Source organism: Lepisosteus platostomus, chromosome 5, assembly GCF_059453375.1.
Source record: "Lepisosteus platostomus isolate fLepPlt1 chromosome 5, fLepPlt1.hap1, whole genome shotgun sequence".
NCBI lineage: Eukaryota > Metazoa > Chordata > Actinopteri > Semionotiformes > Lepisosteidae > Lepisosteus > Lepisosteus platostomus.
In genome coordinates, this window is record NC_142615.1 from 41,677,314 (window position 1) to 41,939,469 (window position 262,156).

Sequence of the window (262,156 nt, forward strand, 5' to 3'; positions counted from 1 at the left end):
GTTTGTGAACAAAACTAAAAAATACCCACTGGGGCACCCCCGAATAATATATAACAACTTTGGAGATTTAAAACTGTTTTCGGTTTAGTGAAGGTGAAAGTTTACCCACCCAGACGTTTGTACTTTCCAGTTCTTCCAACCAAAATTGACAAAAAACTGTCAACACTGTCGTACATGTGGTGAAACAAAACAGACCACTCCCTTTGAGCACAGTGATCAAGATCGCGCCTTGACTGGTGTCTGGTGCACCCCGGAATTACAGATGGCCTTAGATCTGGGGTATAGAGTGTGTAAAATGTACGAAATTAGGCATTTCGAAAAGGCCTCACACAATCTTTTTACAGACTACATCTAACTGCATCTGAAAGGGAAATAGAAAGCTTCGGGGTTTCCAGAGTGGTGTACAGATGTTGCGAAACAACAAAGATATATCAGCGAATATTATGAAAAAGAGGGTGTCCGGCTGGACCCCGGCAACATTAAAAAGAATCCGGCCAAAAGACAGCTTTCAAAAATTGCCTTGAACAGTTTGTGGGGGGAAGTACGGACAAAGAGACAATTTACCACAGACCACCATTGTGAGAAACCCCGATTAATTGTTCAGGTACTTATTTACGCCATATCATGAGCTGACCAGCGAAATCGATGCTGGACAACACATCAAGTTTGTATCAACAGGTCCCAAGTCGTATGGGTACAAGCTGTCTGGTGGGAAAGCCTGTTTAAAGGTAAAAGGTGTTCACATTGAGCGTAATAATGGTGAAAAAGTTAACTTTGAGAGTCTGCGGGACTTGGTTTTTGACTATGGCGTTAACCCTTATGCAGAGTGCCGGGAATTTAAACACATTTCTATTCAACAGCCGATGATCGTGCGTGTTAAAAAGGATTGGCGCATTGAGACCCGGACCTTAAAGAAAACCCAGAAGGTGGTGTACGACAAGCGGGTGCTGCAAGAATATTTTACATTGTTGCCCTACAGATATTAACACGGTGGATGTCAGGTTAAAACACCCTTTTTCAAGCATTTTGTCCAGACCCTCGAATCGCGGTAAAAGTAATTTTATAAAACAACTCTTGGAGAACGGTGATACCGTTATGACTCGTAAACCCGAAAACAGTCTGGTGTTACAGCTGCTGGCAACCTCTATACGCCGAGTTGCTTGTGAAATTTCCATACATTCAGTTTGTAGAAGGACTACCGACGTTGTTTTCCGACGATCAGCTACTGCCGCCGGGTAGAGTAAATTTGATTATAGTTGATGATTTGATGGAGTCTGCGTGTGAAAATAATGAGATAGAAAAAGCTTTCACCAAATACGTACACCACCGAAACCTCAGCATCATGTATATCATCCAAAATGTGTTTTGTCAAAGCCGGAAAAGTAGAACCGTAGCGTTAGATACAAAGTACATGGTGCTGTTTAAAAACCCTAGAGATAAAATACAGATTACAACCCTGTCCCGGCAGATGTACCCTGGTAAAGCCAAATTTTATTTGGAAGCGTTCAATGACGCTACTAAAAAACCTTTTGGTTACTTGTTGGTGGATTTAAATGCCGACACCCCAGAAGACTATCGCTTGCGAATAAGTCTTTCCCCCCCAGATGTACCCACGGCTTATGTATTTTAAAAAAAAAATTAAAAGTCAGTGATCTTGCAACCATAGACTCAGTAAAAAAAAACACATTCGGTCCGTCGACATGTCTTCACGAGTTCAGCGAAACCTGACTCTTACATTTTCTGGTGAAAGCCAGCCCCAGTCAGCGGAAACCTATTCTCTGTGGGGCTTCAGGTGATCTTGTACAGGCAATAGCTAAAATCACCTTGAACACCTTGAAAGGGAACATACCGTTATCTGCTAAGCAGTTTGGGACCCTGAAGAGAAAGCATAAGCTTTTAAAGACTGAATCAAAAGGGTCTTTCTCTTAAAAGAAAGACTCTTGGTGAACCAGTCCGGGAGTTTTATTGGGACACTGTTGAGTATTGCGGTACCATTGATTACGGGGCTTCTACAACACCGATAATGGACCACGCTGAAAAAAAATGTACCTGTACCTCAGAAACAGCTCGATCGACTCCGAGAGCAGTCCGGCAACGAAAGCGATGTGAGAAAAATAACAACCCGCAGGTTGGATGACTAAATGAGAGACATTTTTCAGAACTCGCATCTGCCTGAATATGAAAAAGTGAAATTATATAATCAGGTGTTACAACGGTATTTGACATTAGTACGCCAGGAGGTTTCTGAAAAGGGGACTTTAACTGTTGTACTACCCGAAAATGTTACTACAACAGCCGTCATCAACAGACACTGACTTTGGGTATATTTTAGACAGCGCGTCTCAGTGGTTCCAGAGAAATGCCGAGATATTGTTAAAGACTATGGCACGCAATAAACCGTTAATAGCCTGGAATTAAAAAGGAAAATTTGTGTACAAGGGGGCACCCGTTGAGGGCTCTCACATGATTGATCTTGTCAGGGCTTTCACACAACAGCAATCAGTTGCGGCCGGTAAGAAGCTAAAAGGTTAGGATGTGTTCACGGGGGCAATGGCTGAAATCAACCTACCGGGCACCTTGCTAGTCAATGCTGGTAACCGAGAGCTACTTGAAAAACTCAAGTCTGCCCCACTGTGGTGTGCAGCGTCTGTCAAAACTTTAAAACCCCATGTCCCGCCCCCTTTTCAACCAATGGTGTTGTTATAGGGCGGATGTCCCGCCTTCCCCCACCAAGCAGTAGTGAGAGGTTTAACCGAACTATTAAAACAAAAATGTGAGGTACCTGACACACAAAAACACCTTTCAATATATCGATCTGTGTCTGATCTTATTTACTTTTATAATCATAGTTGCCACACGACTATTAAACGAACCCCAGCTTCTGTTATGACCGATTACTCCCTTGAGATGTCGAGAACCGTCTATGGTGAACACTTTAAGCGAAAACCGTCAAAGTTTTCATTTAATGTAGGTGATCATGTGCGGGTGTCCAAAATAAAAGGGAATGTTTGAGAAGGGGTATGAACAGACCTTCACAGATGAAATTTTCATTGTCAAAGAGCGGACCCCGGCTCTGAGACCCTATTACAAACTGCAGGACTACGCAGGCGATGACATTAAGGGCTCCTTCTACACAGAAGAGCTACAGAAGACAAACCCCAATTCTGAGAGCGTCTATCGCATCCAAAAGATTAAAGCAGCCAGGGGGCGTGAGAACAGATTTTGGTAAAGTGGCGCAGATAGAGCGATAAATTCAATAGTTGGGTAAAGGCTTCCGAGGTCAGAGAAATATATAGGTGCTGAAAAATGAACCCCGATGTCTTCTATGTTACGCTGGCCAGTAATTCATCCTCAAAGATGTTTCCAAAGAACACCAGCGCGTGCTTCATAGAGCATCTGGCAAAGGCGATTGACCTGGACGGGAGCTGGGAAGTGTGTCTGGTCGAGCTGCACTATCCACATACGCTAAACACGTTTTATCAAGATGAAGATTTTCTGTTCATCAGTGATGAGACTATATGGACATGTACCTTACCTAGAGGGTACTACTGCAACATCGATCAGCTCATGCATGAAATAAAACGTGCTGCGGAAAAATCCAAGTTTTAATATTTCTGTTAAACCACTCTATCACTCTAACCTTCACATCGCTGGCCATAATGAAGTGTTCAATATTTTCACATTTCAGAAGATTTTGGAAGGTCCTGTTAAGAAATTCTTTTCCCTCGCCCGTTTGTAGCTTTTTAGGAGTACGACCCTCTTGAAATGTATTTCGGAAAGCACTTGTCACGCCCCCTCCAGACTTTTAAGTGGCACGGCCCAGGCATATTTAGACAACATGTCTATATGTGATAAGATGTAACAGAAACCATCGTTGAACTCACTGTAGTCTTTCATGTTCACCAAGTCGGCCTGCCACTGCCAGTCCATTTCAGGTACCAGCGTCCTGTTTCTCTTAAAGCTCACACATGCCGGCTTGTGCAGCGTATAAGCCAGCTGGCCGGACAACTAGTCTGACACCAGGCCGCGACTGGCGCTCACACCAGGGGAAGTCACGGCCCTCAACAGACTCCCCACGCTGCTGTAACTCCCCGCTTCCTTAGGGTTATAATAGAGCGCGCTCAACCCCGTGGCTAATATGTGCTTTCAAACACTTATTTATAAATCGAGGGGAATGCGGTGGCGGGTATTTGGACCTTGAGGCTCAGGACTGCTCGGTGGGGGAAGGCAGGACATCCACTCCACAATGACACACCATTGGCTCGGGTGGAGGGCGGGACAGCCGACCATAACAACACACCATTGGTTGAAAAGGGGGCTGGACATCCGCCCACCACGGCCTCCCATTGGCTGAAAAAGGGGGCATGGTACCTGTCAAAAAGTTTGAAGAAAGGTGTCGCTTTATACTACTGACAGGTCTTACTTAATATTATTTTGATTAAAAATAGTATTTTAATAAGCAATAAATGGCACATAAAATACTTTGAAGGTGAAGATCACATAAAATCAACTACAAATGTGGGAACTTAAAATTTGTAAGATTATAAATTGCATGTAGCACATTAGTAACACTACAGTAATGGTAACAATAGTGTAAGAAAATCCTGATCCAATTCCTTTCAAATGCTGATACAAAATGTGAATGACTTCAGAGTTTCAGAAGTGGGTATTGGGTCTCCTGATGGAGATCAGAGATGAACTGAGCTGTGTGGGAAGGTGTACAGAACCGTTGGACTCCCAGTTCCACATCAAGAGGCTGAGCACAATGGATGACTTCTGTACACACGAGCGAGTCCTTGCTGCTGGTATGATATTACTGTATATTCTCTCTGTGGTGTAGAAAATATTCACTAGTATTCTAGGTTACAGATGGGTCAAAATTTGACAGCCTACATCAGATTAATAGGATCCATCTCTGGCATACTTTGTTATTTTTAGTTTATAATGTATAATATTACATATCTTTTAATGCCAAAATAAAGTGTTTTACATAATGTAGTAACGTTTTAGAACATAGAACAATTTAACTTTGAAATGTGGTCACTTTGTATTCTAAGACTGAGCAAATACTGCAGAAAAGTGCAGTTAATATGTGAAAATGTGTTCGTTCCATTGAGTAGTCATGGGTAATGTGTATTTCTGATTAGTTGATTAATGAAGATCCAGTAGTAAAAAAGCTTCTAATATTATTTCAAATATATTATTTCCAAATAAACCAACTTTGGAGAGTAGGTGGCAGTGATGTCAGAGGGAGTGTGTTCACAGTGTTGTCAAGGTATTGCTTATTGATTTTTAAGATGTTTTTACATTTTTACTTTGACCAAGTTAAAATATCCACAAAATTTAGTTTATAGATACCTATGTGCTAACCACTGAATTTGCAAGGTGTAAAGCTGTAAAACTGTATTTTAAAATATAAGGATTACAGTAGTACATTTGATCCTAAATATTTGAGTAAATAAACATTGACTGGAAACTCACTTGAAAAACATCTAAGCTCAGTGAGAATTTGGTTTTCAGACTTATGACGAATTAACTGATGATGGAATTCAACTTCGCTGGCACAAACCCTAAAGATCAACGACAAAAGAGGGGCCTGGGAGACACAAATCTTTATAGAGCAATTAAAGGTACTCTTATTCAATGCTGTACTTTCAAACTTTGGGTACTCTTTAATTACGACAGACTATTGGTCCATTATTATGATGCAAGCTAAACTTAATACATTGATTAAGCTTTGAGCTTAGTAAACCTTAATGGTTCTTTCTTGAGATTATATTCAAAAAGAGATTAATCATCATTTATTTGAGTACTAATATTATAAAATTCTCTCCTAGCTGAAGTGCTGAAGTCCCACCCAACAACAACAGAAAAAGAAATAAAGGAGCACAAAATGCTTTGTTTGAAGATTGCGGACGCAAGGCAGGGGGCCTGGAAGTCTGGACACTGAAAATGATAAGTCGCTGGTTCTAACTTTTAGGACAATTAGAGAGGGCTTTGCAAATGGTGAACAGTAAAAATTAGTCTTAACTTCACATTGTAATCATATTTTCTTGGAAATATAGAAGTTATACGTTTAAAAAATTACATTTGAATTGAAATGTGTTTTTGACTTAAATATTAGTGTAGCGGCAATGCTTGTTAATAAGACAGAATTAAGCGTTGGTGTGCTATCCTAAATGATGCCCATCTCACCCTCCATCTCTGTGGTGCAGCCACAGAGAAAGTATTCATGCAGGCTGATTTAAGATGTTTTCTTTTGATAAGGGACAGCTCCCAAACGGGGATGCACTTAGCTAAGCCTGGCTATCATGATCAATGGTCATCCATTGGCGCCTATTTGTCTAGGGAGTGCCGAATGGACATCTGGACTGCATTCCTAAGTGTCAAGAGTAAGTGACTCATATCTCACCTTGATCAACCAATCACGGACTGGCAGGGCGTGGGTCCGCCAAACTATCACCAAACAGCACACATCTGTGTCTTGGTCAAAAAGGGAGCGCAAGCTCAGATCGGGGCTCTCCTTGGCCATTTTCGCGCATCCTCAGAGACAATCACGTGACAACTGCTGTTGTCTGCAAAGGGACTTGGACTTTGTTCTAAGCGCGAGGCCGAGGATCCCGTACGTACTCAGAATTCTACCAACGTGAATGCTCCGCTTGATCAACAGCAGCCTACAGTTGGCCTCTTGCGACAACCTGAATAGCTTATTCAGAAGCAGCGCTGGACCGGGAACGAACCAGCTTCTTCCCGGGCAAAAGAGTGACTTGTGAGGACTCGCGGTCACATTCTGTGCATAGAGACTTTCTACTAGCCAGCTGGACTGCTGGTAGATCCCCTCAGAACAACGACTGCCCTGCGCGCCGCAGTCAGATTCCTCCGCCCGTCCTACTTCGAGCTGCACCTCGACTGGTTGGCCGGTAGCCAGAGGACGCCGGGACAACGCCCATTGGACAACCACTGGAACAGAGGCTGCAACAGAGCCTGTCAGCTGGTTTGGTGCTCGTGCCGGGAAATTCCAAATCCATACACAGTGGATAAGTAAACCCCATGTTCTACATTGCGTCTCGAGAATTCAATTGTACCTCAACACAAGTTGTTATCAATTTAATTCATGAGTAATGTATTTACTTCCGAGTTTAGAGTAACAGTGGGTAATAACACTGATTAGCGATTTGGTAACCGAACTATATATATTGACATATATTCTCTGTTGTGTATTCTTTTGTTTGCATCTCTTCGAGATTATATACCTTGTATATTGATAACCCTCACAGTAAGGTCTGCCGCTCATATCCAGGCAGACTAGTATATGTTTGGTGCAAAGTTTATATTAATAAATGTATCCCGTGTATTGAACCCGTGTGTGTGCGTTGTTAGTTGTTCTGACAATTGATTTTCTAAAAGCCACAACGAACAACCTTGTGATTACTGCTACAATTAATAATTGTCTCAGAAAACCCATCAAACCTCTACATTAGCATGTTCAGGTAATTAGTTTGTGTTTGTCTTTACTATATATATTGCCATGTTACAAGAATTTGTAGCTAAAGTTTACTAGTTGTGTCTTTTTATAATCAGCCTTTGTTGATTACAATATTGTGCTACATATTTTTCAGGTGTGTTTGATTATTCTGAAAATTAATAAATTCCTAAACTAAACCATTAGCTTGATTTACTAGCTTTTATGCCTATAAAATCTCTTTGATGTATAATAGTCCTCTAAAGTTATCGGTATATAGAACTCCAACCATTTATATATAATGAACATATAATCATAGATGTATAATTGACGTATAACAATATACGTATATTAGAATTTCATTCTAGACAAATTACGGACCACATTTATAAGTCTAAGGTATGCGTTTAATAGACTTATATTCTACATCTTTTGCCCTCTGGACCAATTGCTGTTCATGAGCTCCTAGCTCCACGTGTTCCCAGTGGAACCAGCCTGGAGGAGCAGAACAGAGGTTTTGTTTCATTATATTGTCTGCCATTGTAAAAGAAGTTATCCCTTAGGGATAAAAACTCTCCCTCGAGTCATGTGTATCTCCTGTATTTGCCCCATACTCCCAGGGCTCATCTCTCAGCTGAGTGATCAATAGCTGAACTCCACATTGGGGTACAACAGAGCCTGCTGTGAAATTGGGCAGGGGAGGGCCGATTGTCCTCCTGAACTAGTCCCTCCTCTCTTAGTTGTTCCTGTATTTGCATCACAGTCTATAAACCCCAGCAGTGCCCTATCGCTTTCTTATTTATTTTGTTTAAAAACCAGCTCTGGTGAGTTATGTATTTAACAATAACATTTCACAAATCTATCCAAAACAATTCTGGTACAATTCTTTTTTTACTCGAAGGTCTTTAGCTTAGTGGGCAAGACCTGGGTTCGAGCCTATACAGTGAGGCACGAACTAGGGTGGGAGTGGCAGGGGTACAAGCCCTAGAACCCAAATCCCTTACAATAAGAAAAGGACAGATAGTTAAATGGGGATAATTTCGAAGCTGCAAATATGAGATACCATAGCGCAGTTTTTTTCACTCCCTGGCGAGACGGGCTTCCATAGTTATGTGTATTCTTGATATATCAAAAGGGGGCACTCTTCTCTTTATCGCACGTAGTCCCGAATACCGCCAGTAACGTCAGTAATGAGCTTGATCAGACCCAATCTACTGCTTTCATCCAAAACAGCCCTTCATTTGAGCTTTAACCACTAAACAACATTGACATATTTAGACAATGTCCGCCTGGAATTTCCACCCCCTTAAACATTTGTTTTATCTCTGCAGCAGAACATAGCAGAAGCCTGGTTCAGGTCTTAAATTGAAGCTAGCCCCCTCGGCTTTGAGTGTGAATAGTCAAATTTCTTGATGTGTCCACTCAGTAGACAAACATGAAAAAAAAACAGCTGGTGAACATGTTTTTTTGGTCTTCAGAGGTCAGATTTTTCAACTATATGCATGTCAAGAGCCTGGGAATGATTTGAAAACCTTGTTCTAGGTAACTACTAGCTTGGATAAAAATCTGGGACAAATTGATCAATTAGAAAAAAATTCTACATCATGTTTTGTGAAGACTGGAGCTGGAATGACATTAATAAATAAAAAATCATGAAAATATTGAAAATAAGAATAAAGCCATTGCAATTGCTATAACAACCTTGAGACACTGCTAGAGAGCCTTTATCTGCTGTTATGCAATGAAAACAAAACCTCAGAGTTAACTCCTGGTGTGGAAAAAAAGGGAACACTGATAAGAAACTGATAAAAAAACTGATTGATTACCCCTTCTGAGTCAATGATTAACAGCTAAAAACGCAGCCTGAAGCTTCTAGAGGAAGTCTCACCCCCTAAGGGCTCTGAATGGCTGAAAATACAATGAACGACAGCGGTTTTTACCAATCAAATCGCCTTATTTCTAGCGGTCATTCTTCAAACATTTACTACGTAATCAATACCATTTACTAGTCTCTAGCTCTGTCTAGTCTGGGTTATTTTGGATATCTATCATGCTCCAGAATAAGGTTAAAACTATATATATATATGCTGGTTTTTGCTTTTGCGGTTTTGTTGGTAAAAATGTATGATATTGACATGCTGGGCTGGCCAGGTGGCCGGGTGTTTTTATTGGGATTCTGCTAGTTCATTAATTTATTGTATAATAGTGTCATATCTGTGGAAACAAACTTTATGGTTTTGTTGTGGCGATATTGGAGAATACGTGCATGTGAGAATTTGTGGAGCGGTTTCAAACAAACGTTGTTTATCTCACATTTATCTTAAAAATAAAAAGTGTCATCTGGGGAGACAGGAGTACCCCCCCGGTGACCTCGATACGGACTACCTCCACCTGTTACCCCTCACACTCAATGTTTCAGAAAAAGGGTTTTAATTTAAGCTTTGCCCAGCAGTGTTTGAGCAAAGAAAAGAAATAGAAGCACCATTTGCGCTGGTCTAGCACAGTAACCACTAACTCAAATAATCCAATAATAATAGCGAAAGAACACCAACTTCTGCTATAAAAAAAATTAAAATTTTTTGATACACAAGCAATAACTTACACTATTAAGTTCTACATAAAATTAAATAAGATACAAAAGCAAAGAATAAAAACACTACACAATTTTTGTGCAAGGCAAGAGGCATCACAAAAAGTTTCCAACATGACCTGCTGAAACATGACTTGTGATCCATCACCATTTGATTGCAACAAGCTTGGGCCATAATGTCAACTTCCAGACCCTCTCAAGTCTCTTTCTCCCCAAATCTTCTCCGGTGGATCAAAATGTAGTCTCTCAAATAAGACACAGCCTTCTGCATCACTGACAGAGGCAGAGTTTTTTCCATTCTATATACCAATGTAGTTCTAGTCTTCCATAAAGCTTCCCTTAGGCAACAGATGACCTGCCAGGCTTTGCTTTCTTCCGATTTCGATAGCTTCTCAAGTCCATATCCATAGAGCACTACCTGGGGGTCACTTATACCGCAAGCCAGAAAGCACCTTATCCAGCTGTTAGCCAATGTCCACACCTCTTTTGCGATGCCACAGTCCCACAGGACATGCCGGATGGATTCTTCTTGTCCGCATCCTTCCACTGGACACCTTGATGTCTTCCCCATGCCTCTCGAATACATCACAGCCCTTGTTGATAAAACTTCATGTGCAATCAACCAGCACATGTCTCTGTGTCTGTTCAACAAAGCCGTGTGGCCAAACCTTTTCCAAACATGGCTGGGATCCCCAGCCACAAGGCCACGAATATGACATACTGCACCTCTACCCTGCACAACAAGTTCCAACCTTCTTGCACTTGTCAACACATCCAGTGCCTCATTTTCCAAATTCAATTTCCTTAAAAATTTCTTTATGATAAAATATGAATATGGGAGGTTAAAAGCAAGAGGTGCTGTTAAAGGGACCTCTAAAACTTTCAATGTCCTTAAATAAAAACCACACAAAAAGCGAGACATAAAGGATACTTTCCCCCTGTTCCCTACCGCTAAAGACAAATGTAATGATACATATTTGTACATTAGGAAAGTGAACAGTTCAGGCATGCCTTTTCCACCCATTTCCACCTTTTTTTCTACAACCACCCTCTTTACTCTCTCCCATTTTGACCTCCAGAAAAAATAAAAAATAGCCCTCTTTAAAACCAATAAAACAGACCTTGATGGCATAAACACAGCACTGACAAACAACAGTAATGGTAAAATTACAGTCTTGACAACTAAAACCTTGCCATCCATTGTTAATTCCCGTAAACTCCACAGACCGATCTTGCTTTTGACTTTCCCTACCACCCTCTCCCAATTCCTACTCCCCATCCCATTTCTGTCAAAGTTTATTCCCAAGATCTTTATTTCATCTCTACAAATTGTGATTCCCACATTTTCCTCTTCACTCCAGTTTCCATATTGCATCAGCACACATTTGTTTTTATTCAGCTTGGCCCCTGATGCTCCGCAAAACTGGGTTGTCACCTCCAAGCCATTTCTGACTCCCTTATAATCTGTACAAAAAACATTTATATCGTCCATGTATAGTACAGTTCTCACCTCTTGGGCCCCACTCCCAGGGATTTTAATGCCTTCAATCCCATTCTCCATTCTTAAGGCTTGTGCCAGTGGTTCTATGCAGCAAACAAAAAGGAGTGGGGATAACGGACAGCCTTGGCGAACACCGCAATTCACATTAACCACATTTGACATGCTTCCATTAATCATTATTCTACTTCCTATACCCTTATATAATAACCTTACCCAAGTGAGGAACCTGGTTGAAAGCCCCATCTTTTGTAGTACTCTAAACATATACTCATGAGAGATACGATCGTAAGCTTTCTCAAAATCCAAGTTTAAGACCGCTAATCCAATATTCCTCTCTCTCGCATAACCTATGGTATCTCTAATCAGTATTAGGCTGTCCGTGATCCTCCTCCCTGCCACACCACAAGCTTGATCTGGATGAATGACTTCACTCAGGACAGATTTTAATCGAAGCGTTAAACACTTGGAAAACAGTTTAAGATCACAATTCAATAAAGTTATCGGTCGCCAATTTGCCAGGGCTGTGCGATCATTCTTTTTGAATAGTAAGATCACAACTCCCATCTTAAAGCTGTCCGGCAGTTCTTCTAAAAACTCAAATTCTTTAAAAATGGTTAAGAGATCCAATGCTAAAATATCCCAAAAGGCCCTGTAAAACTCAATGGGTAGACCATCCAACCCTGGAGTCTTGCCCATTTTGAAGGTCTTCAAACTTTCTATTAACTCTTGTACAGAAAGGCCTTTTGATAACACAGTATCGTCTTTTACACTCTTTGGAATGACTTGCACAAATTTTTCTAACAAATCCTTAGACACTTGTTTCTTTCCAAACAACTCCCCATAGAACTCCTCAGCTACAGTCAACATGTCTTCCATACAAGTTTGCAAAAGCCCCTCTCGTCCCTTCAATGCTGACATTAGTCCCCTCCCTGCAACCCTTTTCTTGAAAAAGAATCTTGTACATTTTTCACCTTCTTCAAGCTCTTTCACTTTGCTTTGAAACATGATTTTTTTTATCTTTTCTCTAGAGAGATTTAAAAGCTCATTCTTTAATTCTTTGATTTCCTCACTGAAGTCCCACCCCTCTTCTAATAACTTAACATACCTCTGCAATCTCTTTTGTAATCCGTTTTCAACCCTTCGTATCCTAGCCTGTTTTCTCCTCCCCATCTCTATGAAGAATGCTTTTGTACGCTCCTTCACCTCCTCCCACCACTGTGCTCTTGAGCCAAACAGGTCATACAAAGACTGCCATTCCTTATATCTTTCCCTGAACCTGCTCCTCACTTCCTCATCCTCCAGAAGTGAAATATTCAGCTTCCACACACCCTTCCCCACAGTAACAGCCTTTGGAATAGCAAGTGTACATGATAGTAAACAATGGTCAGAGAAAAAAACAGGGGTTAAGCCTGCAGTTGTGCAAGTAAAATCACGTATCAAAACAAAATCTATACGTGAGGCTTGGGTCCCATTAGACTTGTGCCATGTGAAGCCTGCCCTCCCCTGACTATGAAGTTTGAGGGCATCTTTCAGTTTAAAATCTTTACATACCGTTTGTAATAATATTGATGATTTATCAAATTGGACCCGTCTTTCACCCCTCATTCTGCCTTCTCTTTCTAAAAGGCAATTAAAATCCCCAGCTAAAACCAGTGGTTCCCATCCCAATAAATATTCTCTCAATTCCTGAATTAGGACATATCTGTCATGTGGGCAACTCGGACAATACACATTTAAAAGTTTAAATTTGACATTCATGAAACCCAGATACACCACCAGTGCTCTCCCTGGTTTCACTACAAGGTACTGACGTACCTCTACCATCTTATTTTTAATTAAAACAGCTATACCGTCAGATTTATTCTCATTGGACCCACTCCAAATTGATGTGCCCAATGTCCACAGTTCTTCCATATCCTTATAGCTGTTTTTAAAAGGTAATCCACACTCCTGTAACAACATAATATCAGCATTCACCTTACTCACAAATGATAATATAGTCCTTGCCCTTAACTTGGATCAAATGCTTCTCACATTTATGGACACAATGTTCAGAGCCATACTTAAAGTTAGACCAGGGGAGACTAAAAGCTCTGGCTAGAATCATTCAGTCTGTGACACCTACTATACAGGCCTTTTTCTTTTTCCATTTGCTCTCCTTGCCTCCTCCTCCACCATCAATAGGATGGTTCTCCACCTGCCCTTCTTGAGTCTCTAGTTCTAAAGCTGGATCAATAGGATTGGAGAGAACTAATCCCATGGGAGAACCTGCCATCTGAGGACTCTGAAAATGATCTTCCCTCACTTTTCCACTCGGAGTTAGATCACTTTCTAAATCAGATGTCTCAGCGGACCTTTTAGACTGCACCCTCTGTTCTGTACATTCCATTTGAGCACTTTCAGTCTCCACGGCTGGCAGACGATCAGGAGAGATGCTACCAATCAATTCAGAGCCCCCCTCACTTTCCACATCATTATCATTCTCTTCTACCTCAGCCTCATCTCCTTCACTCCATTCTGAACCCTCGCTCTCTTTTCCACTACTTTCTTCAACGTCAACCACATCCAGTTCCTGATCCAGAACCACTGCTCCAGCCCTAAATACCTCTTCAAACTCTTCCTGTTTTTGCATCGGTCTTCCCAGTTTTGTTCTATTTGCAAAGGAATTTGGACAGTCTTTAAACACATGACCTTCACACTCACAGAGATTACCACACACCACCTTTGTACAGGCATCCACAAAGTGACCCAGCTCCCCACACCTCCCGCACAGTTTTGGCTGCCCTTGGTAGAACACAAGGCCTCTATTTTTACCTAATCCAATCAAAGAAGGAATGTGTTTAAATCCACCATAACCATTTTTGTCTTCATGCAACGAAACAGGTACTCTCCATGCACAGTTCCAGATGCCATCATCATCCAAGACTTTCTGAGGCTCACCTTTCACTAAACAATACTTAGACAACCATGTCACAATATCTTCCATCATCACCATCTCATTAAACATACGAACAATCACAGTCCTATTAGAAAGATCCGTCAGCTTCTGCCATTCAAACATTCTAATCAGACCCACATCTTTTTTCTCTTCTATTTTTCTCCACAATTCTTCCAATAACTTTGCCGATTTGAAACTAATGTCAAAACCAATTCCCTTCGGCAAAGTAATTAAACAATTAACATCTAATGCCTTAACCTTTAACTCTTTCTGTAACACCTTCCTTGAAAAGTCCAACCGTGAAATATCACCCGAGTGAGCCGAGCCCTCACCTCTCTTATACACCAAACGCGCGCAAAAGTAACGGCGCATGCCGACCCTACAGGCCGCCATGGCCGTTACAAATGTGTCAAAAGCAAACAAAAACCAAACCTAAACCTCTTCTGTGCACCAAACCCTATTCCCTTAATCTTATACTCGCACACAAACTCTACTCTCAACCTCTGGGCTTTAACCCTGTAAGTCTCCAACACTGGCTGGAGACTCTGTGTATCCGGGCTCAGCGGTTATATAGGACAGGACTCGGCGAGCTGCAGGTGAAACTCATTGCTCTGCGCTCCCCGTGGGGAATGCGCGTCTCCTCCCTCCAGACTCGTCAAACCGCCTTCATACTCTTCAGCGGGGGAAAAAAAACAAGAAACTCACCTTTACTGTCTTCATACATCCCTCTTAAATCCAAGAAACACAGAAACTCCGGGGCGTTTCTGTGAGTCAGTACTGGGTTTCTCTGTTCGAGGTTACAAGCAGAAACAATAAAAGCGCTGAAAGCAGGAAGTTATTTCTGCTCGTAGGCATAAACGTGTAAAAATACACAAAAAATTTCTGATTCCTAAAACCTAATAAAATCCACGTACAGTAAGTCTCCCCTTTGTTCCCAACGCACATAACTGAATATAAACCAGTCAAGTTCAGGTACTTTTCTGCTGAATATGAATACACTAGTTCTGGCGCAGCTGTTACAACAAAGATACTTACGAACTATTTTTTTCATACGAGCTATTGCCGTTTTTAAATAGAATCTTTTTTCAATTCGCTAAATCACACGAAACACCAACAACACTCATCGTAAGCATCTGACCAAACACATTCCTGAATTTTAAAAGTATTTAGTATTTATTTTTAATTTGTTTTATTTAAAATATATATATACACCTGTTTTACATATTGTTGCCATTTTTGGCATATTGTAAGTGGATTGTAACTTCAAATTGATAATTCCTGACCTTTATAACTGTGTATCATTTATTTTTACCTTGTTTTAGTATGTTTTAATTATTTTTTGCATTTTATAGAACTTTTTAAATATATTGTGAGCATTTTAGCAAAATTTTTAAATAGGACTATCAATGCTCCTGACTTTTAAACCTGTATTTATCCTGACATTCTCTCCAACTGCAGATGAGGAGGGATGCATTTGATTTTTAAATTGGTTAATTTTGGGGGAAAATGTACATTAATTTCTTTGTACGTATCAACAGTGGGAAACTTGGCATTTTGGGATGAATTGCAATCTTTACTGCAAGGCCTTCAGACTGATATAGAAATGATTTAAATGACACGTTTGATAAATCAGACAGGCACAGTACATCTAAAATGGCAGAACCCTCTAAAGTACTGAAATATTTTAGGCACATTCATAATCTACAAGATGTTTGGTGGTTACTGTGTCCTGCTACCCTTTCGTATTTTTTAGTGTGCATGAATGTTCTTTTACTAGTTTTTAAGGAAGATTCTGAAATATCTGATTACGAGATCAAGCCAGAAAAAAAATGATGACAATTAATAGGAAGAAAGATACAATGTATTGACAATGTAATATGTTTTAAAGGATTAAAAGGAAAATAAATACTTTATCTATGCAAACTAATTCAACTGAACTCCTCTAAACACTATAGCCTGAAGAATTGCCAAAGCACAATGTATCACTTTGGGTGACACTAAGGGAAGAGGAACACAACACCCAAAACCACAAACCACTTATTTTCAACAGCAAAAATATGCTTGAAAATATTTGACAAAAAAAGAAACCTTACACACATGGAAACCAATATTTATCTGCTAGGGTAGAATGCAGCAGAGAACAGTAAGGCAGAAGGTTAGTGTAACTCTATAGTGCATCACAGAGGCTGGTCTCTTCCCCTCATTATCCAGGCTGACTTGTTCACAGTGAACTGTCCTCCAGCAATAGTCAGCTGCAGTCACTGACATCAGACATGATGTTAATACTCTGACAGCATTTTGGCTGATTTGGTTAATGCGTTTTCCTATTAAACAAGAGATCTTGAGTTCAAATCCCAGTGGTGCCTTTCTTCCTGTCTTGTCTTATAGAATGTATCACTATGGATGATCACGTGCGGCTTGATTTTGTTAAATGCAAGTTTTCATTTTCTTTCTAGAACAACTTGCTTTTCATGAAATTCATACAGCTTGCGAAAGATGAAACACAGATCTTGCTTATCAGTGCAAAACAAATATCACAGGCCGGCAAGAATAAAGTCTTTTTTTTACCAAAAGCTTGCAAATGGAGAAAAGGGATGCACGTGAGTCTCTGGGAGCTGTTAATTGAAAGGTTAGTGGTTCGAGCCCATTTCTCATTATTCTACTTAATTGGATTTCTTAGTAAAACCTTAACCCACTTGATATTTGCAGGAAATGCAGTTGTTTTGTGTGTCAAACTACAAGTAAACAAGTGAGTACATTAGTCATTATCACTGGGAATGACCAGTCATGGCCAACATTCAAGGGAATCGTATTCAGCCATGGACTTTGACCTTCAAATGGCTGGCGGGAGAATTCATTTATATTCTCGTTGCACCCTTAGTTAAAATATTTAAAATTACAACACAGATTTGTTGGAGAACTTGAAAAGCAAAAAAGACAGTTGGACAGCATGATTATGTTAGGACTGTACATTTGTATTTCAATATTTTGTATATTTATCTTAATTTTAATATAGATGTAACCATAAATGCTGTTCTATATATAAAGATTGTTGTTTTTTATAATATTTTAGCGGAGGGCACAAGGGGGTCTATTATACCTTGCGAAACATCCAAGACAACTATAATAGAGGCTCATATTTTAATAAAATTTGCTTTAAAAGAAAACCAAAATTTGTATGATATCATCCCTCAATATCGACGTTCAGTTGAAGGATTTGAAGAAGCAACACCGATAGGTGAGTACATTGATTTTGGACCTATGTTTGCATCTGAATAATCTTTCCTCCTGGAAAGAATTAAAAACAGGTCTGTTTTGAGTCTCATGATGATTCTCTTCTGGATCTGAAAAAAACAGTGCAAATTTGTTTCCGATGTATTTTTCAATTTTATCAGATTTTATCAGGTGAATGCAGTCGATACATACAAGTTTTTATATGATGACAGGACCTACACTTAGGGCTCAGTACCGATAACACTGCTGATATTGATGGAGTAGAAATAAGTGATGTATTGGCAGCTTTATCTGAGGCGAGAAGTCCTAGAACACCTACAAAAATGTTAGGATTCAGAGGAAGAAATATTTTTCTACCTCACCCAATCCTATTGCATTAACGAGGCTGAAGTTGGCTGCTTATTCGCCAGCTTCTTATTCCCGTTTTTGTTCCACCTTAAATGCTGCTGCTGTGATGTTATGCCGCCTTTCGCCTGTAGATGGCTCTCTATAGTCATTTTTAAAAATACTAATCCGAGTGGATTACTGCACATATCCTCAGTAAAGGGGAATATGTAAGTAATGATTATCCAAATTGCAATTTTCAAAACTCACAATAACACAAACTGTAGACAACAAGTAAATAAGACAAAGGCAAAACGTGAATTCTCAAAGTCTCAAAATCTTGCATTTTGCAAGAAATGTTATTATAGCAGTTTACAATGGGATATTTAGAACATGGCATATGAGAATATATGGTTAACGGAGGATGAGCAAAGGGTGATGGCACTTTCTGCTTATTGCTATGACCCTCCCTCCTGATTATAAAATCGTCTCACAATTCTGCCACTGAGGTGAGACACAATGTAACAGACTGTCAAAATCCTGAACTTCAGGAAATGTTGCTGTACCATTTTTAAAATATGACCCTCTGAACATGGCATGTGAGGATTAATAGTCAACAAAATAGCACACATTCTGCTGATTTACTTTTTCCCTCCTTCCTCGTTACCAAAACATCTTAGTATTCCGACACTAAGGTAAGAGAGACAAAATCACTCATCATGAACATTTGTAATTACAAAACTTCACTGTTGCATTTCTGCGTTGTGACATTCTGAACATGGCATGTTAAAGTATATAGAAAACCTAGATCAGAACAGGCTAAATGCAATTCATAGTGTTCTATATTTTTTTAATTCTTTCTAAATGAAAAAATATGTTTTTCAGTGATTATGACACTTCGGTATTACATAAAATATGCTTCAATGCCAAAATAAATAATAATGGAAAAAATACCCACAGTGGACATTCATAGTTGTGATTATAGGAATGTTATATATCAGGTGGGTAGCTGTGTCAGCATGCGTAGGCTGCAAAGGAAAAAGTAAAGGATTATTCCATGCTGAAAAGAGAAGAAAGGAAACAACGTGTTTTCCATGGAGCCTTCTTCAGGTGTGAGAAAGACAGGGCAGTAAGCAAAGATAACTTTCTTTATCTGTGCTTACTGCAGTTTATCTTTGATGACAACATCAAAGACATTAGGAAGTTTTACGGCTAACAGCTCCACATCAACTTCCTTTTATAACTAACCTCATCAGATCCCTCAATTCCCAACTCTTCCAATTTCTCACTTCAGAGAAGGATAAAAAATCATCCTCTACAGGATCCTCAATCATCCTCTACAGAGAAAAACCATCAACACCCCTACCACCTCCACCAATCCTAACCTTGTTTTTACTATACCCTCTGACCTTTCCCAATCACCCCTTTGCATCCTCAGCTAACATATTTTAAAATTACAATAGACTGTAAAGTATTTATGTTTAAAATTAAGGTAAATATGTCAAAATATCAAAATCCAACTGCACAGTGCTATCGTAACAATGCTTGTCAGGTTTTCAATCAAACCTGCATTGTATTTTTAAAATATTTCAGCAGAGGATTCAACTGCAGTATAAATGACGATTCGACAATAATTTTTCTTGGGTGAATATGATTTTCTGGGGAGTTGCGATGTTGGGCATTATTGGACATTTCCCGGTTACCCTGACACGTGTTAAACACTTGCATTTCCTGCAAATATTAAAATAGTTATGGTTTCGCTGAGAAATCCAATCGACCGAAGACAACGTTTACATCGCAAAAGAAATCTGTCCCTGGGTGGATTCGAACCACCAACCTTTCGGTTAACAGCCGAACGCGCTAACCGATTGCGCCACAGAGACTGACTGGCATATTCGTCTCTCGAATTACAAGTTTTTCGGTTTTTTCTTCTGCACTGATAAGCAAGAATTGAATTTCATTTTTCGCAAGCTGTGTGAATTTCATCAAAAACAAGTTTTCCAGAAAGGAAATGAACACATGCATTTAACGAAATCAAGCCCTTTGTGATTGCCCAAAATGGTACGTTCTGTACTACAAGATAGGAAGAAAGACACGGTTGGGATTTGAATCTCAGTTCTTTTGTTTAATAAAGAAGCGCTTTAACCAACTAAGCTACTGTGACAGGTCAGCCATCACCTTTTACAGCCACTTGGACACACCGCTCTGAGACATCTGCGTTCAGTAAGCGCTGAACCTGCGCTCAGAGCAAATTGCCTCTTTTACATAGCAGCCCCGACACTGAGAAACGAAGAGAACTGGCTTTTATCCGGCATTTTCATGTCAAATGCGTTTGACATCTCCCAAGGGTGACAGAGTTCTTTTGCGACACTATTTCTTCTTTTTTATTTCTGTACACTTTGATAAAAAACGAGAAATCGTGCAAGGGAAAAATGTCTTTTTTTCATAGAGAAAACGTGCACCAGGAAATGTTGTGTTGAGAAGAAATGATTTAATATGATACGTGACCTAATTTATCGGAGCAATTGCTCAACCAGCAAGGTCTGGAGGGGTTGGAGAGTCTGGTGGATGTGATAATTATACGGTGTTGTGGAAGAAAATAGTCTTTCTTTGAATTCTTTGAATTCTCAGTCAATCGGAATTTCAGTGCGAAACATAAACCCCTTGTCTCATTTAAAGAGATTATATTTTAAAACTCATAAAAAATCAGAAAACACATGTTTCTCACTTTGAAATTTTGGACGGAGCGGTGCATTACTAGTAGCGGCGCTGAGCACACTATGGGGGAATTCAGGTCATGTGAAATGCCAGCGGTTTAATAAACAACGCGTCTGATTTCGGATCATAAGATTATAGGTTCGACTTCTACCTGGCTCGTGTAAATTTTATTCAAGCTCCTCAGTAATAGATGTATATTATGTAATGAACCGCACCTGAAAGCAAACGTTGGGTCTGTTTCCTTTGTTTTCCAGCATGAAATTGCAAATCGTTACAAAAAGCACCTGCTAATGTCCAATAGCGGTTTTTTTTTTTCAAATTACATTTTCAGGCTTCAGACACTTTTTAATAAAACAAAAGTGTCCGGAAACTCATTAACTTTCAGGTTTGCTTGAACATGTATTAAAGAAAGTTATCTGAAACTTCCGGGATTCCATTATCAGTAGCTGTCTCTAAAGTTGGACGTGATGTTAAGCAGATGTGAACTGTGCCTTTTCTCTTAAAAAAAAACAAAGTTCTTTTTTTCCCCTCCACTCCAATGCTGGAGACTGTAAGCCTGTGTGAGCTCCACACTGCGTGTCCTGTACTGCTCTATTTTGTTTAGATTATCTATGTGGTGTACAGATAGAACTCAACTGCATGGTGTGAATTCCGTGTTCAGGACCAGCAGAACCTGAAAAGGTAACAGCTGACCTCGACGTGATTTGAACACGCAGCCTTCTGATCTGGAGTCAGACGCGCTACCGTTGCGCCAACTAAGCTACGGTGACAGGATGACCATCACCTTTTACGGCCACTTGGACACACCGCTTTTGATGCGTAAGTATAAATAATAATAATACTATTTGAATACATACAGGTCTTAATATTATTTTGATTAAAAATAGTACGTTAATAAGCAATAAATGGCATATAAAATAGTGTGAAGGTGAAGATCACACAAAATCAACTACAAATGTGGGAATTTTACATTTTTAAGATTATAAATTGCATGTAGCACATTAGCAACACTACAGTCATGCTAATATAACAATAGTGTTAAAAACTCCTGACCTAATTCCTTACAAATGCTGATACAAAATGTGAATGATTTCAGAGTTTCGGGTATTGGGTCTCCTGATAGAGATCAGAGATGAACTGAGGTATGTGGGAAAGTGTACAGAACTGGTGAACTCACAATTCTACTTCAAGAAGCTGAGCACAATGGAAGAGTCCTGTACACACAAGTGAGTCCTTGACAACATGGACAATCAAAACCTACTGGTATGATATTATATTCTCTCTGTGGTGTATTCACTACTAGTATTCTAGGTTACAGATAGGTCATTATATGACAGCTTACATCTGATTAATAGGATCCATCTCTGGCAAACATTCTTATTTTTAGTTTATAATGTATAATCTTGCTAATCTTTTAATGCCAAAATAAAGTGTTTTATAAAAAGCTTCATGTTCTAAAAAGTTACTACAACTTTTGAACTTTGAAATATGGCCACTTTGTATTCTAGGACTGAGCAAATACTGCAGAAAAGTGGAGTTAAAATGTGAACATGTGTAATGGGTATGTCTGATTAGTTGATTAGTGAAGATCCAGTAATAAAAATAGCTTCTAATATTATTTCTAATATAATATTATTTCCAGATAAACCAACTTTGGAGAGTAGGCAACAGTGATGTCAGAGAGAGTGTGTTCACAGTGTTGTCAAGGTATTGCTTATGGATTTTTTAAATTATTTTACATTACATTGTTACTTTAATCAAGTTAAAATATTCACAAAATTTAGCTTAAAGATACCTTGTTAACCACTGAATTTACAAGGTGTAAAACTGCTAAATTGTCTCTTAAAATATAAGGATTACAGTAGTACATTTGATACTAAATAATGGAGTAAATAAACATTGAGTGAAAACTCGCTTGAGAAATGTCTAAGCTCAGTCATAATTTGGTTTTCAGACTTAAGACAAATGAACTGATGATGGAATTCAACTTCGCTGGCACAAACCAGAAAGATCAAAGTCAAAAGAGGTGCCTGGGAGACACAAATCTTTTTAGAGCAATTAAAGGTACTCTTATTCTATGTTGTATTTTCAAACTTTGGGTACCCTTTTATTAGGACAGGCTTTATTGCTCAATTACTATGATGCAAGCTAAACTTAATACATTGATTAAGCTTTGAGCTTAGTAAACCTTAATGGTTTTTTTTTAGATTATATTCAAGAAGAGATTAATCATCATTTATCTGAGTACTAATATTATAACATTTTTCCTAGCTGAGGTGCTGAAGTCCCACCCAACAGCAACAGAAAAATAAATAAAGGAGCACACAATGCGTTATTTTAAGAATGCGTATGCAAGGCAGTGGGCCTGGAAGTCTGGACACTGAAAATGATAAGTTGCTGATCCTAACTGTTAGGACAATTGAACAGGGCTTTGAAAATGGTGAACAGTAAAAATCGTCTTAACTTCACAATGTAATAATAATTTCTTGGAAATATACAAGTTGTACATTTTAAAACTTATATTTGAATCAAAATGTGGTTTTGAGTTAAATATTAGCGTGTTCACGTAATTAGTTTGTGTTTGTAAATATATTGCCATGCTACTAGAATTTGTAGCTGAAGTTTACTAGTTGTGTTTTTTTATTTTTGATGATTAGCCATATATTGATTACAATATTGTATATAATGTATAATTTGAGCTAGATATTTTTTAAGAGAGAATGATTGTATATTTTCAGAATAAATTTCTAAACCAAATTATTGGCTTGATTTATTGGTTTCGATGCCTATAAAACCTATCTTTGATGTATAATAGACCTTTAACCATATATGTATTATAGTCCTCTAAAGTTATCCGTATAATAGAACTCCAACAATTTATGTATAATGGACATATAATCATAGATGTATAATTGGTGTATAACAATATACGTATATTAGAATTCCATTCTAGACTAATTACGGACCACATTTATACGTCTAAGGTATGTGTTTAATAGACGTTTATTCTACATCTTTGGCCCACTGGGATTGACCTTCTTGAGACTTGGTGGGAATACAAATGCTTTGCATGTATCGAATTATAGCACGTAACAACTGAGTACCTGAGTTGATATCACCGGGTAATTTCCAATAATGACCAACATCATTAACTTCTAGGAAAATAAGATTCACACATGGATTTTTATCTTGGAATGGAGGGCGGGAGAATTCGTTTATTTTCCCTTGAGCTAAACTATTTTAAAAATTTTGCAGATTTGCTCAAGACACTTGTAATCGCCTTAAAGAGAGTTTTCATGAAGACATACGTCGGCTACCTCTCCACTGTTAATTGACAGGACTTTTGAAGAAACTTTTCTCATACAACCAACATACAAATTACACATCTTAATGAACATGAAGGGAAATCTGTGTTGTGAATAATATAAAACTGTCATTACACATGATTGAGATCTTGAGTCTGGCACCTAAGACCACTCAGCCATCCTAACAAGCAGTGGAGGCTGGGGTGTTGAATGTGCCCGTTGTTTTGTCGAAGGATTATTAACTACTACTGACAGTTCTTTTCTTGTTATTACAGAGATTTCTTCATTGCAAGACAATTGACGATTTAGATAAAGGAAAGTCTTGGTAAACAAAACAGGCACAGAGGGGGTTCGAACGTGTGATCTTCTGTTTACAAGACCCACACCTTACCATTTGGCCACCACACCTCCCATGTCACTTGCTTTTCCCATCAATCACCAGTTTATAAGGATAACATCAAGGATAACACGTTTTTAAAATAAATAAATTAAATCTTTGTGCACAAATTGCAATATAGGAGGAGTAAAACAAATATGATTATTATATGATTGTTCAAATTAATTCTACTGAAACTGATTAAATCACATGGAAGCAACAACAACAAAACCGTTATTCTTAACAAGGAGATACTGGGCAGCAGTGGGATTCCAACTCACACCCCTGAAGAGACTGGAGCTTTAATCCAGCTCCTTACAGCGCTCGGCCGGGTTACCCTTGAGAGTAGTTCTTCAGCAGTTTTAGTCTGACTATGTGGTGTTATGATGTGTAGAAGCGACTGCACCTCCTTTTTCTAAGATGCTTCCTCTCACTTGGTGATATATTCAATTGTTTTGCCCTCTGAATATAGTTCTTCTGTGGAGCAGGCTTCAGACTTTGCGTATAGCGTAGATACATGTAGATATTTTATTTTTACAGGAAGACGCATTCCGAAACATATCTCTCCAGTTTTAGAAACATTTTGAACGGCGTATTTTTTAAAAGGCACAAACCGTATTTTAATTGCAGACTGTAGATCTGAGCAAATCGTACTAGATTTGATTGTGATTCTGAAATACTTCTAGCAAAGATATTCAGGTTCCCATTAAAAAAAAAAACTGCTTTGCGTCCAATCTCTGATGTCAATATAAACTCGGACGATGTTCTGTAGATGTGTAGTGTGCCTTTCCTCTTGTCGTATTCAAGAGTATTCACTGCGTGAGCTCCTCACTGCGTGTCTTGTACTCTACTGTGATTTCATTTAGATTATCTCCGTGGAGTGCAGTGACAAGATCGCCTTGAACATTTTCGGTTTGTGAAAGGAAACACTAAAAAAAATGCAAGTGATGAACATTTAAAATAACCACAGTACAGCTAGAAGAGTGAAAGATACAAGACGATTTATAATGACATTCACAATAGATTTAAGGAAAGCACAACCGCCCGAACAGGGACTTGAACGCTGGACCCTCAGATTAAAAGTCTGATGTTCTACCAAGCAGTTTCATCTGTGTTTTCAGCTACAGAAGCTCCCTGTTGAATTTATGTTCTCGTGTTACGAACCCAAGCATGCAGCATTTGTGTCAGCAGTACTATACAGGTAAGTCGAATACACTTTCAGGGGCTGCATCTGTAGGGCTTCATCTAAGAGGATTGTTAGAGCACAGTTACATTCACCCACCCAACTTATTCTTTGATCATCTAAGAGGATTTTTTTACTTTCGCACACGGTTACATTCACCCACACAACATATAATCTCTGAATGTCCAATGGCTCAATAACCCAGTTTTCCCCTGGGAACCACCAGTGTACAGTCCCATCCCATTCAAAAATATAACAGATATACTCAATTGATATATTCAATTAACAAATATAAAAAGATATTATGAACAAGAGAACTCTTGATTATATAGATCCAGGTTTACACAATTAATTTCATGCATACTCGAACTGCCTGAAAACTTGCTCTGCTGTTTTAAATATACCTCCAAAGCATTTAGTTGTGTTAACTACCAAATTATTTGAACTAATTTAACGTTATATTCAGGAAATTCAGAGAAAGTCTTCAGACTTGTCGTGGCTGTTGAAGAAATCACCTGTTGAATCTCACCCGGGATTTCTTGAGAGATCATTCAGCGAGCGAGTCCTCCTTCTGCACTCCACACTGAGCTGAAACCTGCACGAACTCCTCACTGCGTGTCCTGTACTGTTGCAAGTGCTCTCGTCTAGATGTGGAGCACAGCGACAAGAACACCTTGAACTTTTTCCATAAGTGAAGGAAAATTCAAAAGAACATGAAAAGTATGGATTGAATAAAATATCCATTGGACAACTCGAGAAAAAACTGAAGGACTAAACAACGACTTTTGATGATTACAAGAGATTCAAGAAACACAACCGTTCGCACACGGGCTTGGATCCTGAACGCTTAAGTTAAAAGACAAAGCAAAGGCTGCGAACTGTGAACTCTCTTCAAGTCTTACAGTTTATGAAATAAAACAATTTCTTACTTTCTTAATAATTTCTTATTATTACATACCCACACATACACTTACAAATATACAACTACACACTAACAAACACCACACACTTACAGACACACATGCACAGACACCACATACACAGGTATCTACAGATACACGATAACTAACATTAACACAAATAACTCCTCATATTACAACAGTAACACTATCACTAAGACATACATATAACAATATCAATAACATTGACACAAACTACTTATGATAACAGTTAAGCTATCATTAAAACAAACACTACTACTACTGTTAATACTCTAACAGTAACACTATAATTATAATTAATATTAACATGAATATGAACATTAAAACTAAAACTATCAGTATTGCTATCATCATTAATACTCACATGAACATGTGAACATGAACTACCAGTTGTACTCTCTAATATTAACATGAATACACTTGTATTAGTATTAGTTGCTACCCATGACGTCACATCGCTCTTTGTGACGAACGCGAGACACCTAGACGCGCACAGTGACGTGGTGCCTGTTGCCGTGGTTACCATACTTATGATTTATAAACACTGGAAAAATTGTTTCCATTTAAACTGTTACTTACATACATTTATCAACTTGGAATATAATTTTCTAAGCTCTAGGATACAGTTACCTAAATAATAATATGAATAATCATTGTTTAATTTCAGATTGAACATTATTAACATTAAACGCACTATGGTAATTGATTGATACAGTCTTTATTGACTGTTTTCTAGATATTTAAAACAGGGTCAAGAACGGGAAAAGAATCAGTACTCACCAATCGGTGAAGTTAATCATTTATTCTACGGTTCTTCAGTTGAATTAATTGGTTTTCGATAGATAAGTAGATAATAACTCTCCTCTGTGCGCTCAGCGCGCCTCCCGCGGTCTCGCTCTCTGATCCCGGCGCTCTGGCTGGTGTCTGTGACGTCACAGCGCTCTTTCTGACAGAGCAGAGCGCATCTCCGCTGGAGGAGACTCCTGTCCGGGGCCCGGGGTGGCTTTTCTTACAGATATAACATCTCTAAATGAAAACACACCAGGCTGTGAAGAGAAGCGAATCATAACAGTTGGAGAAGGAGGAGAGCGACAAAACAAGGAATGAAATTAATTAAACAGGAAAAAAAAATAGTTTACTTCGCAGATTAATGTGTTGCAAAGCGTTCCCGTGTGGAGCAGCAGAGAACGAGCACGAGTCCCTGAAATGAGCGCTTTTACACGAATCTTTAGAGTATAAGAGCCAGGAAGATCAGACTCCTGATCCTGGAGGTTAAAATGTGTATACTGGTTTTATTTCCACCCAGCTCTCACTTCTATAGGTGGTCTGATGATTTAAATTAACTGTATAACTGTTACAAGCCTTAATCTAATTGTAAATTTATAAGACTGTCTGTGAGACACTTCTGAGAGCAGCTGAATCCCAGGGCTGGTGTGGAATCACACACAGACAGATCTTCTGTGTGATCTGAGTCCCACTGCTCAGAGCTACAGACTGGTCAACTGGTCACTATTGAACACACAACCATCGGACCAATTGGCTACTAATAATCAATATACTGATCAGAGTGCCACTGCTGGTGTTTATTACATAAATACTAAGATAATTCCACACTCACTTGTGTTATAAAATATTAATAAAACATGTTTGGAGGCTGACATACAGTAAAGACAGTAATACTGAAGCGATGGAGGTCCTGGAAAGGGTTAATAGAAACTTCTTGATTCTGTCCTGGAACAGAGCCCACAGCTGCCAGATCAGTGAGCCCTGAGCCCAGTTCACAGAGGAGAACCAGGAGAATATTGATTTTTTATTCTGCCTCTGAGAATTTTTCTTCTTTGCCAAGTGGTGTTACATCCCCTTCAGATACTCTACACAGACTGCCAGAGAGAAGATGAGAGAGATGGACAGATAAGAGCAGACAGAGCGAGAGAGACATACAGTATGTCTTGATTTACTTTGAAGCAAGTGTTCATTTAATTTCTGGAACAAGCTATTTCTGAACTTCAAGAAATTCATACAACTTCTGAAAGATAAAATACAAATCTTGCTTATCCACTTTCTCCACTTAAAAGTGGAGAAAAACAACGGCAGTGCACCTCCGTCGGCTTGATTTAGCTTAATACAAGTATTCACTTCCTTTTCTGGAAATTACAGCCTGCGAAAGATGAAATAAAGTTCTTGATTAATCTTCGTCAGTGCAGAAGAAATACTGCCGGCTGGCAGGAAAATGCCAGTATTTTATTTTCTTTAACTACAAACGTATGAATGGTGAAAATGTGTCCCTGTGCAGCTATTAAACAGAGAGCTGGTGGTTCAACCCCACTCAGGATTGGAGATTTAAAACGGTATTTCGGTTTAGCGAAGGTGAAAGTTTACCCACCCAGACGTTTGTACTTTCCAGTTCTTCCAACCAAAATTGACAAAAAACTGTTTTTCACACTATGTCGTACGTGTGCTGAAACAAAACAGACCACCCCCTGCGAGCACAGTGATGAAGATCGCACCTTGACTGGTGTCTGGTGCACCCCGGAATTACAGATGGCCTTAAATCTGGGGTATAGAGTGACTTGAAATGTATATTAAAAACCGTGAGCAATGTAGTTAAAAATGTTTGTAATAAAATGGCTTGAATGTTACGTATTAAAAAAAGCTTGAGCAATATAACCGCAAATGTATAATAAAAATATTGTATTGATTTTAATTCATATTTTGCATTCTTTTTTAAATAATAACCACAGAGACAATGAAATGTTTTGATTTCATTTTTATTTTAGACGGTCGATTATCATTTATGACATGTTTTAAATTGGCGTAAACATCCGCATAATTGAACATTCCCAGTGGGCAGTGATTCGTCGAATATACGTTTATTCTCGTCGAAAATACGGCTATACATATATATATACGTCGCTGCGACGTATAATCAACGTCGAATTGCAACCGTAAAATCGATGACATTAATAAACGCATATATAACGTCGAAAACACATCTAACATAGTGCCTGAGGCTTTTTACTGTATATATCGTGTGTGCCGCAACTAGGAGTATACGGCACTCTGCACAGTGTACGAAGTAAATTATTTTCCCAGTAATTAATTAATGTATTATATTTATTACTATATTTATTATACACGTGTAAATAAATTAATTACTGCAAAAATAATTTACTAATCGTCTGGTGATATGGGTGCTTGTGTCAGTGATGATATTACACATCAGGATTCAAATGACTATGGGTACACTGAAGAAGTTATTACTTCTGAAGAAGAAATCTTGAAAAAGGTTGAAATTTCTTACTCTGATGAATCTGATGTAACTGACCCCAGTCCTGAATCTACTGACCTTGTAGATCAGGCACAGACTGACCCAGCAAGGCCAAATCTACCGAACTTGTAGCTTGGTCTGCAAAGCATGGTTGTAAAAGACAGTGTTTAAATGATTTATTGGAGATATTGAGACATCAGGGGCACAAGCTTCCAAAGGATTGCAGGACTCTCCTACAAACACCTAATAAAGTGCAAATCAGTGATAAATGCGGTGGTCAGTACATTTACTTTGGATTAAAGAAAGGAATCCTGAAAAACATATCTTCTTCTAAAACATTCCAAGAAGGCATGCATTCTGGAGACCTGTGTATCAATGTTGATGGAGTTCCTCTCTTCAAATCTACATCTGTGTAATTTTGGCCTGTTTTCTGCTCTTTTCACCAATTCCAGCCTTTCATTGTAGCATTATTTTGTGGGGGGTCCAAGCCTGAATCAGTTGATGATTATGTGAGTGACTTTTTAGAGGAGTTAAAGCTACTCACCAATAATGGCATTCACTTTGAAGATAGAGTATTTAATGTTACTGTGAAGGCTTTTATATGTGATGCCCCTGCACGCTCATATCTGAAATGCTGCAAAGGACACAATTCCTACTTTGGTTGCGAAATATGCAAAATTAAAGGGAGCTGGGAGGGAAGAGTTGCTTTCACAGGGGAAGAGGCATGTAATGATCGTACAGATGAACAATTCAAGAACTTTGAGTACAAGGAACACCAACAAAGACTTTCTCCCTTAGCTGCTGCTGGAATTGGGTGCATAAGCCAATTCTCCCTTGACTACTGCATCTAGCTTGTCTTGGTGTTGGCAAAAGAATTCTTATTTTCTTAAAGCAAGGACCAGCTAAATGTCGACTGTCTGTCAGGAAGAGGAAAGAAATTTCTGATAACTTGGAGATTCTTAGCGGAAAGATGCCTGGGGAATTTGCTAGACAGCCAAGATCCCTCTCAGAGCTTGACAGATGGAAGGCTACAGAGTTCTGCAAGTTCCTTTTGTATACAGGACCCATTGTGCTTCATAATGTTGTATCAAAGTAACTATACACCCATTTTCTGATGCTCAGTTGCTCTTTCGATTATGTTAGACTCGGACGAAAGAAAGAGAAATGCCTATCTCAACTATGCCCAAAAACTGCTTGATACCTTTGTTGACAATGCTCAGCATTTGTATGGACCAACATTTGTTGTATACAATGTGCACAGTTTGAGACATCTACATCAGGATGTGGTACAATTTAATTATCTGCATTCCCATTTGAAAACTTTTTACAGTCCTTGAAGAAACTAGTGCGGAACAGTCATAACCCTATAGCTCAAGTAGTAAAGAGAATGAAGGAGAAGGAAAGAGTTCAGAGCAACTGTGAATCATCTGGTTCACGGATGTAGATTTCGTCAAGACAAAAAGACTGTTGTTTCCTGTTGGGTAATGAGGACTTTGCATTTGTGAAGGAGAAAAGAGCAGACAGAAGTCTTCTATGTGATGTTGTACGACAGACTCAGACTTGTAACTTCTTCACTGAACCATGTGAGTCAAAACTGCTTAATATTGTATATGTTAATAGTCTGGAGATGCATGCAAGGGAGAAATTCCTCTCTGTAAAAGAATTGCACAGAAAAGTAGTGCGTCTCCCATCTGGCTTCAACATTCCTGAAGTTATTACTACATTTTTTGCCTACATCTAATTACTCTATGAAATTGAGATGAAATTCACAAGTTATTTTTTTTTTATTACGTCTGAGGTTATGTCACTGTACTTTCCTAAGTCTGGAGAACTGTCTACCATAAGCAAATTATATTCAAAGATTATTGGACTGGTGAACATTTTACGTCTATACTTAAATATTAAATTAATCTGCAATATTATATTAACAGCCCAGGTAGTCCAAACTGGGACCTCACCACGCAAAGTTGAAAGCCCTAAGCAAGTTATAAGACCAAAGTCTTCAACCAAACCCCAGAGTCACCTCAGCTTCCTCAGCCTCATGCCTCCTCAGCTTCCCACTCACCCTCGCCTTCTCCCTCATATCGATCAGGTGAGGAAATAAGGCTTTATACATGTTTTAACACAAGGCTTTGTAGACATGAACAATAGTACATTACTTGTATCATATTAGTTAAATTAGTAAATTTAAGAATAGTTTGTGATCCCTCTGCAATTGATACATTTGATAGGTATGAGATTATTGATAATCTTTTTAATTTCTAGTTTCAAACCAGGATTGGCCAGATGGCAGAAATGATCCTGGAAGACTGTCAAAAAGTATGTCTTTTTTATTGTATAAAGTAATAAATAAAACTACCCATATTATAGTTTTACACAGAATGTATTTTAATTATGTGTAGGCTCGTATACAATATAAAAATATGTTGTGTTTTACCACAATGCTACAAACGACACAAACATATTCAAAATTGAAGCTATGTTTTTAATAAATACGCCACTGGAGTTTAATTGACATTGTTTCTAGAATCCTAGTTCAATAACAAACTAAATGACTAAATTGAAATATTAAGTTGTGTGATAAAGTAAATGTTTTCCATAACTGAATTCTTTTCAGAGTCTCCCAGCCAGAAGACCACGTCCAGACCAGAAGAAAAGAGAGATATCCTCCTTCAGAAGGAAGTACAGTTAAAATGAACTACAGATGTGGGAATTTTTACTTTTTAAGATTATAAATTGCATGTAGCAAATTAGTAACACTACAGTTATGCTAATGTGACAATAGTGTAAGAAAATCCTAACCTAATTCCTTTTAAATGCTGATATAAAATGTAAATAATTTCAGGAGTTTCAGAAGTGGGTATTGGGCCTCCTGATAGAGATGAGGGATGAATTGAGGCGTTTGGGTAGGTCCACAGAACCGGTAGACTCCCAATTCCACATCAGGAGGCTGAACACAATGGAAGAGTTCTGTGCATACGAGCAAGCACTTGACAGCATGGACAATCAAAACCTGCTGGTATGATATTATATTCTCACTGTGGTGTAGAAAATATTCACTACTAATGTTCTAGGTTTCGGATAGGTCATAATTTTATAGCCTATATCTGATTAATGATCCATCTCTGGCATACATTCATATTTTTGGTTTATAATGTATAATCTTTCTTATCCTTTAATGGCAAAATAAAGTGTTTTCATGTTCTAAAAAGTTACTACAATTTTTTTTTACTTTGAAAAATGGTCACTTTGTATTTATAGACTGAGAAAATACTGCATAAAAGTGCAGTTAATATGTGAAAATGTGTTTGTTCCATTGAATGTGTAAATGGGTATGTCTGATTAGTTGATTAATAAAGATCTAGTAGCTTCTAATATTATTTCAAATATATTATTTCCAAATAAACCAACTTTGGAGAGTAGGTGGCAGTGATGTCAGAGAGAGTGTGTTCACAGTCTTGTCAAGGTATTGCTTACTGATTTTTAAAAAATGTTTTTACATTACATTTTTACTTTGATCAAGTTAAAATATCCACAGAATTGGCTTATAGATACCTATGTGTTAACCACTGAATGTGCAAGGTGTAAAGCTGCAAAATTGTCTTTTAAAATATAAGGGTTACAGTACTACATTTGATCCTAAATATTTGAGTAAATAAATGTTGAGTGGAAACTCACTTGAAAAAATGTCTAAACTCAGTGAAAATTTGGTTTTCAGACTTATGACAAATGAACTGATGACAGAATTCAACTTTGCTGGCACAAACCGAAAAGATAAACAACAAAAGAGTGGCCTGGGAGACACAAATCTTTATAGAGTAATTAAAGGTACTCTTATTCTATGTTGTACTTTGGGTACTCTTTAATTGGGACAGACTTTATTGCTCAACTGCTATGATGCAAGCCAAATTTTATCCGTTTATTTCAGCTTTGAGCTTTGAGCAGTAAACTTTAATGGTTCATTTTTTAGATTATACTCAAGAAGATATTAATCATCATTTATTTGAGTAGTAATATTAAATAATTTTCTCCTAGCTGCGGTGCTGAAGTCCCACCCTACATCAACAGAAAAAGAAATAAAGGAGCACGCAATGCGTTACTTGAAGAATGCATATGAAAGGCAGGGAGTCAGGAGATCTGGACACTGAAAATAATAGGTTTCTGGTTCTAACTGTTAGGACAATTAGACAGGGTTTGCAAATGGTGGACAAAAATCGTCTTAACTTCCATTGTAATATTTTTTTTTCTTGGAAATATAGAAGTTTTACATTTTAAAATTTATATTTGAATCAAAAAAGTGGTTTTGAGTTAGTGTGTTAATGTAATTAGTTTGTGTTTGTCATTACTATACTGTATATTGATGTTACCAGAATTTGTAGCTGAAGTTTAAGACTAGTTGTGTTTCTTATGATTATTGCTTATATGTTGATTGTTGATTGACTGTATACAATGTATAATTTGAAATACATATTTTTCAGGTGTGAATGTGTATTTTCAGAATAAATTTCTAAACCAAATCATTGGCTTGGTTTACTAGTTTCTACACCTATAAAACCTATCTTTGATGTATAATAGACCTCTACCCATATACGTATAATAGACCTCTAAACTTATCCGTATAATAGACCTCTAACCTTATACGTATAATAGACCTCTAAAGTTATCCGTATAATAGTCCTCTAAAGTTATCCGTATAATAGACCTCTAAAGTTATCCATATAATAGACCTCTAACCATATACGTATAATAGTCTTCTAACCATATATGTATAACAGTCCTCTAAAGTTATCCGGAACTCCAACTATATATGTATAATAGTCCTTTAAATTTATCCGTATACTATAACTCCAATAATTTATGTATAATGAACATATAATCATAGATGTATAATTGACGTATAACGATAGACGTATATTTAATTCTAGACGAATTGCGGACCACATTTATACCTCTAAGGTATGCGTTTAATAGACGTATATTATACATCTTTTGCCCACTGGGTCACTCGTATTTAATACAGTCTCATTTTAATAAATTCCCCCGTTTCTCTGGTAAGTCGTGACACATAAGGATCCTCCAATTCTAACTATAGGTTCCCTGACACAGAATGGCCTCTCTCCTGTGCGAATGCGCTGGTGTGATTGTAAGTGGCTTTTCACACTAAAACTCTTCCCACACTGACTGCAGCTGAATGGTCTCTCTCATGTGTGAATGCGCTGGTGGGTTTTTAAGTTACTTGACTGACTAAAACTCTTCCCACACTGACTGCAGCTGAACGGTCTCTCTCCTGTGTGAATGCGCTGGTGGGTTACTAAGGCACTTGACTGACTAAAACTCTTCCCACACTGACTGCAGCTGAAAGGTCTCTCTCTTGTGTGAATGCGCTGGTGGGTTACTAAGTTACTTGACCGACTAAAACTCTTCCCACACTGACTGCAGCTGAACGGTCTCTCTCCTGTGTGAATGCGCTGGTGCCTTTTTAAGTGACTTGACTTACTAAAACTCTTCCCACACTGACTGCAGTTGAAAGGTCTCTCTCCTGTGTGAATGTGCTGGTGGGTTTTTAAGCCACCTGACCAACTAAAACTCTTCCCACACTGACTGCAGCTGAACGGTCTCTCTCCTGTGTGAATGCGCTGGTGGGCTATTAAGCTACTTGACTGACTAAAACTCTTCTCACACTGACTGCAGCTGAATGGTCTCTCTCCTGTGTGAATGCGCTGGTGTGATTGTAAGTTGCTTTTCAAATTAAAACTCTTCCCACACTGACTACAGCTGAATGGTCTCTCTCCTGTGTGAATGCCCTGGTGAACTATTAAGCTACTTGACTGACTAAAACTCTTCCCACACTGACTGCAGCTGAATGGTCTCTCTCCTGTGTGAATGTGCTGGTGGGCTATTAAGCTACTTGACCGACTAAAACTCGTCCCACACTGACTACAGCTGAATGGTCTTTCTCCTGTGTGAATGCGCTGGTGGATAATTAAGTTACTTGACTGACTAAAACTCTTCCCACACTGACTACAGCTGAACAGTCTCTCACCTGTGTGAAAGTGCTGGTAGGGTTTTGAAATGCTAGACTGACAGAAACGCTGCTTCTCCCCGTGCCATAATGGCAGTTTGTCCACTCCATCTGAGCAAGGCCTTGAGTGATTCTTCCTCATCCTCTGATCGTGCTGGGGTCTCTTATTCTGCAAATGCTCCATGGAATGGTCTTGCTCTGTGTGTGGAAACTGAGATATGTTTTCTCCAGCGTGTCCTTCAGTGTGCTGCTCAGAAGTGTGAATCATCTGGGACTCCATCCCCAGCTCTCTGAGACTAAAACCCCCCAGTTCATTCAGCTGTTCCTCTCTTTTCCCAAGAACAGACATACTCTCCAGTTCATTAAAACTTTCAACAATTTTCTCAGTAACCAGATTATTAAACCTGTGTGTAAAGTCATCAGAATATAAGGGATCATATAATTGTTTTAGACTCTGCAGTGACAGTCTCTCCACTTGAACAGAACAAGGCCTAATTCTTATCAAGCCCTGTAGGAGCTGCTGTTGCTCCTCCCTGTACTGACTCTTCTCTGTGTGCTGTGACTCAGTACTGTTCTCTTTACCAGGCACATCAGTCTGCTGCTCTGCAGGGTCAATCAACTTGGGATCCATATCCTGCTCTGTAAGATTTAAAACATCCAGTTCTTCACTGTGCTCTTGTACAGAGACACCTCCCAGTTCATTACAACCTTGTGTAATATTGATTGTGTCCAGATTATTCATCTTCTCTGTAAAATCATCACATATTAAGAGCCCAGGTGTCTCACTCTCAGGCTCCGTCTTCATCATGGGCACAGAGTCCAGATCCTTGACACTCTGTCTGCTGTCTGTGTGCTGCTCACTAAGTGCCTCTTTCCCTGCTGCGGCAGTGAGCTCTGTCTCCTGCATCAGACTGGAGCCCCACTCCTCCTTACTGTGTTGCTGTTCAAGAAGAGCCCTTTCCCCAGCGTCAGAGAGAACACTGGCCTCTGAGCCTGTAAACACAGGACAAGAAGACACGACCTTTATAAGAATAAACTTTATTTTATAGTTTTATACCTTTAGAGGTGGCTTCTCAAAGCATTTTACAGAATGCCAACAACAAAAAATACACAAAATTAGCATGATGAGAATACACAGTTAGAGGAGACAGTAGACAGTGGTACTGAGTACAGTAGGAACAGAGCGGTACAGAACAGTTCAATAAAGGCTCTTCTGAAGAAAAAGTTTTTAAGTCTGGATTTAGAGTTTAGAGAAGGTGACTCTCTGATATCCTTGTGGAGAGAGTTCCAGAGCACGGGGCAAAACAGGAGAAGGCCATGTCACCCATAGAGTGTAGACAGACTGGGGAACAAATAGTTGAACACAATTAGAAGAGCAAAGATTGCAAGGTAGGGAGTAGGGTGATAATATCAGACAAGTATGGAGGTGCCAAGCCAAGCCAAGACATGGAGAGTCTTATAGGTGAGCAGGAGGATTTTTAAGTCGATAAATAACTTGACAGGAAACCAGTGCAAGGACTCCAGGATAGGAGTCATGTGATCATTTGTACTAGACCTGGTCAGGATTCTGGCTGCTGAATTTTGGACATACTGGAGTTTGTTCAATGGGGATTTAGAATCCCCAGAGAGTAGAGCGTTACAGTAGTCAATTTGGGAGAAGACAAAATTTTTCAGTCACAGTTAGTGATAACACAGGGCGTTGTCGAGCAATATTTATGAGGTGAATGAAAGATGTTCTGACAACATGCTGCACATGTGTGTCGAACGTCAAATATCATCCCCATGTTTTTCAATTTAGACTGAAGCTCAAGTACAAGATCATCTACAGATAGGGTTACACATTGGTTGTACAAAGTTGATGGGTGGTGCCAATAAGCATGACTTCAGTCTTGTCACAGTTAAAGGAAGGAAATTTTGAGTAACCCAAGTTTTTATATCGGGGATGCAAATAAATAGAATAGAGACAGCCACATCAGCGTCAGGTTTGGTAAGGATGTATATTTGAGTAACATCAGCATAGTAGTGATAGCTGAGGCCATGTGATCTTAAAAGCTTTAAACTACACACACACATACTAGTACACTCACAATCAATTTGGGTTGTTTAAACATAGTGGAATAAGTGGGTATAAGGGTGTGTTCTGATTTAGCTTCGTCAGAAACCTAACTACCATGTAAAAAGTAAGTCTACAGTAATTATATCACAATTACGTTACATTTACATTAACAGTGCACTGAGAGAGAGAGAGAGAGAGAGAGGTTAATACAGACACATTGACTGGACACTACAGCACATTAACACTGCACTGAGAGAGAGGGGTTAATACAGACACACTGACTGGACACTCCAGTACATGAACACTGCACTGAGAGAGAGAGGGGTTCATACAGACACACTGACTGAACACTACAGGACATTAAAACTGCACTGAAAGAGAGGTTAATACAGACATGCTGACTGGACAATACAGTACATTAACACTGCATTGAGAAAGAGAGGGGTTAATGCAGACACACTGACTGACTGGACACTCCAGTACATTAACACTGCAATCAGAGAAAGGGGTTTAATACAAACACACACTGACTGACTGGACACTCCAGTGCATTAACACAGCACTGAGAGAGGGATTAATACAGACGCATTGACTGCACATTACAGTACTTTAAAACAGCACAGAGAGAGGCAGGTTAATACATACACAATGACTGGACACTACAGGACATAAAGACTGCACTGAGAGAGAGGGGTTAATAGATACATACAGACTGGACACTACAGCACATTAACACTGCACTGAGAGAGAGGGGTTAATAGATACATACTGACTGGACACTACAGGACATTAACACTGTCCTGAGAGAGAGAGGTGAATACAGACACATTGATTGACTGGACACTACAGTACATTAACACTAGACTGAGACAGGGGGCTTATACAGACATGGACAAACTGGAATTTAGAGCATACTACCACTTCACTGAGTTAATACAGACACTGATTTGACACTACAGGGCATAAAGTCTGCACTAAGAGAGAAGGGTGAATACAGACACATTGACTGCACAATACAGTACATTAACACTGCATGGAGAGAGGCGGGATAATACAGACACCGACTTGACACTACAGGACATTAACACTTCACTGAGAGAGAGGGGTTATAGATACATACTGACTGGACACTACAGCACATTAACACTGCACTGAGAGAGGGGGGTTAATAGATACATAATGACTGGACACTACAGTTTATTAACACTGCACTGAGAGAGGGGCTAAACACAGACTGACTGGACACTATAGGACATTAACACTGCAATCAAAGAAAGGGGTTAATACAGACACACTGACTGCACACAACAGGATAATAACACTGCACTGAGAAGAGGGGGATTAAAACAGACACACTGACTGCACACTACAGGTAATTAACACTGCACTGAGTGAGAGGTTAATACAGACACTTTCTGGACACTACAGTACATTAACACTGTACCGAGAGAGAGGGGTTAATACAGACACACTTACTGCACAGCACAGTATATAAACATTGCACTTAGAGAGAGAGGGGTTAATACAGACACACTGGATTAATATTCTAGAGGAGTCAATACAGACACAGACCCTGGACGACAGTAATACTTAAACCAATTAAATAATGTTTATATACACAATCATTAATATACTTATAAAAATTTAGACCAATACAACGTAAATACAATATTTATAAATGTTGTTTCCTAATGACGTTGGAGTACAAATTGATTCAGTGAAACAATTGTTGAATGTGAACGAGGTGTTTTCAGCACCGTAACCGGACAAAGTTCAGTTTCCAGTAAAGAATCCCGTTGCTACATCACACAAGTCTTTCCCACGTCACTATGCATCTCTCCACTATATTCTCACCTCTTTCGGAAAGTATTTATTTGATGACAGTTTGATACTTTATTAGAACGCGTACTGATAATGAGAATGTTTACTATTGTGAGATGTTTTCTTTAAAATAAAGTTTGTTGTTTAAAAAAATCTCACTATTGAGTTAGTTATAGACACTGGTTTTTAACACACACACTCTGACTTCATACAAGTCACCACACTGACCTGAGAGCTGCAGTTCCGTGTCCATTTCTTCTTTTATTTCTGCAGTGACTTCACAGAGAAGCGTATGTCCAACATGATCTGTCTGTCCCTGATCTCCTCCTGCTCCCGACGCCTTCTCCCACAGCTGCAGTCTCCACTTCAGGCTCTCGTTTTCCTTCTTCAGATGCGCCATTTCACCCCCGACACTGTCCTCCACACACTGTGTGATTTTAAACACGGCACGTCTCACCAGGACCTGGGAGACGCTGCGGAGTTTGTATTGAAACTCGTCCTCAGAGTCAGAAATCCTGTTTCCAAAAACTTCTGACATTTCATACACGATCGATTTGAGCAAAACCTGCATGAACGAGTCAAGCTGGATTTGCAGATTTAACAAGCACTCCGCCATCCTTCTTCAGAGTCGATCAGAAACAAAGGCTGACTTGCGATGTTTAAACAGAACTGCTTCTTTATTTTTATTCTTCACAGATTCTATTGTCAGGGCTGTGCTCTGTTCAAGCATAAACACAGTTGGCAAGATGCTACGTTTTCAGAAACTGAAGTTATTAAAAAAAACAACTTTCTTCTTTATAGAAAGAAAATCATTCAAGCACCCACGGGTATGCTGTGTAGCGCCGTGTGATGACGTCATTCGTTAGCGCGGCCGCGGCTTCAAAACAACCGAGAAGCGGAGCTGAGAAAGAGGAGTTTCTGCAGACGGATATAAACTTAACTGCACCTCCTAGCGCCACCTAGTCAAGAGGAGTGAATCACCTGCGACTTGCACCGTTCCTAAGTGAATTTTGCGAAACGGAACAGATTTATTGTTTTGCCCTACCACAACGAAAACGTCTCCCTTTGCAGGTTTTTGGTTAAAGAAAAAAAATGCTGTCATATTCTTCCCAGCTGGCAGTATTTATTCTGCACCATAAGCAAAATTTGTATTTCATATTTCGCAAATTGTATGCATTTCTCGAAAAACACGTTGTCCCAAGAAAGGAAATAAATACTTCCATTAACAAAATCAAGCCATATGTGATTGTCCTTAATGATACATTCTGTATGACAAGACAGGAAGAAACGCACCTCAGGATTCCAGACACAGGATCTCCTGTTTATTGAGAGAAGTTTTAACCATCTGTCAGTTTTCATGTCCAAGGAGCTCAATTTGCATTCCATGTACAACAGCGTGTCCTCTACACCCGCCACTGAAGCACAGCACAGGCTCAGCATCTTGACATCTCCCTAACAGAGACACGCAGAGACCTTTTGGTGGGCAGTGGCTCAAAAGGGGAGAAGAGACAATTTCTGGAGCAGGATTTGTTAAGTTGGAGTATTCTGGACACAAATCAGTGCCCGCTTGTATTTCTGTGTTTTTTTTAAATTTTACAGAAAGTTTAAATGTGACTTTTAAGGCATTATAATTCACAACCTTGGCAAAAAATGGTTGTCCATAATTGTTGATTATGTTTGATTAACAGACAAAATATGACAACCCCTCTACTGAGCATATACTTTATTTTCCTGATGTAACAGATCTTAACAAGAGGGCAAAGTAAATAAAATAATTAGCATCTAATTACATGCAATACCAAATGCAATCTCTTTCCATCTTAAGAGCAAGGGTTCACATGATACATCAATTCAATTTTTTTTCCCAAAAAAGTGTGTATTGTGGGACAAATAATCAGGAAGTCGCTATAAATTATCATCTGGTACCAATTTATTTATGTATATCAGAATCAATGATGCTCCAGGAGATGCTGGAACTCACAATCTCAACATGACTCTGCTGTATAAGTATGCTGACCTATTGTGCCACCGGAGCAGCGTGAGTCCCTCTCCTCACACAGACTGACGCTGCACAAACAGGGTGAAACAAGCAGGGTTTTGGCTGTAGATCCATCTCCACATGAGGGAAGGGGACAGTAATACAGCAAGGAAAAGACAGGAGAAGACACTGAAAGAAATGTGCTCACTGCAAAGGAGGAAGGAAAGATGTGCTCAGACACATAATACAGATTGGTGGATAATTTGAAGTGACTTTTTTATTGTCAATCAGCACACGGATTTCCCTTCATCTGTCTTCCTGTGGAGGACATGACTGGAAAGGGAGAGGACATGAGGCTCATGTACAGGGGGATCATGAGGTGTGTCAGGGTGAATGGTTCCCTCACGATCTTCTTTCCCGTGACCAGGTAAATGTGCCAGGGTTGCCCTCTGTCTGCCCTGCTCTACTCCTCAGTGGCTGAGCCCTTGGGCCTGGCGATTCTCAGGAAGGAGCGGGTGCACGGGTTGCCTTGCCTGCGGGCGCTGCCACCTCACTGATCTATTAATATGCCAACAACACCATAGGTGGTGCAGGCCTACTGCACTGCCTCAGGCACCAGGGTAAACCTGGAGAAGTCTGAGATCATGCCGGTGGGGAGGGTAGACACTGACCCGCTCCTTGGATACCCCTTCAAGGTGGAGACGGGTCACCTTAAGGTCCTCGCAGTCTATATTGGTATTGATGAGTAGGCCACTGGGCTCCTGCTGTGGAAGGAAAAGCTTGTTAAGATGAGGGTCAGACTTGGCAGGTGGAGATGCAAGACCCTGACCTCTAAGGGAACGGTCTTATTGGTCAAAATGCTGTGCCTGTCCCTCTTGTGGTACCTTCTATCTGTGATGCCTCTTCCCTAGAGGATTGAGAGAGAGATTCAACAGCTGGTGGTGGGCTCTGTCCACAGGTCGCCTACAACACCCTTATTGGAGAAGTCTCCATGGGTGGGCTGGGGCTGTCTGATATCGGCCTGAAGATGAAGAGCGTCCTTAACATGGATAATCATTGCGTCTGTATGGGACGTCACCTCAAGACCTGCAGGGGTGTGGGGTGGGAGTCTCTCTTGATGAGGCTGACTCTGGGGCTGGTGGAACACCTGCCCCACTTTTACAGGGAAGTCTTGCTGGCATGGGGGGAGTTCATGTCTCCTACATGCCAAAGATGAGAGCCCCGCTGCTTGAGCAGCCTCTGTTCCTCAACCACCCGGCTCAGGTCTCGATGGCGTAGATGTTTCTATGAGGCTGAATTGTCTAAGTTCAGGGATCTTCTTTACGAAATAAAGGATGGCTTTCTACCTGCTCAAGCTATTGTCGACACTGTGCGGGAGGTTGACGATGAGCTGTCTGGCAGTTAGATCCGCCAGGACTTTGAGCAGCTCAAGCTCAGCCTCCTGGACAGCTGGCTGGAGAAGCTGTGACCGGTGCATGGCTCAGGGAGATGACAGTGAAGTGGGGGGACCATGGGGTGAGCCTCCTGGGGTGCACCAACAGCGTGTTCCACAGGCTGATTGTGGCAAAGCAGTTCAGGGCACCGGTCTTGGAGGTGATTTGGGGAAAAATCTTCCCCGACTACGAGCCGGCGTGGCTGTGGGCATGTCTGAGGCTGCCTTTCCTTTCCCAGAGGTTGAAGCAGCTCGACAATTTCATCCAACATAATTGCATCTTATGAAAATGGTGCTGCAGCACCTTCTGTATGTCTGTTGTGTCCCACGGCTTGTGAGAAGAAGAGAAAGACCCCTTTCTCTTTTGCCTTCCATTACTCCCACTCGGGGGTCTTTCCACTGACTCTGTGAGGGGCAGGTGTGTCCAGTAGATTATCGAGTGGAAGTTAGGGATGTTGGAGATGCAGCTCCTTGCATTCACAACAAGAGTCACCAGCAGCAGCAGCAGTAGTGTCTGAAGCTTTCCATACTGTAGTGGTTTCGCCTAAACGGAAGGTTTAACAAGCGGAAACAAGCCACCTTTTTTCCCATGCTTCTCAACTGTATAAAGGTCCCTAGTGACAGGCCATCTTTTGTCAATGTATTTCTGGTGTTTCATGGCATCTCGTACCAAATGCACTTTCCTTCTGTACATGGAGCTGATCACTTGAAATTTGGCTGTGCAGAGAGACCAAGATGAGCTTTGTCGACTCCAAAGCAGCTCCTTTGTAAAACGCTGTTTGTTCACATCACTTATGTGGGGCTTATACACAGCGGTCTCTAAAGGTCTTTGCTACCTGATAGTGGGGCATTGCAGTAGTCTAACCTGCTGTATGCAAGAGCAGCGGTCTCTAAAGGTCTTTGCTACCTGATAGTGGGGCATTGCAGTAGTCTAACCTGCTGTATGCAAGAGCATGCATTAATTTCACTGTGTCTTGAGTGGAGAGAAACTGCCTTAGTTTTGCAATTTTTCTTAACTGTAGGAAGCATGTTTTGATACTCTTTTAACATGAGAGTTAAGCGAGAGCCTTGTGTCTAATATGGTTATGTGCTGAGTCTTTGAGGCAAATTTTTGAATCCTCTGAGTTAAGTGCTGAAGTTATAGTAGTCCTATCAGTATTGTAGCCACCAAACAACAGAACCTGTTTTATCAGAGTTGAGTAACAAAATGTTTTCACACATCCAAGTCTTTACTTCATTAATGCAATTAAATAAAGTGATAATAGACGAGTTGTCGTTAGGTGTAAACAAAATGTTTATTTGAGTGTCATCAGCATATGAATAAAAGTTAATATTATGTTTTTGGATTATCCTACCTAGCAGCAGCATGTACAGAGAGAACAATATTGGCCCCAGCACTGATCCCTGTGGTACCCTAAATTGACATTGAGGAACCAGTTCAATTATTAGATATTGGAACATTTAAAAAGCATCAGATATTTATTTCTTGATATTGTATTTATACTTTATGTTACTCTTTTATACATGTTATATCAGAATTTATTTTACCTTCATTTACACATTGTAACATTCAACCTCTAAGTAAATAACAAATGCTCAAACATTCCGAACAGTAATTATAAATCCTCTTAGTCAATAACTTCGGAAAATCAAGTTAGAAACACTTAATCTCTGTCTGTAATAGATTCTTGTAAGTCTTGGATTTTAAATAAGTCTACTGTAGCTGAATATATTTCATGTAAAAGCAGAAATATTACACATCCTTAATCTCTTTAATGACCTCTCTGCTACATAAGGCATCTCAGTGAAAAGTATTAAGGAGGTGGTATAAAGAATCTCTACTTAATCTCAATCTCTTCTCTACTTAATTGGATTTCTTAGCAAAAACTTAACCCACTTGATATTTGCAGGAAATGTGATTGTTTTTGTTAAACAATTGAGTACGTACTGTACAGCCTTTAATATGCGATAGTGAATTTTCCCGTATTCTGCGGAGGGAAGAGAACTGAAATTAAGGAAATACATATTTAAAGGGGTGAAAGTCTTAAATGTGTTCTGTCATATCTGGGCGTTTGAATAGATTTGTTGTATAATTTATTATGATTTCACTCTATACTTGTGTTTCTCAGGAGAAAGTAGTAACATTGGGGATTTGAGGGTACAGAAAATACATTGTACTGTATGGGTAAATGTAAGGTTATGTTAAAAAAGAAACTTTTCGGCACCTTTTTGAACGTGATTATTAGACACCTGTTGAATCTCAACCAGGGTTTCTTGAGACATCATTCAGCGAGCGAAGCCTCCCTCTGGACTCCGCACTGAGTTGAAAGCTATGTGAGCTGCTCACTGCTTGTTGTGTACTGTTACCAGAAATCAAGATAAATCATGTCAGACATTTTTCCATCTTTAATGTGACCTTGCAACCAACAAAATTCAAGAGAAAACAGATAATTATTAGGAAAAATCATTGAAATTAAAAAACCTACTGTCACAGACGTCCAAAGGGACTAACCGTGGAGAGCAGGAGAGTGGAAAAAGACCCATATGCGTAGCAGCGGAACGGAGAGTTAGCCCGGGCTCATTCGTGCAAAGAGTTCAGGAGTGCCGTATAGAAACCAATGCCCTCAGGTAGCGGACGTGGGATGACCTGGTGCTAGATGGGTCTCAGGACATCTGAACATCAATGTTGAGCCAGGGCAGAGTGCAAGACCCGGAAATATATAGCCCCAGAGAGAGAGAAATACCGGAAGGACAACAAATAACCGGAAATGAGATACAGGACAGAGAAGGAGCACCCTCTGGCTGCAGAGGGCGTGACACCTACAACACTCTGGTTGCATAAGTGTGCACACCCTTTTATAATGGGGGCTGTAGCTGTGTTCAGAGTTAACCAATCACATTCAAAATCATGTCCAAAGTTAAGTAGCATACACCTGCCATTAATGAAAGTGATTATGATTAACCCCAAATAAAAATCAGCTGTTCTTGTAGGACTTCCTTGTAACTTTCGTGGTTGAAGTCTACTGGGATAGCCATGGTCCTCAAGGAGGTGATTAAAAATATAAGGGATCTTATTGTTGAAAGGTACTGATCAGGAGAGGGGTATAAAAGAATATCAAAGGCATTGGATGTACCATGGAGCCCTGTGAAGATTATCATCAGATGTGGCACCACAGGGACATTGACAAGATCAGGACAACCCTCCAAAGTTAATGATGGGACAAGGAGAAAAGGTATTAGGGAAGCTACCAAGAGGCCTACAGAAAGCTACAGAGGCCTACAGAGCTGCAGGACTTTTTGGTGGGTATTGGTCACTCCTTGCATGTGACAACAATCTCCCATATTCTGCACGTCTGAGCTATGGGGTAGGAGGCAAGACAGAAGCCATTTTTCACAAAAAAATAAATCTAAATTTTGCAATAAAATGCATTCAGTCACCCTAAAAAATGTCTTATGGTCTTATAAGACAAAGGGTGAGCCTTTTGGCCTTAAGTTTAAAAGATATGTTTGGTGCAACACAGCCCATCATCACACACCACTTGGTGGTGGAAGCATCATGCTTTGGGGATGCTTTTCTTCAGCTGGGACAGGGGCTCTAGTCAAAATACATAGGATAATGACTAGCTCCAAATATCAAGATATTTTGGCACAAAACCTGCTGGCCTCTGTCAGAAACCTGTCATCTAGACACTGTTCCCAGAGCTGGATAAGTGACTCCAGATTCTACAGCTCTCTAGCAATAGAGAAAGTCAGGGTACAGAAGTGGAGAAATGGCTACAATGTGGAAAAATATTACCTTGACGAGTAAATTTCTTGAAGTTCAATACTTTATACAAGTTACCCCTTCCCACCTGGCAAAATTTAAGGGCTTCAGTACAAAATCTGGCTGAAACAAGTGATCGCTATTATTACACGTTTTTGCAGACCTCACGGTGCTCTACACTGCTCTTTTCTAAACTGAGCTGCTCATTTGGAAACCAAAAGGCAACAGAGAGGCATTCTTATACTGGGAGCTGAACCCGGGCCACCTGGGTGAAAACCAGGAATCCTAACTGCTAGACCAACGTAGTCATTCTGTGCATAATGCAGGCAAATTGTAGTTCCTGTCTCTATGCCGTTCTTCCTAGAGAGCTAGCTGACAACCAGAGCGCTGCAGAGTCTAAACAGAAGGCCACACCTGCATTCAACATATTCACACCAGGACTTGAACACAGATACACCTGATGAAAATCTTCCCACATTATACACTTGCAGCCCTGGGTCTCAGTTCATTGTTGGTAGCCTTAGCCAATCAAAGCCTGTATGGCTCCCAATTATTTACAAAGAATTGTCCAATCACAGTCTCCGCTCTCATTCTTGGTAGTTTTCACCGAATCACAGCCTGCTGTCAATCAAGTGGGGAGTTTATCCATTTGTGTGCTGGTTAATCAATCCGGTTTTTCAAACTTGAAGTACCAGAAACTGTGGGCTCCTTGTGTTCCTTTGTCCTTTTTAAAATGTTTCTGGTTTGTAAAATAACTGTTTTTGACATCAGCTTCTCCGGTGCTGTTAGAAATAAATATAAATAGGTATGTGGAATTTTAACAAATCTGGTGTTTGAATCAATTAAGGGGTGGCTCCATCTGCTTTGTAGTTATAAAAAAAAATAATAAAAAATGTTAGTGAAGCTTGATATGAGGGTATTCTGTGTTTTTACGAGTTGGGTACTTAATAGACTTGTGGGTTTGGATTTTGAATCATTATTGTCATGCTCAGGGTGGGACCAGCTTCTTTCTTCATAGAAATGTTTACACACTATAAACAAGTAAACCATGTACACTCAGGAAAAAATCTCAATTTCAATTTCTCATCTAGTCTATTTTGATCTTACAGAAGATTGATATTATTGATATATTATCTTATCTGTATTATTGATAGAGCTCATGTATTTGTTGTAGAGTATTTATATTCTTGAGAGAACAACTGTACAACTGTTCTTTTTCTCCACTTCCCATCTCCTCTTCTCCACCTCCTGCTTCATCTGTTCCATCTCCTTCTATACAGTGTGTCCAATAAGAGTCTGTCCAGATGAGACTATACAGTGTGTCCAATAAAAGCCTGTACAGGTGACGCCACACAAGGACAGAGGTTCTGTTCACTTCTCACCTGTCTCTGAGTCTCAGGAACTCTGAAGTTACTCAAAGGAGGGGGCTCCTCCAGGGGTTGATGGGGGCGGCATGGCACAGTCACCAGGGGTTTCTCTGAGCTCAGATGATTGAGGAGGGAGGGCCCAGGGGCGCCGAGGTCCAGGAGAGGGAGGGATGAACATCTTGTTTTCTTTAACAGCCTCACCCATCTGGATCGTGCGTCTCCTTGGCTGTGGAGACTGAAGACACACAGAAGACCTTTCTGTTCCTGCTGAGTCCCACAACAAGTCAGACTGTCCTAAGACTACTACAAAGAGAAAATATTAACCTGCTATTCACAGACCTCAGCTACAGGGACTCCCAGGTTGTTCTGCAGGATGAGGTCGAGCTCTGCTGCAGACTGGCAGAAGCACTTGTCCACCTCAGAGAAGTGACACCTGACCTTCGTGTTTTCGAAGTAAGACTTCAGTGTCTCCTTCGCCTCCTCCTAGTCATCCTGCTTCATGATTCCTGTGCCCTGGAAGGGAAAATCCTAAGAAAATGGGGAGAGAGAATCAGGCAAGATGTCCTGACCATGTCTGCTGCCGTCAAACCAAACCTCCATTATCAGAGCTCTCGTTGTGTTGCCTGTTGTCTTCACTGTTTTAATTTTGGGATTTGGTAAAATTTCTTATCATATCCTCTGTTAAACTTCACGAACTCAGTACCAACTCTTGTACCAAAGAGAGAGAACAAAGACAGTGAATCATCATCATCATACCTCCACAGCGCCAGGCAGGAGATGCAACCTAGGGGTGGAACTGTGGTATCTCTAAAGCCAAAAGAGAGGGGGAGGGGGGTCACCCCACTGTTAATAGAGCCAATAGAGAGAGAGAGAGACACCCCACTGTTAATAGAGCCATTAGAGAGAGGGGGAGTAACCCCACTGTTGCCATCGATGACCAAGAGTCTCACCACCCACTCTATGATGCCCCCTACTGGTGATCTGTAAGTGGTGTGTTTTTCAGCCACCCACTTGAAATAACAGCAGGCTGGTGTCCCAGCCCAGCTCCTGTCTCTCTCCCCTTGGATCTGGGAGATTTCCAGGTTGAGTGGGGTGGCGCAGGTATCTTGGAAAGCTGAGGGGGTCAGGAGAGTCACCCCAGCCCCTGTACCGCCCCGATACCACAGTGTAAGCTGGACAAGGGGAGGGGTTTCAGTGACTCACTAATCCCACATATGCTGCCTCCAATCCAATCTTGGCCAGGACCTCATCGTACAACTCCAGGCAGTCAAGCAACTCCAGGCAACATCGCATTCTGAGCCCTGGGCCGCACCCGGCTCTCCTCAACCTAGAGCAGCCCCTCCAGTTCGACCCACAGGCCCTCCCCGAGCCACCACAGGGCAGCCGGGGCCTTACCTACACTCTTACCTACAGTTACACTATAACTAACACACAAATACGGCCAATATTACAACAGTAACACTGCAATTAAGGCTTACAGTATTATTATTACTAACAATAACACAAACTTAGCAGTACACTAATAATACCAATAATAACAATAATACTATCAAAAGAAATAACATGACAATGAGTCTTAATATTCTGACACTAACACTATGATTATCACTAATATTAACATGAATACTAGAATTAAAACCAAAATTAAAAGTAGCTCTATCATCACTAATTCTCACATGAATACTAGTATTCAGTAGTGCTATCATCATTAATACACACATACAGATGCAGCGGTACAAAGTGCGCGGTACACACACGTACCGGAGGTAATTGGCTACGACGTCATACATTGTGACGCTCGATGACGCGCGGTACCGCGGTATGTGATTGGTTGACCGACAGGGGCACTCGTGGTCCATTGGTCTGTCGTAGAAAGATTTACAGTAAACGTCTTTACTGTGCCCGTTGTAGTATTGAATATTCATATGGAATTTTACCACTGAAGGAAATCTTAGTAGCTGAGCATAAAAATAATAGGAGCATACTGTAACGCGTGTGAAGGCCATAAACAATATTCATTTTGGAACATAAACATACAGTATATGGCTGGTCTTGGTACTTTAAAGAAAAAATACACACCAGTATTCCATTTCTCCCTAAACATTTTAAGCATCGAAGTCTTTAACTAAAGAGATACCGGAGTCAACAAGCATACTTTTAGAATTTGATTAAAAGGGAATATAATATGGAATCGCCTATCTAAAGAAATTAATAACGATATAATTATATTCATGTACCGCAACACAAGAATAGTACATGCTGTACATTGTCTGTCAATAATGTTTCTGTAGTGCTTTTTCAGCACTCTGCATGTGACCTTGCCATTGGCGCTGTGGGTTAGGTTGCTGATTCCCATTTCACATGGTCTGTGATTGAATCCCACTATAACTCTGACTTATTGCTTTAACAAACATTTCTTTGAAAAAATTAAACGTTTCCCTTGGTCAGAGATGAAATAAAACCTCACTCGCACCAAACAAATTTATATTTCTAAATATCACAACATGATCGAATTTAAGTCATTTTAATAACAATGAATAGTCACCTATGCGTTACAAAATAAACATATATATTGATTTGAATTGCGTTTTGATTTAAATCGTAAACACGTGTTTAAATATATGTGTTTAAAGGCGATATATAAAAGCGTTGATTCTTATGGAATGTGTTCCGCCGGGGATTCAAAAAATTTATTTTTTTTAATCGCGTATCTAAGGAAAATTGCAGTATCACTTTGTTCATGCACAAACAGTGGCATGTTACATTATTAATTTGGGTGTCTCCTCTTGCCAGAAAGCTCTAAATTGCGGTTTTTGACTTTTTCTAAATTGCAACCCATAAATAAAGCTGATACAGTTTAGGCTTACTGTATTTTAAACTGTATTACAGCAGCACATTGGACAATGCAACGTAAATTGCAAAAATGCACTTGGAATCTGTCCAAGCCCTACTTTTTCAGGCATCTTCTTTTACTGCAACGGACATAAAAACTCTCTTGCTTTTAACAGAGCGTTTCATAATTTCTAACTACGAAAATTATTTAAACTGCGACACTTATCATTCATATCATTCAAATAAACTTTATTTTATATAGCGTTTTAAGCGAATAGGTAATTAGATTGCTCATAAACCTAATCGCTTTTTCTACATAAACACAGTGATTGCTCTCTGAAAATGATTTTTCTTTATATTTAGGCTCAGATTTCAACTATTGATCGAATTATTATAAACTTTCTTGGAAAAATGTCTTTTATGTAAACCATGTTTGCTATTAATTCATTTAGGGCTAGAATACGTTCATTGTCTTCCAATCGAGTCGAGTTGACATTGGAAGCTTGCCACGCCCGGACTGTTACACCAACGCATTAGCATGTTAAAGCGATTTCATTGAGGAACCTAGCTTTCTTAACTAGTAAGTACTGTACTTCCTACTTTGAAAATACCTGTGAAACCGGTTTAATTTGTCACAGCCAGCACTCCCGCAGAGAGGGGGGTTGTACTTGTTAATGTCTTAGCACAAAGCAGAAACTTCTTGTATTTTCCGATGACATACAAGTGGAAAGATTACAGATTTGAATCGTCTTTTTTCTGAACCAGGGAAAATCTGATCATGTTTCTCTATAACAATTATAAAAAACTTTTATACTAAAGAATATTACTTAGTAATATAAATCATCATATAACTACCAAAAAAGCAGGTTGTTTTGAGTTTCTGAACATTGTCTCTTTGCACCTGTAGTTATTTGCAGCTGGGAAAGCTAATGATTATGATCTGGGAATGTAACTGAGATTTTTTTCTCCATAATAAGCAGCTTTGCAGCAGGTTATTTGTTTTCACTGCTTGAGAGGTATTGGAATGCTGCAAGCAAACATGCAGCTGTAAAGTTTAGCAGTTTTTAATGTCATGCTCTTAAGAAATAAAGCCTTTAGACAATTAGGAGGTACTGGTATTCACAAGGTAGAAGGTGGTGTTTTCAGAGGCCTAAAGGGAAACTGTTATACCTAATGATTAAATACTTGATTTTTTTACTGCATTGTTTATGTATGATCTGTGTATCTCAGCTGAAAAGCTGAGATAAAAAAAGATGTATGCATCTAAATAACTGGACCTCAAATAGCAGACCTTATGAGCAATACTGTGTGTATTTATTTAAAATATTTATAGCTCCTCTGGAAAGTTTGTGGGGGAAAAAAAAACTGATGTGCTGAAACAGTACAATTAAACACGCTCTGCAGAAAAGGTGATGGTTGTTAGGTCAGTTTCAGTTTTACACGTACAGTACACATTTGATTTAATTAAAATTATGAGGTACCCTGTATCTGCAGGACTCAAGAGGCTCTCAGTCATGTCACTTTGCAGTTGATGTCTCCTAGAGGTTCCTAGATTCTTATTGTAAATAAAAGGAACAGCATACAGTGGGACTTTTTCAAAAACGGGGAACAAATTTCAACATGTGACTGCACTGAGCACACAAATATTGGTTCTAGGCTCCTGAATCACCTTTGGTCCCTGGATCATTGCTTTTAACCATTTACACAAGGTTTTTACTGTAAAGCACTTTCACAGCTCAACATAAATGGACCTTCTGGGGCACAGGCTTTAAAGGAGCTTTTTAAAAAAAACAGACTTTGCATTTCCTGTTATAAGCTATTCTTTTAGCATATGACAAGCATGCCCTTATTATGGCGATATCCTCCTAAACATTGGAGAAATCTAGAAGTTCAATTAAAACAGAAATGCTTCAAATCACTTGGGATACAACAAAAAAGTGGTGTATTATAAAGTGTGTTAAAAATAGCTAGTTTGTTTTCATACCCTAGATTATAATAAAACCTCACCATTTAACACCAACAGGTGTTTTCTTGAAGTCTGCTAGCTTCAAAGTTTATGGTTTGGCTTTTGTGTATAATGATAGTGAACTGCATCGGAAATGTAGGAAAGTAAGCATTAATAAGCAGGAAAATTAAACCTAGAAACACCTAAAGTACTGGACTATATTACAGATAAACTACCGATCTACTTTTTAAGCCTGTACAACCTGCAGAACTCCAGCTTTAATTGATTGGATTCAACAGCCTAAGTTTTAAGGTTATCCTTACAAGTGTGGAAGAGCATGGGCGTAATGTTGCAGCCTTCACTGTTGTTTTAGAAGTTGTTTTTTCCAGCTGTACATGAACATTTCTGTCTTGAGTCTTTCTTAACAATATGGTGTAAACAGTGTCTGGTTTCTACTGTGATCATTATTTCATTACTGAAGCAGCCTTTTGATATTTGCACAGTATTTTTTGTTGCTATGGCTGTTTTCATATTCGTAGTTTTCTTCTGTTAAAACTTAAAATCTCTCGCATTAAATTGGCTACAAATGCAAGAATTCAACCAGATATTCTTACTTGTAAAATGTCTACTGTTGCATTGCAGTTAGTTAATGTAGTTAGTCCATAGTCAGCAATCTAAACTTTATTGTTAAGCTTTAATGATTGATGTTGTGCCAGTAACCTTTAGAAATACTATAGCACTTCACAAATGCTTTGTGTGTTTGGAAATCTTTTGAGTAAAAGCCTTATAAAAATAGGTTTAGTTTTTACAGGAAATCACAAAGAAATAGGATGGTATAATTCTTATAATTGCTTAGTGATTGTATTTGGAAGATTATGGACTAAACAGACTTCAGGGATGCCAGTGGATCATTGTGCTATTTGGAATTATTCCAAAAATCAAGTGACCTCTTTGCTGTAGTATTTTTAGAATTATTTATTTAGTATTAATAAAGAATAGATTCATTAAAGTCGTGCGATGTGTAAGCGGGATATGTAAAATAATGTAAAAGAAAGTTTATTATTATTGTTATAGAGAAACATGATCAGATTTTCCCTGGTTAAAAAAAAAGACGATTAAAATCTGTAATCTTTCCACTTGTATGTCATCGGAAAATACAAGAAGTTTCTGCTTTCTGCTAAGACATTAACGAGTACAACCCCCCTCTCTGCGGGAGTGCTGGCTGTGACAAATTAAACCGGTTTCACAGGTATTTTCAAAGTAGGAAGTACAGTACTTACTAGTTAAGAAAGCTAGGCTCCTCAATGAAATCGCTTTAACATGCTAATGCGTTGGTGTAACAGTCCGGGCGTGGCAAGCTTCCAATGTCAACTTGACTCGATTGGAAGACAATGAACGTATTCTAGCCCTAAATGAATTAATAGCAAAAATGGTTTACATAAAAGACATTTTTCCAAGAAAGTTTATAATAATACGATCTATAGTTGAAATCTGAGCCTAAATATAAAGAAAAAGCATTTTCAGAGAGCAATCACACTGTGTTTATGTAGAAAAAGCAATTAGGTTTATGAACAATCTAATTACCTATTCGCTTAAAATGCTATATAAAAGATGAATGATAAGTGTCGCTGTTTAAATAATTCTCATAGTTAGAAATTATGAAACGCTCTGTTAAAAGCAAGAGAGTTTTTATGTCCGTAATTATTGAAAATTCCCTCTAATGTTGACTCTGGTACTGGTAGTAATTGTTTACTACTGCAAATATCAAAATAGTTCAGGTTTTGCGGAAAAATTAAATTTTTGGAGTGATAATGTTTACTATAGGAAGAAGTGCGTTCCTGGGTGGGATCAAAAAACCCACTTTGGGGTTAATAGCCGAACATGCTAACCAATTGCACCACAGAAATGCTTACACCTTTTAAATTTACATACTTTTGGTGAACAAAACAATTCGCTCGCATTTCATCTTTCGCAAGCTATATGATTAAAAAAAACAAGTTGTTCTGCAAAGGAAATGAATAAACGCATTAAACCAAATCAAGACCTTTTTGAGTGTCCCAAATTACATGTTCTGTAAAACAAGACGGGAAAAAAGGTACCGCTGGAATTCGGATCCAGGATTTCCTCTTTATGAAACAGGTGTTTTAACCAGCTTTACCACAGCACCAGCAGAACACTATTCTTATACAGGTGGGTACCCACCCTCAATGGAATAAACCTATTGGAATAACATGGAATAAACCTATTACCTATTCTTATACAGCCGCTTGGACACACCGCTCTGAGGCATCTGAGGTCGATGTGCGCTGAGCCTGGTCGCTGAGCAAAATCATGCCCAAGGGGGTTGGCCCTCATCACGAGGTGGCCGAGTGGTTGAGGCGATGGACTGCTAATCCATTGTGCTTTGCACGCATGGGTTCGAATCCCATCCTTGTCAGTTTATGTTTTTGACTTGTGATCCGTTTCTAAGTCGGACTTGCTTTCTTTAGCTACTGTAGTAGAGCAGTAATATTTCTAGCGTTGGCTGAACATGGCTTACAGCAGTAGCTGACAGATATAGTCTCTTAATATTTAGGTTAAATTGATGCTTTGTACTTTGTATCTGCAAAATGCGCAATGCAATAGCAATGTCTTGCTATGAGTCCTTACCTGTTACAGGAGGCGTTGTAGGACTTTTTTAGTTCAGAAAAAGCTATCAATTCATCTTACATTTCTACTCCATCAATATTAGCAATGCTATCTTTACTAAGCTCTAAATATAGCTCTAAATAAATGCCAGTTTTAAAATACATTTTAAAATAAATGCTATTCCATATGTTGTAACTTTGTGGTATTTAGAAATTTTATCTGAGGATGCAAGGGAAAGTATTATACAACTGTGAAAGAGGCTTGTATTTTAATACAATTTTCGATCAAAAGAAAACCAAAGTCCCTATGATATTACCGTCAATATCCCTTGATATCAACGTTCAGTTGAAAGATTTGAAGAAACTCTCAAACAAGCAACTGCAGTAGCAGAGAGTTTTAAATTTGAACCGATGCTTGCAGCTCAATACTCCATTCATCCTTGAAAGAAGCAAAGACAGGGATGTTTTGAGTGTCTCCATGATCCTCTTCTCAATCCAAAAGAAAGGTTTTATATGATCCTGATCCCAATAGAAAAAGGGTCAATTTCAGCCTGCGCTGATGTCCCTTCAAACGTTTTATAAGAACTCTGGTCCATTTCTTCTTCTGAACGAGACTATGGGAGTGAGTATTTTGACGTCGAACTCGGATTTAAATAGAGGAACACTACACTACATTGGGCTACATGTGTGACAAAGCGTTTACTTTCCAACCTCTTGATAGCTCAATTGCTAGATCTTAAGACTGTAGACAAAAACAGTGGGCATTTCTTATGTCCCTGGTTTGAATCCAGCTCGAAGGATGGTGTTTTCTTGTTCCTTAATCAAAAAGTGAAAATTGCGAATTTGTCTTTTACTTTGATGTTCACCCGAAAGCTCAGTATACAAAGAAGTAAAGGCTCCTGTTCTGGATAATCCTCACGTCTGATTGTTTTGCTTAGACCTTTAAAATGTACACTGTGGACTGTTTGCTCTTCCTAACACAATTAAAAAGCCGCTGACAAACTTAACGATCGGGAGTTTAGTTCAGTGATAGCGCGCACTTAAGATGCTCCGTTATCTATCGCCGGCATCTCTGTATTCTTTTTAAACGCGATATTGTTTATTCTTCGTGTGTGAATTTCAGGCTGACTCATAAACCCTTTGTCTGTTTTAAAGATACATTATTTTAAACCAGACATAATGAAAGACGTAGTAACTAGACACACGTACAACACACATGAATAGTAGCAGCTCTGAACTCAATGTGGTGCTGGATGGGAATGCAATACAAACGCCAATGGCACAATGGATAACGTGTCTGATTACGGATCAGAAGACTGTAGATTTCTACTCCTTCCTGGTTCGTGAAAAAGCTTTTAAACCACACTACTCAACACTGACATCGTAGTATGTGAGGTCCTACACAACCTTACTATCGACTGGATGACTGGTCTTCTGTTTTATCTCCGATTCTTTCCGCACATTCCTGCTATTTCACCACCGTTATTGTAGGATAACAGCCACAGACACGAGAAGATATACTATTCCGAACAAATGTCTTAAAAAATCACGTTGAAAAGGGTGACAATAAGTTTTTGTTTCTTTAACGTAACCTTATTTTTGCCTGTAAAGTTCACATTATTTTCTGTAGCCGCAAATCCCCAATATTTCTGCTGTCTCTGGAGAAACACAAGCGTGGAGTCAAATCATATTAAATAACACAACACATCTATTAATGTAACACCCAGATGTGACAGAACACATGTAAGACTTACACACAGCTTTTAATATGTATCTATAGTGAATTTGCAGGTATCCTGGGGAGGGAAGAGAACTGATTTTAAGGAAATACATATTTAAAGGGGATGTAAGTCTTAAATGTGTTTTGTCACATCTGGGTGTTAACTGAATAATTTTTTAGCATTATTTATTGTGTTTTGACTCTATACTTGTGTTTCTCAGGAGACAGCAGAAATATTGATGTTAACATTTATATTCACATTCCCGGTGATATTGACATAGGTACTCGACTATTTACTTGTAGTTTGACTCGTGTCAAAAGTTGAAAATCTCTCCAAACATCAAGATGGCTAAGGACGTGCAAAGAAACTCAATCACATTTAGAGAAGGTAATGTTTAGATCGGATTAATTCGAAGTGTGTCTCTGGGTGCGTTTGATCTACCAACATTGTGTTTAACTGAAGGACACCCTGACTGAGTGTGCCATAGAAACTGACACATGTCGTATTCTTCTACATTCACAGATTTTTGGCTAAAGTAAAAACAAATCGTTGTCATTTTCTTGCCAGCTGGCAGTAATTATTTTGCATTGATAAGAAAGATGAGCACTTTATCTTTCGCAATGTGTGGATTTCTTGAAAAACAAGTTGTGCCAAAAACTAAATGAACACTTCCTTTAAACATAATGCAGAAGCATGTTGTCTATAACAATAAGCGGTGCGAGAAGACAGGCACCGCTTGGTTTTGAACCTATGATCTTCTGTTTACTAGACAGGCACTTTAACTAACTAAGCCACAACGCCGGCAAAGTGCTCCTCTTTTACAGCCAGGTGGACACACCACTCTGTCACATCTTTGTTCGGTGTGCGGTGAGCCTGCTCGCTGAGCAAGTTGAGAAAGGATGTGAAATGGCTTTTATCCGGCAGTTTCATTATTTCATTTCATTTCATTTCATTTCATTGAAATTTCATTTCATTTCATTTCATCCTTCTTGATCTCAGTGCTGCCTTTGACACTGTTGACCATAACATCTTGCTTTCTCGTCTCGAGACTGTGTTTGGAGTCTCTGACACTGCCCTCAAATGGTTTAAGTCTTACCTCACTGATCGCTGTCACTTTGTCTCTCTCAATGGGTACAGGTCTGAAATCGGTCTTGTCAAGTCTGGTGTCCCTCAGGGCTCAATACTGGGCCCCTTGCTCTTCAGCATTTACATGTTCCCACTTGGTCAGCTTTTAAGATCACATGGCCTCAGCTTTCATTTTTACGCTGACGATACTCAAATATACATCCATACCAAACCCGACACTGACGTGGCTGTCTCTATTCTATCTAACTGCATCTCTGACATAAAAATTTGGATGACTCAAAACTTCCTTCATCTTAACTGTGACAAGACTGAAGTCATGCTTATTGGTACCCCCCATCAACTTCGTAAAGCCAGTCCTGTAACCCTGTCTGTAGATGGCTCTGTACTAGAGCTTCAATCAAAATTGAAAAACCTTGGGGTTATATTCGATTCTGGCTTAACATTCGACCCACATGTACAGCATACTGTCAAAACATCTTTTTTTCACCTTAGAAATATCGCAAGACTACGCCCTATGCTATCATTAACTGTGGCTGAAAAGCTGATCAACATATTTGTATTCTCCCGAATTGACTACTGCAATGCTCTGCTCCCTGGTGTATCTAAATCTACTCTGAACAAGCTGCAGTATGTCCAAAATTCAGCAGCCAGAATCCTGACCAGGTCTAGTACAAGTGTCCACATTACTCCTATCCTGGAGTCCTTGCACTGGCTTCCGGTCAAATTCCGCGTAGACTTTAAAATCCTCATGCTCACCTACAAGGCTTTACATGGCTTGGCACCTCAATACCTGTCTGAACTTTTATCGCCCTACTCCCCACCTCGCAACCTCCGCTCTTCAAATTCTGCCCTCCTTACTGTCCCCCAAGCCCGTCTACATTGTATGGGCGACAGGGCCTTCTCCTGCTATGCCCCCAAGCTCTGGAACTCTTTGCCCAAGGATATTAGAGAGTCACCTTCTCTAAACTCCTTCAAATCCAGACTCAAAACCTTCTTCTTCAGAAAAGCCTTTACTTAACTGGTTCCATTCTTCACCCCTCTGCTCTTCTTAATACCATCTTCCACGGTCTCCTCTATTTTTATTGTTGTATTGTTGTAATTATAATTGTGTCCTGTCTTGTGAAATTTTCTTATTTATTGTTGTAGTCTTCTTATTTATTGTTATTGTCATCCTGTAAAGCGCTTTGAGAAGCCACCTTTAAAGGCGCTATATAAAATAAAGTTTATTATTATTACTAAGGAGCTCAATATTTTTTTTGATGATCTACAGGGTGTCCAGTGCAACACAGGCGATGGACTGCTGGGATTTGGAGCCAGGATTTCCCGTTATCTAGACAGGTGCTTTAACCAACTAAGCCACGGCGCCGGCAGAATTCTCCTCTTTTACTGCCGATTGGACACACCGCTCTGAGACACCTGCGTTCAGTAAGCGTTGAATCGGCTGGCTGAGCACGTTGCCTCCTTTACATTCAATAGGAGCCCCGACACTAAGAGAAACGTACGGAAATGGCTTTTATCGGGCACTTTTCATGTCCAGTGCGCTTGACATCTCCCACAGACGACAGAGTTAATTTACGACACTTTTCCTTTCTTTCTTTCTTCTTTCTGTACTATTTGATGGAAAAAAACGAGAAACCATGTAAGGTTAAATGTCTTTTTTCATGGAGAAAACGTGCACCAGGAAATGTGTTTGGAAGAAGTGAGTTAACGTGAAAAGTGACCTAATTTACCGGAGCAAATGCTCACCTAGCAAGGTCTGCTTTACTACAAGAGAGAAGTAGAGTGAAAGACGTGATCATTTCACGCCGTTGTGGAACAAAACGCTTTTTTCTTTGAATTCTAAATCAATTAGAAATTCAGAGCGACACATAAATGCTTTGTCTGTTTAAAAGTGATGATTTTTTAAAACTGATAAAAATGTAGAAAGCACGTTTCTCTCAAATTGTAGATGTGGTGGTGTACTAGTAGCGGAGCTGAACTCACCAAAGCGCAATTCAGTTATGTGACGGCCTAGTGGTTTAATGGATAACGCGTCTGATTTCGGTTTATAAGATTGTCGATTCGACTTCTACCGGTGTTGTGTGATTTAAATCAGGCTCCTCAGAAATAGATGTCCGTTATGTAAATAGACCGCACCTGAAAGCAAACGTTGGGTCTGGTTTCCTTTCTTTCCTGCATGAAATAGCAAATCGTTACAAGAAACACCAGCTAATGTCCTATAGCATTAATCATTTAAGCAAACATGAATATACTGTAGGTCTTGGTACATGGGAGTGGATTTCAACTACAATTAAAAAAGGACAAATTATAATTACAGGCTTCAGACACTTTTTCATACAAAAGTGACCAAACACTCCCTAACTTTCAGGTTTGCTTGAAACTGTAACAAAAAAGCGGTCTGAAACTTCCATTCTCTGATGTCACTGTCTCTAAAGTCGGACGTGATGTTTCGCGGATGTGCAGTGTGCCTTTTCTCTTGTCGTGTTCAAGATGAAACACTGCATAAACTCCTGACTGGGTGTTCCGTACTGCTCTGTTATTTCATTCAGATTACCTAGGTGGTGTACAGATAAAACACAACTGCGTGGTGAAAAATCCAGGTACGGCACCAGGAGCATCTACAAACACATCAGCTGACCTCGACGTGATTTGAACACGCAACCTTCCGATCTGGAGTCGGACGCGCTACCGTTGCGCCACGAGGTCACTCACCACAAGGGCTTTTAATTCACCCAAAGAGAACAATCAGCGTCCCTGAAAAAGATTTTCAAAAAAGATTTCATTCTCTCCTGTGAGGAGCGCCGCTATTCCAACAAGGGTCTCTTCTTCCCCGACCACAGATTATTCTTTCTGCCCGGCTCTTTCACAGAGAGCAGACACACCGTCCCCACTAATGTCTTCACTACATCTACAGATCTGACCCCCTACAGCCCCGATATTCCTGGACAGGATATTTACCACCAGCCTCGTGAACTTCTCATCTTGTCCTCTCCCAGGAGGAGAACAATTAACACAGCATCCTCTCTCCATTTAGCAAATAACACAAAACACTGTTTACCTGTGAAGACAGAAAACCAGGCTGCTCCAGGTGAGGCTTAAACTCACAAACTCAGCATGACTCCACTGATTATGTCATTTGACATGGCCTGAACCAGGAAAGAGATTGGAAGTCGAGAAGTTATGGTGTTGTTTTAATACTTGCCTACTCTTTTAATTTTAAATAAAAAATATTTTATTTTGGAGTACTTTCAATTGATAATCCTAGTCCCGATGAACGATTCTGGGCCATGGTGCATCTTGAATAATGTTCTTATAGGCTTCAGTTTGGAAAAGTGCGCTCTTCAGAAGCTACCGAAACTGCTAATGGTTACATAACACTTAATGCAAAAGCAACGTTCGGGTTTGAAAAAGAATATTACTTGCTATGAATACAAACACTGTTACAGGAGGCATTAGGGCTATTTTATCTTAGATCATCAATTCATCTTACATTTCTTCTCCATCTATATCAACAGCGTAATCGCTACCGAGCGCTAAAGGCAGGTCCTGGCAATACAATCTTCTTTAGAAAAGATTTTTAAAGCTATTTCCACTACCATCCCTAAAGTAAAAGATACCGATTGCACGCAACTCATAAAATATCTTTTCCAGGGACGTTGTAGCTAGATGCAAATTACAATCGAAAGTGTATCAGCTTTAAAATTTTCTTTTGGATCCACAGGACGATCAGTACGAGACTCAAAATATACCTGTAATTGATTGTATAGCATAGATTGAACAGCATTTATGTTAAAATTAAGGTAAATATATCAAAATATCAACATCCAACTTCACAGTGCTAACGCAACAATGCTTGTCAAATTCTCAAACAAATCCACGTTGTATTTCTAAAGTATTTTAGCAGAGGATACAACAGGAGTATAAATGATATCTCCCGCCAGCCCTTCAAAGATACTTTTCCATGGGTGAATATGGATTTCTGGGGAGTTGCGGTGTTGATCACTATTGGACTTCCCTGGTCTCAAGTGTTGTTGTTGGACACGGCCAAAAGACTCGCATTTTCGGCAAATATAAAGAGGGTTAAAGTTTCGGCTTTTGTGGAGACAGTGTTAACATTGACAATAATAATAATAATAAGAAGAAGATCGTCCCTGGGTGGTTTTGAACCACTAACCTTTTAGTTAATAGCCAAACACGCTTGCTGGTTGCACCACAGAGACTGATGAGAAAGGCTTTGCTCCATTCGCACCTTTCTGGTAAGAAAATAAACATTGCTTGCATTTTCTTGCCAGTCGGCAATATTCCTACTGCTCTGATAGCCAAGAATTAAATTTCATTTTTCACAAGCTGTATGAATTTCTTGAAAAACAAGTTGTTGCAAAAAGGAAATGCATTAATGCATTAAACTAAATCAAGCCCTATGCGGTTGTCCAAAATGGTACTTTCTGCACAAAAAGACAGGAAGAAGGGCACAGCTGGGATGTGGAGCCAGGATCTCCAGTTAACGAGACAGATACTTAAAGCAACTAAGCTACAGCGCCTGCAGAATTCTCCTCTTTTACAGCCGCTTGGACACACCACTCTGAGACACCAGCGTTCAGTAAGCCCTGAGTCTGCTGGCTGAGCAAGCTGCCTCCTTTACACGGAACAGGAGCCCTGACTGTAAGAGAAACGAAGAGAAATGGCTTTTATTGGGCACTTTTCATGTCCAATGCGCTTGACATCTCCCACAGACGACAGAGTTCATTTACCACACTTTTCCTTTCTTTCTTCTTTCTGTACTCTTTGATGAAACAAAATGAGAAATCATGTAAGGGAAAATGTCTTTTTTCATGGAGAAAACATGCACCAGGAAATGTGGTGTTTAGAAGAAGTGAGGTAACATGAAAAGTGACCTAATTTACCGGAGCAAATGCTCACCTAGCAAGATCTGCTTTACTACAAGAGAGAAGTAGAGTGAAAGACATGATCATTTCTCGCCGTTGTGGAACAAAACGCTTTTTTTGTCAAGACAGAAAACCAGGCTGCTCCAGGTGAGGCTTAAACTTTCAGCCTCGGCATGACTCAACTGATTATGTCATTTTACTGTACATGGCCTGAACCTGGAAGAAGATTGGAAGTCAAGACGTTATGGTGTTGTTTTAATACTTTCCTACTCTTTTAATATTCAGGTTAAATATTTTATTTTGGAGTACTTTCAATTGATATTAATCCTAGTCCCAATGAACGATTCTGGGCCATGGTGCATCTTAAATAATGTTCTTATAGGTTTCATTTCCAAAAACAACTCAGTAGCAGGCTATGCGGAACAAGCAAACACATTAGAACTGTTGTGAATGCAGTGGAAATAATTAAGTCACTAAATAACAAGCTTATGCACCACTCACTTGAAAATTGTTATATTTAACAAAAATTGCTTTCCAGACACCACAACTATTCACAATAATTTTATCAATACATGTCTTAATGAAAAGTGTAATTTTTTAATAATTAACTTTAATGTCCATCTTTATTAGTAGATGTATTACATGTACAGCCTTTAATATGCGATATTGAATTTTCAGGTATCCTGGGGAGGGAAGAAAACTGAAATGAAGGAAATACATATTTAAAGGGGTGTGTTCTGTCATATCTGGGCGTTTGAATAGATTTGTTGTATAAGTTATTGTGATTTCACTCTATACTTGTGTTTCTCAGGAGAAAGTAGTTACATTGGGGATTTGAGGGTATAGAAAATTGTGCTGTATGGGTAAATGTAAGGATATGTTGAAAAAACGCATTGTCACCTTTGTGAATGTCATTATTAGATACCTGTTGATTGTTTAGCGACCTAGGCCTCCCTCTGGACTCTGCACTGAATTGAAAGCTACGGGAGCTCCTCACTGCTTGTCCTGTATTGTTACCTGTGCTCTCGTCTACATTATCTACGTGCAGCACAGCACCAAGAACACCATAAACTTTGTTATGGAAAGTGCTTAAGAGCATGAAAAATATTGAATATTTCAAACATTCATAGAACAACTTGAAAAACTGAGGGACAAAAGACCATCTATTCACAGTAGTTGCAAGAAAATCAGTCGCCTGACTAGGGACCTAGAGATAAAAAGTTCAATATTCTACTGACTGGGCTATTTCTATCTACTCAGTTTCTCTCTGAAACAACCTTTTTCAAGAAATTTGCAAAATTTAAATACAATACTTGCTTAAAAGTGCAGATTATTTTTTACCCAAAACTGCAAATGGAGAAAACTCTGTGGTACAATTGCTTAGTGCGGCCAGGTTGGGACTAAAATTATAGTAAGGTGATGGTTCAAGCGCATCCAGGCACACCTTTCTCACTGTTCCAACGTGAATATCATCTATGGAAAAAATGGCATAAAATGTTTAACAGATTATTGACTTTATTGATACCGACGTCTTACCACTTGGCCACCACACCTGCAGTTCCGCTTACTTTCCCATCAAGGCTAGCATGTTTTTTAAAATACAAAAAAGTTAAATCTTTGAGCACAAATTGCCATGGTAGGAGGAATAAAACAAATATGACTGTTCAAATTAATTCTATTGAAACTGATTTAATCGCGCAGAATGTACAACAACAAAACCATGATTCTTAACAAGGAGATACTGGGCAGCATTGGGATTCCGACTCATGCCCTCGAAGAGACGGAGCTTTAATCCAGCTCCTTAGAGCGCTCGGCCGGGTTACCCTTGATAGCAGCTTTTCAGCACTTGTAGTCTGACTTTGTGGTGTTATTCTGCATGGAAGAGACTGCACCTCCTTTTTCTGAGATGCTTTCTCTCACTTGGTGAAATATTCACTTCTTTGGCCCTCTGAATATAGTTCTTCTGTTAAGCAGGCTTCAGACTCTGCTTATAGCACCCGTGTAGAGATTTTATTTTTACAGGAAGACACATTCCGAAACGTATCTCTGTAGTTTTTTAAAAGCTTTGAACAGCGTATTTTATACAACGCACAAACAGTATTCTAAATTCACACGGCAGATCTGTGCAGCAATCATACTCGATTTGACTGTGATTCTGAAATACTTCTAGCAAACATATTCAGGTTTCCTTGAACCTTTAATAAAAAAATTACTTTGCGATGTTCCGCAGATGTGCAGTGTGCCTTTCCTCTTGTCGTATTCAAGAGTACTCACTGCAGGAGCTCCTCACTGCGTGTCCTTTACTGTGATTTCTTTTAATTTATTTACGTGGAGTGTGGTGAGAAGATCACCTTGAACATTTTTGGTTTGTGAAAGGAAACACTAAAGAAAATACAAGTGATGAACATTTAAAATAACCACAGTACAGCTAGAAGAGGGAAAGATAAAAGACGATTTAGAATGACATTCACAATAGATTGAAGAAAAGCACAACCGCCCAAACAGGGACTTGAACCCTGGACCCTCAGATTAAAAGTCTGATGCTCTACCAACTGAGCTATCTGGGCTCTAGAAAAAACGAAGCCACTGCTGGGATCCTCGCAAATCACATGTCTCTTCTTGTGCCGAAGTGCAGTCATACCTGACCCATCTGGAATGACCACTGACAGACTTTATCCAGAAGCGACGGCACAACTCCCAGTAGAATGAGTGAGAAATACAGAACGACACGAGGAGTCAAGGGGCTCCCACAATTCATCTTTCCTCACATTACTGATTTTTTCACTAAGAATTTGACCTTTTCACAATCAGATTTTTTCGCATTTAATAAGATCTTTTAATCAACAACATTTTAGAAAGAAAACAAATGGAACATTTTTTGGAACAATAATAAAAAAAAACTTTCAATGTCTTGGTTGTATAAGTGTGCACACCATTTATAAAGGGGGTAGCAACTGTGCTGAAATTTAACCAGTCACATTCCAGATCATGTACAAAGGTTATTTGCCTTTGCCAGACATCAATTCTATTGATTCTTATTAGTCCTATTTAATATCAGCTGATCACATATAACTAACCAATCTCGGAGAATGTACGTTCAAACTGCAGAGCTGAACCTGAAGAGAAATCCGACCTCTGATTGTCACCAAAGAATGTCGTTACAAATTATCTGCGGAGTTGTTTTACGTATCCGGCCACCTCTTTCCTTTCTACTTTGCAGTGAGCACAATTCTTTCAGTTTCTTCTCTTGTATTTTCCTTGCTATTTTACTGTCCCTTTCCCCCATGTGGAGATGGATCCACAACCGAAACCCTGTTTGCAGCCTGTGTTTCTGCAGCGTCAGTCTGTATGAGGAGAGGGTGTTAAACAGCTCCAGTGGCGCAGTCGGTCAGCGCGCGGTGCTTATACAGCAATGCACAGCAGAGTCGTGCTGAGGTTGTGAGTTTGAGCCTCAACTGGAGCAGTGTGACCTGTGTATTTAGCTACTTGTTAAGGATTCGGCCAGTGAAACCGAAACCAAGTAATGCACCCACTTGCAGGAGCCGATAGAGACAAGTTGTGCTCCAAATACCGTAGACGAAGGAGAGAGCCGAGAGTCCAGGGGAAGCCAGAGATCCAAACTGAGAGAGAGCAACCGAAGCCGAGCCGTAATCCAAAAAACCTAGTAAGAGGGGAGAAACCAAAGTCGGAACCTGAATAGTACGAAGAGGTAGAAGGCGTAACGCAACTAAGTAGCTCGAAAGGCCAACCAATACTGAGCGAGGAGGTAGGGAAAGACTAGTGCTTAAATACAAGATGAGACGGAGTTGTTACCAGGTGATTATTTCTTCACATAACCTTTGCAGAAAAAGAAAAATAAGGACCTCATGCTCCCAGTGAGTCTCTGCTGCTGCTACTCGAACGTCTATGGCATAATCCTGTGCAGACCTGCGGCCCTGGCGGATAGATGAGAGGCGGTAGGCGGAGTCTTGTCCAGCTGAGGAACGACAAAAAACCCCCTTAAATTTCTCTAAAAAGAGATCATAGTCCTGTACCTCAGGAGCCCTGCGATCTAATAGGGCAGTTGTCCAATCCAGAGCACGGCCAGTTAACAGAGAAACTACGAAGGCAATCTTGTCTTGAGGAGAAAAAAAAGTTTCCGGATGGAGCCTGAAAACCAGCGCACACTGTGCTAATAAGCCCCGACATCTCGTAGGGTTGCCGTCAAACCTGTCAGGTGGTGTAAGTGGAAGAGGTCGAGGAGCGGGTGTAGAAGCTGGCGGGGGCGGAGCCGAAGCGGCAGCTCCAGCATTACTTTCACTATTACTGGTAGGCGGCATTGCCGACAGGTGCTGAAGTCTGTTGGACGGAAGCCTGTAACTGGAGTAAAGCTTGCCAGTGCTGATCCAAAACCGAGCAAAATTCCTCTTGCTCCGCTGGGTCCATGTTAAGTGGCTCAGTATTCTGTTAAGGATTCGGCCAGTGAAACCGAAACCAACTAATGAACCCACTTGCAGGAGCCGATAGAGACAAGTCGTGATCCAAATACCGTAGTCGAAGGAGAGAGCTGAGAGTCCAGGGGAAGCCAGTGATCCAAACAGGGAGAGAGAAGCGAAAGCCAGACCGTAATCCAAAAAACGTAGTAAAAGGGGAGAAAACAAAGTCGGAACCTGAACAGTACGAAGAGGTAGCGCAACTAAGTAGCTCGAAAGGAAAACCAATACTGAGCGAGGAGGTAGGGAAAGACTAGTGCTTAAATACAAGATGAGACATAGGTGTGGTGGTGAAAGCGTACAATGATAGGTAGACTAATGAACTAAGACTACGCCTTCGTTGCTGGGAGGCAGGGATCATAAGACAGGGCTGCACAGCTGTGACGCTGGCTGTGATCTGCTCCTGCTGCACCTACTGCCTCTCCCACCGACCAGGTCAGAGCACCTCTCGATCAGACCGGAGTACTGTGCCCACGTTCTGAAATAGATATTGTTCTTCATTCTTAAGGGAAAGAACTATACAGTACTGCCAGGCTGGAGGAACTGAGTCTCTTTAGTCTGAAGGGAGTGTCCCACACTGCCAGGCCGGAGAAACTGAGTCTCTTTAGTCTGAAGGGAGTGTCCCATACTGCCAGGCTGGAGGAACTGAGTCTCTTCAGTCCAAAGGGACTGTCCCACACTGACAGGCTGGAGGAACTGAGTCTCTTCAGTCTGAAGGGAGTGTCCTACGCTGACAGGCTGGAGGAACTGAGTCTCTTTAGTCTGAAGGAACTGAACCTCTTTAGTCTGAATGCGATCCACCGATCGGGACAGGAGACCCTTCCCTTCCTCCACCTCCTGTCCCTGTAGGACACTCCCCAGAGCTCAGTCAGTGCACTGAAAGCAGGCTTCTCATCATGATGCTTCTTCATTTCTGTCCCTCCATCTGTCCTTGTGGCCGCCACCGAAGAGCCGCGGGAAACAGGCGGAGCAAAAGGGACGGGAACAGTCTCAACGATGACCCGGTAACCACACGCAAATAAAACAACTTACACTGCAAGACGACTGTGGGTGCTGGTATACAGGAAGCTGGAGGGGTATCTGAGTGAAAATGACAGCTCATCTGACTCCAGCGTCACTCAAGCTGAGTCTCAGTGTGTGTGTGTGTAATCTCGGGTATTTGCTCCGCGTGCAAACTGTTAGATTACTAAGTGTGCTGGTCCGTAAGTAAGTGTATCTGAGAGAAAATGAGTTTGTCAACAGCTCATCTGACTCCAGCCTCACTCAAGCTGAAGTGTGTTGAATCTCTGGTCTTTAGTGTGTCTGTACACTGAAAGTTTACTCTATGTGCTGCTTCATAAGAAGGTGTTTTTAAATGAAAGTTGATTAACAGCTCATCTGACTCCAGCTGAGTCTCAGTGTGTCTGTGTGTGGAACCTCAGCTGTCCTTGCTCTGTGTGCGTACTGTGAGTTTCCTGGAGGCATGTACAAGAATAGACAAGATCAAGAGCTCTTGAGCTGAGCTCAGCACACCTCTGTGTGTGTGTGTCTGTCTCTCTGCGAGCAGGAAGAAGAGACCACAGTGCTCTACTCCTCCATTTACCTCAGCTCCCACCCCCAGCAGAGACTGCCCAGCAGCAGAGCAGAGGCCACCACCTATCCCCCGACAGCGCACCTTTGCTGACGGCGACAGACCCAGGGATCTGCGCTTGGCTTGCCTGCCCCGGGGGTAAGAAGTGAGCCGCAGACCGGGTGACCCACAACCCCTCAAAATAAAAAAAAATACAGCAGCAGCAGCTGCACAAAAACAAATAAAGTTATTTATTTGTTTTCGAATAAAGGGGAGTTTTGCATGTCAGATTATGCTCTTAATTTTATTTCCCATTTCTGGAGCAAAATAATCCTGCAGGCACCTATGTGCCTGGCTTCTGGTGCCTGGAAAAGTAAGCGTGGACATAAGCGTGGGGACGTTTTCCGGGAGTGCGAAGCCACGTGTGGACAGCCAATGTGAAAATGTAGTCCTGAGGAGCGTTTCCCCAATTGGCAGGAACTACAACTCCCATAGTGCCCCCCACACTGTCCTGATTCAGGGTGTAGTTCCATTGCAAGAGCTGCAGATACACATCGCTCAGCCATTGGAGAGGGTTCAGGCCAGGCACAAGCTACACTCCACGTTTTCCAGCCTCATTCTGTAAAAAGCTCTCGGATACCAGAATTCATTCTCCTCCCACAGTGATGATCACAGTGCTGATAGTGCTTCCCTTAAGGTCCCTCACTGTGTAGCTCCCCTGATCAGCTGGAGTGAGGGAGCGGAGTATCAGAGAGCTGTTCTGCACTGACACTCACTGTTCGTACCTGGGGCCAGGGAGCCTTGCGCTGCTCAGTAAGACTATGTGAGACTGGACAGATCCTGCAGGATCAAACAGCACCTCCACTGGACCAGAGAGGCTGCAGGCTGTGGACTTCTGAGTGAGCTGAAAAGGGACAGGTAGAAACATGTTGAATATTTAGTTTTACAACAATACCTTGAGTTTGGACTGCGATCAGCTTCATTTTGTATTTCAGCTGTGAAAATGCAATTTCAAAAATGCACCACCCAGTCATGTTAGGTTCAAGTTACAGTTGCATCACAACTCAATATATTTGCAATTCACTTCAAATGTTGTTTTCGTTTGATCCAGTCTGTCCTCACCTAAAGGAGATACTTACTTTTAACACCTTTTATTTCTTCTGGGAGGTTAACTGGCTTCTGAGATAATTGTTCCTGGTGTTTGTGTTGTGTATGCCTTGCAATGGAGTGGACAATGGACTTACTACATTATAATTAATAATAATTGCTTACACTTATATAGTGCTTTTCTGGACACTCCACTCAAAGCGCTTTGCAGGACATGGGAACTCCCCTCCACCACCACCAATGTGCAGCCCCCACCTGGATGATGCGACGGCAGCCATAGTGCGCCAGAACGCTCCCAACACACCAGCTATCAGTGGGGAGGAGAGCAGAGTTATGAAGCCAATTCATTAATGGGGGTTACTAGGAGGCCATAATTGGTAAGGGTCAATGGGAAATTTGGCCAGGACACTGGGGTAAAACCCCTACTCTTTTCGAGAAACACCCTGGGATTTTTAATGACCACAGAGAGTCAGGACTCGGTTTTACGTCTCATCCGAAGGACGGCGCCTGTTTACAGTCCAGTGTCCCCATCACTATACTGGGGCATTAGGACCCACACAGACCGCAGGGTGAGCACCCCCTGCTGGCCCCACTAACACCTCTTCCAGCAGCCACCTTAGTTCTTATGGTTAAGAAGGAAAGAATATTAGGAACATGAAAAGGCTGAATGTCTTAAATGCATTTTTTATACTGAAACAGAGAGGCACACACACCTCATTACAAATGCACACCCGCACAGAGACGTCCTCAAGCGCCTTGTTCACAATTATGGGCTCCAACAGGAACAAAAAACGGCAGCCTGACAACTCGAGCATTCAAACCAAGAACCCAACACGTACTCACGTTGGCAGCCTGTGCAGAAAAGCATAAAGAACCACAAGCCTTCTCTACTGGGAGGAAAAACACACACTCCCTCTCTCACACTCCTGATTTCCTTAAATAGCTCATTCTTCATCTCTGGCTCCTACATACAGTATAGCAGCGCTCAGTCTGCTTTGAATAAGCCATAAATCCAAGATTTGTTTTATCTGTTCCTCTTGTCTAGGCCTAGAGCTGCTTTTCATAAAAGAGCTGTTTGCATAAATAGCTAGGGTTACAGCTGAAGACACCAGCTTCATCCCCCAGTGTGTTATACGTCGGGAGCAAGAGAAGAGGGCCAGGCCGTGCCTTTTCATAAATTTTTCTTCTGAAAAGTCAGTTTCTCGGAGGCAGATTTAGCCCCTCATGCATTGTAGAGAGATAGACACGCCCGCGCGCGCACAGTTAGAGCTGCACCCTCACACAGAGTCAGACCCGCACAGACACGTCCTCTTGTTTAAACAAATACACAAACCTGACGGCGCTCACAATGATCCAGACACACACACACACACACACACACACACACACACACACACACACACACACACACACACACACACACACACGACATCAGTAGTCACTCTCGCACACTGGACCCCAGCTCAGTCCTCACCTCCAGCTCCTGCAAACCGCTTCGAACAAACTGCATTAGGAAAATTAGGTTGTGTTCCGGTAGCAGGCCATCCTGGGCACCAGTGTGAGTTACACACTCATTTGTAAAAGCCCTTCCGCATCGTCGGGCATGCTTCACAGTGCTGGACCTGGGGTGTGGGTGCTGTCTGTGTGGAGTTTGCATATTCTCTCCCTTGTCTGTGGGGGTTTCCTCCAGGTGCTCCAGTTTCCACCCACAGTCCAGGGACAGGCTGCCACTTTCACTGGGCAGTGCACCGTCGCCGTGGCAGCATGGTGGGTCGGATCTGATTTCAGTCTTTATTTCCTTTTTTAGAGATCCTGTAACCAGGACCTGTTCACTGCCACGACGGACAGGGAAGCACGTCATCACTGGACATCCTCTTACCTCCTGTGGCAAAGGGCAGCTGATGAAGCTTTGTGCTCGCCAGATCATGGCAATCGCCACTCCACCCAGATCCTGGCTCAGCACAGGGCACCTGGGTTCACTCCCTTCAGACTAAAGAGACTCAGTTCCTCCGGCCTGTCAGACTAAAGAGACTCAGTTTCTTCAATCTGTCAGTGTGGGACGCCTACACCAGCTTCGAACGCCTGTACACAATACCGCGGACCGCCTGCCAGACCAAATTCTGGGCTTACAGCAAACCACCCATTACATACACCGGTGTCTTCCCCGGGCCAGAGGAATTCAGGAACTCACGTTTACTCCGTCATCTCAGGTGATTCTCGTCGGCACAGCCCAATTGCAAATGATCGGCTCCGCGTACAGAAGGAACGTGCGTTTGGTACAAGAGTGCACGAAGGCACCGGAAATACATTGGGAACAAATGACCGGTCGCTCAAGACCTCTGTGAAGTACAGGAGCGTGCAAAACGAGGCTGTTTCCGCCCGGTCTCGAACCGGGGACCTTTCGCGTGTTAGGCGAACGTGATAGCCGTTACACTACGGAAACCTGCAGGGACCGCTGCTGGTGTCTCGCTTGCGTTTCGGGCTGAGAAAGGGACGCGTCACTTTAGGCAGGGGGCGCTGGAGAAAGGAACAAAGGGCGCGATGAAACAAGATGCCGAAACCCGGGATCGAACCAGGGACCTTTAGATCTTCAGTCTAACGCTCTCCCAACTGAGCTATTTCGGCTGTGCGCAAAGCCCACAGCCACCTGCTCCAGCCTTCCTGTGTTGTGGCATGAGCGCACCAAGAGTAGCGGGAGAGTGTTGCAGGAACGTCACTCAGAAGGAAAGCCACCCAGCTGCGCCCTCTGAGCTCTGTCCAGCGCATCTTCCTCGCATGGACTCCTGCCTGCGACGGGCAGGAAACAATTAGCAAGAACAGAACAACACCCCATGGGTGTCTCATGACCACACCTTAGGTTGTGACACGTGCAGGTGTGAGGGGTTGCCGGGCTACTTTGGAGCAGAGCTTGGGCGGAGGGGGGGCGGGAAAGCAGACAAAGAGGTGACACCTCAAGGTCTGCACAATCACAGCTCTCCGCCGCCCCAGGCTTCCGCTCGATAAGCTACTGGACACACCCGCCCCTCCTCACACAGACCATGGAAAAGCCCCCGAGTGGGAGGGCTCTCTCTTCCTTCCAGGAGCTCTTGGACACGATGCACAGACAGGGCGCGGGGAGCTGCCGCCTGCAAACACGGCTCCAGGCAGGACTCCACTCCGCAGGAGCCGCAGAGCAGAGGAGATGGGGGCAGCTTAGCTCCTGTGCAGAGACCTGAGCTGTTGTTGCTGCGGACGCTGTCTTTTCTGCACTCGGGGTAGGAGTGAATGTTGAGTTGCCCTTAGAAATGAAGCAGAGCACTTCAACGTCACGGGTGTGTGTGTGTGCGTGTGCCCTGGTGATTCTGGGAGACAGATCGAACCTGGGCTAAAAGAGAGGGGGCTTAGCCCTCTTCCATTTGCTAGTTCAAAGTTGTACAACCCATTTGTATCTGCTAAGCGGCGCAGTCGTCGTGCACAAAGAACGCTTTGAAAAGCGTCCAAAGCAAGTCATTCCGAGTTGGTCGTTTGTGTTTTCCGTTCAGACGCGAAATGCTAAAATGATCTCTCGGCTCCTCGGTTGTCATTTCTGCTCCGTAAAGGGATCACAGCACGCGTCGGCTTCCAGCACGCTGGGTCGGGACATGATGCCGGGGGTCGGTGCGTGTGATGTCTTCCTCGTTAGTATAGTGGCAAGTATCCCCGCCTGTCACGCGGGAGACTGGGGTTTGATTCCCCGACAGGGAGTAGCTTTTCTTTCACCTCCTTAAAAAAAGGACTGCCTTTCACTTCTCTGTTTTCTTTCACAGCGTCTTGCACCTTTTCATTGCTCTCGCTTTCAGAGCCTCTGCACGGCACACGACTCGACATCAGGAAGCACATTGAAGTGAAAGCAGGAAGCGCTGCGACATGCACTGTGCAGATCCCGCCACACTAAGAGGTGAGTGGGTCTGTTCGATGCACAAAGAATGCTTTGATAAGCGTCAAAGGCAAGTCATTCCGAGTTGGTCGTTTGTGTTTTCCGTTCAGACGCGAAATGCTGAAATGATCTCTCGGCTCCTCGGTTGTCATTTCTGCTCCGTAAAGGAATCACAGCACGCGTCGGCTTCCAGCACGGTTGGTCGGGACACGATGCTGGGGGTCGGAGAGAGCGATGTCTTCCTCGTTAGTATAGAACCTGTCACCTGTCCCCACCTGTCACGCGGGAGACCGGGGTACATCAGGACGCACATTGAAGTGAAAGCAGGATGCGCTGCGACATGCACTGTGCAGATCCCGCCACACTAAGAGGTGAGTGGGTCTGTTCGATCACAGCGCTAGGCGAATCCCCAATCCCCTTTTGTGCCTGGCGACAAACGAAGTCTGTTTCCGCCCGCTTTCGAACCGGGGACTTTTCGCGTGTGAGGCGAACGTGATAACCACTACACTTCGGAAACGGTGGTAAGACGTGCCCAGCGGCCCAGCGCTGAGCTTCGCCAATGCGATTCAGCTGCTTCCAGTGCCTTTATTGGAGTACGCTGATGGACCGTGCTCTCTCTCCAGAGACCAGCACGCCTGTCATGGACGGAGCAGGAAAGGCGGCGCCACATTCTACAGCCCTCTCCACGCAATCGACGAAATCGGGCTACTGAAGTGGAGAAAATCGCCTCTCCAGAAAGTGCAAATATCATCTTGGAGAGTATAAATCCTATTGCTGAAGGTCAGTCCTGTCTACCAGAGTAACCCTCCCACCTCCTGCAGCGATGATCAGCTCGTCTCACACGCGAGAAGTTTCGTCTGGAAACAAGCGCCCCCTCTTCTCGCACGTTTTGCACGTTCGAGTAGTTTTAATGCGGCTCCTTCGTACACGGTGCTGATCTTTTGGAAAGCAGGAGGCAAAACTGACACGTTCCCATACCGGGAGTCGAACCCGGGCCGCCTGGGTGAAAACCAGGAATCCTAACCCCTAGACCATATGGCAGCGAACAACCACGCTGTTCCCGGCATCATGCAAGCAAACTACATAAATATGAGAAAACAAGCAAGAGAGTTGTCACTCAGTGTCGAAGGGTCGATGTATACTGGGGCTCAGTTGAAATGCAACGTCAGGACTTTTCCGAATTATATCACACGAAGAGAGCACAGCCCTTTCCGCCCTGCCACGTGTGTATCGGTAGCTCGCCGTGATCGTATAGTGGTCAGTACTTTGCGTTGTGGCCGCAACAACCCCGGTTTGAATCCGGGTCACGGCAGAATAGGGGCGTCTGCTTTTACTACTTGCACGACTGAAGGCAAAAAAAAGCCAATCGGTGTGAACGAACGGCGCTTTACAGAGGAGTACTGCCTGACTGGATCGTTGATGAATGACAGAGGCCACTCCGACCTCTTCTCGGTTTTCTTCAATGACTTACTAAGGATCTTCTTCACATTCGCCCATGCAGGGGAAGCCAGTTACACCAAAGCAAACGCAGGAAAGTGCATTTCAAGCAGAGACCAGGAGGGACTTGTTTACACCGAGAGTGGGCGGAGAATGGAACAATGCGCCCAGCCCTGTTGCTGGAGCCGATTCTTGATGAGATCTTGGGCTCACTAAGAAGCCCCCGCTGGATGCTAATCTTTCTGTTGTTCTTGCAGGTCCTGCGCTGCATTTGAGCCGACAGAGCTCGTCCTGGTCTGTCGGCACAGCCCAATTGCAAATGATCGGCTCCGCGTACAGAAGGAACGTGCGTTTGGTACAAGAGTGCATGAAGGCACCGGAAACACATTGGGAACAAATGACCGGTCGCTCAAGACCTCTGTGAAGTACAAGGAGCGTGCAAAACGAGGCTGTTTCCACCCGGTCTCAAACCGGGAACATTTCGCGGGTTAGGCGAACGTGATAGCCGCTACACTACGGAAACCTGCAGGGACCGCTGCTGGTGTCTCGCTTGCGTTTCGGGCTGAGAAAGGGAAGCGTCACTTTAGGCAGGGGGCGCTGGAGAGAGGAACAAAGGGCGCGATGAAACAAAATGCCGAAACCCGGGATCGAACCAGTGACCTTTAGATCTTCAGTCTAACGCTCTCCCAACTGAGCTATTTCGGCAATACGGAGAGCCCACAGCCACCTGCTCCAGCCTTCCTGTGTTGCGGCATGAGCGCACCAAGAGTAGCGGGAGAGTGTTGCAGGAACGTCATTCAGAAGGAAAGCCACCCAGCTGCGCCCTCTGAGCTCTGTCCAGCGCATCTTCCTCGCATGGACTCCTGCCTGCGACGGGCAGGAAACAATTAGCAAGAACAGAACAACACCCCATGGGTGTCTCATGACCGCACCTTAGGTTGTGACACGTGCAGGTGTGAGGGGTTGCCGGGCTACTTTGGAGCAGAGCTTGGGCGGAGGGGGGGCGGGAAAGCAGACAAAGAGGTGACACCTCAAGGTCTGCACGATCACAGCTCTCCGCCGCCCCAGGCTTCCGCTCGATAAGCTACTGGACACACCCGCCCCTCCTCACACAGACCGTGGAAAAGCCCCCGAGTGGGAGGGCTCTCTTCCTCCCAGGAGCTCTTGGACACGATGCACAGACAGAGCGCGGGGAGCCGCCGCCTGCAAACACGGCTCCAGGCAGGACTCCGCTCTGCAGGAGCCGCAGAGCAGAGGAGATGGGGGTAGCTTAGATCCAGTGCAGAGACCTGATCTGTTGTTGCTGTGTACGCTGTCCTTTCTGTTCTCGGGGTAGGACATCAGGAAGCACATTGAAGCGCTGCAACATGCACTGTACAGATCCCGCCACTACTGGGCCCGATTTCCCCGGATCGAAACCGGGCGGAAACAGGCCCGTTTCGTTTGTTGCCTCGCACACTGTTTGGGGATTCGCCTAGCGCTGTGATCGAACAGACCCACTCACCTCTTAGTGTGGCGGGATCTGCACAGTGGATGTCGCAGCGCATCCTGCTTTCACTTCAATGCATGTCCTGATGTACCCTGGTCTCCCGCGTGACAAGTGGGGATATTTGCCACTATACTAACAAGGAAGACATCGCTCTCTGCTTAGTGTGTAAAACACTTACTTGCAGCATTGTGGGTGCTGTGGTTTAAATGCTATTGGTTTGTGAACAGAATACCCCTATCCAAGTACATTGTGCCACATTAAATAAACACACGAGAAAAAGAGATTCAGAACGCAAAGCTGTGTCAGTGTTCTGTGTAAAAAATCGGTTTGAACATCATGGGAGCTGTTTTTAATAAGCTGCTGAGTAAAGAATATTTTAATCTTCCTGCTGTCAGTAGTATTGTGAATATAGTTGACTCTTACCCGAATGAAAACAGAACGTAAAGGAAGGGTTTCAGAATTCAGACAAAGCTTTATTCCCGTGCTTACAGTCTGAGTAATTGGAGACTGCGCTATTCTGTTGCCTATGGTCATATACGGGTTTTTCACATGAAGCCATATTGAACAGTATTTCTCGCGTTGTGAACTTGTGCACACAGCGGTCCCCCGGGTTCCAGTTAGTGCGTAATTACGCATCGATGAAAAACCGGAGGTTTAAAAAAAGATAATTAGCTCACTGATACTTTGATGTAGAGGCTGTGGAAATATCCACATGTCGTGGTCTTTTAAATGCATTTGGTTTGAAGGCGTTCTGTGCTTCCGTTGCGAAGATATGGACAAAAGAATATTCGTGCTTGGTCAAACAAATGTCATATAAACGAAAAAGTAAAGGCTGAGAAAGCATTCACAATGTATTTTATACACAAAGCAAGTATTCTCGCGATTCTAAGAGGTTTTGTGTAAACGCTACAGGCGTGCCAAAATCGTTTTCGAACTTCAAGCTAACTTTTCCCCGGTCCTGGAGACCAGACCTCTTCTCTGACGAGAAGAAAAGGTCAGGAGCCGCAGTATTTAATGTAAATAAGAGATTTCATTTTTTTTCTGTGGCGCAGCTAGTACCAAACACTTAATCTCGGGGTTGTGAATTCGAGCTCCACGCTGGTAAGAAATCATATAGGTTATGATAAATGTACTTTTTTAAATAAAAAGTAATATTATAAAACTTTCTCGATACCAGTTTGCAGGTGACATGTTCTTTATAAAAATAATCTTTAGTATGGGATCAATAACCGCGCCTGAACAAATATCGGAAAGAATCGCCTGTCACTAAGGTATTTAAGTAAAGTAGAGATATAATCAGAAAACCTACATATAGGAAATGTTAGTTACTTTGTATGTGCTTTAGCGTTTTCTTTTATATACCGAAAAAAAGGTTCAAGGCGTTCTAGTCGCTGTACTCCTCGTAGATAATCTCAGCGAAATCACAATACAGTACAGGACACGCAGTGAGGAGCTCACACAACGAATAGTATTGAACATGCCAAGCGTAAAGGCACACTGCACATCTGCGAAACATCACATCCTAGTTTAGTTACAGTGAGATTATAGACTGGAAGCTAGGAAGTCTCAGATCACTTTTTTATTAAATGTTCAAGCAAACCCAAATACCTTTGCAAGAGACATTTCAGAATCCCAGTCAAATCCAGTATGATTGCTGGATCCCTCGAATTCGACAATATCACAGATCTGCAGTCCACGTTGTGCAAGACATACCGCCCAGAGCATTTCTAAGAAAGGAAATACATTTTCGTTACGAAAAGAGATATACTGTACGTAGAGTGAAATGGTCTGGTACGAGTCCTAAGTTTGAATAGTTCAAAATAGACGAAAAAGGGTAATTACAGACTCTTTCGAAATGTAAGAACATTAAAGCTGTGCGGACCTTATCTTGATTTACCTAGTTTAATCGTTTTCAGAAAGTGTAATTGTATTATTTTATGTACCCTTGACGATTCTACTGATGTTATAATTGCTCTTGTTTATATTGAATTTATTTTGTTGTTCAAATAAAAAGTAAAAAAAAAACATTCCGAATGCGTCTGCTGTAGAAATAAAATGACATCAAAGGCGTTGTACTGTACGTAGAGTTCTGAAGCCTGTTCCACAGAAGAACTAGCTGAGATGAAAAGTTCGATATTCTACTGGCAGGGCTATTCCCATCAACTCAGTTTCTTTCTGAAACAACGTTTTCCAAGAAAAACTTACACTTTGCAAAATTTGAAATAAAATACTTGCTTAAAAGTGCAGATTATCTTTTTCCCAAAAACTGTAAAAGGAGAAAACCGACCCGTTGGAGTCTCTGTCGTACCATTGCTCAGTGCGGTCAGGTCGGGACTAAAACGATAGTAAGGTGCTGGTTCAAGCACATCTAGGCACGCCTTTCTCACTGTTCCATCGTGAACATCATCTAGAGAAAAAGTGGCATGTAATGTTTAATACATTATTGGCCTTATTAATAATTTGAGGGAATATAAATGCTTTGCGTGTATCGAATTACAGCACGTAACAACTGAGTACATGAGTCGATATCACCGGGCAATTTCCAATAACGACCAACATCAGACACTTCAAGAAAAATAAGATTCCATATCTTGGAATGTAGGGCGGAAGAATTCATTTATACTGCTGTTGCATCTTGAGTTAAACTTTTTTAAAAAAATATGACGCAGATTTGCTCAAAATACTTGTAATCGCCTTAAAGAGAGTTTTCATGAAAACGTACATCGGCTAGCTCTCCACTGTTAATTGACAGAACTTTTGAAGAAACTGTTCTTATATAAGCAACATACAAATTAAACATCTTAATGAACATGAAGGGAAATCTATGGAAGCCCGTTTCCGTCAGGGAGTAAAAAAAAAACGCGCTATGGTATCTCATTGTATGTCCTTTTTTACTTAAAAAGGTCTTCTTTAGCTCAGCTAGCAAGACCTGGGTTCGAGCCAATGCAGTGAGGCACGAACAAGGGTGGGAGCTGCGAGGGCACAAGCCCTAGAACCCGAATCCGTTACAATAACAAAAGGACAGACATTGAAATATGGGCTATTTCGAAGTCGCAAATGTGAGATATAAAGTAGGAATTCTGAGTTACTAAGTCGCAATTCTGAGATACCATAGCGGGTTTTTTTTTTTTTACTCCCTGGCGGAAACGGGCTTCCATAGAAATCTGGGTTGTGAATAACAACTGTCACTACACACGATTGAGTTCTTGAGGCTGGCACCTAAGACCACTCAGCCATCCTGACAAGCAGTGAGGATGCCCGTTACTTTGTCAAAGGATTATTAACTACTTTTCTTTTCTTATTATTACAGAGATTTCTACATTGCAAGACAATTGACGATTTAGATAAAGGTATATCGTGGTACGCAAACCAGGCACGGACAGGGTTTGAACCCGCGCTCTTCGGTTTACGAGACCGATGCCTTACCACTTGGCCACCGCGCACACGGTTCAATTTTTTTTCCCATCAAGGCTAATACATTTTGAAAAAAAATCTGTGGGCAAATTGCAATGGCAGGAGAAGTAAAGAATATAGTTCTTCTGTGGAGCTGGCTTCAGACTCTGCTTATAGCGCCCGTCAAATAAAATAGATATTTTATTTTTACAGGAAGACGCATTCCGAAATGTATCTCTGCAGTTTTAGAAAAGTTTTGAATGGTATATTTTATACAACGCAAAAACCGTATTCTAATTGCAGACTGCAGATCTGTGCAGCAATCGTACTACATTTCACTGTGATTCTGAAATACTTCTAGCAAACATATTCAGGTTTCCTTGAACTTTAATAAAAAACTACTTCGCTTTCAATCTCTGGTGTTACTGTAAACTCGGACGTGATGTTCCGCAGATGTGCAGTGTGCCTTCTTGTCTTATTCAAGTTTACTGGATTTGTGAAACGAAAATACAAACTGGACAGTTTCAGACACATGAAGACTCATAAATGTCACTACAAATGACAAATTTGTAGTGTAAATCCGCCGGGCTGATTTACGTGTCTGACCATCTCTCTCCTACCTCTTCGGCAGTGAGCACTATTTTTTCATTTTCTTTTCTTGTAGTTTCCTCGCTCTTTTACTGTCCCTTTCTCCCACGGAGAGACGGAAAACATGCCGAAATCGTTTTCACCCTGTGTTTGTGCAACGTCAGTGTGTGAAGGGAAAGTAGTCGATGTGGCTCCAGTGGCGCAATCGGTCAGCGCGCGGTACTTATACAGCAGTGCACAGCGGAGTCATGCCGAGGTTGTGAGTTCGAGCCTCACCTGGAGCAGTATGGCCTGTCTTTAGCTACCGAAAGCAACCGTCCACTTTAGATACTGTTACTTATAGGTCGTCCTTAACACCTTATCTAACGGGATTGTAGCCTGTTAGGTGTTTGCTGGAGATCCAGTCTAAATTAACATCATAGGAACAGGTAAAGGTTTATTCCACGTCACACCCGAAGAAGGGTCCACGTTGTGTTTCCTTCTCCTTTCAGCATGGAATAAACCTATACTTTTTCCTTTGCAGCTGACGCAGGTCACTACTTAAATTCCCATCAGCTGTGGACCCCCAGCTGATCTCTACACAGATAGATGAGAGATATCTTCTTAGACGAGAGGTCTACTGGGACTAAGGGAGCACGATGGGGTACCGAAGACTTGAAAAAGCTCTCGCATTAAATTCTGTTTTTGTTGTTTCCCAGATTTGTTTTTAATGTTCTTTTTGTTTTGAAGTTGTTCCTTTAAGTATTTTTTTATTTTATTTTCTGTAGTCGTTAGACTACAACAGTGATTTACCTAGGTTCCCGGAAGGCTTTCTCGCATCGTGGTTGTTGTGTTTTTGGGTTACAAGTATTTTTGTTCTATTGATAGGACCCCACGCATTACTGTGGGACTAGTTAACTTAAGTTCTTACATTGTACCTGAAATTACCACATAAACTACTACTCTGTTTTTCTTTTTTTTTAATAAAGGCACAAATGATGTTTTTTTTTTCTTGCAGCTGATTGGCAATGACCCTACAACGGGTCATTGCATCGAACGTGGCTGCTGAAATTTGTCAGCAGCTCCATACTAAACCTGTTCTCAATTGCAACAAACCTAAAATAACATATGCTGCCCATTAGATGTTACCGATGTAGGAGACTAACTTAAACCTCCTCTTCACAGGGTTTATGTAGTTCAGTAGAGGAACAGTCGATCGCATTTGAACTGTTCTGAATGTAGTGGAAATAATATAGTCACAAAGTAACGAACATACGCACCACTCGCTTGAAATATTTACTGTAGCTAAAATTGTTTTCTAGACACCACAACTATTCACAATGAATTTGATGAATACATGTCTTTATTAATAAAAGTGTAATTTATTAATAATTAAGATTAATGTATATCTTTATTAGTAGCTGTATTACCGGTAATGCATGTACAGTCCTTAATATGGGATAGTGAACTTTCAGGTATCCTGGGGAGGTAAGAAAACTGAAATGAAGGAAATACATATTTAAAGGGGGTGTAAGTCTTAAATGTGTTCTGTTACATCTGGGTGTTAACTGAATAGATTGTATTACTTATTGTGATTTGACACATGTCTGTCTCAGGAGACAGCAGAAAAATTGGGGAATTTGCAGGTACAGAAAATAACTTGAACTGAACAGGCAAATGTAAGGTTATGTTAAAGAAAAATAAACTTTGTCACCTTTTTAAACATGATTATTTAAGACAGTTTATCGGAACCGTATCTCTCCTCGATTCTGTGGCTGTGGTCCAACAGTAACGGTGGTGAAACAAGCAGAATGTGCGGAAAGAATTGGAGACGTAACGGGAGACTCATCCAGTCGATAGAAGGGTTGTGTACGCTGAGAAGTGTAGTTTAAAAGCTTAACGAGCCAGGGAGGAGTCAAACCTGCAATCTTCTGAGCCAAAGTCAAACACATTATCCATTGCACCACTGGCTCTGATACCCTAAAGCCACCACTGTGAGCTTTGTGCTGTCATTAGTAATACTGTAGCACTCCGGTGTTCACAACAGCCCCCCACCACCAGGAACTCAAACCCAGGCCTCCTGCATCACTCAACAGGGACCCAGCCTGTTGAACTAAAGGGAGACCGTCCTTAAGCTCAAGCGGCTGGGTCCCTGTTGAGCTATGGTGGCAGTCGCAGGTTTGAGTCCCCGACGGTGGGGGGCTGACTTAAGTGGCAATGGCAAGGGTGCCCGCCTGAACCCCCAACCATTACAATACTATACATCGCTCCAGTCCAAATTTTCTCAATTAGATTCACGTGTTTTCTACTTGTATTTAGCTACTAGGTCTTTCGTTTGGTCTGTTTTAAAAATAGCATCTCAAACGATTTTATGTGTCATGCTGAAATTCACACACGGGGGACGTCACATGAAAGACAATCACAGATAAGATGTTGCATTTAAAAAGAAATCCAGAGTGGAAGTAGAAAACAAAGCCTTATACACGAGATGCAAGTGCTCTACCACTGAACTAAACTGACAGGCACTTTTGCCTGCAGCTCTTTAATTGAGTTAGGGAGAGTGAAGGGTCTACACAGTGTACAATTTAAAGGTCGAAGCAAGACAATCTGATGCGAGGAGAATTCACAAAACGAGCCTCTGCTTTATCGTTTACTGAGCATTCAATGAACGTCTAAGTGAAAGACAAATTCACTATTTTCACTTTTTGTTTAAGAACACTTTTATCACGTTCTGCACTCCCGGTGTTTAACGGTGTTCTTTTCTACACTCCTGATTTGAGGATCCCCAGCTAAAATATTTTTTAAATACAACAACATTCCGATATATTGAATAGTATTTATGTTTACATTTATATTCACTCGTGCCAAAAGCTTGTGTTCTCTGCATATATCAGGATGTGGAAAGAGGCCCAATCACATCTGGAGTAGATAGTATTTAGGTCAAAGCTAATTCAAAGTGCATCTCTGGGTGTGTTTGAATTACCTACGTGTTTGACTGAAGGACAAGCTCACGGTGCCATAAAAATTGACACTCGTCATCTTTTCTTCTACATTCACAGGTTTTACGCTAAAGACAAAAACATTTTTTTTGTCGTTTTCATGCCAGCTGGCACTAATTATTCTGCACTGACAGGGAAGATTAGTATTTTATCTATCGCAATATGTGTGGAATTTGTTTTTAAAAAAGTTGTTCCAGAAATGAACACTTCCATTAAAGTTAAGGCAGACACCTGTTGCTGTCCACAACGACCAACTCTGCATGGCAAGAGAGGAGAAAAGCACTGTGGTGATTTGAACGCAGAAGCTTATTTACTAGACATGCACGTTAACCAGCTAAGCCACAGCACCAACAGAGCACTATCCTTTTACAGCCTCTTAGACACACCGCTCTGAGATACCTGCGTTCTGTGTGCGCTGAGCCTGCTCGCTGAGCAAGTGATGAGAAATGGCTTTTATCTGGTAATTTCAAGTCCAAGGAGCTCAATATGCTTTTTATGTTTGACATCTTCAAGGAAAATGGTGAAATCGCAGGTGGAAGAGGAAAATGATCCTTGAGTAGAGGAAAGACGACCATCTTGAGCACTAACTCATGTCAGGAGGCTAACTTCTGGGATGAGGTGGTGGAGTGGTAAGGTGATGGACTACTAATCCATTGTGCTCTGCACATGTGGGTGTGAATCCCATCCTTGTGAAGTTCAGTAGTTGACAAATGTGCCTTTTCAAACTGGGTGTGCTTTCGTTTCATCTTTCGCTCCTGTACTACAGCAGTAATATTTCTAGATGTGCATGAACATGGTATAGTAGGCTGACGGCAGGAACACGGGGTCCACAAGCAGTGACAGTATCAGAGGTGTCTGCAGTGTGTTGGTTTGTGAGCACTAATAAAATAACTTGCCGTGGAAGCACGTGTGCCTGCATTAATACAGCTCCATTGAGCAGAAAAAGCAACACAAACACCGACTTGTCAACAGGAAGTTTCCGTAGCTGAAAACACAGCCATTGTGCTCCAGGTGAAGCTTGTGTCGCAGGATGTGGGTCATTGAGGCAGTCACGGGCTGGGATTGATTGGGTTATGTTGATTTGTGTGACCTCTTCTGTGACTCTTGAACACTAAATCTCAAGGTTGTGAATTCAAGCTCCACGCTGGCGGGAAATTCCATAGGTAATGATCACATTTTCTTGCATGCTAATCAAAAGAAATATTAAGAAACTTTTCCCGATACCAGTTTTTTACAAAAGTAAAGGCACACGGCACATGTGTGCCACATCACGTCCGAGTTTAGTGACAACTACCTCAGAGATTGTAAGCTGGGTAGTTTCAGATTAGATCACTTTTTTTTATCAAAGGTTCAAGCAAACTCGAATACTTTTGCAAGTGACATTTCAGAATCCTAGTCAAATCCAGTACGATTGCTGGATCCTTTGAATTCGACTGAACTATAGCACAGATCTGCAGTCCACCATTAGAATACTGTGGGTGTGTTGTATAAGCCATACCACCCAAAATAGTTCTAAAACGGGAGATGCATCCTCATTTAGGAATGTGGTATAAAGTGAAATGGTCTGGGAAGAGTCCTACGTTTGAACAGTTCAAAATAGACGTAAAGGGGTATATACGGACTCTTTCGAAATGTAAGAACAAGCTGTGCGGACCTTATCTTTATTAACGTCGTGTAAACGTTTTTCATAGAGTGTAATTGTATTATAGCATGTGCCCCTGAAGATTTTCTTGATACGTTATATGTGCTCTTGTTTGTATTGTATGTAGTTTTGTTGTTCAAATAAAACGTAAAAGACACAACTTTCCGGATGCGGCTGCTGTAAAAATAAAATGACATCAAGGGTGCTGTACGCAGAGGTCTGAAGCCTGTTTCATTTAAGAACTATATCCAGAGGTGTTAAAGAAGTCTAGATCTCACTACGAGAATGGCAGCATCTCAAAAAAAGCAGGTGCAGTTCGTTACACAGTCGTAATGCCACTAAGTCGGACCAGAAGAGCGAAAGCCACCTGGCTTTCTCTGAGCAAGTAATGCGACAAAGAGACACAGTACAGTGGTAACTGTGGCTGAACAGTGGAAAGCGCTGGATTAAGGCTCCAGCCCCTTCAGGGGCTTGGGTTTGAATCTCACCTTGTTAGGTGCTTCTGTTGAGACCCCTTCCAACTGACTTCAAAGGGAGGGAGCTGCTTTTTGGCAGTCTCTCGAGAAACTAAGCAAAGTGTTTAAAGATACTTTGTCAGCTTGACATCAAGGCAGAAAACAAAAACTTTCTTGCGTCCACTCAAACCAAATGCGGTTTGCCACCTTTTGCGTTATGCAGGGAATGACGTCTGCCGAGATCACTTTTGAGTCAATGCAAATCGTAGTGTGCCCTCCATTTTAATGTTGGTTGTGCTGGCGTGCTGCTTCTGTCTGTGAAACTTTATGCAATCAAGGCATTTAATGTTTTTTTTAATAATTGGAAAAAAATGTACTATTTTTTTTCTTAAATATTGATGGTTTAAAAACTTATTTAATGTGAAACGGTCATTGTGATTGTAAAACGGTCAAAATGTTAGTGAAGAATGTTAGTGTTAGTGAGCCTCTTGACTCCCCGTGTCGTGCTGTGTTTCTCTCTCATTCTACTTGGAGTGGTGCCGTCGCTTCTGGATAAAGTCTGTCTTGGGTCATTCCGGACAAGTCAGGTATGACTGTGCTTCACCACAAGAAGAGACACCTCACTTGCGAGGATCCCAACAGTATATTTCCCCTTTCAGAGCCCATGGGAGTGAATTTCATACACAATTAAAAAAGCCTAATTTTATTTAGAGGCTTCAGACACTTTTTTAATTAAAAAAGTGACCTGAAACGCCTTAGCTTTCAGGTTTGCTAGAACCTGTAATAATAAAGTGGTCTCAAACTTTCATTGTCTGATGTAGCTGTCTCTAAAGTTGGACATGATGTTTTGGAGATGCTGAGATATTGAGAAGAACTCAACTACATGGTGAGAAGTCTGGGTTCAGCACCAGCAGATGGTGAAAAACTCTTAGCTGACCCCAACCTAATTTGAACGCACAACTTCCTGAGCTAGAATCAACTACACTACCACTGTGCCACACCCTATAGTCTTCTTTAGCTCCCCAAAGGAGAAAAATCAGTGTCCCAAAAAAAGTGCTTCCCGAAATGTCTTTAACAGAAAGGAAAATTTAGACAGGCTTCCATTTCTGCATTAAGAACTGTTTGTGCTGTCCTGTAATTGAGGAAATATACCACCTAAATCAGCAAAGAGTTCTACGTTTGAATAGTTCTAAATAGACGTAAATGGATATTTACAGACTCTTTCGAAATGTAGGAACATGAAAGCTGTGTGGACCTTGTTTTTATTTACTTTGTTTAACCTTTTTTTCCATAAAGTCTGATTGTATTATTTATGTGCCCCTCACGAGTCTATTAATACGTTATATGTGCTCTTGTTTATATTGAATCTATTTTGTTGTTCAAATAAAAAGTAAAACAAAAACAAATTCCGGATGGGTGCTGCTATAGAAATAAAACAACATCAAGGGTGCTGTACGCAGAGGTCTGTAGCCTGCTCCACAGAAGAACTTTATCCAGAGGTGTTTAAGAATTCGAGATCTCACCATGAGAGGGGAAGCATCTCAGAAAAAGCAGGTGCAGTCGGTTCCATAGTCATAACGCCACTGTCGGACAAGAGCAAAAGCCACCCGGCTTCCTTCAGGCAAATAATGAGACAAAGAAACAGGGCACAGCGGGTAGTGTGGCTGAGTGGTCTAAGGTGCTGGATTAAGGCTCCAGTCTCGTTGGAGGTGTGGGTTTGAATCCCACTGCTGCTAGGAGTTTTTGTGTTACAACCATCAAATGGAGCAATGTGTTAAAAGCTACTTTATCAGCTTAACATCAAAGCAGGGAGAAAAAAGTGTTTCTTCTTCTCAACACAAATTCTTGTTTCCACCTTCAGCTGGAAAATTTGTCTACCAAGATCACTTTTGAGTCAGTGCAAATCACAATGCGCCCTCAATTTTAATGTCGGTTGTGCTCCTTTTATCGGTGAAACGTTAATGTTCTGCATTTTCAAGTCGAGTCATCCTCAGGGGTAGAGCTGATTAAGTCTTTCCGCATAGCGCTCCATCAGAAATAACTTGTCTAAGTTCAAAAGAGATTGTGGGTTTCACTTCAAGCAATCACAAAGCATACCTGGTTGGTTACAAAGCTGAACATTTTTCCATGTTCTGCTAGAGTATCCACTGGCTTGCCTTTATCAGCTGTCTTGGAAAGATAAGCTGTGCTTCGTCTCAGGAAAAATCATCAGTAATTTTATTCTGTGCGTATGGCCGTTATTTAAAGTATATAAAAATCACGAATTCATAGATTTATCCAAATATCAACAGCACCTTGTAAACCTGTCATAAGAATTCCTTCAATCCAATAGTTTCACTCCAGGGAAAAGGCAGGGAAACATAGTGAATTCTTATTTAAAGACAACATCTGTATTGGATTGCATGTAAGCAGGCACCACTCAGAATTCCTAATATGATTTTGAATTCAGTTTTGCAGTGCTTTAGTGCTTTACTACTTTCAGAGAGTCCTTTATTACCTTGCTGAAGCAGAGAAGCAAGATAATCACAATTGTGACCAGTTTTTCTGCTGTTTCTGGTGAATAATGATTATTATTTTGTATTTTGATTAGTATTTTTCGTAGCGTTCTTCCTCAGCTTTTAAGATATTTGGTGAGCAAGAACCACTGAGAACGAGTCTGAATCAATCAAAAACACATATGGTACTGCTGTCCTGTGTACAACTGCTTCGTCCTAATTGAGCTTTTCAGTGTTGAAGAAGACGTTTCCAATTTCGATTGCTGGTTTCAGAGGATGTGCTACAGGATCACAGATTCAATTGAAATGATTTGGAGATGCATTGGCTGAGATTCAAACCTGGCTCAATTTCATGGAGGCACCTATACTCAGCAACGAGAGGAAAGGAGAAGGGGCCAGAGGTAGTGTGCCCGAATGGTCTAATATGCTGGATTTTAGGCTCCACTCTCTCAGGGGCGTGGGTTTAAATCCCACTACTGCCCAATGTTTTAAGACCTTACTTCCTGAGATTTGCAATATGGTCAGTAAAAGCACTTTATGTAAGTATCTCTTATGTCAGCGCTACAAGTCACTTACTGCTCCACAGATCCGGGGTTCAATCCCTGGCATCTTCAGATGTTTTATATTACTGTACTCACATCGCAATCTTCTGTTGAGTGAGAACTCTTTGCTCGTGTTCATAGAGAGCCAGGTTTACCTTTTGAATCTCACCCGGGATTTCCTGAGAGATCATTCAGCGAGCGAGTCCTCCCTCTGGACACGGCATTGAGCTGAAAGCTGCACGAATTCCTCACTGCGTGTCCTGTACTGTTACAGGTGGTCCAGCGTAAATGTGCAGCACAGTGACATGAACACCTTGAACTTTTTCTGTATGTGAAGGAAAATGCAAAAGAGCATGTAAAGTATTGATCACATAAAATATCCATGGTACAACTCGAGAAAAAACTGAAGCACAAAACAACGACTTTTGATGATTAAAAGAGATTCAAGAAACACAACCATCCGCAGATGGGTTCGGATCCTGAACGCTTAAGTCAAAAGAACAAAAGTGAAGTAAACTCTCTTCATTGTCTTATAGTTTATGAAATAAAACAATTTCTTACTTTCTTAATAATTTCTTACTATTGATAGACGATTTATTGAATTTTAACAGAATCACAATTGCAAACATTTTGGGTTAAACTGTTATTCACATACTCTAACAAAGAGAAACATTAGTGTCTTCCGGTGTGTGAGCCCATCTCTCAAAAAATTAAAAAATAAGTTATATAAATTGAATTGTTCTACTTTTTAGGCTTGCATAGTCTTATTCATATTTCAGTTAAACCTTTTCTTCTGTAGTAATTTCATTTGATATTAAAATTAGTCCTGATTTACAATTTTTGGACATGGTTAAAGAATTTTGTAATAAGTTTCAGTTTAGGAAAATTGTGCCCAGAAGCTACCAAAACTGGTAATGTTCACATTATGTGTAATGCAAAAGCAGCAGTTGGGGTGGGAAACAAAAGGCATTTCTTGGTATGAATCCTAAAACTTCATAGATGGCGTTCTAGGACTTCTCGCTTCAGATAAAGCTGTCAATACATCATAGATTTCTACTCAATCAATATCAGCAGTGTTATCACCACCGAACGCTAAATATAGATCCTGGCAATAATTCATGAGTTGTTTGTTAGAAAATTGTTTATGGTTTTTTTTTAACATATTTTCAATACCAGACAAAAAGTCGAAAGTTTCAATTTCATGCAACTGATGAAATCTCTCTTTGATGGAAGTTATAAGTACAGTACATCCAAAATACTGCGGAATCAATCAAATTTACATGTTTCTTGTGGATCCAGAAGATCATTTTGAGACTCAAAACATGCCTGTCTTTTCTTTTTTCGAGGATGAAGGAGAAGCAGCAGGAGTAGCAGTAATGGCAAGAACGTGTTTAGAGTTCAGCACTTCTCATTTCTAATGCAGAGCCATCGACTCGGAAAGCACCGCCCGCGATAAAAGAAATTGCAGAATTGGTCTGTTCATGCTGCCTACACGCTTTGAATTGCTGGCATTTTCTGCAAGCGTTCCTTTCTGAGGGTTCATGAAATTCCTCACATTTGAGCCAACACTAAAATATTTCATTCGGGGTCGCCTAATTCATAGTGCAAACCGAATCTACAGGGGAATGCTGTGGCACATGAAGCCGTTTGTTATTCTGTTGTGAGGTGTGAGGGGCGGAATGCAAATCGAGTTGGTGAATAGAAAATGAAACAGGAGTCACTTCTTGAGCTACGAATTCCAAAAAGTATGAAAACCTGTGCATTTTAACAGTGCAGAATACTCACAAATTGCACGAGTTGCTTGCTTTCTTCTGCTGCTTTTATATTTCAGTCATTCACTGTCAGCTAGCACTGGAACAATTCAAGAGAGGTAAAAACGGACGCTGTCAGGAGTGGGATTTGAACCCACGCCTCCATTTGGAGACCAGAACACCCAAGCCAGCTGGAAAGACACATGTCCTTGAGTCTGGCGCCTTAGACCACTCGGCCACCCTGACAAGCAAAAGCAAGTGGTGTGCTGAATGCACCAGTAGTTGACTAAACTGAGTTTCTTCCCTGAAATTATTTGCTTGCGAAGACCCAAGTTGCCTTGAATGGATCTTGGAAATCAAATATACGGATGGATTGTTATTCGGTTGTGAGTTTTGAGGGGCGTATTATAAATTGAGTTGGTGAAAAGGCGCTTTTTCTTAGTCTGTCGGGAGGCTGCACAAGGTGTTTAGAGGGAGAACTTCTAAAAGGCAGGCTCTCTATGTTTAACATCAAGAAAGATTTTTTTTTCTCAATAGAAATGCTCTTTGGCGCTTTCAGCTTTACGTAGGGAACGTCTGCCGAGACCACTTTTGAGCCAGTGCAAATGGTAATGTGCCACCAAGTACATTTAATATTGGCTGTGGTAGCGAGCTGCTTTTGTTTGTGAAGCTTTTACTTCTTTAAGCTGAATCATCGGCAGGAGTAGCTTATTAAATCTTTGCTCATTGCGCTCCATCAGAAATACCTTGTCCATGTTCAAAAGAGATCAGGGGATTTACTTCATACTTTCACATGGCATACCTTACACGAAAGATTTAAATGGGGAATTGATTGTGCTTCTTGATGTTGTTCCTGTGGTTGCCTTGGTTACAATGGTGAACGTTCTTCCACGTTCTGCTAGAGTATCCACTGGGTGGGCTTTATTAATTGGCTCGGATAGGTCATCAGTGCTCCGTCTCCAGAAAAATAATCAGCACTGTCTTTTTTCTGTGCGCATGACCGTCTTTTAAAACATATAAAATCACGAGTTCATTGATTTCTCCAAATAACAACAATACATTTTAACCCTTCAATCCAATAGTTTTACTCCAAGTAAAAAGCAGCGCAATATATAGAGAGATGACATTCAAAGATTTCAACGTTCTTATTGGATTGCCTGTATGCAGATATCGCTCAGAATTGCTAATATGATTTTAATTCAGTTTTTCTCTACTACTTTCAGAGTCTTTTATTGACCTTGCTGAAGCAGAGAAGTGACATAATCACAAATGCAACCAGTTGTGCAGCTGTTTCTGGTTAATAATGATTAATGCGAAAAAAAAAAAACAGCTCCTTGCATTAAGAGTCCTCCCTCTGGATTCCTCTGAAAGCTACGCGAATTACTCACTGCGTGTCCTGTACTGTGTAGCACAGTGACAAGAACGCCTTGGGTTTTTTTCCGTATGTGAAGGAAAATGCAAAAGAGCATGAAAAGTATTGATGGTATAAAATATCCATGGTACAACTCGAGAAAGAACTGAAGGACAAAACAATGACATTTGATGATTACAAGAGAAACACAACCGTCCGAACATGGGCTTGGATCCTGACCGCTTGCGTTAAAAGACAAAGCAAAGGATATAACCTGTAAATGTCTTCATGTCTTACAGTTTATGAAATAAGACAATTTCTTACTTTCTTGATAATTTCTTACTATTGATAGATGCTTTTTTTAATTTTAACAGAATCACAATTACAAACAAATGGGGTTAAACTGTTATTCACATACTCTAACGAAGAGAAACGTTAGTGTCTTCCGGTGTGTGAGCCCATCTCTCAAAAAATAAAAAAATAAGTTCTATAAATTGAATTGTTCTATTTTTCAGGCTTGCATAGTCTTATTCATATTTCAGTTAAGCCTTTTCCTCTGTAGTAATTTCATTTGATATTAAAATTAGTCCTGATTTACAATTTTGGACATGGTTTATCTTAAAGAATTTTGTAATAAGTTTCAGTTTAGGAAAATCGTGCCCAGAAGCTACCAAAACTGGTAATGTTCACATAATGTGTAATGCAAAAGCAGCAGTTGGGGTGGGAAACAAAAGGCATTTCTTGGTATGAATCCTTAAACTTCATAGATGGCGTTCTAGGACTTCTCGCTTCAGATAAAGCTGTCAATACATCATAGATTTCTACTCAATCAATATCAGTAGTGTTATCACTACCGAACGCTAAATATAGATCCTGGCAATGATTCATGAGTTGTTTGTTAGAAAATTGTTTATGGTTTTTTTTAAACATATTTTCAATACCAGACAAAAAGTCGAAAGTTTCAATTTCATGCAACTGATGAAATCTCTCTTCGATGGAAGTTATAAGTACAGTACATCCAAAATACTGCGGAATCAATCAAATGTACATGTTTCTTGTGGATCCAGAAGATCATTTTGAGACTCAAAACATGCCTGTCTTTTCTTTTTTCGAGGACGAAGGAGTAGCAGCAGGAGTAGCAGTAATGGCAAGAACGTGTTTAGAGTTCAGCACTTCTCATTTCTAATGCAGAGCCATCGACTCGGAAAGCACCGCCCGCGATAAAAGAAATTGCAGAATTGGTCTGTTCATGCTGCCTACACGCTTTGAATTGCTGGCATTTTCTGCAAGCGTTCCTTTTTGAGGGTTCATGAAATTCCTCACATTTGAGCCAACACTAAAATATTTCATTCGGGGTCGCCTAATTCATAGTGCAAACCGAATCTACAGGGGAATGCTGTGGCACATGAAGCCGTTTGTTATTCTGTTGTGAGGTGTGAGGGGAGGAATGCAAATCGAGTTGGTGAATAGAAAATGAAACAGGAGTCACTTCTTGAGCTACGAATTCCAAAAAGTATGAAAACCTGTGCATTTTAACAGTGCAGAATACTCACAAATTGCACTGAGTTGCTTGCTTTCTTCTGCTGCTTTTATATTTCAGTCATTCACTGTCAGCTAGCACTGGAACAATTCAAGAGAGGTAAAAACAGAAGCTGTCAGGAGTGGGACTTGAACCCACGCCTCCATTGGGAGACCAGAACACCCAAGCCAGCTGGAAAGACACATATCCTTGAGTCTGGCGCCTTAGATCACTCGGCCACCCTGACAAGTGAAAGCAAGTGGTGTGCTGAATGCACCAGTAGTTGACTAACTGAGTTTCTTCCCTGAAATTATTTGCTTGCGAAGACCCAAGTTGCCTTGAATGGATCTTGGAAATCAAATATACGGATGGATTGTTATTCGGTTGTGAGTTTTGAGGGGCGTATTATAAATTGAGTTGGTGAAAAGGCGCTTTTTGTTAGTCTGTCGGGAGGCTGCACAAGGTGTTTAGAGGGAGAACTTCTAAAAGGCAGGCTCTCTATGTTTAACATCAAGAAAGATTTTTTTTTCTCAATGGAAATGCTCTTTGGCGCTTTCAGCTTTACGTAGGGAACGTCTGCCGAGACCACTTTTGAGCCAGTGCAAATGGTAATGTGCCACCAAGTACATTTAATATTGGCTGTGGTAGCGAGCTGCTTTTGTTTGTGAAGCTTTTACTTCTTTAAGCTGAATCATCGGCAGGAGTAGCTTATTAAATCTTTGCTCATTGCGCTCCATCAGAAATACCTTGTCCATGTTCAAAAGAGATCAGGGGATTTACTTCATGCTTTCACATGGCATACCTTACACGAAAGATTTAAATGGGGAATTGATTGTGCTTCTTGATGTTGTTCCTGTGGTTGCCTTGGTTACAATGGTGAACGTTCTTCCACGTTCTGCTAGAGTATCCACTGGGTGGGCTTTATCAATTGGCTCGGATAGGTCATCAGTGCTCCGTCTCCAGAAAAATAATCAGCACTGTCTTTTTTCTGTGCGCATGACCGTCTTTTAAAACATATAAAATCACGAGTTCATTGATTTCTCCAAATAACAACAATACATTTTAACCCTTCAATCCAATAGTTTTACTCCAAGTAAAAAGCAGCGCAATATATAGAGAGATGACATTCAAAGATTTCAACGTTCTTATTGGATTGCCTGTATGCAGATATCGCTCAGAATTGCTAATATGATTTTAATTCAGTTTTTCTCTACTACTTTCAGAGTCTTTTATTGATCTTGCTGAAGCAGAGAAGTGACATAATCACAAATGCAACCAGTTGTGCAGCTGTTTCTGGTTAATAATGATTAATGCGAAAAAAAAAACAGCTCCTTGCATTAAGAGTCCTCCCTCTGGATTCCTCTGAAAGCTACGCGAATTACTCACTGCGTGTCCTGTACTGTGTAGCACAGTGACAAGAACGCCTTGAGTTTTTTACCGTATGTGAAGGAAAATGCAAAAGAGCATGAAAAGTATCGATGGTATAAAATATCCATGGTACAACTCGAGAAAGAACTGAAGGACAAAACAATGACATTTGATGATTACAAGAGAAACACAACCGTCCGAACATGGGCTTGGATCCTGACCGCTTGCGTTAAAAGACAAAGCAAAGGATATAACCTGTAAATGTCTTCATGTCTTACAGTTTATGAAATAAGACAATTTCTTACTTTCTTGATAATTTCTTACTATTGATAGATGCTTTTTTTAATTTTAACAGAATCACAATTACAAACAAATGGGGTTAAACTGTTATTCACATACTCTAACGAAGAGAAACGTTAGTGTCTTCCGGTGTGTGAGCCCATCTCTCAAAAAATAAAAAAATAAGTTCTATAAATTGAATTGTTCTATTTTTCAGGCTTGCATAGTCTTATTCATATTTCAGTTAAGCCTTTTCCTCTGTAGTAATTTCATTTGATATTAAAATTAGTCCTGATTTACAATTTTGGACATGGTTCATCTTAAAGAATTTTGTAATAAGTTTCAGTTTAGGAAAATCGTGCCCAGAAGCTACCAAAACTGGTAATGTTCACATAATGTGTAATGCAAAAGCAGCAGTTGGGGTGGGAAACAAAAGGCATTTCTTGGTATGAATCCTTAAACTTCATAGATGGCGTTCTAGGACTTCTCGCTTCAGATAAAGCTGTCAATACATCATAGATTTCTACTCAATCAATATCAGCAGTGTTATCACTACCGAACGCTAAATATAGATCCTGGCAATAATTCATGAGTTGTTTGTTAGAAAATTGTTTATGTTTTTTTTTAAACATATTTTCAATACCAGACAAAAAGTCGAAAGTTTCAATTTCATGCAACTGATGAAATCTCTCTTTGATGGAAGTTATAAGTACAGTACATCCAAAATACTGCGGAATCAATCAGATTTACATGTTTCTTGTGGATCCAGAAGATCATTTTGAGATTTAAAACATGCCTGTCTTTTCTTTTTTCGAGGACGAAGAAGTAGCAGCAGTAGTAGAAGTTATGGCAAGAACGTGTTTAGAGTTCAGCACTTCTCATTTCTAATGGAGAGCCATCGAAAAGCACCGCCAGTGATAAAAGAAATTGCAGAATTGGTCTGTTCATGGTGCCTACACGCTTTGAATTGCTGGCATTTTCTGCAAGCGTTCCTTTTTGAGGGTTCATGAAATTCCTCACATTTGAGCCAACACTAAAATATTTCATTCGGGGTCGCCTAATTCATAGTGCAAACCGAATCTACAGGGGAATGCTGTGGCACATGAAGCCGTTTGTTATTCTGTTGTGAGGTGTGAGGGGCGGAATGCAAATCGAGTTGGTGAATAGAAAATGAAACAGGAGTCACTTCTTGAGCTACGAATTCCAAAAAGTATGAAAACCTGTGCATTTTAACAGTGCAGAATACTCACAAATTGCACTGAGTTGCTTGCTTTCTTCTGCTGCTTTTATATTTCAGTCATTCACTGTCAGCTAGCACTGGAACAATTCAAGAGAGGTAAAAACGGACGCTGTCAGGAGTGGGATTTGAACCCACACCTCCATTTGGAGACCAGAACACCCAAGCCAGCTGGAAAGACACATGTCCTTGAGTCTGGCGCCTTAGACCACTCGGCCACCCTGACAAGCAAAAGCGAGTGGTGTGCTGAATGCACCAGTAGTTGACTAAACTGAGTTTCTTCCCTGAAATTATTTGCTTGCGAAGACCCAAGTTGCCTTGAATGGATCTTGGAAATCAAATATACGGATGGATTGTTATTCGGTTGTGAGTTTTGAGGGGCGTATTATAAATTGAGTTGGTGAAAAGGCACTTTTTGTTAGTCTGTCGGGAGGCTGCACAAGGTGTTTAGAGGGAGAACTTCTAAAAGGCAGGCTATCTATGTTTAACATCAAGAAAGATTTTTTTTCTCAATGGAAATGCTCTTTGGCGCTTTCAGCTTTACGTAGGGAACAACGTCTGCCGAGACCACTTTTGAGCCAGTGCAAATGGTAATGTGCCACCAAGTACATTTAATATTGGCTGTGGTAGCGAGCTGCTTTTGTTTGTGAAGCTTTTACTTCTTTAAGCTGAATCATCGGCAGGAGTAGCTTATTAAATCTTTGCTCATTGCGCTCCATCAGAAATACCTTGTCCATGTTCAAAAGAGATCAGGGGATTTACTTCATGCTTTCACATGGCATACCTTACACGAAAGATTTAAATGGGGAATTGATTGTGCTTCTTGATGTTGTTCCTGTGGTTGCCTTGGTTACAATGGTGAACGTTCTTCCACGTTCTGCTAGAGTATCCACTGGGTGGGCTTTATCAATTGGCTCGGATAGGTCATCAGTGCTCCGTCTCCAGAAAAATAATCAGCACTGTCTTTTTTCTGTGCGCATGACCGTCTTTTAAAACATATCAAATCACGAGTTCATTGATTTCTCCAAATAACAACAATACATTTTAACCCTTCAATCCAATAGTTTTACTCCAAGTAAAAAGCAGCGCAATATATAGAGAGATGACATTCAAAGATTTCAACGTTCTTATTGGATTGCCTGTATGCAGATATCGCTCAGAATTGCTAATATGATTTTAATTCAGTTTTTCTCTACTACTTTCAGAGTCTTTTATTGACCTTGCTGAAGCAGAGAAGTGACATAATCACAAATGCAACCAGTTGTGCAGCTGTTTCTGGTTAATAATGATTAATGCGAAAAAAAAACCAGCTCCTTGCATTAAGAGTCCTCCCTCTGGATTCCTCTGAAAGCTACGCGAATTACTCACTGCGTGTCCTGTACTGTGTAGCACAGTGACAAGAACGCCTTGAGTTTTTTTCCGTATGTGAAGGAAAATGCAAAAGAGCATGAAAAGTATCGATGGTATAAAATATCCATGGTACAACTCGAGAAAGAACTGAAGGACAAAACAATGACATTTGATGATTACAAGAGAAACACAACCGTCCGAACATGGGCTTGGATCCTGACCGCTTGCGTTAAAAGACAAAGCAAAGGATATAACCTGTAAATGTCTTCATGTCTTACAGTTTATGAAATAAGACAATTTCTTACTTTCTTGATAATTTCTTACTATAGATAGATGCTTTTTTTAATTTTAACAGAATCACAATTACAAACAAATGGGGTTAAACTGTTATTCACATACTCTAACGAAGAGAAACGTTAGTGTCTTCCGGTGTGTGAGCCCATCTCTCAAAAAATAAAAAAATAAGTTCTATAAATTGAATTGTTCTATTTTTCAGGCTTGCATAGTCTTATTCATATTTCAGTTAAGCCTTTTCCTCTGTAGTAATTTCATTTGATATTAAAATTAGTCCTGATTTACAATTTTGGACATGGTTCATCTTAAAGAATTTTGTAATAAGTTTCAGTTTAGGAAAATCGTGCCCAGAAGCTACCAAAACTGGTAATGTTCACATAATGTGTAATGCAAAAGCAGCAGTTGGGGTGGGAAACAAAAGGCATTTCTTGGTATGAATCCTTAAACTTCATAGATGGCGTTCTAGGACTTCTCGCTTCAGATAAAGCTGTCAATACATCATAGATTTCTACTCATTCAATATCAGCAGTGTTATCACTACCGAACGCTAAATATAGATCCTGGCAATAATTCATGAGTTGTTTGTTAGAAAATTGTTTATGTTTTTTTTTAAACATATTTTCAATACCAGACAAAAAGTCGAAAGTTTCAATTTCATGCAACTGATGAAATCTCTCTTTGATGGAAGTTATAAGTACAGTACATCCAAAATACTGCGGAATCAATCAGATTTACATGTTTCTTGTGGATCCAGAAGATCATTTTGAGATTTAAAACATGCCTGTCTTTTCTTTTTTCGAGGACGAAGAAGTAGCAGCAGTAGTAGAAGTTATGGCAAGAACGTGTTTAGAGTTCAGCACTTCTCATTTCTAATGGAGAGCCATCGAAAAGCACCGCCAGTGATAAAAGAAATTGCAGAATTGGTCTGTTCATGGTGCCTACACGCTTTGAATTGCTGGCATTTTCTGCAAGCGTTCCTTTTTGAGGGTTCATGAAATTCCTCACATTTGAGCCAACACTAAAATATTTCATTCGGGGTCGCCTAATTCATAGTGCAAACCGAATCTACAGGGGAATGCTGTGGCACATGAAGCCGTTTGTTATTCTGTTGTGAGGTGTGAGGGGCGGAATGCAAATCGAGTTGGTGAATAGAAAATGAAACAGGAGTCACTTCTTGAGCTACGAATTCCAAAAAGTATGAAAACCTGTGCATTTTAACAGTGCAGAATACTCACAAATTGCACTGAGTTGCTTGCTTTCTTCTGCTGCTTTTATATTTCAGTCATTCACTGTCAGCTAGCACTGGAACAATTCAAGAGAGGTAAAAACGGACGCTGTCAGGAGTGGGATTTGAACCCACACCTCCATTTGGAGACCAGAACACCCAAGCCAGCTGGAAAGACACATGTCCTTGAGTCTGGCGCCTTAGACCACTCGGCCACCCTGACAAGCAAAAGCGAGTGGTGTGCTGAATGCACCAGTAGTTGACTAAACTGAGTTTCTTCCCTGAAATTATTTGCTTGCGAAGACCCAAGTTGCCTTGAATGGATCTTGGAAATCAAATATACGGATGGATTGTTATTCGGTTGTGAGTTTTGAGGGGCGTATTATAAATTGAGTTGGTGAAAAGGCACTTTTTGTTAGTCTGTCGGGAGGCTGCACAAGGTGTTTAGAGGGAGAACTTCTAAAAGGCAGGCTATCTATTTTTAACATCAAGAAAGATTTTTTTTTCTCAATGGAAATGCTCTTTGGCGCTTTCAGCTTTACGTAGGGAACAACGTCTGCCGAGACCACTTTTGAGCCAGTGCAAATGGTAATGTGCCACCAAGTACATTTAATATTGGCTGTGGTAGCGAGCTGCTTTTGTTTGTGAAGCTTTTACTTCTTTAAGCTGAATCATCGGCAGGAGTAGCTTATTAAATCTTTGCTCATTGCGCTCCATCAGAAATACCTTGTCCATGTTCAAAAGAGATCAGGGGATTTACTTCATGCTTTCACATGGCATACCTTACACGAAAGATTTAAATGGGGAATTGATTGTGCTTCTTGATGTTGTTCCTGTGGTTGCCTTGGTTACAATGGTGAACGTTCTTCCACGTTCTGCTAGAGTATCCACTGGGTGGGCTTTATCAATTGGCTCGGATAGGTCATCAGTGCTCCGTCTCCAGAAAAATAATCAGCACTGTCTTTTTTCTGTGCGCATGACCGTCTTTTAAAACATATCAAATCACGAGTTCATTGATTTCTCCAAATAACAACAATACATTTTAACCCTTCAATCCAATAGTTTTACTCCAAGTAAAAAGCAGCGCAATATATAGAGAGATGACATTCAAAGATTTCAACGTTCTTATTGGATTGCCTGTATGCAGATATCGCTCAGAATTGCTAATATGATTTTAATTCAGTTTTTCTCTACTACTTTCAGAGTCTTTTATTGACCTTGCTGAAGCAGAGAAGTGACATAATCACAAATGCAACCAGTTGTGCAGCTGTTTCTGGTTAATAATGATTAATGCGAAAAAAAAACCAGCTCCTTGCATTAAGAGTCCTCCCTCTGGATTCCTCTGAAAGCTACGCGAATTACTCACTGCGTGTCCTGTACTGTGTAGCACAGTGACAAGAACGCCTTGAGTTTTTTTCCGTATGTGAAGGAAAATGCAAAAGAGCATGAAAAGTATCGATGGTATAAAATATCCATGGTACAACTCGAGAAAGAACTGAAGGACAAAACAATGACATTTGATGATTACAAGAGAAACACAACCGTCCGAACATGGGCTTGGATCCTGACCGCTTGCGTTAAAAGACAAAGCAAAGGATATAACCTGTAAATGTCTTCATGTCTTACAGTTTATGAAATAAGACAATTTCTTACTTTCTTGATAATTTCTTACTATAGATAGATGCTTTTTTTAATTTTAACAGAATCACAATTACAAACAAATGGGGTTAAACTGTTATTCACATACTCTAACGAAGAGAAACGTTAGTGTCTTCCGGTGTGTGAGCCCATCTCTCAAAAAATAAAAAAATAAGTTCTATAAATTGAATTGTTCTATTTTTCAGGCTTGCATAGTCTTATTCATATTTCAGTTAAGCCTTTTCCTCTGTAGTAATTTCATTTGATATTAAAATTAGTCCTGATTTACAATTTTGGACATGGTTCATCTTAAAGAATTTTGTAATAAGTTTCAGTTTAGGAAAATCGTGCCCAGAAGCTACCAAAACTGGTAATGTTCACATAATGTGTAATGCAAAAGCAGCAGTTGGGGTGGGAAACAAAAGGCATTTCTTGGTATGAATCCTTAAACTTCATAGATGGCGTTCTAGGACTTCTCGCTTCAGATAAAGCTGTCAATACATCATAGATTTCTACTCAATCAATATCAGCAGTGTTATCACTACCGAACGCTAAATATAGATCCTGGCAATAATTCATGAGTTGTTTGTTAGAAAATTGTTTATGTTTTTTTTTAAACATATTTTCAATACCAGACAAAAAGTCGAAAGTTTCAATTTCATGCAACTGATGAAATCTCTCTTTGATGGAAGTTATAAGTACAGTACATCCAAAATACTGCGGAATCAATCAGATTTACATGTTTCTTGTGGATCCAGAAGATCATTTTGAGATTTAAAACATGCCTGTCTTTTCTTTTTTCGAGGACGAAGAAGTAGCAGCAGTAGTAGAAGTTATGGCAAGAACGTGTTTAGAGTTCAGCACTTCTCATTTCTAATGGAGAGCCATCGAAAAGCACCGCCAGTGATAAAAGAAATTGCAGAATTGGTCTGTTCATGGTGCCTACACGCTTTGAATTGCTGGCATTTTCTGCAAGCGTTCCTTTTTGAGGGTTCATGAAATTCCTCACATTTGAGCCAACACTAAAATATTTCATTCGGGGTCGCCTAATTCATAGTGCAAACCGAATCTACAGGGGAATGCTGTGGCACATGAAGCCGTTTGTTATTCTGTTGTGAGGTGTGAGGGGCGGAATGCAAATCGAGTTGGTGAATAGAAAATGAAACAGGAGTCACTTCTTGAGCTACGAATTCCAAAAAGTATGAAAACCTGTGCATTTTAACAGTGCAGAATACTCACAAATTGCACTGAGTTGCTTGCTTTCTTCTGCTGCTTTTATATTTCAGTCATTCACTGTCAGCTAGCACTGGAACAATTCAAGAGAGGTAAAAATGGAAGCTGTCAGGAGTGGGATTTGAACCCACACTTCCATTGGGAGACCAGAACACCCAACCCAGCTGGAAAGACACATGTCCTTGAGTCTGGCGCCTTAGACCACTCGGCCACCCTGACAAGTGAAAGCAAGTGGTGTGCTGAATGCACCAGTAGTTGACTAAACTGAGTTTCTTCCCTGAAATTATTTGCTTGCGAAGAGCCAAGTTGCCTTGAATGGATCTTGGAAATCAAATATACGGATGGATTGTTATTCGGTTGTGAGTTTTGAGGGGCGTATTATAAATTGAGTTGGTGAAAAGGCGCTTTTTGTTAGTCTGTCGGGAGGCTGCACAAGGTGTTTAGAGGGAGAACTTCTAAAAGGCAGGCTATCTATGTTTAACATCAAGAAAGATTTTTTTTTCTCAATGGAAATGCTCTTTGGCGCTTTCAGCTTTACGTAGGGAACGTCTGCCGAGACCACTTTTGAGCCAGTGCAAATGGTAATGTGCCACCAAGTACATTTAATATTGGCTGTGGTAGCGAGCTGCTTTTGTTTGTGAAGCTTTTACTTCTTTAAGCTGAATCATCGGCAGGAGTAGCTTATTAAATCTTTGCTCATTGCGCTCCATCAGAAATACCTTGTCCATGTTCAAAAGAGATCAGGGGATTTACTTCATGCTTTCACATGGCATACCTTACACGAAAGATTTAAATGGGGAATTGATTGTGCTTCTTGATGTTGTTCCTGTGGTTGCCTTGGTTACAATGGTGAACGTTCTTCCACGTTCTGCTAGAGTATCCACTGGGTGGGCTTTATCAATTGGCTCGGATAGGTCATCAGTGCTCCGTCTCCAGAAAAATAATCAGCACTGTCTTTTTTCTGTGCGCATGACCGTCTTTTAAAACATATAAAATCACGAGTTCATTGATTTCTCCAAATAACAACAATACATTTTAACCCTTCAATCCAATAGTTTTACTCCAAGTAAAAAGCAGCGCAATATATAGAGAGATGACATTCAAAGATTTCAACGTTCTTATTGGATTGCCTGTATGCAGATATCGCTCAGAATTGCTAATATGATTTTAATTCAGTTTTTCTCTACTACTTTCAGAGTCTTTTATTGATCTTGCTGAAGCAGAGAAGTGACATAATCACAAATGCAACCAGTTGTGCAGCTGTTTCTGGTTAATAATGATTAATGCGAAAAAAAAAACAGCTCCTTGCATTAAGAGTCCTCCCTCTGGATTCCTCTGAAAGCTACGCGAATTACTCACTGCGTGTCCTGTACTGTGTAGCACAGTGACAAGAACGCCTTGAGTTTTTTACCGTATGTGAAGGAAAATGCAAAAGAGCATGAAAAGTATCGATGGTATAAAATATCCATGGTACAACTCGAGAAAGAACTGAAGGACAAAACAATGACATTTGATGATTACAAGAGAAACACAACCGTCCGAACATGGGCTTGGATCCTGACCGCTTGCGTTAAAAGACAAAGCAAAGGATATAACCTGTAAATGTCTTCATGTCTTACAGTTTATGAAATAAGACAATTTCTTACTTTCTTGATAATTTCTTACTATAGATAGATGCTTTTTTTAATTTTAACAGAATCACAATTACAAACAAATGGGGTTAAACTGTTATTCACATACTCTAACGAAGAGAAACGTTAGTGTCTTCCGGTGTGTGAGCCCATCTCTCAAAAAATAAAAAAATAAGTTCTATAAATTGAATTGTTCTATTTTTCAGGCTTGCATAGTCTTATTCATATTTCAGTTAAGCCTTTTCCTCTGTAGTAATTTCATTTGATATTAAAATTAGTCCTGATTTACAATTTTGGACATGGTTCATCTTAAAGAATTTTGTAATAAGTTTCAGTTTAGGAAAATCGTGCCCAGAAGCTACCAAAACTGGTAATGTTCACATAATGTGTAATGCAAAAGCAGCAGTTGGGGTGGGAAACAAAAGGCATTTCTTGGTATGAATCCTTAAACTTCATAGATGGCGTTCTAGGACTTCTCGCTTCAGATAAAGCTGTCAATACATCATAGATTTCTACTCAATCAATATCAGCAGTGTTATCACTACCGAACGCTAAATATAGATCCTGGCAATAATTCATGAGTTGTTTGTTAGAAAATTGTTTATGTTTTTTTTTAAACATATTTTCAATACCAGACAAAAAGTCGAAAGTTTCAATTTCATGCAACTGATGAAATCTCTCTTCGATGGAAGTTATAAGTACAGTACATCCAAAATACTGCGGAATCAATCAGATTTACATGTTTCTTGTGGATCCAGAAGATCATTTTGAGATTTAAAACATGCCTGTCTTTTCTTTTTTCGAGGACGAAGAAGTAGCAGCAGTAGTAGAAGTTATGGCAAGTACGTGTTTAGAGTTCAGCACTTCTCATTTCTAATGCAGAGCCATCGAAAAGCACCGCCAGTGATAAAAGAAATTGCAGAATTGGTCTGTTCATGGTGCCTACACGCTTTGAATTGCTGGCATTTTTTGCAAGCGTTCCTTTTTGAGGGTTCATGAAATTCCTCACATTTGAGCCAACACTAAAATATTTCATTCGGGGTCGCCTAATTCATAGTGCAAACCGAATCTACAGGGGAATGCTGTGGCACATGAAGCCGTTTGTTATTCTGTTGTGAGGTGTGAGGGGCGGAATGCAAATCGAGTTGGTGAATAGAAAATGAAACAGGAGTCACTTCTTGAGCTACGAATTCCAAAAAGTATGAGAACCTGTGCATTTTAACAGTGCAGAATACTCACAAATTGCACTGAGTTGCTTGCTTTCTTCTGCTGCTTTTATATTTCAGTCATTCACTGTCAGCTAGCACTGGAACAATTCAAGAGAGGTAAAAATGGAAGCTGTCAGGAGTGGGATTTGAACCCACACTTCCATTGGGAGACCAGAACACCCAAGCCAGCTGGAAAGACACATGTCCTTGAGTCTGGCGCCTTAGACCACTCGGCCACCCTGACAAGAGAAAGCAAGTGGTGTGCTGAATGCACCAGTAGTTGACTAAACTGAGTTTCTTCCCTGAAATTATTTGCTTGCGAAGAGCCAAGTTGCCTTGAATGGATCTTGGAAATCAAATATACGGATGGATTGTTATTCGGTTGTGAGTTTTGAGGGGCGTATTATAAATTGAGTTGGTGAAAAGGCGCTTTTTGTTAGTCTGTCGGGAGGCTGCACAAGGTGTTTAGAGGGAGAACTTCTAAAAGGCAGGCTATCTATGTTTAACATCAAGAAAGATTTTTTTTTCTCAATGGAAATGCTCTTTGGCGCTTTCAGCTTTACGTAGGGAACGTCTGCCGAGACCACTTTTGAGCCAGTGCAAATGGTAATGTGCCACCAAGTACATTTAATATTGGCTGTGGTAGCGAGCTGCTTTTGTTTGTGAAGCTTTTACTTCTTTAAGCTGAATCATCGGCAGGAGTAGCTTATTAAATCTTTGCTCATTGCGCTCCATCAGAAATACCTTGTCCATGTTCAAAAGAGATCAGGGGATTTACTTCATGCTTTCACATGGCATACCTTACACGAAAGATTTAAATGGGGAATTGATTGTGCTTCTTGATGTTGTTCCTGTGGTTGCCTTGGTTACAATGGTGAACGTTCTTCCACGTTCTGCTAGAGTATCCACTGGGTGGGCTTTATCAATTGGCTCGGATAGGTCATCAGTGCTCCGTCTCCAGAAAAATAATCAGCACTGTCTTTTTTCTGTGCGCATGACCGTCTTTTAAAACATATCAAATCACGAGTTCATTGATTTCTCCAAATAACAACAATACATTTTAACCCTTCAATCCAATAGTTTTACTCCAAGTAAAAAGCAGCGCAATATATAGAGAGATGACATTCAAAGATTTCAACGTTCTTATTGGATTGCCTGTATGCAGATATCGCTCAGAATTGCTAATATGATTTTAATTCAGTTTTTCTCTACTACTTTCAGAGTCTTTTATTGACCTTGCTGAAGCAGAGAAGTGACATAATCACAAATGCAACCAGTTGTGAAGCTGTTTCTGGTTAATAATGATTAATGCGAAAAAAAAAAACAGCTCCTTGCATTAAGAGTCCTCCCTCTGGATTCCTCTGAAAGCTACGCGAATTACTCACTGCGTGTCCTGTACTGTGTAGCACAGTGACAACAACGCCTTGAGTTTTTTTCCGTATGTGAAGGAAAATGCAAAAGAGCATGAAAAGTATTGATGGTACAAAATATCCATGGTACAACTCGAGAAAGAACTGAAGGACAAAACAATGACATTTGATGATTACAAGAGAAACACAACCGTCCGAACATGGGCTTGGATCCTGACCGCTTGCGTTAAAAGACAAAGCAAAGGATATAACCTGTAAATGTCTTCATGTCTTACAGTTTATGAAATATGACAATTTCTTACTTTCTTGATAATTTCTTACTATTGATAGATGCTTTTTTAAATTTTAACAGAATCACAATTACAAAAAAATGGGGTTAAACTGTTATTCACATACTCTAACGAAGAGAAACGTTAGTGTCTTCCGGTGTGTGAGCCCATCTCTCAAAAAATAAAAAAATAAGTTCTATAAATTGAATTGTTCTATTTTTCAGGCTTGCATAGTCTTATTCATATTTCAGTTAAGCCTTTTCCTCTGTAGTAATTTCATTTGATATTAAAATTAGTCCTGATTTACAATTTTTGGACATGGTTCATCTTAAAGAATTTTGTAATAAGTTTCAGTTTAGGAAAATCGTGCCCAGAAGCTACCAAAACTGGTAATGTTCGCATAATGTGTAATGCAAAAGCAGCAGTTGGGGTGGGAAACAAAAGGCATTTCTTGGTATGAATCCTTAAACTTCATAGATGGCGTTCTAGGACTTCTCGCTTCAGATAAAGCTGTCAATACATCATAGATTTCTACTCAATCAATATCAGCAGTGTTATCACTACCGGACGCTAAATATAGATCCTGGCAATAATTCATGAGTTGTTTGTTAGAAAATTGTTTATGGTTTTTTTTAAACATATTTTCAATACCAGACAAAAAGTCGAAAGTTTCAATTTCATGCAACTGATGAAATCTCTCTTCGATGGAAGTTATAAGTACAGTACATCCAAAATACTGCGGAATCAATCAAATGTACATGTTTCTTGTGGATCCAGAAGATCATTTTGAGACTCAAAACATGCCTGTCTTTTCTTTTTTCGAGGACGAAGGAGTAGCAGCAGGAGTAGCAGTAATGGCAACAACGTGTTTAGAGTTCAGCACTTCTCATTTCTAATGCAGAGCCATCGACTCGGAAAGCACCGCCCGCAATAAATGAAATTGCAGAATTGGTCTGTTCATGCTGCCTACACGCTTTGAATTGCTGGCATTTTCTGCAAGCGTTTGAAGTGGAAATCTAATAAGTAAATTGATTCTTAAAATGTAGAGAGTTTAGAAAAAAATATATTGGTGCTTTTAGAAAATATATTTCAAGGATGTAATTGCTGTGCTACAGTACGTGCAGAATTTTAGAAAACAGTGCGTCAAGAAAGTACACTGTTTAGGTTACTTTAGAAGACAAAGTACCAAAACAATATATGCTGTCTGGGTCGTTAGAATTAGCTGAAAGTAACTGATTAGCTTTGAATAACAAATCTATTGCTTCTTCTCTCGCTCTATGATGTAATCTGTTTTGTCTCAGGGAAAGGGGAAGTTTTTGAAGGGACAAAGCACTGAGCTTTTTTACAGAGCAACGTCTTATAAAAACCCTGTACTGCTTGTAACAAACTGAGTATCTGGTTGCAATTTGCATAGTGGCAACAGGGCTCCCAATATTGCAATATTGAAATTAAAACCTTACTCAGGTAAGAACTCTCTCTTGTGGCTTCCTTGATAGTTATATTTCCATGACAATTTGGGGGCTCATCCGGGATCACAAACCTGAACGCGAACGGCTGCTGAAACTCCATCCGGACCCGGACAATTTTAGCAAATTGGACGAACCTTGGAGGATAAACTGTTTATCCTTCCAGAGACGCGTCTGGAGAATTGGCAGCTGTCTGACGTCAGTAAGTGATCCTTAAAAATTAATAGTTTGAGAAGCGAGCCACAGTGGTGTTCTCACGCGGGTTTAATGAGTCTGGGACTCATATAAAGAACTTATCTTAACACAGACGTGTGGTTTTTGCTCTGCGGAGTAGTTAATGTGATAAGGTTCTAAGTAAGGCACCGATCGGTAAAAATGGGAAATTAAAATTCAAAGACGAAAATGGGACCGAGCAGTCCAGCAAAAGTACATGTACGACAAATTCAGAGAAACAATTATAGCCTGTGTTAGAGTAAAAAAAAAAAAATTATGTTCATGAACTGTAAAGCTAGGGTAATAGGTGTAAGGGAACTTGCACATAATTTATATATGATAATTAGGGGCCCATAACTATGAAGGATCTTTGTAAGTGAATCAGAATGGACAGAGGAAAGTTGAATTAGGAAAAAGAAGTTTCCTGAAGAAGGGGAAACTTAGAAGAGAAGGAGAAGAAAGAAAAGAAAGTGAATTGGAAAACTTATGTAATGGAAAGAGGAATCACAGAAATAATGGGAAGCTTCAAAAAAGACTAGTATTGAAACTAAAGAACAGCAAGCTGCAGCTAAAGTCATGGCCTTGCCTTCTAAAAAGAAAAAGTCTCCACCGAAACTAAAAAGCGGTCAGGAGCCAAAGCCTTTTCACTTGTTCATGAAATGCCAATGTGCACTTTTACAGGTCCAGAAGGAACATTGACATTGGTCTCCTAGTGAATTATTTGCATTAGTTAAGACTTTTCCTAAATTGCCTGATGACCGTAAAGAATTTCGAAGAAAGGCAAGCCTTGTTCTTGATTGTCTTAAGCCTAATTACAGTTACATAACCTTGTTGCTAGATTATATTGTTCCTAAAGGTTTACAACGTCCTCTAAAAAGGAGGAGGCAGATTGGCGGATACGTGACCCAAATGATGAAGAAGTATCCATCTAAATTAAACCACACGGACATGGAGAGGAAAAGTTAGGCGGCCGCTTCTAAAAAGAGGTAAGGACTCCTCTTTTCTAAAAAGTCCCTTGTCCTCTCCATGTTGCTGTGGTGCTGAAACAAGTACAACAGAAAAATGAGTTAATGGTGTATGTGTTTTTAGATGCCTGTTTTGTGAAGGTGGGGTAGAAAAAAAGGGATTGCTGAAGGAATAGCGTCTCGCCCAACCCGTGCGAAACAATCCAGGTGTTGCATCCTGGTACACGACTGCAGTACAGCTGAAGGTAGTAACTAGAACTGTACTCGCAGAAGAGACGAAAATGGTAACTCGATTCAACTGTGTGTTTAAAGCCAGGATTTGGAACCTGGTCCGTGTTCCCGAATTTTGATAGCTCGTCAGTTTGTCTTGACTGGGGGGCTCCGCGGGGCACGTGGGAGACGTGAAAATGGTTTGGTGTGAAGAAAAAAAAAAGTTTGATTAATCCAAAGTGAAACTTAAAAGAAATATGTCAGACGGAATTTAGGCTGAACAGGAATGTAGAAAAGTGTATGAACATTTGGATAAAAATAAACAATATTTAGAGGAATATTTGAGAATTCAACAGAATATCATAGATGAGATGCAAAAATCTCTGATGGAAAAGCTAAAAGCAATGGCTGAACGAAACGAAGTTATATATGCAGAAAAAGAAACAGCAAAAGAAGAAATAGAAGAGAGAATCTAGGAGAAGGGTGGGAATTAGTGTGGAGATTTTTGAAAGAGCATTACCCACCGAAATCTGATTAGAGAAAAGTAACAGCATGTCAGCAGAAGGAAGTGAGGATGTTTCAGATTTTACAGAAAGGTTTATAGCTTTATGGATAGTATACTCGGGGTTAGCCGATGAGAAGGAAGTGAATGAAGATACTTCCACAGTAATAAAACAAATTTACTTGAGTGGGTTAAAACCTGATGTTGCCAAGAATGTACAACTATGCTTTCCTGATATTACGGACAGCGGAGACAGATTTGATTTAATAACTCGCGAAGCATGCATGCAGAAGTGCGAGCGCTGCAAATGGGAGGTAAAAAGACTCCCAAGGAGGAGAAAAGGGAGCTGCCAGTTTGTCGAAATTATTGTGCGACTTTAATGTTATACCGAGATATAAAACCCCAAAGACAAAACTACTAATAAGCTGGTGTGCAGTTACTTAAAAAAAGGTGTTTTTTGGAGAAATTGTAAGAAAGAGGCTTGATTTCACAATTAAAGAACATGTCAGAAGCTGAAACGAGAGCTGTGCGTGAACTAACAGTTTTAATCTAGTAAACCCCTCTGTAGCCTTCCTAAATTTATCTCAGGATTTAAATAAAAGTGAAATAATCTTAACTGTAACCAGAAACTGGGGGACACAGGAGCACAGCTGTCCTGTTTTTAAACTAAAACAGCATAAAGATGTGATATAAAGTTTTCTAACGGGTAACAGGAGGCTACAGGAGAAGGGGTGCAAGGGTTGAGTTTAAAGCAAATATAAGCTGTCACAGTCTGCTTGGGAAAAGATGTACAGTTTCAACTACTGATGTGGGTGGGGGACACCCCAGACCTATTTTAGGCCCAGACTGCAGCATTTTATAAGGAATTACTGCATGAAATAGCATTTATGTAAACTAACTCAATAGAGTTATGTGATATTGTGATTGTTTTACCTAATTAGGGAATCCATAAGGCCGGGCTTCTCCAAGTATTGGATCTAAAGAGAAAAAAAAGGAGTATAAAACCAACTACATGATAAAGCCAGGGTGAATGCCTTCTCAGAACGAGCTTGTCCAGTGACGTATTGGTTTAAGGGGGGTAGTGCAGTCTAAAGACATAATTGCCTTGACCCCTGCAGCAGAAACCGTTATTGATGTTTTGAAACAAGCTTTCTTGCAGACACTGGCCCTGGACTGTATTTCCTCAGACGGATCATCTGTATGTAATCTGTCTGTAAGTGAAAGAAATGGGTTGTGAGCCGTTGTGCTGGTGCAGGAGCATGGAGATAGGCATCGTCTGGTGGGTTATTATTATTCAGGACCCCTTGATGCGGTGGCCAAGGGGCCGTGTTTATGTGTTGTGCAGGCTACCTGCCTGGCTGTATAAACTGTGAATAATCTGGTGTAGAACTAGCAGACCGAATGAAAATATTTAAATGAAACTTGTAAATATGCTAAATGGAAAATTGTAGCAATTTATATAGACAGTATATATACATTTGGTGTATGCCACAATTTTGGATGGCAGTGAAGGAATAGGGATTTCCCCAACATGGAAGGGACTCCAGTCAAGAATGCTGGGTTTGTCTCTGAACTGTTAGAAGCTTTGCAGCTACTGACTGAAGTAGCTGTGGTAAAGTATAAATCACATAATAAAGAAATGTTTCCAGTAACTCGAGGGAACAACTTTGCAGATGTAGCTGTCAGGTGCACAGTCCTGGTAGAACAGGAGTCTGAGACCCCTGTGTGACCTCTGTTGGTGAAAAGGGGACAGCTACAGGATATTCAGGCTGAGGCCTCTAAAGCAGAGAAAAGGACATGGTTAGAAAAGAGTGTGGTGCTGCCAGCACACTGGACGCTCTGCATGCCCTCACAGCCTAATGCCCTTTGTAGCTCGACTAATGCACTCTGTCGGACACCTGGGTGCGAGTCAAATGGTATGCCGGTTACCCAAACCTGGGTGGGGACCGTGTTTGAAGCAGTAGCCACTTATGTGGTATCTCAATGTGATGCTTATCAAAGGAACTCAACTACAGTTCAGGTGCAGGTGCTACAGCTCAAAAGGCCTGCTCCTGAGAAACCTTTCATGCAGTAGCAAATGTTTACAACCTTGGCTCTTATAATCTGTTTTCCCAGTGGGTTGCTGTCACTGCCTCTGTGTCTACCAAACACTTGATGATGGAGATAAGCCCTTGGTGGGCACTGCCCTACCGCATGTATTATGATCAAGAGGCTTATTATTCGGGGTGAGATGGACTGAGATCACCCTCAGTCTGCTGGAACAGTGGAATGAAGGAACAGAAAAGATTGACTAGACATCAGACTGAAGGAACACCATGGGATGCGGGTTGGATCAAACAGAACTGTGTAATAGAGCCTGTTTGATATCATCACAGGCCAATCAACGAAACTTCCTGGAGGGATGAATTTGGCTAATGGATTGTTGAATTTGCTATTGTAGTATTGTAGGTTGTTAATTGAAGTGGTGCACGGGGCTGGTGAACAGGTGCTGGACGCTTGGATACCTCCAGTAGAGGGAAGACACGATCTGATACCTGGCGAGTGGGTGTGGGTGAGGAAGATATACCCTGCCAGATGTTGCAACCCTGCTGGGAAGGACCATATCAAGTGCAACTGACTACCGACTCTGCCATCTGAGTGACAGGATGAGATCGCTGGATCTACGCATTGCGCTGACACCGAACCACTGCACCAGAGACTGAGTGAACATTATTATATTGTCACTGTTTCTGTGTTTGTTGAGCTTCCTGAGGGGGGGTGACAGTGTACCTGTTAAGTGTAAGGAGTTTTACTTTTATAAATGGGGATATGGAATCAATACTTCATCAGTCAGCCACAAATAATAATCAGAGCTCCTGTTGGGATTGTATTGCTATAAAAGATGCTCATGGGAGTAATCCCCTTTGATAGAGGTGATTATTTAGGTTTATTGGCATGGGTAAATAGCCCTGCTTTTAGTCTGAGTGTAACTCAGATGTATTAGAATGGAAATAACTGTATGCTCCTCGCTATAATCACAGTTTTAGGCCATTCTCTATTAGGGTGATAGACAGCTGTTTAGGTGAGCAAAGACTAAACAGTACTTGTATTCTAGACAATTATTAGCAAATTAATGACTTAGCAAAGCACATCTATGATGAAGAAAAATATATAGCATAATTATAATCCAGATGATTGGGGCATTGGTGCATGGCTACAGTCTGTGCTAGGAACCTGGAGAGGGTCTCTGGTTCAATACATATTTGTGTGTCTGGTATTATTCGTTATAATCATACTGTTAATATCCTGCTTGAAAAACATGTGGACTAAAGCTGCTGCTTCTGTGCTAATTGTACGCCCTGAAGGGATCATGAAGGTCAAAAAATGATTTCATGGGAAAGGTTCTCTTATCTAGTGGCAGAACCTGATGGGTAGAACAATATAGTTTTAAGGGGGGGTTACCCTTGGGAGTGATTCCCCTAGATGCACATTATTATTATGATTTGTTTGTTCATAATAAGATGTTTTGCAGGAACGGGCCAATGAGAAATTTTACAACTTCAGCTAGAATTGTTCTGCAAAATGGCACAGCTGAGGCAGTGGAACAATGTGTAGATTTTTCTAAGAGTTATTACTCTTCTGGTGAAAGACTTCAGGAAAAAGAAGTGGTGTTCACTCAGGTGGAGGGGGCCGTACCACGGCTGCTGACCACTGCGACTGCTGTGAAAGTCACGGAAAGGGTGCCCTGAATTCATGCTTCCCACTGTAAAAAGGTCACAAACGAACTGAGCAAAGCGCAGGAGTGATGTCTCCACAGGGATAGATGGGGATCACATGCTTGGGACTGATGTGCCCAGCCTTTTTCCTTTTTATGTGGAAGCCTGTCACCACCCAGAAAGAGGAAGAATCTAAATGCGAAGCCTCTTTGTATACAAACTGGCTGAATGAAACTGATAATGAGGGGGATATGAGTAATTTGTGGTATAAACTTATAAATCATACTGTAAAGTTAAAGAAATTTAATGCATCTTGTTATGTATGTGCTTTAATGCCTCATTCTACAGCATCACCCCTTTCTCTCCTGGTTAGAATCACTGTTTGGGCCAGGGGGAATGTTTTTCTTTAAGTTACTAACACCGATTATAGTAGCTGTGATACTTGTCTTCCTGTTTTTGTGTTGCTGTACGACATATATTATTCCAATGCTTTGAAATATGGTAATGAATATGTTTGCGCATCAGTATGTTCTGATAAGAACGCAAGAATCAGAAGTATGGGAGCCTCCCGGGAGTCCATATTGTAATGCCCTCGCCTGGTGGTGAGGAGGAAGCGCCCCTAGGCGCTCGTAGTACCACTGGGCATGCTGGGAGTGGTAGCCGGGGAGAGTCTGAGGGTCAGCACGATGACCAGCAGCTGACCCTACCTGTGTAAATAATGTCCTAGTAATTCTAGTGCCCTGTGTAGTCCTGTAAAAGTATAGTGTGTTGTTAGGTAATTACCACCCTAAATATGTGTACGTGTTCCGTCAGTCTCCTCATGTGTGTGTAGATCCTGTGTTTGGTTTTGTGTGGTTGTAAACGAATAAAGCTAATGCTTGTTTGTTAATCGCGTCTCCACTCGTCCTTGTTCTGAAAAGAACCTGCAAACGCTACATTGGTGTCAGAAGTGGGCAGAATGGACAACTCGTGGCAGACACTACCTGATTCTGTTAAGCGCCAGCTGACGCTGGAAGAAACAGAACCCATCGGCAGCGCACACAGGGAGCCTGAGCAATTCCTGGGTGCGACAGGTGGCCACAGCCCTTACCAGGGCTATTCAATAGTGGTTTTGCCGGTAGAATTGGGGCGACTGGCCGCTACTCCTGGTCAGCGGGCACCCCAGATAGAGGATACTCTCCCTGCTGGAGCCGATCAGAGATTCCCACACCCATAAGCGCGGGTGCGACCAGGTTGCTACAATGGGGAAGCGCCGTGGGAAATCTACGAGGCGCAGTTCCAGCTCGCGGCCCGGACGAATGGCTGGAGCCGGGCGGAGATGGAAGGAGTGGCCTGCCAGGTGCTCCTGGACGTCCCGGAGGAGGACAGAGGCGAATACACGGCGCTGGCGGCGGCTCTCCAGCTGCGTTTCGGTGTGGAGGAGGCGCCGGACTTGATGCGGGAGAGGCTGGCCCTGCGGCGGCGCCGACCAGGAGAGCGACTGGGCCCGGTTGCCGCTGATGTCGCGTTCCTCGCCCGCCGAGGATACCCAACTTTCCCCCGGGAGGCGCAGCAGGAGATGGCTCTCCAGGCTTTTCTCAAGGCCCTCTCACCCGAGGAGCTGTGGCGCCACGTGCAGCTGGCCGCGCCAACATCGCTGGAGCAGGCCTTGGCCCTTGCTACATGGGCTGAGGCCGTGTTCGGGGTGACTGGAAGTGGCAGCAGACGCAGTGCGCCCTGCCGGCTGACCGAGACGGCGACGGAGGAATCCAGCGAGGGGGAAGAGGAGCCAGCCCGGGCAGCGACCCCCGCGGAACAGCCCCGCACGCTGTTTTACAACCGCTGCGGGAAGAGAGGACACCGAGCCCGGTTCTGCCGGGCACCCGAACCTCGCACTCCTCGATTGGCGTCGGGAAACGGGAACGGTGTGACTCAGCGTGGGGAAGGCCGCCCGTCGAACACCTCAACCCCCGCTCCGGAGAGCGCTGTAAAAACCGGCGCCCCTCACGCCACCGTGGGGCGAGTCGGCTGTAGCCGGGGCCTGTACCTCCACTGCCGGATCGAGGACCAACCCTGCCTGGCCCTACTCGACACCGGTTCATCGGTAACCCTACACCGGCCGGGCGTCCTCCCCGACACCGAGGGCACCAACCCCCCAGGATGGGAGGCCTCCAGCCTGCGGCTATGGGCCGTGACGGGACAGCTCGCTGCAGTCCAGGGGAAACAGGTGCTTGCCTTCCATCTAGGTGCAGCGACGGTGCACCACCCCTGCTACCTCGCACCCATCCAGGAGGACTGCATTCTGGGGCTGGACGTACTGCAGCGAGTGGGGGCCAGTTTGGACTTGAGCTGGCAGGAGTTGGTGTGGCAGGGGTGACTTCACCTGGTGGAGGGCAGGCCCGGCGAAGGCTGAGGGACGCGGGCTTGCCGGAGCCGGGAGAAAAAGAGGCAGTGGCGGCGGCGGCAGTCGCCGGGGCAGACCAGGCCTGTGAGCTGGGGAGCGAGCGTGCTGGATCCTGCTCCCGAGTCAGCCGGGGGGCCAGACAAGGCGGCGGCGGCGGGAGCCGAGCGTTGCGTGGAAGCGAGGCGCGCCGTTGAGGATCTCTACCAGCGGAACTGCGAGGGCCTCGATCAGGACCAGCGGCAGCGGCTCCAGGCGCTACTCGCCCAGAACGAGGATCTCTTTGCGAGAGGCTGATGGAGAGGGTGCTGGCATCTGTCCCGCGGAACCAGTGTGTGCTGTACCTGGACGATCTGCTGGTTCATGCCCGGGGCTTCGACCAGGCCTTGACAAACCTCCAGGAGGTGCTGGCCTGCATCCGCCGTGCTGGCCTGAGGCTCAACCCCCGCAAGTGCGAGCTCCTGCGGCGGGAGGTGAGCTTCCTGGGACATGTTGTTGGACCGCGAGGGGTGGCTACGGACCCAGGTAAGGTCGCCGCAGTGAGGGACTGGCCGACTCCACGCACCGTCACGGAGCTCCGCAGCTTTCTGGGGTTGGCCTCGTACTACCGGAGGTTCGTCCGGGACTTTGCCAGCATCGCTGCCCCGCTGCACCGCCTCACCGACAAGGGCCGCCGTTTCGACTGGGACTCGGGCTGTGAGACTGCCTTCGGCCGGTTGCGTGAAGCTCTGGTGGGGGACCCCGTGCTGGCCTACCCCGACCCGCGGTTGCCGTATGTTCTCGACACCGACGTGAGTGACTCGGGGGTGGGTGCGGTGTTGGCGCAGGAGGGGCCGGATGGGGAGCGCGTAGTGGCCTACTATAGTCGGGCTTTGACTAGGCCTGAGCGGAACTACTGCGTGACCCGTCGCGAGCTGCTGTTGGTGATGGCGGCGGTCCACCACTTTAGGCCGTACCTGTTCGGGACCCGGTTCCGGCTGAGGACCGACCATGCGTCCCTCACCTGGCTGCTCCACTTTAAGGAGCCAAAGGGCCAGATGGCGCGATGGATAGAGATCCTGCAGGAGTACGACTTCACTGTCGTGCACCGTGCGGGGTCTCGCCATCTCAATGCCGACGCTCTCTCGCGGCGCCCCTGCGAGGCCGCGGACTGCCACCACTGCGCCTGGCGGGAGCAGCGTGATGAGGCTACTGCTACGTCTTGGTGGCCATGGATTATTTTACGAAGTGGCCGGAGGCCTACGCCCTCCCGGACCAGAGTGCCCCCACGGTGGCCGATGCACTGCTGGAGGGGATGTTTGCCAGGCTGGGGGTGCCGGAGGAGTTACACAGTGACCAGGGGCGTAACTTCGAGGTCTTCGCCAGAGTGTGCCAGCGCCTGGGGATTACTAAGACGCGGACCACACCGCTGCATCCCCAGAGCGACGGGTTGGTGGAGCGGTTTAATCGGACGCTCGCCACCCAGCTGGCCACCCTGGTGTCCCGGCACCAACGGGACTGGGACCGCCACCTCCCCCTTGCGCTCTGGGCGTACAGGACCGCGGTCCAGGAATCCATCGGGTGCACCCCGGCCTCGCTCATGCTGGGCCGGGAAATGCGAACCCTGGTGGACCTGGTCTTTGGCCCGCCGCCCGGAGACGGGTCGGCACCGCCGGCTGGACCGGACTACGAGTGGGACCTGCGGCAGAGGATGCAGCGGGTGCACAGCTTTGCACGGACCCACCTGACACAGGCGGGGGTCCGGCAGAAGCGGTACTACGACCTGCGCTGCAGGGGGCCTGCCTTCCAGCCCGGGGACTCGGTTTGGGTGTACAACCCGCGCCGCTGCAAAGGCCTCATCCCTAAGCTGGCGCCGTCGTGGGAGGGTCCCACTGAGGTACTCGGGGTGGTGGGCGAGGTCTGCTACCGTGTCCGGTTGCGAACACGGGGGAGAGTGGTGGTCCTGCACCGAGACCGCCTGGCCCCCTACCGGGCCCGGGAATGGGAGCCGTGTGGGGAGGCTCTAGAGGAGCAGCCGGGGCTGTAGCCGGCCGATAGTGGGGCGTCCGTGGGTCGCCAGCCGTCACCGCGGCGCAGGGTTCCACAGCAGTTAGCCCAGTACGAGTACAGCCTGAGGGGGGTGTTCGACGTCGGCGAGACGCCAGACGCCAGACGCCAGACGCCAGAAACCAGACGCTTCAGGTGGGGGCAGTGTAACGCCCTCGTCTGGTGGTGAGGAGGAAGCACCCCTAGGCGCTCGTAGTGCCGCTGGGCATGCTGGGAGTGGTAGCCGGGGAGAGTCTGAGGGTCAGCACGATGACCAGCGGCTGACCCTACCTGTGTAAATAATGTCCTAGTAGTTCTAGTACCCTGTGTAGTCTTGTAAAAGTATAGTGTGTTGTTAGGTAATTACCACCCTAACTATGTGTACGTGTTCCGTCAGTCTCCTCATGTGTGTGTATATCCTGTGTTTGGTTTTGTGTTAATGCTTGTTTGTTAATCGCGTCTTCACTCGTCCTTTGTTCTGAAAAGAACCTGCAAATGCTACAGTATTTACTTTATAAACACCAGTATTGACACTTTGATCAGTATATTTATTATTAGTAGCCAGTCTTATAAATTTACAATTTAGATTAAGTCTGGTAACAGTTTTACAGTTAATTTAAATCATCAGACCACTAATGGAACTGAGAGCTGGGTGGAAATAAAACCAGGATACACATTTTAACCTCCAGGATCAGGAGTCTGATCCTCCTGGCTTCTTTACTCTGAAGATTCGTGTAAAACTCTTAAAAGCGCTTATTTCAGGGACTCGTGCTTGTCCTCTACTGCTCCACACGGGTACGCTTTGTAACACAATAATCTGTGATGTAAACTTTTTTTTTCTGTTTAATGTATTTTATTCCTAGGATTGTCGCTCTCCTTCTCCAACTGTGATGATTCGCTTCTCTTCACAGTCCGGTGTGTTTTTTTTTGGGGGGGGGAGATTTTATATCTGTAAGAAAAGCCCCCCGGGCTCCGGACAGGAGTCTCCTCCAGCTCTGCTTTGTCAGAAAGAGCGCTGTGACGTCACAGACACCAGCCAGAGCGCCGGGATCAGAGAGCGAGAACGTGGAAGGTGCGAGGAGCGCACGGAGGAGAATTATTGATCACTTATGTATCGACAACCAATTTATTCAACTGAAGGACCATAGAATAATCGATTAACTTCACTGATTGGTGAGTACTGATTCTTTTCTTGACCCTGTTTAAATATCTAGAAAACAGTCAATAAAGACTGTATCGATCAATTACCATAGTGCGTTTAGTGTTAATAATGTTCAATCCGAAATTAAACAATGATTATTCATATTATTATTTAGGTAACTCTATCCTAGAGCTAGAAAATTATATTCCAAGTTGATAAATGTATGTAAGTAACAGTTTAAATTCATTTTTTCCAGTGTTTCTAAATCATAAGTATGGTAACCACGGCAACAGCCGGCACGTCACTGTATGTGTCTAGGTGTCTCGCATTCGTCACAGAGAGTGTATGTGACGTCACGGGCAGCAACTAATACTACTACTAGTGTATTCATTTTAACATTAGTGAGAGTACAACTGGTAGTTTTAATGGTAGTGTTCATAACAAAGTGTGAGTATTAATAACAAAGCGCTTGTTTGTTAATCGCGTCTCCACTCGTCCTTTGTTCTGAAAAGAACCTGTAAATGCTACAATATTCTTTACTCAGCAGCTTATTAAAAACAGCTCCCGTGATGTTCAAACCGATTTTTTACACAGAACACTGACACAGCTTTGCGTTCTGAATCTCTTTTTCTCGTGCGTTTATTTAATGTGGCACAATGCACTGGGATAAGGGTATTCTGTTCACAAACCAATAGCATTTAAACCACAGCACCCACAATCCTGCAAGTAAGTGTTTTGCACACTAAGCAGAGAGCGATGTCTTCCTCGTTAGTATAGTGGCGAGTATCCCCACCTGTCACGCGGGAGACCGGGGTACATCAGGACGGCCACAACGCAAAGTACTGACCCCTATACGATCACGGCGAGTTACCGATACACACGTGACAGGGCGGAAAAGGCTGTGCTCTCTTCGTGTGACATAATTCGGAAAAGTCCTGATGTTGCATTTCAACTGAGCCCCAGTATACATCGACCCTTGGACACTCTGAGTGACAACTCTCTTGCGTGTTTTCTCATATTTATGTAGTTTGCTTGCATGATGCCTAGAACAGCGGGGTTGTGTGCTCCCATATGGTCTAGCGGTTAGAATTCCTGGTTTTCACCCAGGCGGCCCGGGTTGAAAACTCCATACTCCCGGTATGGGAATGTGTCAGTTTTGCCTCCTGCTTTCCAAAAGATCAGCACCATACGAAGGAGCCGCATTAAAACCACTCGAATGTGCAAAACGCGCGAGAAAAGGGGGAGCTTGTTTCCAACCGAAGACTTCTCGCATGTGAGACGAGCTGATCATCGCTGCAGGAGGAGGGAGGGTTACTCTGGTAGACAGGGCTGACCTTCGGCAATAGGATTTATACTCTCCAAGATGATATTTGCACTTTCTGGAGAGGCGATTTTCTCCACTTCAGTAGCCCGATTTTGTCGATTGCGTGGAGAGGGCTGTAGAATGTGGCGCCGCCTTTCCTGCTCCGTCCATGACAGGCGTGCTGGTCTCTGGAGAGAGAGCACGGTCAATCAGCGCACTCCAATAAAGGCACTGGAAGCAGCTGAATCGCATTGACTAAGCTCAGCACTGGGCCGCTGGGCTGGAAGGCGACGCGTGCTGTGATTCCTTTACGGAGCAGAAATAACAACCGAGGAGCTGTGAGATCATTTCAGCATTTAGCAGCAATTCAGCATTTCGAAAACACAAACGACCAACTCGGAATGACTTGCTTTTGACGCTTTTCAAAGCGTTCTTTGTGCACGACAACTGTGCCGCCTAGCAGATACAAATGGGTTGTACAACTTTGAACTAGCAAATGGAAGAGGGCTAAGCCCCCTCTCTTTTAGCCCAGGTTCGATCTGTCTCCCAGAATCACCAGGGCGCACGCACACACACACCCGTGCCGTTGAAGTGCTCTGCTTCATTTCTAAGGGCAATTCAACATTCACTCCTACCCCGAGTGCAGAAAAGACAGCATCCGCAGCAACAACAGCTCAGGTCTCTGCACAGGAGCTAAGCTGCCCCCATCTCCTCTGCTCTGCGGCTCCTGCGGAGTGGAGTCCTGTCTGGAGCCGTGTTTGCAGGCGGCGGCTCCCCACACTCTGTCTGTGCGTCGTGTCCAAGAGCTCCTGGGAGAAATAGAGAGCCCTCCCACTCGGGGGCTTTTCCACGGTCTGTGTGAGGAGGGGCGGGTGTATCCAGTAGCTTATTGAGCAGAAGCCTGGGGCGGCGGAGAGCTGTGATTGTGCAGACCTTGAGGTGTCACCTCTTTGTCTGCTTTCCCGCCCCCGCTCCGCCCAAGCTCTGCTCCAAAGTAGCCCAGCAACCCCTCACACCTGCACGTGTCACAACCTAAGGTGTGGTCATGAGACACCCATGGGGTGTCGTTCTGTTCTTGCTAATTGTTTCCTGCCCGTCGCAGGCAGGAGTCCATGTGAGGAAGATGCGCTGGACAAAGCTCAGAGGGCGCATCTGGGTGGCTTTCCTTCTGAGTGACGTTCCTGCAACACTCTCCCGCTACTCTTGGTGAGCTCATGCCGCAACACAGGAAGGCTAGAGCAGGTGGCTGTAGGCTGTGTGCACCGCCGAAATAGCTCAGTTGGGAGAGTGCTAGACTGAAGATCTAAAGGTCCCAGATTTGATCCTGGGTTTCGGCATTTTGTTTCATCGCGCCCTTTGTTCCTCTCTCCAGCGCCCCCTGCCTAGTGACGCTTCCCTTTCTCAGCCCGAAACGCAAGCGAGACCCCAGCAGCGATCCTTGCAGGTTTCTGTAGCGTAGTGACTATCACGTTCGCCTAACACGCAAAAGGTCCCTGGTTCGAGACTGGGTGGAAACAGCCAGCCTCTTTTTGCACGCTCCTGTACTTCACAGAGGTCTTGAGCTACTGGTCATTTGTTCCCAATGTATTTCCGGTGCCTTCATGCACTCTTGTACCAAACGCTCGGTCCTTCTGTACGCGGAGCCGATCATTTGCAATTGGGCTGTGCCGACAGACCAGGACGAGCTCTGTCAGCTCAAAAGCAGCGCAAGAACAACAGAAAGATTAGCATCCAGCGGGGGCCTCTTAGTGAGCCCAAGATCTCATCAAGAATCGGCTCCAGCAACAGGGCTGGGCGCATTGTTCCATTCTCCGACCACTCTCGGTGTAAACAAGTCCCTCCTGGTCTCTGCTTGAAATGCACTTTCCTGCGTTTGCTTTGGTGTAACTGGCTTCCCCTGCATGGGCGAATGTGAAGAAGATCCTTAGTAAGTCATTGAAGAAAACCGAGAAGAGGTCGGAGTGGCCTCTGTCGTTCATCAACGATCCAGTCAGGCAGTACTCCTCTGTAAAGCGCCATTCGTTCACATCGATTGGCTTTTTTTTGCCTTCATTCATGCAAGTAGTAAAAGCAGACGCCCCTATTCTGCCGTGACCCGGATTCGAACTGGAGTTGTTGCGGCCACAACGCAAAGTACTGACCACTATTCGATCACAGCGAGTTGCCGAGACACACGTGGCAGGGCGGAAAAGGCTGTGCTCTCTTCGTGTGACATAATTCGGAAAAGTCCTGACGTTGCATTTCAACTGAGCCCCAGTATACATCGACCCTTCGACACTCTGAGTGACAACTCTCTTGCGTGTTTTCTCATATTTATGCAGTTTGCTTGCATGATGCCCGGAACAGCAAGGTTGTGCGTTCCCATATGGTCTAGCGGTTAGGATTCCTGGTTTTCACCCAGGCGGCCCGGGGTCGACTCCCGGTATGAGAACGTGTTGGTTTTGCCTCCTGCTTTCCAAAAGATCAGCACCGTGTACGAAGGAGCTGCATTAAAACTACTCGAACGTGCAAAACGTGCGAGAAGAGGGGGCGCTTGTTTCCAACTGAAACTTTTCGCGTGTGAGACGAGCTGATCATCGCTGTGGGAGGGTTACTCTGGTAGACAGGGCTGACCTTCGGCAATAGGATTTATACTCTCCAAGATGATATTTGCACTTTCTGGAGAGGCGATTTTCTCCACTTCAGTAGCCCGATTTCGTCGATTGCGTGGAGAGGGCTGTAGAATGTGGCGCCGCCTTTCCTGCTCCGTCCATGACAGGCGTGCTGGTCTCTGGAGAGAGAGCACAGTCCATCAGCGCACTCCAATAAAGGCACTGGAAGCAGCTGAATCGCATTGACGAAGCGCAGCGCTGGGCCGCTGGGCACATGTTACCGTAGTGTAGTGGTTATCACGTTCGCCTCACACGCGAAAGGTTCCCGGTTCGAAACCGAGCGGAAACAGCCTTCTTTTGTCGCCACGCACGAAAGGGGATTGGGGATTCGCCTAGCGCTGTGATCGAACAGACCCACTCACCTCTTACTGTGGCGGGATCTGCACAGTGCATGTCGCAGCGCATCCTGCTTTCACTTCAATGCGCGTCCTGATGTACCCCGGTCTCCCGCGTGACAGGTGGGGACAGGTGACAGGTCCTATACTAACAAGGAAGACATCGCTCTCTCCGACCCCCGGCATCATGTCCCGACCCACCGTGCTGGAAGCCGACGCGTGCTGTGATTCCTTTACGGAGCAGAAATGACAACCGAGGAGCCGAGAGATCATTTCAGCATTTCGCGTCTGAACGGAAAACACAGACGACCAACTCGGAATGACTTGCCTTTGACGCTTTTCAAAGCCTTCTTTGTGGACGACGACTGCACCGCCTAGCAGATACAAATGCTGATAACACTGTAATAACACTGATTAGCGATTTGGTAACCGAACGATATATATTGACATATATTCTCTGTTGTGTATCTCTTTGTGTTGGCATCTCTTCGAGATTATATACCTTGTATATTGATAACCCTCACAGTAAGGTCTGCCGCTCGTATCCAGGCAGACTAGTATATGTTTGGTGCACAATTTATATGAATAAATGTATCTCGTGTATTGAACCCGTGTGTGTGCGTTGTTAGTTGTTCTGACGATTGATTTTCTAAAAGCCACAACGAACAACCTCGTGATTACTGCTACAATTAACAATTGTCTCAGTAAACCCATCAAACCTCTACAACCACGATACACCACCATAAACTATATTAATTTAGGAACATAAACATATAGTGTAAACTGTTTATGGCTGGTATTGGTAGTTTAAAGAAAAAATACACACCAGTATTCCACTTTCTTCCTAAACATTTTAAGCATCAAAGTCTTACATGTAGTAAGATTTTACCACGTTTCGGAAACGTTTTTACATGCTCCTTCTGACCATCTTAACTTTATATACTTTGTGAAAAGTCATAAGATATTAACATTTTCTGTGAATGTGCTCGTTATCGGAGTAAACAAAAGCATACTTTTAGAATTTGATTAATAGGGAATATAATATGGAATCACGTACCTAAAGAAATTAATAACGATATAATTATTTTTATGTACTGTAGCTCAAATAGTAGTATAATACACTTTCTATGGATACATGTGCTTCTACGCAACGCAGAAGCACATCCACAAGTAACATTACCTAGCTAAGAGAAGACATTGGCTAGCCATTATGATAAATACAGTGGAAAAAAGCAATTGGGAAAATAAGACCTGCTGATCTGTTATACATACCAGGAAGAGAACAGAATATGATTTTTTTCTGTTCGAAACGTGTGTTGTCTTTATGAAATTCATGTATTTTAAACGTTTAATTAAGAAGAAAAAAACTTACAGAAAGATACTAAGCTGATCACGAGATAGAAAGATCACCCGTTTTTCGCGCATAAAAAGTGGCTATTAACTGGGTGAACTGTTATTAACTGGAGTCAACTGGGTGAAAACACATAATATGAACATGAAACAAAACAAAAAATAAAAATAAGATACAATCTACAGACATTAAAACCGGTGTCATGGAAATATAACTATCAAGGAAGCCACAAGAGAGAGTTCTCACCTGAGTAAGGTCTTTATTTCAATATTGCAATATTGGGAGCCCTGCTGCCACTTCGCAAAGTGCAACCAGAGACTCAATTTGTTACAAGCAGTACAGGGTCTTCATAAGACGTTGAGCTGTAAAAAAGCTCAGCGCTTTGTCCCTTCTAAAACTTCCACTTTCCCTAAGAGAAAACAGATTACATCAAAAAGCGAAAGAAGAAGCACTAGATATGTTATTCAAAGCTTATCAGTTACTTTCAGCTAATTCTAACGACCCAGACAGCATATATTGTTTTGGTAGATTGTCTTCTAAAGTAACCTAAACAGTGTACTTTGTTGACGCACTGTTTTCTAAAATTCTGCACGTACTGTAGCACAGCAATTACATCCTTGAAATATATGATCTAAAAGCCCCAATATATTTCTTTGCAAAGCTCTCTACATTTTAAGAATCAATTTACTTATTAGATTTCCACTTCAAGACTTGTTCGGCTGGCGTTCGGGGAGTCGCGTTTTTCAGAATTGTATTGAGATCGTTTTCCACAGAGCTCAGAAGTCAAAGCACAGCAGCAGCTCTCCACAGCGATCCTCTATAGCGCCCTTTCTCCCGCAGCTCCGTCCTCATTGGAAGGAAGCAAGAGTGAAAGGCTGAAGTGAAATAGAGCGGGGACGAAGGCAGTGAAGAGAGAGAACGTGGGAAGAAGAGAAAAACGCAAGATAAAAAAAGCAGTGTCGTAAAAGAGGTGACGGAGCTGTCCTCTCAATAAGAAGGGTGCCAGCGAGCCTTGCTCTTGCTTACGGCCACACCCCCTTGAGCACGCCTGATCTCGTCTGATCTCGGAAGCTAAACAGGGATGGGCCTGGTTAGTACTTGGATGGGAGACCGCCTGGGAATACCAGGTGCTGTAAGCTTTTAAGCGCAGGAGGCGCCCTATCCCCGCTCGCTCGCTCATTCCCCTGTTCACACGTGCAGTGCGGCTTGTCCGTCTGTTTATTGTCAGCTTTGGCGAGACACGGGTGCTTGTGTATTAGCGTGAGCGTTTTTTATTCTGATCAGGAACAGTTTTACAAGTCCGCAAAGGATCGAGGAAAGGTTTATCGCCAGCTGAAAAGAGACACAGCGCTTCGGCTGTGGAGACTTGTTCGGCTGGCGTTCGGAGAGTCGCGTTTTTCAGAATTGTATTGAGATCGTTTTCCACAGAGCTCAGATGTCAAAGCACAGCAGCAGCTCTCCACAGCGATCCTCTATAGCGCCCTTTCTCCCGCAGCTCCGTCCTCATTGGAAGGAAGCAAGAGTGAAAGGCTGAAGTGAAATAGAGCGGGGACAAAGGCAGTGAAGAGAGAGAACGTGGGAAGAAGAGAAAAACGCAAGGGAAAAAAAGCAGCGTCGTAAAAGAGGTGACGGAGCTGTCCTCTCAATAAGAAGGGTGCCAGCGAGCCTCGCTCTTGCTTATGGCCGCACGCCTGATCTCGTCTGATCTCGGAAGCTAAACAGGGATGGGCCTGGTTAGTACTTGGATGGGAGACCGCCTGGGAATGCCAGGTGCTGTAAGCTTTTAAGCGCAGGAGGCGCCCTATCCCCGCTCGCTCGCTCATTCCCCTGTTCACACGTGCAGTGCGGCTTGTCCGTCTGTTTATTTGTCAGCTTTGGCGAGACACGGGTGCTTGTGTATTAGCGTGAGCGTTTTTTATTCTGATCAGGAACAGTTTTACAAGTCTGCAAAGGATCGAGGAAAGGTTTATCGCCAGCTGAAAAGAGACACAGCGCTTCGGCTGTGGAGACTTGTTCGGCTGGCGTTCGGAGAGTCGCGTTTTTCAGAATTGTATTGAGATCGTTTTCCACAGAGCTCAGATGTCAAAGCACAGCAGCAGCTCTCCACAGCGATCCTCTATAGCGCCCTTTCTCCCGCAGCTCCGTCCTCATTGGAAGGAAGCAAAAGTGAAAGGCTGAAGTGAAATAGAGTGGGGACGAAGGCAGTGAAGAGAGAGAACGTGGGAAGAAGAGAAAAACGCAAGGGAAAAAAAGCAGCGTCGTAAAAGAGGTGACGGAGCTGTCCTCTCAATAAGAAGGGTGCCAGCGAGCCTTGCTTTCGCTTACGGCCACACCCCCTTGAGCACGCCTGATCTCATCTGATCTCGGAAGCTAAACAGGGATGGGCCTGGTTAGTACTTGGATGGGAGACCGCCTGGGAATACCAGGTGCTGTAAGCTTTTAAGCGCAGGAGGCGCCCTATCCCCGCTCGCTCGCTCATTCCCCTGTTCACACGTGCAGTGCGGCTTGTCCGTCTGTTTATTTGTCAGCTTTGGCGAGACACGGGTGCTTGTGTATTAGCGTGAGCGTTTTCTATTCTGATCAGGAACAGTTTTACAAGTCCGCAAAGGATCGAGGAAAGGTTTATCGCCAGCTGAAAAGAGACACAGCGCTTCGGCTGTGGAGACTTGTTCGGCTGGCGTTCGGAGAGTCGCGTTTTTCAGAATTGTATTGAGATCGTTTTCCACAGAGCTCAGATGTCAAAGCACAGCAGCAGCTCTCCACAGCGATCCTCTATAGCGCCCTTTCTCCCGCAGCTCCGTCCTCATTGGAAGGAAGCAAGAGTGAAAGGCTGAAGTGAAATAGAGCGGGGACGAAGGCAGTGAAGAGAGAGAACGTGGGAAGAAGAGAAAAACGCAAGGGAAAAAAAGCAGCGTCGTAAAAGAGGTGACGGAGCTGTCCTCTCAATAAGAAGGGTGCCAGCGAGCCTTGCTCTCGCTTAGGGCCACACCCCCTTGAGCACGCCTGATCTCGTCTGATCTTGGAAGCTAAACAGGGATGGGCCTGGTTAGTACTTGGATGGGAGACCGCCTGGGAATACCAGGTGCTGTAAGCTTTTAAGCGCAGGAGGCGCCCTATCCCCGCTCGCTCGCTCATTCCCCTGTTCACACGTGCAGTGCGGCTTGTCCGTCTGTTTATTTGTCAGCTTTGGCGAGACACGGGTGCTTGTGTATTAGCGTGAGCGTTTTTTATTCTGATCAGGAACAGTTTTACAAGTCCGCAAAGGATCGAGGAAAGGTTTATCGCCAGCTGAAAAGAGACACAGCGCTTCGGCTGTGGAGACTTGTTCGGCTGGCGTTCGGAGAGTCGCGTTTTTCAGAATTGTATTGAGATCGTTTTCCACAGAGCTCAGATGTCAAAGCACAGCAGCAGCTCTCCACAGCGATCCTCTATAGCGCCCTTTCTCCCGCAGCTCCGTCCTCATTGGAAGGAAGCAAGAGTGAAAGGCTGAAGTGAAATAGAGCGGGGACGAAGGCAGTGAAGAGAGAGAACGTGGGAAGAAGAGAAAAACGCAAGGGAAAAAAAGCAGCGTCGTAAAAGAGGTGACGGAGCTGTCCTCTCAATAAGAAGGGTGCCAGCGAGCCTTGCGCTCGCTTACGGCCACACCCCCTTGAGCACGCCTGATCTCGTCTGATCTCGGAAGCTAAACAGGGATGGGCCTGGTTAGTACTTGGATGGGAGACCGCCTGGGAATACCAGGTGCTGTAAGCTTTTAAGCGCAGGAGGCGCCCTATCCCCGCTCGCTCGCTCATTCCCCTGTTCACACGTGCAGTGCGGCTTGTCCGTCTGTTTATTTGTCAGCTTTGGCGAGACACGGGTGCTTGTGTATTAGCGTGAGCGTTTTTTATTCTGATCAGGAACAGTTTTACAAGTCCGCAAAGGATCGAGGAAAGGTTTATCGCCAGCTGAAAAGAGACACAGCGCTTCGGCTGTGGAGACTTGTTCGGCTGGCGTTCGGAGAGTCGCGTTTTTCAGAATTGTATTGAGATCGTTTTCCACAGAGCTCAGATGTCAAAGCACAGCAGCAGCTCTCCACAGCGATCCTCTATAGCGCCCTTTCTCCCGCAGCTCCGTCCTCATTGGAAGGAAGCAAGAGTGAAAGGCTGAAGTGAAATAGAGCGGGGACGAAGGCAGTGAAGAGAGAGAACGTGGGAAGAAGAGAAAAACGCAAGGGAAAAAAAGCAGCGTCGTAAAAGAGGTGACGGAGCTGTCCTCTCAATAAGAAGGGTGCCAGCGAGCCTTGCTCTCGCTTACGGCCACACCCCCTTGAGCACGCCTGATCTTGTCTGATCTCGGAAGCTAAACAGGGATGGGCCTGGTTAGTACTTGGATGGGAGACCGCCTGGGAATACCAGGTGCTGTAAGCTTTTAAGTGCAGGAGGCGCCCTATCCCCGCTAGCTCGCTCATTCCCCTGTTCACACGTGCAGTGCGGCTTGTCCATCTGTTTATTTGTCAGCTTTGGCGAGACACGGGTGCTTGTGTATTAGCGTGAGCGTTTTTTATTCTGATCATGAACAGTTTAACAAGTCCGCAAAGGATCGAGGAAAGGTTTATCGCCAGCTGAAAAGAGACACAGCGCTTCGGCTGTGGAGACTTGTTCGGCTGGCGTTCGGAGAGTCGCGTTTTTCAGAATTGTATTGAGATCGTTTTCCACAGAGCTCAGATGTCAAAGCACAGCAGCAGCTCTCCACAGCGATCCTCTATAGCGCCCTTTCTCCCGCAGCTCCGTCCTCATTGGAAGGAAGCAAGAGTGAAAGGCTGAAGTGAAATAGAGCGGGGACGAAGGCAGTGAAGAGAGAGAACGTGGGAAGAAGAGAAAAACGCAAGGGAAAAAAAGCAGCGTCGTAAAAGAGGTGACGGAGCTGTCCTCTCAATAAGAAGGGTGCCAGCGAGCCTTGCTCTCGCTTACGGCCACACCCCCTTGAGCACGCCTGATCTCGTCTGATCTCGGAAGCTAAACAGGGATGGGCCTGGTTAGTACTTGGATGGGAGACCGCCTGGGAATACCAGGTGCTGTAAGCTCTTAAGTGCAGGAGGCGCCCTATCCCCGCTAGCTCGCTCATTCCCCTGTTCACACGTGCAGTGCGGCTTGTCCATCTGTTTATTTGTCAGCTTTGGCGAGACACGGGTGCTTGTGTATTAGCGTGAGCGTTTTTTATTCTGATCATGAACAGTTTAACAAGTCCGCAAAGGATCGAGGAAAGGTTTATCGCCAGCTGAAAAGAGACACAGCGCTTCGGCTGTGGAGACTTGTTCGGCTGGCGTTCGGAGAGTCGCGTTTTTCAGAATTGTATTGAGATCGTTTTCCACAGAGCTCAGATGTCAAAGCACAGCAGCAGCTCTCCACAGCGATCCTCTATAGCGCCCTTTCTCCCGCAGCTCCGTCCTCATTGGAAGGAAGCAAAAGTGAAAGGCTGAAGTGAAATAGAGTGGGGACGAAGGCAGTGAAGAGAGAGAACGTGGGAAGAAGAGAAAAACGCAAGGGAAAAAAAGCAGCGTCGTAAAAGAGGTGACGGAGCTGTCCTCTCAATAAGAAGGGTGCCAGCGAGCCTTGCTCTCGCTTACGGCCACACCCCCTTGAGCACGCCTGATCTCATCTGATCTCGGAAGCTAAACAGGGATGGGCCTGGTTAGTACTTGGATGGGAGACCGCCTGGGAATACCAGGTGCTGTAAGCTTTTAAGCGCAGGAGGCGCCCTATCCCCGCTCGCTCGCTCATTCCCCTGTTCACACGTGCAGTGCGGCTTGTCCGTCTGTTTATTTGTCAGCTTTGGCGAGACACGGGTGCTTGTGTATTAGCGTGAGCGTTTTCTATTCTGATCAGGAACAGTTTTACAAGTCCGCAAAGGATCGAGGAAAGGTTTATCGCCAGCTGAAAAGAGACACAGCGCTTCGGCTGTGGAGACTTGTTCGGCTGGCGTTCGGAGAGTCGCGTTTTTCAGAATTGTATTGAGATCGTTTTCCACAGAGCTCAGATGTCAAAGCACAGCAGCAGCTCTCCACAGCGATCCTCTATAGCGCCCTTTCTCCCGCAGCTCCGTCCTCATTGGAAGGAAGCAAGAGTGAAAGGCTGAAGTGAAATAGAGCGGGGACGAAGGCAGTGAAGAGAGAGAACGTGGGAAGAAGAGAAAAACGCAAGGGAAAAAAAGCAGCGTCGTAAAAGAGGTGACGGAGCTGTCCTCTCAATAAGAAGGGTGCCAGCGAGCCTTGCTCTCGCTTAGGGCCACACCCCCTTGAGCACGCCTGATCTCGTCTGATCTTGGAAGCTAAACAGGGATGGGCCTGGTTAGTACTTGGATGGGAGACCGCCTGGGAATACCAGGTGCTGTAAGCTTTTAAGCGCAGGAGGCGCCCTATCCCCGCTCGCTCGCTCATTCCCCTGTTCACACGTGCAGTGCGGCTTGTCCGTCTGTTTATTTGTCAGCTTTGGCGAGACACGGGTGCTTGTGTATTAGCGTGAGCGTTTTTTATTCTGATCAGGAACAGTTTTACAAGTCCGCAAAGGATCGAGGAAAGGTTTATCGCCAGCTGAAAAGAGACACAGCGCTTCGGCTGTGGAGACTTGTTCGGCTGGCGTTCGGAGAGTCGCGTTTTTCAGAATTGTATTGAGATCGTTTTCCACAGAGCTCAGATGTCAAAGCACAGCAGCAGCTCTCCACAGCGATCCTCTATAGCGCCCTTTCTCCCGCAGCTCCGTCCTCATTGGAAGGAAGCAAGAGTGAAAGGCTGAAGTGAAATAGAGCGGGGACGAAGGCAGTGAAGAGAGAGAACGTGGGAAGAAGAGAAAAACGCAAGGGAAAAAAAGCAGCGTCGTAAAAGAGGTGACGGAGCTGTCCTCTCAATAAGAAGGGTGCCAGCGAGCCTTGCGCTCGCTTACGGCCACACCCCCTTGAGCACGCCTGATCTCGTCTGATCTCGGAAGCTAAACACGGATGGGCCTGGTTAGTACTTGGATGGGAGACCGCCTGGGAATACCAGGTGCTGTAAGCTTTTAAGCGCAGGAGGCGCCCTATCCCCGCTCGCTCGCTCATTCCCCTGTTCACACGTGCAGTGCGGCTTGTCCGTCTGTTTATTTGTCAGCTTTGGCGAGACACGGGTGCTTGTGTATTAGCGTGAGCGTTTTTTATTCTGATCAGGAACAGTTTTACAAGTCCGCAAAGGATCGAGGAAAGGTTTATCGCCAGCTGAAAAGAGACACAGCGCTTCGGCTGTGGAGACTTGTTCGGCTGGCGTTCGGAGAGTCGCGTTTTTCAGAATTGTATTGAGATCGTTTTCCACAGAGCTCAGATGTCAAAGCACAGCAGCAGCTCTCCACAGCGATCCTCTATAGCGCCCTTTCTCCCGCAGCTCCGTCCTCATTGGAAGGAAGCAAGAGTGAAAGGCTGAAGTGAAATAGAGCGGGGACGAAGGCAGTGAAGAGAGAGAACGTGGGAAGAAGAGAAAAACGCAAGGGAAAAAAAGCAGCGTCGTAAAAGAGGTGACGGAGCTGTCCTCTCAATAAGAAGGGTGCCAGCGAGCCTTGCTCTTGCTTACGGCCACACCCCCTTGAGCACGCCTGATCTCGTCTGATCTCGGAAGCTAAACAGGGATGGGCCTGGTTAGTACTTGGATGGGAGACCGCCTGGGAATACCAGGTGCTGTAAGCTCTTAAGTGCAGGAGGCGCCCTATCCCCGCTAGCTCGCTCATTCCCCTGTTCACACGTGCAGTGCGGCTTGTCCATCTGTTTATTTGTCAGCTTTGGCGAGACACGGGTGCTTGTGTATTAGCGTGAGCGTTTTTTATTCTGATCATGAACAGTTTAACAAGTCCGCAAAGGATCGAGGAAAGGTTTATCGCCAGCTGAAAAGAGACACAGCGCTTCGGCTGTGGAGACTTGTTCGGCTGGCGTTCGGAGAGTCGCGTTTTTCAGAATTGTATTGAGATCGTTTTCCACAGAGCTCAGATGTCAAAGCACAGCAGCAGCTCTCCACAGCGATCCTCTATAGCGCCCTTTCTCCCGCAGCTCCGTCCTCATTGGAAGGAAGCAAGAGTGAAAGGCTGAAGTGAAATAGAGCGGGGACGAAGGCAGTGAAGAGAGAGAACGTGGGAAGAAGAGAAAAACGCAAGGGAAAAAAAGCAGCGTCGTAAAAGAGGTGACGGAGCTGTCCTCTCAATAAGAAGGGTGCCAGCGAGCCTTGCTCTCGCTTACGGCCACACCCCCTTGAGCACGCCTGATCTCGTCTGATCTCGGAAGCTAAACAGGGATGGGCCTGGTTAGTACTTGGATGGGAGACCGCCTGGGAATACCAGGTGCTGTAAGCTTTTAAGCGCAGGAGGCGCCCTATCCCCGCTCGCTCGCTCATTCCCCTGTTCACACGTGCAGTGCGGCTTGTCCGTCTGTTTATTTGTCAGCTTTGGCGAGACACGGGTGCTTGTGTATTAGCGTGAGCGTTTTTTATTCTGATCAGGAACAGTTTTACAAGTCCGCAAAGGATCGAGGAAAGGTTTATCGCCAGCTGAAAAGAGACACAGCGCTTCGGCTGTGGAGACTTGTTCGGCTGGCATTCGGGGAATCGCGTTTTTCAGAATTGTATTGAGATCGTTTTCCACAGAGCTCAGATGTCAGAGCACAGCAGCAGCTCTCCACAGCGATCCTCTATAGCGCCCTTTCTCCCGCAGCTCCGTCCTCATTGGAAGGAAGCAAGAGTGAAAGGCTGAAGTGAAATAGAGCGGGGACGAAGGCAGTGAAGAGAGAGAACGTGGGAAGAGAAAAACGCAAGGCAAAAAAAGCAGCGTCGTAAAAGAGGTGACGGAGCTGTCCTCTCAATAAGAAGGGTGCCAGCGAGCCTTGCTCTCGCTTACGGCCACACCCCCTTGAGCACGCCTGATCTCGTCTGATCTCGGAAGCTAAACAGGGATGGACCTGGTTAGTACTTGGATGGGAGACCGCCTGGGAATACCAGGTGCTGTAAGCTTTTAAGCGCAGGAGGCGCCCTATCCCCGCGCGCTCGCTCATTCCCCTGTTCACACGTGCAGTGCGGCTTGTCCGTCTGTTTATTTGTCAGCTTTGGCGAGACACGGGTGCTTGTGTATTAGCGTGAGCGTTTTTTATTCTGATCATGAACAGTTTAACAAGTCCGCAAAGGATCGAGGAAAGGTTTATCGCCAGCTGAAAAGAGACACAGCGCTTCGGCTGTGGAGACTTTATTAATAAGGCCCCTCAGTAGTTGAGATCTCTGTTATTCCCATCTAGAAACATGCAATCAGCATGTTATTGCTGAAGCAATAGTCACAACATTATTCCACACCTGGGTGAGATGCGGGTTATGATGACAGTCATGCTTTCTACACCTTATACTGAGCTCAGAAATGGACCAAGCGGACATCTCACGAGCAGATCCCTCCGCGTATAAGAAAGGCAACTTGTCTCAGCAAAAATACAAAAAGGCAAAAACCCCACACTTGGAATGCAAACCTACCCTAAAAAGGAAACACGGTTTTAAAACGAACTTGATTTTCCCCTGGAGAAACCTTTTTATGGACACACATCGCATCTATTACACATGTAGAACTAAATATAAAGATAAAACTTAATATAAGAAGTCATGACATATCACACATGACGAAGTCTGGTCCAGAATAAACAGTTTACACTGACCCACCTTTATTTACCCTGGTCACTCACTTCTATTAACTGTTTAACTGGGTAACAAATTAATATTTGTTTCAATTTGGGATCTACACCTGGGAGCCCTGAAATGTTGGCCAGAGGGGAGAAGCTGATATTCAGACGTGAGAATATATTAAAATAAAGGATCTGATGTTGTTTTTCACCTGTCTAATCAAAGCTTGTTCAAAAATTATCTGATTATAGGACACACGAGTTTATAATCATACTCATTCCACTTTTTAACCCCGTATATATGCACAATATGAAACGTATATACACTAAATCTCACGTGTGACTCCCATAATATACATTTCTTTACGAAAATTAGGAACACTTACTACAATTATCAACCCCCCATGACGAGGCAATATTTCATACCTTTGTTTCTTTGTGGGTTCAAAGTTCTGTCCTGTCGTTTCACACGTAATGTTTTGGTAGTTATCTCAATTTTCCTTTGCAATTATCTCCAAGATCATCATCAACTTCTTGTAAAACGCTATGCACAACTGATATTTAAAGAAAGTCCTGTACCAAAACGTCTTCGTAGGGAAAGACAACTTTTTTTCCTTACGTTAGTCGCTACACGGTTACTCAAAAAATCCATTCACCGCCTTTAAAAAAAAAGTTTCGTTTTTTATTGTGGTTCACTGACATTTCTGTCACAATTCTGAGGGACCCCAAATAAAATTCACTTGCCGGTATAAAGACGCCGGCGAGGATAAGACAGGTATCGAACCACCTGCGTATCTAGCGGACGTTTAAAATAAAAAAAATGGCGTGTAATGTTGCGAAGGGCTACTGTTTTTTTTATAGTTTGTCGATTGTAAGGGACGTGGGCCGCGACAGAAATACTGGACGGGGTGGGAAAAGGTTTATTGATGGTTTATTGTACCGCAACGGTCACAATTGACTCACCAGCAAAGATGGCGCCGAGGCCACATCGGCTCCCTCCCGCCCTGCCTCGCACCGAAGCTCGAGCTGCGGAGCGCGACGCCAAACCGCCAGTCCACGGGCGCGGGCGCCGGACATAGACGTCATAAACCCTTCCGAGGCGCAGGAATTATAGATCACTGTAGTTTCTTCTGGACCCGGGTTAGGGACAGTGTGCCCTCCGTGAGAGTCTTCTGAGGAAGCCAGTGTCTCATGGGTGTCCAGGCTTGGTACCATCTGTCCATCACAGGACACACAGACACACACACTCACACACCCTGGACAGGACACCAGTCCATCACAGGACACACACACACTCACTCACACACCCTGGACAGGACACCAGTCCATCACAGGACATACACACACCCTAGATAGGACACCAGTCACTCACAGGATACACACACACACTCACACACCCTGAACAGGACACCAGTCCCTCACAGGACACACACACAACCTGGATAGGACACCAGTCCCTCACAGGACACTCAGACACACACACTCACACACCCTGGACAGGAACCAGTCCATCACATGACAAACACACATTCACTCACACACCCTGGACAGGACAGCACTCCATCATAGGACACACACACACCAGGGCCAGTTTTCCCAGAAGCCAATTAGCCCAAAAGCCTGTCTTTGGACCCGAAGAACACAGGGAGAACATGCAGACTCCACACAGACAGCCCCCCCCCCCCCCCCCCCCCTGGGTCCAGACCCGAGCCCGGAGCCCCCCCGCGCTGAACCCCTCCGTACAGACGGCCGCACACAGCTCCGTTGTTCCCGATTCCCGAGGTGATCTGTTAAAAGAAGCCGGTGTGTTGCCTCCAGGTGACATTTCCTACTGGAGTCAGGACAGGAGGCTCTTCTGTACACAGAAGGGGATGGGGGTGGGGAACAAGCCGCCCAGCCCTGTGGTTGAAGCCGATACCCCGGCTTCTCTCCAGACACAGCTGGGTGAGCTCCTCCAGTCAGTACAGGGGGCTCTACTGTACACAGAGGGTGGCGGGGGTGTGGAACAACTCCTTTGTTCGGGGCCTTGGGGCATTCTTGTTGTGAAAGGCGCTATATAAAAAAAACTGAATTGAAATTGAATCTTACAGGTTTGGGTTTTTCAGAGATCTTGTCAGAGATCTTGTCTGACGTGCCCGTTTCAAAAACGTAACGACACTCCTCACGTCCGAGCGCCGCCGGTCTGTGACGTAACGTATCCTTACACAACCATGACGGTTTCATCATGGACAGCACAAAAGCCCGAAAAGTGGTTGATGTTTTAATTTGGCAACGCCACGATGGATCCCAGTTTTTTTTTTTATTTTGGAGGCCAAAAAGGACAAAAAAGGAAACGTCCGGAGTGGATCGATGGTCATCTCTGCGGTTGTTCTGATGTTCTGAAAAAACAAAACAAAAAAAAAAACGGCTCGCTTGCCCGGTCGTGTAGTGTTTCCACACCCCACGCAAATCAACTTCTCTTCGCCCCCGGGGGCTCGTCGCCCGCAGCACCCCTCTCACGTGATAGGGGCTTCCCCCGGCTGTGACGTACTTACCCTACCCCCTTCCGCCAACGTCATACCGAAGGTCGCGCTTCGGGCCGCGGCGATGTTGACGGACTGTCTTGTAGCGTGAGAAGGGTTTAAATTTCGACTTAAGGAGTTGGCCATCGTTATATTTCGCGAGGTATCATACGGGGGGAAAAAGAACATTTATATTTATCAACCTACTAGTAATACTGGGTGGATGTCACGTTCCCCAAAGTTCAGTGCCTCTCTCTAATAAAGTAGAAACGTGACATTGAACTCCGTTCGAAACAGGAGAAATCACCAGGACACGATACAACTGACGTCCGGAAAAGAAAAAAAGAACTCCTATTCCCATTTGTAATGACCCCGTAGTGTTTTTCCCGGTGTGCGCTCATCTTTCGGAGACCCGTTTCTCTCTGGTGTTTTGCTGTTGGAATAAATGCCGAGGTGACCCTTCTGTGTGGAGTCTGCGTGTTCTCTCCAGCGGGTCGTTTCCTACACCGCAGGGGCTGATCGAACCGGGGTCTCCCAATCGTCACAGAAGTGTGTGTCATTTTGGGTGGTGGTGGGGGGGTGCATCGGGGATACTGCGCCCCGAGGGGATAACCTCTCACCTTACTCCGGACGAAGGGAGAAGACCTGTACCTTCACAAGTCCGGGTTGTGAAAACTTCTTCTGGCAGTTCAAAACGTTTCGAAGAGACTACAGCGCTACCCTGTTTTCCATTTCTATCGTGTATTATTATACAGTCATAAGTATCTGTACTGATCACAGATCCCCCTCTCACTACCAGGACTGAAGCCCAGTGCAGCACGAATAATAATAATAATAATTAATCCGTCTGGACTCTCCACTCAGAGCTCTTCCCAGGTCAGGGGGATCCCCTCCAGCCCCCCCAGTGTGCAGCCCCCACGTGGATGATGCTCCAGTCCGCTCAGCACACAGCAGCTCTCAGTGGGGAGGAGAGCAGAGGGATGGAGCCAGTTCAGAGAGGGGGGGTGATAAGGAGGCCATGATGGGTCAAGACCAGGGGGGGAATCAGGCCAGGACACTGGGGTAACACCCCTACTCCTCTCCAGAAACACCCCGGGATTGTTAATGAGCACAGAGAGTCAGGACCTCGGTTTGACGTCTTATCCGAAGGACGGCGCCTGTTTACAGTCCAGTGTCCCCCGTCACTATACTGGGGCATCAGGACCCACACAGACCGCAGGGTGAAAGCGCCCCCTGCTGGCCCCACTCACACCTCTCCCAGCAGCAACCTCAGTTTTTCCCAGGAGTCTCCCCTCCAGGTACTGACCAGGCTTCTACCTGCTGGGCTCCAGTGGGGAGGGGGCTGCTAGCTGGGAGCTGCAGGGTGAGATGGCTGCTGGGCAAACGATGGCTAAAGAGCTTCCTAGGACACCCTGGAGTTCGTGGTCAACTTCCTTCTCTTCAGACGGAGGTGGCTTGAAATCTGTCTCGTTTCAAGGAGTATTGGACACGATGCCCCCCCTGCTTTAGCCCCGCTAACTGGTGGCACGCCGACAACGAGGGCTCTCGGCCTCAATCCATCAACCACAAACTCTCCGGGATGAAAGAGAAAGACAGACTCTGTTCGTTCGTTTCGGGGGGGGAGGGAAAAAACCAAAAGCTTTTTTTAAAAAACATTTTAATGATGCTTAACAAAAGAACAAAAATTACAATACAGATTAATGTCAAGGGACACACCCCCCCCCCCCCATCTTACGATCATCACAGGACCTTAAAATAATACTTAATAATACAAGGTCATGCAGACGATCTGAGGACTCAGGTGGAGATAATGTGAAAGTTTTCCACAGTCCAGTCTGGGGTCCCTCAGCTTCAGTCCAGACTGGGGTCTGGGGTCCCTCAGCTTCAGTCCAGACTGGGATCTGGGGTCCCTCAGCTCCGGTCCAGTCCAGTCTGGGGCCCCTCAGCTCTGGTCCAGTCCAGTATGGGGCCCCTCAGCTCCAGTGCAGTCCAGTCCAGTCTGGTGTCCCTCAGCTCCAGTGCAGCCCAGTCTGGGGTCCCTCAGCTTCGGTCCAGCACAGTCTGGGGTCCCTCAGCTTCGGTCCAGCACAGACTGGGGTCCCTCAGCTTCGGTCCAGCACAGTCTGGGGTCCCTCAGCTTCAGTCCAGACTGGTGTCCCTCAGCTTCGGCCCAGCACAGACTGGGGTCCCTCAGCTTCGGTCCAGACTGGGGTCCCTCAGCTCCAGTGCAGTCCAGACTGGGGTCCCTCAGCTTCGGTCCAGCACAGACTGGGGTCTCTCAGCTTCGGTCCAGACTGGGGTCCCTCAGCTTCAGTCCAGCACAGTCTGGGGTCCCTTAGCTTTGGTCCAGTCCAGTCTGGGGTCCCTCAGCTTCGGTCCAGCACAGCCTGGGGCCCCTCAGCTCCAGTCCAGTCCAGTCTGGGGCCCCTCAGCTTTGGTCCAGCACAGTCTGGAGTCCCTCAGCTTCGGTCCAGCACAGACTGGGGTCCCTCAGCTTTGGCCCAGCACAGACTGGGGTCCCTCAGCTTCGGTCCAGCACAGACTGGGGTCCCTCAGCTTCGGTCCAGCACAGTCTGGGGTCCCTCAGCTCCAGTCCAGTCCAGTCTGGTGTCTCTCAGCTCCGGTCCAGTGCAGTCTGGGGTCCCTCAGCTTCGGTCCAGCACAGTCTGGGGTCCCTTGGCTCCAGTCCAGTCCAGTCTGGTGTCCCTCAGCTCCAGTCCAGTCCAGTCCAGTCCAGTCCTTGGTGGGGAAGGCGACTCCGATCTTAGCTGGCACAGAACCAGGAAAGGAACCTGGAAAGAATATTGTTATTGCAGGTGTGAGGGACACAGACACGGACATCACCATGACATCAAACAGCAAGAGGAGACTCCTTCTTGAATCACAGACACGACCGGGCGGCGTCCCCCTGTCTGCTCACCTGCACCTCCTCTTCTTCTTCTTGTCCTTCCCAGCAGCCTGCTCCTCCTCTCCCTCGCTCTTCCTCTCCTGACACACGTTCTCCGCCGCCTCCATCGGCTCGTCCTTATCATCTGTCTCCACCGACATGCAGCTCAGGGACTTTAAAAAGACGCACCAGCACTTCTGAAGCAGAGACAGGAGAGTCACGTTAAGAGTCGGACTGGACACTCCAGGACATGAACACTGCACTGAGAGAGAGAGGGGTTCATACACACACACTGACTGGACACTGGACAGGAGTAAAGAGAGAATCAGAGCATTACCCACTTTCTTTTTCTTCTGTCTCACAGGAGGTGGTGATTGGACCTCCTCCAGCTGGAGTCCGAGTAGGGAGAGAGGGGGCAGGAGAGGGACAGCACAGGGAGAGAAAGAGAGAGACAGGTGAGTCAAGTGTCCCAAGAGTACAGAGACTCTGCTGAGATCACACTCGCAGTGAGTGAGCCTGGGTGTAGCCCACTAATACTGACCCACTGTACACCATAGGACAGAGAAGAGGAGGAGAGAGACACACTGACTGGACACCACAGCACAGAGAGGAGGAGGAGAGAGACAGTGACAGACAGGGCTGACAAGACAGACAAGATGGCGAAACTCCACCACAGACAGGACAGGAGGCAGGGTGGGACCAGCACTGACCTTCTTCCTCTCTCCTGCCGGAGGAGCTGTCTCCACCTCCTCTTCCTCCTGCAAGTCAAGAGACAGGCTGAGAGAGAGACGGGCTGGTGGGACATCGGCGAACAGAGCTGAAGGCAGAGAGCCGGGGAGACAGGCCCAGCTGGGACAACGCAGGACAGACAGAGAGACAGACAGAAAGGAAGGAGAGAGAGACACAAAGATGAAGGCACAGAAAGACAGCAGGCAAAGAGAAAGATTGAGATTGAGGGACAAACAAACCGAGAGAGAGAGCGGAAGGAGAGAGAGAGAGGAAGGAGAGAGAAGGACAGACAGACTGACAGACGGGGCTGAAAGAGAGAGAGACAGAGAGGCAGGGACAGACAGACAGCAGGACGAGAGAGAGACAGAGATCGAGGGACAATAATTTGGTTTCGAAATTTATTCTGAAAATATACAATCATTCACTCCTGAAAAATATCGAGTTCAAATTATACATTATGTACAATATTGTAATCAACATATGGCTAATCATCAAAAATAAAAAAAACTGTACTGGGGGACACAGCTGGCTGTGCTGTTCTGGACAGAACACACTGAGGTCCAGTTTCCACCTCCTGCAGGATCAAACAGCACCTCCACTGGCTCTCCAGTGAACAGAGGGACAGACAGAGAGGCTTCAGGCTGCAGGGTGACATTGTCTCTGTGAGCTGAAAGACAATCAGGACAGAGGATGATATAAGAACACACTCTGTCAAGAATATAGAGCCCTCTAGTGATCCTACTGTAGACCTGCTCACCACCCACAGTGACGATCACAGTGCTGATACTGCTTCCATTAAGGTCCCTCACTGTGTAGTTGCCCTGATCAGCTGGAGTGAGGGAGCGGAGTGTCAGAGAGCTGTTCTGCACTGACACTCACTGTTCGTACCTGGGGCCAGGGAGCCCTGCGCTGCTCAGTAAGACTATACGATTCCGGACAGATCGTGCAGGATCAAACAGCACCTCCACTGGACCAGCAGTGTGGAGGGGGGAGACAGAGAGGCACCAGGCTGCAGGCTGTGGACTTCTGAGTGAGCTGAAAAGGGACAGGTAGAAACATGTTGAATATTTAGTTTTACAACAATACCTTGAGTTTGGACTGCGATCAGCTTCATTTTGTATTTCAGCTGTGAAAATGCAATTTCAAAAATGCACGCCACAGTCATGTTAGGTTCAAGTTACAGTTGCATCACAACTCAATACATTTGCAATTCACTTCTGAGATAATTGTTCCTGGTGTTTGTGTTGTGTATGCCTTGCAATGGAGGGGTGAGAAATAATGGACTTATTACATTATAATGAATAATAATTGCTTACACTTATATAGTGCTTTTCTGGACACTCCACTCAAAGCGCTTTGCAGGACATGGGGACTCCCCTCCACCACCACAAATGTGCAGCATCCACCTGGATGATGGGACGGCAGCCATAGTGCACCAGAACGCTCCCCACACACCAGCTATGAGTGGGGAGGAGAGCAGAGTAATGAAGCCAATTCATAAATGGGGGTTATTAGGAGGCCATGATTGGTAAGGGTCAATGGGAAATTTGGCCAGGACACTGGGGTAAAACCCCTACTCTTTTCGAGAAACACCCCGGGATTTTTAATGACCACAGAGAGTCAGGACCTCGGTTTTACGTCTCATCTGAAGGACGGCACCTCTTTACAGTTTTTCCAGTGTCCCCGTCACTATACTGGGGCATTAGGACCCACATGGGCCACAGGGTGAGAGTTCCCCCTGCTGGCCCCACTAACACCTCTTCCAGCAGCAACCTTAGTTATTATTGTGAAGAATGAAAGAATATTAGGAACATGAAAAGGTTGAATGTTTTAAATACGTTTTTTTACTGAAACATCCGCTACAGAGATGCGCACACACGTCATTACAAACGCACACCTGCACAGAGACGTCCTCAAGCGCCTTGTTCACAATTATGGGCTCCAATAGGAACAAAAAACGCCAGCCTGACAACTCGAGCATTCAAACCAAGAACCCAACACGTACTTATGTTGGCAGCCTGTGCAGAAAAGCAGAAAGAACCACAAGCCTTCTCTATTGGGAGGAAAAACACACACTCCCTCTCTCACACTCCTGATTTCCTTAAATAGCTCATTCTTCATCTCTGGCTCCTACATACAGTATAGCAGCGCTCAGTCTGCTTTGAATAAGCCATAAATCTAAGATTTGTTTTATCTGTTCCTCTTGTCTAGGCCTAGAGCTGCTTTTCATAAAAGAGCTGTTTGCATAAATAGCTAGGGTTACAGCTGAAGACACCAGCTTCATCCCCCAGTGTGTTATACGTCGGGAGCAAGAGAAGAGGGCCAGGCCGTGCCTTTTCATAGATTTTTCTTCTGAAAAGTCAGTTTCTCAGAGGCAGATTTAGCCCCTCATGCATTGTAGAGAGATAGACACGCCCGCGCGCGAACAGTTAGAGCTGCACCCTCACACAGAGTCAGACCCGCACAGACACATCCTCTTGTTTAAACAAATACACAAACCTGACGGCGCTCACAATGATCCAGACACACACACACACACACACACACACACACACACACACACACACACGACATCAGTAGTCACTCTTGCACACTGGACCCCAGCTCAGTCCTCACCTCCAGCTCCTGCAAACCGCTTCGAACAAACTGCATTAAGAAAATTAGGTTGCGTTCCGGTAGCAGGCCATCCTGGGCACCAGTGTGAGTTACACACTCATTTGTAAAAGCCCTTCCGCATTGTCGGGCATGCTTCACAGTGCTGGACCTGGGGTGTGGGTGCTGTCTGTGTGGAGTTTGCATGTTCTCTCCCTGGTCTGTGGGGGTTTCCTCCAGGTGCTCCAGTTTCCCACAGTCCAGGGACAGGCTGCCACTTTCACTGGGCAGTGCACCGTCACCGTGGCAGCATGGTGGGTCGGATCTGATTTCAGTCTTTATTTCCTTTTTTAGAGATCCTGTAACCAGGACCTGTTCACTGCCATGACGGACATAAGGAACAATAAAGCCGAAGTCTTGTTTCCCACAAGAAACAACAAAACCGAAGTATTGTTCGATGTGCCGGTACAAACTTTTAGGTTATATAGTCCTTCCTTGCTGCTTCAGACGTCATTCGGTGTTATGGTAAGGGGGGGGTCGTGGTATTTGGCCAGTTAAGAGACCCTGGCCAAATGGTCAGTTTAAGATTATGCCCCCTCGCATCTGGAATCCTTATCAGTTAACCCCCTTTCCTGCCATAAACCCCTGTTGCTTAGAAGTCTAATTTTCAGGCAGAACTGACTTAAGTTAACCCTATTTACATCTTGTCTCTTACTTCAGCCCTCTTCCATTTGCTAGTTAAAAGTTGTACAACCCATTTGTATGCGACAAAAGAAGCCAGCCTGTTTCCGCCCGGTTTCGAACCGAGGGCCTTTCGCATGCGAGGCGAACATGATAACCACTACACTACGGAAACAGTGGTAAGATGTGCCCAGCGGCCCAGTGCTGAGCTTCGCCAATGCGTTTCAGCTGCTTCCAGTGCCTTTATTGGAGTGCGCTGATGGACCGTGCTCTCTCTCCAGAGACCAGCACGCCTGTCATGGACGGAGCAGGAAAGGCGGTGCCACATTCTACAGCCCTCTCCACGCAATCGGGCTACTGAAGTGGAGAAAATCGGCTCTCCAGAAAGTGCAAATATCATAGAGGTAGAGGTAGGGAGAGAGGAGGAGTACAAATTCAAGCAGAGGCCTGAGTGGAGCACTGTCGTATGGCCCTGACATCAATCCCTCAACTCTCTGCATAAAGCAGTGTCTTATGGCCATAACATCCCACCCCCACCACTCTCAATGGAAAGCACTGTCGTATAACCATGACATCCCACCCCCACCACTCTCTGCATAAAGAAGTGTCGTATGGCCCTGACGCCCACCCCTCCACTCTCTGCGTTAAGCTGTGTTGTCAGGCCCTGACATCCCACCTCCGCCACTCTCTGCGTAAAGCAGTATCTTCAGGCCCTGACATCCCACCCCCGCCACTCTCTGTATAAAGCAGTGTCATATGGCCCTGACATCCCACCCCCACCACTCTCTGTGTAAAGAAGTGTCGTATGGCCCTGACACCACCCCTCCACTCTCTGCGTTAAGCTGTGTTTTCAGGCCCTGACATCCCACCTCCTCCATTCTCTGTGTAAAGCAGTGTCATATGGCCCTGACATCCCACCCCCACCACTCTCTGCGGAAAGCACTGTCATATAGCCCTGACACCCACCCCTCCACTCTTTGAATAAAGCAGTGTCGTCAAGCCCTGACATCCCACCCCCGCCATTCTCTACGTAAAGAAGTGTCATATGGCCCTGACACCCACCCATCCACTCTCTGCGTTAAGCTGTGTTGTCAGGCCCTGACATCCCACCTCCGCCACTCTCTGTGTAAAGCACTGTCGTATGGCCCTGACATCACACCCCCACCACTCTCTGCGTGAAGCACAGTCATATAGCCCTGACGACCACCCCTCCATTCTTTGCATAAAGCAGTGACGTCAAGCCCTGACATCCCACCTCCGCCACTCTCTACGTTAACCCCTGTTAACTCGCTTGCTGAATGATCTCTCAAGAAATTCCTGGTGAGATTCAACAGGTGTTTTCTTCAACAGCCACTAAAAGTCTGATGACCTTCTCTGGATTTCCTGAATATGATGTAAAATTAGTTCAAATCATTTGGTAGTTAACAGAACAAAATGCTTTGGAGGTACATTTAAAACAGCAGAGCAACACTGTAGCACTTCGTGTGTGACTGAGTTTAATTGTGTAAACCTGGCTCTCTATGAACACGAGCAAAGAGTTCTCACTCAACAGAAGATTGCGATGTGAGCACAATAATGTAAGACATCTGGTGATGCCAGGGATTGAACTCGGAACTTCATACATGAAAACCATTGAACTACATCCCCTATGGCACAGATGGTGGAACTGACTTAAAGATGTGCATATGTTCACTGACCACAATCCACCCTTCATGAATAATTGAAATGAATAATTTATTTTTATATCCAGTCACATGGGCGACGGTGGTTGATTCTTCAATGGGGGAGAGCGTTTTTCTACCTCCTTACTCGACTGTCTTTCAATTATGTTTTCCTTGAAATCTTTTTGCATCTTTTAAGTGCTTGCGATTAAATTACGCATAGAAAAACAGCAGTACAGTTGATGTTCATGGACCGATGCACACAACTCCAGTGATAAAGCCCTGTCTGTAAATATTGTAGAAGAACGTTAAAGGGCGAAACAACGCTCCAACCACGGGAATGGTAACAAGAAGGATCGTGTTCTTATTTAATATGTGCTTTTGAATTGCCTTGTCAATACACACAGGCTTTAGAGATGGACAAATAATTTACAGTGGTGTTTGTAAACAAAGATGGAACATGTTTTTTTCTATACCAGGAAGAAAGGAGCAGACTCTTAAACTTTAAGAGACAGAAACAATACCTCATCACAGCTAACACTAATTAAAACAACATCACAACAGAAGAGTGAAGCCTTGGGTGAATCAAATTAGTTTTCATTGGTCGTCTGTGTCTTCATAACTTTGTAGGTGAGAGAGAGGATTGCGAAAATGTGCGGGTGCTTCTTAGAAGTGTGTTGGTAGTACAGGTGACTTCCAAATAATTGAGCCGGGTTTTAATCCCGGCCAGTGCATCCCCAAACCTTTTCAAGATAATCATTTATCCGGTAGCACATCTCCTGAAACTAACATTCGAGGTAGGAAGCGTGCTCTTAAACACCAAAACACTCAAAAAGGAAGAAGCAGATCTCTGTACACAAGACAGTAGTGCGATATGAGAATTTCTGAGTTCTTGATGGATTCAGGCTCCTTCTCAGAGGTCCTTGCTCGCCAAATAACTTTACATCTGAGGAAGAGCACCATGGAAAAAAAACCCAACTCAACAAGCGAGCGTGTTGGTTGCTCTTGCTCTTAATGCAAGGAGCTGTTTTTTTTTCCTTGCAATAATCATTATTAACCAAAAACAGCAGCACAGGTAAGTCGCATTTGTGATTATGTCACTTCTCTGCTTCAGCAAGGTCAATAAAAGACTCTGAAAGTAGTAAAGCAAAACTGAACTCAAAATCATATTAGGAATTCTGAGCGATATATCCATACAGGTAATCCAATAAGAACGTTGAAATATTTGAATTAATCTCTCTATATATTTCGCTGCTTTTTACCCGGAGTAAAACTATTGGATTGAAGGAATGCTAACCGCTGGGTTAAAATGTATAGTTGTTATTTGGAGAAATCTGTAAACTCGTGATCTTATATGTTTTAAAAGACAGCACAGGGAAAAACGACAGTGCTGATTATTTTCCAGAGACAGAGCACTGATGACCTCTCCGAGCTGATTGATAAAGCCCACCCAGTGGATACTCTAGCAGAACGTCAAAGAACATTCACCTTTGTATCCAAAGAAACGACAGGAACAACATCAGGAAGCACAATCAATTCCCCTTTTAAATCTTTCCTGTAAGGTATGCTATGTGAATCCATGAAGTTAATCCTCTGATCTCTTTTGATCACGAACAAAGTATTTCTGATGGAGCGCTATGTTCAAAGATTTAATAAGCTTTACCCCTGCCAACGATTCGGCGTGAAGAATTAAAAGTTTCACAGACAAAAGCAGCTCACCACCACAGCCAATATTAAATGTACTTGCCGGTACACTATCATGTGCACTGCCTCAAAAGTGATCTCGGCAGACGTTGTTCCCTACATAAAGCTGAACGTGCCAAAGAGAATTTCTATTGAGAAAAAATATTTTTTCTGCCTTGATGTTAAGCCTGTCTTTTAGAAAGTCTATCTCTAAACACCTCCCGCAGCCTAACAAAAAGCGCTTTTACTGATTGTATTGCAGGTCTTAAAACATTAATATTTGGCAGCAGTGGGATTCAAACCCACGCCCCCAGAGAGACTGGAGCCTAAATCCAGTACCTTAGACCACTCAGCCACGCTACCTTCCTCCATACCCATCTTCACATTGCTGGCTTGGACTAGGGGGGGCTTCAGCTCTTGTCGTCAGATCTAATGATATCATGACATGTGGAAGTGACTGCACCTTCATCTTCCGAGATGCTTTCAATAACACAAACGCTACTTTCACTGGCACAAACACAGCAATAATGAAGGTGGTGGGATTCATCCTTTGTGCTGTTTGTAGGGGTGTAACTCTACGGTGATCTGCTGACGTGAAGAGCAAAAATCAAAATCCTCTGCTATTACTGTTGCTTTTTTCATAGTTTCTTCAAATCCTTCATTTGAACGTAGATTTTGAAGGATATTGATGATAATACCACATAAATTGTGGTTTTCTTGTGATCGCCAATTTTATTCAAATAACAGCCTTTTTTACAGTTCCTTGCGTGTTTCACAAGGTATAATAGCCCCCTTCGCATCCTCAGCTAACATATTTTAAAATTACAATAGCTTATACAGCATGCATGTTTACATTTATATTAAAATTAAAGTAAATATACAAGAATACATACAGTGCTAACCCAATAATTCTTGTCAGGTTCTGCAACAAATCTGCGTTGTTATTTTAACATGTTTCAGCTGAGGGTGCAACAGGAGTATAAATGAATTTTCCCGCCAGCCATTCAAAGACCAAATTCCATGAGTGAACATTATTTTCTCAGATGTTGCCGGCATTGGACTTTGCCGGTGGTATTGAATTATGTCCACAACTGTTGTAGTAGTTCCTTCTTGAAATTCGACACGTGCAAAGCACTCGTAATATCATAGGTGTTAAAGTTCGCTGAGTCTATTCGAGTCATGGTGTGTATCCCTGCCTATCATTGGGAGACGGGTAACTTTTTTACACTCAGATTCCAATCTTCAATGCTTTGTGTGAGAGCTTACATAACTTTCATTTTCTCACAATTTCTGACGATTGTTCCAAAGGGGCACCCTGTCAATTCCGAATACTTTTCAAAAATCTGCCTGCATGTTTGATTATTGTCATTTCACTTAGAAAAAGTTCAATATTGATCATAACTAAAGAAAATAATGATCACGAACAAAAAAGGGATAAAGATGCAAGTCGATCTTGAATCAGAGCTGGGTGAAATGGGCTTCTGTTCTGATATGGTTGTATGAGAAACAGGAGGAATCGCCAATCTCCTATAGAACATGAGTTGAATCAGGAGTGAGACATTTAGTATACTCGTGCATATGTCAACGCCTGACCTACATCGTAAAACTAACATTAAGTTGTCAGAGACATTCATTTATATACAAACAAGAGACAGACCAAGTAATAATTCTACATTAGTTCAGGTGGGTAAACCTGAACTAACTAACTAATAAACCTTTTAATAATTCTACATTAACGTGTCCTACATTGATCAGACTAATTGACATGGTCTGATTCAGAGCCTGTGCAGTTCGTGCTAATTACAACAAGGACAGTTCTGGTCCCTCATCACCGAACTGAACACAAGTTCAGCTGTTCTCCAGTTTTGTTACGCATGGTTTTTCATTGCAATTGAGTTCAGAGCTGGAGCTGATCTCCAGACAGTACAGTGTTTTGGGTAAGTTGTCGAAATTCGCATGAGGCTGCAGACAACTTACCCAAAGTGTTTTCTATAGCTTTCAGGTGGAGTTCATTTATATAAAACAACGTAAGTGGTATAAACGCAACAAGCCAGACGGCAGTCCAACTTATAATTTTCTGACGCGAGGCCTGACGCGTTATTCATTATGCCACTGACCCTGCTATTGTAGTGCTAAAAAACACGTTTTCTACATTTATGTCTGTTCACTCTAAAAACTCTAAAAAGGACAAAGGGTTTGTGTGTCCCGCTAAAATTCCGCTTCATTTCGAATGCAAATAAAAACCGTTTTGTTCCAAGAAATCATAGATTTGTCACATCCTTCATACTATACTTCTCTCTTGTATTAGTAAAGCATTTTGATTTAAACTGAACAATATATGAAAGGTTTCATCTATACACTTACACATAATAAGTATACGAATAAATACTCGGAAGAAGCCGCAGCTCAGGTATTAGAGAGATTTAAAATCGGATCGGAGGATTTAGAGTCCAGACTGCAAACCAACAGCTTACACAGGTCTTTTATAGAACCCTTTTGATTTCCTCTACTTTGTCCCTGTGATGTCATTGTCCTGCTCGCAGCCGAGCCCGACACACGTCTGGTTTCTGTCGCTTGACGCACACCCTGCGGTCCATGCGGGTCCTAATACCCCAATACAATGAAGGGGACACTAAACTGTAAACAGGTGCCGTCCTTCGGCTGAGACGTAAAACCGAGGTCCTGACTCTCTGTGATCATTCAGGAGAATGGTGGTGGTGGAGGGGAGTCCCCATTACCTGTAAAGCGCATTGAGTGGAGTATCCAGAACAGCGCTATATAAGTGTGCGTAATAATAATAATGATTATTATTATTATAATTGTAATGTAAAATGCAATAAAAAAAATATCAAACTTTGATTCAAAATAGATTAATGTAAAAACTGATAAAGCTAATGCTTTTTTCAGGGCTATAGCTGTAGCTGCGAGAAGGTTAAAAGCGCACAAGTGATCTGTCTTTCGTCAAAGTAATTGCCAGAGCAGTAAGACGCAGAGCACCATCCAGCAGCTGTAGACGATGTTCGGGGAAGAGCTAATTCTGTTTTTAGCACAGGGAGTGAGAATGAGCTCAGTCCGGCTCCGAGCAGAATCCATCCTGGTTTGGTTACAGTGCGCCTGAGGATCTTTGGATCGCAACGTAAAAAAAACAATTGCTCACATCGTGTGACTTCCACGACAGGAAGGAAAGATATCACTTAAAAAAATCAGAACTGAAGATTTGGATCCTGGGCCTCAATTTGATCAAATTATTAAAATAATAATTATTAAAATATCAAATTGTGTTTCTGCAACATTTCGTGCACAGTACGCCATTTTTATCTAAAAATAAAACAACAGTCACAACGAGAGCTTATACGCAGTCTGGGGTATATTCCCCTTTTATATTTTTGCCACTTTATATCGAACCTGTTATACTCCCAGAAGTGCACAGTAGCTTGTACAAATGTACAATTCACCACTGGTATAAACAGATGTGTGCCCTGTTTGCCTTTGTAAGCATTTGTTTAAAAAATAAGTTCACAATACGATAAAAACACAGAAAGCACAAACTTCATAATACAACGATACAAAATCAATACCAAATCATTATGCCAATTAAGTACCTATCCTTTGAAAACAGAGAACACCTTTATATCTACAAAAAACTTGACATTTGTATGTATTTTTGAATTACAAAGCAGACAGAGTAGTCCCTTAATTCAAAGATCGGATCTTGGCCAAAACAAGACAATCAGACGTGGGCTGAATTCGGAACAGGAACCTCTACTTCGTCGTTTATTGAACTTTTGATAAATGTCTGAATGAAACAGATTCGCTTTTTTAACTCTTTGATTAAAGTACACAAAAAGCACCTTCCTTCGAGCCGGAATCGAACCAGCGACCTTAGGATTCCCTACTGACTCCACTACAGTCCTCCGCTCTACCAACTGAGCTATCGAAGGGATGTCAAGCAATGCTCCCTAGCACATACTGCCCAATGTAGTGAAATGTTCCGGGTGATTTAAATCCCACTTCGACATCAAGTTTCCAACTCGTTTCCTTAGTCTTGTTTACCTTGAATTTAAGCCACGAACCAGGATTCTACTGTATAAACTTCCAGGGATATTACAAAATGTTTGATGGGGCATCAATCATTCCAGGCGGAAATTGACTCCTTTTTTTTCTCGAGGGATCATATTAAACATGTCATTAGTATCGAGAGGAGGATCACCATGAGACACAAAACAAATAGTTTCTTTCTGTCTTTATTAGAAAGTAGCGTTTGTGCTACATTAATAATATTTTCGTGGAAATAAAGAAGTTTCGAAATGTGGTTTTGAGTTAAATATTAGCGTGTTCATGTAATTAGTTTGTGTTTGTCATTACTATATATATATATTGCCATGTTACTAGAATTTGTAACTGAAGTTTACTAGTTGTGTTTTTTATGATGGTTAGACATTTGTTGATTACAATATTGTATATAATGTATAATTTGAACTACATATTTTTCAGGTGTGAATAGTTGTATATTTTAAGAATAAATTTCTAAAATAAATCATTGGCTTTATTTACTAGTTTCTACACCTATAAAAATCTTTCTTTGATGTATAATAGACCTTTAACTATATATGTATAGTAGTCTTCTAAATTTATCCGTATAATAGAACTACAACCATTTATGTATAATAAACATATAATCAATTTCATTCTAGACCAGTTACGGAGCACAGTTACACGTCTGGTATGCGTTCAATAGTCGTATATTCTACATCTTTTGCCCACTGGGATGTGCCGATTTTAACTTGGCAAACCAAGATACACATTTTCTAATGAAACCTTAATTAAAAGACAGTTTGTTTCTCGAAAGCGTGTTATGTAAAAAAAGAGAAAAACGAAAATATATGGATGGTAATCTTTCAAAGCTGAAGATTTTACTTTTGAAAAATTGACATTTTATGTACTGTATGCAGATGCATTCGCTGGTTTTAGAACTTTGCTGTACTTCCTGAATCATTTTCAGTATTATAAAGTGGGTGTAGATTTTTCTTTCAGGTTAGGACGCGAGTGTGTACATGTGTTTGATTTTCGTTTCACTGATTCTCATTGAAGATTTGGGAATTAACGACGAAAGAATCAGTTGCCTCGGAAAGCAGAAGGTTTGGTTCTCAACGATATTGAAGACACGCCCATGTAGAGCAGCGGGTGATGATTTGTGCTATAAAAGACCAAGTGCTCAAAGTGACGTCTGCGTTTACCGTTTAGACTTTTCATCTCGGGCGCACTTTTAGAAAGCAAAGATAGAGCAGTTGTGTTGAATCACATTATAACAGCTGTCAGCAGAGTGGCGCAGCGGAAGCGTGCTGGGCCCATAACCCAGAGGTCGATGGATCGAAACCATCCTCTGCTATGTACACTTTATGCACGATTGATAAGCATACCATCAGTTTAATGAAGTGCATTAAAACTGTTTTTTTCTCTCGTGTGTATGAAAGCTTCACACTTAAGGTACTCTTTCATCTTTACCAATAGCAGATGCCCAAATGTATCTTTGGTTGTTCTGCGATCCTTCATAGTTTCCTCAATTCCTTCAAATGAACATCCATATCAAAGCAATTATGTATATATATATTACAATTAAGGTACATATTAAAAATATCAACGCACATTTGTATAATGCTCATTTAATAATGATTGTCAAGGATTGTCAAGTTCTCCAACAAATCTGTGTTCTAATTTTAAAATATTTTTGCTAAGGATACAACGGGTGTATAAATGAATTCTCCCAACAGCCAGTTAAAGAAAAATTCCACACGTGAAGATGGTTTTCTTGGACATTGACTTAGGTACTTATTTGTTTACTTGTTGTAGTTGCACACGAGTAAAACACAAAGATTTCCTGCCACATTCAAGAGGGTTTGCGAAGAAATCCCTTCAATTTTTAGCGGAGATTTTGTTTACATCATCACAATCTGAAGCACGTCCCTGAGTACGTTTGACCCACCAGCCCTTTGTTTAACAGCTGCACAGGGACACATTCCCGTTGCTTTTCACAACTCACATGTTTGTAGTTAAAGAAAATAAAATACTGTCATTTTCCTGCCAGCTGGCAGTATTTCTTCTGCACTGACTAAGAGTAACCAAGAAGTTCATTTCATCTTTCGCAGGCTGTAATCTACAGAAAAGGAAGTGAATACTTGTATTAAGCTAAATCAAGCCGACGGAGTTGCACTGCTGTTGTTTTTCTCCACTTTTCGTTAAAGGGAGAAAAAATCACTGGCATTTTTTGGAAGCATTTCTTCTGTCCTGAGAAGCAAGATTTGTATTTTATCTTTCAGAAGTTGTATGAATTTCTTGAAGTTCAGAAACAACTTGTTCCAGAAAAGAAATTAACACTTGCTTCAAAGTAAATCAAGACGTCGGTGTCTCTTGCTGTGTGTGCTCTTATCTGTCCATCTCTCTATCCTCTTCTCTCTGGCAGTCTGTGTAGAGTATCTGAAGGGGATGTAACACCACTTGGAAAAGAAAAAAATTCTCAGGAAAATTCTCAGGCAGAATAAAAAATCATTATTCTCTTCTCAGTGAGATTCACAGCTCAGACTCACACTCAGACAGGATCTCAACTCCGTACTGCTCTCTATCCTCACAATCCAGAACCAGAAGATATTCAGACAATCAGTGCTGCTACATGAACAATATCAGACAGAACAGCCTGGACTCATGTCACATTTCCCCCTTTTATCTTTCCTCCCAGCCCTCTTAGAGACATAGAAGAGCTCCTGGTTCTCCTCTCTGTGAACTGGGCTCAGGGGTCACTGATCTGGCAGTTGTGGGCTCTGTTCCAGGTCGAAAGCAAGAAGGATCTATTAACGCTTTCCAGGACTTCCAAACTCTTCAGTATTACTTTCTTTACTGTATGTCAGCCTCCCAAAATGTTTATAAATGTTTTATGAGTGTGGAATTATCTTATTATTTATATACAGTATTTATGTAATAAACAACAGTAGTGACACTATGATCGGTATATTGATTATTTGTAGCCTATGGTCCGATGGTCGTGTCTACAATAGTGACCATTTGACCAGTCTGTAGCTCTGAGCAGTGGGACTCAGATCACACAGAAGACCCGCCTGTGTGTGATTCCATACCAGCCCTGGGATTCAGCTACTCTCACAAATGTCTCACAGACCGTCTTATAAATTTACAATTAGATGAAGTCATGTAACAGTTTTACAGATAATTTAAATAATCAGACAGCAGTTTTGGCAGTGGATACATCTCCACATGGGAGAAAGGAACTGAAATATATGTGCTCACTGTAAAGTAGGAAGAGGTGGTCAGACAAGCAAAACAACTTTGCAGATAATGTGAAGTGACATTGTTTTGTGTCAATCAGCTCACAGATTTCGCTTCATGTGCCTTAAGCTGTGCAATTTGTATGGTTGTTGAATGAGATTGATTTCTTCACAAGCCCAGTCAATTGACAGTGGAGAGCTTGCCGACACACACCTTCATGAAGACTCTCTTCATTGTCAAGTCGCCTCCTTTGCATACAATAGTAGCACCGACACTAAGAGAAAGGATGAGAAATAGCGTTTATCAAGCGATTGCAGTGTTTGTTTGACTGAGGATCCTTGTGTGCTGAACTGGCCTCTGGAGAAGTGTAGTGCAGTAAAACAGAAGGTTTGTGTCACTCAAGATTGTTACAGAACAGAACAATACAATTACAATACTTTTATGAGAGTAAATATTACTGGTGCATCACAGTTCTTATAATGGTGAAAACAGGAGCACCTTCTCTACATTTTTGACTGAAGTATTTAAATGGAAAGAAATACTATCACTATGCAATTCATAAATGCAATTGACCTCCTCTAAATGTTCTAGTTTGATGAAACAATGTATGGAATTAGGTGACAATATCGGAATTCATTCAAATGCTCAGGATTAATTTTCAGCAACAAAAAAAGTGCTCGGAAATATTTTACAAGAATGAAACCTTACATTCACCTAAATAAACATTCACCATCTACATTAGCAGAGAACAGTAGGACAGAAGGTTAGTGTCACTGGACACTGCATCAGAGAGGCCGATCTCTTCTCCCTCATTATGCAGGCTTACCCACTCATGATGAACTGTCCTCCAGCGATACTCAGCTGCCATCATCGACTCAGACATGACGTTCATGTACATATTATACCTTAATATGGCACTGCGTTACAATAATTTGATCAAAACAACTGGTGAAAAAAAAGATAAAGACTTTGTCCAAAAAAGAAGCATTTATACCTTTCCTCTCCTACCAGCCATTACAAGTCACCTAGTTTTTAATTTAGAGCTAGATTAAAGCTCTAGTCTCTTTGGGGGTGTGAGTTGGAATCCCACTGCTGCCAAATAAGAAGCAAAAAACACACATTTGCTGCAGAAGTAACAGGAGAATTTGTGCCATTCAGCCTCATAGCGTGATGTCATTTTCTCAGGCTCATTTTTAGATGCTTGTGATCGAATCTATGATTCTTATGAGTGTGCCCTCCATAAAGGTAGCACAGATATAACGTGCCAAGTTTTCAGAGAATCGCATTAAATACAGGTCAGAAGAAGGCAACAAAGTGTCCGCTAGGCAGTTCAGCTATTTCAACGGTGTTCTCTGTTGTTTAGGTCCAGAATGACACCCGTTACAACCAGGAAACACACAGTGTCAGGCATCAAAAAGACTTCCCAAAACCCTGATCCTCTCCTTGATCCGGTGATGGCATCCAGACATTTCCTGCAACAAAGCCAGGATACGGTCTTCAACAACACGAGTGAAAGGCTAATTCCCAGCTTTTGCAATCCTTTGCAAAGAAGGACCGCATGTGCTCAGTGTTAAATGCGCTGTTCATTATTATTATTAATAATAATAATCTATACATTATATAGTGCCTTTAAAGGTGGCTTTTCAAAGTGCTTTACAGAATGAAACCAATAAAGTTAAAAAATACACAAGATAAGCAGGATGAGAATACACAGTTAGAGGAGACAATAGATGGTGGTATTAAATACAGTAGGAACAGAGGGGTAAAGAATAGTTCATTAAAGGCTCTTCTAAAGAAGAGGGTTTTGAGTCTGGATTTGAAGGAGTTTAGAGAAGGTGACTCTCTGATATCCTTGGGAATAAAGATCCAGAGCTTTGGTACAAAACAGGAGAAGGCCCTGTCACCCATAGAGTGTAGATGGACTGGGGGACAGATAGGAGACCAGAATTAGAAGAGCGAAGGTTGTGAGGTGGGGAGTAGGGCGATAACCCAGACAGGTACTGTGGTGTCAAGCCATGGAGAGCCTTATAGGTGAGCATGAGGATTTTGAAGTTGACAGGAAGCCAGTGCAAGGAGTCCAGGACAGGAGTAATGTGATCACAGTCCAGTGCTAATTTCTTTCTTGTGGCTGCTGGTTCATTTTCAACTGTGGACTCTTAAGAAGTCCTTTATTTGACTTGATCAACACTGATCCCTAGAGGATTTTGAAAGGTTGAATCAAAGTGATACATGACTCTGGTGGGACTCGAACCCACAACCTTTGAATGACTTCATTCTATCAAAGCCTAGAAGTCCAATGCGCTCTCCATTGCGCCACAGAGCCAACCGACACATCGCTATATAAAACAGCTACAGAAAGCTGTAACTCATGCTTCTCCCGTTGTCTTTAAATTAAGCTCCATAAATATTGACAATGAGTGGCCTGTTGTCTACGAATAGATACCGCTGGGATTCACACCCAGGGTCTCCTGGTTTTTAGTGAGGCGTCTTAACCAGCTAAGCCATGGTGCCAAACCTGCTAAATGTTATCCACAACTTCAAACACCTGTGAGAAACGGGCAACTGCAGTGTTACGCCTGCTGGCTCAACAGATAATCCTTTTCGAAGTTTAAGGAGAGGATTTCTTTGTCAATTCAATTAAACATTTTAGAAATGCTGAACGATTGATGTGTTTCACGCGCAGAAATATTTTATCGTTACGTACTTTTTCTGTGCAGTAAGTTCTCCTTCAACTCCGCCCAACAACAGAGGTCGTTTTTAATACAGGAGTAAAGGCACACTGCACATCAGCAAAACATCCCGTACAGGTTTAGGGAGAGCGACATCAGTGATTGGAAGGTTGGAAGTTTCGGGTCACTTTTTTATTATAGATTCAAGCAGCCCTGAATACCTTTTCAAGAAACATTTCAGAATCCCAGTCACGTCCAGTATGATTGCTACACAGGTCTACAGTATACAATCAGAATACTGTTTGTGCATTATATAAAACACACCGCCCAAAGCATTTCTAAAACAGGAATTACATGTTTCTGAATGGCCCTCCTTTATAAATAAAATAAAAGGTCTGAAGCCTGCTCCAAAGAAGCACTTTATTCAGAGCTGACAAAGATGTGATAGGAAACATCTCGGAAAATGAAGATGCAGTCATTTCCACGCGTCGCACAACAAGAGCTGAACCCACCCGACGTTCTCAAGAGAGTAAGGTGTAAGGAGTGTGGCTGGGTGGTCTAAGTGCTGGGTTTGTGCTCCATTTTCTTCACTGGGTTAGGTTTGAATCTTGCCACTGCTAAGTGTTGGTGGGTTAAGACCTTCCTTCTATTGCGACATCAATGGGTAAAAGCTTTGCTTGGCAGTCTGTCGAGAGACTGAACTAGGTGTTTCAAGATAGTCTTTGTCAGCTTAACATCAAGGCATAAAAAAACCTCATTTTGTGTTCCCAACAGCAATGCTCTTTGGTCCCTTCAGCATTATGCAGGGAACAACATCTGCCGTGATCACTTTTGAGTCAGTGTGAATCGTAGTGTGCCGCAATTGTTTTTAAAATTGGTTCTGTAGTGTAAGAAAAACTGGCCGTTCAGGGACGCCAAATATGTAACTGTAGTGGCTCTCTGAAGGCACCAGTTCTGTAGGGTTTGGGCATTTACTGAGACAATTATTTATTGTAGCAGTAAATCACAAAGTTGATTCTTTTGATGGCTTTAGAGTCCAACCATGCGACATAACTCAAACAACGCACACACACAGGTGCTAATACACGAGGATACATTTATTAATACATAGAATATGCATGTAAACCTAACAGATCTTATCGAGAGGGTTATCAGAATACAAAAGATATATATTCAATCAGTTACAAAGTGTTACACATATCAAGAGGACATACGTTCAGTATATCATTCATTAAGACCGTTTCGTAAAGTGAACTTGGTTACAACTTCTACATTAGATACTCAAAACAAGTACATAACTCTTAGGAATTAAATTGATATCAACTGGTTTGGATAACAATGGAATTCTCGAGCTGTAATGCAGTGAAGTTGAATACTCATCCAATTTCTGGGGATTCAGATCTCCTGCGGGCACAAACAAACAGTTGCAGGCTGTTGCTGTCCAATCCGCGCTCTCTGGCTCGGTGCCAGGCTGTGCTGTGCGGCTTGTGACGGTGCACTGCTGATGCTCACTGTTGGCTTTAACTAGCAAAGTTTGTGCACAGGAGAAAAGATGACTGTGGGTCCCAGAAAGTCAGGAAGAGGACCGGTTCGTTCCTGATGAAGAGCTAGTTCTGAATAGTGATTCAGCTGTCCACAGTTCCGACCTGTTTACGAGGCCTGCTGCTGGTTACTCTCTGGCAACCTCCACTCTAGACTCTTAGAACAAAGGAAAGTTCTGGCACTCGGACACACTGGCCGTTCCGTGGTTGTCCGAGCTGAGTCTCAGGATGGTCAGGAGGCACGCTGCGAGAATGTCCTGCCCTTGGGAGCCTTCTGCTCCTGGGCCGTCCTGCCCTGGAATTCTCCTTTGAATTCCCTTTAGAACAGTCCACAGAATCCTTTCCAGAATCTTACTGAATCTCCCTGAATCTTACTGAATCTCTCAGGCTCTCTGTGTTGCCTGTTTTTACCTGGAGGAACTTCAGCTCGTTGATTGGCTGAAAGTTCCATGGGCATCAGAGTCCCACGTGGGTTACTCGGCCCTACCAGCCCCTGATTGGTTGATCAAGGTGAAATATGAGTCACTTACTCCTGACACTTAGGAATGCAGTCCAGATGTCCAACTGGCACTCCCTAGACAGATAGGCACCAATGGATGACCATTGATCATGATAGCCAGGCTTAGCTAAGTGCATCCCCTTTGGGAGCTGTCCTTATCAGGAACCTTAAATCAGCCTGCATGAATAGTTTCTCTGTGGCTGCACCACAGAGATGAACACAGAAATGGGGCCTCATTTGGGAAGGCTCAGAACACTTAATTCTTTCTTATTAATAAGCCTCGCCGCTACAGTAGGCATGGTGCATTTGTCTGTGAAACTTGAATGCTGTGCTTTTTCACGCAGAATCATCGGCAGGAGCAAAGCTTATTCAATCTTTGCGCACAGCGCTCCATCAGAAATACTTTGTCCAAGTTTTGAAGAGATTGTGGGATTCTCTGCACACGCTCACATCGCGTACCTCAGACAACACCACCATTCGATGGGAAATTGATTCTACTTCTTGCAGTTGTTCCTGTGGTTGTGATAGTTACAAAGTTGCACTTTCCTCCACCTTCTGCTATAGTATTCATTGGGTGAGCTTCATCAATTGGCTCAGAAAGGTCAACTGTGCTTCGGAAAAAATCAGCAGCAGTGTCTTTATTTTGTCGGTGAGTATGGCTGTCTTTTAAAGCACATGAAAAACACGAGTTTGTGGATTTCTCCAAATAGCAACGAATTCAGCTGTGCAGAGCCTTACTGCTTTCAGAGGGTCTTTTACCGACGCTGCTGTAGTAGAGAAGTGACATAATCACAAACGCAACCATTTGTGCTGGCTGTTTAACTAAGTATTAAGCTTTTTTAACTATCACATGATTTTAACTAATTTAACATCATCTCCAGAAGAGCACCTCGCACTGCTCACTGAGCTGATGTATGTGCCCATTTCTCAAAAAATTAAATATCATCTGAACTGATTTTTTTCTACTTTAAATGCTTTCCTACTCTTTTAATATTTCAGTTAAATCTTTTATTTTGAAGTACTTTCCATTGATATTAATCCAAAGTCCCGATGAATGATTCTGGGACATGGTGCGTCTTGAATAATGTTCTTATAGGTTTCAGTTTGGAAAAGTGCGCTCTCCAGAAGCTACCGAAACCTCTAATGGTCACACAAAGCTTAATGCAATAGCAACGTTTGGGGTTGAAAAAGAATATAACTTGCTATGAATATGAACACTGTTCCAGGAGGCGTGTAAGGACTATTTTGGCTCAGATCACCAATTTACCTTACATTTCTGATCCATTAATATCGCTATTGAATGCTTAAGGAAGGTCCTGGCAATACTTCTTGAGATCTTCTTTAGAAAAATTAAAAAAAAATATATTTCCAGTACTAAACAAAAAGTAAAAAATACTGATTACATGCAACTGATAAAATCTCTCTTCCAGGGACGTTGTAGCTACATGCAAATTACAATGGAAAACTTTATCAGCTTTAAAAGTTTCTTTTGCATTTATAAGACGATCAGCATGACACTCAAAACATACCTGTATTCAGTAAGCGGTGAGTCTGCTGGCTGAGCAAGTTGCCTCCTCTACACACAATAGCAGCCCTGACGCTAAGATAAATGAAAAGAAATTGCTTTTATTGGGCACTTTTCATATCCGATGAGCTTGACATCTCCCAAGGGCGATGGAGTTTTTTTGCGACACTGCTTTTCCCTTTTTTCTTCTTTCTGTACTCTGATGGAAAAAAAAAGAGAAATCATGTAAGGGAAAAATGTATTTTTTTCATGGAGAAAACGTGCACCAGGAATGTTTTGTTTTGAAGAAGTGATTTAACATGATACATGACCTAATTTACTAGAGTAAATGCTCACACTGCAAGGTCTGCTTTACTACAAGAGAGAAGTAGAGTGAAAGATGTCATAATTGCACTGCGTTGTTGAAGAAAGCATCTTTTTCTTTGAATTCTAAATCAATCAGAATTTCAAAGTGAAACACAAACCCTTTGTCTGTATTAAAGAGATGATATTTTAAAACTGATAAAAATGTAGAAAACACGTTTCTCACTTAGAAATTTAGGATGGGATTATTACTATTACTAGTAATTACTAGTTGCAGTACTGAACTCACCATGGTGCAATTCAGTTACATGATTGGCCAGTGGTTTCATGGATAACGCGTCTGATTTTGCATCATGAGATTGGAGGTTCGACTTCTACCGGGTTCGTGTGTTTTTAAATCAGGCTACTCAGAAATAGAAGTCCATTATGTGAATGAACCGCACCTGAAAGCAAACGTTGGTCAGGTTTCCTTCTTTCCAGCATGAAATAGCAAATCGTTACAAAAAGCACCAGCTAATGTCCAATAGCATTAGTCATTTTAATTAACATGAATATACTGTAAGGTCTTGGTACATGGGATTGGATTTCATCCACAATTTAAAAAAGGGCAAATTATATTTATAGGCTTCAGACACATTTTAATACAAAAGTGACCTAAAACTCTGTAACTTTCAGGTTAGTTTGAACCTGTAATGAAAAAGGGGCCTGAAACTTCCATTCTGTGATGTAACTGTCTCTAAAGTCGGACGTGATGTTTCACGGATGTGCAGTGTGCCTTTTCTCTTGTCATGTTCAAAATGACTTGCTGTGTAATTTCCTGAATGCGTGTCCTGTACTGCTCTGTTATTTCATTTAGATTATCTATGTGGTGTACAGATAAAACCAAACGGCATGGTCTAATTCCTGGGTTCGGCACCAGCTGAACCTGAACATACATCATCCGATCTCAACATGATTTGAACACACAACCTTTTGATGTGGTATCAGATGCACTACCATCACACCACTCCCCATAAGTGCTTTTAATTCCCCCAAGGAGAAAAATATTTTTTTTCATTCTCTCCTGTGAGAAGCACCGCTCTTCCAACGAGGGTCTCTTCTTCCCAGACCACAGATTATTTTTCCTGTCTGGCTCTCACACAGAGGGCAGACACACTGTCTCCACTAATGTGTTTACTACATCTATAGATCTGACCCCCTTACAGCCCTGATATTCCTGGACAGGATCCCATATTGAGCAGTATTTCTCGCGTTCTGAACTTACAGTGTGTACACAATGTACTTTATACACAAAGTAAGTGTTTTCGTAACTCTTGGACGTTTTGTCAAAATGTTACTGGCATGCCAAAATCGCCCCCTCAACTGAACAGTCCCACCCCCCTCAGTTTTGGATAAATTGTCAATGGTCAGATAACTACACTAACCCCGAATTCACAGTTACTACATCAGACTGTTTAATGTGCAGGAGGGCTATCTGTCCAGGAACAGCACGTTACATAGTGTCTATGTTTTGGGGTGTCAACATTATTATGACCTTATTTGCTCAGGTGGACCAATGCCTTGCAGTAGTTTATCCTTATACTTACAATCGTTATATAACTAGGACTGTAGTTATAGAAGTTTCTACTTTCTGTTGGTTTTACAATGATTTCTTAATGATTCAGAACCTCGTTACCGTTGATGTTGTTGCAAAAATGAACACATATGGTTGATGCTCCAGGCAAAAATAATCACGTGAGTTCTGATGAACGTGGAACTGTTCTTCATCACTAAATACCAGATTGCTTGTCGTTATCTTCTAACATGAAATACTAATCAGTGGCATGCTTGCGAGAATTCACTTGGATGGTTGCAATGGCTCCATTTAAACCGAAATATCACTACCCCCCTCAGGATTTCAGACCCCCCCCCCCCCCCCCCTACAGATCATTCCCCTGGCGCCAGTCCTGGGTATAATGATGAACATAGCTGCCTTGCAAGCAGTGAATCTGGGTGTGATTCCCACCTGACCCATCAACAAACCTTTTCCAATGAATCTTTGATCAATTTAAAAAAGTCTTGAAGCTGGTAGGCTAGGGAAGAAGCACTGTTTGAGTGCACTGAGGAAAATGTGCTACTGTGCTGTGCTGCTCCAGTAGCGCAATTGGTCAGGTTGTGGTGCTTTTATAGTGGAGTTATACCGAGGTTGTGAGCTCAATCATCACGTGGAGTATGTTCTGTTTTCAGCTGCAGAAACGTGCTGTTGAATTTATGTCGGTTCTTGTGTTACTTTTTCCTCTCGATGGAGCTGTATTAATGCAGGCACACCTGCTTCCATGTCAAGTTATTTTATCGTTGCTTACAAACCAACACACTGCAGACACCTCTGATATTGTCACTGCTTGTGGGCCACGTGTTCCTGCTGTCAGCCTACCATGATCATACACCTATAGAAATATTACTGCTGTAGGACAGGAGCGAAGAAACAAAACGAAAGCACACCAAGTTTAAAAAGGTCAAAATGTGTCAAAGCCCTTCCTCGAGGAGAATGGGGTTCAAACCTACTTGTGCAGAGTATCATGTATTAAGAGGAGATTGCCTTAACCACTAGGCCACCTCCATACACACTTCAGCCCCCTCCGGACATGAGTTGCCTCTTTCCCCATACTCAAGGGTAATTTTCCTCTTCCACCTACAATTTCAACATTTACCTTGTGAGATGTCAAACCACAGAGCCTGTGCTGCGCTTCAGTGTTAGCTGTAGTGGACACCCCATTGAACATAAAAAGCATATTGAACTCCTTGGACATAAGCCATTTCTCGTCACTTTTCTCAGCGAGCAGGCTCAGCGCACACTGAATACAGGTGTCTCAGAGCAATTGAGATGTGTCCAAGTGGCTGTAAAAGGGATATTTGATGCCAGTGCCGTGGCTTAGTTCTCCGACAGCAGGCGTAGCGGCGCGCCGGTTGGAGTATTCTCGGTCGCATTTAATGGGAACGTCATGGCAGCGTCAGCTCAAACCACCAAATGGAGACAGGCGTGCCGACAAGCTGACCCTGCTGATGCGGGATTAACACTAGGATGCGAGAATGCTGTGGCTTAGTTGGTTAAAGTGCCTGCCTAGTAAACAGGAGATCCTGGGGTTGAGTCCCAGTGGTGCCTGTCTTGCCACACAGTTTATCATTATGGACAGCAACATGCTTCTACATTAAATTTAATGGAAGTGTTCATTTAATTTTTGGAGCAACTTGTTTTTAAAAAAATCCATACAAATTGCGAAAGATAAAATACTCATCTGTTTTGTCAGTGCAGAGGAATTACTGCCAGCTGGCAAGGAAACAAAAATGATTTTTTTGTCTTTAGTCAAAAACCTGTGAATGTAGAAAAAAGGTGATGTGCGTTAGTTTCTATGGCACAGTCAGTCAGCATATCCTTCAGTTAAACATAACGTTGGTAAATCAAAAGTCCCCAGAGACGCATTTCAAATTAATCTGACCTCAACACCATCTCCCCTAAATATGATGGGGTTTCTTTGGATGTCTTTAAGCATCCTGATAGTTGCAGAGATTTCAAACTTTTGGCTAACTACAAGAAGTTAATAGTTGAGTGCCTAAGTCAATATCACCGGGAATGTGACTATGTAAACTTAAATAGTATTCAAAATATTGCAATTTTGTTGTAGTTTAAAAAGATATTTTAGCTGGGGATCCTCAAATGATGAGGGTAGAAAAGAGAACTATTCGACACCATCAGGAGTGCTTAACGTGTGATAAAAGTGTTTTTTAATCACAAAGTGAAAATAGTGAATTTGTCTTTCACTTAGGCGTTCATCAAAAGCTCATTAAACAATGAAAGAGAGGCTCGTGTTCCGAATTCTCTTCTTGTCTCATTGTCTTGCTTTGATTTTTAAAATGTACACTGTTGGCTATTCACTCTTCCTAACACGATTAAAGAGCCGAGTTTAGTTCAGAGGTAAAGCATCTCATGCATCGTATGAAGCTCTGTTTTCTATCACCGGTGTCTGCACTCTGGATTTCTTTTTAAGCGCGATATCTTTTCTGTGATTTCTTTCGTTTGAATTCCCTCATGTGTGAATTTCAGCGCGACACATAAACTCGTTTGTCTGTTTTTAAGAGATGCAATTTTTAAAACAGACAAAATGAAAGACTGTTTAACTAAATACACATAGAAAACATGCACCTTATTGAGAAAATTTGGACTGGGGCGATTTATTATTGTAGCGGCGCAAGCTCACAGTGGTGCAATTGAGGAATGCGGTACAAGGGCCAGTGGTGCACTGGATAACGCATCTGATTATGGATCAGGAGACTGTAGGATCGTAATGCTCTTAAACCCAATACCATAACCGTAGTGTGTTCATTCCGACACAACCTTTCTATCGACTGAATAAGCCTCCTGTTCCATCTCCATCTTCTTCCCACACATTCCGGCTATTTCAGCACCGTTATTGTTGGACTGCAGTCACAGATACGTAAGGGACACTATTCCGAAGAACCGTCTTAAATAAATAACGTTGCAAAAGGTAACAATAAGGGTTTCTTAATGTAACCTTACATTTGGCCGTACAATACAATTTTCTGTACCCTCAAATAAAAAAAAATCTTACTGCTTTCTCCTGAGAAACACAAGTGTAGTGTCAAATCACAATAAATAATACAACAAATATACTAAATTAACACCCAGATATGACAACACACAGCTATGACAGAACACATTGAAGACTTAAAAGCCCTTTAAATTTTTATTTCCTTAATTTCCATTCTCTTCCCTCCCCAGGATAACTGAAAACTAACTATAATAAAGACTGTATATGCATTACTTGTAATACAGCTACTAATAAAGATATACATGGAACTTAATTATTAATAAATAACATTTGTATTACTAAAGATGTGTTATGATAACATTCATTGTGAATATTTGTGGTGTCTGGAAAGCAATTTTAGTTAAATATAATAATAATTTTCAAGCAAGTGGTGCATAAGCTTGTTAATTAATGAGTACATTATTTCCATTACATTCAAGACAGTTCTAATGTGATCAATTGTTCTGCTTAGTCCGCTACTGAGTTGCTTAAAACCTATGAAGAGGTGGTTTAAGCTAGACTCCTAATGCAGTAACATCTAATGGGCAGCAGCTGTTATTTTAGGTTTGTTGCAATTGAGAACAGGTTTAGTACAGAGCTGCTGACAAATTTCAGTGGAGTTTATTGTATATAAGTTTATTGCAATTGACCCATTGTAGCTACCAATCAGCAGCAAGGAAAAACAAACTTCACTTGTGCCTTTTAAAAAAAGGGAAACAGAGTAGTAGTTTATGTGGTAATTTCAGGTGCAATGTAAGAACTAAAGTTAACTACTCCCATAGTAATGCGTGGGGTCCTATCAATAGAAAATAAAATGTTGTAACCCGAAAACACAACAAACACAAAACGAGAAGTCTTCCAGGAACCTAGGTAAATCCCTGTAGTAGTCTAACAACTATGAAAAAAAAACAACCAAACGCAACAACTTCAAAAGAAAAAGAAAACAAAACAAATCTGGGGAACAACAAAAACACAGAATCTAATGCGAGAGCTTTTTCAAGTCTTCAGTGCTCCTCTCGTCTCAGTATACCTCTCTCATATATTTGTTTACAGGTCAGCTGGAGGTACACAGCTGATGGTAATTTAAGTAGTCACAAATTATAGTACATTATATACAATATTGTAATCAACATATGGCTAATCATCAACTACTACTAGATCTTCACAAATCAACCAATCAGACATACCCATTACACATTTTCACATATTAACTGCACTTTTCTACAGTATTTGCTCAGTCATAGAATACAAAGTGACCATATTTCAAAGTTCAAAAGTTGTAGTAACTTTTTAGAACATGGAGCTTTTTGTAAAACACTTTATTTTGGCATTAAAAGATCAGCAAGATTATACATTATAAACTAAAAAAAGAAAGTATGCCAGAGGTGGATCCTATTAATCAGATGTAAGCTGTCATATAATGACCTATCTGTAACCTAGAATACTAGTAGTGAATATTTTCCACACCACAGAGAGAATATAATATCATACCAGTAGGTTTTGATTGTCCATGTTGTCAAAGACTTGCTTGTGTGTACAGGACTCTTCCATTGTGCTCAGCCTCTTGATGTGGAATTGGGAGTCCACCTGTTCTGTACACTTTCCCACACGCCTCAGTTCATCTCTGATCTCTATCAGGAGACCCAATACCCAAAACTCTGAAATCATTCACATTTTGTATCAGCATTTGAAAGGAATTAGGTCAGGATTTTCTTACACTATTGTTACATTAGCATAACTGTAGTGTTGTTAATGTGCTACATGCAATTTATAATCCTAAAATTGTTAAATTTCCACATTTGTAGTTGATGTTGTATGATCTTCACCTTCACAATATTTTGATGTGCCATTTATTGCTTATTAACGTACTATTTTTAATCAAAATAATATTAAGTAAGACCTGTATGTATTTAAATAGTATTATTATTATTTAGGAACAAGTAATAGGTTTATTCCATGCTGAAAAAAAGAAGAAAGAGAACACAACGTTTCGGCCGTGGAGCCTTCTTCAGGTGTGAGAGAGACAGGGCAGTAGGCAAAGGTATGGCGAAGAGATCTAGAAAAAGATTTGGAGGAAGGCATAGTGGGTCGCAGCAGCTGTAGGCGGTAGTAGTTCAGGTGGGTAGCTGCGTCAGCATGCGTAGGCTGCAAAGCTGTCTTTGTTGTTTGCCATTTAGGTTAAATACTGTCACGTTTTTCTCAGCTATCCTCTTTTGATGAGTAAGTATAAATAATAATGCTGTCTGCATTAGCCACCCACTGTTCCAGCATGAGTGCACAAAGAGGAGTGGTAGAGTGTTACTGAGATGTCATTCAGAAGGGAAGTGATCCAGCTTAGCTCTCTGAGGTCTGGTAGATACATTTTCCATATGAGTAATGTAGGATCAACTTCTTCAGGCTGGAGGAAGGGCTCGCATTTCGGCAGCAGTAACTGACTGAGAAGTGACTCCAATGACCTGGTCTTATCAGGTTGCTTTGGCACGTTTGTCAGTTCTGCTGAAATGGCCTGTCTATAGGGATATTTAGGAAGGAGAGGAATGACTATCTGAAAGGTGCCATGATCTTCTGGCTGTTTGGCGTAATCATGAATGACACGGTAAATGCGTGTTCTTGCAATAAGAGAAACAAGATCCATAAAACACTGGCAGAAGTACAAAACTTGAGCGGATAAAAAGACACCTGTTTCTGCCTGATTTCAAACAGGGGATCTTGCGCATGTGTGATGAATGTGATTGTTACGTCCCAGTGTGTGGTCTGTGTGTGTTTTTTTTTTGTTATGTTCCACACTGCTGACCTTTGATTGTTCTCCCTTCCCCATTGGCCCACCATTACAGCACTGTTCCGTATGACATCATCATCAATCAGCCTCTCAGCCAATCAGACTGCACCTTATTCAGCATATAACATGGAGGTTTTCAGGAAGGAGAAGCCTTTCGTTTGACTTTGGTCCTGCTTCGTTTTTGCTTCGCTTCATTTTGTTTTGGTTATCGCTTCGCTTCTGATTTTGTTTCGGCTTTGTTGGTTTGTTTTGCTTTGTGTGTGTATTTTCGTATAACTTCGGCTTTCTTGTGTTGTTGGTTTCTGTTAGTTTCTTTATACTTTCGTTTGTTTGTGTTATCCTTGTTTTGCCATTACCTTGCCCTAATGTGTTATATGTTCAACCTTTGTGTTCTATTGTACACTGTTCCTGTTGATTACTCTCTTCCCTTATTTGTATTCCTGGTTCACTTGTGTTTTTGTGTGAACTTTTGTGTATAGTTTAGTTTAGGTTGTTGGGTACATTCTACGCACTAAGTTGATTTTGTATTACTAACACTAGTTTAGTACGGGTGAGTGCCATTTGTATTGTATGGTTTTGGGTAGTCAGTGGAGGTTGGCTAGGGTGTTGAAGATACCAAAGACCGTGTGTTTCGGGTTTTCTGTAGTCAGATTAGCTTTCCCTCACTTTCCTAGCCAGCTCCATTTTGTTTGTTATTTTCTTTTCTTTGGCACCACACTAGTTCCTTACCCTGTGTGATATTGTGTCCTACCAGTCACTTATTCAACTTAAAATCATCACCTTTGCACCAACCCTTGTTATTACGCTTCCTAGTCCCTCACCAGAACCCACCTGCTTCCAAAAATTATCCTAAATGTTACACCCCTTTACCCATAGACACTTGGGGTTGTAACAGTGATAATCACAATATTACAGAAATGACAGCAGCATTGAACGTGGCGAGACGTAGAACATTGTTAATTCTCTTCAAATACTCACAGTCTTCTGCTGTATTAATTTACTGTGCTCATCAGGCAGTAACAAACCTGTTACCTACACACTGTTTCTAGAGTTGGATAGGTGACTCCACATTCTACAGCTCTCTAGCAATAGAGGAAGTCAGACTACAGAAATGGAGAAAATCTCCTCTTCAGAATGTGGAAATATATTCCTGAGAGAAGTCCTTTCTCGAAGTTCAACACTCCCTGCAAGTCACCCATTCCCACCTTGCGCAGTGTAGTGGTTACCACATTCTCTTATCACAGCAAAGGGTTTCTGTTTGAAAGCGGGCGAAAACAAGTGATCACTTTTCTCACAATTGTCACTGCTGACGTTGCTTTATGGGTCTATTTTCTATACTGTGCTGATCAATTGGAAACTAAAGGGTGAAAAAGACACGTTCCCACACCTAAGGTTGAACCCAAGTAACCACAGTCAAATACCAGGAATACTACAGAAGCACACAGCTATATCAAGATATCCAAATGCAAGACCCTATTTATATTGTTTGAGAAATATTAATACAGATGTTTGTTTTTCACCAAAACACTAGGCTTTCTGACTTCAGAAAACCGTCTAAACAAATACTAAAAGAGCAAAAATTCCACTTCCTGAAGGAAACAAAAACACATGTACCTTACCAAACTTTGAGTACAGGCGATTCAGGGTGATAATACAAGACCATTTAAAATTAAACAAATAAAACCTGTCAACAGGCAATCCTAACTACTAATAAAAAACTGAAGTGGCAATACACAGTAGGTGATATTTGGGTGTAAATTAAATCCATGCAAGAAGAGAGTTTAGTGTTATTCTTCCAAATCTGATATGCAAATGAGAGATCTGGCTCAGCCAATCACAAAGCTGCCATGGTCTGGAATGGAGCTGCTCTCCTCTTCTTGTTATTGTTAAAAAATGTAAACAAATGACCTGGAATTTAAACACAACCATTAGATTGTAGTTTGACAGATAAGCTTGTGAACCTTCTCATAAGATATGAAGGACAAGGACTAAAAGAACAATAAACCCTGTAAAGAAAGTTTACTGAAGCTGACATATCCTGCCTAACACAAGATTTCAAGAATGTAAGAGCATTTCAAATTGAACACAAAACGTGTAAAATGGCTTTCAAACTAACCTGCTCATAAAGAAGATGTAGAAGAATGTGGTTGTAACGTTCAGTGCATATAAGAAAGAGACCACATGGTTTTGTTTCAAATGTTGTATGCAAATATGATATCTGGCTAACCAATCAGAAAGTACTTTGCTTATCCAGCATCCTATCAAACAACATTTGCAGATTTACACACAGTAGTTCATTTAACAGTTTCAGAAATATACATGAACAAACGCAACTGTTTGTTAGGTTTTACATCTTGAAATTAAAGGCACAAGAAAATTCTGTGCAGGTGGCCAGAGGAAAGAGCTTCACTAAAAGTCAGCTGACAACAGCAGTGTTCTTGAAACTATCATACAAGATCTTTTTATTCATAAAAGTCCCAATTAAATTGTTTGAAAATTATTGTTAAACACATCTATTTTTTTACCAGAAAACAGGCTTTCTGACTTCAGAAAGCCTTCTAGACAAATACTAAAAGAGCAAAAAATCCAGTTGGTGAAAAAAAACAAAAACACATATACCCTACCAAACCTCGAGTACAGGCCATTCAGCGTGATAATACAAAACAATTTAAAATTAAACAAATAAAAGCTGTCAACTGGTAATCACAGCTACTCATAAAAAAAATGAAGTGGCAATACACAGTAGGTGACTCTTGAGTGTAAATTAAATCCACTAAATTTAGTGTTATATTTCCAAATCTGATATGCAAATTAGAGATCTGTGCCAGCCAATCACAAAGCTCCCATGGTCTGGAATAGCGCTGCTCCCCTCTTCTAATTATTAACACTGGTGTTAGGTTGCATATTAGCACACCATCTAATTCAGTTGTTTCAGAAAAAAAAGTAAACAAATAAACTGGATTTATTTGTTGGAGCTTCACCAATCTGTTTTTCCACCAAATAAATTGGCTTTCTGACTTCAGAAAAACCTTCCATTTATTTTTTAAGAACTATTTTAATTTCACAAACAAATACAAAGAATCACAAAATAGGAAACTTTAATAAATATACTGAAGTGGAAATCTAATAAGTAAATTGATTCTTAAAAATGTAGAGAAATATATTGGTGCTTTTAGATAATATATTTCAAGGATGTAACTGCTGTGCTACAGAATTTTAGAAAACAGTTCGTCAACAAAGTACACTGTTTAGGTTAGTTTAGAAGACAATGTACCAAAACAATATATGCTGTCTGGGTCATTAGAATTAGCTGAAAGTAACTGATAAGCTTTGAATAACAAATCTAGTTTTTCTTCTCTCGCTCTATGATGTAATCTGTTTTCTCTTAGAGAAAGGGGAAGTTTTAGAAGGGTCCAATTGCTGAACTTTTTTACAGCGCAACGTCTTATAAAAACCCTGTACTGCTTGTAACAAATTGAGTCTCTGGTTGCACTTTGCGAAGTGGCAGCAGGGCTCCCAATATTGCAATATTGAAATAAAGATCTTACTCAGGTGAGAACTCTCTTTTGTGGCTTCCTTGATAGTTATATTTCCATGACAATACCCAAAACAATATATATGAAACCATCTCTTTAGGTTATAGTGCTCTAATAATGGACAGGGCCAGGCTACCTGCTCCCTTGACTGGAACCTCAATGCCTTTGAACACCCCCATGTTCCTCAACCTCCTGTTTTTATTCCGTCAGCACCTCTGAACTCAGTTCCATGAAGGACTATAGAATACTGGCTTAGCCAGGTGCGAATGTCCTCCATCTTTGCAAACTCTGAGAACAAAACAACATGCACAGTTGAATGTGGATCTTCCCATGGGCCTGAACTATCACTCTTTTTGACTCAAACAACTCCACACATTGTTCAAAGCAAGGGGAGGTAGCAGTAACAACTTCAAACGTTTTCTCCACATTCTACAGATCTCTAGAAATAGAGGAGGTCAGGCTGCAAAAGTGGGGGAATGGAAAAAATCTCCTCTCCAGAATGTGGAAATATTTTCCTGGATTGAGTCCTTTTCTCTGCAAGTCACTCCTCCCCACCTTGTGCAGTGTAGTGATTTTCACGTTCTCTTAACACACTGAAGGGTTTCAGTTCGAAAGCAGGAGGAAACAAGCGATCTCTTTTATCAAAAGTTTAGCTCTCCTGACAGTGCTTAACGGGGCTCTTTTCTACACTGAGCTGCTTATTTGGAAAACATAAGGGAAGAGAAAAGTTTCCCTTATTGGGAGTTTAACCCAGGCCACCTGGGTGAAAATCCAGAATCCTAACCACTAGACCATACAGGAGCACACAGCCTCACAAACAATGTGTAATTTCTGTCTTTATAGCGCACTTGTTCCATAGGTAGCTGGCACTCAGAGTACTGCAAGATCTATTTACTGAGAATTAGTTGAAGTATAACGTCAGGACTATAACCCCAGCTTTCAGGGGGACTGCAACCTTAACACAGAGCCTTAGACCACTCAGAAAAGGTTTGTTGGCTTTTATAAGTAATTACATGTGTGAAATCTATGTCTCTCAGGCCTGTGAGACTACATCACAGAAGTGCAAACTTGGAGGATGGGCTTAGTAGATAGGGCAACAATTGCGACACGCGCCAAGCCTCTTATGTCCACTGCACATGCAGACTTTGAAAGGGGTCTCAGATTTTATGGGTACTCAATTCTATACGACACTGGCAAGACGGAGTAAAGGAGCAGACCCTTTAAGAGACAAAAACAACACATTGTTACAGCCAATGTTAATTAAAAGGGCAGCACAGCGTTGGAACTACTGTCACGGATGTTATAAGGGCATACCGTGGAATGGCCAGGAGAGCAAAATAGGCCCTATGTGTAGTGGCAAAACGGGTGTTAGCCCGTTTAGGAGGTCAGATGATGTCGGGTAGAAACTTAAGTCCTCAGGTCGCGGAGGAGATGGCCTGGTGCTAGGCAGGTCTGAAGACATATGAACCCTCAATACTGAATGAGGAGGAAAGGGTGACCCGGAAATATATAGCCCCAGACAAAGACAAACCAGAAGGACAAGCAAAGCACAGGGAAACTAGGACAGGACAGAGTGGGAGCGCCCTCTAGCTGTAGAGGGTGTGACAACTATTAGTTTTGAGTGATTGAAATCCATTTTCAATGGTACTTTTCCTGCTCATAACATTACCAGTGAGAAAGAGGATTGTGAAACCCCCATTGCTTAAACAGCGAGTGTGTTGGTGGTTATAGTAAGAAGTTTCCATAAAATGAAGCATTATATTTTTGTAATACGTTTAGTGCCTATAAAAACTATTCACCCCCCTTGGCCTTTTCACATTTTATTGTGTTACAGTATGGAACCATGATGTATTTAACTGAGAATTGTTGCACTCATCAACACAAAGTGCTCTATAATATCAAAGTGAAAAAATTCCAGACATTTTACTAAGTCATCAAAATAAAAAACACTAACCCTAACACTCAATACCCAGTTTATAAGGTGAAAAATTATGCTTGAAGCACAGCAAAGTTCTAAAACCAGCATTTGAAAAGCACCCAGAAACATAAAATGTCCAGTTCTCAAAAGTAAAATCTTTAGCTTTGAAAGATTGTTATCCATGTTTTCATTTTTTCTTTTTTTACATAACATGCTTTCGAGAAATAAACCGCCTATTACAATGAAGGCAGCATTAGCAAATGTGCATCTAGCTTTGTTAAATAAAATCAGGACGTTTACCTGTCTCAAATTGATCACTCTTTGCAGGCACACTACGGAAACCCAGGGATGTGAGCTGGGAGAATTGACTCTTACAAAGAGTGTTGACCTAAGAGAAAAGGACTCCTCCTCTCAGTAATACATTTCCACATGTTGAAGAGTCGATTTTCCCCATTGCTTTCCCATATTTTTTGGTGTGGTTATTGATCACTGCCAGTTATCTGCCAAGTCACAGTGAAACTGTTACAGTGAAAAGATTAATACTATTTATTTTATTGGAATACATGTGTAATGTCTCATTCTTACAAGCAATTTTTAAGGAAACACTAGTGTAAATTATAGTGTAAATAGACAGGAGCTATTATAATGTTAAATACTAGTTGTGATAGGTGAAGCTGCATCCAAGTGCTTGGTATGAATAGGTTATCTACGGAGTCTATGACTTATCTACTCAGATGAGGAGCTAGATCAGTCCTTTTTTTCTTAATTTGAGTCACCATCAAGATGTAACATGGTCAAAGATGAACAGGAAACTTAATTAATGAGAACACCTGTATCACCCAAAATTGAATTCATAACCCTGAGATAAAGAGTTCCATGCTCTACTGACTGAGCCAATCAGGCACTGGTTAAAGTGCCAATCTAGTCCCTGCTGACGTCAATTTGAAAAGGTATACTTGCTGGCTTTTAATCCTGTTTGGACCGGAGTCTAGTGAAGCACATTGTGTTCTTCATTGATTACTTAAAGCAGAGCAAATGTCAGTGTAGCGGCGAGGCTTATTAATAAGAAAGAATTAAGTTCATCTCTGTTCATCTCTGTGGTGCAGCCACAGAGAAACTATTCATGCAGGCTGATTTAAGGTTTCCTTTGATAAGGGACAGCTCCCAAAGGGGGATGCACTTAGCTAAGCCTGGCTATCATGATCAATGGTCATCCATTGGCGCCTATCTGTCTAGGGAGTGCCAGTTGGACATCTGGACTGCATTCCTAAGTGTCAGGAGTAAGTGACTCATATCTCACCTTGATCAACCAATCAGGGACTGGTAGGGCCGAGTAACCCACGTGGGACTCTGATGCCCATGGAACTTTCAGCCAATCAATGAGCTGAAGTTCCTCTAGGTAAAAACAGGCAACACAGAGATTCAGGGAGATTCAGTAAGATTCAGTGGGATTCAGTAGAATTCTGTGGACTATTCTAAAGGGAATTCAAAGGAGAATTCCAGGGCAGGACAGCCCAGGAGCAGAAGGCTCCCAAGGGCAGGACATTCTCGCAGCGCGCCTCCTGACCATCCTGAGAATCAGTCCGGACCACCACGGAACGGCCAGTGTGTCCGAGTGCCAGAACTTTCCTTTGTTCTAAGAGTCTAGAGCGGAGGTTGCCAGAGAGTAACCAGAGGATCCACCCGAGGTTAGCACCAGCAGCAGACCTCGTGAACAGGTCAGAACTGTGGAGAGCTGAATCACTATTCAGAACAAGCTCTTCATCAGGAACGAACCGGTCCTCTTCCTGACTTGCTGGGACCCACAGTCATCTTTTCTCCTGTGCGCAAACTTTGCTAGTTAAAGCCAACACTAACTAGCCGGTCAGTGAGCATCAGCAGCGCACCGTCGCAAGCCACACAGCACAGCCTGGCACGAGCCAGAGAGCGCGGATTGGACAGCAACAGCCTGCAACTGTTTCTTTGTGCCCGCAGGAGATCTGAATCCCCAGAGATTGGATGAGTATTCAACTTCACTGCATTACTGCTCGAGAATTCAATTGTTATCCCAACCAGTTGATATCAATTTAATTCCTAAGAGTTATGTACTTGTTTTGAGTATCTAATGTAGAAGTTATAACCAAGTTCATTTATGAAACGGTCTAAATGAATGATATACTGATATAATGAATATAATGATATACTGAACGTATGTCCTCTTGATATATGTAACTCTTCGTAACTGACTGAATATATACCTTTTGTATTCTGATAACCCTCTCAATAAGAACTGTTAGGTTTACATGCATATTCTATGTATTAATAAATGTATCCTCGTGTATTAGTACCTGTGTGTGTGCGTTGTTTGAGTTATATCGCATGGTTGGATTCTAAAGCCATCAAAAGAATCATTTTGTGATTTACTGCTACAATTAATAATTGTCCCAGTAAATGCCCAAACCCTACAGAACTGGTGCCTTCAAAGAGCACACTACATTTTTATTGGCGTCCCTGGGTGGGCTATGGCAAGAATGAAATGAGTCAACCAAGCGAAATAATTCACATAAAACGCCGCGGGTTTCATACACGACAATACAGTGTGCTGAAAGCCGAAAGGAAAAAAGTTCCCCTTGTTCTTTAAGCAGTGCTTGATTGTTTTGTGATCTTTTGCGATCTACCGGGTTGATTCCATACTTGATCTTGTGGTTTTCTGTGGTAAAACTGTGATTTCGTACTTAAAAGTAATACTCTTAAGTTTAACGATGGTTGCTAAAAGGTCTGAATTCGAGTCGCTATTAAGCACTCTCTCTAGCAGCGACAGGTCTGACCACGATCTCTGCCATATCTCCGTCAGCGGAGAAGCTAGGAGAATAAACCTCCATTCTCTGAGAGAGCTAGCGAAGGACATAGAGAGATTTGACCCCACAGTGTCAGAGAATAATATCGAGAGGTATATTCAAGACCTCAGGTATACCCTGCAGTACCTACCAAACGCCACAGAACAGGAGAATGTGTTTCTGGTCAGGAAAACTACCAGCAGAGCTGTACATGAGTGGATGGCTAGGCAGATGAAAGAAGTCTGTAATGATTTTGAGGAGCTGTGTCAAGCACTTATCGAAGAATACAGTGCGTTTATTGACCCAACTGCTGCGATAGCCACCGCCCTTAACATTAAGCACGAGAGAGCAGAGTCCCCTTGCGAATATTACGAGAGACATAGACGAACTTATTTTGCAGGGCGAAATGATGAGGGTTGCGAAGAGAACACACATTTCAAGGGTTTATTCATTGCGAATCTCCACCCATCAATCAGAAAGATGATCTTAATGCATACAGATGCACAGACCATGAAAATGACTGATATTAAGAGATTCGTGCAGAAAGCCTGGGAGTATGATGTCCAAAGTCGCTCTAAGCAAAAAGCTGCTAAAGCAACTGTGTTCGCTGTCAGAGCCAGCAGGTTTAATTCCCTCCTGCTCGAAGGAGCACAGGCTCCTGAGCTGGCTAAGCCCCATTCCAAAGCAGGCACACAGGACCGCACCCAGCGTTCTAAGTGTCATGAGAACACCGGGGGAGGGAAAGGGTTAGATAAAGCTCCCTCCCTCAGTCTATCTGATTGAGCGGAAGGGTTCCTGCCTGGATGAGGTCAGCCACTCCCCAGCGAGTGCTGACTCCACCCCTGAAATCACAGAGCAGGCAGTAAAACACAGAGGAAAAGCAAGAAGCTTTTACCTCAAGGCTGCCATGGGAGATGTCTTACACAGTGAGACACTGATTGACACTGAGGTTGAAAGGTGTTTGATGTCACACAGCAAGCTCAAACGGGTTGAAAAAGAAAAGGGCATGCGACTCAGAGAGGAACCTTTGGTGGATCACCAGAAAGGCAAAGTGTGGAAATAGGTCAAGGCTCCTAAGCCTTCTGTACAGAAGGAAAGGGGGGCCAAGAGGCAGACTGTGCTCACACAGTGCCCACCGAACATAGAAGCCAATGCGGAGATTCCTTCTGTTCCCTCTGGACAAGAAATACAAATATTTTCTTGTTCCCCAGATATACAGGGAAGTCATGTCCCGGCTGAGGTCACAACAGCCTCCCTGCCACAGGAGCAGTGCTCCGAGCAGCCGCCTGATCCACCAGGTAAAGCACACCCCTTTTACATCCCTAAAGAGGAGCAGATCTCCCCACCTGGCGATGAGAAGGAGCTTTCCCTGTGCACCCTGGCACCCAAGAGGGTTCAGGAACACCACCCCGCAGTGGTGGAAGGGATCCAGATGGCAGGAGAGCAGGTTGGTGATGTAGCCCTCGCCTTTAGCCCTGAGAGGTCCTCTATCAGTGAGGATCTGCTTGAGCAGCTGTCACAGGGCCACCACCAGGTGCCCCTGGTGCAATATTCACAGGTTAGACAGGAGGTCCAGCTGGACGCTGAGACTACTGCGCTGTGGACACACCTGATCCCAGATGCCGATTTCCTCTGCTGTGACCCAGGGAACCTGCAGCCAGGTAACATTATTTCTCACAACTACCAGGTAGTGAGTGAGACTGACCTGATTGTTCCTGCCTTGACAGCAGGGTTTCCAACACACCCAGTCCCCAGGAAGGGACAGGGAATGAAAGCCGAGCTGGTTTTCTTACAGCCACCAGCCCAGTCTGTCAGTCTGAGTCTGACCAACAGTGGTTCACCCAGACTGGAGCTGGATGGTCAAGCCACCCGCCTGCCAGTGCAGGACATCGCAAAGAGGGGTGTCAGAATCCCCGCCCTCACTGACATGGGCCTGGTGGGTGATAGCGAGTTCGAAGACAGTGAACTAGCTATCCCAGTGCTGGGGCAGCTCCCTAAACCCCTAGCGAGGGAAGGGGGGAGCGAGCAGGTGTCCTACACCCACGCCCAGCAAACGATTGTAAACATACCGATAGAGGGATTCCTCAATCAGGAGGTGTGCAGGGTGGACCTGAACAGTGAGTATGGGATAACAATCCCAGATCACTCAGGTGCTCCAGATGACCACTCAGCCAAGGGTCAGGCATGCTCCACCGCTGCACCACCCCCTGCAGGGTTCCTAGAGCACAGGCATGAACAAATTGAAAAAGCAGATGCCCTGGAAAAGGAGGAGCAGCATCAGCAGCTGCGTCAGATCTCCCCAGATTTCCAGGATGTTGGTGCCCAAGATGCCACATGGCATACTGAGAAAGACACCATGTACATGCTGCGCCAGCTTAGAAAGGCAACAATCACTCAGAAGGAGATGACTGGGATCAGCCACCTGAAAAGACTTTTGGGAGGACTGATTGCTGCCACCACTGTTGCACGTTTGCTTTTTCTGGTAGGTTTGTGTGCTACTGGCACTCTCACCCTGACTGCCCCAAGAAGGCAGGTGTCAGAGATGCCAGAGGGTAGTGACAGACTGTATCGACAGCAGCAAAGGCTGGAAAGCTTAGGGAAAACCCTACAGGCAACTTTCTATGCAACAGGGTTAAACCTTATCCCCCAACCAGTGGACATGATTGCCAGTGTTATACAATGGGTTTATGCTTGTGTGCAACATGCCAGAATGTTGACACAAGACCTGTTATGGGGGCTTAGTGCCACTGTAGCCAGTCTAACCATGGCACAAATCCCAACCCACTTGATTCTACTCTTCTCAGTAGAGGAGTATGTGACATTAACCCCATCGCTCATAGCTCACCCAGAAGGCAATCCAAGATTTAATTTGGTTCCAAATCTTGAGATGGGTATGGCTACCAAAGATATCCATTGGCTGTGTCTAAACGATTCACCAATGAAGGGTGTAAAACTACTAACGAGCAGAGGGAGGTTAATGAACCCCATGAAGTGCAGGTGGGAAGTAAATGGCTGGTCAGCACACCACATTTAACTGACACTATGACTTGTGACAGGCATGATACAGCTACTGCAATGCAGCTACCTAATCAAACAGTTTTCCTGCAAGTTCCCGAGGAGGCCATAGTACAGCTTGAACTTAACACTGTACGGTCTGTAACCAGACAATATAAGACCAAACTTGAGGTCGTGGATGCCTTCAGGTGCCACACTATTGAATTGGATAGAAATCCAAGAAACAGTAAGCCCTGAAGAGGTTGCTTTAATGGAACAAACCTCCAAACCACCCTAGCAGATACCCAACACAGGTGTTGTGGTTTATCGGGGGGCTGGGAACAGGAACTGGTGTTATTGTAACACTACTGCCGGGTAGCTGGATCATGACTGACAGTGTACTCTGACTGTTGTACTCTTACATCAAGATATACTCTGGGTAGCACGAATGACTCAAAGGTAGAATGTCAAAAGAAAGGAAGTGACTTCTCCCCAAATATCTACTACAGAGGTATCAGATACTGACAGTGAACTTCCTGATGTGTAATTCCTAGACTGAGATGATGTCTCCTACCTTGTTTATACGTACTCCAGATGTTATTCATCCTGTTTGTTCCCAATGCTGGTTCCTGTATGAATTCTCGAGGAGTAATGTGGACATTTAAGGTTAATGTTCTAATGGCAAGGGACATCACTTAACTCTGTTTTGTTTTGAAGGCAACAACGCCTCAGGACCTCGTGACCTTCAAAAAGGGGGGATATGTAGCGGCAATGCTTGTTAATAAGACAGAATTAAGTGTTGCTGTGCTTTCCCAAATGAGGCCCCATCTCTCTCTTCATCTCTGTGGTGCACCACAGAGAAGCTTTTCATGCAGGCTGATTTAAAGATGTTTTCTTTTGATAAGGGACAGCTCCCAAAGGGGGATGCACTTAGCTAAGCCTGGCTATCATGATCAATGGTCATCCATTGGTGCCTATCTGTCTAGGGAGTGCCAGATGGACATCTGGACTGCATTCCTAAGTGTCAGGAGTAAGTGACTCATATCTCACCTTAATCAACCAATCAGGGACTGGTAGGGCCGAGTAACCCACGTGGGACTCTGATGCCCATGGAACTTTCAGCCAATCAATGAGCTGAAGTTCCTCCAGGTAAAAACAGGCAACACAGAGGGCCTGGTGGAATTCTGTGGACTTTTCTAAAGGGAATTCAAAGGAGAATTCCAGGGCAGGACGGCCCAGGAGCAGAAGGCTCCCAAGGGCAGGACATTCTCGCAGCGTTCCTCCTGACCATCCTGAGACTCAACCCGGAATACCACGGAACAGCCAGTGTGTTCGAGTGCCAGAACTTTCCTTTGTTCTAAGAGTCGAGAGCGGAGGTTGCCAGAGAGTAACCAGAGGATCCACCCGAGGTTAACACCAGCAGCAGGCCTCGTGAACAGGTCAGAACTGTGGAGAGCTGAATCACTATTCAGAACTAGCTCTTCATCAGGAACGAACCGGTCCTCTTCCTGACTTGCTGGGACCCACAGTCATCTTTTCTCCTGTGCGCAAACTTTGCTAGTTAAAGCCAACACTAACTAGCCGGTCAGTGAGCATCAGCAGCGCACCGTCGCAAGCCGCACAGCACAGCCTGGCACCGAGCCAGAGAGCACTGATTGGACAGCAACAGCCTGAAACTGTTTCTTTGTGCCCGCAGGAGATCTGAATCCCCAGAGATTGGATGAGTATTCAACTTCACTGCATTACTGCTCGAGAATTCAATTGTTATCCCAACCAGTTGATATCAATTTAATTCCTAAGAGTTATGTACTTGTTTTGAGTATCTAATGTAGAAGTTATAACCAAGTTCAATTAAGAAACGGTCTAAATGATTGATATACTGAATGTATGTCCTCTTGATATATGTAACTCTTTGTAACTGACTGAATATATACCTTTTGTATTCTGATAACCCTCTCGATAAGATCTGTTTATATGCATATTCTATGTATTAATAAATGTATCCTCGTGTATTAGTACTTGTGTTTGTGCGTTGTTTGAGTTATATCGCATGGTTGGATTGTAAAGCCATCAAAAGAATCAATTTTGTGATTTACTGCTACAATTAATAATTGTCCAAGTAAATGCCCAAACCCTACAGAAGCATGCAAGAAAATGTGATCATTACCTATGGAATTTCCCGCCAGCTTGGAGCTTGAATTCACAACCTTGAGACTCAGTGTTCAAGAGTCACAGAAGAGGTCAGCCTGGTCTTCAGTTTGCCAACGGTAAGCTCCGGCAGTGCTCCTCTGTAAAGCAGATTGTTCGGATCGGTTATGTGGGACGGCACTTCGATACTAAGATTGTTTGCAGCACACGCATGGTTTCCCCCTTCACGCACAAAACATAGACGAAGGAAACTCTCTTGTCTTGGGCTGCTGACTCCCGGATTTAAAGCGCTCTGGGTGCCAGCTAAGTCTCTAACAAGCACACTATAAAGACAGGAATTACACTTTGCTCACGTCACGCATGGAATGGCGAGGCTACTTGATCCAATATTATCTAGTCTCACCTCATATGGTGTCGATTCCTGGTTTTCATTTAAGAAAGAGCACTGCAAACACCGTAAACAGTGCAAAACGTGTGATGAAAGAAGTCTTTTCCCCCCTTTGTCTAAAGCAGAACACAGCGGAGTCATGCCGAGGGTTGTGAGATCAAGATTTCAGTGGAGCACTGTCGTCTACGTCTTTAGCTACATGAGTTGGACATCCTCTTGTACACGGAAAGCAGATTGAGATCCTCTGACATGAAAAGTGCCAGATAAAAGCCATTTTTCATCCTTTCTCTTAGTGGTGGAGCTATCGCATGTAAATGAGGCAACTTGCAAGGCGAGCAGGCTCGGTGCACACCGAACGCAGATGTCTCAGAGCAGTTGAGACGTGTCCAAGTGGCTGTCAAAGGACAGCACTTTGCTGGCGCCGTGGCTTAATTGGCTAAAGCGCCTGTCTAGTAAACAGGAGATCCTGGGTCCGATTCCCAGCGGTGCCTTTCTACCTGTCTTACTGTACAGAATTTATCCTTATGGGCAAATCCCATGCCTTTTAATTCAGGTGAATGCAAGTGTTCGTTTCCTTTCTGGAACAACTTGTTTTGAAAGAAATCTATACAGCTTGCGAAAGATGAAACACAAATCTTGCTTATCAGTGAAGAAGAGGTGCTCCCAGCAGGCCAGCTAATACCAGCAAGTTTTTTTTTCACCCTGACCCAGAGAATGGAGAAAAGCGAGGCGCCTGTGGCTCTGCAGTGTAATCAGTTCGCGAGTTCGGCGGTTAGCTGAAAGAGTGGTAAATGGAGCTCGCCCCAGCCCGTCCTTATTCTTTTAAAGAGGATAAAAAATTAACTTCGCCGCCATTACTACCAGCTTTAAAAGACTGCCATGGGCACGGAAAAAAACACACTACAGATGACTTTTCTGGAACCGAAGCAGAGATTCCTTTACGAACCAACTGATAAAGCTCAGCCAGTGAATACTGTTAACAGAATGTGAAAGCACAATCAACTTTGTAACTGCAACCACAGGAAAAAGAGCAAGAAGCAGGCTCCATTCCCCATTTAGATCTGTCGTGCGAGGCATGCTTTTTGCACGCATGAAGTAAATCCCACGATCGCTTTTGAACTTGGACAAAGTACTTCCAAAGGAGCGCTATGCGCAAAGATTTAACAAGCTCAACCCCCGCCGACGGTTTGGTGTGAAGAAGCAGAACATTCAAGTTTCACAGACAGAAGCAGCACGCCAGCACAGCCAACATTAAAACGGAGGGCACACTACGATTTGCATTGACACAAAAGTGATCTGGGCAGACGTCGTTCCCTCCATAACGCAAAAAGTGGCAAAGCGCTTTTGGGTTGAGAGGACGCAAGAAGGTTTTTGTTTTGTGCCTTGATGTCAAACTGAGAAAGTATCTTTAAACACTTTGCTTAGTTTCTCGAGAGACTGCCAAAAAGCAGTTCCCTCCCTTTTGTCTGAAGCCAGCTGAAAGGGGATCTCAACAGGAGCACCTGGCAGCGGTGGGATTCAAACCCACGCCCCCAAAGAGACTGGAGCCTTAATCCAGCGCCTTAGACCGCTCGGCCACGCTACCCGCTGTGTGCTGTCTCTTTGTCTCATTACTTGCCCAGAGGAAGCCGGGTGGGTTTTGCTCTTGTCGCCCGATTTAGTGGCGTTATGACCGTGGAACCGACTGCACCTGCTTTTTCTGAGATGCTTCCCCTCTCATGGCGAGATCTCGACTTCTTTAACACCTCTGGATAAAGATCTTCTGTGGAGCAGGTTTCAGACCTCTGCGTACAGCACCCTTGATGTCATTTTATTTTTACAGCAGCCGCATCCAGAAAGTTGTGTCTTTTACGTTTTATTTGAACAACAAAACTACATACAACACAAACAAGAGCACATATAACATATCAAGAAAATCGTCAGGGGCACATGCTATAATACAATTACACTTTATGAAAAACGATTACACAAGGTAAATAAAGATAAGGTCCGCACAGCTTGTTCTTACATTTCGAAAGAGTCCGTAAATACCCCTTTACGTCTATTTTGAACTGTTCAAACGTAGGACTCTTCCCAGACCATTTCACTTTATACCACATTCCTAAACGAGGATGCTTCTCCTGTTTTAGAACTATTTTGGGCGGTATGGCTTATACAGCACACCCACAGTATTCTAATGGTGGACTGCAGATCTGTGCTATAGTTCAGTCGAATTCAAAGGATCCAGCAATCGTTGCCAACGATAAGCTCCGGCAGTGCTCCTCTGTAAAGCAGACTGTTCGGATCGGTTATGTGGGACGGCACTTCGATACTAAGATCATTTGCAGTGCACTCAAAAAACATAGATGAAGAAGGTGTCACAGTAAGGTGAATCCTATGGGCGAGGGATGTTCCTGCCTCGTGTACGACTATACCACCTAGCAATACAAACGGGGTGCTAGGGCCCCTCTACATTACCACAGGTTCTGTTTATCTCCTAGAATCACCAATGCACACATAGACCAGCGACAAGCATTTGTATTGTATAAGTGCCCTTTTTATTTTCCAACTACATTCACATGCACTATCACCCAAAAACACAACGAAAACAGAATTCACAGCAGCAAAAGGTCCTTCCCAGGGTCATAATGAATACAGAGGGGCAGCAGTCTTTCCTGTAAAATATTAAAGAGAGGTCACTCGAACGTCTCTACTTAGTACCTGTAGTCTCTGATGGCCCACTTTGAGGAGAGGGGTATCACCCAGTCCTATTTTCCCAGTCTCTGTTCAGGTTACAATAGAAATCCTCTGCGACTGTATTACATTCCTCTCAGTTTGAATCGGCTAGCTGTGCCAGTTTCCTTGTTCCTCACCTTCAGGTGTTAAAAGTCTGTACAGTACCTCTGTTTCAATGCCAATGTCTCTCGTTGTCGTCAGTTACTGAACCAGTAGATCCTTGCCTCCAGGTATTAGAAGTCTCTGCAGAGTTCCTCCGGGGTCTTGCACTCTGCAGCTTCCCTTGTGCTGCCTGTGTCGTCTCCAGGATCCAGTGGGAATCGGGAGCCCCCTCTGTTCTGTCTCAGGTCTTTTTATCCCTCTCCTTAGCCAATCCCTTTCAGGGGGGTTTCCACTGTCCCTGTCAGAATCAGGTCTGCCCAGTATTTTTCCAGGAGGAAGCTTGTGTTGTTTGAGGGGTGTGGGAGTGCTGAGCTAGGTGTCATGGAACCTTATCAGTTCACCCCTTGGTCTGGCTAAAACTGGCTCAGCGACTCCTCACACCTCCAAGTCTCGATACCTAATTGCTCCCTGAACGACTTGGGTTTGACTGTTTTTACTGACTGTTCCTGTATTAATTGGGACAACTGCAGTCACCCCCTTGAGTGAGAGGCAACATTGACACCATCCTGGAATTCAACATAACCTAATCAATCACAGCCTGTTACTGCCTCAATGACCCACACCCTGTAACACAAATCAACATAACCCAATCAATCCCAGCCCGTGACTGCCTCAATGACCCACATCCTGCGACACAAGCTTCACCTGGAGCACAATGGCTGTGTTTTCAGCTACGGAAACTTCCTGTTGACAAGTCGGTGTTTGTGTTGCTTTTTCTGCTCAATGGAGCTGTATTAATGCAGGCACACGTGCTTCCACGGCAAGTTATTTTATTAGTGCTCACAAACCAACACACCGCAGACACCTCTGATACTGTCACTGCTTGTGGACCCCGTGTTCCTGCCGTCAGCCTACTATACCATGTTCATGCACATCTAGAAATATTACTGCTGTAGTACAGGAGCGAAAGACGAAACGAAAGCACACCCAGTTTAAAAAGGCACATTTGTCAACTACTGAACTTCACAAGGATGGGATTCACACCCACATGTGCAGAGCACAATGGATTAGTAGTCCATCACCTTACCACTCCACCACCTCATCCCAGAAGTTAGCCTCCTGACATGAGTTAGTACTCAAGATGGTCGTCTTTCCTCTACTCAAGGATCATTTTCCTCTTCCACCTGCGATTTCACCATTTTCCTTGAAGATGTCCAACATAAAAAGCATATTGAGCTCCTTGGACTTGAAATTACCAGATAAAAGCCATTTCTCATCACTTGCTCAGCGAGCAGGCTCAGCGCACACAGAACGCAGGTATCTCAGAGCGGTGTGTCTAAGAGGCTGTAAAAGGATAGTGCTCTGTTGGTGCTGTGGCTTAGCTGGTTAATGTGCATGTCTAGTAAATAAGTTTCTGGGTTGAAATCACCACAGTGCTTTTCTCCTCTCTTGCCATGCAGAGTTGGTCGTTGTGGACAGCAACAGGTGTCTGCCTTAACTTTAATGGAAGTGTTCATTTCTGGAACAACTTTTTTAAAAACAAATTCCACACATATTGCGATAGATAAAATACTAATCTTCCCTGTCAGTGCAGAATAATTAGTGCCAGCTGGCATGAAAACGACAAAAAAAATTTTTTTGTCTTTAGCGTAAAACCTGTGAATGTAGAAGAAAAGATGACGAGTGTCAATTTTTATGGCACCGTGAGCTTGTCCTTCAGTCAAACACGTAGGTAATTCAAACACACCCAGAGATGCACTTTGAATTAGCTTTGACCTAAATACTATCTACTCCAGATGTGATTGGGCCTCTTTCCACATCCTGATATATGCAGAGAACACAAGCTTTTGGCACGAGTGAATATAAATGTAAACATAAATACTATTCAATATATCGGAATTTTGTTGTATTTAAAAAATATTTTAGCTGGGGATCCTCAAATCAGGAGTGTAGAAAAGAACACCGTTAAACACCGGGAGTGCAGAACGTGATAAAAGTGTTCTTTAAACAAAAAGTGAAAATAGTGAATTTGTCTTTCACTTAGACGTTCATTGAATGCTCAGTAAACGATAAAGCAGAGGCTCGTTTTGTGAATTCTCCTCGCATCAGATTGTCTTGCTTCGACCTTTAAATTGTACACTGTGTAGACCCTTCACTCTCCCTAACTCAATTAAAGAGCTGCAGGCAAAAGTGCCTGTCAGTTTAGTTCAGTGGTAGAGCACTTGCATCTCGTGTATAAGGCTTTGTTTTCTACTGCCACTCTGGATTTCTTTTTAAATGCAACATCTTATCTGTGATTGTCTTTCATGTGACGTCCCCCGTGTGTGAATTTCAGCATGACACATAAAATCGTTTGAGATGCTATTTTTAAAACAGACCAAACGAAAGACCTAGTAGCTAAATACAAGTAGAAAACACGTGAATCTAATTGAGAAAATTTGGACTGGAGCGATGTATAGTATTGTAATGGTTGGGGGTTCAGGCGGGCACCCTTGCCATTGCCACTTAAGTCAGCCCCCCACCGTCGGGGACTCAAACCTGCGACTGCCACCATAGCTCAACAGGGACCCAGCCGCTTGAGCTTAAGGACGGTCTCCCTTTAGTTCAACAGGCTGGGTTCCTGTTGAGTGATGCCAGAGGTCTGGGTTTGAGTCCCTGACGGTGGGGGACTGACCTGATGTGGCAGTGGCGAGGATGCCCATGTGAACCCTGGAGCGTTACATTGGTGTCAGCAGTGGAATGGGATAGCCCTTTGCTGAGGTTGGTGAGTTAAGCGGGGGAGAGTGTAACGCATACGGCCACCATTGAGTGTGTAAGAGCCGGCTTACCAGAGCGGTGATGTCACTGCCCTTCAATGTAATAGCAGGGCCACAGCCGCAGGACTGAGGGAGATTGCTCTTTAGCTCAACAGGCTAGGTCCCTGTTGAGTGATGCAGGAGGCCTGGGTTTGAGTTCCTGGTGGTGGGGGGCTGTTGTGAACACCGGAGTGCTACAGTATTACTAATAGCAGCACAAAGCTCACAGTGGTGGCTTTAGGGTATCAGAGCCAGTGGTGCAATGGATAATGTGTTTGACTTTGGCTCAGAAGATTGCAGGTTTGACTCCTCCCTGGCTCGTTAAGCTTTTAAACTACACTTCTCAGCGTACACAACCCTTCTATCGACTGGATGAGTCTCCCGTTACGTCTCCAATTCTTTCCGCACATTCTGCTTGTTTCACCACCGTTACTGTTGGACCACAGCCACAGAATCGAGGAGAGATACGGTTCCGATAAACTGTCTTAAATAATCATGTTTAAAAAGGTGACAAAGTTTATTTCTCTTTAACATAACCTTACATTTGCCTGTTCAGTTCAAGTTATTTTCTGTACCTGCAAATTCCCCAATTTTTCTGCTGTCTCCTGAGACAGACATGTGTCAAATCACAATAAGTAATACAATCTATTCAGTTAACACCCAGATGTAACAGAACACATTTAAGACTTACACCCCCTTTAAATATGTATTTCCTTCATTTCAGTTTTCTTACCTCCCCAGGATACCTGAAAGTTCACTATCCCATATTAAGGACTGTACATGCATTACCGGTAATACAGCTACTAATAAAGATATACATTAATCTTAATTATTAATAAATTACACTTTTATTAATAAAGACATGTATTCATCAAATTCATTGTGAATAGTTGTGGTGTCTAGAAAACAATTTTAGCTACAGTAAATATTTCAAGCGAGTGGTGCGTATGTTCGTTACTTTGTGACTATATTATTTCCACTACATTCAGAACAGTTCAAATGCGATCGACTGTTCCTCTACTGAACTACATAAACCCTGTGAAGAGGTGGTTTAAGTTAGTCTCCTACATCGGTAACATCTAATGGGCAGCATATGTTATTTTAGGTTTGTTGCAATTGAGAACAGGTTTAGTATGGAGCTGCTGACAAATTTCAGCAGCCACGTTCGTTGCAATGACCCGTTGTAGGGTCATTGCCAATCAGCTGCAAGAAAAAAAAACATCATTTGTGCCTTTATTTAAAAAAAAGAAAAACAGAGTAGTAGTTTATGTGGTAATTTCAGGTACAATGTAAGAACTTAAGTTAACTAGTCCCACAGTAATGCGTGGGGTCCTATCAATAGAAAAAAAATACTTGTAACCCAAAAACACAACAACCACGATGCGAGAAGCCTTCCGGGAACCTAGGTAAATCACTGTAGTAGTCTAACGACTACAGAAAATAAAATAAAAAAATACTTAAAGGAACAACTTCAAAACAAAAAGAACATTAAAAACAAATCTGGGAAACAACAAAAACAGAATCTAATGCGAGAGCTTTTTCAAGTCTTCGGTACACCATCGTGCTCCCTTAGTCCCAGTAGACCTCTCATCTAAGAAGATGAGATATCTCTCATCTGTCTGTGTAGAGATCAGCTGGGGGTCCACAGCTGATGGGAATTTAAGTAATGACCTGCGTCAGCTGCAAAGGAAAAATTATAGGTTTATTCCATGCTGAAAAGAGAAGGAAACACAACGTGGACCCTTCTTCTGGTGTGACGTGGAATAAACCTTTACCTGTTCCTTTGATGTTAATTTAGACTGGATCTCCAGCAAACACCTAACAGGCTACAATCCCGTTAGATAAGGTGTTAAGGACGACCTATAAGTAACAGTATCTAAAGTGGACGGTTGCTTTCGGTAGCTAAAGACAGGCTACACTGCTCCAGGTGAGGCTCGAACTCACAACCTCGGCATGACTCCGCTGTGCACTGCTGTATAAGTACCGTGCGCTGACCGATTGCGCCACTGGAACCACATAGATTACTTTCCCTTCACACACTGACCTTGCACAAACACAGGGTGAAAACGATTTCGGCATGTTTTCCGTCTCTCCGTGGGAGAAAGGGACAGTAAAAGAGCGAGGAAACTACAAGGGAAGAAAATGAAAAAATAGTGCTCACTGCCGAAGAGGGAGGAGAGAGATGGTCAGACACGTAAATCAGCCCGGCGGATTTACACTACAAATTTGTCATTTGTAGTGACATTTATGAGTCTTCATGTGTCTGAAACTGTCCAGTTTGTATTTTCGTTTCACAAATCCAGTAAACGAATAAGACAAGGCACACTGCACATCTGCGGAACATCACGTCCGAGTTTACAGTAACACCAGAGATTGAAAGCGAAGTAGTTTTTTATTAAAGTTCAAGGAAACCTGAATATGTTTGCTAGAAGTATTTCAGAATCACAGTGAAATGTAGTAGGATTGCTGCACAGATCTGCAGTCTGCAATTAGAATACGGTTTGTGCGTTGTATAAAATATACCATTCAAAACTTTTCTAAAACTGCAGAGATACATTTCGGAATGCGTCTTCCTGTAAAAATAAAATATCTATTTTATTTGACGGGCGCTATAAGCAGAGTCTGAAGCCAGCTCCACAGAAGAACTATATTCTTTACTTCTCCTGCCATTGCAATTTGCGCACAGATTTTTTTTTTCAAAATGTATTAGCCTTGATGGGAAAAAAAACTAAACTGTCTGTGCGGTGGCCAAGTGGTAAGGCATCGGTTTCGTAAACCGAAGAGCGCGGGTTCAAACCCCCTCCGTGCCTGGTTTGCGTGCCACGATATACCTTTATCTAAATCGTCAATTGTCTTGCAATGTAGAAATCTCTGTAATAACAAGAAAAGAAAAGTAGTTAATAATCCTTTGACAAAGTAACGGGCATCCTCCACTGCTTGTCAGGATGGCTGAGTGGTCTTAGGTGCCAGCCTCAAGAACTCAATCGTGTGTAGTGACAGTTGTTATTCACAACCCGGATTTCTATGGAAGCCCGTTTCCGCCAGGGAGTAAAAAAAAAACCGCTATGGTATCTCAGAATTGCGACTTAGCAACTCAGAATTCCGACTTTATATCTCACATTTGCTACTTCGAAATAGCCCATATTTCAATGTCTGTCCTTTTGTTATTGTAACGGATTCGGGTTCTAGGGCTTGTGCCCTCTTGAGTTTAGCTCAAGATGCAACAGGATTATAAATGAATTCTCCCGCCCTACATTCCAAGATATGGAATCTTATTTTTCTTGAAGTTTCTGATGTTGGTCGTTATTGGAAATTGCCCGGTGATATCGACTCAGGTAGTCAGTTGTTACGTGCTGTAATTCGATACATGCAAAGCATTTGTATTCCCTCAAATTATTAATAAGGTCAATAATGTATTAAACATTACATGCCACTTTTTCTCCAGATGATGTTCACGGTGGAACAGTGAGAAAGGCGTGCCTAGATGTGCTTGAACCAGCACCTTACTATCATTTTAGTCCCGACCTGACCGCACTGAGCAATGGTACAACAGAGACTCCAACGGGTCGGTTTTCTCCATTTACAGTTTTTGGGTAAAAAACAATCTGAACTTTTAAGCAAGTATTTTATTTCACATTTTGCAAAGTGTAAGTTTTTCTTATAAAACGTTGTTTCAGAAAGAAACTGAGTTGACGGGAATAGCCCTGTCAGTAGAATATTGAACTTTTCATCTCAGCTAGTTCTTCTGTGGAGCAGGCTTCAGAACTCTACGTACAACGCCTTTGATGTCATTTTATTTTTACAGCAGACGCATCCGGAAAGTTTTTTTTAACTTTTTATTTGAACAACAAAATAGATTCAATATAAACAAGAGCACTTATAACATCAGTAGAATCGTCAGGGGTACATAAAATAATACAATTACACTTTCTGAAAACGATTAAACTAGGTAAATGAAGATAAGGTCCGCACAGCTCTCTTGCAAAGTCTCTTGCAAATGTATTTGGGTTTGCTTGAACCTTTAATAAAAAAGTGATCTGAGACTTCCTACCTCCCAGTCTATAATCTCACTGTAACTAAACTAGGATGTGATGTTTCGCAGATGTTCAGTGTGCCTTTACGCTTGGCATGTTCAAGACTATTCGTTGCGTGAGCTCCTCACTGCGTGTCCTGTACTGTATTGTGATTTCGTTGAGATTATCTACGAGGAGTACAGCGACTAGAACGCCTTGAACTTTTTTTTCGGTATATAAAAGAAAACGCTAAAGCACATACAAAGTAACTAACATTTCCTATATGTAGGTTTTCTGATTATGTCTCTACTTATCTTTCCACTTAAATTCCTTAGTGACAGGCGAATTCTTTCCGATATTTGTTTTTATTAAAAAAAGTAAATTTATCATAACCTATATGATTTCTTACCAGCGTGGAGCTCGAATTCACAACCCCGAGATTAAGTGCTTGGTACTAGTTGCGCCACAGAAAAAATGAAATCTCTTATTTATATTAAATACTGCGGCTCCTGACCTTTTCTTCTCGTTAGAGAAGAGGTCTGGTCTCCAGATTATCAACTATAAGATCAGACCGTGCTCCTTTGTAAAGCAGTGTTGGTTCACATTGCTTATATGGGGCAACACATCAACTCGATGATCGCTGCTGTACACGCATGCCCCCCCTTCACTGAAATAACATAGACGAAGGAAGCTCTCTTGTCTTGGGCTGCTGTCACCCGGATTCAAAGCGCGGGTAGTGCGGTCACAGCACAAAATACTGACCGCTATACCATCGCGGCGAGCTGGGACAGACTATCCTTAATTTTATTCAAATGCTCACAGTGTCTTTAATATGATGGATTCATATACCGTGCTCATGAGAAAGTCACAAACCTGTCATCTACACACTGTTCCCAGAGCTGGATAAGTTATTCCAGATTCTACAGCTCTCTTGCAATAGTGGAAATCAGGCTACATAAATGGAGAAATTCTCTTCAAAATGTGGAAATATATTCCCGAGACGAGTCCTTTCTCAAAGGTCAACTCTGCTTGTAAGTCACCCCTCCCCACATCGCGCAGTGTAGCGGTTATAACCTTCTATTAACACACCAAAGGGCTTCAGTGAGAAAGCGGGCAGAAACAAAGCGATCTCTTTCATTTATACGTTTTGCACGCCTGACGGGGTTTTACGGTGCTCTTTTCTACACTGAACTGATCATTTGGACATCGTAAGGCAAGAGAGACACATTTCTATGTAATCAGGAAACCAGGAATCCTAAGCCTTAGCCCGTTAGTGCCACAGAGAAAAAAAAACGTTTCAACGAGATAAAATTGCAGGATTAACACATTTTTTTCTTTTTCGTAGAGCTTGTGTTTTGTTTGATTTAGCAAATTGTATACACTTTATTTCTGACACATGACTAGAGTATATTTAATACAAGAGCGCTGAACAACAATTTTCATCTACCGTATTGTAATGTTTATATATAGATATCATATAATGTTTTTGTATCCACGCAAAACCTCGCATTAAAGTGAAGTTGATAAACTTTGCTTGTGACATATTTAACATATTTAACAAGGCACAGTGCCGAACTATTAAAATACATCAGAAAAGTACCCGAACTCATCTAATTTATGTATTTGAAACGAACGGATGGGAGACTTTAATATGAAATTCACTTTTAGGAGTTTTCGGAAGTCTGGACTCAGATATACAGTGAGGGAGGAGTGCTTTGACTTCCTGCTTTCAGCTCGTGCATTGTTTCTACTTGTGACCACCAACAGAGAGAGCTTTACCGGTTCACAGAAACGTCCCGGGAGTTTTCTGGGTTAAGAGGGAAGAATAAATGTAATAAATGGAGATGTTATTGCCGCTGGGGAGTATGAAGGCGGTTTAGCGAGGCGGTGGCGTGTAGAGGGAGGAGACGCGCATTCCGCACGGGCAGCGCAGAGCAATGAGTCACACCTGCTGCGCGCTGAGTCCTGTCCTATATAACCGCTGAGCCCGGACACACACAGCCTCTCCAGCCAGTGCTGGAGATTTTAAAAGGGTAATTTTTTTTTTAAATAATACTTCAGAAGGTGCAGAAACTGACTCTTTTGCTCAGTTGAGACTATAGGAATATGTGTTTCTTTTCAGGCTGTCAGGAATAGCGCTTATTATATTTTTTTCTCAGACTAAACAGTATCATTGGGTTGAATTTCAGTTAAACGCCTATTTAGGAAGATCAAGAACGAGTTAGGGAAGACAGAGGTGGAGACTAATGGAAGTTATGAAAGCCGTTAATGGGTTGTCTCTGCTTGAGCTTGATTTAGACCTTAGTAGTGCAAAGTCTAGGGGTTAATTGCAACAAACTGAGAGTGACGTACTAACAGGCGTTCAACCCGTGTTTAGTACGCAGCTGTGGTCTGAAGTTGTGCTCCACTTTAAGTCCAATTGCAACGAACTTTGCTGCTGTGCTTAGTCCACAGCACTGTACTAAACCTTTTCTCCGTTACAACGAACACAAATTAATAGTTGTTGCCCGCTAGAAGTGACTAAACTAGTGAATTATTTTAAACCACCTCTTAATATGGCTTGAGCAACTTAGTACCATACTTGGTGTAACGAAGAATCGCATTAGAAGGCTCCAGAATATAGTGGAAATAATATCGTTACCACGTACTGAATTTATGCATCCGTCGCTTGGAAACATTGTAATATTTAATTAAAATTGCTTAACACTCATACCACTTCGTTATGAATAAATGTGGCTATTTACAAAAGTGACACTTACTTATTATGTTGAATGTTAATCATTACTAGTAGCTGTGAAGTTTAAGGTGCTAGGGAGTGAAGAGAACAGAACCTAAGCTATTATTTATAAAAATGTAGCATGAGGCTTTTATTTGTTCTATAAAATTGAGGAGTCAACTGGATAGATTTTGTTAAATATTTTAGTGATGGGTCTCCGTATTTGTGGTTATCCGAGGAAAGCAGGGATGAGGAGGAAATAGGTGGCACCCAAGCATGTTAAAGGAAAAAACTCAGCATCTTAAGTGATATATGATGGTTTACAGTCCCTTTTCTGTCCTGTGGCTGTGATCCAATGACTGTGTTGAAACAGCCAGGGTTGTGCTATCTCTTGATGGACTGGTATGCAAACCAAATGACAGACAAGCAAAGCGTTGTTTTACAATTCTGAAAGCTCGTGGCTTCTTGTGTTTTTATGATTCCTGTTATAGTGCTGGTCTTGCAATGTTGTTGGATTGTGCACAGGTGTCAGAAGATACTGTCATAAAGGATAAGCATGAGTTAGCAAAACAACACGCCAGCAAGCACTTCCCCACTTTGAAAGGAAGATGTTGGAACTGATTAAAGAGCTTAATCTGAGCTGACACAGGAGAGAGAGAAAATCAAAATTCTGAAAAGTAAGCACAAGGCACACCCTGCTAAAGAAATGTATTGCCTTAAAAAAAATGCTTAGAAGGTCAGAGGAACAATTGTTGTTGTTGGTTTTTTTTGCTCAAGTATTTTTATAAGTTTAATTTCCAGTTCTGTTAAAAATAAAACTTAACTTTACTGGTTATTAGTCGGTGTCTTTTGTAACGATTTAGCTATAATGATGTCTGCTTATTCATCTGGAGTGTTAAACAAAATTAATGCTGCAATTATACAGTAGTGTTTAATTTCAAATGCACAGCTGCGATTCTCATTTGTTTCATGACTAATTATAATTGGGTATCTCATTAATAACTATGTAGCCTCATGAGATGAATTGTAGCCTAAATGCAATTCTTAAATTAAAAACTAACTGATTTGTTAGGAAATTTAGTTTGAATTTAAATGAGAAACAGAAAAGTAATTGAATATTAACGTGACCTACATATTATTCTACTAATCAGAAGTGTTCTGATGTACAGTCCTCTCCAGTTCGGGCTAATTAGTACAACAAGGCCGAGCCCTTGGAACCGGATTAAGCACAAGTTGAGCTGAGCTCCAACTTTGTTCCACATGTTTTTTGCTGAAATTGAACTCGGAGCAGGAGATAATCTCCACAATGTACCATACTAACTTAGTACGCGGCTGTGTTTTAACTCGGGAAGTCCATTGCATTTGACCCTATGGGTTTCTCTGCATACACTACCATAAGGGAGGAATGGTGAGTTAGAGGGAGGGCACCAGTTTGGTTTATCAAGAATTCACCAAACTGAGTAGAACTACAGATCCAACCATTCAAAATGTGCAAGGTATGCTGCAGTAAATCGCAGTGCTCGTTCCGCAAAGAACTGTAGGATACCGCATGATGTATCGAAGTAGGGTGGAATATCTTGTAAAACCACCAGGTGGAGCTATGAAAGCTCTCATGTGCAGCATTTGGGCTGTTGCCAGAAAACACTTGGTTTTGAATCCCTGTCAATGCTGAGGGACAATCTTTTGTCAATTACAGAATTAAACAGTCTAAACGGTATATCCAATTTAATAAGTTTAAGCTTTGTATTGCATTGTTAAACATTAAACTGGTTAAAAAGTACACTGGAGTGTTATAGAGGACACAAATTGTGTATTGCCTCTTACATTTAAAAAAAAACATTCATTTTAATGTGATATGAAAGATTAATAATGAATAACATTGGATAGGCTGTAAGCTCAAAATATTACTGTAGTCCACTTTCTTTCTAAACATCTGCATCAATTTGTCTCATTCGCCCATGATTACTTAAACATTTTGCCTGCCCTTTTCAGCTATAGCTTTGTTTGAACCTAGCTCCTGGCATGAGTTTTCCTTTAACAAAAACATTTCTTTGAAAAACTAAAATAGTAAATTATATTGATTTGTTGCTATTTCTAAACATCACAACATGTTCAAAGTTAAGTGATTTATTAATAACAACAACTAATAATTTCAAACTGCTTGTATTCTAAAATTGTATTTTGTTTGGGGTGATTTGTCACTGTTTTCACAAACTTGAATTTATTAAACATCTGAGATAGGGTGTTCTATACCTCTGTTTACTTTCTGAAACTCCATAGATATTTCCTGTTTTCACACAGATAAGAATAAACTGGACGTGCAAATCTTTTCACAGGCGAAAAGATGTTCTGTGCTCAATAGCTCTTTAACACAGTGCGCATTATGTCATATCTTTAAGCATCAGTTGAAGCATTCTGAAGTCTGACAATCGTAAAAAGTTACCAAATAGTATTGGTGAAACTGTTACCTGTCCTGGATAAAGCGATTAGAAAATAGTTGGATTTACACGTGTAAGAAACTTTCTGATTTTAATGGGATACGGAAGCTATTAATAATAAATGACATTGGATGGTCTAAATGGAAAATATATAGAGGGGACATGTTGAGTCTTTTCTTTTCAGCTTGAAATTAACTTTTGCCTACTACTGTATATTCCATTGCAGCCAATTTAATGCGACGCAGCTCCATACTTCTCACAAAGTCTAGGCTAGGTGTTACATCCCACTGTGTTTATGTAGATTAGACAGTTCTATGGGGGGAGGGGAAGGAACTTTCAGTTTTCTGGTGTCATTGTTGGCCTTTAACATAAGGCAACCAGCAATCAAATGTCCTGTTTTTTCTTAAGTTGAACAAAGACGTGCCACATGCATATGGTGTGATATTGTATACTTTTAAAGCTACTACAGTATAGCTTGTGGGAAATACATTTGTCCTGTATCAAAGTTTAACTTGTTCAGAGCACCCTACATTACAAACTGAATGAATTCAACAGTATCGACGGCTAAAAGCAACATGTCAAAATGTTCCCAAAATAAGAAGTGAACGAGTTGAGGATTCGATAATAGAGTAATCATAACAATAACTCCCGAGTTGTTTCATACAATCCAAATGAAAGAAGGACACTTAAATAAACATGAAAAGACAATTTTTTCATTAACGAAAAGTAACGTCACACTCTCTGTTTAATCTGATTGTTTCATTGCTGCACAGACTAAAACCAGAGAGAAGCATTTTGTTTATCCTATCATGTATCGGTTTCCAATCATACAAAGTAAGTTTTGGGAATCTCCAATTGACCATGCCTATGCGTTCGCGGAGAATGCAAGGCAAGGCCCTTTTGTCTCTGGACCAGTCGACATTTATGGATGTGGTTCACTCCTAGTCACAAAATTACAAAACAGAAAAGCGGCGTAGTGGTCGGCTCTGGCTGTCCCCCCGTGCCGACACACTGCACATTCAATCCCCCCCTCCTTCTCTTGACTGATGGACAAAAGGTGGAAATCTGGGAGAACTGTACATGGCATTGGCATCTGTGAATTCTGCTGTGTAGATAGTGCTTCCTGAGGGGAGAGAGACAGTGGGGATGGCATCAGCCAATTCCTGGGTGGTGGTGAGCAGAGAGGACAGGATGGAGTGTCCTAAGGTGGTGTGTGCTCTGCTGGGGGTGGAGGGCTGTGTGGAGATATGCATTGCACCGGGCACAGCAACCTGTGTGGCAGGGACGGGCACTTTTCAGGAGATGAAGTTCTGTTTGGAGACCCGCTGCTGTCGTAAACACTCCAAACAGGTGCTCTTGCTTTTTTTACAAAACTTTTTACTTGCTCTTTTTGAAAACGGAGACCCGCAGCCTGTGGCAAAATAACGGAATCCATGTAAGAAATAACGTCACACAGGAGTATTCATCAGTTACGGAAGAGATGTCAAAATCTTTTATTTTCATCCATCTTACCGCTTTCTTTTTCACTGTTCCTATAGTCTTTGAAGATTGTTTAGTGTGTGCGAGGTTTCCTGAAGAAGAGGCTGTGAATAAAACATTTATAATAAATTATACATTCTAGCACAACAAAAATACCTTGGATTTTGAAATACAATCGGGTATTTCAAATGAAGCCCCTTCGCACTTTGCAGGCCAGAGCAGCTGAAGCACGACGTCTCTTCCTGTAAAAAGTCTTTACCAAGACTCTAAATATCTGACTTTCAGTTTGAAGCGGTACAGCGGATTCCAGGGCACATTCATTCTTGATTCAGGAGATATATATATATATATGAGTGTGCTAATGGTTAAAACTGTGTTTACATGAGGAACAAGCGGTAACATTTTCATTCCGAAAGAAAGCCAGTCTGTGCCCATTTCTCAGCGTGCACATTGTCAGGAACAACAAACCCACAGTGCCAGCAAACCTATCAATAGCCTGTAGGTACTGTCATTGAGCAGAGTAAAGTTAGCTTGAAGTTCGAAAACGATTTGGCACACCTGCAGCATTTTCACAAAACCTCTTAGGGTTATGAAAACACTTGCTTAGTGTGCAAACTACATTGTGACCATTTTCACAGCCTTCACGATGTCATTTTTAAGCCATCAAAACGATTAGTGAGCTAATTATCTTTTTAAACCTCTGGTTTTTCATTGATGTGTAACTATGCACTAACTGGAACCCGGGGGACTGCTGTGTACACACGTTCACAATGCAAGAAATACTGCTCAATAGGGCTTTGTGTAAAAAAAACAGTATATCACCATAGGAAGCAGGACAGCGCAGTCTCCAATTACCCAGACTGTATGCACAGGAATAAAGCTTTGTTTGATTTCTGAAACCCTTTCTTAATGTCCTGTTTTCATTCAGGTAAGGGTCAACTATATATACACTATAGTGCTGACAGCGGGAAAATTAAAAATATCCTTTACTCAGCAGCTTAATTAAAACAGCTCCAATGATGTTCAAACCGATTTTTTACACAGAAGACTAATACAGCTTTGCATTCTGAATCTCATTTTCTCATGCTTTTAATTAATGTGGCATTCTGCGCTGGGATAGGGGTATGCTGTTCACAAACCAATAGCATTTAAACTACAGCACCCACAATGCTGCAACCAAGTGTTTTACACACCAGACAGCCCCCCTCACCTTATACAACCTTGCTTGGGGTTGTGAAACCTTTTTTTAAATTATTTTTTCAATACGGCACCATTAAACATGCATTACACTGGGATGGGGGGTGCTATTCATGAGTCAAAAGCTTCATCACAACATCTGAAAATTTTAGATTTGACATTCTTTTTATTTCACGCTTTCTTTTAGTTTTTCCTAATTTCACATTTTAAATAAGCTGTATCTGTAGCAAATCACAATGAAGGTGTGGTATGCAGATGTGACTGTGTAACCATCAGGCACGAAGGAGAGAAAAACAAAAATCTCTGGGGGTCCAAGGCCTGATGGTTGACCTCCCCTCCAGGTATTACAAGTAGTTACTAGAAACAGTTCACATGCACCACCATGCAGATTGACATGGTGAATTCTATTTCCTGTATTATGTCAGGCTAGATATTAATGTTGAGTATGTCCCATCGACTGGGTTGAGCAGTACAGGATCTTGAGTTTTGTAAGGACTCATATCGGCTGGGTTCCTTGCTTCAGAAATCCAGGAGGATCCCTTGTCATGGGGGACAGAGCTCAATATAAACCAAAGGCACCGAAGAGAGAACAGTGGCAGGCATGGTGTGGAGAAAAAAAATGGGTTAGACACAGAAAAAACAATTGCAACGTGGTTGTCTACTTACCCACCTGATATCTGTTTCTGCACTTCCTAAAGAATTAGATCACTCAGGATCAATAAGACTACAGAGATGATGTAGGAGACTACAGCATTGTTAAATATGCTTGTAGGTATGGGGCATCCTACAAGGTCTGACATATTTCCACAATTTAGGGGCTGTGTGCTTAAATGCTCTGCCACCTGCTCGCTATTATTAACGTAATCTGTTCATTGATCTAGACAGCATCCTGCAACTGCCATAATCTTACTGGAAGAAAAGGATCACTTTGGTGTCTAGGCTTTTAGTAGTGTGTCATGTCTGAAAGGTACTGTAGAGATGGTACTATTTGGGTAACCTAATAATAAGGAATCACATTAGATACACCTCTGTTGGATAGAAGCCAGTTTTCTTTGATCTTTCTTACATCGGAGTGGAATAAATCATGTCATGGTGACATACTGTTGATTTAGAATTCTTTGCACTGCTACTTTGATGTTAACACTGTGTAGTAATCATATATAAAAGGGACTGTGTTGTGTTATGATGAACTTTTTTACCGTTTTCATAATACTTTGTTTGGTTTCTGGCAATAGATAACAAATGGTTTCTAGTGATTTTTTTGTGTTCTAGTGTTTTTCATTATTTTTTCGCAAAGTGTCTGAAGAGATTTTTGGGGGAATATTGAAACTTGTACTTACATGTCTTTTGGAGTTGAATTCTGCTGAGAACACATTGACAGTCTTCTTGAGTTTCCAGCATGTCTTTTATGTAATGCTTGGGAGTAGGGGGTGGTTGCTCACTCATCAATAGTGCCTGAAATATAAAACCGTAAGAAGGGTTACGAACTGCAAAGAATCCAAAGAGTATTAATGGGTCACAGATCAAGATCTAGGTATTTGCAGAATTTGACAGATCTCTCTTGATCAAACTCCTTTTTTCTTACTTTGTGTTTTTATAGCAAGACATTATATTGTTTCTGTGCTAAATGGCAAGCTCTTTAAGGTGTTCATGTTCGTGCCTTTGTTTCTATATTATTGGAAAGAAACCTAATAATTGATTTGATGCATCCATATCTAATCATCAATCTGATACACAGTAATTCTATCTTTGAGATGCCTGTGTCATGTAATAAATTGCAAAGATTATCAATAATCTTTTATGCCTTTTTATGCCTTCTTTGGAGTGTTTTTTGAAAAGGTATCTCTAATTTATAGAACCATTAATGCCAGAAGATAACCCTGAAATCCAAACTTCCTAACAATAACAAACAATTATAACATCCACTGAAAAATGTCATCCTATGTTTCTGTTGAATCTAAAACTACATGTCCTGCTTAAAAAACCCTTTCATAGTGATAGTTTGCATGCAGAGCATACTCACCAAACTGGGGTTGGCAAAATGTACATATCCAGGTTACTTCATTCTTTGTGCTTTCATACTCTTCTTTTGAGATGCACAATTCATGGAACCAGTTTTCACAACTGTCACACTGGACCTACACAGAGTAAACCTTATATTAGTTCAGCTATCACATTTCATTCGCATGTTTTGTTATTATGTGCATACATTACGCATAATAATGTTACGACCCCAAGTATCTAGGGGTAAAGGGGTGTAACATTTAGAATAATTCTTTTGGAAGCAGGTGGGTTCTGGTAAGTGACTAGGAAGCACGATAACAAAGGTGGGTGTAAAAGTGATGATTTTAAGTTAAATAAGTGACTGGTCAGACACGATAACACACAGGGGTAAGGGAACTAGAGTGGTGCCAAAGAAAAGAAAATAACCAAACAAAATGGAGCTGGCTAAAAAAAGTGAGGGAAAGCTAACCTGACTGCAAAAGAAAACCCGAAACACACGGTCTTCTGCGTCTTCAACACCCTAGCTAACCTCCCCTGACTACTCAAAACCATACAAGAAAAATGGCACTCACCCGTACTTAACTAGTGTTACTAATACAAAATCATTTAAGTGTGTAGAATGTACCCAACAACCTGAACTAACCTTATACACAAAAGTTTACACAAAAACACAAGTGAACTAGGAATACAAATAAGGGAAAACAAGACTAATCGACAGGAACAGGGTACAAAAGAACATAAAAGTTGAACATGTTAAGATAATGGCAAAACAAGGACAAACACAAACAAACGAAAGTACAAAGAAATGAACAGAAAACAACAAACCAACAAAGCCAAAACAATAGCAAAACAAAGCGATAACCACAACTAAATGAAGCAAAGCAAAACCAAGCAGGACCAAAGTCAAACGAAAGGCTCTTCCTTCAGAAAACCTCCATGTTATATAGTGAATAAGATGCACGCTGGCTGAGAAGCTAATTGATCATGATGTCATACAGAACAGTGGTGTAATGGTGGGCCAATGGGGGAGGGAGAACAATCAAAGGGTCAGCAGTGTGGAACATAAAAAAACACAGACCACATACTGGGACATAACAATTAACATACAGATAGAAATGATGTTCACTTTCCCAGTTTGTCTGCAGCACCAGTGTTTCTCCACACATCAGACACATGTCCTGGAGAGGAGCTATAATAAACATGCCAAATAGACTGATTTTTCCAATGTTATCTACAGATCATTGTTGCATAATTGAAGACCATTTGATAGAGACCTTTTCGTATGCACTTTCCTGATTAGGTGTTCTACTGCTTCTTAAACCGCACATTGTCATGTCTCAGAATACTCCTGTCAACACCTGTTACCCTTTTCTTGTTGCTATGACTTTAAGGGGGCACATGATAACACAGCCATGTTCAACCAGTTTGTTTCACTATGGGCAATCAAGACCCACACTTTTCCCAGACTGTGGTTGTGTCAACCACGACGAAGGCCAAAGTGTCATTGAATTTTAACTGTGCGAAATGTAATTTAATTAACTTTTCATCTCAAATGAGTTCTGCATATAAATAAATCGAGAATCTTTTTTCATTCAGACTTGTTACATAGACAGAACATGCTTCAGGAAAACAACATACACCAATAAACGCAGGCAATGATGATCAAATGGTACAATACCTGAAGCTTCAAGAATTCTGATTGACAGGTCTTCCCGCAACTTTCTTATTTCTTTGGCGCTGCTGTTCATCTCGATGTATGTTGGAATATCCAGGAAATTGTTCACGATGTCTGCGCCCATCTAACAGGTGAAGGTTTTTCACAATTATTATTTCCCTAAAAATCTCTCATACAATAGTTTTGAGACAGTCCAAAATTTCTGCATGGAAAGGTTATGCTGACCTGCATCACAAAGACCCCACAGCTTGAGGCATCTGCTTGCTTGGTGTGACCAATCACGCTTGGGTGCCAGATGATATTCAACCAGTCTTCTTTTCCTAGGACGTTCCTTCGCATCTTGAAAACCCCTGTGAATCAAAATAATAGGTTATTGATAAATGAGGACATATTTGTCATGCTGAATTAGAATGTGAAATGCATGTGTGCCCGTGCAGAGTTTCACCACGAAACCAATGCTTGATTTCTTACCTGAAACTTTTTGCCGCTGCAGTGGGGTCTGCCATCTCGTCACTCCCCATAGGGTCGACCACAAAGACTTTCTGGGATGGAGCACACAGATACTGCAAGAAACAAAGGGCACATCATCAGACATGAAGTTGCATTTAATGTGGGGCCAGACACACAGGCAGTTTCAGGAGTTTAATGTTGTGGAAACAAAAGTTTTTAATATTTAAATATTTTATTTATATTTATATATTATTTAACATGTAATATTTTGCAAACCTCAGCAAAGACAGTCAGAAAATGACCTAACAGTACTTTTTTTTTCCTACATGACACTTTGACCTGCTTGGTGTCACGGAGGGGGTGACTGCGGAGGATAGGGATTCTATGCGGAGCTCTTCGGAAGGGTAACGATAGGCGAAGGCGTGGTCGGAGAAGTAGCTAAGTCCAAAATCCGGGTAGTCGTAGTAGGAGCGTCGGTACAGAATCGGTAGGCGTGGGCGTCGTCTGGAAAGAAGAGCAGGGTCCAAAATCCAGGAGAGAGTAGTAGGCGCGTAGGTACAAAGTTGGGAGGCAAAGACGTAGCAGAAGAACAGCAGGGTCAAGATCCAGGAGTCAAAGAGTAGTATCACAGAATGTAAACTAGGAACTAAGCTCAGGGAGAAGATCTCAATCGTGAGCACTGAAAGGGGGTCTGGCGAGGGTTTAAATAGAGGAAAGATTGGTGCGTGCACGTTTGGGATGGGAGGAGCTCGTGGGAATGCATGACCGCCTGCCTGCGGGGGTGTAATTCATGACACTTGGTTTTCTGTTTATTACACAGCAGTATTCACAATAATATTTTAGGAAAAGTGCACTGTCACTATTGCCTTGGATACTCACTATCCATGTCCGCCTTTTTTAACAGGAGAGGAACCAATACATTGTAATTTTTTTAGATGCAACAGGGATAATCACTTGAACTGTGTTATGGTTCCAAGTGTAATTATAAACCTACGCTGTTTTGGATTACCTGCACCACACTTACCAACAACTTCCAATGGACACCACTGTTAAAAAAAACTAATTATGGCTTCATAGTTTTCAAAGTTGACCTGTAATGAAAAGAATGACGAGATTAGCAAGACAAGCTCACATGGATGGTGTGCTACCTTTGAATTTTGATTTCTGACTATAAAGGTAGTTTCTTTAGGCAGCACCATGGGCACAGTTGTGACCTGTTTTGATTGCTTGTAGCTCTCCTTGTTTCTCTATTGATAAAACAATCATCAGTTAGTGAAAAACCATGTTTGCCTCTCACTAATGTAATCCATCAACATTTGTGTTTGATGTCCTTACCTTGTACAAACGTTGTCTAGCCATGTGCTCTCTATTCCCACTTATGATTACACTAGTTGTGTAGTGGTTCATTAGGAAAACCTTCTTCCCCAAGTCCATGGATTCTTTCACTACTTGAAAGTAACACTCAATGGTCTTATGGAAAAAGCAAATACAATTGAAGAAGATATGATTTCACGCACTCACACACATTTGATTACACAAAAGCTCAGAAACCTTAACAAACCTTGCAATCAAACACTTTCATCTCACCTCGCCTATGAGCCACTCATCTGGTTTCAGAGACACAAACTCCGAGTGTCTGAGAATATATGTGTCTGCACTGTGCATGGATGGCAAAACTGCAACCACTAATTCACTCGGATTGATGTTCCAAAGGGCGTGAACCTAAAAAAGATTTACCAAGCCAAAAGCATACACAAGAGATCACTGGAGCTAACATAACGAAAATTGAGATTACACACCACTATCAACAAGTATAACAAGTTAGAGAGAAACGACAAAGAACACCTACAGTAGTAGAAGATGACATTCATAAGCTCTGAAAAAGAAGTGAATGTCCACACAGAGAAATATTTGAAATACAAATCCTACCTTCTTTCTGAAATCTGTTTTCTCTTTTATAAGTTTTGAGATGGGGCGTGCATCACAGTGTGGTGTGATCACTTCAGTCATGCCCACGGCAGCTTGCTTGGGTGACACTTTCCCTTTTTCTTTGTGCTGCCATTCTTTACATTCTATGGTTCCTGCTTTCCCCTGCTGTACTTGCAGGCCGTTGCTGTCATCTGGCGACTTTTCACTTGTTTCAATATTTCTATTGCTAACTTTTTTTTCCTGTTTTCTCATTTTTTGGGGGATTGGAATTTTCTGTGGTGCGCTGTAGAATTTATTTTTTGTTTCTTTGCCTACACCTGGTGCTCTCTTTGCCCATTGTTCCTGTGCATGTTCATGACGTGTTTTAGTGGTGATCAATGGTGCCATCAAAACCTTTTTGGGGAGATCATTTTGGATTATATGTTCTCTGTACCACCCTAGAGGGATTTTCTCATCATCGTAATAAACTCTGCTGGCTTCAGTTTCCTCCTGTGCTGAAGTATTGATTGCTTGACAACGCCAAACCATGTCTCAACATGACAGTTAGTGGCTCTTGTTTGTGCTACCTCTGACATTGATATGTCTTTTTTGCTGTCTGAAGCATATCTTGTCAGGTCACCCAACAAAATTCCACTCCACAGTGGAAATAATGCCATGTATCTTTGCAACAGAAATCTTATTATGTCTTCACAGAAATAGGGGTTCACATTGTGTTGTGTCCCATAGTCATCATGTCCTTGAACTGATATGCTGTCTTCATAAATACCTTTGAACTCCACAGCGAAAGGAGAGCAGCCCAGGCTGCCTCTCATGTTTGGGTACAGTACCTCATCTGTGTCTTTGACTTCTGCTTCCTTTTCCATCTGGTCTGGTGTGGTTGTTTGAGAAATATAAGCGTTAAGGAGGCAGACACTAGATTGGACTTCAGTTGTGAACCTCCTGCTTGAGAGTACAATACACATGTGTTTGAAAACATTTCTGGCGACACTCAAAGTTGTGCTGTTTTGCAGGATGGCAAAGGAAAATGTTGCAAAGTCTCGCAGTCCTTTGTCTGTTGTTTTTTTACTAATTGCTTGAGAGACAGCCTTTATGACATGGGCAGAGCAAAGGTGCAGAACAGTGAACATCTGAAGTTCTGTGTACTTAAGTTTGCCTTGGCAGACTTTCATTGCACGATTTAAGTATGCATGGATGGTGTCCCCATTGAAGGCAAAAAAACACTGTGAATCAGGGCCCAGCAGTAGTCAGTTTCTACATGCTGCACTCTCTCGGTAGTACATGTTGAGATGTCAAACGTGGTACTAAAGATGTGCTCCATGGTCATCTTAGTTTAGATGTACCTTTTAGAGGTGCTATTTTTCTCCATTGTTCAGCCTTTAGACATACTTTGAAAGTTTTAGGCACAGACATAATCTTTCTTAATCCCCTTTTATCCTGAGGTGACGTCCCAGACGAGCTTGCCCCCTGGGAATATTCACTGTGCTCTTCAGGCTTTTTTTCTGATTCTACACAGATTTGTTTTCTCCCTCTAACATGTCACCACTGTCTGTGCTGCCATGTGCTGCCCATGTATCTTTTGTATCTTCTGATGAACTTCTGAGCTCTGTGTTACCTTCCAAACTATGTCCCTCACTTTGACTTGAAATACTGACTATAGATTGTGTACTGTCATCTGGTTTGGAATCCCTACCAATACTCTCCTCTTTCTGCACCCTAAGCACTTGGGTTCTTACTTTTTTTCTATCTTCATGCCAAACACTGATAACCATTTCTTGTTGCTGGGGCAATCCTCTCCAAGGACTCTGTTTGACAGTGTTGACCACATATTGTCATTCCAACTATTTTTTTTCGAGTTTAGAAAACTTCAGAAATTCATTGATCATATTCCCTACTCCACCAGCCCTTGACCACAGGTCTGAGGGGTGCGTAGTGTGCTGCAGGTTCTTGTCCCATCCTGCTCTTGGTCCAGGTTGGAGGGTTGCACCGATTCTGAGTCTTATTAGCTGGTATGGATTGGTTTGGGGGTGTTGATACCAGAGTGGTCCAGGAGGGGGGTGTAGGTGTCTCGGGGGCATTCTTGATTTTCTATGACTTCAGGTTGATTCTGTTGGTTCTGAGTGTCTTGGTTATAAACGCTTGTGTGTATAGATGAAAAAGCTATTGAAGAGCACCCCATTCATCTCGGTGGAAGTTGCCATGTTCAAAAAATCCTAAAAAGAGAATTAAAGTTTCACACAACAAAGCATGACTGTGAAAGGTCAGGAGGCCTGCCTTGTGTGCACAACACTTGATTACAGTCAAAAAATCATGAAGCCATGAAGAAGACCCCACCTATCCCAGTGTATTACCTGTAGTGTTATCTTCAGAAAATCATAAAAAATAAAGAAAGGGGCCACAGCAACAGCAAGGTTGTATGAGGTTCGGGGGCCTGTCTGGTGTGTAAAACACTTGGTTTCAGCAGTGTGGCTGTTGTATTTGAATTGCTATTGAGCCATAAAAAAGACCCACCTATCCCAGTGTATTACCTTTAGTGTTATCTTCAGAAAATCATAAAAAATAAAGGGGCCACAACCCAAAACAAAGCTGGGAAAAGTCAGAGGACCTGCTTAGTGTGCAAAACACTTACATGCAGCATTGTGGGTGCTGTGGTTTAAATGCTATTGGTTTGTGAACAGAATACCCCTACCCCAGTGCATTGTGCCACATTAAATAAAAGCATGAGAAAAAGAGATTCAGAACACAAAGCTGTGTCAGTGTTCTGTGTAAATCGGTTGGAACATCATGGGAGCTGTTTTTAATAAGCCGCTGAGTAAAGAATATTTTAATCTTCCTGCTGTCAGTAGTATTGTCAATATAGTTGACCCTTACCTGAATGAAAACAGGACGTAAAGGAGGGGTTTCAGAAATCAAACAAAGCTTTATTTCCGTGCTTACAGTCTGGGTAATTGGAGACTGCGCTGTTCTGCTTCCTATGGTCATATTGACCGTATTGAACAGTATTTCTGGCGTTGTGAACGTGTGCACACAGCGGTCCCCGGGTTCCAGTTCGTGCGTAATTACGCATAGATGAAAAACCGGAGGTTTAAAAAAAGATAATAAGCTCACTGATAGTTTGGTGTAGAGGCTGTGGAAATATCCACAAGTCGTGGTCTTTAAAATGCATTTGGTTTGAAGGCGTTCTGTGCTTCCATTGCGAAGATATGGACAAAAGAATATTCGATTGTGGTCAAAAAAACGTCATAAAAACGAAAGAAGTGAAGGCTGAGAAAGCACTCACAATGTATTTTATACACAAAGCATGTGTTTTTGTAATTCTAAGAGATTTTGCGAAAGCCCTACAGGCGTTCCAAAATCGTTTTCTAACTTCAAGCTAACTTTACCCCGGTCACTGTGGTCAGAAAGCATTCTTGATTCTGCTTGAGCTGCTTCATGAATTCTAGCGACTGTAAGAGCTCTTTCTAAAGTCAGCCCTTCCTCCTGCAGCAATTTATAGTCTCTTATGTGCACATTTTTCCACAAGTTGATCTCTTAACATGTCAGTTTCCAATACTCCAAAGTCACAAGATTTAGCCAGTTCTCTTAGTGCAGTCACAAAAGCATCAACAGATTCGTCCTGAGACTAAGTTCTCTGCCTAAATTTATGCCGTTCCAAACCCACATTTCTCCGCGGTGTAAAGTAAGCGTCTAAGGCAGCTACAGTCTGTTCATATGTACCTTTTTCTCCAGGGAGGTTGACGAAAATCCGCTGCACGGACGCCCCGATACAGTGCAGTAATGTAGCCCGTCTCACGGCATCCGGAGCTTCTGTAGATCCACTGGCTATTTAAAAAAATCTGTAAGACTCCATCCATATCTTGTATTCCGTATACAAATCCGGTGCTCCGAGGTTCAGTAGAAACGGTGGAAAAAGCTGGGCATAAGCAAAGCTTCTCGGCGCGGCTGCCATATCTTCCATGGCGCAAACTAAACGAAAAGTCCGAAAATTCAGAAGTTCGTTTCTACCAGCAAGAGAACTAAAATCTGCAGTGTTCTGCTTGCTTTGAGTCCATCTCTTGTCGCCATAAATGTTGTGTATCTTAATAAAGAGACGTTTTTATATTAACTATTTTATTAACTACACAGATCACGCCCTTACACCATATTTTCCTGCCTTCTACTCTCTCGTTCTGTTGTCTCGCGATGTCTACTCACTATACTACATTTAGCATGACTTCTTGTTGCAGTTGAACTCAAAGCTGGAGATGATCTCCATATTCTACCGCAGTAACAAGTCCGAAACGCAGGACACAGTACACACTTTTTAAGTGAACTCAGGTTGTTAAAAAATTAAACCAGCGCCCTGTCACAGAAACGTACCCCAGTCTCCCGCGCAACAAGCGGGGGTACTCAGCACTATACTAATGAGGAGCGCTTGTCTGCAGCTGAGCGTCAGCAGTCATTTCCTCATTTTCAAAGACTTTTTCACCTGCTCTCAGCTTTTAAAGACGGTCATAAACGCTCAAGAAGTAATTCATGTCAGTTTGAAGCCTGTTTCTGTTGTCTCAGCTTTTGATAAAGAAAAGCCGTGCGTGGGAGACTCCCTCTCTGAAGAAGTTTGCCGTCACCCTGCGAGAGAGAAGAGCCATCAATCACCGAGGCAACCACTGAGACAGTTAACATTAAACACGTGAAATGCGAGATGTTGTGATTTTTTTCCTGCTTAAGGCTTCTATCGTTTCTATTCTAACGAGAAAGACCTCTTTATTAGAAGTGAGATTTTAACAAACGTCTCCAGGGTTAACTGCGACCTGAACGCAACGCCTTAGACCACCAGCCATCTTGCCTGTGGTACTTATAATGAAGTACATATTTTATTTCTTTCTACTCGTTGATAAGAAAAAAAGTGAAATTATGTAATTAGGGATATGTCTTTTTTTCATGGGGAAAACTAGCCCGAGCAAAAGTAAAGTTTAGAGTAGCGCTCAATAAAAATGATCAGAACCCGAAAGCGCTTCTTATGCGGATCAGTATATTCCGATACCACTGGTTCTGCAGAAGAAATAAGAAAAGCCGAACTCAAAGCACTGCGGTGCCATTACAGGTACTCTGTCTGCTGCTGCTTTAAGATCTACTCACACCGTGTTGCCATTAAGGCTACCTAGTAAAAAAAAAAACGTATCGTCACCTTTTTGAACGTGATTATTAGACACCCGTTAAATCTCCACCGAGGTTTCTTGAGAGATCGTTCAGCGAGCGAGTAATAAAAAAACTACTTCGCTTCCAACCTCTGCTGTCACTGTAAACTCGGACGTGATGTTCTGCAGATGTGCAGTGTGCCTTTCCTCTTGTCGTATTCAAGAGTACTCACTGTGTGAGCTCCTCACTGCGTGTTCTGTACTCTACTGTGATTTAATTTAGATGATTACGTGGAGTAGAGTGACAAGATCTACTTGAACATTTTCGGTTTGTGAAATGAAACACTAAATACACTACTGTAAATACAAGTAATGGACATTTAAAATAACCACAGTACAGCTAGAAGAGTGAAAGATAAAAGACTACTTAGAATGACATTCACAATAGACTTAAGAACGGCACAGCCGCCCGAACAGGGACTTGAACCCTGGGCCCTCAGATTAAAAGTCTGATGCTCTACCGACTGAACTATTCGGGCTCTGAGAGAGAGTTGACACTGTCGCGAGCCTCGCAAGTCACGTGTCTCTTGTGTCGAAGAGCAGTCATACCTGACCCGTCTGGAATGACCACTGACAGACTTTATCCAGAAGCGACGGCACCACTCCCAGTAGAATGAGTGAGAAATACATCATGACATGGGAAGTCAAGGGGCTCCCACAATCCATCTTTCCTCACATTACTGATTTTTTTTTCAATAGCATTTTGACCTTTTTTCACATTCAGATTTTTTTCACATTTAATAAAATCTTTTAATCAACAAAATTAAAAAGAAAACAAATAGAACATTTTTTTGGAACAATAATTTAAAAAAAAAATATTTCAATGCCGTGGTTGTATACGTGTGCACACCCTTTATAAAGGGAGTTGCAACAGTGCTGAAATGTAAAGAGCATTTCTGTAGAGAAAACAGCATTTTTTCTGACTTGATGTTAAGCTTAGGGAGCCTGTCTTTTAGAAATTCTATTTCTTAACACCCTGCACAGCCTCCCGACAGACTAACGAATATTTTTGGGAGAAATTGGCTCACACACCGGAAGACACTAACGTTTATTTACGTTAGAGTATGTAAAACTCAGGCTTTAACAGATGTTCATGATGTTTCACACGGGGTGTTACCTGTTGTAGTGTTTCAAAAGATGTGTTAGCGGACCACAAATTATCTTGAAAAGATTTGGGTTTGTACTGGCTGGGATTCAAACCCGACTCAATTATTTGGAAGGCGCCTGTACCACCAACGCACTTCCGAGAAGCACCTGCAAATTATCACAATCCTCTCTCTCACCTACAAAGTTATGGAGACACAGACGTCCAATGAAAACTAATTGTATTCACTCAAGGCTCCACTCTTTTGTTGTGATGTCATTTTAATTAATATTAGCTTTGATAAGGTGTCGTTTTTGCCTCTTAAAGTTAAAGTCTGCTCCTTTCTTCCTGGTATAGAAATAACATGTTCCATCTTTGTTTAAAAACACCACTAAAAGTAAATTATTCAGCTCTAACGCCTGTGTGCATTGACAAGACATCTCAAAAGGACTTATCAAATAAGAACACGATCCTTCCTGTTACCATTCCTGTGGTTGGGGCGTTGTTTCACCTTTTATTTTCTTCTACAATATTTGCAGACAGGGCTTTATCACTCGAGTTGTACAGAACAAGTGTGCATCAGTCCATGAAAATAATCAGTAGTGCTGTTTTTCTATGCATAGTTTAATCAAGAGCACTTAAAAGATGCGGTTTTGGAACGGCATAAATTTAGGCAGAGAACTTAGTCTCAGGACGAATCTGTTGATGCTTTTGTGACTGCACTAAGAGAACTGGCTAAATCTTTTGACTTTGGAGTATTGGAAACTGACATGTTAAGAGATCAACTTGTCGAAAAATGTGCACATAAGAGACTATAAATTGCTGCAGGAGGAAGGGCTGACTTTAAAAAGAGCTCTTACAGTCGCTAGAATTCATGAAGCAGCTCAAGCAGAATCAAGAATGCTTTCTGACCACAGTGACAAAGTGACACTGAACGGGGCGCTCGCTCAAACTTTACAAAAAGAAGCCGAGCAGCAGGACACAGTCATGCTAGAGAAATAGAAGAACAGGGGACGGCTGACATTACATGTTACAGGTGCGGACTAACAACGCACAAAGCAGATGAATGCGGAGCGTGAACAGCAAAATGTCTACACTGCAAGAAAACAGGACATTGTGCACATGTCTGCAGAACATCACGTCTGAGTTTAAGGACAAGTATCCCTTTTATTGTTATTGCTGCCTCGAAGGGGCGGTGGTCAAGTGGTAAGGCGTTGGTCTCGTGAACCGAAGAACGTGGGTTCAAACCCCACCCGTGCCTGTTTAATTTGTCACCGCTTTCCTTTAGTTTCAAAGTCTTAAAAAAACTCGCAATGTAGGGATCTCAATAGTAAGAGAACATAACTTTCGCCAGTGATTAGTATTCTTCCATATCCTGCCTTGTTTTTTAGTCGACAAAGCTTATCTCTCTTCACCCCATCTTCCGAATGATCGCCTCAGCAATGGGAAGGAACGTGCGCTTGGTACAGCCCCCGACTCCATGGTCTGATCACAAACAGATCTGGTGAGCTGTCAGTCCAGGTTGGAAGTAACGTTTGAAAGCACTAAAAATCTGACTTAGGAACGAGAAGACCGTGTTTTTTATACGAGTAAACGATAAAATAATATACTGCCTGCAAGACTATGTCAAGTTCAAGTTCAAGTCCAAGTTTTTTGTCATTATACTCATACACAGGTATATGGTATAACGAAATGCTATTTAGCTAGCTCTCGGACATAAGTAGTACAAAGAAAAAAACACAACATCAATATAATTGTATAACAAAAGAAAGACAACAGCCGATGTGCAAAAAACAACAACAGGCAGTGTGCAAAACAACAAAAAGGTAACAGGTTATGTGCAAAAACATGCATCAAAAGAATGAAATAAAGGGATAGAAATGATGGGGAGTGAGCTTTTGACATGTATGGTAGAGGTAGATTTTCAATGTGTGTTTGGATTTTTGGTAAGAAAGAAGGCACCGTGAGGTTCAGATCATAGGTGAGAGGTGAGGAGAGAGTGAGAGAGGCTGGGAGTTTAATAGTTTGATAGTGCGGGGCAAAAACAGTTTCTGAGTCTGGTAGTCTGGACCCGAATCCTCCGGTACCGTTTTCCATGTCATGCTAAACGCCATAAATTGTGTTTGCCCAGTCGTATCAATCGTTCTAAAGTTACGGAAAATCGGATGCGACTGGTGCAATCAGTACCCATTTTTTCAGGCTACTCAAGCGGTTTAAAACAGTAATTTCACAGCTTCGTGTCTTTTAAGCTTTGTGTTTCGATCTCCAAATAGAGGCACGGGTTCAAATCCCACTCCCGACAATCAGGCGTTTTACCCTGTCTTTTTTACCTGCCTTTACACTGTTTCAGTCGTGTTGTGCTCGCTGACAATCACAGTACGAGGAAAACGGAGAAACTGCTTAGCAAAAACATAACGGACAGAAAAAAGCTTTGTAAACACGTGAATGGGATTAGCAGCAGTAAGGCATGCATTCAAATGTTTAAGGCTTATTTATAACAGCAGCAGAAGAAAGGTGCAGCCTTTGTGAGAATTCGCGGGTTTTTATGCTGCTTGGACTTCTTTCAAGCCTATGAAGTGACCCCCGTTTTATTTTCATTTTCAAACTTCAGAACCGAATAACAAAAAGGTTTCATGTGTGACAATGTTGTGTAATGTTGAAAAAAGGGCTGGACTACTTTGTTCAGTCCAAATTCCACTATGTGAATTTATGCTTTTTTAATATAAGCATTAACAATACAATGCGTGCTCAAAAACCGTTACTTATTAGCTTAAGAAGCGGCAGTGTTTTGACAAAGTGTGGTATTCGAACAGAAAATGCTGAAGTGTTTAATACTTGCTTGTGAGCAGATCTCCCTCGATTTAGACAAACTCTTGTTTGGCCGATGATTTCAGATCAAAATCTGAATCAAGTGGAAAGAAAGCTGAATTACGCTGGGTACTGGGTATCACTGTTACGCCATCAGGTCATGCTAGGAGGATTGGGGGGGTCAAATTGACACAGAGGGACCCAATGTGGGGGCTGAACCCACAGTTCTGAGATTAAGAGATTCTTGCTCTATGGACTGCGCCTATATAACTCTTGTGCTCCAGCAGTAATGTTTCTGGGTGTAGATGAACATGACATTATAGACTGACAGCAGGAACACGTGGCCCACAGGCAGTGACAGAATCGCTATATTTGGCTGCAGTATATTGTGTTGAGAGCAGCATTAACTTTCCTGCAGAGATGGGAGTCCCTTTAATACAGCTCTTTCAATCGGACAGAGTAACAGGAACTGACCTAAAGTTTCGGCTGTGGATCCATCTCCACATGGGGGAAAGAGACAGTAAAATTGCGATGAAGAAACAGAAAAATTTGTGCTCGCTGCAAAGTAGGAAAGAGGTGGTCAGACACATAAAACAGCTTGGTGATAATTTGCAGCGACAATTTTATGTTATTTAGTACACGGATTTCTCTTCATGTTCCTTAAGATGTGTAATTTGTATGTTGGTTGTATGAGAACAGTTTCTCCTAAAGTCCTGTCAATTGACAGTGGAGAGCTAGCTGGTGCACATCTTCAAGAAGACTCTCTTTAAGGCGATTACAAGTTTCTCGAACAAATCTGTGTCATATTTTTAAAATAGTTTAGCTAATGAGCAACGAGAGTACAAATAAATTCTCCCACCCTCCATTTGAAGATAAAACTCCATGTGCGAGTCAAAGTTTCCTTGAAGCTACTGATGTTCGTCATTATTGGACATTCCCGGTGATATTGACTAAGAAGCTCAATATTTACGTGTTTTAGTTCAACATGTGCAAAACATCCGTATCCCCTGCAAATATCGGCAAGGTCAGTGATATTCTCAACAATTTGTGCCATTGCAATTCGTGCGATTGGTGCCATACTTTTTCGAAATGTATACTGACATGCCAGGATCAGAGGGTCATATTTAAAAAACTGGTGCATTAAAATTTCTTGTACTTCAGGATTTTGATAGTCTGTTACATTGTCTTTCACACGTCGGTGTCAGAACTGTGAGACATTTTCATAATCGGGGGAAGGCAGTAGCAATAAACAGAAAGTACAGTCACCTTTTCCCAGTGTAAGTCCTTGTTGTGGTGAGTTTTTAAAATTGGTTTGCGATTTTCTGAAATATATTCCATACAAAAATATAATTTGGACAGTCGCTATTTATTTGGATATTCCTTTTCAGTGAAGATGTCTGCAGTATTCCAGCCGGATTAGTACTGATCGAAGAGAGCCATCTACAGGCGAAAGGCGACATAACATCACAGCAGCACCATTTAAGGTGGAACGAAAAACACGCATAAGAAGCTGGCGAATAAGAAGCCAACTTAAGCCTCGTAGCAGACCCTTGGAGGCACGCTCAAAATAATCATCTTTCCCAGTACTTAAGAGTCATATTTAGATCGCTTTACTGCAATTTTATTTGATTGATGGGAGATGTGAAGCCATCGAGCCTGTACTGCACTTTCACATTGAAATTGAAGCCATTTCTCATGCTTTCTCTCAGTTTCGGGGCTGCAATTGAGTGTAAAGGAGGCGACTTGAAATTGAAACATGTAATCACCTTACAGAGGGTCTTCACGACGGGGTGCGTCAGCTAGTTCTCCATTATTGTCAGTTTACTGGACTTCTGAAGAAACCTATCTACAGCGAAGATACAAACTGCACAGTTTAAGGCACATGAAGAGAAATCTGTTTGCTGATTGACTCAAAACATGTCGATACAAATAATCTGCCAGGCTGATTTACTTGTCTGACCACCTCCCTCAGTTCCCCTTTGCTGTTAGCACAATTCTTTCAGTTTCTTTTCTAGTATTTTCCTTGCTATTTTAGTGTTCCCCATGTATAGATGGATCCACAACCGAAACCGTTTTCACCCTGTGTTTCTGCAGCGTCAGTCTGTATGAGGAGCATGACTTGCACAGCTCCAGTGGCGCAATCGGTCAGCGTGCGGTACTTATACAGCAGTGCACAGCGGAGTCATGCCGCGGTTGTGAGTTCAAGCCTCACCTGGAGTAGTGTCTTTAGCTACTGAGAGCAACTGTCGAGTTTAGATACTGTTAGGTATTTGATGGAGATAAATTAACATCAAACGAACAAGTAAAGATTTATTTCGAGTCACAATCAAAGAAGTTTCCACAGCTGAAACGTTGTGTTTACTTCTATTTTCAGCATGGAATAAACCTATACTTTTCCATTTGCAGCCCACGCATGCTGTGATGCAGCTCCCTACTTAAATTACTATCAGCTGTGTACCTCCAGTTGACCTGTACACAAATATATGAGAGAGGTCTACTGAGACAAGAGGAGCACTGAAGACTTGATAAAGCTCTCGCATTAGATTCTGTGTTTATGTTGTTCCCCAGATTTGTTTTTAATGTTCTTTCTCTTTTGAAGTTGTTGCGTTTGTTTTTTTTTCTGATTGGTAGCTACAACGGGTCAGTTGCAACAAACTGGCTGCTGAAATTTGTCAGCAGCTCTGTAGCAAACCTGTTCTCAATTGCAACAAACCTAAAATAACAGCTGCTCCCCATTAGATGTTACTAAAGTAGGAGACTAAGCAGACGAAGTGGAACAATAGATTACATTGGAACTGTCCTGAATGTAGTGGAAATAATATCGTCATTAAGTAATGAACAATTGCTTTCCAGACACTACAATTATTCACAAGGAATTTTATCAATACATATTTTATTAATAAAAGTGTAGTATCTTAATAATGAAGTTTAATGTTATCTATATCAGTAGCTGTATTACAGGTAATGCATGCACAGACTTTATTATACTATAATGAATTTTCAGGTATCCCGGGGAGAGAACTGAAATGAAGGAAATACATATTTAAAAGGGGTGTAAGTCTTAAATGTGTTCTGTCACATAGGGGTGTTAATTGAATAGATTTGTTGTAATATTATTTGACTCTACACTTGTGTTTCTCAGGAGACAGCATTAATATTGGGGATTTGCGGATACAGATAATAAGTTGTACTATACAGGCAGATGTATGGTTACCTTAATGAAAAAAACTCTTATCCTTACCCTTTTCAACATTATTATTTAAGACAGTCTTTCAGAACAGTATTCTCGTATTAGTGGCTATAGTCTAATGATAACGGTGGTGAAACAGGCGAAATGTGCGGAAAGAATTGGAGATGGAACAGGAGACTCATCCAGTCGATAGAAAGCTTGGGTAGGACTGCACAAACACCGTGCCAGTGCTTAGTAGCGTCATTTAAAAATAATACGTGGTTTAACAATATCAACTGCTCTTCTGTGAGCTCAGCTCCACTACTAGTAATACATTGCCCAAATTTTCAAATTAGATACATGTGTTTTCTACGTGTATGTAATTGGTACTTTTTTGTTTTAACTGATTTAAAATATAATCTTTATAAAACAGACAAAGGGTTTATGTGTTGCGCTGAAATTCACACACAAGTAAGGAAAGATATCGCGCTTAGGAAGAAATCCAGAGTGGAGACGCCGGCGATTGAAAACAACCACATACAGCCTGTATGTGCTCTACCACTGAACTAAACTTCTGACAACTACTGTATCTTTATCTGCAGCACTTTCTTTTAGGAAGAGTGAGGAGTCTACAAGCCTAGAAAATAAGACAACTAAGTGAAAGATAAATTTTCACTTTTTGATTAAAGAACATAAAAAACACCTTTCTTCCAGCCAGATTCAAACCAGAGAACAAAGAGTTCCCAGCTGTTTCCACTATATTCCTCCGCTCTTATAACTGAGTTATCGAAAACACAGGAAGCCCACCTTTTGTCTTACATAAAGCACAATGTAGTGCAGCGGTCCTATTTATTTAAAACCCAGTTCGAAATCAAATCTCATTCCCATAGTCCTGTTTAGTTTGAATTTAAGCAGTTGTAGCAGCAATGCTTGGTAATAAGACAGTGTAGGGAAAACCGGTTCAGGGACGCCAAATATGTAATCATAGTGGCTCTCTGAAGGTACCAGTTCTGTAGGGTTTGGGCATTTACTGAGACAATTATTAATTGTAGCAGTAAATCACAAAGTTGATTCTTTTGGTGGCTTTAGAATCCAACCATGCGACATAACTCAAACAACGAGCACACAGGTACTAATACACGAGGATACATTTATTAATACATAGAATATGCATATAAACCTAACAGATCTTATCGAGAGGGTTATCAGAATACAAAAGGTATATTCGGTCAGTTACAAAGAGTTACACATATCAAGAGGACATACGTTCAGTATATCATTCATTAAGACCGTTTCGTAAAGTGAACTTGGTTACAACTTCTACATTAGATACTCAAACAAGTACATAACTCTTAGGAATTAAATTGATATCAACTGGTTGGGATAACAATTGAATTCTCGAGCTGTAATGCATTGAAGTTGAATACTCATCCAATCTTTGGGGATTCAGATCTCCTGCGGGCACAAAGGAACAGTTGCAGGCTGTTGCTGTCCAATCCACGCTCTCTGGCTCCGTGCCAGGCTGTGCTGTGCGGCTTGCGACGGTGCGCTGCTGATGCTCATTGTTGGCTTTAACTAGCAAAGTTTGTGCACAGGAGAAAAGATGACTGTGGGTCCCAGCAAGTCAGGAAGAGGACCGGTTCATTCCTGATGAAGAGCTAGTTCTGAATAGTGATTCAGCTTTCCACAGTTCCGTCCTGTTCACGAGGCCTGCTGCTGGTTACTCTCTGGCAACCTCCACTCTAGACTCTTAGAACAAAGGAAAGTTCTGGCACTCGGACACACTGGCCGTTCCGTGGTTGTCCGGGCTGAGTCTCAGGATGGTCAGGAGGCGCGCTGCGAGAATGTCCTGCCCTTGGGAGCCTTCTGCTCCTGGGCCGTCCTGCCCTGGAATTCTTCTCCTTTGAATTCCCTTTAGAATTGTTGAATCTGAATCTGAATCTGAATCTCTCAGGCTCTCTGTGTTGCCTGTTTTTACCTGGAGGAACTTCAGCTCATTGATTGGCTGAAAGTTCCATGGGCATCAGAGTCCCACGTGGGTTACTCGGCCCTACCAATCCCTGATTGGTTGATCAAGGTGAGGTATGAGTCACTTACTCCTGACACTTAGTAATGCAGTCCAGATGTCCAACTGGCACTCCCTAAACAGATAGGCGCCAATGGATGACCATTGATCATGATAGCCAGGCTTAGCTAAGTGCATCCCCCTTTGGGAGCTGTCCTTATCAAAAGAAAACATCTTGCATGAATGGTTTCTCTGTGGCTGCACCACAGAGATGAACAGAGAAATGGGGCCTCATTTGGGAAGGCTCAGAACACTTAATTCTGCCTTATATTTAAGCCTCACCGCTACAACAGAATTAAGCGTTGCTGTGCTTTCCTTAATGAGGCCCCATCTCACTCTCCATCTCTGTGGTGCAGCCACAGAGAAAGTATTCATGCAGGCTGATTTAAGATGTTTTCTTTTGATGAGGGACAGCTCCCAAACGGGGATGCACTTAGATAAGCCTGGCTATCATGATCAATGGTCATCCATTGGCGCCTGTCTGTCTAGAGAGTGCCAAATGGACATCTGGACTGCATTTCAGGAGTAAGTGACTCGTATCTCACCTTGATCAACCAATCAGAGACTGGCAGGGTGTGGTAACACCATGTGGGTCTCCAATTCCCGCCAAACTCTCAACCAATCAGAACACATCTGTGTCTTGGTCAAAAAGGGAGCGCAAGCTCAGATCAGGGCTCTCCTTGGCCATTTTCGCGCATCCTCAGAGACAATCACGTGACAAAGGCTGTTGTCTGCAAAGGGACTTGGACTTTGTTCTAAGCGCGGGGCCGAGGATCCCGTACGTACTCAGAATTCTACCAACGTGAACGCTCCGCTTGATCAACGGCAGCCCACAGTTGGACTCTCGTCGACAACCTGAATAGCTTATTCAGAAGCAGCGCTGGACCGGGAACGAACCAGATTCTTCCCGGGCAAAAGAGTGACTTGTGAGGACTAGCCGTCACACTGCATAGAGTGCATAGTGCATAGAGACTTTCTACTAGCCAGCCGGATCCCCTCGGAGCAACGACTGCCCTGCGCGCCGCAGTCAGATTCCTCCGCCCGTCCTACTCCGAGCTGCACCTCGACTGGTTGGCCGGTAGCCAGAGGACGCCGGGACAATGCCCATTGGACAACCGCTGGGACCGAGGCTGCAACAGAGCTTGTCAGCTAGTTTGTTGTTCGTGCCGGGAAATTCCAAATCCATACACAGTGGATAAGTAAACCCCATGTTCTACATTGCGTCTCGAGAATTCAATTGTACCTCAACACAAGTTGTTATCAATTTAATTCATGAGTAATGTATTTACTTCCGAGTTTAGAGTAACAGTGGGTAATAACACTGATTAGCGATTTGGTAACCGAACGATATATATTGACATATATTCTCTGTTGTGTATCTCTTTGTATTTGCATCTCTTCGAGATTATATACTTTGTATATTGATAACCCTCACAGTAAGGTCTGCTGCTCGTATCCAGGCAGACTAGTATACAGTGCCTTGCGAAAGTATTCGGCCCCCTTGAACTTTTCAACCTTTTGCCACATTTCAGGCTTCAAACATAAAGATATATTTTTTTTATTTTATGTGAAGAATCACCAACAAGTGGGACACAATTGTGAAGTGGAACGAAATCTATTGGATTTTTGAAACTTTTTTAACTAATAAAAAAATGAAAAGTGGGGCGTGCAAAATTATTCGGCCCCTTTACTTTCAGTGCAGCAAACTCACTCCAGAAGTTCAGCGAGGATCTCTGAATGATCCAATGTTGTCCTAAATGACTGATGGTGATAAATAGAATCCACCTGTGTGTAATCAAGTCTCTGTATAAATGCACCTGCTCTGTGATAGTCTCAAGGTTCTGTTGAAAGCGCAGAGAGCATCATGAAGACCAAGGAACACACCAGGCAGGTCCGTAATACTGTTGTGGAGAAGTTTAAAGCCGGATTTGGATACAAAAAGATTTCCCAAGCTTCAAACATCCCAAGGAGCACTGTGCAAGCGATCATCTTGAAATGGAAGGAGTATCAGACCACTGCAAATCTACCAAGACCTGGCCGTCCCTCTAAACTTTCAGCTCAGACAAGGAGAAGACTGATCAGAGATGCAGCCAAGAGGCCCATGATCACTCTGGATGAACTGCAGAGAACTACAGCTGAGGTGGGAGAGTCTGTCCATAGGACAACAATCAGTCTTACACTGCACAAATCTGGCCTTTATGGAAGAGTGGCAAGAAGAAAGCCATTTCTCAAAGATATCCATAAAAAGTCTCGTCTAAAGTTTGCCACAAGCCACCTGGGAGACACCCCAAACATGTGGAAGAAGGTGCTCTGGTCAGATGAAACCAAAATCGAACTTTTTGGCCACAATGCAAAACGATATGTTTGGCGTAAAAGCAACACAGCTCATCACCCTCAACACACCATCCCCACTGTCAAACATGGTGGTGGCAGCATCATGGTTTGGGCCTGCTTTTCTTCAGCAGGGACAGGGAAGATGGTTAAAATTGAGGGGAAGATGGATGCAGCCAAATACAGGACCATTCTGGATTAAAACCTGTTGGAGTCTGCAAAAGACCTGAAACTGGGACGGAGATTTATCTTCCAACAAGACAATGATCCCAAACATACAGCAAAATCTACAAAGGAATGGTTCACAAATAAACGTATCCAGGTGTTTGAATGGCCAAGTCAAAGTCCAGACCTGAATCCAATCGAGAATCTGTGGAAAGAGCTGAAAACTGCTGTTCACAAACGCTCTCCATCCAACCTCACTGAGCTCGAGCTGTTTTGCAAGGAAGAATGGGCAAGAATTTCAGTCTCTCGATGTGCAAAACTGATAGAGACATACCCCAAGCGACTTGCAGCTGTAATCACAGCAAAAGGTGGCTCTACAAAGTATTAACGCAAGGGGGCCGAATAATTTTGCACGCCCCACTTTTCATTTTTTTATTAGTTAAAAAAGTTTCAAAAATCCAATAGATTTCGTTCCACTTCACAATTGTGTCCCACTTGTTGGTGATTCTTCACATAAAATAAAAAATTTATATCTTTATGTTTGAAGCCTGAAATGTGGCAAAAGGTTGAAAAGTTCAAGGGGGCCGAATACTTTCGCAAGGCACTGTACATTTCAATTAGTCTGATCAGTGCAGGACAAGTTAATGTAGAATCATTACTATGTGTGTCTCTTGTTTGTATATAAATGAATGTCTTTGACAACTTAATGTTAGTTTTTAATTTAGTTTTACGATGTAGGTCATGCGTTAACATATGCACGAGCATACGAAATGTCTCACTCCTGATTCAGCTCATGCTCCATAGGAGAGAAGAGATTCCTCCTGCTTTTCGTACAATCATATCAGAACAGAAGCCCGTGTCGCCCAGCTCTGATTCAAGAGCGACTCGCATCTTCAGCCCTTTTTTTATTCGTGATCCTAATTTTCTTTAGTTATGATCAATATTGAACTTTTTCTAAATAAAACGACAATAACCAAACATGCAGGCAGACTTTTAAAAAGTATTAGGAGCTGACAGGGTGCCCCTTTGGAATAGTTGTCAGAAAATGTGAGAAAAGGAAAGGTACGTAAGCTCTCACACACAGCATTAGAGATTGGCATCTGATGAAAAAAACAACTACCTGTCTCCCCAGCATTTAAAGGTGCTGTTGTTTTGATTTTACATATTGTTAGCATTTTAATGAATTGTTAAAAGATTGATACACAAATCGCTAAATAAGAAAACGTAAAAACCCTAGCTGTAAGCAATTGGCCATTCATATTCCTGAATTTTAAATCCCTGTGTTTTTCTGTATCCGAATGCCTGGTGCAGCTAATTTGAAAGCAGAGTCTACCATTTACTGTATTACAGAAGCGTATTGTTGCCACCAAGGAAAAAAAAATCCTGAGTTTACAGGAGTAAAGGAGGAAACAAATGCAAACACCGTTTAGAAAAAACACACACGTCTCAGGCCTTAACCATGACAAGAATGGAATTTGAACCTAGATGAGCAGAGCACAATGGATTAGCAATCCAAAAACTCCTGACTCCTGTTTAATTTTCTTTTCGCTTGCTCGATTTGTAGTACGCTCCTCAATCCTTACAACCGATAAACAAAACGGCTTCATGTGCCACAGCATTCTGCTGCAGGTACGGGTTGCACCGTGTATTAGGCGAACCCGAATTAAATATTTCAAATATGTGAAGAATTTCATGAAAAAGATCACAGCCAATGTCAGCAAATCGGAGCCTGTAGGCAGCTTCAACAGAACAAAACGATCTGAAGCCGCAATTCTTTCATAGAGTGTATTGTGACACTCTAACCACACTGTTGCTATTACTGATACTTCTGCTGCCATTGGTTAAAACTCTACTCAGCGGGCAAGTAAAGGTGTAAAAGGAATAGACTACTTTGAGCCGTCCAAATTCCATTATGTGAATTTAAGTTTTATTTAATTAATAATAGCATTAGTAATACAATGCGTGCTCAGAAATGTTACTTATTAGCTTATGAAGCAACAGTGTTTCGACAATTTGCGGTCTTCAAAAAGTAAACGCTGAAGTTTTTATACTTCCTTGTGAGCAGATCACCTTTGATTTAGAAAAGGAAAACTTACTCCCCTGTTGCTTTCATTGCAATATCTGAATCGAGACCCAAGCGCTAAGAAAGCTGAATAACGCAAAAGACATATTCCCGATTTTAATTTAGATACACATTTTCTAATGCAGCTTTCATTACAAGACAGTCTATTTCTCGTAAGCGTGTTATGTAAAAAAGAGAAAAACGAAAATATATGCGACCCACTATGCCTTCCTCCAAATCTTTTTCTAGATCTCTTCGTCATAACTTCTCTTCCTCCCTGGGCCACTTGCCCGCTTCTCTCACTAAACCAGCAGTCTCTTTACAGCTATCTGTTCCAAGACCAGGCTTTCTAACCACCTTCTATTCCTTTACAGATGTCGTCGACATAATATCATCCCTAAAGGATTTCGCCTTAAATTTAATACCTTTTCTTTTGACTCTGATACCACCCAGAGTAACACTCAGAGACTTCTAAAACAATTTTCTAGGAAACTAATGCTCTCTACCATTTTCTCCCTCAAAAAACAGATTATCCTTTACGACAACAACATCAAAGAGGCTAAGGAATTTCTACGGCTGACAGCTCCACATCATCTTCCCTTCATAACTTACCTCATTAGATCTCTCAACTCTAAACTCTACCAGTTTCTCACTACAGAGAAGGACAAAAACTCAGTCATCTTCTACAGAAGAAAACCATCAACACCCCGAACACCCTCACCAACCCTAACCTTGTTGTCACCATACCTTCTGACCTTTCCCTTTCACAGGATGAGCGATCCCTCCTCAGCAAAGGGCTCAGTTTTGTACCAGTTCCCAGGAAACTGGACATCACCCAGACCAATGTCGACCTTAACCGCTTTTACCGCAGGATCCGTCTCAGAGCACATTTTGCAGACAATTTCTCTTCACAGGCAGCTGATAACAACCCGGTTATTGATGTCATTAACAACATTAATCCCAAACAGAGCTGTTGGACTCCCTCCTCTGGCCGTTTTCCACCAGTTGATTATTTCATCAACCAATGCACTAATCAAGCTCCCAAGGCACTCCCTATACCCAGTAAACATAGGTCTAACCTCACCCAAGGAGAAAATCAGGTGCTCCAGTCTCTCCGCAACAGGGATGATATTGTCATCAAACCAGCGGACAAAGGAGGTGCTGTTGTGGTGTGGCGTAAGGATCTATATATCTTTGAAGCCTCTAGACAACTAACTGACACTTCTGCCTACCTCCCTCTCCAACAGGACCCTACCACTGACTACCAAAAGGAAGTGGTTTCCACCATTTCCCTTTTTATCAGCAGTAACGAGCTCCCCCAGGAGGCGAACCGGCTCATCATGGAACATCCACAGGTATCTCAATTATACCTCCTCCCCAAAATCCACAAACCGGACACCCCTGGATGCCCCATCGTATCAGCATGTAACTGTCCAACTACTTACATCTCAGCCTTTCTCGACAGCCTCATGAGACCGCTGGTTGAAGATCTTCCCTCATACATCAAAGACACCAACCACGCGCTCCAACTTTTTAATGATTTCCAATTTCAGGGTACCGAATGCTACATTTTTACCATGGACATCACATCTCTGTACACCGTCATTCCCCATAATGACGGCCTTACAGCCCTCAAGCACACGCTGGACAAACGCACAGTGCTTGATCCACCCACCCACACCCTGGTACGCCGTGCAGAATTGGTCCTCACACTGAACGCATTCTCTTTCAATAATCTTTTTTACCAACAGGTCAGTGGAGTTGCCATGGGCACCAGAATGGGACCCAGCTATGCCAACATTTTTGTCAGCTGGGTAGAAGAACGCTTCTTCGCTTCCTACACTGGCTATGTCCCTGACCTCTACAAGCGATATATTGATGACTGCGTCGGTGCCGCCACATGCTCCAACGATCAGCTTGAGTTCTTCCTGCACCATTTCACCAACTTCCACCCGTCCCTCAAATATACGGTTAACATATCTTCCACCACTCTTCCGTTTCTAGACATCCACTTGTCTATCAACTACCCCCGACTGTCCACTTCAGTTTATTACGAACCCACAGATTCACACAGCTACCTCCTGTACAGCTAATTTCACCCCAACCACACTAAAAACTCTCTTCCTTTTTCACAATTCCTTAGGTTACGACGATTATGCAGCGACGACATCGACTTCGAGAACCAAGCCCTCGAAATGTACTCATTTTTCATCAACAGAGGATACCCCAGCAGTGTGATTGACAAGGCCCTTGCCCAAGCCAAAAACACCCCCCGGACCATCAACCCGATCAGGAACTCCCGCCGTAAAAACTGCATTCCTTTGGTGCTTCCTTACCACCCTAACACACTTCCTATCCCCAGGACCATTAACCAGAACTTTTCCATCGTACAGGATGATCCCTCCATTGGGGCCCTCTTTTCTGATCGCCCTATCATCTCATATCGCCGACCACCTAATCTGCGTAACCTCCCTGTTCACAGCTCCCTTGACCGCCCTCAACAACCATGTAACCCTGTCTGTAGATGGCTCTGTACTTGAGCTCCAATCAAAATTGAAAAACCTTGGGGTTATATTCGATTCTGGCTTAACATTCGACCCACATGTACAGCATACTGTCAAAACATCTTTTTTTCACCTTTAGAAATATCGCAAGACTACGCCCTATGCTATCATTAACTGTGGCTGAAAAGCTGATCAACATATTTGTATTCTCTCGAATTGACTACTGCAATGCTCTGCTCCCTGGGGTATCTAAATCTACTCTGAACAAGCTGCAGTATGTCCAAAATTCAGCAGCCAGAATCCTGACCAGGTCTAGTGCAAGTGTTCACATTACTCCTATCCTGGAGTCCTTGCACTGGCTTCCGGTCAAATTCCGCGTAGACTTTAAAATCCTCATGCTCACCTACAAGGCTTTACATGGCTTGGCACCTCAATACCTGTCTGAACTTTTATCGCCCTACTCCCCACCTCGCAACCTCCGCTCTTCAAATTCTGCCCTCCTTACTGTCCCCCAAGCCCGTCTACATTGTATGGGCGACAGGGCCTTCTCCTGCTATGTCCCCAAGCTCTGGAACTCTTTGCCCAAGGATATTAGAGAGTCACCTTCTCTAAACTCCTTCAAATCCAGACTCAAAACCCTCCTTTTCAGAAAAGCCTTTACTTAACTGGTTCCATTCTTCACCCCTTTGCTCTTCTTAATACCATCTTCCACGGTCTCCTCTATTGTTATTGTTGTATTGTTGTAATTATAATTGTGTCCTGTCTTGTGAAATTTTCTTATTTATTGTTGTAGTCTTCTTATTTATTGTTATTGTCATCCTGTAAAGCGCTTTGAGAAGCCACCTTTAAAGGTGCTATATAAAATAAAGTTTATTATTATTATTATTATTATTATTATTATCCACACCAGGCACTTTCCCTTGCAACAGAGCTCGCTGTATCACCTGCAAGTACACAGCCACCACCACACTCATTCAAGGCCCCTCAGGACAATTTCTGGATCACCCAGACAGCATCTTGTACCTCCAGCAACCTTATTTACTGTATCTCTTGCAGTAAATGCCCAGCCATCTACATTGGAGAAACAGGAAGGAGACTCGAAGACCGCTTCAGAGAACACGTCAGGGCTGTGAAGATTAAAGATCTCTCCAAGCCCATTGTTTCTCATTTCACCTCTGACGGCCACAACCACTCTAATCTCTCTGTATGTGTTCTCAAAGACAGTTTTCAGAAACTCATACATCAGAAAGACCACCGAAACTAAAATTATTCTGCAGCTAGGATCACACATTCTCCCTTCCCTTAACGACAGACTACTGTTCTTTTAAATTTTCTCCATTCATTGGAAGTTTCATTTCACACCTCTCTGCACCCAATCTGACTTCAAACCTCTTGATTGGCCTCTCTTTCTGTCCCCTGCTCCCGCCTCTCACTCCTCCTCTCTCCCAGCCTTTGTTCTCCCGCTACTTTACCTTTGCCTACTGTCCTGTCTCTCTCACACCTGAAGAAGGCTCCACGGCCGAAACGTTGTGTTCTCTTGCTTTTTTTCAGCATGGAATAAACCTATTACTTGACACTGATTTATGCAGAGAGTAGCGGGGGTGGGATGTCAGGGCCTGACAACACTGCTTAACGCAGAGAGTGGAGGGGTGGGTCTCAGGGCCATATGACAGTGCTTAACGCAGTGAGTGGCGAGGCTGGGATGTCAGGGCTATACGACAGTGCTTTACGCAGAGTGGAGGGGGCGGGATGTCAGGGCCTGACCGTACTGCTTTATGCAGAGAGTGGTGGGGGTGGGATATCAGGGCTTGACGACACTGCTTTATGCAGAGAGTGGCGGGAGTGGGATGTCAGGGCCTGACAACACTGCTTAACGCAGAGAGTGGAGGGGTGGGTGTCATGGCCATAAGACACTGCTTTATGCAGATAGTGGAGGGGTGATTGTCAGAGCCATAAGACACTTCTTTACGCACAGAGTGGCGGGGGTGGGATGTCAGGGCCTGATGAGACTGCTTTATGCAGAGAGTGGAGGGGTGGGTGTCAGGGCCATACAACAGGGGTTAACGCAGAGAGTGGCGGGGGTGGGATGTCAGGGCCTGACAGCACTGCTTAATGCAGAGAGAGGCGGGGGTGGGATGTCAGGGCATGAAGACACTGGTTTATGCAGAGAATGGAGGGGTGGGTGTCAGGGCCATACGGCAATTCTTTACATAGAGAGTCACGGGTTTGGGATGTCAGATCCTGACAGCACTGCTTAACCCAGAGAGTGGAGGGGTGGGTATCAGGGCCATACGACACTTCTTTTCGCAGAGAGTGGCAGGGGTGGGATGTCAGGGCCTGACGATACTGCTTTACGCAGATAGTGGCTGGGGTGGGATGTCAGGGCTTGACGATACTGCTATACGCAGAGAGTGGAAGGGGTTGGATGTCAGGGCCATACGACAGTGCTTTACGCAGAGAGTGGCGGGGGTGGGATGTCAGGGCCTGATGAGACATCTTTATGCAGAGAGTGAAAGGGTGGGTGTCAGGGCCATACGACAGTGCTTTACGCAGATAGTGGCGGGGGTGGGATGTCAGGGCATGAAGACACTGCTTTACGTAGAGAATGGAGGTGTGGGTGTCAGGGCCATACGACAGGGGTTAACGCACAGAGTGGCAGGGGTGGGATGTCAGAGCCTGACAGCACTGCTTAACGCAGAGAGTGGAGGGGTTGGTATCAGGGCCATACGACATTTCTTTACGTATAGGGTGGCGGGGGTGGGATGTCAGGGCCTGACAACACTGCTTAACGCAGAGAGTGGAGGGGTGGGTGTCAGGGCCATATGACAGTGCTTTAGGCAGAAGGTGGCGGGGGTAGGATGTCAGGGCCTGACCGTACTGCTTTATGCAGAGAGTGGTGGGGGTGGGATATCAGGGCTTGACGACACTGCTTTATGCAGAGAGTGGCGGGAGTGGGATGTCAGGGCCTGACAACACTGCTTAACGCAGAGAGTGGAGGGGTGGGTGTCATGGCCATAAGACACTGCTTTATGCAGATAGTGGAGGGGTGATTGTCAGAGCCATAAGACACTTCTTTACGCACAGAGTGGCAGGGGTGGGATGTCAGGGCCTGACGATACTGCTATACGCAGAGAGTGGAAGGGGTTGGATGTCAGGGCCATACGACAGTGCTTTACGTAGAGAGTGGCGGGGGTGGGATGTCAGGGCCTGATGAGACTGCTTTATGCAGAGAGTGGAGGGGTGGGTGTCAGGGCCATACAACAGGGGTTAACGCAGAGAGTGGCGGGGGTGGGATGTCAGGGCCTGACAGCACTGCTTAACGCAGAGAGAGGCGGGGGTGGGATGTCAGGGCATGAAGACACTGGTTTATGCAGAGAATGGAGGGGTGGGTGTCAGGGCCATACGACAATTCTTTACAGAGAGAGTCACGGGTTTGGGATGTCAGATCCTGACAGCACTGCTTAACCCAGAGAGTGGAGGGGTGGGTATCAGGGCCATACGACACTTCTTTTCGCAGAGAGTGGCAGGGGTGGGATGTCAGGGCCTGACGATACTGCTTTACGCAGATAGTGGCTGGGGTGGGATGTCAGGGCTTGACGATACTGCTATACGCAGAGAGTGGAAGGGGTTGGATGTCAGGGCCATACGACAGTGCTTTACGCAGAGAGTGGCGGGGGTGGGATGTCAGGACCTGATGAGACATCTTTATGCAGAGAGTGAAAGGGTGGGTGTCAGGGCCATACGACAGTGCTTTACGCAGATAGTGGCGGGGGTGGGATGTCAGGGCATGAAGACACTGCTTTACGTAGAGAATGGAGGTGTGGGTGTCAGGGCCATACGACAGGGGTTAACGCACAGAGTGGCAGGGGTGGGATGTCAGAGCCTGACAGCACTGCTTAACGCAGAGAGTGGAGGGGTTGGTATCAGGGCCATACGACATTTCTTTACGTATAGGGTGGCGGGGGTGGGATGTCAGGGCCTGATGAGACTGCTTAACGCAGAGAGTGGAGGGGTGGGTATCAGGGCCATACGACACTTCTTTTCGCAGAGAGTGGCAGGGGTGGGATGTCAGGGCCTGACGATACTGCTTTACGCAGATAGTGGCAGGGGTGGGATGTCAGGGCCTGACGATACTGCTTTACGCAGATAGTGGCGGGGGTGGGATGTCAGGGCTTGACGACACTGCTTTATGCAGAGAGTGGAGGGGTGGGTGTCAGGGCCATACGACAGTGCTTAACGCAGTGAGCGACGAGGCTGGGATGTCAGGGCCATACGACTGTGCTTAACGCAGAGAGTGGAGGGGTGAGTGTCAGGGCCATATGACAGTGCTTTACGCAGAGAGTGGCGGGGGTGGGATGTCAGGGCCTGACGATACTGCTTTACGCAGAGATTGGCGGGGGTGGGATGTCAGTGCATGAAGACACTGCTTCATGCAGAGAGTGGAGGGGTGGGTGTCAGGGCCTGACAACACTGCTTAACGCAGAGAGTGGAGGGGTGAGTGTCAGGCCATATGACAGTGCTTTAGGCAGAGAGTGTCGTGGGTGGGATGTCAGAGCCTGACCATACTACTTTACGCAGAGAGTGGCAGGGGTGGGATGTCAGGGCCTGATGATACTGCTTTACACAGAGAGTGGCGGGGTTGGGATGTCAGGGCCTCACGAGACTGCATTATGCAGAGAGTTGAGGGGTGGGTGTCAGGGCCATACGACATTTCTTTACGCAGACAGTGGTGAGTTTGGGATGTCAGAGCCTGACAGCACTGCTTAATTTAGAGTGTGGAGGGGTGGGTGTCAGGGCCATACGACAATTCTTTAGGCAGAGAGTGGCGGGGTTGGGATGTCAGAGCCTGACAGCACTGCTTAATGTAGAGTGTGGAGGGGTGGGTGTCAGGGCCATACGACAATTCCTTACGCAGAGAGTGGCGGGGTTGGGATGTCAGAGCCTGACAGCACTGCTTAATGCAGAGAGTGGAGGGGTGAGTGTCAGGGCCTGACGATACTGCTTTACGCAGATAGTGGCGGGGGTGGGATGTCAGGGCTTGACGACACTGCTTTTCGCAGAGAGTGGAGGGGTGGGTGTCAGGGCCATACGACAGTGCTTAACGCAGTGAGCGGCGAGGCTGGGATGTCAGGGCCATACGACAGTGTTAACGCAGAGAGTGGAGGGGTGAGTGTCAGGGCCATGTGACAGTGCTTTAGGCAGAGAGTACCGTGGGTGGGATGTCAGGGCCTGACCATACTGCTTTACGCAAAGAGTGGCGGGGGTGGGATTTCAGGGCCTGACGAGACTGCTTAATGCAAAGAGTGGAGGGGTGGGTGTCAGGGCTATACGGCACTTATTTATTCAGAGAGTGGCGGGGGTTGGATGTCAGGGCCTGACGATACTGCTTTACGCAGAGATTGGCGGGGGTTGGATGTCAGGGCCATACGACAGTGCATTACGCAGATAGTGGAGGGTGTGGGATGTCAGGGTTTGACAACACTGCTTTATGCAGAGTGTGCAGGGGTGGGTGTCAGGGCTATACGACAGGGGTTAACGCAGAGAGTGGCGGGGGTGGGAAGTCAGGGCCTGACGATACTGCTTTACGCAGAGAGTGGCGGGGGTGGGATGTCAGGGCATGAAGACACTGGTTTATGCAGAGAATGGAGGTGTGGGTGTCAGGGCCATACGACAATTCTTTACGCAGAGAGTGGCGGGGTTGGGATGTCAGAGCCTGACAGCACTGCTTAATGCAGAGAGTGGAGGGGTTGGTATCAGGGCCATACGACACTGCTTTATGCAGAGAGTGGAGGGGTGGGTGTCAGGGCGATACGACAGGGGTTAACGCAAAGAGTGGAGGGGTGTGATGTCAGAGCCATACGACAGTGCTTTACACAGAGAGTGGCGGGGTTGGGATGTCAGGGCCTCACGAGACTGCATTATGCAGAGAGTTGAGGGTGGGTGTCAGGGCCATGCGACACATCTTTACGCAGAGAGTGGCAGGGGTGGGATGTCAGGGCCATATGACAGTGCTTAACGCAGTGAGCGACGAGGCTGGGATGTCAGGGCCATACGACAGTGCTTTACGCAGAGAGTGTAGGGGGTGGGATGTCAGGGCCTGACAACACTGCTTAACGTAGAGAGTGGAGGGGTGAGTGTCAGGGCCATATGACAGTGCTTTAGGCAGAGAGTGGCGTGGGTGGGATGTCAGGGCCTGACCATAATGCTTTACAAAGAGAGTGACAGGGGTGGGATGTCAGGGCCCGACGATACTGCTTTACACAGAGAGTGGCAGGGTTGGGATGTCAGGGCTAAACGACACTGTTTTACACAGAGAGTGGAGGGGTGGGTGTCAGGGCTATACGACAGTGCTTTACGCAGGGAGTTGCAGGGGTGTGATGTCAGGGCCCGACGATACTGCTTTACGCAGAGAGTGGTGGGGGTGTGATGTCAGGGCCATATGACACTGTTTTACACAGAGAGTGGAGGGGTGGGTGTCAGGGCCATATGATAGTGCCTTACGCAGGGAGTGAAGGGGGTGGAATGTCAGGGCTTGATGTCACTGCTTTAAGCACAGAGTGGACGGGTGGGTGTCAGGTCCATACGACACTTCTTTACGCAGAGAGTTGCGGGATTGGGATGTCAGGGCCTGAAGATACTACTTTACGCAGTTAGTGGTGGGGGTGGGATATCAGGGCCATACGACACTTCTTTATGTAGAGAGTGGCGGGGGTGGGATGTCGGGGCTTGATGACACTGCTTTATTCAATGAGTGGAGGGGTGGGTGTCAGGGCCATACGACACTGCTTTACACAGTGAGTGGCGGGGTTGGGATGTCAGGGATGACAACCGAGGAGCCGAGAGATCATTTCAGCATTTCGCGTCTGAACGGAAAACACAAACGACCAACTCGGAATGACTTGCCTTTGACGCTTTTCAAAGCGTTCTTTGTGCACGACGACTGCGCCACCTAGCAGATACAAATGGGTTGTACAACTTTGAACTAGCAAATGGAAGAGGGCTAAGCCCCCTCTCTTTTAGCCCAGGTTCGATCTGTCTCCCAGAATCACCAGGGCGCACGCACACACACACACCCGTGCCGTTGAAGTGCTCTGCTTCATTTCTAAGGGCAACTCAACATTCACTCCTACCCCGAGTGCAGAAAAGACAGCATCCACAGCAACAACAGCTCAGGTCTCTGCACAGGAGGTAAGCTGCCCCCATCTCCTCTGCTCTGCGGCTCCTGCGGAGTGGAGTCCTGCCTGGAGCCGTGTTTGCAGGCGGCAGCTTCCCGCGCCCTGTCTGTGCGTCGTGTCCAAGAGCTCCTGGGAGGAAGAGAGAGCCCTCCCACTCGGGGGCTTTTCCACGGTCTGTGTGAGGAGGGGCGGGTGTGTCCAGTAGCTTATCGAGCGGAAGCCTGGGGCGGCGGAGAGCTGTGATCGTGCAGACCTTGAGGTGTCACCTCTTTGTCTGCTTTCCCGCCCCCCCTCCGCCCAAGCTCTGCTCCAAAGTAGCCCAGCAACCCCTCACACCTGCACGTGTCACAACCTAGGGTGCGGTCATGAGACACCCATGGGGTGTCGTTCTGTTCTTGCTAATTGTTTCCTGCCCGTCGCAGGCAGGAGTCCATGCGAGGAAGATGCGCTGGACAGAGCTCAAAGGGCGCAGCTGGGTGGCTTTCCTTCTGAGTGACGTTCCTGCAACACTCTCCCGCTACTCTTGGTGCGCTCATGCCGCAACACAGGAAGGCTGGAGCAGGTGGCTGTGGGCTCTCCGCACCGCCAAAATAGCTCAGTTGGGAGAGCGTTAGACTGAAGATCTACAGGTCCCTGGTTTGATCCCGGGTTTCGGCATTTTGTTTCATCGCGCCCTTTGTTCCTCTCTCCAGCGCCCCCTGCCTAAAGTTACGCGTCCCTTTCTCAGCCCGAAACACAAGCAAGACACCAGCATCGATCCCTGCAGGTTTCCGTAGTGTAGCGGCTATCACGTTCGCCTAACACGCGAAAGGTCCCCGGTTCGAGACTGGGTGGAAGCAGCCTCGTTTTGCACGCTCCTGTACTTCACAGAGGTCTTGAACGACCGGTCATTTGTTCCCAATGTATTTCCGGTGCCTTCGTGCACTCTTGTACCAAACGCACGTTCCTTCTGTGCATGGAGCCGATCATTTGCAATTGGGCTGTGCCGACAGACCAGGACGAGCTCTGTCGGCTCAAAAGCAGCGCAGGACCTGCAAGAACAACAGAAAGATTAGCATCCAGCGGGGGCCTCTTAGTGAGCCCAAGATATCATCAAGAATCAGCTCCAGCAACAGGGCTGGGCGCATTGTTCCATTCTCCGCCCACTCTCGGTGTAAACAAGTCCCTCCTGGTCTCTGCTTGAAATGCAGTTTCCTGCGTTTGCTTTGGTGTAACTGGCTTCTCCTGCATGGGCGAATGTGAAGAAGATCCTTAGTAAGTCATTGAAGAAAACCAAGAGGAGGTCGGAGTGGCCTCTGTCGTTCATCAACGATCCAGTCAGGCAGTACTCCTCCTATTCTGCCAGTATGCGGATTCGAACCGGGGTTGTTGCGGCCACAACACAAATTCTGAGCACTATACGATCACAGCGAGTTACCGAGACATACACAGCCAGTAGGAAAGGATGTACTCTCTTTGTGTGACACTAGTCGGAAAAGTCCTGACACTGCATTTCAACTGAGCCCTAGTATACATCAACCCTTCGACACTCTGAGTGCCAACTCTCTTGTGTGTTTTCTCCATCAAGCAGGTCATGAAGGCAGCAATTACAGTTTGCTTACATGACGCACGCACAACATGGCTGTATGCTCCCATATGGTCTAGCGGTTACGATACCTGATCTTCACCCAGGTGGCCTGGTTTCATCTCCTTGTATGAGAACGTGTCAGTTTTGCCTCCTGCTTTCCAAAGATCAGCACCATGTTTTATGCCTCCCCCGAATATCGAAGCTGCCTCTAAATCTGCAAATGAAGATGAGTCGATAAACCACTTGTTTTTCGTATAACTATACATATATTCATTTATTACTGATTTCATTCATTGAGCACGGATACAATAGAGGTACAGCCATTCACTGTTTGACATGTCTGCACTGGTACAGAACCTAGCAATCAGAAAACGGGTGAAACTGTCTTGAGAATTAGCATACAGTACCGAGGCCCCCATGACCAAATAAAGGCTAACCTCGATAATCAGCCTAAATAATGCAGACAACAGCAAAACGACTGACTTTGAAAAGGGAATGAATGTCCGGAAGGAGTAGTGTAACCAGCTTGAAATGCTTCTCCGGACCTCTAACTAAAAGAAACCGGGAACCAGCAGTGGCATCGACTCCTTTCGAACTGGGATCCTATCGCAGCTCGTGGTGTCCTAACTCTCCCGTATCTGATATTGGACCAAGCACATCAGGAGAGAGCGCGAACGCAGTCCCCCACTACCAGAAATTATGCAGTCGAGATTCCCACATTTGGGGAATTCGCAGGGGTCAGCACAGCCGAAGTGCAATGGCCGAGCCTCGCCCTGGGTGAATCGATTTTTTAAGAACTTTATTTTCTTTTCACAAAAAAATACAGGACATCACAAATTAGAAAGCTTTACATTAATATACATACTTAAAACAGTATATATAATCACATCTCATTACATATTGACACGGTACCAGTTACATAGCAACAATTTCTTTTTTTCTGGTGTAAATCACATTCTTTAATTAAACATGATAATGTTTTTCACAGTTTCTTGAAATATTGACCTATGCTCTCTATTTCCCACAGATTTTCTGCTTCCTCCCTCCTTTCTCTCCACAGATCTCTGAGGTAATAGTTCTCTCGGGTGATGAACAGGGCCAGGCTACCTGCTGCCTTGACTGGGACCTCGATGCCTTTGAACAGCCCCATGTTCCTCACTCTCCACAGGGCGTCTTTCCCACTGTTCACCACGGCCCAGATCCTGTCAAACACGTCAGGAGGAAGTTTGACAGGAGAGATGCCGTTGTAGCGGCAATGCTTGTTAATAAGACAGAATTAGGCGGTGGTATTCTGTCCTAAATGAGGCCTCATCTCACCCTCCATCTTTGTGGTGCAGCCACAGAGAAAGTATTCATGCAGGTTGATTTAAGATGTTTTCTTTTGATAATGGACAGCTCCCAGATGGGGATGCACTTAGCTTAGCCTGGCTATCATGATCAATGGTCATCCATTGGTGCCTATCTGTCTAGGGAGTGCCGAATGGACATCTGGACTGCATTCCTAAGTGTCAAGAGTAAGTGACTCATATCTCACCTTGACCAACCAATCAGTGATTGGCAGGGCGTGGTAATACCACGTGGGTCTCTAATGCCCGCCAAACTCTCAACCAATCAGCACACATCTATGTCTTGGTCAAAAAGGGAGCGCAAGCTCAGATCGGGGCTCTCCTTGGCCATTTTCGCGCATCCTCAGAGACAATCACGTGACAACTGCTGTTGTCTGCAAAGGGACTTGGACTTTGTTCTAAGCGCGAGGCCGAGGATCCCATACGTACTCAGAATTCTACCAACGTGAATGATCCGCTTGATCAACGGCAGCCTACAGTTGGACCCTAATCGACAACCTGAATAGGTTATTCAGAAGCAGCGCTGGACCAGGAACGAACCAGCTTCTTCCCAGGCAAAAGAGTGACTTGTGAGGACTCGCGGTCACACTCTGTGCATAGAGACTTTCTACTAGCCAGCTGGACTGCTGGTAGATCTCCTCGGAGCAACGACTGCCTTGCACGCCGCAGTCAGATTCCTCCGCCTGTCCTACTCCGAGCTGTACCTCAACTGGTTGGCCGGTAGCCAGAGGACGCCGGGACAACGCCCATTGGACAACCGCTGGAACAGAGGCTGCAACAGAGCCTGTCAGCTGGTTTGGTGTTCGTGCCGGGAGATTCCAAATCCATACACAGTGGATAAGTAAACCCCATGTTCTACATTGTGTCTCGAGAATTCAATTGTACCTCAACACAAGTTGTTATCAATTTAATTCATGAGTAATGTATTTACTTCCGAGTTTAGAGTAACAGTGGGTAATAACACTGATTAGCGATTTGGTAACCGAACGATATATGTTGACATATATTCTCTGTTGTGTATCTCTTTGTGTTGGCATCTCTTCGAGATTATATACCTTGTATATTGATAACCCTCACAGTAAGGTCTGCCGCTCGTATCAAGGCAGACTAGCATATGTTTGGTGCACAATTTATATGAATAAATGTATCTCGTGTATTGAACCCGTGTGTGTGCGTTGTTAGTTGTTCTGACGATTGATTTTCTAAAAGCCACAACGAACAACCTCGTGATTACTGCTACAATTAATAATTGTCTCAGTAAACCCATCAAACCTCTACAACCACGATACACCACCATAAACTATATTAATTTAGGAACATAAACATATAGTGTAAACTGTATATGGCTGGTATTGGTAGTTTAAAAAAAAATACACACCAGTATTCCACTTTCTTCCTAAACATTTTAAGCATCAAAGTCTTACATGTAGTAAGATTTTACCACGTTTCGGAAACGTTTTTACATGCTCCTTCTGACCATCTTAACTTTATATACTTTGTGAAAAGTCATAAGATATTAACATTTTCTGTGAATGTGCTCGTTATCGGAGTAAACAAAAGCATACTTTTAGAATTTGATTAATAGGGAATATAATATGGAATCACGTACCTAAAGAAATTAATAACGATATAATTATTTTTATGTACTGTAGCTCAAATAGTAGTATAATATACTTTCTATGGATACATGTGCTTCTACGCAACTCAGAAGCACATCCACAAGTAACATTACCTAGCTAAGAGAAGACATTGGCTTGCCATTATAATACAGTGGAAAAAAGCAATTGGGAAAATAAGACCTGCTGATCTGTTATACATACCAGGAAGAGAACAGAATATGATTTTTTTCTGTTCGAAACGTGTGTTGTCTTTATGAAATTCATGTATTTTAAACGTTTAATTAAGCAGAAAAAAATTTACAGAAAGATACTAAGCTGATCACGAGATAGAAAGATCACCCGTTTTTCTCGCATCAAAAGTGGCTATTAACTGGATGAACTGTTATTAACTGGAGTCAACTGGGTGAAAACACATAATATGAACATGAAACAAAACAAAAAATAAAAATAAGATACAATCTACAGACATTAAAACCGGTGTCATGGAAATATAACTATCAAGGAAGCCACAAGAGAGAGTTCTCACCTGAGTAAGGTCTTTATTTCAATATTGGGAGCAACCAGAGACTCAATTTGTTACAGGCAGTACAGGGTTTTCATAAGACGTTGCGCTGGAAAAAAGCTCAGCGCTTTGTCCCTTCTAAAACTTCCACTTTCCCTAAGAGAAAACAGATTACATCAAAAAGCGAAAGAAGAAGCACTAGATATGTTATTCAAAGCTTATCAGTTACTTACAGCTAATTCTAACGACCCAGACAGCATATATTGTTTTGGTAAATTGTCTTCTAAAGGAACCTAAACAGTGTACTTTCTTGACGCACTGTTTCCTAAAATTCTGCACGTACTGTAGCACAGCAATTACATCCTTGAAATATATTATCTAAAAGCCCCAATATATTTCTTTGCAAAGCTCTCTACATTTTAAGAATCAATTTACTTATTAGATTTCCACTTCAAGACTTGTTCGGCTGGCGTTGGGGGAGTCGCGTTTTTCAAAATTGTATTGAGATCGTTTTCCACAGAGCTCAGAAGTCAAAGCACAGCAGCAACTCTCCACAGCGATCCTCTATAGCGCCCTTTCTCCCGCAGCTCCGTCCTCATTGGAAGGAAGCAAGAGTGAAAGGCTGAAGTGAACTAGAGCGGGGACGAAGGCAGTGAAGAGAGAGAACGTGGGAAGAAGAGAAAAACACAAGGGAAAAAAAGCAGCGTCGTAAAAGAGGTGACGGAGCTGTCCTCTCAATAAGAAGGGTGCCAGCGAGCCTTGCTCTCGCTTACGGCCACACCCCCTTGAGCACGCCTGATCTCGTCTGATCTCGGAAGCTAAACAGGGATGGGCCTGGTTAGTACTTGGATGGGAGACCGCCTGGGGATACCAGGTGCTGTAAGCTTTTAAGCGCAGGAGGCGCCCTATCCCCGCTCGCTCGCTCATTCCCCTGTTCACACGTGCAGTGCGGCTTGTCCGTCTGTTTATTTGTCAGCTTTGGCGAGACACGGGTACTTGTGTATTAGCGTGAGCGTTTTTTATTCTGCTCAGGAACAGTTTTACAAGTCCGCAAAGGATCGAGGAAAGGTTTATCGCCAGCTGAAAAGAGACACAGCGCTTCGGCTGTGGAGACTTGTTCGGCTGGCGTTCGGAGAGTCGCGTTTTTCAGAATTGTATTGAGATCGTTTTCCACAGAGCTCAGATGTCAAAGCACAGCAGCAGCTCTCCACAGCGATCCTCTATTGCGCCCTTTCTCCCGCAGCCCCGTCCTCATTGGAAGGAAGCAAGAGTGAAAGGCTGAAGTGAAATAGAGCGGGGACGAAGGCAGTGAAGAGAGAGAACGTGGGAAGAAGAGAAAAACGCAAGGGAAAAAAAGCAGCGTCGTAAAAGAGGTGACGGAGCTGTCCTGTCAATAAGAAGGGTGCCAGCGAGCCTTGCTCTCGCTTATGGGCACACCCCCTTGAGCACGCCTGATCTCGTCTGATCTCGGAAGCTAAACAGGGATGGGCCTGGTTAGTACTTGGATGGGAGACCGCCTGGGAATACCAGGTGCTGTAAGCTTTTAAGCGCAGGAAGCGCCCTATCCCCGCTCGCTCGTTCATTCCCCTGTTCACACGTGCAGTGCGGCTTCTCCGTCTGTTTGTCAGCTTTGGCGAGACGCGGGTGATTGTTTATTAGCGTGAGCGTTTTTTATTATGATCAGGAACAGTTTTACAAGTCCGCAAAGGACCGAGGAAAGGTTTATCGCCAGCTGAAAAGAGACACAGCGCTTCGGCTGTGGAGACTTGTTCGGCTGGCTTTCGGGGAATCGCGTTTTTCAGAATTGTATTGAGATCGTTTTCAACAGAGCTCAGATGTCAAAGCACAGCAGCAGCTCTCCACAGCGATCCTCTATAGCGCCCTTTCTCCCGCAGCTCCGTCCTCATTGGAAGGAAGCAAGAGTGAAAGGCTGAAGTGAAATAGAGCGGGGACGAAGGCAGTGAAGAGAGAGAACGTGGGAAGAGAAAAACGCAAGGCAAAAAAAGCAGCGTCGTAAAAGAGGTGACGGAGCTGTCCTCTCAATAAGAAGGGTGCCAGCGAGACTTGCTCTCGCTTACGGCCACACCCCCTTGAGCACGCCTGATCTCGTCTGATCTCGGAAGCTAAACAGGGATGGGCCTGGTTAGTACTTGGATGGGAGACCGCCTGGGAATACCAGGTGCTGTAAGCTTTTAAGCGCAGGAGACGCCCTATCCCCGCTCGCTCGCTCATTCCCCTGTTCACACGTGCAGTGCGGCTTGTCCGTCTGTTTATTTGTCAGCTTTGGCGAGACACGGGTGCTTGTGTATTAGCGTGAGCGTTTTTTATTCTGATCAGGAACAGTTTTACAAGTCCGCAAAGGATCGAGGAAAGGTTTATCGCCAGCTGAAAAGAGACACAGCGCTTCGGCTGTGGAGACTTTATTAATAAGGCCCCTCAGTAGTTGAGATCTCTGTTATACCCATCTAGAAACATGCAATCAGCATGTTATTGCTGAAGCAATAGTCACAACATTATTCCACACCTGGGTGAGATGCGGGTTATGATGACAGTCATGCTTTCTACACCTTATACTGAGCTCAGAAATGGACCAAGCGGACATCTCACGAGCAGATCCCTCCGCGTATAAGAAAGGCAACTTGTCTCAGCAAAAATACCACGGATTCACATCCAAAATATGATAAAAAGGCAAAAACCCCACACTTGGAATGCAAACGTACCCTAAAAAGGAAACACGGTTTTAAAACGAACTTGATTTTCCCCTGGAGAAACCTTTTTATGGACACACATCGCATCTATTACACATGTAGAACTAAATATAAAGATAAAACTTAATATAAGAAGTCATGACATATCACACATGACGAAGTCTGGTCCAGAATAAACAGTTTACACTGACCCACCTTTATTTACCCTGGTCACTCACTTCTATTAACTGTTTAACTGGGTAACAAATTAATATTTGTTTCAATTTGGGATCTACACCTGGGAGCCCTGAAATGTTGGCCAGAGGGGAGAAGCTGATATTCAGACGTGAGAATATATTAAAAAAAAGGATCTGATGTTGTTTTTCACCTGTCTAATCAAAGCTTGTTCAAAATTATCTGATTATAGGACACACGAGTTTATAATCATACTCATTCCACTTTTTAACCCCGTATATATGCACAATATGAAACGTATATACACTAAATCTCACGTGTGACTCCCATAATATACATTTCTTTACGAAAATTAGGAACACTTACTACAATTATCAACCCCCCATGACGAGGCAATATTTCATACCTTTGTTTCTTTGTGGGTTCAAAGTTCTGTCCTGTCGTTTCACACGTAATGTTTTGGTAGTTATCTCAATTTTCCTTTGCAATTATCTCCAAGATCATCATCAACTTTTTGTAAAACGCTATGCACAACTGATATTTAAAGAAAGTCCTGTACCAAAACGTCTTCGTAGGGAAAGACAACTTTTTTTTCCTTACGTTAGTCGCTACACGGTTACTCAAAAAATCCATTCACCGCCTTTAAAAAAAAAGTTTCGTTTTTTATTGTTGTTTCACTGACATTTCTGTCACAATTCTGAGGGACCCCAAATAAAATTCACTTGCCGGTATAAAGACGCCGGAGAGGATAAGACAGGTATCGAGCCACCTGCGTATCTAGCGGACGTTTAAAATAAAAAAAATGGCGTGTAATGTTGCGAAGGGCTACTGTTTTTTTTATAGTTTGTCGATTGTAAGGGACGTGGGCCGCGATAGAAATACTGGACGGGGTGGGAAAAGGTTTATTGATGGTTTATTGTACCGCAACGGTCACAATTGACTCACCAGCAAAGATGGCGCCAAGGCCACATCGACTCCCTCCCGCCCTGCCTCGCACCGAAGCTCGAGCTGCGGAGCGCGACGCCAAACCGCCGGTCCACGGGCGCGGGCGCCGGACATAGACGTCATAAACCCTTCCGAGGCGCAGGAATTATAGATCACTGTAGTTTCTTCTGGACCCGGGTTAGGGACAGTGTGCCCTCCGTGAGAGTCTTCTGAGGAAGCCAGTGTCTCATGGGTGTCCAGGCTTGGTACCATCTGTCCATCACAGGACACACAGACACACACACTCACACACCCTGGACAGGACACCAGTCCATCACAGGACACACACACACTCACTCACACACCCTGGACAGGACACCAGTCCATCACAGGACATACACACACCCTAGATAGGACACCAGTCCATCACAGGACGCACACACACTCACACACCCTGGACAGGACACCAGTCACTCACAGGACACACACACTCACACACCCTGAACAGGACACCAGTCCCTCATAGGACACACACACACAACCTGGATAGGACACCAGTCCCTCACAGGACACTCAGACACACACACTCACACACCCTGGACAGGAACCAGTCCATCACATGATAAACACACACTCACTCACTCACCCTGGACAGGACAGCACTCCATCATAGGACACACACACCAGGGCCAGTTTTCCCAGAAGCCAATTAGCCCAAAAGCCTGTCTTTGGACCCGAAGAACACAGGGAGAACATGCAGACTCCACACAGACAGTCCCCCCCCCCCCCCGGGTCCAGACCCGAGCCCGGAGCCCTTTCGCGCTGAACCCCTCCGTACAGACGGCCGCACACAGCTCCGTTGTTCCCGATTCCCGAGGTGATCTGTTAAAAGAAGCCGGTGTGTTGCCTCCAGGTGACATTTCCTACTGGAGTCAGGACAGGAGGCTCTTCTGTACACAGAAGGGGGTGGGGGTGGGGAACAAGCCGCCCAGCCCTGTGGTTGAAGCCGATACCCCGGCTTCTCTCCAGACACAGCTGGGTGAGCTCCTCCAGTCAGTACAGGGGGCTCTACTGTACACAGAGGGTGGCGGGGGTGTGGAACAACTCCTTTGTTCGGGGCCTTGGGGCATTCTTGTTGTGAAAGGAGCTATATAAAAAACTGAATTGAAATTGAATCTTACAGGTTTGGGTTTTTCGGAGATCTTGTCAGAGATCTTGTCTGACGTGCCATTTCAAAAACGTAACGACACTCCTCACGTCCGAGCGCCGCCGGTCTGTGACGTAACGTATGCTTACACAACCATGACGGTTTCATCATGGACAGCACGAAAGCCCGAAAAGTGGTTGACGTTTTAATTTGGCAACGCCACGATGGATCCCAGTTTTTTTTTTTATTTTGGGGGCCAAAGAGGACAAAAAAGGAAACGTCTGGAGGTGGATCGATGGTCATCTCTGCGGTTGTTCTGATGTTCTGGAAAAAACAAAACAAAAAAAAAACGGCTCGCTTGCCCGGTCGTGTAGTGTTTCCACACCCCACGCAAATCAACTTCTCTTCGCCCCCGGGGGCTCGTCGCCCGCCGCACCCCACTCACGTGATAGGGGCTTCCCCCGGCTGTGACGTACTTACCCTACCCCCTTTTCCGCCAACGTCATACCGAAGGTCGCGCTTCGGGCCGCGGCGATGTTGACGGACTGTCTTGTAGCGTGAGAAGGGTTTAAATTTCGACTTAAGGAGTTGGCCATCGTTATATTTCGCGAGGTATCATACGGGGGGAAAAAGAACATTTATATTTATCAACCTACTAGTAATACTGGGTGGATGTCACGTTCCCCAAAGTTCAGTGCCTCTCTCTAATAAAGTAGAAACGCGACATTAAACTCCGTTCGAAACGGGAGAAATCACCAGGACACTATACAACTGACGTCCGGAAAAGAAAAAAAGAACTCCTATTCCCATTTGTAATGACCCCGTCGTGTTTTTCCCGGTGTGCGCTTATCTTTCGGAGACCGTTTCTCTCTGGTGTTGTTTTGCTGTTGGAATAAATGCCGAGGTGACCCTTCTGTGTGGAGTCTGCGTGTTCTCTCCAGCGGGTCGTTTCCTCCACCGCAGGGGCTGGTCGAACCGGGGTCTCCCAATCATCACAGAAGTGTGTGTCGTTTTGGGTGGTGGGGGGGGGGTGCATCGGGGATACTGCGCCCCGAGGGGGTGACCTCTCACCTTACTCCGGACGAAGGGAGAAGACCTGTACCTTCACGAGTCCGGGTTGTGAAAACTTCTTCTGGCAGTTCAAAACGTTTCGAAGGGACTACAGCGCTACCCTGTTTTCCATTTGTATCGTGTATTATTAGACAGTCATAAGTATCTGTACTGATCACAGAGTCCCCCTCTCACTGCCAGGACTGAAGCCCAGTGCAGCACGAATAATAATAATAATAATTAATAAGTCTGGACTCTCCACTCAGAGCTCCTCCCAGGTCAGGGGGATCCCCTCCAGCCCCCCCAGTGTGCAGCCCTACCTGGATGATGCTCCAGTCTGCTCAGCACACAGCAGCTCTCAGTGGGGAGGAGAGCAGAGGGATGGAGCCAGTTCAGAGAGGGGGGTGATAAGGAGGCCATGATGGGTCAAGACCAGGAGGGGAATCAGGCCAGGACACTGGGGTAACACCCCTACTCTTCTCCAGAAACACCCCGGGATTGTTAACGAGCACAGAGAGTCAGGACCTCGGTTTTACGTCTCATCCGAAGGACGGCGCCTGTTTACAGTCCAGTGTCCCCCGTCACTATACTGGGGCATCAGGACCCACACAGACTGCAGGGTGAGAGCGCCCCCTGCTGGCCCCACTCACACCTCTCCCAGCAGCAACCTTGGGGTGGGGGGGAGGGAAAAAACCAAAAGCTAAACAGATTTTTTTTTAAAAAAATTTATTGATGCTTAACAAAAGGTCATCAGTCCAGTCTGGGGCCCCTCAGCTTCAGTCCAGACCAGTCTGGGGCCCCTCAGCTTCAGTCCAGTCTGGGGCCCCTCAGCTTCAGTCCAGTGCAGTCTGGGGTCCCTCAGCTTCAGTCTAGACTGGGGTCCCTCAGCATCGGTCCAGCACAGTCTGGGGTCCCTCAGCTTCGGTCCAGCACAGTCTGGGGTCCCTCAGCTTCGGTCCAGTCTGAGGTCCCTCAGCTTCGGTCCAGCACAGACTGGGGTCCCTCAGCTTCGGTCCAGTCTGGGGTCCCTCAGCTTCGGTCCAGCACAGACTGGGGTCCCTCAGCTTCGGTCCAGACTGGGGTCCCTAAGCTTCGGTCCAGCACAGTCTGGGGTCCCTCAGCTTCGGTACAGCACAGCCTGAGGTCCCTCAGCTTTGGTCCAGTCCAGTCTGGGGCCTCTCAGCTCCAGTCTAGTCCAGTCTGGGGCCCCTCAGCTCCAGTCCAGTCCAGTCTGGTGTCCCTCAGCTCCAGTGCTGTCCAGTCTGGGGTCCCTCAGCTTCGGTCCAGCACAGTCTGGGGTCCCTCAGCTTCGGTCCAGCACAGTCTGGTGTCCCTCAGCTTCGGCCCAGCACAGACTGGGGTCCCTCAGCTTCGGTCCAGCACAATCTGGTGTCCCTCAGCTCCTGTCCAGTCCAGTCTGGGGTCCCTCAGCTTCGGTCCAGCACAGTCTGGGGTCCCTCAGCTTCGGTCCAGTCTGGTGTCTCTCAGCTCCGGTCCAGTCCAGTCTGGTGTCCCTAGGCTGCAGTCCAGTCGTCTGGTGTCCCTCAGCTCCGGTCCAGTCCAATTCAGTCCAGTCCAGTCCAGTCCAGATCTTAGCAGGCACAGAACCAGGAAAGGAATCTGGAAAGAATATTGTTATTGCAGGTGTGAGGGACACAGACACAGACGTCACCATGACATCAAACAGCAAGAGGAGACTCTTCCTTGAATCACAGACACGACCGGGCGGCACCCCCCTGTCTGCTCACCTGCACCTCCTCTTCCTCTTCTTGTCCTTCCCGGCAGCCTGCTCCTCCTCTCCTGAGCTACGGTCTCCGCCGCCTCCATCGGCTCGTCCTGATCTTCTGTCTCCACTGACACGCAGCTCAGGGACTTCAAAAAGACGCATCAGCGCTTCTGAAGCAGAGACAGGAGAGTCACGTTAAGAGTCGGACTGGACACTCCAGTACATGAACACTAAACTGAGAGAGAGAGGGATTGATATAGACACACTGACTAGACACTCCAGGACATGAACACTGCACTGAGAGAGAGAGGGGTTCATACAGACACACTGACTGGACACTGACTGGACACTGGACAGGAGTAAAGAGAGGATCAGAGCATTACCCACCTTCTTTTTCTTCTGTCTCACAGGAGGTGGTGATTGGACCTCCTCCAGCTGAGGTCCGTGGAGGGAGAGAGGGGGCAGAAGAGGGACAGCACATGGAGAGAAAGAGAGAGACAGGTGAGTCAAGTGTCCCAAGAGCACAGAGACTCTGCTGAGATCACACTCGCAGTGAGTGAGCCTGGGTGTAGCCCACTAATACTGACCCACTGGACACCACATGACAGAGAGGAGAAGGAGGAGAGAGACACACTGCCTGGACACCACAGGACAGAGAGGAGGAAGGAGACACACTGAGGACAGAGAGGAGGAGGAGAGAGACACTGACAGACAGGGCTGAAAGAGAGAGAGACAGAGAGGCAGGGGCAGGCAGACAGCAGGCCGAGAGAGACACTGACAGACAGGGCTGAAAGAGAGAGAGACACTGAGACCCAGGAACAGACAAGACGGCAAAACTCCACCACAGACAGGACAGGGGGCAGGGTGGGACCAGCACTGACCTCCTTCCTCTCTCCTGCCGGAAGAGCTGTCTCCACCTCCTCTTCCTCCTGCAAGTCAAGAGACAGGCTGAGAGAGTGACGGGCTGGTGGGACATCGGCGAACAGAGCTGAAGGCAAAGAGCAGAGGAGACAGGCCCAGCTGGGACAACGCAGGACAGACAGAAAGACAGACAGGGAGACACACGGAGAGACACAGGGAGAGAGACCCAGCTGGGACAACGCAGGACAGACAGAGAGCAGGGAGACACACGGAGAGACACAGGGAGACAGGCCCAGCTGGGACATCGCAGGACAGACAGAGAGCAGGGAGACACAAGGAGAGACACAGGGAGAGAGACCCATTTGGGATAACGCAGGACAGACAGAGAGCAGGGAGACACACGGAGAGAGAGAGGAGGGAGGGAGACACAGCTGGGACAACGCAGGACAGACAGAGAGACAGGCAGGGAGACACATGGAGAGACACAGGGAGAGAGACCCAGCTGGGACAACGCAGGACAGACAGAGAGCAGGGAGACACACGGAGAGACACAGGGAGACAGGCCCAGCTGGGACAACGCAGGACAGACAGAGAGCAGGGAGACACATGGAGAGACACAGGGAGACAGGCCCAGCTTGGACAACGCAGGACAGACAGAGAGCAGGGAGACATGGAGAGACTCAGACAGAAGGACAGAAAGACAGAAAGAGAGAAGTACAGACGGACAAAAAGACAGAGAAAAGGACAGATGGACTGATGGACAGAAAGGCAGAGAAAAGGACAGAAAGACAGATGGACAGATGGACAGAGAAAAGAACAGAATAACAGAGGGACAGATGGACAGAGGGACAGATGGACTGAAGGATAGATTGACAGAAGGACAGATGGATAGACAGACGGACAGACGGACAGACTCTGCCCCACTTGCCTCGTCAGACATCTCAGCCTCTCTCCTTGCCCTCCGCACTGGGGAGCCCCAGGCGGGGCCTGGCGGGGCCGGGCGGGCGATGGGGGGCAGGACGGGCGGGGGCAGGGGCAGGGGCACCGTCCCGGGCAGCAGGGGGGGCTCGAGGGGCATGGTGGGGAGGAAGGGGGGGCGGCGGGGCGGGGCGGTCAGGGGCCTGAGGGGGCCGGAGGGGGGGGCCGGGGGCGGGGAGCGGAGGGGGCTCTCCAGGGGGACACCAAGCGGAACGAGCTGGGCGAGCCCGAGCGGGACGAGCCGGGCGACCCCGGGAGCTCCAGCTGCAGCTCGGCCGCCCTCTCCAGCTTCTGGACGAGCTCGGGGAAACACGAAGACACCACGGGATTCTGTCCAGCGGGGAGAGAGGGAGACACAACGCAGGGGGGATGAGGAGCAGAGACTACGCCTGGACAGGTGAGTGTGTACAGTGTGTCCAGTAAGAGTCTGGACAGGTGAGTGTGTCCAGTGTGTCCAGTGAGAGTGTGGACAGGTGAGTGTGTACAGTGTGTCCAGTAAGAGTCTGGACAGGTGAGTGTGTCCAGTGTGTCCAGTGAGAGTGTGGACAGGTGAGTGTGTACAGTGTGTCCAGTAAGAGTCTGGACAGGTGAGTGTGGACAGTGTGTCCAATAAGAGCCCAGACAGGTGAGTGTGGACAGTGTGTCCAGTGAGAGTCTGGACAGGTGGGTGTGTACAGTGTGTCCAATAAGAGCCCAGACAGGTGAGTGTGGACAGTGTGTCCAGTGAGAGTCTGGACAGATGGTTGTGTACAGTGTGTCCAGTGAGAGTCTGGACAGGTGGATGTGTACAGTGTGTCCAGTAAGAGTCCGGACAGGCGAGTGTGTCCAGTATGTCCAGTAAGAGTCTGGACAGGCGAGTGTGTCCAGTGTGTCCAGAAAGAGTGTGGACAGGTGTGTCCAACAGTAAGAAGCTGTCTTACCCTGTAACCTAGCTCAGGGGTGTTAGGGGGTGCTCTGTCTCCTCCCCAGATCTCACCTTCAGCTCTGGTGAAATGACGGACCACTAGGAGACGCTGGAAACGAGGACACAAGACAGAGGTTAGGTCCACAGAGCTCACTCAATCACTACAGCAAGCAGAGACCTCTCGGCCATCAGGACTGTGGGGGTCAGAGTGGGGAGCTGTAGGGTATCGGGAGTTTAGGGGTCAGAGTGTGGAGCTGTAGGGTATCGGGAGTTTAGGGGTCAGTGTGGGGAGCTGTAGGGTATCGGGAGTTTAGGGGTCAGTGTGGGGAGATGTAGGGTATCGGGAGTTTAGGGGTCAGTGTGGGGAGCTGTAGGGTATCGGGAGTTTAGGGGTCAGTGGGGGGAGCTGTAGGGTATCGGGAGTTTAGGGGTCAGTGTGGGGAGCTGTAGGGTATCGGGAGTTTAGGGGTCAGTGGGGGGAGCTGTAGGGTATCGGGAGTTTAGGGGTCAGTGTGGGGAGCTGTAGGGTATCGGGAGTTTAGGGGTCAGAGTGAGGAGCTGTAGGGTATCGGGAGTTTAGGGGTCAGTGTGGGGAGCTGTAGGGTATCGGGAGTTTAGGGGTCAGTGGGGGAGCTGTAGGGTATCGGGAGTTTAGGGGTCAGTGGGGGAGCTGTAGGGTAGATGTGGGGCACCGGGCCCACCACAGGGCGGCCGGTCCAGTCTCGCGGAAGGCGACCGGGTCAGACTTACGGAAAAGCACAGGGACTTGGGCCGGGACCTCTCCCGCTGCCAGTCCGGGTTCGGCCTGACCGGTGTGACCTGTGAAGACGCCAAACAGCCCATCTCCGAGACAGCTCTGACCAAATAGCCCAGCCCAGTCGTGTCGAGACTAGGGGCCTTGGGCAGTCTCTACAGTGTGTCCAGTGAGAGTCTGGACAGGTGAGTCTGACCAGTGTGTCCAGTAAGAGTCTGGACAGGTGAGTCTCTACAATGTGTCCAGTGAGAGTCTGGACAGGTGAGTCTGACCAGTGTGTCCAGTAAGAGTCTGGAAAGGTGAGTGTGTACAGGGTGTCCAGTAAGAGTCTGGACAGGTGAGTGTGTACAGTGTGTCCAGTAAGAGTCTGGACAGGTGAGTCTCTACAGTGTGTCCAGTGAGAGTCTGGACAGGTGAGTGTGTACAGTGTGTCCAGGAAGAGTCTGGGTCATCCAGAGGCAATCTGTGCTCTCAGAAGGCCATACTGGACACGTGACCCTGTCTCTTGAGCCGAGGGCGTGTCCTCAGTCAAGATCACCACTGGAAGTGTCTCTCCTCGTCTAGAGGTGTTACCGTGAGACCTGGTCTGTCAAGCGCTTTGCGCTGCTATGTGTATGAAAGGTGCCCAATCAGTGAAGTTTATTATTATTATTGTTATTATAATACAGCGAGCGCTACTGGGGGCGGAGAGGTCAGTCGGAGGAGGGCTGGATGCTGGACGCTGGACGGCGGGCGGGAGGGGTGGACTTACGACGCCTCGCCAGGCCCGGGTCCTGCTGCGACCGTGCATGGCCATGCGGCATCTCTGTCGGTGCATCGTCCTGCCGAGACAAGCGGAGTCACAGTGGGGAGGGGAGGGGGCAGAGCCACACAGCTGGGCGGCTTGTTCCCCACCCCCGCCCCCCCTCTGTGTACAGAAGAGCCTCCTGTCCTGACTGGAGGAGCTCACCCAGCTGTGTCTGGAGAGAAGCCAGGGTATCGGCTTTGTTCCACATCCCCGCCACTCTCTGTGTATAGTAGAGCCTCCTGTCCTGACTGGAGGAGCTCACCCAGCTGTGTCTGGAGAGAAGCCAGGATATCGGCTTTGTTCCACACCCCCGCCACTCTCTTTGTACAGTAGAGCCTCCTGTCCTGACTGGAGGAGCTCACCCAGCTGTGTCTGGAGAGAAGCCAGGGTATCGGCTTCAACTACAGGGCTGGGCAGCTTGTTCCCCACCCCCGCCACCCTCTGTGTAGAGGTGCACCTCCTCTCAATATCTTTTTACAGCACGATCACACCCATAAGAGTGGAGTAACGGTAAAAAAAACAACTTATTTCTCAACTTATTTTGTTATTTCTCGCCAGCGGCGCTTTTGAGCGACTTACCGATTTCACGGTAACCCGGTAAGTCGAAGTAACCCGCGAATCTTTCTTGGAAGAAACACGTGTTTAGAAAGCGCTATATAGTCCTTTCCTCCTCCTCGCTCTTCACTCCTCTGAGCTCCCGGGGCTCCGGCGCCGCCCCCCGCTAGAATCCGCCGCCCTGTGACGTCAGGCGGCTCATTGTGCCGCCCCCGTGACGTCGCCCCCGACGCGCTCACGGCTCGGCCGCGAAAACAAAAATGGCTGACATTTTTTGCGGTTGTTTTTTTTTTAGGTGGACATTTTATTTTTCCAACTCTCAGCGGCCAGCCGGGTGTCCCTGTACGACCCCGGTAGTCGCCACCTCGGACAGGCAGGGGAAACGGGTCCAGCTGTTTCCGGCCCAAGGGTTACAAAAGCTGCACTTGAATTTAAAGACAAAATCACGTCGAGGGCGCATTCAGCACCCCCACGTCCAACACGGGTTTCCGTGGGGTTTGGTTCAGTGAAATTAGCACCCCCCCCCGACCCCCAAATAAAAGAAAGACCAACCTCCACCCCCCTCTAGCGGCCAAGGGCGGAAATTTCGGGCCACGCCACGTCCAAAAACCACGGGTTCCCCCGTCCTGCGGGGAAAAAAGACGCCATTTTCTTTTCCGAGCGCTGCATGGGACCTCACAACCCCCCCAAAAAAAAACGGGCTTCGCAGACGTGGAAAACCAGGCACGTCAACCTCTCTACAACACCACCCGGCCGTTTCTGTTTCAGACCGTGGGAAAAAAAAAATAATTAAAATTTCGCCCCTCACCGACCGCAGCGCAAAAAAATACAACTTCACGCTACAGAAACGGCCTGTGTGAGGGGGGGGGAGACACGGAAAAAAATAAAACCTGCGTGTTTTCGGCAGAGTAAGCTCAGCGGGGAAACTTCCTGAATCTCGGGGTTGCTTCTTGAACCCCGAAAATGACTTTTTTTCTCTCTCTCTCGTTTTCTTGGTGTCTGGGACGTTCACAAACCCCGCCGCGTCGGTGCGATTCCCACCGGGACGTGAACATAACCCCCCCCCCCGTGGGGCCGAGAGGACCACCACCCGCAGGGCTGAGCTTTTACTGCCGTGTCCCGCTTTCACTCTGGCGATGAAGGAGGGAATCAAGGAGGGGAATTAATATTGTGATCCACCAGTCCATCACAGGACACACACACACCCTGGACAGGACACCAGTCCATCAAAGGACACACACAGACTCATACACCCTGGACAGGACAGCAGTCCATCACAGGACACACACACACTCACACACCCTGGACAGGACACCTGTCCATCACAGGATGTTCAGTGCCTCTCTCTAATAAAGTAGAAACGCGACATTAAACTCCGTTCGAAACGGGAGAAATCACCAGGACACGGTACACCTTGCTCCGGACGATGGGAGAAGACCTGTACCTTCACGAGTCCGGGTTGTGAAAACTTCTTCTGGCAGTTCAAAACGTTTCGAAGAGATAACAGCGCTACCCTGTTTTCCATTCCTATCGTGTATTATTATACAGTCATAAGTATCTGTACTGATCACAGAGTCCCCCTCTCACTGCCAGGACTGAAGCCCAGTGCAGCACGAATAATAATAATAATAATTAATAAGTCTGGACTCTCCACTCAGAGCTCCTCCCAGGTCAGGGGGATCCCCTCCAGTCCCCCCAGTGTGCAGCCCCACCTGGATGATGCTCCAGTCCGCTCAGCACACAGCAGCTCTCAGTGGGGAGGAGAGCAGAGGGATGGAGCCAGTTCAGAGAGGGGGGTGATTAGGAGGCTATGATGGGTCAAGACCAGGGGGGGATTCAGGCCAGGATACTGGGGTAACACCCCTACTCTTCTCCAGAGACACCCCGGGATTGTTAATGAGCACAGAGAGTCAGGACCTCGGTTTGACGTCTCATCCAAAGGACGGCGCCTGTGTCCCCCGTCGCTATACTGGGGCATCAGGACCCACACAGACCGCAGGGTGAAAGCGCCCCCTGCTGGCCCCACTAACACCTCTCCCAGCAGCAACCTCAGTTTTTCCCAGGAGTCTCCCCTCCAGGTACTGACCAGGCTCCCACCTGCTGGGCTCCAGTGGGGGGGGGGGCTGCCAGCTGGGAGCTGCAGGGTGAGATGGCTGCTGGGCAAACGATGGCTAAAGAGCTTCCTAGGACCCTGGACTTCGTGGTCGACTTCCTTCTCTTCAGACGGAGGTGGCTTTAAATCTGTCTCGTTTCAAGGAGTATTGGACACGATGCTCCCCCTGCTATATCCCCGCCAACTGGTGGCACGCCGACGACGAGGGCTCTCGGCCTCAATCCGTCAACCACAAACTCTCCGGGATGAAAGAGAAGGACAGACTCTGTTCGTTCGTTTCGGTGGGGGGGGGAGGGAAAAAAACAAAAGCTAAACAGATTTTTTTTTAAATTTTTTTATTGATGCTTAACAAAAGAACAAAAATTACAATACAGATTAATGTCAAGGGTTTATTTAGTGACCCCCCCCCCCCCCCCCCATCTTACGATCATCACAGGACCTTAAAATAATACTTAATAATACAAGGTCATGCAGACGATCTGAGGACTCAGGTGGAGATAATGTGAACGTTTTCCACAGTCCAGTCTGGGGTCCCTCAGCTTCAGTCCAGACTGGGGTCTGGGGTCCCTCAGCTTCAGTCAAGTCCAGACTGGGGTCCCTCAGCTTCAGTCCAGACTGGGGTCTGGGGTCCCTCAGCTTCAGTCCAGTCCAGTCCAGTCTGGGGCCCCTCAGCTCCAGTCCAGTCTGGTGTCCCTCAGCTCCAGTGCAGTCCAGACTGGGGTCCCTCAGCTTCGGTCCAGCACAGTCTGGGGTCCCTCAGCTTCGGTCCAGCACAGACTGGGGTCCCTCAGCTTCAGTCCAGACTGGTGTCCCTCAGCTCCAGTCCAGTCCAGTCTGGTGTCCCTCAGCTCCGGTCCAGTGCAGTCTGGGGTCTCTCAGCTTCGGTCCAGCACAGTCTGGTGTCTCTCAGCTCCGGTCCAGTGCAGCCTGGTGTCCCTAGGCTCCAGTCCAATCATCTGGTGTCCCTCAGCTCTGGTCCAGTCCAGTCCAGTCCAGATCTTAGCAGGCACAGAACCAGGAAAGGAACCTGGAAAGAATATTGTTATTGCAGGGACACAGACACAGACGTCACCATGACATCAAACAGCAAGAGGAGACTCTTCCTTGAATCACAGACACGACCGGGTGGCGCCCCCCTGTCTGCTCACCTGCACCTCCTCTTCTTCTTCTTGTCCTTCCCGGCAGCCTGCTCCTCCTCTCCCTCGCTCTTCCTCTCCTGACCTACAGTCTCTACCGCCTCCATCGTCTCGTCCTGATCATCTGTCTCCACCGACACGCAGCTCAGGGAGTTTAAAAAGACGCACCAGCGCTTCTGAAGCAGAGACAGGAGAGTCACGTTAAGAGTCGGACTGGACACTCCAGGACATGAAAACTGCACTGAGAGAGAGAGAGGGGTTCATACAGACACACAACTGGACACTCCAGTACATGAACACTGCACTGAGAGAGAGAGGGGTTCATACAGACACACTGACTGGACACTCCAGTACATGAACACTGCACTGAGAGAGAGAGAGAGAGAGAGAGAGAGAGAGAGAGAGAGGGGTTCACACAGACACACTGACTGGACACTCCAGTACATGAACACTGCACTGAGAGAGAGGGGTTCATACAGACACACTGACTGGACACTCCAGTACATGAACACTGCACTGAGAGAGTGGGGTTCATACAGATACACTGACTGGACACTCCAGTACATGAACACTGCACTGAGAGAGAGAGGGGTTCATACAGACACACTGAATGGACACTGACTGGACACTGGACAAGAGTAAAGAGAGGATCAGAGCATTACCCACCTTCTTTTTCTTCTGTCTCACAGGAGGTGGTGATTGGACCTCCTCCAGCTGGAGTCCGAGGAGGGAGAGAGGGGGCAGGAGAGGGACAGCACAGGGAGAGGAAGAGGGAGACAGGTGAGTCAAGTGTCCCAAGAGCACAGAGACTCTGCTGAGATCACACTCGCGGTGAGTGAGCCTGGGTGTAGCCCACTAATACTGACCCACTGGACACCACAGGACAGAGAGGAGGAGGAGTAGAGAGACACACTGCCTGGACACCACAGGACAGAGAGGAGGAGGAGAGAGACACACTGCCTGGACACCACAGGACAGAGAGGAGGAGGAGAGAGACATACTGACTGGACACCACAGGACAGAGAGGAGGAGGAGAGAGACACACTGACTGGACACCACAGGACAGAGAGGAGGAGGAGAGAGACACACTGAGGACAGAGAGGAGGAAGAGAGAGACACTGACAGACAGGGCTGAAAGAGAGAGAGACACTGAGACCCAGGGACAGACAAGACGGCGAAACTCCACCACAGACAGGACAGGAGGCAGGGTGGGACCAGCACTGACCTCCTTCCTCTCTCCTGCCGGAGGAGCTGTCTCCACCTCCTCTTCCTCCTGCAAGTCAAGAGACAGGCTGAGAGAGAGACGGGCTGGTGGGACATCGGCGAACAGAGCTGAAGGCAGAGAGCCGGGGAGACAGGCCCAGCTGGGACAACGCAGGACAGACAGAGTGACAGACAGAAAGGAAGGAGAGAGAGAGACAAAGATGAAGGCACAGAAAGACAGCGGGCAAAGAGAAAGATTGAGATTGAGGGACAAACAAACCGAGAGAGAGAGAGACAGAGATCGAGGGACAGACAGACTGACAGACGGGGCTGAAAGAGAGAGACAGAGAGGCAGGGACAGACAGACAGCAGGGTGAGAGAGAGACAGAGATCGAGGGACAATAATTTGGTTTCGAAATTTATTCTGAAAATATACAATCATTCACTCCTGAAAAATATCGAGTTCAAATTATACATTATGTACAATATTGTAATCAACATATGGCTAATCATAAAAAAAAAAACTGTACTGGGGGACACAGCTGGCTGTGCTGTTCTGGACAGAACACACTGAGGTCCAGTTTCCACCTCCTGCAGGATCGAACAGCACCTCCACTGGCTCTCCAGTGAACAGAGGGACAGACAGAGAGGCTTCAGGCTGCAGGGTGACAGTGTCTCTGTGAGCTAAAAGACAATCAGGACAGAGGATGATATAAGAACACACTCTGTCAAGAATATAGAGCCCTCTAGTGACCCTACTGTAGACCTGCTTACCACCCACAGTGACGATCACAGTGCTGATACTGCTTCCCTTAAGGTCCCTCACTGTGTAGTTGCCCTGATCAGCTGGAGTGAGGGAGCGGAGTGTCAGAGAGCTGTTCTGCACTGACACTCACTGTTCGTACCTGGGGCCAGGGAGCCCTGCGCTGCTCAGTAAGACTATACGATTCTGGACAGATCATGCAGGATCAAACAGCACCTCCACTGGACCAGCAGTGTGGAGGGGGGAGACAGAGAGGCACCAGGCTGCAGGCTATGGACTTCTGAGTGAGCTGAAAAGGGACAGGTAGAAACATGTTGAATATTTAGTTTTACAACAATACCTTGAGTTTGGACTGCGATCAGCTTCATTTTGTATTTCAGCTGTGAAAATGCAATTTCAAAAATGCACGCCCCAGTCATGTTAGGTTCAAGTTACAGTTGCATCACAACTCAATACATTTGCAATTCACTTCAAATATTGTTTTTGTTTGATCCAGTCTGTCCTCACCTAAAGGAGATACTTACTTTTAACACCTTTTATTTCTTCTGGGAGGTTAACTGGCTTCTGAGATAATTGTTCCTGGTGTTTGTGTTGTGTATGCCTTGCAATGGAGGGGTGAGAAATAATGGACTTATTACATTATAATGAATAATAATTGCTTACACTTATATAGTGCTTTTCTGGACACTCCACTCAAAACGCTTTGCAGGACATGGGGACTCCCCTCCACCACCACCAATGTGCAGCATCCACCTGGATGATGCGACGGCAGCCATAGTGCGCCAGAACGCTCCCCACACACCAGCTATCAGTGGGGAGGAGAGCAGAGTAATGAAGCCAATTCATAAATGGGGGTTATTAGGAGGCCATGATTGGTAAGGGTCAATGGGAAATTTGGCCAGGACACTGGGGTAAAACCCCTACTCTTTTCGAGAAACACCCTGGGATTTTTAATGACCACAGAGAGTCAGGACCTCGGTTTTACGTCTCATCCGAAGGACGGCGCCAGTTTACAGTCCAGTGTCCCCATCACTATACTGGGGCATTAGGACCCACACAGACCGCAGGGTGAGCACCCCCTGCTGGCCCCATTAACACCTCTTCCAGCAGCCACCTTAGTTATTATTGTCGAGAAGGAAAGAATATTAGGAACATGAAAAGGCTGAATTTCTTAAATGCATTTTTTATACTGAAACAGAGAGGCACACACACGTCATTACAAACGCACACCCGCACAGAGACGTCCTCAAGCGCCTTGTTCACAATTATGGGCTCCAACAGGAACAAAAAACGCCAGCCTGACAACTCGAGCATTCAAACCAAGAACCCAACACGTACTCACGTTGGCAGCCTGTGCAGAAAAGCAAAAGAACCACAAGCCTTCTCTTTTGGGAGGAAAAACACACAGTCCCTCTCTCACACTCCTGATTTCCTTAAATAGCTCATTCTTCATCTCTGGCTCCTACATACAGTATAGCAGCGCTCAGTCTGCTTTGAATAAGCCATAAATCCAAGATTTGTTTTATCTGTTCCTCTTGTCTAGGCCTAGAGCTGCTTTTCATAAAAGAGCTGTTTGCATAAATAGCTAGGGTTACAGCTGAAGACACCAGCTTCATCCCCCAGTGTGTTGTACGTCGAGAGCAAGAGAAGAGGGCCAGGCCGTGCCTTTTCATAGATTTTTCTTCTGAAAAGTCGGGTTCTCGGAGGCAGATTTAGCCCTTCATGCAGTGTAGAGAGATAGACAGGCCCGCGCGCGCACACAGTTAGAGCTGCACCCTCACACAGAGTCAGACCCGCACAGACACGTCCTCTTGTTTAAACAAATACACAAACCTGACGGCGCTCACAATGATCCAGACACACACACACACACACACACACACACACACACACACACACACACACGACACCAGCAGTCACTCTCGCACCCTGGACCCCAGCTCAGTCCTCATCTCCAGCTCCTGGGAACCGCTTCGAACAAACTGCAGTAAGAAAATTAGGTTGCATTCCGGTAGCAGGCCATCCTGGGCACCAGTGTGAGTTACACACTCATTTGTAAAAGCCCTTCCGCATCGTCGGGCATGCTTCACAGTTCTGGACCTGGGGTGTGGGTGCTGTCTGTGTGGAGTTTGCATGTTCTCTCCCTTGTCTGTGGGGGTTTCCTCCAGGTGCTCCAGTTTCCACCCACAGTCCAGGGACAGGCTGCCACTTTCACTGGGCAGTGCACCGTCGCCGTGGCAGCATGGTGGGTCAGATCTGATTTCAGTCTTTATTTCCTTTTTTAGAGATCCTGTAACCAGGACCTGTTCACTGCCACGACGGACAGGGAAGCACGTCATCACTGGACATCCTCTTACCTCCTGTGGCAAAGGGCAGCTGATGAAGCTTTGTGCTCGCCAGATCATGGCAATCGCCACTCCACCCTGATCCTGGCTCAGCACAGGGCACCTGGGTTCACTCCCTTCAGACTAAAGAGACTCAGTTTCTTCAATCTGTCAGTGTGAGACACTCCCTTCAGACTAAAGAGACTCAGTTCCTCCGGCCTGTCAGTGTGAGACACTCCCTTCAGACTAAAGAGACTCAGTTTCTTCAATCTGTCAGTGTGGGACGCTTACACCAGCTTCGAACGCCTGTACACAATACCGCGGACCGCCTGCCAGACCAAATTCTGGGCTTACAGCAAACCACCTATTACATACACCGGTGTCTTCCCCGGGCCAGAGGAATTCAGGAACTCACGTTTACTCTGTCATCTCGGGGCATTCTCGCAGGGAGAAGAGATTTCCCTATCGATCAGAGAGAGTCGGGACTTTTTTTTTAAAAAAAGAGGAGTCCTTACCTCTTAGTAATGTGAGCGCTGACCGTCTCTCCTACCGATGGGAAGTTCTGCGCCTTCTGGAGCATCCGCCGACTAAGCCAAATTCGTTGTAACAGAAAGAATAAGGTTCTGGATCCCGAGATGACGTAAAACAGATGAGTGTATTGCATGCAAGGAACAATAAAGCCGAAGTCTTGTTTCCCGCAAGAAACAACAAAACCGAAGTATTGTTCGATGTGCCGGTACAAACTTTTAGGTTATATAGTCCTTCCTTGCTGCTTCAGACGTCATTCGGTGTTATGGTAAGGGGGGGGGGGGTCATGGTATTTGGCCAGTTAAGAGACCCTGGCCAAATGGTCAGTTTAAGATTATGCCCCCTCGCATCTGGAATCCTTATCAGTTAACCCCCTTTCCTGCCATAAACCCCTGTTGCTTAGAAGTCTAATTTTCAGGCAGAACTGACTTAAGTTAACCCTTTTTACATCTTGTCTCTTACTTCAGCCCTCTTCCATTTGCTAGTTCAAAGTTGTACAACCCATTTGTATCTGCTAAGCGGCGCAGTCATCGTGCACAAAGAACGCTTTGAAAAGCCTCAAAGGCAAGTCATTCCGAGTTGGTCGTTTGTGTTTTCCGTTCAGACGCGATATGCTGAAATGATCTCTCGGCTCCTCGGTTGTCATTTCTGCTCCGTAAAGGAATCACAGCACGCGTCGGCTTCCAGCACGCTGGGTCGGGACACGATGCCGGGGGTCGGAGAGAGCGACGTCTTCCTCGTTAGTATAGTGGCAAGTATCCCCGCCTGTCACGCGAGAGACCGGGGTTCGATTCCCCGACGGGGAGTAGCTTTTCTTTCACCTCCTTAGAGAAAGGACTGCCTTTCACTTCTCTGTTTTCTTTCACAGCGTCGTGCACCTTTTCATTGCTCTCGCTTTCAGAGCCTCCGCACGGCACACGACTCGACATCAGGAAGCACATTGAAGTGAAAGCAGGAAGCGCTGCGACATGCACTGTGCAGATCCCGCCACACTAAGAGGAGAGTGGGTCTGTTCGATCACAGCGCTAGGCGAATCCCCAATCCCCTTTTGTGCCTGGCGACAAAAGATGTCTGTTTCCACCCGCTTTCGAACCGGGGACCTTTCGCGTGTGAGGCGAACGTGATAACCACTACATAACAGAAACGGTGGTAAGACGTGCCCAGCGGCCCAGCGCTGAGCTTCGCCAATGCGATTCAGCTGCTTCCAGTGCCTTTATTGGAGTGCGCTGATGGACCGTGCTCTCTCTCCAGAGTCCAGCACGCCTGTCATGGACGGAGCAGGAAAGGCGGCGCCACATTCTACAGCCCTCTCCACGCAATCGACGAAATCGGGCTACTGAAGTGGAGAAAATCGCCTCTCCAGAAAGTGCAAATATCATCTTGGAGAGTATAAATCCTATTGCCGAAGGTCAGCCCTGTCTTCCAGAGTAACCCTCCCACAGCGATGATCAGCTCGTCTCACACGCGAGAAGTTTCGGTTGGAAACAAGCGCCCCCTCTTCTCGCACGTTTTGCACGTTCGAGTAGTTTTAATGCGGCTCTTTCGTACACGGTGCTGATCTTTTGGAAAGCAGGAGGCAAAACCGAGTCGAACCGCCTAGGTGAAAACCAGGAACCCTAACCGCTAGACTATATGGCAGCGAACAACCATGCAGTTCCCGGCATCATGCAAGCAAACTACATAAATATGAGAAAACACGCAAGAGA

The 262,156-nt window shown here is 43.6% G+C and overlaps 1 protein-coding gene, 2 long non-coding RNA genes, 39 other non-coding genes and 5 pseudogenes across 42 annotated transcripts in view; 21 read left to right on the plus strand and 26 right to left on the minus strand.

The window, feature by feature from the left end:
• Positions 1-7,582, plus strand: part of LOC148666650 (uncharacterized) — an 11,747-nt gene extending 4,165 nt beyond the window's left edge. The window contains exons 4-5 of the long non-coding RNA XR_015936981.1: positions 1-5,630; positions 5,838-7,582. The exon at positions 1-5,630 is cut by the window's left edge and continues 3,122 nt beyond it. This is a non-coding gene — a long non-coding RNA (uncharacterized LOC148666650). The remainder of the gene's footprint in view (positions 5,631-5,837) is intronic.
• Positions 7,583-19,858: 12,276 nt separating this feature from the next.
• On the minus strand, positions 19,859-19,932 carry trnan-guu (transfer RNA asparagine (anticodon GUU)). The gene has a single exon. It is a non-coding gene; the product is annotated as a tRNA-Asn (tRNA).
• Positions 19,933-21,456: 1,524 nt separating this feature from the next.
• trnaw-cca (transfer RNA tryptophan (anticodon CCA)) lies at positions 21,457-21,529 on the minus strand. Its single transcript has one exon. It is a non-coding gene; the product is annotated as a tRNA-Trp (tRNA).
• Positions 21,530-33,241: 11,712 nt separating this feature from the next.
• LOC148666653 (uncharacterized) lies at positions 33,242-33,998 on the plus strand. The gene is made up of 3 exons (XR_015937053.1): positions 33,242-33,306; positions 33,559-33,668; positions 33,876-33,998. It is a non-coding gene; the product is annotated as an uncharacterized LOC148666653 (long non-coding RNA).
• Positions 33,999-34,865: 867 nt separating this feature from the next.
• Positions 34,866-40,669, minus strand: LOC148666654 (uncharacterized). Its single transcript, XM_088632422.1, has 2 exons — positions 39,968-40,669; positions 34,866-36,855 (listed from the first exon to the last, which is right to left on the minus strand). Exons 1-2 carry the CDS (start codon positions 40,353-40,355, stop codon positions 35,042-35,044), a joined length of 2,202 nt encoding a protein of 733 aa, XP_088488548.1. The 5' UTR covers positions 40,356-40,669; the 3' UTR covers positions 34,866-35,041.
• A 20,455-nt stretch (positions 40,670-61,124) lies between these two features.
• trnaw-cca (transfer RNA tryptophan (anticodon CCA)) lies at positions 61,125-61,196 on the minus strand. The gene has a single exon. It is a non-coding gene; the product is annotated as a tRNA-Trp (tRNA).
• A 4,674-nt stretch (positions 61,197-65,870) lies between these two features.
• On the minus strand, positions 65,871-65,943 carry trnak-uuu (transfer RNA lysine (anticodon UUU)). Its single transcript has one exon. It is a non-coding gene; the product is annotated as a tRNA-Lys (tRNA).
• A 6,931-nt stretch (positions 65,944-72,874) lies between these two features.
• On the minus strand, positions 72,875-72,947 carry trnav-aac (transfer RNA valine (anticodon AAC)). Its single transcript has one exon. It is a non-coding gene; the product is annotated as a tRNA-Val (tRNA).
• A 109-nt stretch (positions 72,948-73,056) lies between these two features.
• On the minus strand, positions 73,057-73,129 carry trnaf-gaa (transfer RNA phenylalanine (anticodon GAA)). The gene has a single exon. It is a non-coding gene; the product is annotated as a tRNA-Phe (tRNA).
• Positions 73,130-75,368: 2,239 nt separating this feature from the next.
• On the minus strand, positions 75,369-75,440 carry trnae-uuc (transfer RNA glutamic acid (anticodon UUC)). Its single transcript has one exon. It is a non-coding gene; the product is annotated as a tRNA-Glu (tRNA).
• Positions 75,441-76,468: 1,028 nt separating this feature from the next.
• trnaf-gaa (transfer RNA phenylalanine (anticodon GAA)) lies at positions 76,469-76,541 on the minus strand. The gene has a single exon. It is a non-coding gene; the product is annotated as a tRNA-Phe (tRNA).
• A 4,155-nt stretch (positions 76,542-80,696) lies between these two features.
• trnat-cgu (transfer RNA threonine (anticodon CGU)) lies at positions 80,697-80,768 on the minus strand. The gene has a single exon. It is a non-coding gene; the product is annotated as a tRNA-Thr (tRNA).
• A 728-nt stretch (positions 80,769-81,496) lies between these two features.
• Positions 81,497-81,590, plus strand: trnai-uau (transfer RNA isoleucine (anticodon UAU)). Its single transcript has 2 exons — positions 81,497-81,534; positions 81,555-81,590. It is a non-coding gene; the product is annotated as a tRNA-Ile (tRNA).
• Positions 81,591-91,302: 9,712 nt separating this feature from the next.
• trnal-caa (transfer RNA leucine (anticodon CAA)) lies at positions 91,303-91,415 on the minus strand. The gene is made up of 2 exons: positions 91,378-91,415; positions 91,303-91,348 (listed from the first exon to the last, which is right to left on the minus strand). It is a non-coding gene; the product is annotated as a tRNA-Leu (tRNA).
• A 2,758-nt stretch (positions 91,416-94,173) lies between these two features.
• On the minus strand, positions 94,174-94,286 carry trnal-caa (transfer RNA leucine (anticodon CAA)). Its single transcript has 2 exons — positions 94,249-94,286; positions 94,174-94,219 (listed from the first exon to the last, which is right to left on the minus strand). It is a non-coding gene; the product is annotated as a tRNA-Leu (tRNA).
• A 2,750-nt stretch (positions 94,287-97,036) lies between these two features.
• Positions 97,037-97,149, minus strand: trnal-caa (transfer RNA leucine (anticodon CAA)). Its single transcript has 2 exons — positions 97,112-97,149; positions 97,037-97,082 (listed from the first exon to the last, which is right to left on the minus strand). It is a non-coding gene; the product is annotated as a tRNA-Leu (tRNA).
• A 2,753-nt stretch (positions 97,150-99,902) lies between these two features.
• trnal-caa (transfer RNA leucine (anticodon CAA)) lies at positions 99,903-100,015 on the minus strand. The gene is made up of 2 exons: positions 99,978-100,015; positions 99,903-99,948 (listed from the first exon to the last, which is right to left on the minus strand). It is a non-coding gene; the product is annotated as a tRNA-Leu (tRNA).
• Positions 100,016-102,769: 2,754 nt separating this feature from the next.
• On the minus strand, positions 102,770-102,882 carry trnal-caa (transfer RNA leucine (anticodon CAA)). Its single transcript has 2 exons — positions 102,845-102,882; positions 102,770-102,815 (listed from the first exon to the last, which is right to left on the minus strand). It is a non-coding gene; the product is annotated as a tRNA-Leu (tRNA).
• Positions 102,883-105,633: 2,751 nt separating this feature from the next.
• trnal-caa (transfer RNA leucine (anticodon CAA)) lies at positions 105,634-105,746 on the minus strand. Its single transcript has 2 exons — positions 105,709-105,746; positions 105,634-105,679 (listed from the first exon to the last, which is right to left on the minus strand). It is a non-coding gene; the product is annotated as a tRNA-Leu (tRNA).
• A 20,652-nt stretch (positions 105,747-126,398) lies between these two features.
• LOC148666669 (5S ribosomal RNA) lies at positions 126,399-126,517 on the plus strand. Its single transcript, XR_015937317.1, has one exon. It is a non-coding gene; the product is annotated as a 5S ribosomal RNA (ribosomal RNA).
• Positions 126,518-127,697: 1,180 nt separating this feature from the next.
• LOC148666670 (5S ribosomal RNA) lies at positions 127,698-127,816 on the plus strand. The gene has a single exon (XR_015939009.1). It is a non-coding gene; the product is annotated as a 5S ribosomal RNA (ribosomal RNA).
• Positions 127,817-128,353: 537 nt separating this feature from the next.
• Positions 128,354-128,472, plus strand: LOC148666671 (5S ribosomal RNA; annotated as a pseudogene).
• A 537-nt stretch (positions 128,473-129,009) lies between these two features.
• On the plus strand, positions 129,010-129,128 carry LOC148666672 (5S ribosomal RNA). The gene has a single exon (XR_015937318.1). It is a non-coding gene; the product is annotated as a 5S ribosomal RNA (ribosomal RNA).
• A 537-nt stretch (positions 129,129-129,665) lies between these two features.
• Positions 129,666-129,784, plus strand: LOC148666673 (5S ribosomal RNA; annotated as a pseudogene).
• A 537-nt stretch (positions 129,785-130,321) lies between these two features.
• Positions 130,322-130,440, plus strand: LOC148666674 (5S ribosomal RNA). The gene has a single exon (XR_015937320.1). It is a non-coding gene; the product is annotated as a 5S ribosomal RNA (ribosomal RNA).
• A 537-nt stretch (positions 130,441-130,977) lies between these two features.
• Positions 130,978-131,096, plus strand: LOC148666675 (5S ribosomal RNA). Its single transcript, XR_015939020.1, has one exon. It is a non-coding gene; the product is annotated as a 5S ribosomal RNA (ribosomal RNA).
• A 537-nt stretch (positions 131,097-131,633) lies between these two features.
• LOC148666676 (5S ribosomal RNA) lies at positions 131,634-131,752 on the plus strand (annotated as a pseudogene).
• Positions 131,753-132,289: 537 nt separating this feature from the next.
• LOC148666677 (5S ribosomal RNA) lies at positions 132,290-132,408 on the plus strand. The gene has a single exon (XR_015938497.1). It is a non-coding gene; the product is annotated as a 5S ribosomal RNA (ribosomal RNA).
• A 537-nt stretch (positions 132,409-132,945) lies between these two features.
• On the plus strand, positions 132,946-133,064 carry LOC148666678 (5S ribosomal RNA). The gene has a single exon (XR_015937321.1). It is a non-coding gene; the product is annotated as a 5S ribosomal RNA (ribosomal RNA).
• Positions 133,065-133,601: 537 nt separating this feature from the next.
• On the plus strand, positions 133,602-133,720 carry LOC148666679 (5S ribosomal RNA). Its single transcript, XR_015937322.1, has one exon. It is a non-coding gene; the product is annotated as a 5S ribosomal RNA (ribosomal RNA).
• Positions 133,721-134,254: 534 nt separating this feature from the next.
• Positions 134,255-134,373, plus strand: LOC148666680 (5S ribosomal RNA). Its single transcript, XR_015938510.1, has one exon. It is a non-coding gene; the product is annotated as a 5S ribosomal RNA (ribosomal RNA).
• Positions 134,374-144,512: 10,139 nt separating this feature from the next.
• Positions 144,513-144,585, minus strand: trnaa-cgc (transfer RNA alanine (anticodon CGC)). The gene has a single exon. It is a non-coding gene; the product is annotated as a tRNA-Ala (tRNA).
• Positions 144,586-148,035: 3,450 nt separating this feature from the next.
• Positions 148,036-148,117, minus strand: trnal-uag (transfer RNA leucine (anticodon UAG)). Its single transcript has one exon. It is a non-coding gene; the product is annotated as a tRNA-Leu (tRNA).
• A 3,490-nt stretch (positions 148,118-151,607) lies between these two features.
• Positions 151,608-151,695, minus strand: trnay-gua (transfer RNA tyrosine (anticodon GUA)). The gene is given in 2 exon segments: positions 151,608-151,643; positions 151,659-151,695. It is a non-coding gene; the product is annotated as a tRNA-Tyr (tRNA).
• Positions 151,696-153,071: 1,376 nt separating this feature from the next.
• Positions 153,072-153,143, plus strand: trnam-cau (transfer RNA methionine (anticodon CAU)). The gene has a single exon. It is a non-coding gene; the product is annotated as a tRNA-Met (tRNA).
• Positions 153,144-157,259: 4,116 nt separating this feature from the next.
• trnar-ucu (transfer RNA arginine (anticodon UCU)) lies at positions 157,260-157,352 on the minus strand. Its single transcript has 2 exons — positions 157,316-157,352; positions 157,260-157,295 (listed from the first exon to the last, which is right to left on the minus strand). It is a non-coding gene; the product is annotated as a tRNA-Arg (tRNA).
• A 13,106-nt stretch (positions 157,353-170,458) lies between these two features.
• On the minus strand, positions 170,459-170,516 carry LOC148666686 (U7 small nuclear RNA). The gene has a single exon (XR_015939056.1). It is a non-coding gene; the product is annotated as a U7 small nuclear RNA (small nuclear RNA).
• A 946-nt stretch (positions 170,517-171,462) lies between these two features.
• On the minus strand, positions 171,463-171,520 carry LOC148666687 (U7 small nuclear RNA). The gene has a single exon (XR_015938973.1). It is a non-coding gene; the product is annotated as a U7 small nuclear RNA (small nuclear RNA).
• A 12,714-nt stretch (positions 171,521-184,234) lies between these two features.
• Positions 184,235-184,316, minus strand: trnal-aag (transfer RNA leucine (anticodon AAG)). Its single transcript has one exon. It is a non-coding gene; the product is annotated as a tRNA-Leu (tRNA).
• A 5,946-nt stretch (positions 184,317-190,262) lies between these two features.
• Positions 190,263-190,356, minus strand: trnai-uau (transfer RNA isoleucine (anticodon UAU)). Its single transcript has 2 exons — positions 190,319-190,356; positions 190,263-190,298 (listed from the first exon to the last, which is right to left on the minus strand). It is a non-coding gene; the product is annotated as a tRNA-Ile (tRNA).
• Positions 190,357-211,824: 21,468 nt separating this feature from the next.
• On the minus strand, positions 211,825-211,897 carry trnak-uuu (transfer RNA lysine (anticodon UUU)). Its single transcript has one exon. It is a non-coding gene; the product is annotated as a tRNA-Lys (tRNA).
• Positions 211,898-213,691: 1,794 nt separating this feature from the next.
• trnat-cgu (transfer RNA threonine (anticodon CGU)) lies at positions 213,692-213,763 on the plus strand. The gene has a single exon. It is a non-coding gene; the product is annotated as a tRNA-Thr (tRNA).
• Positions 213,764-217,436: 3,673 nt separating this feature from the next.
• Positions 217,437-217,530, plus strand: trnai-uau (transfer RNA isoleucine (anticodon UAU)). The gene is made up of 2 exons: positions 217,437-217,474; positions 217,495-217,530. It is a non-coding gene; the product is annotated as a tRNA-Ile (tRNA).
• Positions 217,531-237,007: 19,477 nt separating this feature from the next.
• On the minus strand, positions 237,008-237,172 carry LOC148666693 (U1 spliceosomal RNA). Its single transcript, XR_015937567.1, has one exon. It is a non-coding gene; the product is annotated as a U1 spliceosomal RNA (small nuclear RNA).
• Positions 237,173-240,582: 3,410 nt separating this feature from the next.
• On the plus strand, positions 240,583-240,701 carry LOC148666694 (5S ribosomal RNA; annotated as a pseudogene).
• A 537-nt stretch (positions 240,702-241,238) lies between these two features.
• On the plus strand, positions 241,239-241,357 carry LOC148666695 (5S ribosomal RNA; annotated as a pseudogene).
• A 530-nt stretch (positions 241,358-241,887) lies between these two features.
• LOC148666696 (5S ribosomal RNA) lies at positions 241,888-242,006 on the plus strand. The gene has a single exon (XR_015937323.1). It is a non-coding gene; the product is annotated as a 5S ribosomal RNA (ribosomal RNA).
• The last annotated feature ends 20,150 nt before the right edge of the window (positions 242,007-262,156 follow it).

Excerpts from the sequence above, each read along its gene's own strand:
- LOC148666654 (XM_088632422.1), bottom strand. The coding sequence starts at position 40,355 with ATGGCGGAGTGCTTGTTAAATCTGCAAATCCAGCTTGACTCGTTCATG. Across the intron at positions 36,856-39,967 it reads CACGGAACTGCAGCTCTCAG|GCTCAGAGGCCAGTGTTCTC; the intron begins GTCAGTGTGGTG and ends CTGTGTTTACAG.